We start from the raw sequence: 239,354 nt of genomic DNA, 5'->3' as shown, positions 1-239,354 counted from the left end.
CTAGAAAAGCCATTATAGGCCCAGCTGGCTCTTTGGATCCTGCCCACTCTTTGGAGGTCTTGCCCAAGCTGGACAGAGATTACACGCTGCCATTTTGTTCTGTTTCATTTTTGTACAACTTTCAAAAATAAAGGTTGGATATGTTTAGTTTCCTCACTTAGACACTGTTTGAATATTGTTAACAGTATACAATATATTACAGATGAAATATAATATTGCCAGTGAAATATTTGATTTGTAACGTTGGTAAGTTATCAGTCTGATTTCCATATTATCTCTGAAACTAGTGATGAGTTGTGATTTAAATTACAGGAATGTGTATATTTTAGGGAAATGTTTAGTTACAGATAACACACATAGTGTTTGCTAATCTATGCTGTAGTTCTTTTTCTTTTTTTTCTTTTTAATGTTTTGGAACAGCTTTAGCCTTTTCTTAATGTTCTAACCATTGATATATGTGCAAATCCTAATGCTGTGGTCCGAAGTGTGTGTACTTTGAGGTAATCAATGAAGCTTAATTCAAGTAGAAATATTTAGAAATTGGGGCACATGTCTCATTGAAACAAATGAAACTGCTCTGCATCTATACATTAAAAATCAGACAGGAGCCATAATTCTAAAAACAGCCCATTTGATGGCTGCAAAGATGCCCTTCTGCTCATAGAGGAGCTACCTTACACCACACACTAGAGCAGCCTTCCCCAACCTGGTGCTTTGCAGATGTGCTGGACTACAACCCCCATCATCCCTAGCCACATGACCAGATTAGCAAAGGCTGCACTTTTTTCTTTGAGAAAAGACTTGAATTGTAATATGTTCCTCATCTTATACAGCCTTTTTTGTAAGCATGCAATCTACTATAGAAGCCACCTGTTCTATTGCATAACCTGTTGTACAAACATTTGAGGAATAGTGCTAATAGCTGTTTTTCTTTTGTTCCAGCTCAGACTATAAACAATTGCTGGGATATGTTGAGCAGATACTAATCTTCTTAAGTAAAATCAGTTGTATTCTGTTTGGAAAGACTTCGTAATATTTCTTGATTGCTGTTTGGCTTTGTTGGTGATTAAGTTGTTATATGACGGAGTTTCAGAAAGTAACCATCATTTGCATGCTGTCGAGATTGTGGGCCAGATCTAGTCCCAGGAACAAAGGCCAAATCTTTGTTGTACATATACCAGAGCGCTCAGGCACATATGACAAAATGATCCTTGTAGAATAATCTTCTGGGAGCTCTCTAAGCAAGCTAAGACCAAATTCCAGGCAATCTGTGAGACATTGTACTATTCTCCAGGGCAGGCAGGAAGAGTTCCAGGAGGCAGGCAATGATGGAGACTTGCCAAACAGACCAGTCTAAAAATCTTAACGTTTTGAAAAGCTGAGATTTCTGATTTAAACCTACTTGGATTTCTCAGGAGACTTGTTAAATAAGTCCCAGCAGTCACCTAGGTTGTAACTGGCCAGAAAGCAACAGGTGTGCTAAAATGTTTAAACAAACAGGCTTGAAAAGTCAGGCCAGGAAAAACCCAATCCTAATCGTAACAGCCAAATGCTTGCTTGTATTGATGTCAAAATTTGCCAATACTTCTTGAAACGCCTTCTCATGAAGAAGTGTGACAGAAATATTACAAAAGCACAGTTGTACAGTTGCCACACATTTTAATAAAGCACAATATGATAACATTTGTCAGGGTGTGCCATACAGATGAAAGACTCACTTGAGAAAGAAATCAGTCAGCCCAGTCTGTTCTGCCACCACTGCAGTTTGTAGAATTAGGAATTAATTGTGGGGTTTGGGGGGAGGGGTTTCTCAACTATAGCTAATTTGTAACTGAGTTATCTTCAGAACCATTTCTGAGTGATGCCATGGAATAGGAGAGCTGTTCTTATTTACAAATTCAGCCCAGCACATTTTGGAAAGAATATATTGAGGTGTAAAAAATCCTGGGCAGACCACTATTTCATAAATTGTCCTTTGTCCTTCAGATTGAAAACAAATTTTAAAACCATGCCAATATTTAAACAAGTTCCATATGGTGGAAATTACCAACACCAGGGATACATTTCATATTACAAGTATGTGTGCATATTTCTTAAACTTAAGTTTAAAAGTAGAAAAGCTCTTGGCCTTTGCAATTTTAGTATATAGTACATATACTATTTCTTAGTATTTTCTTTCTGTTTTTATAATTTTGAAAGCAGTTGCAGGCAACAAGGAATTGTGGTTCAAATGTTCAAAACCTGCACAGAAAGGGTGTTGAAAAGTAATGTTTACTTTTTGAGCTTGAAATCGTACTTGAAGCATTAAATTGGGTTATTTGCATTCATACTGTGAAAGTTGATTAGAACATGTAGTTTGGCATCACAGTTGGGAGTAAATAGCTGTGTGATTAGGAGGGTCAGATAAGGGTGTCCCTATACAGAGAAATGTAAAAGGACCAAGGTTGTAATTCTAAACACACTGGCTAGGGAGTAAGCTCTGTTAGATACCATGGAACTTACTTCTGAGTAAACTTTTAGCATGGGTTTGCTCTATAAAGAAAGTGATCACTGGAGGCAATAGCTGGAACAAACAGGTAGATCTGAAACGCTTTATGTAGGATCAGTTAGGAAGGTTAGGAGTCTTTTAAAACTTCGTGCTTAGCAATTTCTTTCAGATCATGCGTGCCAATTACATCCGGTACATTAACATACCCGCCACTTCAATTAAACAATCCAAGTATGGGAATTCATGAGGCCTGATCATGTTGCATGTATGAAATCCTACGATTCCTAATAGAATATTTCAAAGTGGAATCAGAATTTGGATACTTTCCTCATATCCAGTGGAATGAAGTGCTTTGAGTGTGTAAAGTCATGCTCATTACTTTCACCATAGCTCTTTCGTTTTTATATTGTACATAATATGAAAGGAAGACACCTTTTAACATAAGTCTCTGTGAATGGTAAGAATGATAATATTGCTTTAAAAATCAGCTTGCTGTATATTCAAGCATGCAGTGTAAATTGAGAGTAAGAATGTTAGCATTTGTTAATGGAAGACTGGATAGTGGGTAACAAATGAGATATTGTGTTTTTTAAAAACAATATTGGGTATTCGTTGCAACTTAAACGTAAATAAAATTTTAATTACAGTAGTGTATGTATGTCTTTAACTCAGTTTAAATAATTTACAATGTTTGTGCAGATTCATACCATAGAGAAATGTAAATAAATGTCATGACTGTCAGGGGCATGAACACACAATTTTTTTTCCAGAAAAGAAGCCATGTTGTCTCTTTGTCTTGGTGCTGCTGTAATATAGAGGCTTGGATCTAAAGAGTCTTTCACTAGTTCTGCGTACCAAAAGGACATTTGTAATTTTTTAACAGCAGAAACTGCTGCCTGAATTTTTCAATTTATTATATAATATAAGATCTACTTCCTGAAACATAAGATTTGTTTCAGAGGCACGCCTCAGGTGCCTCCATCCTGAGAGATTAGAAGTGTGGTGACAGGTGAGTCTTCCCAGTGGTGGCATCTCATTTGTACAATATCCTTCCTTGATCAGTACAGAAAGACCATCTCATCATTTTGATAACAGGTTAAGACATACGATTGTTCTCAGGGGATTTTAGTGGTTATTTTTCTTTTCTTTTTAGTCTAAATTTCCTTTTTTAAAGTCCTAAATTTTATTCCTATCTCCCTAGTGCTCTTAATAAGTTGCTTTGGATGTATTTTAATGGGGGAAATGGTGTGAATTTTGCAACAACAACAACAAAATACTGTACAAATGCAGGGGAATTTTTATTTTATTTTTAAATCAAATTGGCAAGAATTCCAGACTTCAAGCACTTTTTAATGGCAGTATTAGCCATTCAAATAAACTTGTTAATTTACCCTCATGTGCCAAGGATCAAGCTGAGTTTATCCCCAACAGGCAACCTTTACTCTGCATGTTGAAAGTATTTCGTATAATTCATCATAGTGTGCTCTGTTTCAACTGACTGGCCAAGAGGAGAATCAGTTGCCTTACTGGTGCATATGGAAAGAAAACGGGCTGGTAGAAGCAGCAAAGCTCTGGTTTTCCACTGTTCAGATGACACTGAAAGCTCTATGATTAGTTTAACCATGCCTCTCTGGTTAGCACTAACCACAAGCTGTACACTTGCACATGACACTGTTAACCCTGTCTGACTCCACGCTAACCTCAAAGCAGTTAGATGAATGCTTGAGTCTGCAAATGCTCCACCCTGTATCCCATCAGCCCTTGCACTAAGAGCCAGCAGTTGTGCAATTTAGGCCACTCTATCCTGCAAGCTCTGATTTTGGCCCCTTAACTACAGGTGTGTGTTAGATGACATCTTAAGCTTAAGTTAGGGCCACTAACTGCTGCAGAACAGGGTTAGTGAAGCTCACAATGTGGTTAGTGGAGACGCCTTATTAAGGAAAACACATGTCAGATGACACCATTTACCCTACTGCTGAACCAAAACCCCTTAAACCAGCATAGTTGATGGTGTGTGAACAGGGCCTGTGTGTGTGTTGAGAGAGAAGCGAAAGCCCCCTCCCCCTTGGTGGGTGGCCTTAAAGCAGAGTATGGTGATGTCTAGATTCTGCTTGGGGTGGGGTGGGAATCTAACAGGGCCATTGGCAGCCTGGTTGGAACCATTCTCCTGGTCTGATGTTCTAACTATTCCACTGTTCATAGTTGTTCTGTTTCACTGTTTCTAACTTTCATTGGTTCCCCAAACCCTTAGGCACCCCTAAAAGTAGCTATTTGAATCCTGGTGCAGAATATTCAAATAGAACTTGAAAAGCCTTTGTAGTTGTCTTCCAGGGAGACAAAAACGTAGTAGGGGGATTTTGCCATCTGTTCTCATGGTGATTGTGAAAATCCTTTTTATGCTAAATGAGCACGCTCCTTGAAGGGATCAATTTAAAGAAAGTGACAACAGGAAATTTCACTTTAAATGCTTTAGTGAATGCTAACTAAAAGCATACTTACAGCATGATACAAATGAAAGCACTTAATAGCAATTATTCAAATGAAGTTATGCTTAGCAGACCAGAGTCTCTTCTTAAAATGGAAGCAATACTCCTTTGAAGTGAATGTAACCTCTATACTACTAAGAGGGGAGAGGTGGATGGGATCCAAAATGATTAGGGTCGATAAAAAGGTGAGCTGGTGAATTAGCAAGGTTTTGATCTGCAGTCACACATCTTCAGGCTGGCATAGGATGAAGTGACTTCCCCTGTTTTTGCCTGTGGACAAGCTATGTGCAATTTACTTCACCCATTGTGCTAGTCTGTTTAAAAGGTTGAACTGGAATGCTTTTGCGTGCTGTTTTGGAATTTGGGAAGTATTCTCATCATTCATGATAAAGGTCTTGTAAGCTAACCTGCATTTTCCACAATGAAAACCTCTGCGGAAGCAACATAGTTCAAAGGCTTACAGATATATCTGCAGGCTCATTCAGATGCAAATCCAAAGGCAGTGTAGGGGCAAATGGTGTGCTACATTAAGCCCGGGTTCTTACATACTGACCACCCATCCATTGAGGGTGTCTTGTCCAAAATTTGGAGCTGGCACTGAGTAGACCCATTGAATTGAATGGGACTTAAATTAGACTAACATTGGATATAATCTTCAAAGAGTCTTTAAAAAAATGGTGGGGGATGACCAGGTGCAACATATGGAATGCAATATATGTACCATGGTTCTAATGAAAATTAATTCCCTGGTGGTTGTTACTTGCTATGTGAAGAAAGCTATTTGGGTCAATAGTGGCTTTACTCTTTGGTGGGGGTGTGATTTTTTTTGGCCTAGAAAGGGTTACACCCTTTCCCCATATGCTACTGTCCCAATCCCCCTCAGCTTTTATTTTTTAAATTAAATCATGTATTACAGATTGTGTATTTTGGCCCTAAGTGTGCCACTTATTGCAAACTTTAAATCACAAAGTAGGAAACGGGAATGTGAGCAGGCAGGTGCTCTTGCATTCATGTTCTGGTTGTGGGCTTCCCACAGGCATCTGGTTTGCCACTGTGGAAACCAGATGGGGGACTAGCTAGACCTTTGGGCTGATCCAGCGTAGCTCTTCATGCATTCTTATGCTCTTAAATGCATATTTTAGTAAAAGCCAATGGTTTTGAGTTTCGCAAGGAATTAAAAAGTGAAAGCTAAGTCATCCAAACAGGTCGCTTCAAACATTACTAAACTCCTTCACAGAAAGAACTCCATGCAGGTATTGATCTACATGCAGGTTGCATGCTATTATGTGTGCCAATCCTATACATCCATATAATTTGTTGAGTGTGCATGTGCTGAGGAAACTATTGTGGCCAGACATTAAAAAGAACTAAGGTTGATTGGTGAAATGTAGGGAAGCGTATTAGCAACTCTATGATTTTCTGGTCAAAGAGGTTACTCAAGAGTAACATTTGCCCAAACTGATGTGCTTTGATGCTGCCAGACTTTCCCTGTCACTTCCTCGGCTGTAAAAATGCATTTTTGAGCCATTTTAATGCGTCTGACTAGCAGGCTCTTAGTGTGGTTTCATTCATAGGTTCTACATTCAAACTACTTTTATGTGGTCTTAAAGTATGGAACAGCATGTTTTTCTAATGTTCTTTTGCGGAGGGGGAAGAAAGACAGCTCTACAATGGTTTGCTGACAGAATGATAATTTATCTGTTTAATAAGGTACAGGCATTTGAAAACAAAGACTAGTCAGTGCAACGTTTTCTACTAAATGATTGGTAATAGTGAGATTTCCTCCGAAATACAGTTATTTCTATAATGAAGAGAATTTCTATTGCTAAAATACTTTTGCTAGTTATTATTATGCAACAAGAGTATGGCAAAATAGAGTCAATTCTCCAAGGGACTTTTTCTAATAACAGCATGAACTAATGACTAGACTTTGGCTTTAGAAAACCAAACTGCCTTTTGTCTCTAGACAGAACTAGATCCTGCCAAGCTTTTTGTATGAAGGTCACTCACCAGAGGCCTTACTGAGTCTCATGTGTGGAAGAACTACAGAGAGAAAACTTTCTATTGCTACAATCCCATACTCACTTACCTGGGTATAAATATCATTGAACTAAATGGGCTTAATCCTCAGTAGACATGTATAGGATCACATTATTACATACATTTCCCCCACCCCACTACTGCCTATTCTGACCCATTTCTTTATCAAATATGGAATTCTGCAGCATTTTTTGACAATATGTAAGTAACACGGCATTGTTACAAATTCCATCACTTCTGGGTGTGTAGATGCTTTTGAGATCTGCACATTTTTTTTTATTTTATTACATTTCTTAAAGAATGCTGACTCTTGGCTTTAACAACCATTAGGTCTATCGATCTAGGCACTAACAAAAGAGGAAAATTGAAATCTTAAAGCGTTATTAGAGCATCAACTAGACAGGCAAACAGGCATAATGTAAATGTTCTTTAAGATGGAACAGGAGGCATTTTTGCTATCGTTCCATCCACCCTGTCTGGCCTGGGATGGGTGGAGGGCACCATCACATAGGATTATGCTGCTATGGTGCTTCCACAAGCATTCATTGGGCAGTCTCTGTGCCTCGTTCAGGAATTTTATGAGGGGTCCCAGACATTGTCATCTTCCATTTGTAACTGTCCCGTGTTTTCCTACTGCCTCATCTGTCTTTTTCTTACCAGGAAAAAAAATCCTGTTGAGGGTATGATGGCATAGCTGCCCGTTACCATTTGACTGGTAACATAATGGATATGGAACAGTTCTAAACAGAGGAGTCAGCAATCTGAATAACCTGGGTCCCAGGATATCTATTAATTCTAGTCTGTGATTATTTGCTTCCTGTCAATATTTCTCTGAGCACCAGGAAACAGTGTTTGTGGGAAATGGCAGCCTTGCTAATACTTGTACAAATCTAAGCTTGGATGTGGATGCATTTGCATGTTTTTCCTCACATTTCAATTTTAAGAATAATATGTGTCGAGTGTCACAAAAACTAGGCATTTTCCAAAACAGTTTGCAAGTAGGCTTACAGCATTTATTTGTTGAACAAATATCTAATACCTTTGGATACTGCCCACTGAGGCTACAATATGATGGGAGCAGGCCCCATTGAACTCAGTGGGATTTACTTTTGAATAGACTTGCATCGGGTTGCATTGCAGGACTGCAATCCTCTGTATACTTACTGGGGAATAAGTCCCATTGAACTTATGTGTGACTTACTTCCAAGTAAACGTATACAAGACTGGGCTGCACGGCCATACTTCTTCCCAGCATATTCTGGCCCTCTGTTGGTAGCAAGCATTCTGTTTTTGTAAAACTCTTGTTCTGGTGGAAACTTTCTCCAAGCTCACTTTCTCCTCAGCTTACATTGAGGACTGGCTACAGCTTTCCCTAGACCACCCCCAATAAAGCCGAAGTGCAAGATGGTTCCATCTGCCTTCTACATAGTCTGGAGTCTCTCGTGGCTTATTTTGCATCTGGAATGAACTTTGCTTGACCAAAAGATTGTGCAAACCACGGCGCTCCTATGTTTTGGGCTTGTTAGCTATTCCCAGCACGGGGAAGGAAAAGTCTTGCTTGCCTTAACTCTGAGCACGTGAATGCTGTAGAGCAACTCTTAGTGGAAGCGATCTCTGTGTTTAGAGAGATGGATCGCACATGAAAGCAGCTGCACACCAAAGCTGCCATGGGATCTACTGCCACTTGAGTCTCTCTAACAATGGGAACGGCTGCGGTAAAAGCCACAAGCAAAGCCGAAACCACAAGATCTCTAGGAATCACGGGTCCTTCCCTTCCACCCCCCACCCCACTGCAGTCATTGATACCCTAATCAGCACAGAATATTAGTGCATTAAGTATAGCTATTAAGATGCTCCAGACGTTTTCCACAATAACTTTTCCATATGGGACTACAGTATAATTTCATATGCTTTTTAAGGAACAGAGCCTTTTTAATGCCTATTTGAGAGAGAGAGAGAGAGAGAGAGGTTGGAAAGCACTATTGTTTCCTTCTGTTAAAGGTCTATTAATTTAATCCACATCATGTAATTTAAAACCAAAGTAATGTTGCAATAGAGGCACTTCCATATCCATCTCACTGTCTGGATTGCTCGTAGCATCCTTTGGTCTTTCAGTGAATATGTTCTCCGCAAAGCCAAGAGCAACACACAAGCAGCTTACGAAGAAACATAGGAAGCTGCCTTATGCTGAGTTCGACCATTGGTCTTTCTAGCCCAGTATTGTTGACCCTGACTGGCAGCAGCTCTCCAAGGTTTCAGGTAGGATTCTTTCCTAGCCCTACCTGGAGATGCTGGAGATTGAACCAGGGACCTCCTGCATACAGAGTACATCCTCTACCACTCATCTACCACCGCTTCACTAACTTGCAGTCTAGTGAATGATTTTCTCATGTAAATAATAACTGATTTTTCCCTCTAGGTTGGTGTAGTTATGCTGGCTGTGAGGGAGAAAAGATTTGGCTTCAGTGGACCTACAAAGATGAATGAGCAATTGCTCCTCACCGTGCGAGCGGGGAATGAAGAATTTTCAAGGTCAGTTTCTCACCTTTCTGTGCATGCACAGTGTGGCTATGCATATTCACATGTATAATGTGCACATGTTATTAAGTGTCTTTGGTATGTTGTAATGGAACGGCCCTAATGTAAATGATCAATAGGTCCATCATCAATGGCAGCTGCCCAGGAATGTACTGGCTCTTCCTCAAAGTAATCTGGAGCTAAGAGCTCCTTATTGCCTTGGACCTCATGGCGGGATGAAAGGAGAGGGGGAGAAAACTGACTAATGCATATAGGGTCACTATTAGGCCGTGGCTGCATGGCTCAGAGTGGGTTGCATGGGCTCTAAAATATCCTTGTAAGGATGCTGCATAGGGAAGCCAATGCTAGTCCTACTGCATAGAGTCATCTATAGTGCTTTGTCCTGCTTTGGGCCTTGACAGTGTCGTTCTTGCACAGGGAATGTGCCGTTCTAATCCATTTGTTGGCGGAGCTATAGGTGACATTCTTCCAGCTGCTCCATCTATTCCCGGGAAATCACTTTCTCCGCATTCAAACTACCCTCTAGAGTGGGTAGGAAAATGGATGTTGACTCTTTCATTATCAATTCCTGTTCTCCTTCATGTCCTCAGTGCAGTGTGACACCACAACTGCATAGAAATTGAAATAGTCATCTATTTCCCCCCCCCAAAAAAGAAAAAGTGGTTCTGTACAATTCTGTTGTGTTTTCCATGTTAACCTGTTCACTAACCTACCTGCATTTTTCAGTGACCCACAAACAGAAGATAAAAGAGCACTTAGATGTAGGAAGAGCCTGAGGCTGCAATTGTACCTGGGAGTAGGTCTTATTGAACTCAGTGGCACTTGGTTCTGAGTAGAGCTGTATAGGATTGTTCTGCTAGCTTTCTGTAAGGAAAGAAGCTATTTCCATCAGACCTGCTTTTCATCAGACCAGTTATTTGTGGGAATTAAAGAGGGCAAAATGGGATAAAAAGCTGAATCAGTGTTACTGTTCACATCACAAGGGCAGGAGTAGCAAGCATCTGCTTCACGAAAGGAAGAGTTTGTGTTGCAGAAGGATGGACAAAGTTGCAACCTGGTCCTTGAAGCAAACATAGGTTCTTCAAGCTTTATACTATGTGAATCTGGATTAAAGGACGCAAAAGTGGAGCAGCCTGTCCTTAAAGATCTGATTAAGAAGTGCTGCCCACACCTTCCACCAAAAATAAAGCAAGGTAATCTCCCATGTATGGGGCTGAACTGAGGACATGATGGAAAAAATGGAACTTAATACGCAACTGCTGTTTTGCTGACATTTCAGAGTAGCCACACGATCCAAGTGCCTCCTAACTTCAGGAGTTCCTGTTTTGTTTGGAACATATACGAAACTGTTATTATTTTTACATTACACTTCCTATCTTGACTGTCTTGGTTTTGCCCTCCTTTTTTCAGTAACTGTGAGCCATCGGGCACAGTGCTGGGCAAAGATGGTTTGTTGCGTGAGGTGGAGCAGCAAATGCCCCCCTCCCAAACTCGTATAGTACCCAAGATTCATGCAGTCATTTTGATGCCAGAGGCAGAATATCCTTGTCACAAAGTGTGCCTCCTCTACCAAGGGGAACATGACCCCCAGTCCACTTTCCATTCCAATTGATTACTGGAATCATGTTGTAAATGGAGCAACTACGGCCTTTATTAATTCCTTTTACAGCACAGGATCAGTCAGATCAGTTGCTGCAGGATCAGGATCTCCTATCAGGAACTGTAGTTCAGCATCAGGCCCAGAGTCTCTTGAACAATAGCCCAAAGTGTCTGCAGGGTCCTGGAAACACAGTCACAGGTTGTGATCAGTTACTGCAGGACTGGGATGTAAAACAGAGCAATACTGATAATTATTATTATTATTATTATTAATTAATTTATTTATTTATTTATTTATTTATTTATTTATTTATTTATTTATATAGCACCATCAATGTACATGGTGCTGTACAGAGTAAAACAATAAAATAGCAAAACCCTGCCACATAGGCTTACATTCTAATAAAGTCATAGTAAAGCAATAAGGAGGGGGAGAGAATGCAAACAGGCACAGGGTAGGGAAAAACTAACAGTATAACTAACAGTCTAAAGTCCGAGTAACATCAAGTTTTAAAAGCTTTAGGGAAAAGAAAAGTTTTTAGCTGAGCTTTAAAAGCTGAGATTGAACTTGTAGATCTCAGATGTTCTGGGAGAGCATTCCAGGCGTAAGGGGCGGCAGAAGAGAAGGGACGAAGCCGAGCAAGGGAAGTAGAGACCCTTGGGCAGGCGAGAAACATGGCATCAGAGGAGCGAAAAGCACGAGTGGGGCAATAGTGTGAGATGAGAGAGGAGAGATAGGAAGGAGCTAGACCGTGAAAAGCTTTGAAGGTCAACAAGAGAAGTTTATATTGGATTCTGAAGTGAATTGGAAGCCAATGGAGAGATTTCAGAAGTGGAGTAACATGGTCAGAGCGGCGAGCCAAGAAGATGATTTTAGCGGCAGTGTGGTGGACAGAAACCAACGGACTGATGTGAGAAGAAGGAAGGCCAGAGAGAAGAAGGTTGCAGTAGTCCAACCGAGAAATAACCAGTGCATGAACAAGCGTCTTGGCAGAAGAGACAGACAGAAATGATCGAATCCTGGCAATATTATACAGGAAAAAGCGACAGGATTTAGCTACTGCCTCAACATGAGGACTAAAGGAGAGTGGGAATCAAATATAAAGCCAAGGCTACAAGCTTCATTGACCGGAGTAAGCATAACACCATTGACAGTAAGAGAGAATGAAAGGTGAGTAGTAGCTGTAGAATCCGAGGGAACGCTTATGTTGCAAAAATAGCTTGTTCTCTGGTGTACCAAGTCCAATACAGCACACAAGGAGGAGAGGAGATGAAGTATGGGTCATTGGGTCCAACAACGTTTATTCTCCAGAATAAAGAGACACAAGGAGCTAATTGCTCCAAAGCATGTGCCTACCTCACAAAGGAGGTAGCTAGGTTTTATACATTATCTTCTCTGGTGTCGGATATGTAGGCACCATCTAACAGGAAATTTCTAGCTGAAAAGAGAATACATGGCATATTCTTTTGGCAAGCATCAATACAAAGAGATAGGTACTGAATGTTCTTCAAGAAAACAAACCTGATTTTGCTTACCCATGGAATAGCTTCTCATAGACATTTTGCAACATTTCGTTAGCAACTACCATAGCAACTCTGCATCAGGGAGGGCACTTTTCCAACACTTACAGAATGATGCTTGAGGTTACATCCTGCAGACTCAGGGTGGTCTGTTCCTGAGCTTGCTGGGGAATTAAGCAAGTCCTTCCTTATCCACCTGTTCCTGTGGGCTTCTGACTGCAGCTGACTGTTCAGGTAGGTCTCTTCTGTGTTTGCTAGAAGCCCCACTTCTGCTGTAGGTCCCTGGCCTTCAAGGAAGCCCAGCTGTACTTCTCCCCTTCCTCCTGTTGTCCCTTAACCAGGGATTTAAAGGCCCACTTCCCGGGCGCGTTAATAGCCAATCAAACACACGCGGCTGGAGAATACACTTAATCCATTTACTTCTGATACTGCAGTATGGGGGTGCTCTCCGTTTCCACAAGATGGAGGCACCCAGAACAAAGGAATCTCACAGTATATATAGGCCCTGACTACAAGAGGGTATTAGTCTCTTTCTAACCCTTCTATTGGTCAGTTCTGGATTAGCAAGTTAAATTACATTCAATTTTCAAGTTAAGGTGCCCAATCTCAACGAGTCATAGGTTACATTGGATGCTCTATTGGTCGAAAGTTTTTCCCTTTGTCTGATGTCCACCATTAAGGAATGCAGATCTGGCATGTAGCCACCTGTAGCCAACCTTTGGCAGAGACGCCATCTTTAAACCTTGGCACATTACATTCATCAGAGAGATGAAACCTCTCCCTGGGGCCATCACTCCTATTCCCCAATTCACCTTCCAGTCTTTACTCCTTCCAGATGCTTTTCTAGCACTCTTCCTGAGCCTCATTCGTCTTCCTCCCCTGAGCATCTAGCCTTCAAGCTTTTATCCTGTGCTTCTGCCCCACCTTGTTCTCCTCTTCCCTCAGAGTCTGGGATCTGTCCTCATTCCCTTTTCTTCTGTTGAACCAGTCCTAACTGTGGCTGGCTACTGTTGCTAGGTAACCAGGAATACCTAGAAAATTGAATCCCTGATGCTTCCTCATGATCCTACAGACCCCTCTCCTTCTCCATGGCAGTAAAAATACAATAATAATAAATTAAATAACTAAATATTTGCTCCCTTTTCATTACAGCCAAAACCAGCTGCCTCTCTTTGCCTAATAACAGGGCCGGGCCGGGTAGTGTATGCTTCCAATTAGAATTACCCACCTCTTGCCCAGTGTACACACAGCAAAGTTATTTCTTCCTCCTCTTAGGTGAGGATGAGGATATAGCACCAGTGGCCCATGTTAGTTCTAACCCTAGGTCAGTCTTCCCTAACTGTTGCCCTTCAGGTAGCTATACTGGCTGGGAATGATGGGAGTTGCAGGCCAACACATCTGGAGGGCAATAGGTTGGGGAAGGTGGGCAGAGGGTAGATCTTCAGATGACTTCAACTTCCAGAAGCCCCTGCAGTCATGGCCAATGATCAGGAATGCTGGGAAATGAAGTCCAAAACAACTAGACTGCTACTTATCAATGGAAACCATTCACATATTTGGCTGAAAATCATCCAATTATTTTATTCATTTGTTTAAACAATTTCTATGTCACTTTACTGCATAGACTCAAGAAGCTCTATAAATGTTTTAAAGATTATCAAAGCAATTATTGAAACAGCAGTTCAGCTGTATCTTAACGAACCAACTACTGAATGTTCAGTGGCAAAGAAAAGTCTTCCTTTTCCTATAGTAAGAAAAATGGGAGGACACCCTATGACCCTCCTATTGGGAGATGTTCCCATGTTTGGAGGCTACAACAGAAAAGGCCCTGCTTCTTGTGGTGGTTCAGTCACATCCATGTAAGATGGTACATGAAACAGAGTCTCATGGGAATATACATGTGTATGTGAACCAGCCCAGCCTTCAGAAGGTGTCACGCATGGTTAATTAAAAGTCAGAAGAACTCAGCTGTTAGGAGGATACTTTTATTAAATACTAAGGTAAACAAAACAAAAAGTTGCTTCTGTGTACTTGCCTGTTGAAACACAAGGTGGCAGTGTTTCAGAACAGAATGTATAGCTGTTTACTATGCCAATACCAATACATTACATCCAAAATCAGCTGCCGATTCACCCAGAGACACAGTGGGCCCAAAAGGTGCTTACATTTGACTAGAATATGCTCAATATGAAGATGAAGGCTACTGAACTGATTGAACATTCTGATAGCTTCCATTTTTAGATGGCAAAATGTTTCACAAGGGGAAGATGCACTGATTAATTTGAGTGTAGAAACAATGAATTCCTCGTCTGAATGTGTAACTGTAACTGAATCCAAGTGTTCAGTCTGGTATTGAACCAACAGGGTTTTGTTTTTGTTTGTTTTTTAAAAACTGCATTTATAAATCTGAGAAACAACCCCTTCTTAAAAAAAACATGTACAACTGTGTTAACGTAAGTCATTATGCCTTTATCTCAACTGCATGTACTGCTGTGTCATTGTCCCAAAATAATAGTATTTGTACCTTTAAGAAGAAAAACAAAGGCTTTTCCTAAAACTTCCACAATAAATGTAATTATTGTATTTTATATTATGGTTTTATACTGTTGTTTTATACTTTGAATGTTTTTCATTTTTGTGAACCGCCCGGAGAGCTTCGGCTATTGGGCGGTATAGAAATGTAATAAATAAATAATTGTTTGCAAAAAATAAAAATAAAAAATTGTCCGGGGTGTGTGTGCAAAAATGTGGGGGGGGGGCTGCCCTCCCAAACCAAACCAAACCAAACCAAACCAAACCAAACCAAACCAATCCAATCCAATCCAACCTCCCAGCTATGGGCCCAACTCTGTTACTCCTGTTTCCCAGTCTGTTACCTCCTCTTTCCAAAGCCTGGAAACAAAGCCCAAACCAAGAGCATGAAGGACAACCACTCTTTGCCTGAAAGAATACAATGTGAGAGGCTAATCTGAGGTCTTTGCAACTAAGTAGGGTTTTATGGTTGCACAAACACTGCTCTTATGCTGCCTATGTGAGCTTCTCTAAATGAGTGATTTATAGCACACTCATGGTTGACCACTCATGGAAGTTTGCAGATCCATTATATTATGTCGTCAACAGCCAGGACATCTCCCATGCTATTTCCTGAAAATCGTGCAATTGAACAACACACAGATAATGTGGCAATGTTCGGATATCATGTGATCTCTCTGCCATTAGATGGCACAGGCTCATTAAAACACATAAGGGTCTTTCTGAGACGGGAACAAATCACGTAGTCTCATGTGAAGGGGAGCCTCATGATGTTGGAATTACTACGAGGATGAAAGACATGGTAAGGTGTGGGATTTTTCCTGTGTGTAAAGAAGTTCTGTGTGTATATAACACAGTCACACAATACAGAACACAGCAAATTCCACACAAGGGGGAAGGGGAATCACTTCTAAAATACCCCCAGCTGTAAAGGATTCCTTTGCGCTATATAGTGCACAAAAGCTCTGAAGTGTCCACTTTCATATATTTTCCTAATGAAGTGTCATCCACCACTCCATCAAGGATGAAGCATTTAACCTTTTTGTGACTTTCTTGCCATCAGTTGAGCAGAAAACAAAACAAGCAAAACCTTAACATTATTTTTCACTCATCAAAAAACCCTAACCCTAGTACGTGTCCTCCTGAATTCTGACAGATTATTTATTTAGGGGTGCATCTCTGAAGTATGCATAGAAATTCTAATTCAGATCTAATTATTTCTGGAGAGCCTCCAAAGCTGTCTGGGCCGAATTGGGTTTCCTTCTGAATTGGGTTGCCTTCTAAACTGCTAAAGCCACTCTCCTAACTGAATCTTGTGGTTGGTGCACTGTAGTGAGTGCAGGGGGTGTTGAGATAGCAAAACCAACCTGTAGTGCAGACGCCACATTTCGGTGGTGATGGCACAGGCTGATGTGTTGTAGTGTTTCAGTACTTGTTGGGATTGATTCTATTCAAGTGTAGCACCACAGCATACAGCATTAAGATGTTAAGATGAGCCCTGCTGGATCAGACCAAAACTCCATCTAGTCCAGCATTCTGCTCACAAAGTGGCCAAACAACTGTCAACTCGGAACCCATAAGCAGGCATGAGTGCAACAGCACCCTCCTGCCCATGTTCCCCAGCAATTGGTGCAGATAGGCAGACTGACTCTGATACTGGAGGGAGCACAGAGCCATCAGGACTTGTAGCCTTTGATTGCCTCCTTCTCCAGGAACTTATCCAACCCCCTTTTAAAGCCATCCAAATTGGTGGCTGTGACGAAATGGTATTTTGACTAGATATAATTTTGAATGTTTGGTTCAGGGCTTGATTTGCTTTGGCCAATTCTTTTAATTACAGGCAATGGTAAGTAAGAGGGAGGGGGAGGTAGAACATTGAGCTGTTTAAATTAGGGTGACCATATTTTGGAAACCAAAAAGAAGGACAACATGGTCGCCCCCAAGGGGGGGTGTCCAGCACCAAGGGGACGTGCCCACCCGAACATAGCCTTGGTCACATGTCTGATTTTACAGCACACATTTAAGACAAATCTGTTCTACATAATATCTTAATGTTAAAATCACTGAAATAAAGACCAAGTGAGAGATTCACTGTATCTGAAATTAACTTCACTCACTCCTACTTTTGTAGGTTTTGCTTTACTTTGAAGCTTTTGCTATACTCTCTGTGTAACATTCTCCCCTTCCCTCAAATATCTTTTCTGGCTGTATCTTCACTCATTGCAAGCTGCTGTTGTTGTTAACAGGGTTTGCTACTGGCCCCAGATCTGTTTCAAATTTGGTGTGGCTAAAGCTCTACCTAAAAGCTATCATGGGGCCAACTTTCAGCTCTTTATAATTTAAAAATGACGATTTAAAAAATAATAATTTTAAAACCTCAATTTGTAAAAAATTCCTAAAAAATCAATGGATTAACGGATCTATTTCAAATTTGGTGTGGCTAAAGCTTTACCTATGTCCTATCATGGTACAAAGTTTCATCTCTTTATCTGTAAAAATGACGATTTTAAAAATAATAATTTTGAAACCTTAATTTTTTAAAAAAATCCTGAAAAATCAATGGATGAACGGATCTGTTTCAAATTTGGTATGACTAAAGCCCTTCCTAAAAGCTACCATTTTATCAAGTTTCATGTCTTTATCTAAAAAAATGGCAGAGTTATAAGCATTTTTGTTAATTCCCATTAAAGCTGCTCTTTGAAAAAAAATCCGGATTCCCCCTTCCCTCCCAGATTTGCCATAAAAAACCTGGACAAATCCGGTCATATGGTCACCCTAGTTTAAATGTTGCCATCTGATTGGTTGTTTCATTTGGAGTGGAGAGTGAGAGAGAATAAAGGAGAATTGAGAGGGAGAAGAAAAGGAGAGAAAGACCGGCTTTCATCAGGGTAGAATTAGGAAATTGGGGCTATAGGGTTTTTTTGGGTGTGTGTGTGTTAGTTTTCCCTGGGAGGTGAAGGGAGGTATATTTATTTTAATACCATTAAACGTAAGTTGTAATTAATATATAAGTTTTCAATATTATTTTGTTATTTTAACCACAGTTTCTTGGTCTTAGTTGTTGCCATAGGTTGTTGATATACACTCAGACTCACACATAAAAATAAATAAAAAGGTATAAATTTCCCTCATTATTTTTTTTAAAAAGAAGAGGGTGGTGGAAGGGAAAGAAAAGTAGTGGATAGCATCACCGAGGGTAGTGCACCACAGTGGCCATCATTATGCCTTGTGGTAGAGAATTCAATAGTTTAACTATGTGCTGTGTGAAGAAGTCCTTCCTTTTAACTGTCCTGAATCTCCTACCAATATGCTTCATGGGATGAGCCTGGGTTCTAGTATTTTGAGAGAGGGAGAAAAATGACTCCCTGTCCACATTCTCCACACCATGTATAATTCCATGTATACCTAATCAGAAGTAAGTCCCATTGAGTTCATTGGGGCTTACTCCCCAGTAATTTAGCATAGGATGGCAGCCCAACTCTATTAAATCAGCTTTACTTTGTATTAAACATTTACCTTGGGTCTATTTTTAACAGTACTCGGCCATCACATCTGCGAGGGTTACATTTTGTAATTAGCCTATTCTAAATTGTATAGATGTTTTTCCCCTTAATAACCAGAAACACATTGAACTGGAAGGCATGGGAATGCCCTCAAGTCTAACCAGGGGCCAGATCTACACCTTGTATCAAATCATTACGAATGTGGAATAAAAAGCAGGAAATAGCACTATGAAAGTGTTAGATAGAATGTGGATTGTGCCCCAACAGTTATCAGTGCACTTCAATACCGCTATAAAGCAGTAGTGTAGATCTAAGGAAGCTACTGCCTTATAAACGGCATCCAAAGTCCTTTTTCAGAAGTCTCTGTCCCCTTTGATTCCAATGGGTGAGGGTAGCTGGGGAAATGGTTAAATGCAAGAAGTGGTTAATTTTATCTGGGACATTGTATGTAGGAGGATTATCTCCAAGGGCACAATTAACGCCATAAAAATGGCTAATTTAACTCATTAAAATGTAAATCTCCTTTAAGTCGCAATTATGCATAAAAGGCAACCCCAAGAGACTAATAGCAGTAAAGCCTCGAATATCAGGATTAAAAAAAAAATACAAGCCATATAAGGAATTAAATAATAAAATAGCTGTTTCTAACATGACAAATGACTGTTTATTTGTATACTAGCAAAATGTCTCATAACAGATGAAGGGCAGATGGATGGATTGTTTTAAAGGTATGTTTTTTATATTGTTATGCTATGTTGTTGTGCTTTAAGTTTTGTTTTGTCAACCATGCAGTGAGCCTTAGCTGGTGGCAGTATAGAAATATAATAAATAGATAGACAGGCAGGCAGATCGATTGCGTGTTGCAGGAATTGGGGAGACACTGGTTTAATTTCCAGTCTACCATGAAGCACAGGCTGGTTGCTTTCTTAGCACAATATATTCCACAGGGTTGTTGTTGGTGGAGTGTGTCTGTGTCTGTGTGGGTTGGGATATGGGTTGGGGGAAAGAAGAATGATGTATAGTATTATGAGCTCCTTGGAAAGAGGGATAAATATGGAAGCAATAATAATACTAATGAATGTGTTAGAGTCGCTTTATCTTCTCCTGTGGCAAATGAAATAGCTAATGGGTTGCATCATATAACCATCGGAATTTTGCTAAGCCTCTGACTTGCATCACAAATAGGACTCTATGGTCCAATTCGCTCACTTGTGCTTGTGACATAGTACCATATGAATAGGCGCTACTTTGTGACGTTTTGTTTTTAGGAGTTACATATGATTCTGCCTTGTCCACTGAGCACCTTTTCTGGTACACACCTCTATTTGCTAAGTGTAAGCCGCTCCGAGAGCCTTTTTTGGCTGAGGAGCGGGGTATAAGTATGATAAATAAATAAATAATAATATTAATTCCATGTGGTGTATAACATATAATGAAACAATTCAATCACAAGCATAAAAAAGGGAGGCTCACATAAATTTATTTGAGTGAGAAATATCAGAGGTGGTAGGAATGTTTTGGGATCATTGTATGATAGGTGTTTTTTTAAATAAATAAATAAATATACATGGACAATTTCCAAAAGTTTGCATTTTTAAAAAACTCCGACTGTTGGACTAGAAAACACAAGAACCAATACTCTGCCATGGGACAATCCCTAAGGCATCTTAAAAGAACATAGTTGTCGCTTAATAAAAATAAAAGCAGTCAGGAGGAACACAATGAAAGGAGTGATAGTGGGAGTATTAAATGATATATAGATCTCAAGAGTAAAGGAAATTGTTTTGTTTGAGAGCCTCAGCCTGGCTGGCTGAGATAACAGTAAATAGAAAAGGAGAAAATAAGACCGATCTCTTGAAAAGGAGATAATGTAATGTAGTATTCGCCCTGTTTATTCGTGTTTAGTCCTGCTTTACATCAGTAGCGTTACAAAGGAGCAAGGACTTCAGAATGTAGCAATGACTGGTCGTCATAGTCACAGTAATGTAAACAGAACCTCAATGTTCAGAGCAATTTTGTGCATTTCAAAGTACTGGAGAAAGCAGAATTACAGTTTTGTACAAGAATTGGAGAAAATGGAAGAATAAGCCCAGAGGAAATCTTTGACTCAAAAAGGCCCCATCTTTAATTTGGATGAGGTCTAGGACCATTCACACTGCACACTTAGATGGAAGTGTGAGTCATTTGTACAGCTGCTTTCATCCTTGCTTCTTTGAAATGCCTGACATCTCTCTCAGGGAGTTAAAATAGGGATGATCTTTGATTCCAAGGTCAATGTCAATTTCATTAACAATAACGATGAAATGCAAGTGTACTTGCATACAATTATATCTTCAAAAACCTATTTTGGCCCTCAGCCACCTGGCCCTCAAAGGATGTGAAATTCCCTTGTATCAGAAAAATAAATAAGCAGCCTGATCCTAAACACATTTGGTCACGTTCATTTCACCAGAACTGGCTTCCAAGTAAGTATGGTTTGGACTGCAGCCCAAATCAAAGGAACATCCATTAGCATCAGACACATACAGCACAATCCTATACAGGTCTACTCAAAATTAAGAGTTATCACATATGGAGCAGGCCTTGAGGGTTTGCACCTGGTGTTGGGCCAGAGAGACAAATTGGGGATGCTGCTGGTATACTGCCCACCCTACTGCCAGCATCCTCCCTAGCCGAGCTGGCAGAGGCAGTCTTGAGCGTGGTGTTGGAGGAACCCGGGACGGTGGTTCTGGGCGACTTCAACTTTCATGCTGAGGCTGTCTCTGGGGCTCTGGCTCGGGACTTTATGGCCTCCATGACAACCATGGGGCTGTCTCAGTTTGTCATTGGCCCAACACATGAAGCAGGGCATACCCTTGATTTGGTTTTTGCTCCAAGCTGTGAGATGGATAGTCTGAAGATTGGGGGGAGGGGTCCAAGTAACCCCATTGTCATGGTCGGACCATTTCCTAGTGAGATTTGAACTCATGGTGTTACTACCCTCCTGCAAGGGTGAGGGACCCATTCGGATGGTCTGCCCCAGGAGATTGATGGAACCCAATGGATTTCTGAATGCTCTTGGGGATTTTCCAGTGGAGAGAGCTGGTGATCCAGACGAGGCCCTAGCCTCACTGTGGAACGGTGAGATGTGGAGGGCCATCGACTTGATTGCACCTGAGTGCCCTCTCCAGTCCTGTAGAGCCCGCTCTGCTCCTTGGTATACTAAGGAGTTGCGGACAATGAAACAGGCTGGACGTCAGCTAGAGCACAAATGGCACAAGACTCAAAGCGAAGATGACCGAGCACGCTGTAGAGCGCATAATCGTGCCTATTGCATGGCAGTGCGGGAAGCAAAGGCGGCTTATTTTGCTTCCTCCATTGTGTCCTCGAGTAGCCATCTGGTGGAGCTTTTCCAGATGGTCCAAGGACTGCTAACATCCTCCCCAGCAAATGGGGCCGTGGCCCCGTCGAGGACCCGCTGTGACCTTTTTGCATCACACTTTGAGGACAAGATCGCTTCTCTCCGCAGCGAGCTTGACTTTGTTTTTAGTGCAGCTCCAGTTGAGGTGTTCTATGCCACCATCTGCCCGATTTTGTGGGATCAATTCCAGTTATTGCGGCCTGATGATGTGGACAAGGTGCTTGCAGCAATGCGACCAACCACTTGCCCTCTCGATCCCTGTCCCTCCTGGCTTATAAAAACAACCCGGGGGGGGGGTCTGACTGGGTGGGTCCAGGGGGTGATAAATGCTTACCTCCAGGAAGGGGTGGTCCCTGCTGTCCTTAAGGAGGGTTAGTAGTGCGACCACTCCTGAAGAAGCCCACCCTGGACCCGATGGTATTAGGCAACTACCGCCCAGTTGCTAACACTCCTTTTTTAGGGAAGGTACTTGAGAGGGTTGTGGCGGAGCAACTGCAGGCACTCTTGGAGGATACTGATTATCTAGATCCATTCCAGTCTGGGTTCCGATCTGGTTACGGGACTGAATCAGCCTTGCTCACCCTGATGGATGACCTTTATAGAGAGAGGGACAGGGGGAATGCAACCCTGTTAATCCTGCTCGATCTCTCATCAGCTTTTGATATCATCGACCATGGTATCCTCCTGGATCGACTCCGTGGGATGGGCATCGGAGGCACTGTTTTACAGTGGTTCCGGTCCTACCTATGGGGTCATTTTCAGAGAGTAGCATTGGGTGACCAGTCCTCGGCCCCTTGGCAATTGAGTTATGGAGTGCCGCAGGGCACCATCTTGTCCCCAATGTTCCCTTACTCGGCTTCGTCCTTTTTCTTCTGCTGCCCCTTACGCCTGGAACGCTCTTCCAGAACACTTGAGAACTACCAACTCAATCACAGCTTTTAAAACTCAGCTAAAAACTTTTCTTTTCTCTATAGCTTTTAAATATTGAGTTTGTTCTGACTCTATACTGTTAGCTTCACCCTACCCGGTGCCTGTTTACACTTCCCTGTGCCTGTTTGCATTCTCTTTCCCTCCTTATTGTTTACTGCAACTTTATTAGATTGTAAGCCTATGCGGCAGGATCTTGCTATTTACTGTGTATAATCTGTACAGCACCATGTACATTGATGGTGCTATATAAATAAATTAATAATAATAATAATAATAATAATAATAATGTTATTTAACATCCATATGAAGCCGTTGGGAGCAGTCATTAGGGGATTTGGAGCTAAATGTCATCAATACACTGATGACACACAGCTCTATCTCTCTGTGACAATTGAATCAGGTGAGGCCGTGCAGGTCCTGGACCAGTGACTAGACTCAGTAATGGGCTGGATGAGGGCCAATAAACTGAGACTGAATCCTGGCAAGACGGAAGCCCTGTGGGTGAGTGGTTCCTGAGTCTGGGGGACAGGCTCTTTGCCTGTTCTGGATGGGGTTGCACTGCTTCTGAAAGAACAGGTTCGTAGTTTGGGGGTACTCTTAGACCCATTTCTGTCGTTGGAGGCTTAAGTAGCCGCCATGGCTCGGAGTGCCTTTTACCATCTTCGGTTGGTTCGCCAACTATGGCCTCTCCTGGACAGGGATAGTTTGGCCACGGTGGTACAGGCATTGGTAACCTCAAGATTACATTACTACAATGCACTCTATGTGGGGCTGCCCTTGAAGCTGCTCCAGAAGCTGGAGCTAGTGCAGAATACTACAGCTCGGCTGTTGTCTGGAGCTGCCCCTTTCCAGCATGCAACTCCTCTGCTGAGGGAACTGCACTGGCTGCCTATTCGCTACCGGGCCAGGTTTAAGGTTCTTGTACTTGTGTACAAAGCCCTAAACAACTTGGGACCAGGATACCTGAGCGAGCGCCTTCTCCCTTACCAACCTGCCTGGTCACTGAGGTCATCTGAGGGCCTGCTCCTGGTGGTTCCACCTAGATCCATCCTCCGATTGGAATCCCCCAGGGGAAGAGCCTTCTGCGTGGTGGCTCCCCTCCTGTGGAATTCCCTGCCTCTGGAGGTCAGGCAGGCTCCAATCTTGTACTCCTTTTGGCGCCTCCTGAAAACATCTTTATTCCAAGAAGCCTTTCCTTAATATGCAGCCTTGAATCTCTGTTTTTGCTTCTTTTAAATTTTGTTTTAACTGTTTTATTCTGTTTTTATTTTCATTTTATCTTGTACACCACTCTGAAATTTTTCAATGGGGAGCGGTATATAAATATTCTAAATAATAAATAAATAAATAAATAAATAAATTTAATGGAACTTACTCCCAGATAGGGTGGATATAGGATTGGAGCCTTAAATATTTAATAAATCTCAGTCCTGCAGAACACACTTGCAATTAAAAAGGAATGGCTCTCAACCAAGTTCAGTCAACTTCAAACTTGTTTGCAGGTTTGTCTAAATTAGAGAGGAAATTAATTTTGTGCCCAGAATTTTCCACCACAATTATTAATGGTGAATATTCATTATTACATACTGAATATTTGAAAGATGTGTATTTGGTATCCATTCAGGTTTTTTTTTGGGGGGGGGCACATACGATAGTGATCTTGAGGGATTTTCTGTCTGCTCCTGTCAGATCCAGCATCTGGTTGTGATGGATTACCAACCAAATGTCAAAATGAGCAAAACTGAATTTATCTTCTAACCTTTTTGAACTTCAGTAGGACCACAGCCAGCATCCTATTTCAACTATGAAGGTAGTCCAACCTGGAATGTAACACATCTTGGTAATGTGTCCAGCACTATTTTAAGGCTTAGTGTGGTGAACCAAAACCCATTAAAATTTATATGAGCATGCAAGCTTTCAAAGAAAAAGAAAAATTCAAATTTTAATAAAGTACAAATTTATAGGCACTTATTTATATAAAAAGCTGAAAGGATTGCATATGCCACATTATCTCATTGTTTCTATGGCCTCTGCCAAAGGCAGTAGTCTTATTCAATTACCAGAATTCACTTGTTCAGATTTCCAGATTTTTAGGTCAAAAAGCTGCAGTTTTGAGAAGCCAAAAGTCAAAATTCCATATCAGGGGTGGGCAACTTTTTTGGCCTTCAGAGCTGCATGCTGTGCAACGTGATGCTTCAAGGGCCACATACATGCATGCGCACATACACACACCCATAGGGGTGGGTGGGATTGCCTCTTGGTGACCCCAATTCTATACCCTGAAGCAAAATGAAAGTCTCTGCTTCAGTAGTAGATGCAGCCCCAAAAGGTAGATTTAAGACCAAATGTCCATTCTCTCTTCCTCTTGGTTATTCCTCCTAGACCTTAAAAAAAAGAAAAAGAAAAAAGACAGCCCATCCTTGGATAACTGAGTAACCTAACAAACCATGTGGTTTCTTCAACCCATGCTATAGTTAAATGGGTAGCAGCTAAAACAAATATAATGTCAGGAAATGCCCCCCCCCCCCAATACAAATCTCATATACAAGTTTAAAATAACAGACAGGCTGGTTTTAACACTTTCAAGAAAGAGATGCACCAATAACACAACTCAGGGGTCACCATCCTGTGGCCCTCCAGATGTTTTGGCATACAACTTCCACCATCCCTCACCATTGGTTATGCTGGCTAGGCTGATGCGAAGTTGCTCACATCAGGAATAAGCGACAAAAGGAAGGTTCAAAATTAATCTGACTCCACTTTCTCCAAGATCTGTTCCTCAACACAGATCTATTTATTTGTTTTTAAAATGGCTGTTAATTTTTTCTCCAAAGTAGGTTAAACTTTATTTTCTACAATTATCATTAGGATGTCTTCATATATAAATTCGTCATCTTAATGCCATGATGTCACGATTGTATTTTACAGTGGACATATAGTGATATTTTATATTTGACAGTATTTTTCAGTTGGCATACAATAATGTTGAGTTCTTTGATTATTATTGATTACTGACATCTCCCTAGTTAAAGAATCTAGGGCAGGGATAGGCAACCTGATGCCCTCCAGATGTTTTGGACTATAAGTCCCATATGCCCCACCCAGTATTGCCAGTAGTCAGGGATTCTGGAAGTTGTCAAAAACATTTGTAGGACACCAAGTTGTCTACCCCTGATTTAGTATAAGAGGGCATGGCTGAAACTCTGGATAGCCATTGCCACAGTACCTGGCCAGATAGACAACTGGTCTGACTTACTACTAACCCTTTTTATATATATTTGCAGTGTTCACAAATACTTAGATTAATAAGTAAGAAAATTCTTAATTGTTAGAAGATGTTTTAACTTGATTCCAAGCAGATCCTGATACAATACAATGACTCTGAATGGATCTATTAGATCAAATGATTCCATGTGTTATGTATGAATCGATTGATGCAACGTTCCCACACAAGACCCCAGGAGATTAATTGTGTTGGAAAAATGGTGAATAACCCAAACTGATATAATTTCTCCACATCATGGAATCACTTCAAAAACTCATTGTCTGCTTCTAAAGAGCAAGTGGCTTTTCTGTAAAAGAAGACACTGAAGAACGCCCTCCCATGAATAACCCTAAATCAACTTTTTGAAGTGTTTTTCTGTTATTCGGGAAGCACTGTACTCCTAAACAAATTGCTACATGATTTGGAAGACACTCCAATATTTATTCCCAGTAAGCATGTAAGTCTGTTATCCCTGTAGGTGAATAACAGAGTGATTGCCAGATGTTGTCACTATGCTTCAGATCCTAAGATAAGTTCACTTAAGGATGTTCACACTAGGAAAGTTTCCTGCCCCACCTGCTGCCCACAAGAAGTCTCCCCAGAAGAACCATGGAGAGGGGGGCGCTCCTGAGCAAAGTGGAATAGGGCAGGGGGGATTTCTGGACAGAGACTAGATTGGGAAACTTTAAAGAGCATAATCCTATGCATGACTACTCAGAAGTAAGTCCCCTTGGCCATGCTGGCTGGGAATGATAGGCATTGCAGTCAACACATCTGGAGGGCACCAGGTTGGGGAAGGCCGGTCTATGCTAATTGACTTCATGTGTCACATTCACAAGAAATGTCAAACCACGAGGAGGCTCATCACTGTTTGGCGCTATGCAAACAAGCAGTGCCAATCCCCCTTTAGTTTCCTCCTCTGCTTGCACACAGCCATTTCTTAGCTCTCTTTGTTTCAACAAACCAGTGAACCATTATCTATGAAGCCATGATTTGCTCAACCTATAGTTTTCCCACAAGCAAGGGTCACAAGCCTGGGTTGAACTGTATTTGTACAAAGCTTGTCCGTTCACGAAGGCCTTTCTTTGTAATGCCTCCCTAGAATTCCTTTGCTCTCAAGCATCTTTGCAGTTTGGCTGAAATTTGAGTGGGATTAATAGCCATGCCGGATGGGAATGACATGCTGGATGATGGGAGTGGCAGTCCAACCCATCTGGAGGACTGCAGGTTAGGGAAGGCTGCACAGATAAATTCTGTGGCAATCTTCTGTAAGTGTGAGGCTTATTACTTGAAATCTACCAGACCGATTTTTGTTTTAAACTGAAGCTTGAGCGGGGCGGACGTGTGAAAAATTCTGAAAGCTCAAAACAGTTCAAGCTTTAATAGCAATTAATTCTCTCTGTGCCAAACAGGCAGGGCAGCAGCCCCTCCACCAGCTGGACAATGGACAGCCTTGCTCAGCCAATCAGTATGATGTGAAGGTGGCCTCGGCTGCAGCCGTGCAAAAGGTTCACATTCAAATTTCAGAGGGGGGTTCACTATGTTTGCATCATTCATAAGCCCCACTGTGGTTAGAGGACGAGGGGCAAAAAAGCTGGAAAGGAACAGGACTATTAGCGCCCATGGTGACATGGACTTTACACTTGTTAGGATAGAATTCTTGAGAGCGATTCAGCTTTTCCTTAATACAGCCTTCCTCAACCTGGGGCGCTCCAGATGTGTTGGACTACAACTCCCAGAATGCCCCAGCCGCTGGCTGGGGCATTCTGGGAGATGCAGTCCAACACATCTGGAGCGCCCCAGGTTGAGGAAGACTGCCTTAATACCTGCACATGTCAAATACAAATACAGCTCTGAGAAAACATCCAACTCCTACAGAAATTCTGTACACATAAACGTTTCCAGATACACGGACATGTGAGTAAAACCAAGGTGAGCCCTAATGGACCTAAGGATTATCCAACTAACCCAGCCATTTTGTAGTTTTCCTCAGCACTGACCTCTGCAGTTGTACAGATTAAATAAATAATAATAAAAAAGCAAACCATTATTATTGAGAGGCTTGGCGCACTGGCTTCCAGACGGTTTCGTTTAGTTCCGTAGTAATCTCATCTCGATTAAAAACAACCACGTTTCATTGACTTCCTCAATGATTATGGAATAAGCAGGATGTGGTGCTTTCCTCCAACGAGGTTATGATTCAATGTGATCCAAGCACTTTCCTGTCAAACATCTGTGACTTAGGGACAACCCACGAGTGTATTAGTAAAACTGGCAAGGGTTCTGGCTGTTTCCTGCTTCAGATTATCACATAGATTCTCTAAGTGCTTGCACAACAGACCAGAATAGAAAGAAAGGGCCCGCTTCTCTACAAAAAGAAACCTCAGACTCTCAGCACTGGGAGGCCAGGTATAAATTCTACAATAGAATTTTCCAGGTGCTGTTGCTATATTTCCCCCCCCCCCACCACCAAAACACGTTAGCATCTGTCATAATCAAATAGGTACAGATTGCTTTCTGATAAAATGACATAAAAAAACAACAACAGTAGGAGCGATACCCTAGTCCTATGACTCAGTTTTAAAGGCAAGAATTCTAACAAATTGCTTGTATTATTTTATTTATTTATTTATTTATTTATTTATTGCAGTTCTATACTGCCCAGTAGCACCACAGCTAAAGGAGCATCCTGTTCTTCTTAGCCAGCTCTCTGGCTTTGCCCAGGCAACAAAAAAATTGTGACATGATTTATTTGGAACATTTATATACTGCTGAATATAATAGAATATCTCAGGGGTTCACAACATTAAAATGCAACATTAAAACTACAATAAAGGAGCAGTAAAATGAAGCTGTAAAACAGAGTGGCATAATTAGTTTACTTATGACCCAGGGAAAGCCTGGGTGAACAAATGAGGCGTTTAAAAGATATCACCTTTTCTGCCTCCCAAACTTACATGAGTGAGGGTTTTCCAAAGACTAGATGACACTCCATGGTGACATTCCGATCTTTTCAGAATGACCAGCAAGACCTTCTCTGCTGATCTTAAATGTCTCCTGGGTGTGTTTAAGGGTAGATGACTGTATAATTTGTAGTAGTTGGCAGAGGTTTACATTAGAGTTTGATGCACCAAAAAGGCAGTGAGGATAGTGGACAAGATAGCTAGAGAAATCCATCCAACCCCATTAGTGTTGGAAACTAACAGCACAACCCTATACATGTTTACTCAGACATAAGTCTCATTGAATTCAACAGGGCTTCCTCCCAGGTAAGTGGGTACAAGATTGCAACCTTAAACGAATCTTCCATATTCAGAGGCAGTATACCTTTCATTATCAAGTACTGGGAGAACAGCAAACAAATAACGTCTCTTTCCATCTTGCCCTGGTGTAAGCGCTCCCCCCACCCTTGCCCCATACATCTGACTGATCACTGTTGGATTAAGTAGACCTTGGCCTGAGATGGGTGTTGGGGTGTCATTTTGTGGTATGTATTATCTAAAAGGTGCTTCAGAAAACTTCTGCACTTCACCTGCTCAGATTATCAAAAGTCATGTCCTGGAAGTCAGATCCACATTAGGTAGATTATGGTCTGGCTTGAGGCTACCTTCACTCCCTGTTGAAGGTTTCTTACACAACTTGTAGCACCAGTCATGAGGTTTGATTGCTGCAACATCTGCAGCCAATCTTGGAAAACAGGACCTGACCACACATGTGTGACATGATAATATCAAAATTTGTTGTTTATTCATTCAGTCGCTTCCGACTCTTCGTGACTTCATGGACCAGCCCACGCCAGAGCTTTCTGTCAGCTGTCGCCACCCCCAGCTTCCCCAAGGTCAAGTCTGTCACCTCCAGAATATCATCCATCCCTCTTGCCCTTGGTCGGCCCCTCTTCCTTTTGCCTTCCACTCTCCCTAGCATCAGCCTCTTCTCCAGGGTATCCTGTCTTCTCATTATGTGGCCAAAGTACTTCAGTTTTGCCTTTAATACCATTCCCTCAAGTGAGCAGTCTGGCTTTATTTCCTGGAGTATGGACTGGTTTGATCTTCTTGCAGTCCAAGGCACTCTCAGGATTTTCCTCCAACATCACAGTTCAAAAGCATCTATCTTCCTTCTCTCAGCTTTCCTTATGGTCCAGCTCTCGCAGCCATAGGTTACTACGGGGAATACCATTGCTTTAACTATGCGGACCTTTGTTGTCAGTGTGGTGTCTCTGCTCTTAACTATTTTATCGAGATTTGTCATTGCTCTCCTCCCAAGGAGTAAACGTCTTCTGATTTCCTGGCTGCAGTCAGCGTCTGCAGTAATCTTTGCACCCAGAAATACAAAGTCTGTCACTGCCTCCACCTTTTCTCCCTCTATTTGCCAGTTATCAATCAAGCTGGTTGCCATAATCTTGGTTTTTTTGAGGTTTAAGTGCAACCCGGCTTTTGCACTTTCTTCTTTCACCTTCATCATAAGGCTCCTCAGCTCCTCCTCGCTTTCAGCCATCGAAGTGGTGTCATCTTCATATCTGAGGTTGTTAATGTTTCTTCCTGCGATTTTAACTCCAGCCTTGGATTCGTCAAGCCCAGCACGTCGCATGATGTGTTCTGCATACAAGTTGAATAGGTAAGGTGAGAGTATACAACCCTGCCGTACTCCTTTCCCAATCTTAAACCAGTCCGTTGTTCCGTGGTCTGCTCTTACCGTTGCTACTTGTTCTTTATACAGATTCCTCAGGAGGCAGACAAGATGACTTGGTATCCCCATACCACCAAGAACTTGCCACAGTTTGTTATGATCCACACAGTCAAAGGCTTTAGAATAGTCAATAAAACAGAAATAGATGTTTATGGTCTATTTGAGGCTTTCTTTGTCTAAAAACTGCAATTGATTTAGAGTACAGTAGTGAGTTTCCAAGTTGGAAGTGGGGAAAATCTTGTCAAGTGCTTAAACCGCCCAGAGAGCTTCGGCTATGGGGCATTATATAAATTTAATAAATAAACAAAGAACTGCTCTCGTTACCAATTTCCTTCTGGGCACAATTCAAAGGGCTGGCATTGATTTACAAAACCTGAAAAGGCCTGGACTACTGCCCCACATGCCCATGCGACTATTACCTTCCTCAAAGTATCTCCACCTTCTGCAGCAGAGGGTGGTGGCAACAAAGAGCAGAGCCTTTCAGTTGTGGCACCTAATCTCTGAAGCTCCTCTCCTTCATTCACCAAGCAACCTTGCTAGCGTTTTTTTTAGGTAACAGGTAAAGACTTTTTTCTCCAAAGAATTCTTGCAGGCTTTTACTGGCCTTTAATTTTAATGCTGTTGCTGATGCTTCTGTTTCATTTGAAGTGTGTTGTGAAATTTGCTAGTTTTTACCTATGTTGTTAACTGTCTTGGGTATCTGACTGAAAGGCAGGTATATCCGCGCATGCACACACAACCAAAATTTGGTTTCTTTAAAAAATGGGAAGTGGTGCGTGTGTATGTTTAGTAAATGTATACATTCTTGTTGACAGCCCTTCTGGCTCGCACATGAAAGGAACTGCCAAAAAAGCCAAAGGAGTAGAAAAGAAGGTTGTTTAATATGACTTCAATGTGTTTCGGACCCCAGGTCCTTTTTCAGGACGCAATAGGCATCACTTATTCCACATGCTAGGAAACACGTTAGGAGTCCTATTATACATCCTTCTTTTCTACCCCTTTGCCTTTTCTGGCAGTTCTGTGTATTTTCTCCGCCCCCCCCTTTTTTGGGTTTTTTTTTTTTTTTGGCTTTTGCACATGAAAGGAACATTATCTGGACATGCACGGTAGTTAAATTTTGCATGGTAGCAGGAACAGCACCAGTGGATTGCTGGGTTTGAGTGGGGGCTGTATTTAGGAAAAAGTTTCCTTATGCTGGGGTGTGTGTGTCTTGACAATGGTGCATTGGCACTGAGAGGCCCCCAAGCCCTGCAGTTTCACTCCTGCAGGATTGCGCCATGTTATCCCCATGCCAAGGAGTGAGCGTGGAGTTGATATGGATCCGGGGGGTGGGTGGGAGATGTCACCTCCACTGCCCATTCCTCCCTGGATTTTTCACCCTTATGTCATGGAGATTGAAGCCAAAGGAAGGGAGAACTTTCCCCCCAACCAAAGGGAGGCTTTTCTCCCCACACCGGAGGTAGCACAGGGGTGTTCCAGCTGCCATTTGGCTTGGTGGCTGGCCCCCTCCCTCCTGCCTGGGCAGATGGTGACCAATCAGGGGTCGCCAGCTGCCCAGCCACACCTCTGCCATGACAGCGCTGCGCTCTGGACAAAAGAGTTGCCTTAAATCCCTGACTTTTTTTTTTTGCTTTGGGGGATGGGGGAGCCCTGGAATGCCTGTCCAGTGGCTTCTGCATCGTATAACTGACACTGCACCACTGCGCACCCCCACCCCGGGGCTTTTGTTGTGTATAGATAGCCCCTGCATGAATGCAGGAAGGGTCTCACTTCAGTGCTACTTAGCACACACGTTCAGTCCCTGGCTTTGCTAGTCAGAGCAGGGCAAGGCTCCTGCCTGAGACCCTGGAGAGCTACTGTCAGACAGACTGCAGACAAGACCAAGTTCGATAGACCAATGGTCTGACTCAGTTTAAAGCAGCTTCCTATGTTCCTAATGTAAGTTCTTGGGCTGTACTAAAGTATCTCTTTGGATCCTGGCCACTATCATTATAGGTGAAATTGATCATGTTGCATTTGCAAGATGGATCTTCACTCTAAAACAATGGGTGCAAGCCCATGAAAGCAAACATACTCGAGTCCCAACACTTATGCGAGTGCCTGGTGTGTCTGGAACAGGTGAAAAAGTATCCGGAGTGAATGTGTTTATATCTGAAGATGCTTGATATGCAGCATTTTCAAGGTAAAGGCAAAATAATTTTCAGATCACTAATCAGGAAATTATATTTTGACTTAAACAGCTACAGCAGGTTTTTTTAAAGCAGGTTTTTAAAGCAAGTTTTTTTAAAAAACAAACAAACAAAAAACCTAAATTTATCCAGGATTTAAAAATCGCACTGAGAGACACTATGGTAAAAAAAAAAAAAAGGAATGTGTTAGTTATTGGATTTCACTTAACATGGCTATTACTGCTAGTAAATGCTTCCCTTGATGCTTTACAATGTCTACTGACCTTGGGAAAATTTAGCTTTCGGAGGAAACTCAGGAGAACTTGAGGAAGATAATCTACCAACTAATAATGAGATTTCATCTATAGTGGAAAACTTGTTCAACCACTAGTTGCCACATAAGGACCACATTTAACCCCTCCCCCATTCTTTGCCTTAGAAGGGACCTGTTTGTTTTCATTAGTGTGAGACATGTTCTAATAATTGCTGACTTTGACATTTTCAAAGAGAAAGCAGTCACCACACCCCAACATCCTTCACCCCAGCATGCATTGCTACAGGAGCAGCCGCTAGAACAGGAGTCCCCAACGTGGTGCCTTGCAGGCAACTCCAAAGATGCCCACAGAGCTCTTCACTCCTTGCCCCCTTCAAAAATAAAATACAATCCTTTTTAATATATTTTCAAAAAATGTTCAGGTGCCACATTCTCGTTCCTGTTCCTGAGCCTGCTGCTGATCGGCTCTTCAGTGGACAGGAAGAGAAAGCAAGGCAAAGAGTGGAGAGAAAGAGTGAGGCTAAGAACATAACATGGACCTGCTGGATCAGACCAGGTCCATCTAGACCAGCATTCTGTTCACAGTGGCCAACCACCTGTCAACAGGATTCCCACAAGAAGGTATAAGTACAACAGCACCCTTTCGCCCATGTTCCCCAGCAACTGGTGTACATAGGCTTATTGTCCCTGATAGTGGAGGTAGCATAGAGGCATCAGGACTAGTAGCCATTGATAGCCTTCTCCTAGGCTAGAGGTTAGGCAAGGGGAGAAGCGGTGAGGTAAAGAGATGGAGGGAGAGAAATAGCAAGGCTAGAGGCTGGAAGTGGGGGCGGGGGGGGAACAGCAAGATAAAAGGGTGAACGGGAGAGAACGAGCAAGGCTAGGGGCATGGAATAGAGAGAGAGAGAGCAAAAGGGAAAGGTCTGTGTGGATGTAAGAAGACTGGGTAGACCAGGAACCAACTCTTTGCATCCCACCCCACTAGCCATACTATTTCTCTCCACTCCCATCTCTTGACTAGCAAGCCCCCCACATCAGCTGTAATGTGAGTAGCCACACCCTCCATGTGAACCATTTTGGGGGGATGCCCAAAGCAGTTTCCCAAATGCGGCCACGGGCCCAAAAAGGTTGGGGAACCCCTGTCCTAGATATCTTCTGCACCTTTGCCAGCTCAAAATGTGCACTGGGCAGTGGCTTTAAACTCAGTTTCTCATCTCTAAAATGGGACTGAAACTAACAAGTTTCTTGAAAAGTTGAGCAAGAGAATGACTGTAAAGCGTTATACATCCACGAGTAGTATAGGGCTTTTAAAGCCAAGTAAATGATGCTTAACAGTATCACAGAATTCATAATTTTGTCCAAGAGGAAAAATGAAGCAAATCCTCCCTTTAAAGACCCTCTCTCTCTTTCTCTTTTTAAAGTACTGGAATTTCCCGGCTGGGGAACGTATATCCTCTTTATGTGATTTGGACTATTATTTGGTTAACTATACTGTTACATCACACTTACCTCAGTGTGCAGTTTCCGATGCTTAGCATGGGGTTTCTCTTTCTAGGATTTTCATAAATAAACCATAGCAATATGGGCCACATTAATCACTTAAAAGGAAGGGAGAGATCTTAACTAGAGGAACAAGCTGCAACTTTAGTTCACTAATGGCTTTGTACAATGATTTAATAAAATTTGTAAAGTGCTTTGGCTTCTATGTGGCTGAGAGGTTCTATTAAAAATGCAAGGTTTTTATTGATATGTATATGCGTAGTCGGGAAGATTAGAAGACCCAGAACAACTATATTGCAATGAAACTGAGGTACAGGGAAAATCCCCATAGCTAGTTAAGCACCTCAAGGACAGTTTTCTCCAGTGGCCGTTTTTAAAATGCAAGTTGAGCCTAAATCACATATCGCTGGTTACAGGTTAAACATGTAACCTCCACCTTGGTGGATTCCTTATGAAAACAGGTGTAGTCTAGTGGCAGGGAGAGCAATCCTATGGCCCCAAGGCAGCATCTAGTGGGCAACAGGGCAGTTTGGACTCCTGCAACTGAGGTTGGAAGCACTGCTCTGACCTCAGAGCCAGGAATCCGAGCTCCCCTCACGGCTGGCACAGAGAGAACTGCACTGGTTGCCTCTCTGAGCACGCTAAAGTGACGTTGGAGAAGAAGGAAAGGGGTGGTTCTGTGGTTGGGGATGCAGATATATCCCCGGCCCTCCACTTCAGCAGACTCCAAGCTAGAGAGGTAAAAAAATCCCATCTAGCAAAAAATACAGAGCTGGAGTCAAAATTCACCTGTGCTTCTCCTGCTCTGCATAGGATGCCCACCAGCCTCTGAGTTTGGAGACTGAAGGGCATCTGGATGGGAATCCGCCCTATGAGACTCAATTGTGAATCAGGAAGCCCCCCAACTGAATCTTCCCTCTGCCATGAATTCACTACGTGAGCCCAATCTGGTACCCGCCAAATATTTATCAGCCCCAGCCAGCACTGCCAATCATCAGGAATTCTGGGAGTTGTAGTCCAAAACATCTGGAGGGCTGGCTACTGGTAGGGGAAGGCTGACCTAGTAAATGCATGCCTGAGGGATGATTCAACTGGGGGCGGGTTTCTGGTTCACAGCAGGCTGCACTAGCTGGTCTTAGATAACCCACTCTCAGCCTCAGTCTCCCCATCTGCAATATGGGGGATAATAATACTGACTTACTTTCAGGGTTGTTGTAAAGATTAAAACTATCCCCCTCCCACAAAAAACAAACAAACAAACAAACAAACAACCTAAGGAGAAGGGCCTGCAAAGCAGCTCAATAAGGACTGAGTGTGTTCAATGACTATGAAATACAAAGGGACTATTGAGGGAAAATAGTAAATATTGGGGGAAAGGGAATGGAATGGAACACATTTGGCGCTACAACATTTTATTGTAGGTTCCACGGGTTAATTCTAAAGAGAGTTTACTTAACTGGCCGGTATTTTGTAGCTCCCGATTTTCTAAATACCCGATCTAATCCGTAAGTTCATAATAGGCTCAGGAATGACTACAGACCTAGGGCTGCTTTGTGACTATTCCACACCCTTGCTTTGCAGGGATCATTTCATGGCCCTTTCAGTGTGCGTAACTTAGGACTGCTGGCTAACCTGCGGATGCTTGGCAGCGCACCCAGCGATGCTTCTCCCGCTGGGTAATTAGGGACAGCCCCCTGCTGCGCTGCCGCCGTTTCTCCCAGGAACGGGAGATTGTTCTTGCCTGCTTCTGTTGTCACATGGGGCGGGGGTGTGTTAGCAGCTCAGAGACGCGGAGGGGAGCAGCCAGAGTAGGGCTGCAGCAGCTAGCAGCAGCACGAGCGAAAGGCAGGGAGCAGTCTGTCCTCTCCTGGCTGTCTCCGGCACTTGTTCTCCGCTACAACTTTTATGGGGCGTGGGGGTCGAGGCTTTCCTTCTTGTCTGAGATAGGGACGACAATGCACCTGATCGCAAACGCCGGGGTGGCGGGGACAACTGGGAAAGGGGGATAAAGGAGGCGAGGGAGCAAAAGGACGCGAAGGGGGAGGCGGCGGCGGTCCTTGTGACTGAGCTGAGCCACAGGCGCGCCTGCTGGGCAGGGACCTCTCTGCACCCAGGAAAGCCATCATCAGTGACACTGGCTTAGCTTGCAGATGAGGCAAAGGGCCTGAAAGAAAGGAGCATGGAACTCCGGCCATTTGCCACAGGGGTGACGAGGAGATGCCCGAGGCGACGAGAAGGGCTGATCCTTGAGCCCGGCGCCGCCGCTGGAAGGTGGCTGATCCCGCTCTGGCTCTGCCTGTGCGCCACGGAGAAGTGCTCGGGACAGGTTTATAACCTCAGCCTCGCTGTGGACGAAGGGCTGCCGGCCGACACGCTGGTGGGAGACGTCAGCGCCGGGCTGCCCCCTGGCGAAGCGCACCCGGGCGGCTTCTTCCTCTCGGAAGGCAGCGGCGAGTCGGCCGTGTTAGCGGATTTCCACGTGCACACGGACACCGGCATCATCCGCACGGCGCGGCCGCTGGACCGCGAGCGCCGGGCGCGCTACAGCTTCGTGGCGGCCACGCTGCGCGGGGAGATGGTGCAGGTGGAGATCACCGTCGCCGACGTGAACGACCACGCGCCGCGCTTCCCGCGGGACGCGGTGCGCCTCAACATCTCCGAGCTGAGCCCGCCCGGGAGTGCCTTCCGCTTGCCGGCCGCCCGGGATCCGGATGCGGGGAGCTTCGGCACTCAGGGCTACTCGCTGTTGCCGCGGGATCAGGACGACGCTGCGCGCGGGGATTGGCAGGAGGAAGGGCCGTTTTTCCAACTGCGCTACGGGAACCCCCCGGACACCCTGGATCTGATGTTGCTGCGACGGCTGGACCGCGAACGGGCGGACACCCACCGCTTGCTGGTGGAGGCCTGGGACGGCGGCAGCCCTCGGCGGAGCGGCCGCCTCCGCGTGGACATCCAGGTGCTGGACGAGAACGACAACGCGCCCGCCTTCGGGCAGAGCGAGTACCGCGCCCGCGTGCGGGAGGACGCGCCCGCGGGCAGCTCGGTGTGCCGCGTCTTGGCTACCGACCCGGACTTGGGGGCCAACGGGGAGGTGCGCTACAGCCTCAGCCGCCGCCAGGGCGACCCTTCGGCCTCCGCCTCCTTCGAGGTGGACGAGCGCACCGGGCTGCTGCGTCTCCTCCGGCCGCTGGACCGAGAGGCGCGCGCGCTCCACCGCGTGGCCGTAGAAGCCCGCGACGGCGGCGCCCAGCCCGAAGTGGCCACCGCTCTGGTCGCCGTGGAGGTGCTCGACGTGAACGACAACGCGCCCGCCATCCACCTGCTCTACCTCACCGAGGCCGGCGCCAGCGTCTCCGAGGGGGCGCGGCTGGGGGACTACGTGGCCCGAGTGTCAGTCTCGGATCCGGACGAGCAGGAGGCGCCGGAGGCGCGGGGCGAGGGCGCACCCGGGCGCGCCGTGGAGCTGAGCCTGCAGGGCGGCGAGGGCGCCTTCTCGCTGCGGCCCTCCGGCGGCGACGGCGGCGTCTACTTCCTGTGCGTGGAAGGGCCCCTGGATCGGGAGAGCCGCGAGGCCTACGAGCTCCGCCTGGTGGCCGTCGACTCGGGCGCGCCGCCTCTCTCCTCGCAGCGAGCGCTCGTCCTCCGCGTGGCCGACCTCAACGACCAGGCGCCCGCCTTCGCGCAGCCTCGCTACCGCGCCGCCGTCTCCGAGGCGGCCTCGCCGGGCACCGTCGTGCTCCGCCTCAGCGCCTCGGACGCCGACGAGCCCGGCTCCCCCAACGCCCAGGTGCGCTACGCCCTGGCCCCCTCCCAGCCGCACGGCGCCCTTTTCCACCTCGACCCGCTCGGCGGCGTGCTCAGCACCCGGGCGGGGCTCGACCACGAGCGGGAAGCGGTGCTGGAGCTGCTGGTGCTCGCCCGGGACTTGGGCGAGCCGCCCCTTTCCGCCTCGTGCCTGGTGAGCGTCGGCGTGGAGGATGCCAACGACAACGAGCCTGTCTTCGAGCACCAGGTCTACAACGCCAGCCTGGCTGAGCACTCCGAGGCCGGCCACTGTCTACTCCAGGTAACTGGCGCCGCCGGGGAAGGAGCAGGCGCGCCCACGAGGAGAAGAAAGCAAAGGCCTGCTTGGGGTGACGGCCGCATGACACATTTTGTCTATTTGTTTCATGCAGCCTCCCCCAACCCGCTGCCCTCCCGATGTGTTGGGCTACAGCTCCCAGCATCCTAGTGCCCAACTCATACGGAGGGCACCACGTTGGGGAAGGCTGGTTTAATGGTTGGGGAGAATTTTGCAAAGTGCAGCTTTTCAAGTCCGGGCAGCACTGTGCCATGACAAGCTGTTGAAATTCCTTCTTCTCCATGGCCATCCAAGGGGTAGAAGAAGACTAGTTGTCTGTTGGACGTGATCATCTTCTGCGAGGCTGAACCAGACACAGGATATGTAGGGTGTCCTGTGCGTGGCAACCAATCATGCATATCCATCACAGCATAGGAGAAAGAGAAGCTTTTTGCCTGCGCCATGGTGTGTGCAAAATGTAATTATAGGGGCTGCTCACATGTAATGATGGCAAATCGTGGGCTAAATGACCCCCAGTTGTCTAACTACTAATTGTAGTGGGTTGTTTAACCAATGATTAACCTATAGGCTGAGTTTGGATGACACGCTAATCGTCAGTGGTTTCCCGTTCTGTTCCTATTCCCCCCCCCCCTTGATTAGCATGTCATCTGAACTCAGCCATAGTGTCTATGGACATATAGCAATTCCTGAGTGACTTGATCAGTGGTTGAATATTTAAAATTGCTGTGGAATATGCCCAGCATGCACTGCAGCAAATCATGAGTAAATTAACCCACGATTTGCTGCTGCTGTGTGCAAACTGTAAATATTTAAATAACAACAACAACAACTGTGTGGCAGCAGATAAGTATACATGACTGGCTGGTGGTAGAAACGGTGAAGCCACTAAGGGCTGATCTGCTTTGGCATGATGACTTATCGGTTGACGCTTCATGGATGAGGGGTGAGTTAGGAATGGAACTGCCTGGAAACTTACTCTTTTTCTCCAGGAAGTAGTGAACTGTGACTTCATTGCTCAGCTGTGGCACATTCAAGTCCCCTGCCCCCAGAGTCATCCTGCAGTTCTTTCATTATGCCCATCCTTTGCCTTAACCCAGGTTCCCAAAAGTGGGAGCTGTTCTTGTGTTGCCTTTGTGATACCTGAATGCCCTTGTCTCTTGACAAATAGGTTGGCTAAGGTGGCTCTGGAGATAGAATTCGCTGCCTTATGTTTTGTAGGGAGCAGGTACTTTCACATTAAGTGGTTCACCATTTTGGGAGGGAGGGAAGTGGCCTTCCGTAGATGATTTATTAGTATCAAAGTATTGTGACTTTTTTGATCTTCAGTCTTTTAACTATTCCCCCAAACTTTGTCTTTGTCTCGACTTGGTATCTACAAAATGCTGAAAGTGATTTACTTGCACATAAATAGCTTGGTCCTAGGGACAATACTGGGGTTTACATTTCACTGCATAAGTCCAATTTGCAAGTGTCAATGGTCCGCTTATCTCAGATGGTTCTCCTTGTCCTTTACCCATGAATCCTCAAGAGCCCTCTGGCTGCCAGCCACTGCAGGGCCTATCTATTTTGGTGAATGTAACCCATGTGATGATGATCATCTATGGTTGCCATTGTCACTCCTACTCTGATTAGCCATAGCATAAATTGGGAGCAGATAGCTAGACATTTAAAAGTAAGGCAGACTTGTGAAGGAACCCAGCTCTATGAAAACGAAGGGAAGCCCCAGCTGGCAAAGGGTCAAGGTAAACATTTAAAGCCCTAAACGGCTTGGGGCCAGGCTATCTGAAGGAAAGCCTCTTCCCATATGTACCTGCCGAGTCCCTAAGGTTATCCTCAGGGGCCCTTCTCCGCAAGCCCCTGCCAAAGGAAGTGAGGCGGGTGGCTACCAGGAGGAGGGCCTTCTCTGCTGTGGCACCCCGGCTGTGGAATGAGCTCCCTAAGGAGGTTCGCTTGGCACCTACATTATATGCTTTCAGATGCCAGATGAAGACCTTTTTATTCTCCCAGCATTTTAACAGTCTATAAATAATTTTTAACTTGGTGTTTTAAATTTGTAATTTTGCATTGTTGCTGTTTTTATCTGGTTGAGCTTTTATATTGTATTTTATATTATGGCTTTGTACTGTTGTTTTATACTTTGAATGTTTTTAATTTTTGTGAACCGCCCAGAGAGCTCCGGCTATTGGGCAGTATAGAAATGTAATAAATAAATAATAAATAAATAAATAAACAAACAAACAATTAAGCAGACAGGCAAGTCTGTCTGCTTAATGATGATGAGAACAGGACAGTCAAGCCTATTTTTTTTTAATGATACGTATGAATTCCCACAAGTGAAGCCCAGATAACAGTAGAAAAGGGCTATGTTCTCATGTCCTGCCTGTGAACATCCCATAGGCATCTGAATAGCCTCAGAATCCGATATCCTGGGAAACAGATTGGGCCTGTTCAGACAACACACTAAGCCATAGTTAGACCACTAACCCTTTTGCAGCAAGTGGTTAGTGAGTGTGTTTAAACTGTGGTTATGTTGCCAGCATGGTAAGGAATGGTGCATAACACACTAAAAGCATGATTCACACAACATGCTAAGCCTTAATGTATAGCTCAAAATGCTTAACCATCATGGTTTAGTGTGTTGTCTGAACAGGGTCGATATTGGACTAGTTAGGTTTTTAGTCTGATTCAGCAGGGCTGTTAATGACGGAGAATCAGCAACATGGACGGGCATATAGGTAAGGAAGTTGCTGGACAAGACCTATATGTCAAGGGTCTATCTTGCACAGTCCAAGCAAATGCCTTATAAACTTTATTGCCATTGAACAAAGGTGAGCACTTATACAGATGGTGTTACTGAATTTGTTGTCACAGCTGTTAGCTGCTTTGATGATAATGCTGTTTGTTTGTGTAAGTCTTCCTCAACCATTCCTAATCTTGATCATTCTAGCACACATTTAATAAATAACTTTAATAAATAAATATAAATCATAGAATCATAGAATAGTAGAGTTGGAAGGGGCGTATAAGGCCATCGAGTCCAACCCCCTGCTTAATGCAGGAATCCACCCTACAGCATGCTTGACAGATGGTTGTCCAGCTGCCTTTTGAATGCCTCTAGTGTGGGAGAGCCCACAACCTCCCTAGGTAACTGGTTCCATTGTCGTACTGCTCTAACAGTCATTTTTCCTAATGTTCAGCCGGAATCTGGCTTCCTGTAACTTGAGCCCGTTATTCCATGTCCTGCACTCTGGGATGATTGAGAAGAGATCCTGGCCCTCCTCTGTGTGACAACCTTTTAAGTATTTGACGAGTGCTGTCATGTCTCCCCACAGGCTAAACATGCCCAGTTGTTTCAGTCTCTCTTCATAGGGCTTTGTTTCCAGACAAATAACGCATCCTTTGCAGCACAATCCTTAGCATTTTGTCTACTAAGATGTAAGTCCCATTGACTTACTCTCAGATAAGTGTGTATAGGTTTGCTGCCTTAGGTTGGATCCAGTTGTGTCATTTTTCTGAGAGAAGCAGTTCCATTAGTGGAACTGGGAAAAGCGGGGGCATTCTTCTCTCCCCTGCAGCTTCCCAGCCCTGCACACCCTCAAAATCTGTCCAGGGGGCTGGGAAATCCTCCACGTCAGATGATTGGATGGTATTGAAGGCTGCAAGAGCAGGAGAGATGGAGAAAGTCTTGTGGCACTAGTGGATGGTCGCTAGCGTGATGCTAGATTTAACCCTTGATAGCCTTTAAATTCTGGCTTGCAGATCCTGCTCGTCAAAGGGGCTGAAGCTTCAGAATGGCAAGAACTGCAATGGGCACCCGATCAATGCCTGGAGTAGAAACTACATCAGCAACAGTATGAATGGAGCAGAAATGTGACTGGATAGGCTCCAGACGGAATGGAGTTATTACCACAGCAGAAAGTCAGGCCAGCAATGCACTCTAAAAGAAATATTTCATCTGTAGAAGAGCACATTAGTATGAGGAAAGTTTTGAGTAGTTTATATAAGCACAGCCACATGCTAGCTGCCGTTATGCATTTGAGAAATCCTGATATTTACCTGGTATGTACTAATGAGCGCCATGTGATGGAAAGGTGGGATGCAAACCTTACCCAAAACAAACAACAAACAAAAGAATGCCAATAACTATAATTTTTTTTAAAAAAATTACCAAAAAAAATTACCCAAGAGCTCTAGTGTGCTGCCAATTGTGAAGCTAGATTTATCTTTGGACGCATCCGATGTATGTTTAGATAGAAAAAAGCTGGCTCTGGAATGCTGGGAGTTGTAGGACTAAACATGCATAGGATTGCGCCCTTAAAATGTTAATTTTGAGCACTCTTGATAAGGTGTGGTCGAGATGAAAGATCAGGACCTTTTTCTGATTTTGAGAAGACTCAGGCTTGCATGTTAATTTGAGCCCTCTCTTCTCTTCTTCTCAGATTGTATTAGTCATGAGTGCAGATGTGGCTCCTTCCATGTGCAAGACTTGTGAGAAATGCCCACATCCCTTCACCCCAAGAAACAGTGTGCTTAATTTAGGTCTTGGAACTCTCTGTTTACCCTTTCCATAAAATTGATAAAAGGGGAGGGGTCACCTTATGCAATTCGTTGCATGGCTCTGTTACTCTTATTGAGCTTCTCTACACAGAACAAAAATCCCATACCTTACCGTGGCTTTCGTTCTCACAGTAATCCCACCATCATGATGCACCCCTTCATACATGACCTCTTGATTTGTTCCCTTTTTGGAAAGGTCCCATTGTGTTTTAATGAGTACTGGATATTGCAGTAGTGCCATACTGCAATATCCAGATAATACCACTTTATCTGGGTTTTTTTTTTGGGGGGGGGGAAATGTGCGATTTCCAGGGGATGGTATGGGAGACATCCTGGCTGTTGACAAAGTCGTGTAATAGATCTGTAAACTTCTGTGAGTGGCCAATCCCGAGTGTGCTATAAATCGCTCGTCTAGGGAAGCTCATTGTCAGGATGTTTTTCTTAATGTTCAACCCAATTCTACCTTGTTTTAACTTAAATCTTGTTCCTTGTTCTACCCACAGTGGATCCAATGAGCAACTGGTCTATCTTCTTTTTAGCCCTCTTTTTTGTTATCTGTAAGCTGTTGGTGGGTTCAAACTTCGGGGTGTTCGTCACATAAACAAGCCAGGGCTGAGGAATCCTTGGGTTGTTCATCAGCAGAAGCATGTGGCAACTATTGTGTACACTCCCTCCTGCTACACTCCCATGGGAATGGGCCGTGTGTACGGTTGTTGATGACATACAAACCGGTTCAGTGTATGTTTATGTCAGTTGTTACAGTCAGTGTATTCTTACGTCAATTAAATAAGAATACTCTTGTTTTAGGGTATTAAGGCTGGGATCCAATGAACTGCAATCAGAAGCTTATTCGTGTAATGGGGTTTCCCTCTTTCCCATGTTGTGCGGCCTCTTGCACTCCTGGGACATAGGAACATAGGAAGCTGCCTTATACCAAGTCAGAACATTGCTTCGTTTAGCCCGGTATTGTTGACACTGACTGGCAGCAGCTCCCCAGGGTTTCAGACAAGAGCTTTTCCAGCCCTACCTGGAGATGTTAGGGATTGAACCTGGGACCTTCTGGATACAAAGAAGGTGCTCTACCACTGAGCTACAGTCCTTCGCCTCTGGAACCAGGGCCTGCAGTTGTAAGGAGGAAAACTGGCAGAACTGGAGATACTTTGAACAAGCTGGGATGCCTTCTCCTCATGCAAAATGCTCTCTGGATCCCACCCTAAATTCTTTGGTACTTTCTGGATTTTGTTTCTTTGCCATTGGAAATGTAGTTTCTAAATATGTTGGTGATAGCTTAAAATTTTGGATTAATTGCCTTGTGTGTTTTCCTTTAGCAAAACGGCAATTTGTTTACCCAAATTGTACAGCTTTCATGGGCTTCCCTCATTTGTTATCTCTACAGTCATGCATTGGATTAGGCACATTCACAGCGTTCTGGAGCTACTTACAATTAATGTTTTATAGGAGAGCTTCAAAAAGCAACAAACTGGCAAACAGAAAATTGGTTTTCAGCAACACTTTCCCCCTGCACCTTCCATTCCGACATTCGCGACAATTTGTTCTAGTTTGGTGTTTCAGAATTCTATTTTATAATCTGCAGCCCCTACTTAATTGTTTTTGTAGTGCTTTCATCAGTATTTTTGTGGCAATCGTTTTTTTAAAAGTAGGGTTGGTAATAAAGCAGTTATGTTCCTCTGAACCTGCTGGAAATCAGTTATATATTTAGGGTATTAACAGAAAAAGGAGAGAGTCGCTCATGTACAATTGGCATAAAGTAGAAGATGTTCTCAGTGATGTTCTGTTACCAATTACATGGATCTTACCAGAGTTTCATAAGGAAAAAAGATGGATCCTTGACTGAAGGTGCCTAGAGCTGGACTCTTGTAGCTTGTAGTCTCAGGCAATTAGACTGCAACCAGTTGGAGGGCTCCCTGCATTACTAAACAAAAAGCACAGTGCAAGCATTCTACCTTTTCCTCAACAGTTTCCACCCCTGTTAAAATAAGAGATGGAAGAAGAGGCAGTGGAAAAACTTGGGAGAATTACAAATTGAATATGACATTGCCTAGACCCCCATAAAATTCCATGGCATCTCGACATTAAGGGGGGAAAGGTATTCTTACCAGGCTTTCTTTTTGTTGGGTCTTTCCACGTTCACTACTGGCTTCTTTAGACAGTGACCATGTGATTTTGAATTGAAAACTTCCCCTCTGAGCAGTGTTATTCCGTTAAATGAAACAGTGCCATCTAGTTGGTGGAATTACAGCACTAAAGCAATTTTACATGCTGGGGAAATCCCACTATAATTAAATACTTCATTCATTCATTAAATACTGTATTATGTCCATTTTTTTAAAAAAACGAGGTTACTGGGGAAGAGTGTGGGAGATGTCCTGGAAGTTGATGGCATCATGTAAACGACCCTTAAAACTCCATGACTGGCCAATCATGAGTGTGCAATAAATCACTCATGTAGAGAAGCTCTATGAATGAGGCAGGGTGATTGGACAATAAAAGGCTCATCTGGAATGGCCCTCAGTTACACATAACAGCTGGTGTCTCAGGCTGGCAACACACATTTATTTATTGTATTTTAACCCCACTCTTCAGCAAAAAAGGCTCCCGGAGCAGCTTACAATCAATCAGCAAAAAAAGACAGTCCCTATCCTTAGGACTTACAATCTATAAAAGACATGATGGCTTGGAACCTGCTCCTTCAGGGGGAGGGCAACCCCATCCAGAACAGGTTGAACACCCTCTATCTGGTCAGATGAACCACCCACTAACAGCATCTCAGTCTTGTCTGGATTGAATTTCAGTTTATTAACCCTCATCCAGTCCATTGTCGCAGCCAGGCACCAGTTCAGCACATCCACAGCCTCACCTGAAGAAGATGAGAAGGAGAGATAGAGCTGCGTGTCATCAGTGTACTAATGATAATACACTCCAAAATTCCGGATGACCACACCCAATGGTTTCATGTAGATGTTGAACAATAGCCAAGTAGGAATGGAACCACTGCAATGCAGTACCTCCCACTCCCAACTCAGACAGTCGTCCCAGAAGGATACCATGGTTGATGGTATCGAAATCCGCTGAGAGATCAAGGAGAATCAACAGAGTCACACTCCCCCTGTCTTTCTCCTGATTTAGGTCATCATACAGGGCAACCAAGGCTGTTTTCGTACCAAAACCAGGCCTGAAACCCGACTGAATAATCAGATAATCAGTCTCATCCAAGAGTGTCTGGAGCTGGCCCGCAACCACTCGCTCAAGATTTTCTGGGTCCAGGGAAGATTTCTTCAGGAGTGGTCTTACTACTGCCTCTTTCAGATGGCCTGGGATCACTCCCTCTCGCAGAGAGGCATTAATCCATCCCTGCTAGCTTAAGAATGTAAGAAGTGCGATGCTGGATCAGACCAAGGGTCCATCTAGTCCAGCACTCTGTTCACACAGTGGCCAAGCAGCTGTCGACCAGGGACCAATGAAACGACATGGTGCAACAGCACCTTTCCAACCCTGTTCCCCAGCAAACTGGTGCATACAATCTTACTGCCTTGAATATTGGAGATAGCTTTTATTAGCCAAGGGGGGCAAGGATCTAATACAGAGGTGGTTGCACAAACCTATCCAAGCACCTTGTCAACGTCTTCGAGCTGTACCAACTGAATGACAGAAAAGTGAAATAATGTTTTTATTGTACCTCTTGAGGCATTCCTTTTGGTTTGTTTCCCCTTTGTTTGTTTGTTTTTGTTTGTTTTTAAATGGAGCCTTTTGGACTAATTGGAAATTCTGTCATCCCCCCCCCCCCCCAATAGGCATCACAGTATTCCATTGAACCAGCCTGATGCCATTTCTCTTACATAGTGTTAGTCTGATTCATCCTGATTCTTGCCAACGTATTGTAACTGGAAGAAACCATTGATTCCAGTGGGGGAGGGGAGTGTGCGCTGCTGATTGCTCATGCCATGCTGTGTCACTTGATGCCCTAATTTACATTTTACTGAATTCCCTGGTCCATGACTTGAATTAAGGTTCAATCAATTGGCTGTGGTAATATGACCTTCAGAAGGTCATTCTGTTTTCTACTTACCAAGCTAGTATTTTCTTGCCACCACACTCCTGATAAACACACATTTTGAAGTGGAATTAAAAGCAGCCAAATGTGTCTTATTAGCATTTTTTCCCCTGAGGTTAAACTGCCTTCCAGATTTAAATAAATCTTCCTCATCTACATTGATTCGTTCTTGTGGAGCTTCGATATGTTTTTCAACGACTTTCGGCCTGGTGCTTTTGCTCAGTGATGCTTCCCTTGCATTAGCAGCCATGTATAGAAGGGGGGAAATGGTTTAAGATGACTCTTTTTCACACACATTTTAATGAAGAAATAGTGGATTTAGTGGCAGTAGTTCTACAACTTCCAGAGGACTAGCCATGTTAGTCTGTGGTAACAAAAACAACAGAGAGTCTTGTAGCACCCTAAAGATTAGCTAGGCTAAGATTAACTACATGGTGCTACAAGAGAGTCTTGTAGCACCCAAATACTTGTTCTTCTCTTGCATCAATCCACCCATTCACTGAGATTATTGAGGTCTTTCTCTGGGGGTCCCCACTGTCTGAAGTGCAACGGGTACTGATGGGGTGGAGGTGCGGAAGACCTTTTTCAGTAGAACGTCTTCTGCATTCCGTTTTCCCAAGCCCTTGAGTACCTCTAAGTTTAGCATTTTTAACGTAGAGCAGTTTTAGCTTTTGTTTTTTTTACTATCTACTTGAATGGAAAGTTGCTGTTTTAGTTTGCTGTGCTAGTTTGTATGCCTTGCAGGGCCTGCCCTCCAATGAGGCAGGTTTATTTATTTATTTAATATATATATATATATCTGCTCCCCATTCAGCATTTCAGAGCGCTGAGCAAAATAAAATAGAGTAAAAACAGAATAAAAATACATTAAAAGTACATTTTAAAAGAAACAAAGTGCAATATAAACCGTGGCTGATCATTAAGGGAAGGCTTCCTGGAACAACGACATTTTCAGGAGGCGCCCGAAGGAATACAGAGGCAGGGCATTCCATGGGGGGTGGGGCACACCACATTGAAGGCTCTTTCCCTGGTGGACTCCAATCGGACGATAGGTCTATGTGGAACCACGAGGAGCATGCCTTCGGATGACCCCAGTGAACAGGCAGGTTGATAGGGCAGAAGGTGCTCTGCTCTCTCAGGTATCCTGGTCCCAAGTTGTTTAGGGCTATGCACACTAGTACAAGAAACTTAAAACTGGCCTAGTAGTGAATAGGCAGCCAGTGCAGTTCTCTCAGCAAGGGACATGCTGGAAAGGGGCAGCTCTGGACAACAGCTGAGCACTAGCTCCAGCTTCTGGAGAGGTTGAATCTAAGTGAGGCATTGTGGGTGAGGTGGCCCTAGAAACTGCCTACTTGATGTCTTACAAGAATCCCAAGGGCCACTTATGTGAGCCAGGTACAAATTGTGGCTTGTGGAGGGAGCCAGATGCAAAATCTGTGGTTGTTCCTCCTTCATTTTTCTATTCTGTGTACTAAAGTAAGCTGTGATAACAATATAGTGGCTGAGTCCCTTGGGAAAGAAACTAGGAAGAAATTAAACCCAGCACTTTAGAAGGTAAACAAATTGAAATAAAAAAGAGGAGCTGAAAACCGCAGTGGCACCAAATAATAAACAGAAATTGATGGCCTCCATGGTATGTGTAGAAAAAACAACTATGACTTTATTAACATTTCTAATAAAAGCCCCTGAGTTTCAAAATATTAAAGTCAGCTAGGTCAATAGGGCTAATAAGTTGCCTTTTATCTTAGAAAGTCATTGTAGATTGATAAGCCTAAGTAGAAAACCCAAGAAATTATTTAAACACATACAGAATAAATGAAGGCCTTTGCTGTAGCCATGGGACAGTAGCCAGCTGCAGGCAGAGAGAGGATGATAATTAGAAAAATAAGGATGGTAATAAGGAAAAGCTATGTTCTGCTAGTGGCTTTTTTGATAAGCCCATGAACTCTTGTTTGGATAAATGAAGATTAGCATTGATTGGCTCCTTAAAGCAAGTTTTTTTTTTTGCCTCTCTGTCCTCCTTCCCAGTCCTGTGGCATTCATAGGAATTTGTTGCACAGCCTGGGTACAAATTTCAGTATAACATTGTCCACATTCTAAAATCAACTTCAAAATCCATCTTAATGCGATGTCTTTAGATTGCCATCCTCTGCACACTTATCTGGGGGCAAGCCAGAGAGCTTCGGCTATGGGGCGGCATATAAATGTAATAAATAAATAAAATAAATAAATACAGTGGCTCTTACTTCTGAGTAAGTGTGCTCAGGATTTTACTCTTATTAGGCCAGCACAAAGGTTGCTCAACATGAGCATGCTTTTGCAAACGGCAGATCACTTAATCAGACTGAACGTTACAAAAGAGGGAGGAAGCAGCAGCCAGGCACCTCTCCATCTTGCCTGGGTCAAGCTCCAGCTGAGAGCCTCCTCCCTCCTCCTCCCAACTGTCTGCAGAGGCCACCAGTGAGGGAGGAAGCAGCAGCAGGCACCTCTCCATCGTGCCTGGGTCCAGCTCCAGCTGAGAGCCCCCTCCTTCCTACTACCAACCGTCTCTGCAGAGGCCACCAGTGAGGGAGGAAGCAGCAGCCAGACACCTCTCCATCGTGCCTGGGTCCAGCTCCAGCTGAGAGCCCCCTCTCTCCTCCTACCAACCGTCTGTGCCGAGGCCACCAGTGAGGGAGGAAGCAGCAGCCAGGCACCTCTCCATCGTGCCTGGGTCCAGCTCCAGCTGAGAGCCTCCTCCCTCCTGCTGCCAACTGTCAACTGTCACTGCTGAACTTTGCAACTAAGATTGTAGTGCCTGAATTTGCTTTCCTTTCCCCCTCCTCTTCCCTCCCAATTCCCTTTCCTTTTGTGTCATGTCTTTTAGATTGTAAGCCTGTGGGCAGAGACTGTCAAAAAATACTTTTGTAAGCCGCCGTGAGAGCCTTTTTTGGCTGAATGGCGGAATAAAAAATGCTTAAATAAATAAATAAATAAAAGAGGATGGGTTGATTTTGAAGTCATGGCGTCTACATGATCAGAGTCTTAAGATGAAATGGGAGGGGAAGGGTTTGCAGATGTACAATTCGGTTCTACCAAGTGATGTGATAGTTTCAGATTGCATGTATGTCTGGGGATGTTAGAGACACCCATAACTGCATTTATATTATCTACCTGCGCTCACCCCTCTTAACTGCAGGCTTCACTGCATTTTTCTATTGTAAGTCACATCATGAGCCCTTGCAGTGGCAGCGTGCAAAATATGAGTTTTTAAAGAAAAGAACAAACATTTATTTAACATTTTTATTTTGCTTTTCAACAAAGAGGATTCCCATATGGGTCACAAATCAAAGTACTCAAAACAACAGTAAAAACACAAAATAATTTTGCTTTGTTTCTAAGATGGATTCCTTGAAATAGTGATAAAAGTGGGGAGTTGTTTTAGAATTTATTAAATAGCACCATGCTGGTAGGTGATGTTTTGCAAATCAGCTTCTGGGAGTGTTTGTTTTTTCCATTCCCAGTCCTCCATGAAACAGTCTGATAATGTGACCTTGATATTTATCATACATTTGTATAGTGCTTTACATATAGGATTTGGCATGCCTTTACTACTTAATAGCCTTTGAAACACTGTGGGATAGAGAAAAGTAATGTGTTTCTCTTGTGCCCTGTACCACCCATTCTGATGAAGTATGTAGTGATATGGCTGCTTTTGGATGAAGGCAACTATAAAGCATGTTGTATGGTGTATGAATTTCAATATTGGTTTAGTTCATTTTAAGAACCATAAACTCTGTGATAGACTAGACACATTATAGAGGCTCCAGTCCACAAACTACTGAAGCTAACTTTTACATTCAGGACTGGGAAAAATATGACAAATTCCTAGGAGCTGGCATCAAAGTTTGATGGGTTCAGCTCTGCACTAACATCATTTTTTAAAAAAAAAATCTGTAGGCGCCAGCATATATAGCAGCCTGAGCAATAAAGCATCTAGAACCTAAAACCAGGGTGGTGTGAAGATGCTAGAGCAGACTTCCCCAACCTGGTGCCCTCCAGATGTGTGGGACTTCAAATCTCAGCATATCCCAGGCAGTATGACTGGCCGGGGGATGCTGGGAGTTGTAGTCTAACACACCTGGAGGGCACCAGGTTGCAAAAGGCTGGGCTAGAATGCTAAATGAGGCAGTCCCTGGTTGTAATCCTAACAGTTTGTAGGACTGCCACCCATACTTGTCACAATTTTAGTTTCTGGAAGTCTCTATTATTAGTATTAGTATCATTATTAGTATTATTTACATTTGTATACTGCCCCATAGCCGAGGCTCTCTGGGCGGTTTACACAGGATAAAAACACTTAAAAACAATATACAAAAATTTTAAATTACAGAAACATACAATTTAAAACCACAAAAACATACAAAAACAAACCCAGGTTAATTACATATTGCTAAATGCCTGCTAATATTGCACATTATGTATTACAAACTGTATTCAATACCAGCTGCTGGGGATGTAAGATTATTTCTTCATTTGAAATTTTACTAATTAAGTGTAAGATTGGGGTTATAAAAGTTTGTTGACGTAGCATAGAGAAAGAAGCTTTTGGGGGCATAGAATGGGTTTGAATGGGTGTACAAGTGATAGGGTAGTGCTTTAATATTAAATGGGCAAGTAGGCATACACATATAGAACACTGTATCAGGTTTTGGATGCTTTAGTTTGGGTAAGGCCTGATAGAAAATGATTGGGAAATATGATTTGAGGTTGCTGAATGACGTAACTCATGAGGGCTTGCAACTTGGTATTGTTCAAAAGACATTAGCCATAAGAGCTTGTGACATGTACTAACTGTAACTAGGTGAAGGGTCCAGGATGAAGGACAGGTGAGGTTGTACATAAGACAGGTTAACCACAAGAACAGGGAACAGGGAACTTGACCTTTCGTTGTCATAAACAACTGAGAAAGGGGAGGAGGTTTTCAGGAGAGGACAGTCTAAATTATGAGGCGGTCCAATGGGTTTAGGAGTTTAGAAGATGTCAATAGGAGGAATTGATGATGTCAAATTGGGCATTTAAGGTTGGGCACCGAGGGAAAAAAATAGTCTTCCCTTTCCCTCAGGCATGACTTGGTCTTGCCTGGGAGAAATGGGAGTCCCTCTGTGAAGAAGAGCTCCTTCACAGAGTCTGTGCGTATCTGTGTTTGTCTGTGTTTGACCTGCTCTCCAGAAATCTGCTAGACTTGTGAATATGTTCTTTTAATTTGCTTTGCTGAATGGAGGTCCATGTGCCTGTTTGAATTTAACTTTCTTAAATTGTTTTAATGTTTTAAAGTTGTAACAGTTTCCTTGTGTTTGTGAGTCTGAGCGAAGTCAATCTTTCTGAATGTCTAACTCTGGATCTTCCTTACACCTACTGTAGTGGGGAATTTAAGGAGTGCTGTTGCAAGGTATTGCAGGAAAATTCCACCAGAAAATTCCTCCTATAGGGAATATGAGTGGGAGGGTGCTTTTCCACTCATGTCCTCCTTGTGAGCTTCCCATAGGCATCTGGTTGGCCACTGTGGGAATGGAACACTGAACTATTTATTTATTTATTACATTTTTATACTGCCCAATAGCCGAAGCTCTCTGGGCGTTTCACAAAAATTAAAACCATGAAAAGCATAAAAACAACCAACAATTTAAAAACATGAATACAAAATACCATATAGAAAGAACAACCAGGATTAAAACCACACAGCAAAATATGGAATTAAAACAGCAAAGTTTAAATTTAAGTTAAATTAAGTGTTAAAATGCTGAGAAAATAAAAAGGTCTTCAGCTGGTGACGAAAGGAGTACACTGTAGGCGCCAAGCGAACCTCTCTGGGGAGCTCATTCCACAGCCGGGATGCCACAGCAGAGAAAGCGCTCCGCCTAGTAGCCATCTGCCTCACTTCCTTTGGCAGGGGCTCATGGAGAAGGACCCCTGTGGATGATCTTAAGGTCCAGGCAGGCACATGTGGGAGGAGGCATTCCTTCAGATAACCTGGTCCCAAGCCGTTCAGGGCTTTGAATGTTAGTACCAGCACTTTGAATCGGGCCCGGACCTGGACTGGCAGTCAATGAAGTTGTTGAAGGACTGGCGTGATATGGTCTTGCCGGCCAGTCCCTGTTAATAGGCGGGCTGCTCTGTTTTGTACCAGCTGAAGTTTTCAGACCGTTTTCAAAGGCAGCCCCACGTATAACGCATTGCAGTAATCCAAACGAGAGGTTATCAGAACATGGATAACTGTAGCTTGGCTATCTCTGTCCAGATAAGGGCGTAGTTGGTATATCAGCCTAAGCTGATAAAAGGTGCTAGATAGGCCTTTGGTTTGAACCAGCACAGCTTTTCTTATTAGGGCTGTGTACAGGTCCCCTGATTTGACTCGGGCTGACTCACTTCAGATTTGGTTCCGAATCTGAAGCATGTGAAGGTCAAGTTGGTCCTGAACCAGATTCGGGGCGAGGCGAAGCACAGCCCTACTTGTTCTGTTCTTACTAAGAAAATCTGACTACCTCTGAAGCTGTTACGCGATGGATCCAGAGGTGTCCTTCTGCATGCAGAAGGTCCCATAAATCAGCCAAGTCCTTCAGAAAGATACGATAGTTAGGAAGGCAAGTTAGAAGATGCATGGAGCTAGGAAACGAAGGAGCCAGAGGCTGGAGAAGGCAGCAGTACAAGGAATGTGTTCTTTTTTAAAAAATTCATGGCACAGTAACTGTGTGGACATTACCTATTGTTGCTGAAGGTCTAGACATTGAAAAAGTCCAAAATGGCCAGGACACAAAAATGTGTTTTTTATTCAGTGCTTTATTCATGTAGCTTTGTTAGTCCTGTTTCCCCATCTTTCTTGTTTTATGTTACATGATTTGTGACTTGCATTATTATGCCTTTTCATGTCATAAATGCAAGGTCATTGTGCAGCCAGTGTGACAATGTGCAAGCATTATTGGTGGCATGCTAAAATAACATTGTCTATATAGTGTTTAATGTGCTATATATTTAAATCTGTATAATAATAGAATAGATTCTGTAGTGTATAACGTAGTGTTGCACATTAGTGTGTGATTGGACATACACCTCCCACCAAAAGCTCCACATAGGTTCAAATCTCATATTTTTCTTGTTCCTTATCACTTCAGTTGTGCTTCCCAGAGTAGAAAGTGCTTTACATTTTTTTTTAGTTAGACTCTTCAATCTTTTTGAAGATAAGCTGTACTGTAAAGGAATTCCTGAGCCAATGGGTTTTTTTCGGTGCACAGAAACAAAGAGCTGATAAAGTGTGTATTTACAAAGCTTGTTCATTCATATTCCAAGACAAACTTTTTCAATGTCAATTAAACATTTTGCTGACTTTGTGAATCTTGATTTATGGCTAGAAATAGAATTTTGAGAGAAGCGGGAACAAAAGATGTTCATTAGGTGAAGAGGAAGAAACATGATAGGTGACGACTCTTCCGTAGTTAATATTTGAAAAAGTAAAATATCCCTGGAACACTTCACATTGTTTTAGAGTGCCATATACATCAGTAGAATCCTTGGACAATGGGTAATATGCAAAGCTGCTAGATTTGCCTAATAGAATACTGAATACTAGTATTAATCAATTGTATTATAGTCTTGTTTTCCTAAATAATATTTTCCCCATGAGATATAGGAGGCCATTAAAGGCAATTGATTTTTCACACATATGTAATATGAGCTCACTGCAATTTGCATTGGTGATTTCAGAAGTTATAGCAAGTTCTGAAAGAAAGTTATGGGAGTGGTTTAAGCCTCTCTTGAACTGCTAGTTGACTTTATTATTTATTTACAACATTTATATACTGTTCCACATCTAGACAGATTCTGGAGCGGTGAACAATAAAAGATAAAAATAAAACAGTATATATATGTATATATATATTTTAAAAAGTGGAGTACCAGTTAAAAACTTGGCTCATCAAGCAAGCAAGTCTTCTGTGAAAGTGGTACGAAAGCGGTATATAAAATGCAGGAGCCACACTGCTGCTTTATAGCGGTATTGAAGTGCATTGACAACTGTTGTGGCCTATGGCACATACTATATACTGCTTTCATACCGCTTTCATAGTGCTATATCCTGCTTGGTGTAGATGTGTCAATGGGCCCCTGCAGTGCACTTCAATATCACTACAAAACAGTAGTGTGGCTCCTGCCTTTTGTATACCGCTTTCATAGTGGAATATCCTGCTTGGTGTAAATGAGCCCCTAGTCTGTTAAGAATCTCGCCAGCCAATCACTGTGGATGGTAGAAGTGTTGAAGCCCTTATTTTTTTCATAACTGTGGCAGGCATTAGCGCAACTAGATTCAGACCATGAGTTTGGAAAACAACTTCCTCTTAAGAAATAAGTTGTTTGAACATTGGTTTCCTATCAGATATTCCTATTTTAAACATGGCTGTGGCCACTCAGCTCTGGTTTTCTTGTGTCTTCTATTTCCTCTGTTTGGGCCAAACAAAACATCGATTTAAAAAATGTAAACCAGACTTTGTTAATTCTTAAGATTTCTGTTGCCTACAATCCAAACTTTTTCCATAAAGGTCAGAATATTTTTAGACCTGTATGCTTGGAGTTGTCTCTTCATTTTGAAATCTGGCTTATTTTAAGCATGAAGCTGTTAATAGTATTGCAACTACTTTTTATATACAGACCAAGCAAATGTATGAATTTTCAGCCCTGACAGATGCCTCGGTCTCCTGCATTGACCTTGGGAGGCTCTTAGATCGTGATTTTCTTCCCCTTTATGCAGAGAATTGGATTGTCATGCTTGTGTCTGCTCCACTTCCACTGACGGTACTTACATCTGGTGCTTGGAAAAGGGTGATGGGAAGGGCAGTTATTTAAACCTCCTAGACATGCTTGAGACAAACAACTTTTGTGTATGCTTTATTGTTCTTACCAATAAAAACAAATGCATATGGTCCAATGTAATTTCCAAAGTACTGGATGTACATTTCCACGCACAAAAACTATTTAAAGCTGTTATACATTGAGTTGTTTTTACTCGACATTCCATGCGGCTCTTGCTTTGAAGGTGCCGGTAAACCTGAAAATAGCCTCCCAGATCATGTGGGAAATGGCTCTAAATAGAATTGTTCAAAGCATTCACTGTCATCATATTGAATTCTGAGTATTTTGGGTGTCATGGTGCAGAGACATGGGCTGATGCAGACAAGCCCTAAGTGTGTGTTGGTGCGCATTTTAAATCCAATGGCATGATTGCTCCCATTTCAGGTTAGGGAGAAGTATAAGCACCTGGGACTGTTGCCTAGCAACAGTCTCTTTTGCTCATTTCTGCTTGCAAAATATCTGTATGCAGCAAGAGGATGTGCAGGGCCCTTTGTGAGTGCATGATAGAAGTGAAAAGGGGAAGAATTTGTCCACAATTTTCCTTTTCGAAGTCTCAGATAGCTTTCTTTCATACCATGTGGGGAAGGAATGAAAGAGGTGGTTGGGTGGCAGGCCATGGTGAGGAGGAAGATTTGTGACAACAGTAGTGAGTGGGAAGTTTCACAGATTATTTAGCCTTCCAAGCTCTATGCTCTTGCTTCTTCAAAATAGGCTGTTGGCAAAACTGGTTGCCAACTATAAGCATAGGTCAAAGCTGGTTGCCAACTGTAAGCATAGGCGCATTGCAAAGTAGGGTCTGCTTTATGATAGGCACTGCTATTTTACAAGTAGTCTCAAAGAAGAGTACAAGGTTGCGAAAGGAAAGTAGAAATGGCTTAAATTTTCATGGCCCATAGAAAGGGCCCCTGATTCCTTATAAGAGGGGTACAAAAGGTGGGGCCATCTACGCCCTGTGCTGCAGCCCCACAAAGCCCTTTGCCATTGCTGAAAAATGCTGCTACCACTGATCACCTCCCCAATTTTTCTCTCTTCTGCTATTGCTGCCAATTCCCATGCTTAGCCCTAGGTGTGCCCAACCTAGTTGTCTTGGGACAGTCTCTCTCTGGGCTGTCTTTGGAAAGAACACTCATATAGGAGGAAGAACCACAAGGGACCGTGTTCCAGTTCGGTTCGGAAGACTCTGAGAGCTGAAATATTCTAACTGTTGAGAATTTTCCTTGATAACATCAAGGGTACTGATCAGTCCTCCCCAGTAACCTTGGTAGCTCTGCAGATCCCAACAGGAAACATCAACTTTACTGGAATGAATGCCTCAAAGGGACAGCACAAATATTTCTAACTGATGGCTGCTTTCTTCCATGGAGGGGCCTAGAGCAGACACATCTGTGTAGTAGCATTTCAGCCTTTAATAAGCTTCACACCAAAGCTGCTGCAACATTCTTCATTCACCTAATCACTGTCCCAGTCCTTGCTGGTTACCTTTGGACTTGCCTCTAGCTCCCCCACATTGTTGTCTCAGGTCTTGATGTGGGAGGGGTAACCCATTTCTAGCAAAGAACTGTGTCCCACTAGCTTTGCCCCTTCTCCACCGAGCAGTGGCTCTTGCACAAGCTTCAGGTACAAGCAGAAGAACAGTAATACTAACTGCAATAATTCTCATTAGTATAAAACTAGTAGTTGTACAGGTTACAACTACTAGTTACAAGCTGGAATAGCATTGGACATGTGCCTTTGTGCTTTGTTGGCACTGAGCATGTTAGTGAGGACTAATTTTGTGCAGGATAAGCATTATCCCAAGTCACTGCCATCTAGTGAATGGCAAGCTCCCCTTTTAACCTTCCGCTCTAAAGGCGGCCACCATTAGAGTAGAAGGGGAAAACCCTTCTCCTCCTCCTCAGTGTGTCCATCAAGGCCTGAAAGGGCCTCTTAATGCAAGCATTCAGAGGCCTTTTCAGGAACTGATGGTCGTGCGTGGGGGAAGGCTTAGGGCCTTTAAGACCCCCATCGGCAGGGCAGGGAGGGCTAACGCTATTTCCCCAATTATGGAGAATTTGCACATCTTTCCTACACCTGACTGGACCTGCTCCCCCATTGTCAACAAAGGAACCATGGGGTGAAAATCCGCTGGGCGCATTCGCCGGGGCCCGAGAGGGCCAATTGCGGGGCGTCTGGTGCGCTTGCAGGCTCCAGTGGATTTCCGACCCATCCCTACTGCCATCTTGAGGAAACATCTACCAGTTTGTCCTAGGTGTAAGCCATAGTCAGAAGGAAGTACGTGTAGTAGAAATCTATAAGTAGAATAAATGGTCAATTCTCCCGATGGAGGGAAGTAAATAGTGGGGTCCCACAGGGATTGGTATTGGGACCAATTCTTTTCAACTTATTCATAAATGATCTGGAATTAGGAGTGAGCAGTGAAGTGGCCAAATTTGCTGATGACACCAAATTATTTAAAGTTGTTAAAACACAAAGGGATTGTGAAGAGCTCCAAAGGGATCTTTCCAGGCTGGGAGAGTGGGTATCCAAATGGCAGCTGTGGTTCAATGTAAGCAAGTGTAAGGTTTTTTTGCACTTTGGGGGCAAAAAACCCCAACTTCAAGTATAATCTAATGGGATCTGAGCTGGTGGTGACCAAACAAGAAAGAGATCTTGGGATTGTGGTGGACAGATCAATGAAAATGTCCACCCAGTGTGCGGCAGCAGTAAAGAAGGCAAACTCCATGTTAGGCATTATAAGAAAAGGAATTGAGAATAAAACGGCCAGTATCATACTGCCTTTATACAAAACTATGGTGCGACCACACTTGGAATACTGTGTACAGTTCTGGTCACCACACCTAAAAAAGGATATTATGGAGCTGGAAAAAGTGCAGAAAAGGGCAACTAAAATGATTAAGGGGCTGGAGCATCTCCCCTATGAGGGAGGTTACATCATCTGGGATTCTTTAGCTTGGAAAAAAGGAGGCTAAGGGGAGACATGATAGAGGTGTACAAAATTATGCATGGTATGAAGAATGTGGATAGGGAGACATTTTTCTCCCTCTCTCAAAATACTAGAACCAGGGGACATCCCACGAAGTAAATTGGTTGGAGATCCAGGACAAATAAAAGGAAGTACTTCTTCACACAGCACGTAGTTAAATTATGGAACTCACTACCACAGGTGTGAGTGATGGCCACCAATTGGGATGGCTTTAAAAGGGGGTTGAATAAATTCCTGGAAGCGAAAGCTATCAGTGGCTATTAGCCCTGATAGTTGTGTGCTATTTCCAGTATCCGAGGCAGTAAGCCTGTGTGCACCAGTTGCTGGGGAACATGGGTGGGAAGGTGCTGTTGCACCATGTCCTGCTTGTTCATCCCTGGCCAGTGGCTGGTTGTCCACTGTGTGAACAGAGTGCTGGACTAGATGGACCCTTGGTCTGATCCAGCATAGCACTTCTTATGTTCTTAATGCACTTGTTTTGTAATAGTATAGAAAGCAAGTAACATGGAGAAATGAAAGGAGATCTGGTCAATTTTTTCCAACATGTAGAAATATGATGTACGCGTGGAAAAAGGGAATGAGAACGGAAAGAAATTATATTACTAAAAACTGCACTAATTCAAGCTGTGGTAACTTTGGTCTTTTGGTTTGATTTTACACAGATAATTTCCTTCGAAGCTGTGCTTGAGCTTTTTTCGGAATGGCTCAAAACCAAAACATTTATGCAAAACAAAATGTATTTGGTCAGTATTTTTGTTTGTTCCCTTTGATGACTCTTGAGGCTAGGCTCCGTGTTCTGGGATAACGTTTTTGTTTATTCATTTTCTTTTTAAAGATGCCTTTGAAGTTCCAGTCTTTAGTATGGTTTTTGCGTCACTACAATTCCATAATGGTTTTATGCTGCTACTAGACTGCTGAAGCATTATGTTTTCATTTAGAAAGTCAAAAACAAGGCAGCACTATGGATTTTCTAAATTAAAAGCTGTAGCTTAAATCTGGATGTCATTAATTTGGCGTTGCCAACAATCTCCATTTTACATTGGCAGTGGAAAAAATAAAGGGGTGTTTTCACACTAAACGTTTGCAGCATGGGACTGACCTACGTGTGTTTCAATCTGGATAAGTGAAACACTGCATCGCTGTTTCCAGTACCTTCGTGCGCTGTTTTCAGCAGGAACTCATTTTGTAGGTGTGTTGCTTGATGATTGAAATTACAAGATCTGAGCTGCCTGAGATGCTACTGACTTTGACTATACTGTGGAGAATGTATGGTTCCCAGAAACACTCTAGAACAGACCTGGGAACTTATCAGAATCTGGCAGTCTCTGTGATAGATCTTGTTGTGGTAGGTCTTGCCGTGTACATACAGATGACAGAACCTCCAGAACTGCTGAGATCAGCACATTTCTCATACATCTGTCACCAGAACCTTTGACATTCCAAAATGGATTCTGTTGTGCATTTCCTGGCATTCAACAGGCCTGCAAAATCATTCAAGAGTAGTACTTCAAGGAACCTGAACTGCTCATGCAGCCATGATTGCAAAATAATAGTGGGCCAGTTTGCACAATCAAACAAATCACCACTTGCTTAATTGGTGGCAAGGGCCTATTGTTGGGTTATTTGGATGAAACGATAAGCCACGCCTGGGCAGGTAATTAGGCTAATGGCGACTGGTCCATTCCACCGATTTAAACAAGCCACCATGGCTTAATGTCGTGTTTCTCAAAACCTCCCGCCTTCTTAGAAGACAATAATGAGGCTTGCTAAGTAATCTACAAAGCTTTATTCAAGCAATAAACATCTCTTCCCACCTGAAGAGAGTCTAATCTCTAGGAACTTTCCCCTAGGCAAAACTATGCAAACTAAGTGAGACAATTGTCCTTTCAAGGAGAATGGAAAGTCCTTTCCCAAAATGCGTTAACTTCAGAGAGTCTAGTTGTGATGCAGCTTCTGACCGGACACCAGCCGGCCCGACTTTCTCTCACCTTCTTTTAGCCCTGACCGTTTTTAGTCTGCGGCGTACTCTAGGATCGGCTAACCTCTCCATGCTCTCCCCCTCAGAAGATTATTGGCTTCCCACTGAATGTGTGCTTTTGAGGAGATAAGCTCTGGAGAGAGTTCAGAGTCTGATTCTGATTGATCACCTGAAACACCTTCTTCTAACCCAGGGGGAACAAGGCTAGACATGACACTTATTTAAGCCGTGGTGCCTTGTTTAACTGTGCAAACTGGGCCATTATTTTGCATCGTTGCTCAAGAACATTACTATAAGCACAATGAAGAGTGAAGGCCTATGTTAAAACTATATTGATCCTACTTTCGTGTTGCTGATCATACAGTAGTAAGAGCTACTGACTGGAATTTTGGAAACAGATAATGCTTTCTCAGCAGTAAGAAAATCTGGACTTACACCTGGATATAGGCATTAGTAAGTTGCCTCTAGAAATTAGCAGTGTAACTTGGGAAGAACAGCCCTTCTTGTACAATTGGGAAAATCTGTATTATTTTGGATTCTGAGGGCTCATCTACACCAAGCAGGATATTTCATTAAGAAAGCGGTATATAAAAGGCAAGAGCTACACCAAGCAGGATATAGCGGTACGAAAGCAGTTTATGGTATGTGTCAATGGGCCCCAACAGTTGTCAGTGCACTTCAATACCACTATAAAGTAGTAGTGTGGCTCCTGCCTTTTATATACCGCTTTCATAGTGGAATATCTTGCTTGGTGTAGATGTGCCCTGAGAAATCCAGAGGGCCATATAGGGGGCTTCTTTCTGCCGACAAGAGTCCTGCGTTCCACTTGTAGGAGTTTCATAACAGGTTTCTGATACAATATGAGTGGGTTGAGGTGTCCGGGGAACTATAGGGGACTGAGGATTGTTGCTCCTAAATGGGGGGGGGGGAATTAATTGGACGTATTGGGCCTAATCGCTAACGTTTTCACCGTCAGTCATCTGCGGTCAGATGCAGCTGAATTAAGGGGAATCATGATGCCAGAAACATGAAATTGGCGATGCATATTTCCCCTTGGCTGAATCTTGTTTCTTCCTAATTTGTTTTTTGTATGTTGTTGTTGCAAAGTTGTGTCACAGTTATCAGGTGTCATTTAAATCTGTGGGTATGAAAACTGGTATTTCCCTAACAAATAAAGGAACAAGAGCACTGGACAAGCCTGCAGTTATAATAATAGAGAAATGGATGTGGTTGGATATATTAGATTCAAATGAACCCATTTCTAAACCCACTCTTTAGAATAAATATTTAGAACTGAAATTAATACATCAGTTTACAATAGGAGATAAGAATACTCTGGAGAAAGATCTAGATTATGAATGTGTACTACTCCAATCAGCTGATTCTTTGCTTCAGTGGATATATAATTAAAGACACACCATTAGTATTTAACATTCATGGCTGTAAACATTTTAAACTAGTGGGATTAAAATGGAACTTTTGTAGCTGCCAAAAAAGTATGGCAATTTTCTAGAACAAAACGATCTTGTTTTCCTTTCCTTATGCAAATAATTTAGCATAAGCAAAAGAGAGAACAATTATCTGGGAAGCATATGTTACAATGTGAAGCTTTATTTTGTTTAAACCATAGTTCATAACAAAATTACTGATTTCAAAGAAGCGATCTTAAATAAAAACAATCGCCATAAAAACAATCCACCCCTGTGTGTTGATATAAAATCTTGACGTATACGTGCTACTACAATAGAAAGCACTGTTGGTAGTGCAACCACCTAAATGTTGCTTCTAAGACCTGTATGAGAGATATTGGTAAGCTAGACAAAATTTTGAACTGAATTCATATTTCCCATGAATTCCTATCTTAATAAAGGGGAATGCCTGACAGCATACTAGACATGATGAGGCAGCCATGTGTCCACCAACATATAAAGTGGTGGATGGGAGTCCATTTTTTAATGTGGAAGTTAAGGGAATGTGGAATTTAATGTGGAAGTTAAGGGAAGTTAGAGCCTTCACCTTCCCATATAGTTGTTGCTGCTCTTTGTTGTTTCAAGCAAATGTTATGTATTTAAAACTATTCCCCCCCCCCCAAGGCAGCTTACAAATGCAGCTAAAAACAATGGCACAAATCCAATGAACATTAATACCACTGAAATTAATGGGACATAATTAGTCGTAACTAACACATTGATTTCAAGGGGACTTAAGCCTGAAGAGCTTTCTCTGGATTTGGGCAAGTCTTCTAAATAACCTCTAAATAACAATAGTCTAAATATAGCCAAAGTACACATATACAACTGTAAAGATGACAATGAAAAAGCAGTTCAAACTAGTATGGTCTAATCATTATTAAAAATGTGGGTGAACAGGACAGATTTCGCCTAGCATCTAAGGGACAGTAATGAAGAAGCCTGGTAAGTATATATGGGGGAGGGATATTGATAGTTGCATCTATGCCCTGTTTGTGGGTTTCTGATCAACAGCTGGTCGGCCACTGTGTGAACAGAGTGCTGGACTAGTTGGACCCTTGGTCTGATCCAGCAGGGCTCTTCTTATGTTCTTATGATATCAGAGCTAGGCTAGAATTAGGTCAGAAATTTGTTTTATTCATATTGCAGTACAAACTAATCTAATTTACATTTCCAAACTAGTACATGGACCAGAATGCAACTGTCCTTCAGTTTTCACCCTTTGCTGAGTTTTGCAATGCAGTTGTCCACTTAAAGATAAAAGTGTGCAAAAATGTATACGTTAGGGAAAATGGTGTACAGAAAGGCATTAGGGAAAATATTTATGGAGCCGGGACTCACAGTGCCAAAGCACTGGGACTTTTTTGGTGAGCAAGAACAATTATGTCATCTGCCACCCGCTTCAGAGTTTCATGTTCCCTCTAAGCTTAGTTGCAGTCCTCAAAGTAGGTGGGAGGGAAATGGATTTTACCTGTAGGGATGTATTCAAATATTTTGGGGTGGCTTGGTTTTGAATGGGCAGTTATGTCCCATTCGCTTTACAAAAGACCTGCTGCTCGTGAGGATGAAAATTGCTAGAACTGGTTTGTTGATATGGAGCAACACAGCGGCCTGAATGTTTGGACTCCCCTTGGTGGCCCGGCTATGAAGACTGCCATGATGAGTGTCTGCACATCAAAATTTACCACTATACCGCTGATGGTAGTATATGGTGTGTGTGTGTGTGTGTGTGTGTGTGAGAGAGAGAGAGAGAGAGAGAGAGAGAAATATGGGAGAAGGCACTCCTGAAGGTAATCAGGTCGTAAATCATTTAGGGCTTTGAAAAGTAAGAACCAGCATATTACTCCAGAACTTTCCATCTGGCCAGCCGCAGTCAATAGTCTGATAGCAGGGGTTGGACCAACTGAAGTTTCTGAATGTTTTTTTTATCATCAGCTCCATGCAGAGTGGGTCACATCTCAGTAATCCAGTCTGGACATAATCGCTGAGGCCGCAACAGTCTTTTCCAGATGGAAGTGGCAAAAGAGCAGAAGCTGGTAAAAAGTACCCCAGATGCCATTTCTGCCCAGTAACAGCTCTGGGTTCAGGAGTACCATTGTGGATTCCTAGAATTTTAGAATAATTCCTAGCATTTTACCATCAAAATGAAACAAAACCTTTGTATTCCCAAATCTTCAGATTCACATTTAGCAGCGCTATAATCTTTGGGGCAAAACGCTCCTTTTATTGCCCGGTCTGCTGGTTAGAAAACTTGATTGGAGAAGGATGAAATAGCTATCGTGGGGAGAGGTATTGTGATACTGTAAACAGCAAAACTCAGGCTAGTGAATTATTCTGTGTTTACTTCTGAGGAATATGCTTTTAATAATGCAGATGGCTGCATCACACTCCTGAAATAAATACTATGGATCCATATGCAGAGGAAGAAATAGAGGGTTCATGCTGGGTATAATAAATGCAGAAACGTATCTTGGAAACAATATGTACAAAATAATGCCTACAAAATAATTAAACCAGAAGATGTTACCACATCAGGGAGATAATTTTTAGTGAAACTGTCTAATGATTTATCTACGGAAGAATTTCATCCTGCACCCATGTATGTTGCCGAAAGCTTCATGAAATGTGCACCATGTTCCAATTATATAAGTTGTGCAATAATACATGTTAAATTAAAACGACTTTTACTTCTCAGTGACAGATTGAAGCACCATCCGAAGCATAAATATTGAGCTTCAGTTTCAGTTCTAATCGTGTTGATATACGTTGAGGGTCTAGAGAACCTTTCTTTTGATGACAGCCCAACTGTCAACAGCTGTGCTTTAATGACGGTTTTCCTTCCCTGAAATTCCTGTGCGTGCGTGCATGCAGCAGCTTGATTGAAAATGTTACATCAGCCTTCCGTAACCTGGTGCCATCCAGATGTGTTGGAGTACTCCTATCATCCCCAGCCAGCATGACCATGGGCATGCTGGCTGGAGCTGATGGGAGTAGTAGTCTAAGATAAAATTTAATGAAATAACTAATCCATGCTGCTGAGAATAAAAAATGATAGTAAAAATTTAATAATAATTTAAATACTTAATGATTTAACACATAACATAAAATTATAGCAAAATAGAAGCTAAACAGTCCATAAGCACTAAATGGAAACTACACATGTCACAGCAGGTTTTTTGCATGCAGAGCTTTACTGAAAGCCTGTTTTAAGTGAAGACTTGGTTTATGGATGCTTCAGCTATATACTAACAACTTTGAGATAGGAGGGAACGCTAAGTCCCCCTTCCTCTCCTGATGCATCCATAAACTGACCAACACAGATAAGCTATACAAGAATTAATGTTGGTCTGAATGGAACAATTACGCTAACAAAAAATTTCAGTGTTTTGGGCTCTAATTTTGATCAATTTCTTATCCCACTGATGAAGACCCTTGTGGTCAAAACACGTATGGGATAGGTGGATGTGTATTGCCTTCCTTATGACCAGTAGAAACAAGTGCCATGTAGTTTCCATTTAGTACATATGGACTGTTTAACTTCTTTCTTGGTATGATTATATGTTATGTGTTAAATCATTAAATTTTTAAATTAATATTAAAATTTTATTATCACTTTTTATGCTTAGCAGTATGGATTAGTTATTTCATTAAATTTTCTCTTAGTTTGTATAGTGGTAGCTTCATTTGAACTTTGTATTGTACTAGTTCTCTTAAACCCATTTTGTTCTGTGCATTGACTTCAGTTTAAGACACAACCTTTATTGCTAACGAGGAGGAGTCTAACACACCCGGAGGGCAAGAGGTTAGGGAAGGCTGGTCTACTGGATGCCATGCAAATGGGCCAGTTCTTTCCTCAGCCCCTCTAGAGCGTCACAGTGCAAGTGCCCTTAAGTTGCTAAGCTGAACCACATTGAGCGCATAGTACAACCACCAGCAGATGGTATTGGTACAAGACCAATAGCCTGATTCAGGCTGCAATCCTATGAGCACTTACTTGAGAATGCGTTCCATTGAAATCAGTGGGACTTACCTCTGAGTAGACACGCATGTTCAGTCAGTCCTATTTGTGCGAATGCAGCAGCCCATAGGATCAGGGCCATTGGAACATGGTATGCTATTAAACTTAGTGGATGGTTTGAAAATTAAAATCCTATCTAGGATTGTTTAAAGCAAGTCGTAAATCTTCTAATAAAGGTGTGGGCAAAAGGTAATTCTGGATCTACTGGAAGAACTCTGGATGAATTGGAATCGACCAGCAACGGCTGCCAATTGATTAAAATAGCAGCAGCAACACGACACCCCCCACTTAAATTGTACTGCTGAAATTAAGAGAGCCTGGGCTAACCTGGAATGCATTTATCTGTGGATGGGTTGTAAGCTCCATTCAGTTCTGGTATTCAAAACAAATTCCTGGTTGCAGAATTCTTTAAGGTGCAATCTTATATGCATGTTTAGGTAGGAAAAAAGTCCTACCATTCCCAGTATGAATGCTGGGAGTTGGACTTTTTTTTCTGTCTAAGCATGCTTAGGAATGTGCCCTGCATGTCTTTTCTACCAGGCTACAGTTGGCGAATCTGAAGATACTAGTTAAAAAATCCCAAAGTACTGTATTTTCTTGCGTATAAGACTACTTTTTAACCCAGGAAAATCTTCTCAAAAGTTGGGGGTCGTCTTATACGCCCAGTATAAGATGACTTTTTAACCCAGGAAGATCTTCTCAAAAGTTGGGGGTCGTCTTATACGCCCAGTCGTCTTATACGCCGGAAAATACGGTAGATCCCACAAGCCTGAAGTCTGCCCACCCCTATTATAATACTAGACTTGATATCTACATTTTTAACTGTGAAAATGAATTTCATATGGCAACTTGCTACTTAAAAATAAATATTTGTTTATTTGTTAGAATATATTTTTAAATTGCGTTGTCTTTGTTTTGGTTTTTTTATTTACAGCTATGCTTTTTAAGATAAAACTCTCCATTTGGCTATTATTTTTTTTACCATAGTGGGCCGGCTCACGTGCCACCATGATCAGCCACCCTGAAAATAAGCTGTGATGATTTGATTGTTTGCTTGCTAACCCATGTTACACCTGCCAGACAATTAGGCACTCTGCAGCTTACCATGGCTTGTTTCCCCCTTAGTCCTCCTGTCTGCTCCTGGCCTGTATCCCATGGGCCTTTGCAGCATAATCTCAGCAGTCTTTTCTACTAATGAGCACAGTTGCACTCATTAGCCAAATAGAGGGTTTTTTTTGTTTTGTTTTTTTGCAGGATTTCTTTTGACTTTCGGGGAGATTTGTGCAAATTTATTGCCGTCGTCCCCCATGTAGAATTTGCACATTTTCAATGTTGTTGTTTTTAACCTTTGGTGAGATTTGTGCAAATTTAACATTTTAAAACGCGTTTGAAAACTCATTTGTTTTCAATAGCTTTTGGTATTTTAGCTGGATTTACTGTTCTTATTATTATGGTTATTCTCTTATTTGTGTTTTGTGAGCCCCTTTCCCCCTTCATATGTTTTAATGTGATTTTAGGTTGTAAGCCTCTAGGCAGGGTATCGCTGTTTTATTTGTATATTTTGTACAGCACCAAGTACATTGTTGGTGCTATATTAATAATAATAATAATAATAATAATAATAATATTTTTTAAAAAATATTGGGGAGATTTATGTAAATCCATTAAAGCAGAGTAGCTACTCTGCTAAACGCAATAACTGCCCTGCTTTAGTGTAGTAACTAGGAGAAAATTGACTGGGGTCATTTCAAGATGTCCTAGAGAGGGAATATTGTTAGTGAGATCACGAGGAGTAGCTGACAGGGTTTTTCATTGCTCTTGCCAGGCTGCTCCCTCATCGTTTTAAATAACCCATGCTCTGCAAGATTTGGTTGTCACAACAAACCACACTGAGAACCACCCACCCTAAACAAGCCTACTCTAAGCCACGGGTTCTCAGGCTGGCTTGTTTGTAGAAAACAACCCACAACGGAAAAGCTGTGTCAGGTTCCGATGTCACATTCAGCCACTCTGCAACCACGCATGGTGACAACCTACTGAGTCATAGCATTACATGCGGACCAAGTAAGTATATTGTTTACTATGTGTGTGTATATCCTAAACCTTCAAATCTTAAAAATGGAAGAGCAAAGTTTAGGATGTAGCAGCTATGTGGTGCTGTTTCCCTTTTAGGGCTTGAGACGTTGTGAAGATTCATTTTTGGTCCACAGAAGCGGTCATTCTTTTCCACCCTGGTTTTCCACCAAGTTGCTCCACTGTCGATATGGCCAAACGCCAACTGTGCATTGGGTAACACAAAGAAGTAATTACTGTGCAATCCCCCAAATATAAAGTTCCAGTTCAGACACTTTATGCCACTGAAACAACCGGCGGCAGCATTTTGTTATGGAATTCCATCCACCGTCTTCCGGAGCTCTGCCGCTGTAGCACGTCCAACTGCTTTCATCTGGGAAGCTCCAAAACAAACGGCTCAGGTCCTCCAGTGAAAGAGGAAACCACACACCCACTTTCATTGTAAAACAGGACACCTCACTGTGAAATTAGGGCTTGGGAAAGCCTGAGAAATTTAACAGCTGCTTTTCTAAACCTAAGGAATTTCCCATGCCACCGGAGGACTTCGTTGGGTTCGGATGCTGAGTGACTTGATCATAATTTAAAATTGTCATACTCTCCATGTCACAATCAGTTTCACCACATCGTATAAAATTGAGAATATTAAGCATTGTTTTCTTAAGCAATATGCCAAATGACAAGAGCGAACGGGTTTCTTTACTTCATGGACAAAAGAACATTAAAGAGTTCACTGTGAATGTGAGTTTTTGTTCATTGTTGCCATTAGGAGCATGACAGATACAATTACTGTAATGACAGAATTCTGTATACATTCCTTTTTATTTTCTTTTTCTTGTTTTGGACAAAAGCAGTCAGTGTTGGCAAGTTCTTGAGACAGTGTGTTTCTGACCTGCATATCTTGTGAAGTAGCAAGTGTTTTAGTAACGTGATAGAAGACTGGTGCCAGTTTTTGGTTCAGACCATTATATTGCGTGCCTGGTACTACCACTTGATCCACACAAAGAACTTTTTCAGTGGTAAATGAAGGAAGAACGACCCATTAAGTTAATTATGTGGTGTGCAACTCCCTCTCTACTTTTTATTTACTTCAAAGTAAGTGGGTGGATACTAAACTGGATCATGTCCACTGTGTGCACAGGGAGGGGAGGCTTTGTCAGCTGCTTCCCTCCCGAAATTTGCCTTCCAATGTGGCAGTTTTTAAAAAGGGGGGGGGGAAAGCTGTGTGTGTGTAAGTGGATAATTAATGTAGTTTGACACTGACCCACAAAGACTGAGATGTACATGTGAAGGGAGATCCAATACTTAAGGTTTTGTTGGTTTTGCCCCATCAGTTTCCATTGCCAAAGAGAAAAGGTGCATTTAAAACAGAACAGCCAGTTGACTATTTTGCAGTAGGGTTTGCTGTATCAGAAGCTATTCTGTATGTTCATGCAGCTTCTTCTGGCTTGCTCTACTGGACATCCAAATGGGTTCTTTGGATTTCAACTGCTATGTATGATTGTAGTTCTGGGATTAGTTTTGAAGACTACTTTTTTATTATTATGGAAAGCAGTTTGTTATCCTTCTTGACTCTAAGCCTGGATAGGTTGAGAGAGATCACATCGTTGTATTTATTCAGTATATTGATATCCTTCTTATAAGGTGACATATAAGGTTATCCTCAAAACAACCCTGATGAGGTAGGCTAGGCCTCATATTTCCCCCAAACAATGCCCACATGAGTGACATTATGGCTGGGGTCACACAACACAACAACTCATCATATGGGTTGAGAATGGGTTGTTGAACTGTGGGTTGTTGAATCATGGTTTCTTGTGTTGTGTGAGCCCATCCAGACTAACAAAACATGGTTTGTTAACCACGAATAACCCAAGAAGAATGGGTTTGTTTTTGGGTTGTGAACTGTAGGTTGTCGATTAAGATGTTGCTGTTTTCCTTGCTGCAATTATTTCCTAACTTCACATGGACTGGATTGTTATGACAAATCACTTAAGGAGCAATCCTGTGCATGTTTAGACAGAAAAAAGCCCTGTAACTCCCAGTGTGCTGGCATGCTGGGAGTTCTAGGACTTTTTTCTGTCTAAGCATTTATAGGATTGCATCCTTAACTATCCTTTGCATCACTTACACTTTTTGTTAAGTATAGTTAATGTATCCTGGATATTCACAAACTAAGCCCTCTGTTTTTCTCTGATTAGAATCACATGTTTTTCTCATCACAATTGTATTTGACTCAACTAATAAAGAAATGATGACTCAATTTGTCATAGCATATTTAAGATGTCAAGTGATTAGGAGTAATTAAGAAAACAGATCAAAATCTTACTGAGGCTCTTAATAAGTGTAAATTTTGTGGTCAACTGAAGAAAATGCAGTTCCTAAGAACAAAGGCTCAGACATAATAATTGCATTGTCATTTTCAATTAATGGAAGAATCCCCAATTTGTTAGTAATGTATATATTACAGCATACAAAAACAACTACATGAAGCAAGACATTTTGGAGGAAGTATGTTAAAATTTGGAATTGGGTTATCTTTTGATTTTAGAACTTTAATAAGTTATGTATCATTTATTTGTGGATATTGCCCCACATAAATGGTGTACTGGGTATATGTTTGGGTTTAGAGAATGAAATCCTATTATTTTTAACATAAGGTCATTTCTGATGTTACAATAAAAGAGAGACTGGCTAATAGTAAAGTGATTCCTACTTCTGATTCCCCAATATCTGATGAAACTTCTGAAATGGGATTCATGGATCTCACCCCAAATAAGATCATGTCTCTCTCCTCAGAGTACACAAGTATAATATGCAACTGTTTGTGCAATGGGTTTCACAATCGGTTGGGCCCTGGGTTGCACAGCAGGTTGTACAAGCGTAATGCACAACTGGATCCACAATGGTGGGCTCAACGGCTTGCACAAGCATAATGCGCAAGTGGTTGCACAACAGGTTAAAGAATGGATTATGCAACAGGTTGTGCAATGGGTTAGACACAATGTTGTGAAATGAGTTGCACAAGCTTGCACAAACATAATTTTAGTTGGATTCTCCCCTTGAACATCTTTTGGAACCTAGTTTCCTCTAGGGCAACATTGTTTGCACTAGCAGAATGACCATGGTTTTACTCTCACATGAGAATTTTAGACGCCGTTGACATAATTCTGCAGCTTCAACCAGAATGACAGAGAGAAGCCCTTGAGAAGGATTTTTTTTTTTTTTAAAAAAAGAGCTCTTTTGTTCATGCTGGTGCCAGTAAATGTTTTCCTATTCTTTTGTTTGGAACCCTTCTGGGCTTGAAGCAGGTGGTCATGGGGTTAGATTGAAATTGAGTTCGGAGGTCAGGCTCAGCTGCAATCAGTTACTGAAACGAGCGCTTTGCAATTTGTTAACAGAATGTACCTTAGAGAATTGACTGTGATACAGATTTTGTAAATGCATGTGCTTAAAATAGCGATTAGGTTATTAAAGGGATGAAACTCACACCATTGCAGGAAAACGAAAATGCATACCAATGATGTGAAGCCTTCTGTGAGCTAAATGACAGGCCTCTTGGTTTTAGCTTTCTTTTTCTTTTCTTTTCTTTTTTGTAGTGTCACATACATTTTTGTTGTTACTGAGATTTTATTTATTAATGTTGTCTTATGCAAACATTCCTGATAATGTTATTATTCTATTCTGTCTCCAAAATATTAGGTTGCAGTTACAGAAATGTAATGTCTTACTGTTTCAAAGCGCTTTCATTAAATTCTAGGAAATTCCTTACCAGGCAGTGAAGAAGCGTTGCAGCCCCCTGCTTAACACACCAGTAACAAACTCTCTTTTACTTTGCTGATAAAGCTTTTTGAGTCAGGCAGCTTGGGCTATTGCATAATTACTGTAATCTACCTTTTGGCAACGGTCCTTCGATACATAGCAATCCTATTTATCTGAGCAGCTGCCAAGACGCAGTGGTCAATAAGCTGCTTTCATGTATGCCCTGTTTGAGCTAGCGCATGTGTTCTACTATTAGTGAATGAAGCATCTTGTTCTGTGCATGCTTTGCATGTTGACTTTCATGTATACAGTATTTTAAAGACAGCCAGACTTCATTATCTTGTCTTAGAAGATAGGGCCAGAGCTCAAATAATGTAATGTTGCATCTGAAGCCAAATGGAAGAACGCTCATGCTCAGGGCTAGCAGCCACCTCCAAACCTGAGCCCTTCTAATGCTAGAGGAAGGCCTTTGCTGGGTTGGGGTGAGAAAAGAAGTATTTTCTCTTCCCTCTTCCCTCCTCCTGCACTCCTGCTCCCAGAGGCCTGAATACTGCAAGAAGGCCACTGCTGTAGACTGGCTGGAGCCCTGAACAGGAGGACTCGGAGGCGGGATACGCTGCAACATCTCAGTGCAGGTTCCACTTTAATTTATCATAACCCTAATTCTAATCCCGCTTTCCACAATGGGAAAGGCAATAGAGGAGTTTTGAGTGAAGAAGTCAAATCCGTGCTTTCCAAAGGGACAGGAGGTGCTTCTGGATGGAGGGCTCCTAGAGCTACTGGTCAAAAGGCACTGTGCATCTGTTCTGCCATTTCCTCCTTAAGAGGTTTTTCTGATAAGAAAGAAGATGGAAGAAGCGGCGGGTGGACGCGGGTGGATTACAAATGGAAGACGACATCATCTGCCCCCTGTGAAATTCTGTATTTGAGGCACAGGGATTCTGCAATAAGCGCTTAGTCCGGAAGCACCTTAAGGCCTCTGTGATATCATATTATTAGAGCTTGACAGACAAGAAAATGGCTTAAAGAGGGTTTGCTCCCTTGAATACTGATGTCAACTAAGACTTCTGTCTTGTGGCTACAGTGGTAAGGTAATTTACAACAAATGTCTAATTCTGCAGGTTGTCAGTGAAGGAGGTGCATACAAAGGAACTTATAAGAAGCTTTTCTCACAGCAAAAGTCTTGTAAAGTTTTGCTTTTGTGTAGTTTTCTCTACTCCGTTTTTTTTCTTTTTAAACAAATGTATTCTGACAGCTTGAATCAGTAAGTCACATTCAACTCCTGTTAATCTGAATTGCCTTGAATAAACAATTTTTCAATTCTGCTAAAGAAGTGTCACACTCATTAGTTTTATTGGAAGCATGCTCCACCGAAGGCGAGCGTGAGAATCTCAGTTCTGCTGCCTGCGTGTTACAGGAAGCTTCAAGGAGATAAATTCGGTTTACAAACAGAAGTGAAGGATGGCCTGGTGACACGTTCAGTGCTTTCTTCCTTCCGCCTTTGATGATGAAGAACAGCCCTCTCCTGAAAATGAGGTTGACAACTCTCGCGTTCTTTGACAGAATGTGTGTGATGCTTGGCCAGGGCAAACATAGGTAAGGTTTGTCATGGGGGAAAGAGGCAAGGAACATGAATCTATATGATTGCAAGATGTCTTGGAAGAAATATCATCCTTTGCCAACTACGTTATTTATGTTGAGAAAATGGGAGAGCTTTAAAAAAGCAGTTTGCATAAATGAGACAAGCTGAGAGGTTGGCTGTGTTTTGAATTTTCCATACACCCCGGCAAAGAAGATTAACCAAAACAGCCTGTGCTTTATGACACTCTTGATTTCTTAGGGTAATTATGGTTTGATTTACAGACTCTGAATTTTACAACTCATCTGCTTTTATTGGAGATTACAGACTTTGTTCACTTCTTCACTTTCAAATAGTAATCTTTTTACGAAGAGTGACTGTTGCTTGCAATTTTTAGAAATTATTGTTATTTGCCCTGTGGAGGTATCAATAAGCATCTTAATTTTCATAAATGCAGAATCTAACTTCTCTTAAGCCTTCAAAACAGCTATCCATTGCTTGAGATACAGGCTTGTTTTTTTATAACTGCTAAATAATTTACATGTTTGTAATAATTTACAGTTGCAAGAGCAACTTTTGATCAACTGCTAATAAACGTATATGGATATTTCAAAAGATGGCTGTCAGGTTGCATTTGAGTAGCCATTAAATATCTGAATGATTTAGACAGAATGAATAAATTCTATCAAATCTCGGTTAAGTTTTATACTTTAATGAAATTCTTACTACGTAAAACAAACAGAATCATGGACAGCCCACCCCTAAATACCATCTAGATCAGGGGGCCCTAACCCTTTTAGGCCTGTGGGCACATTTGGAATTTTGAGAGAATGCTACAGGTGCTCTCACAAAATGGTTGCCGTGATGGGTATGGTCAGTAATAAAACACCTATCTTCCAGAAGGCTAAAAGAAAAGTGACTTGTCAGGAACCTAAGTATGAGACAGAGAGGGAATCTGAAGTTCAAAACACAAAACTACTCTTTTGAACCCACAGTTTTCTCATCTCATCCAACACTAATTTCACAGAGTGGATGAGGCTCAGCGACAAGGTGAAGAAACTCAGTACAATATGATGGGGCCTGAGCCCCAAATGGCAAATCACATATTTGCTTCCCCCACAAAATACAACAAAATATCCATTACACAGAAGGCAAATGGGCAATGCTCAGAAAAACGCACAGGCAAAACTCAGACAGACACACATGTATGCATACAGCACAGACAAAATATCATCCCCAGTTCCTGCTAGCCTGCACTCCTAGCATACTTTTTTCAGCGTGGAAGGGCATACTTCAAAAGAAAGGGCTGGGCTGCAGCCAGCTACTATTGTTACTTTCAGAGAAGGCCTCTACTGCTCAGAGCTGTGGTGCACAGAGCCATTCTTGGAAATAGATGGTGCTGGGGAACAGTGCTTTGCTTTGCAGCATGCCAGCCTCCCAATTTTATTTTTATTTATTTATTAAAACAACTGGAGGGTTGGGAAGCGTGGCGGATGCCAAGGGAAATATCCCATGTTGGGGACCCCAGAATTAGATTCTGCTTCTTTAATCCTTTTACCTTGTAAACACGCTGCCTGAAAAAGGCTGGTCTTGATTTGGTAACATCATTGCATCAATATTTTGTTAGATTGTAGTGACATTTGATCTTTAGGTTGTGCCCCAGCTTTAAATTGAGATAATTGTTCACTAGCCCAACTAATCCAACATATGGAACATATGAAGTGGCTTTACCTGGTTTGCATGACATGCTGGGCTCACTGTGGGTTGTTTATCCCATGGTGAGTTGCAGTGTGTGCCACCATTATGAATATGCAGTCCTGATGGAGTTGCAGCATGTTGTCTGAACCCACATACCATGGGTTATGCGAGGGTTAGACAACCCTCGCATAACCCATGCTTTGTAGTTTTGTTCTGCACAAGCAGAAACACATATGCACAAACTTTTCCATATATTTTTACAGCTAGAAAGGTATGAAAAATGTACTTTGTAGGCATACTCGATTCAATCTGGCATTCAAGACCTTGTTATTATTGGAAGAATAGATAAAGAGTGGGAATGATGGGGTTGTTCATGGGTGATCATGTGGTTGTCCAGTTTTTTCACTGAAAGTATGAGATTGTCATAGATTGAGAATAAACCTAGATTCTCCACATTTGCTTAAAATTAACCTTGCTGGTGTTTGCAGGATTTACACTGAACAAAATAAACGGATAACACGTTCCAACAGCTTTTGTCAGTGTAGCAGAAATCACAGCCTACTTGGTATTCAGTAGTAAATGGCCACATTTCAGAATGAACTGCTTATAATTTACACATGCTTCGGTACAGTGTATTATATATCACTCTGTAACTGTAATAATGGCTTCAGTTCCTTTAAGCAAAACATTCTAATTGTCCTAATTAACTTCAGCAGCCACACTGGAGTTTGTATGGTTTAATGTCTGCTAAAAAAAATAGTTCTGACACAATTATATATTAAAAAAGAGAATATAAAGGAGAAAAACAAGAATAATAGGAATCATATGTTGCTTAATGTTTTTGCTCGACAGTGCTTTGTACACGAGTAGCATTTCTAAGGAAGGTATTCTTCCAAGCTGGAGGCCTGGTTCAGACATCATGATCTCAGTCTTATTAGCCATGATTAATTGTGCCAGGGTCAAGACATGTGCCTGTACTTCTCTGCTTTGCCCCTTCCCATCTCACCTTGTGCGCCTATAACCTGACATTAAGCCAGTTTTCCATGATGTCTGGGAAACTGTTGTTTGGAAGCTCCCTCCAAAGCAGGATCTGATCCTGCCTTAAAGGAACAGTTTAAATTACATATTTTCTTTGTTCAACTGCCAAGGGCAATTGGTCTTCAAGAAAGCACATAGCTTTCTTATAGCAGTTTTGCAAGAGCAGGAGGGAAAGGAACGGGCAAAAATGAAATGTGAGGGCACATGGTGTTTTCCTGGCCCTGTAAACTGTGGTTTATCATATCAGGATCATTATGTCTGAACTGGACCATACTGATAGTATAAAAGTAGGGTGACCATATGAAAAGGAGGACAAGGCTCCTGTATCTTTAATAGTTGTATTGAAAAGGAAATTTCAGCAGGAAATTTCTTTCTTTTCTTGGCTCGTCGTTTTGATCATGTCACCCTGCTTTTAAAATCCCTCCACTGGCTTCCTATCTCTTATAGAATCCAATACAAGCTTCTTCTTCTTACTTTTAAAGCCTGTCATAATCTGGCTCCTCCCTACCTTTCGTCCCTTATTTCACTTCATCGCCCTGCTCGTGCCCTCCGCTCCAATAACACCATGTCTCTTACCTGCCCAAGAGTTTCCACATCTCTCACTCGTCTTTGACCATTCTCGCTCGCTGTCCCCTATGCCTGGAATTCTCTTCCAGTGCATTTGGGGACCACAACGTCAATTTCTGTTTTTAAATCTCACTTGAAAACATTTCTTTTCTCGAAAGCTTTTTAACTGTAGCATGGTCATACTAGTCTATATTTAGTTTTAATGTCCCCTACCCCTATTGGTTTCCCCCCTCTCTCCCCTGTCTGTTATGGTGATTTTAGATTGAAAGCCATATGGCAGATTGTCTTGTTTTGTTTTATTCTGTACAGTGCCATGAAAATTGATGGCGCTTTATAAATAAATATTATTATTATTATTATTAATAATAATAATAATAATAATAATAAGTGTCATTTGTATATATGGGGAACCTGGTGAAATTTCCTCTTCATTACAACAGTTAAAGCTGCAGGTGTCCTGCCCACTTTTAAATCTGGTCACTGTAGTATAGCTCCTGCAACTGTTGTGATGAAGAGGGAATTTCACCAGGTTCTCCATATATACAAATGACATCTGCAGAAATTTCCTTTTCTGTGCAACTGTTAAAGATACAGGAGCCCTGTCCTCTTTTTCATATGGTCACCCTAATAAAACCACACCTATAGTTGTTTTCTGACAACTCAGGCTTCATCTTGATCTGATGGCTGCAAGTTGCAAAACCTTTTGTAGCATCATTTAAGATACACTTATAGTATAGCACTATTTTACACCCTGTTCAATTTAAAAACTTTATATTGCTCTCAACAATACTAACTCTCACAGACAGTATTATTAAATCTAGTTTTGTTTTAAAATACACACACTGATTTTTTTTAGCTCTTTGTGTTTCCTAGTTCTCTTATTCTATCAGAGAGAGAGAGCGCCAGCGAGCATTTAAGTATAGCAAACCCTGGGTTAGAATTACAAGCAAATACCACATGCATGCACTTCCCTGCTCTTCTGCATGTGAGAGGAGGAAATGTAAAGCTTTCTAGTCATGATTTTGTCCAAATATGGGGAAACTGTGGTTTGTACAAACCATAATTTTGTTAACAAACCAGGAAATTAAACCACAACCTGATCCTGTTTTGATTTTGTACAAACCATAGTTTCCCCGATTCAGATGTAGTGGAAAATCTTTACATTTCCTCCATTGGTACACAAAAGAGGAAGAGATGAGGATAGTGCATGAGCTCAAGGCTGGCCAGGGGACATTGTTGTGATGCTAAGCCATTGTTTGAATGTGCCAAAGAGAACACAAAACAGTCAGTCCAGCCACACAGATGGATGTAGCCCATTTACAGCCCATATAAAGCTGGTGATCCCATCACCTGCATCCAATCTCTTAAGAATGGTTAAGAGGATTATGTCTGCACTGACCCTTTTGCATAGGCAATAGAGTTGTGCCTTTTGAGTCATTAGTGTAAATTATAGTTCAAAAGCTTCATACACAATAGATAACAGTCAAGATTATAATATACTCATGTAGAGGTTTGCATTCAAGAGGCAGCTGGACAACCATCTGTCAGGTATGCTTTAAGGTAGATTCCTGCATTGAGCAGGGGGTTGGACTCGATGGCCTTATAGGGCCCTTCCAACTGTACTATTATATGATTCTATGATTATTGACATCTTGGTATTTATATGCACATGTGGTATAAACCAACAGAAGAGAATTTTATCTCTCCCTCCAGGAGTTGTCTGTATGTTTAGACAGATAGATAGATTTCAAGATCAAGTGCTGTGACAATTTTTCAGAATTTCTCCAGCAGGTACCTTCTTGTTTCCATTATTATAAGGACTGTGCTTGGGGAAAACACTATTATGGCAAACTTACGTTATCAATGTAACATTAGTATTTCTCTGTATTTTAGTAACATTCTTTCCTCTCTCCTCCAGTTAAACCCATTATCCATTTGAAAGAGAAACCTTTAGCTTGACCCCACAAGTTTCATAAAATCTAATACTCCCATCTGCACCTAATCAATTGAGATGAAAGATGTGTAACAAGAGTTCTTCTGCCTCCCACATCTCAAAGAGCTGTTAACCTTTCTGCTCTGTCAACCATACACCTGTAGGCCTGTTCTTATTCTGACATCTTCATTTCCTCTGGTTTTGATCACAACAATAGTTCATTATCAGGGCACTACTCCGTATCACTTAACGTGGATTATTTATTACTTAACAAGTTTTGTACTCAACAAAAGTCATGCCATCTTTAAGCTACGTGTTCTCCTGGTCCAGGCTGAAGCCCGCAATGGTGGAATGGCAAAGCTTGGCAAAAGCTCAAAGTAATCAGCAGCTGGTGAGGATCATTGACAGGTCACCATGTGGCTGGATATAAGATAGTTGGGTTCAAGACCAAGTGTCTAACAGGGAGCTTGGAATCAAATGAGAGCATAAGTAGTCCTGCACTGAGAGAGCTGTGTATGTGTGCGTGCATGTGTAAGATGCTCCACCTTTTTGGAATAAAATTGATCAGAATTGAAGGTGCCACATCAAAGGTGTGCTCCAGCAGGGCATGAAAGCCTCCTGCAGCCCCGGGATGTGTGGAAAGGTGCCGTCCCAAACTGCAGATGATTCTGGGGGAAAGTCATTTGAAATGGAGGATGAACAACCTCTTCAGGTGTGGGGCGAGGAAGCATTGCTATCTCTTGAAGTTCCTTTACCTCCTCCATGGAAGTCCCTAGCAGGGTGTTTACTTCAAATTATGCTTCCTGTGGGGGTTCCTCCATGTTGTCAGGTCTGACCTCTAATAGACGGGGGTCTGGAACTGGGGTCATGACATATGGGTGAAGTGACGGTTTCTCATCTGCTTCAGCTATTATGAGCAAGGAACCAATGGGTTGGTAATTCTGGTTTATCCCTGAATACAAAGGTAATTGTCAGCATTTCCTTCAGTACAAACACTGTTACATATTTCATGTCCTGCCACAGTTCCATAGATAATGGATGGTTTGAAATTATTGTCATTGTATTTTCTAGTGCCTTCCATATTCCTTATAGTATGGGCCTCTTTTATTTCCTCCTGCCATTTTAGACAGAAGTAGGATACTTGATTCTGTTCTTTGAGAATCATGTTGTACTTCTGCAATCATAAGTGAGAAGATGACATAAATAGAAAAATAATAGGAGACTTACGAACCTTGAAAAGAGTGAAAGTTGGGTAATCTAATATCATAACATAATTCTCAGATTAGTGATAATTGCATCACAAACAGGATTAGACTATGCACATCTCATTGTATAATAGACCAAATCAGTTCTTTCAATGCAGCTGCACTGACAGTCTGATTTCTTTGAGCCATTAGTAAGAATGTTTGTGCATCCTGTGACATCACAAGCACTTTTGCCCATGGCTAGATGGACTCACAGGGTTGCAGAGAAAAAGGCAGCCAGTTTTTAATTCATGATATGTATATACAATTTTATTTTTAAAAGGTTGTTGGCTTGTTTATCAGTTTTGAGGAAAGCCTTTATATGCACATGGAGCTGCTGGTTCCTTAAAAGAATAACTGAACACTGTCTAATTTGTAGGTGCAGAATGTTGCTATCCATATCACAGTTCCTCATCCACAGTCAATTTTAGGTGCAAGTTTTCAAATGTAGTTACTTGGAAAGTACACGGATAGTCATATAGTGCTAAACTGCAGCAGGGCAGGAAGCATTACAATAGCATTATTATAATGTAGTGGCTTATTTCGTTTATCCTTGCAACTGTTCTGTGAGGTAGGTGTTTGTTTCAGAACATGGAGATTTCAGACCTAAGAGTAGCAAGCTTCTTAATGGCCATTTGGAAAGTTGTATTGAGTTAAGTGCTAAACACCGGTTTTCTAGGCCTTCAATGGCTCTCTGGGGGTATTAGACAGAGTTAATGGTTTATCTCTTGTGATTTGAAAAGCCAAGAAAAATAGCCTTATTTATTATTATTTAGACCTAAATGCTGCAAATACTTTCTAGGGAGTATGTTACTGAGCATTGTTATTTGTAATTTCCATTCGAAACCCTGACATTTCTTTGGGACGGCTCACAGTGTTGACTGCAGCATCTGTGCATTCACTTCAGGGTCATGAACATATTGGTTTGAATCCAAAGGATATATGTATGTTGGGTCATGCAATTGCTGCAGTCAGGCTGTGTCACAAATGTATGCTCTTGATTTTGGCAACTGTATGTACCTGTATATCCCCTTTGGCCTATACCACTTCTGAGTTAAGGGCCATAGGTAGGAACGTCTAATATGTCAAAAGTCCACCCACGTGGATTACCAGGAAGCATACCAGTAAGAAGTGTCCTAGCAAAACTTTCTCCATAATATGCTTTCTTCCATCAAATGTGCATTCTGAAGCAGTGTAAAGCCAAATCTGAGGGATTTTACCACGTGCTTTTCCAAACCGTTAAATCGACTATCAGCCCTTCTAATGGAGATGGATGTGGTAGAGGATTTGTTAATCACATTTCAAAACACTGTCATAAGGAAATGAGTGAAATCAGTCTATACACAGACATCTATTTTTCTGCCTTGGGTTTTGATTAACATGCAAGATGACAGTGGTAAAACACTTTGCCAAAACATGTGATAGAAATTCCCATTTATTATCTTATTACTGAATGACTTACTATTAATGTGTCCTAGTGTTATAACTACTTCTTTGTGCTTTTAACTGCAGCTGCTGAAGTTTATTTTAGGTATTAATGATTTTAAGGAATGAAGATTACAGCATACAAGAATGGGGAGAGATAATGGAAGAGTAACACATCTGATGGTTGTCTGAGAGGATAGCTGAGCATTGTGTTGTTGTGATTATAAAACTAATCCTACAATTTTGTGCCAACAACTGCCAGATCAAAATATCAAAATTAAGAGAGCGATGGTGTAGTTCCTGGGAGAACATCCCAGGGACCATAGGATATTGTGGAGCTTACATTTTGAGGATGTAGACTCTGCTTTGACCTAGGAAGGGGAAATCCAAATGACGAATTCCTCTTCCATTCCTTGCAGCTGCCAGGGAAAGCACCATGGCAGTTTCCTCAGCTGAGGTCAGAGCTCCAACCTTGGGTGAGGATGCAAATGATGAAGAGGGCGTGGAGGGGAGGCTCTGAGGATCCACAGGATCCTAAAGCCTCCCAGCTTCCCTCCCCACGACTCTGCTAGATGCACTCAAAAGCATGTCTACTGGAATATCAGCAGGAACGAGAATGGAGAGACAAAGGTTGCCTCCGTTATTCTTCTGTTGGGCCTCTGCCAGCAGAACACAGGATTTTTGGAGCGCTGTGATGTCGGAGTGCTCCCTGGATGCCCATAGGATTGCTCTGTAAGCGTATTTTGGTATTGGGAATCAGTAACATCCAATGCACTTTATGGAGCTGGAAGCCCCCTCTCTGTAAGGTATAATTTGGGGGTGCTTCAAAGAAATTACCTCCTCCATGCAACAGTTGCACCACCTGAGATGAAGTAGATCAGAATTTCAAGAATGACTTCATAAGCAGGTTTAAAACCTGTTCTCAAACCTGAAGTAAACTATTTGCACCTTGCCTCAAGCAACAAGGACTACTGACTATAGCTACAGTGTTATGTGTCATCTACCTTCTGTCTGTCATTATTTCTAGGCCTTCTTTAAGGATGGAACCCTCTAGTTTTCGAAAGACTGTCATCCAGCCTGCCCAGTCCTATAAATTGTAGTCTTTACGATTGCAGTACTGAACATTGTTTCCAAAAATTCATCATGACATTTTTGAAAATTAACAGTACAATTCTATATATATGTCTACTCAGAAGGAAGTTCTGTTGTGTTCAATGAAATGTACTCCTGGATTAGGGCATATAGGATTGCAGCTGAAGTCATGATAAAAAGTACATTTTATTTGAGCAATAATGTGTTTGTGATGCATCAACAATAATGGAAGAATTAACTCCCCCCACCTTCATTGTGTTGTCACAGGTCAAGGCAACTGACCGAGATTCTGGCCGCTTTGGCCGCATTGAATATTTTCTTTATGATGGATTCCATAACTATGAAAAATCGAAAGCGTTTCAGATTGATCTAAGCAACGGCCGCATATGTGTGTTGCAGGACATTGATAGGGAAGAGGATCCGTCCACATACGATCTCTTAGTGAAAGCTACAGATGGGGTAAGTTTCACTCTTGGGTAATGTCACTCTTGCAAACTTTTGTTGTTTTATTTTTCAGGTGTGAAGGCTAATTTTCACTGCCTGTCACTACATCTGGCACGGAATGGGTTCCCCAGACGTGTGGTGTTCTGTAAGGCACCCCTGTCCATTTAACCTGCCATATTTATTTATTTATTTATTTATTTATTACACTTATATACCGCCCCCATAGCCAGGGCTCTCTGGGCGGTTTACAGAAATTCTAAAATTAAGATAAAAACGAGTATACAAAATTTAAAATTCTAAAAAACAGAACATAGACACATAAAGCATTAAAAACCGTTGAAAAACTAAACATGTGGGTGATTAAGATGTGCTGCCATATGCCTGGGCAAAGAGGAAAGTCTTAACCTGGCGCCGGAAAGATAGCAGCGTTGGTGCCAGGCGAGCCTCGTCAGGGAGATTGTTCCATTTGTTGTGTTTGCTCTAGTCCAAGGCTGTGACTTAAAGTAGGCCATGTGCAAGGGTGGCATACATGCAGACGCTGAGGTTTCCTCCTGCTACACCCACCTGCATCGCCATCTCTTTGCACCAAATTAGAAGCCGTCGTTGCAGCTCCCTACAGTTATCAGGAGTGGCTTCCCTGCACATGTTGGGGTTACTCCAAGAACAAGTGGAGCTTATCATGCAAACAGTTGCTTGCATCCAATGTTAGTCTTAGGTCCCATTAATTTCATTGGATCTACTTTAAGCAGGACCGGTGTTGGATACAACCCTGTTAACATAGTTCTTTTTCCCCCTTAAAAAGAAAAAAGCAATTGTTCTCCTTTCACTTTTATCATAACGGTGATGGCTGTGATTTACTCCTACAAGAAAAAGAAGAGCCAGGGATGCTATTATTGGAATAGAAAAATCTTCCCTCTGCCCCTGATAACAGGCAGGCTGGTTTGCTGACAGGGCCATCCTGTTGGGAAGAAAGCAATATGTGTGTCTGGCTGCTCAGGACACATCAAAACTCATTTCCGTGCAATATAGATAACTTTCCCCTCCCTGCTGCCTAGTAGAAGGCCAAATTCGATATGCAGGGCAGTCTTGTGTATCTTTTAAAGTGTATTAATTTTCAGTTGTTTGCCCTGTTCCCATATCAAGTGCGGGGAGTGGTGTTTACTTCTACTCAAAGAGAATGAAACCAGACCCTTCTCCCCCACCTTTCCTTCCTGGACTCCTCTGCTTTTAAGCTGTCCCCCCCTGCCCCCCCCCCCAAAAAAACCCTGCTTCACGCAGTCAGGCACAACAAGGTACATTGTAGGAAAGGAATCAGATTTCACTCCTCCATGTGCACCTTTTTATGTAGAGGTAGACCCCTCTCCCCTTTACGTCTGCGTAGGGTAAAAGCATTTTTAAGACATTCACAACTGCTGCACGGGTTGAGTTTTTAGCCCAGAATTGCAGGCATTTCACATATTTTTCTGTGAGTTCCTACTTGTGTGTAGTAGTCTGTCTGTTTTCCTCTTGTGCTTGTAAATAGCGTTCGTGATTTCATTTCTTTTTCATGTTGAATGAATGATGTAAGTGTTCTTAGGCAGCAGCAATTTGAAAATAAAAATGTAAGTAAAAAAAAAAGATGAAATTTACTCAGTTTTAAGAATCTGATTGAATGAAGGCAGTGCTGTAGTTCATTGTGAACTTGATCTGGTATTTAGGATCAAGTTGCAGGGATGGGGAACCTTTCTGTTTTCTAGAAAGTCCTGTTGGCCCACAGATGGGCAGAGCCAGAGCCAAAAGTAGACGGAGCCAGAGCCTTCAGTGATGCAAGATGTGCTTCCTTGTAGTCGTGATGAACTTCACAAGATTGTTGTGAGGGTAGTAAGACTGGCAGTATATGGTGCAAATTTACAGCCTGATCCAGTTCATACTTGTTGTGCGCGCGCTCTCTGTCTCTGTGCTACATCTCTCTGCTATTGCTTTTTCCTCCTCTCCACCCACCCCCCTTGCAGAGCTGCTGCCTTCACAGTGCAAGCAGTACAGCCATAGTGCTGGTGTCATGGCTGCCCTCTGAATGCAGCTGCCACCACACTTGTCCTTGCGTCCTGTAACTTGGCCACTGGAGGCGGGGCCTGCCCCAGCCAGGCACCCCCGCTCCTGAACCGCTCTCTCTTTCTGGCCTCCATTTGGACTCCTTGCTCAGGAAGCATCAGCACAGTATATTAGCATGTCACAGAGCATGCCACAGGCTGGATATTCCCCATCCCTCTTACATTGCTATTAAAATAAAATAATTGGATATTAATTCCAGAGTACCTGAATTTCCAGGTGTTTCGGCTAAAAGAAAATCCAGAAATCTTAAAGAGAGCACTTGTCAGTTTTGAACAGAATATAATTGGGCAGTGGAATGCGATCACCTCTGATGTTATGGAATATAACTATCTTTATGGAAGGAAATACCAGTGTTTTAGAAAAAAAATACTGCACATGTATTTGCCACGCTTGCATATCTGTTCTGTCAGATAGGTATAACTGGTTTTTTTCTCTGTTTAAGAGGCACTGTGTTGCTTTCACATTTGTTATACAAATTGGTTGCTGGTAAAGAACCAGGAACTATAATGTAAGCTGAATACAATTTATCACAGTCACAGATGCATAACATTACAAGAATGAAAGATCTTTCCACTGGAATTCAAACAGGAAGGTTTTGTTATCATTCTGCCTTACACTCAGTTAATAGCTCTATCAATCAGTAAAATGATAGAGTAAATGTTATTTGGGCTTTAGATACAAATGATAGAAGTAATATTTCTAGAGTAGAAAGGCAAAATGTGCAGTTAAAGTTTAGAATGTGTTGTAACAACTGCTGTTTTCCCTCAAAGTAAAAGCATACGTAACAGCACAATCCTGTACATACTGTATCTGTCCATTCCATTCAATGGAACCTTAATATTCTGAAAAATCTATTATTGACCTTATCATGCTTTTTAGTGTTGCAGTTACTATTCTAGAACTATTTCTATTCTAGCAGTAGTTTTTAGAAATAGAAACTATTGCTTTCTGTAATTTGAAATCTTTAAAGTTACCCTTGCCAGGTTAACTTTGTAGGTTGCAATATAAAAATTAGAGGTTTCATATTAGCTATTATATTGACTTCTGTTTTCAGTTTTGTTTATATTAGATGGATGATGATGATGATGATGATTCTATTATTATTATTAGTCACATTTTGCTTTAGAGTGATAAAATGCATTACAGAGATTATTTTAGTAATCCTTCCAACAAGCTGTTAAGGAAATCAGGGTTCCATGAATCCATTCAGCTGGGATGACAGACTTCAAAAGGGGGCCTCTGCTCAAACCCCTCCCCCCTGGCTCTGGACAAGGGGAAGATCTTTGATATTGGGCTGATCATTTTGGGTTGACCTCTGTAACTTAGTAGAACAAGAACTCCCAGCTTCTTCCTTAGAAAAATTGCCGAAATTCATAATTACTTGGTTCAGAACTTAAATTCATTCAGTTTGCTGCTATTTACTAATTGTACATCATTTCCCCTGGAATAGACATTGGGAACTCCCCACCCCCACCCCGTGAAGGGACATTGATCCATGGGAAAAGTCAGTTGGTGGCTGCTCCTGATGATGGGCAAGCCCATAATTAAATTAGGGAGACATTTAAAGTAGATCAAAGGCTGCATGAAATCAGCAGGCCTTGGTTTCTCACCCCAGCCTTAGATGTTGTTCTCCAGGCCTGGGAAGGAGAGGAAGGCCCTCTTACTGTGATGAGATTTGAAGGACTAGTTGATATTAGACTCTAGCCTGGAGTTATTTTATACCTCTTACATGCCAAAAATGCATTGTTAAATACGGTGGTCTGCCTCAGTAAAGGGATCAGATCCCTATACACAAATTCAGGGGCCGTGTAGATAGATATGAATTTCATCAGATGCATTCCCTGTGCCAGAAATCCTCCTTGACTTTTATAGGACCAGTTGCCTCTTGCAAAATACTATTTTCTTAGGGGGAAAGGTGAAATTCAGTAACTTTGGAGGGAGGAGAGGGTTTCCAAATGTATTTCCTTAATAAATAAGCTTTGCTGCTGCTCCCAAGTGTCGGCGGAGCTGCAATCAGCAACCCCAAAGAATTTCCCATGGAATGGCCCAATGGAACCAATTGGTCTTATTGGGTCATTCTGTGGCAAATGACTGCTATGTTGCTGCGCTACTGTTTGGAGCTCTGCGGCTCTTGAAGCAGCAGAAATCTTTAAAGGAAAGACATTGAAAACCCTCTGCCACCTCCTTTAACCCTTAAATTAACTGGCTTTAATTCCCTGAAGGCCTTTCCTATCTTTAGCAACCCTTTTCACCTCCCACATTGTTGGACAAACACAGGCCAGATACTTCAGCCACCAGCATGCAATGGTCTATCTGGTTCGTGTGTTTGGGAAAGAGAATTCCTTTGGGGAGGTTTACAAGGGAACAGGAAATGGTCTGACGCAGCACCTGTGCAACCTCTAGCATTAGCCTTCCTTTTTACCATTAGTTCTCACTTTGTTTCAGGGAAAGGAAATTCTTCTCCCTTCACGCACGAAACAAGCTTTGCTCCAAAGCCTCTCACTGAATTTATTCATAAGCTGCACGCACTTGAGTTGTCTTCATTGTACATTAATTCTCTTTATTTTCTCCAGGCATTTAATGAGGCTTCCTTGTAACTACAGCATGGCAATCTCGGTGCCAGGCTAAATAGACAATGCAGCCGTATGAGCAAATGTAGGAAAAGTCAAAAGCTCATTGAGAGATAACGTTGATGGATGATTCAACTCCATCACAATCCCGACTCAGGATGCGGAAACAATAAACAAATGATCCAGTATGATTTTTCTGGGTGACGTTACTTTATAGAGCAGGTTTTGCATGAAGCCCCTGTGTCAGAATGGGGTGGTGCTTCGTAGTCCTTGAAACAACCAAGTGTAGAAAGCTTCTTAATTACAGCAGTGTAAACCCGTTTCTGCTTTGGTTAGAGATGCTTCATATCTGGTTGTAGGAGAACTGTACACCTGAGGATGGTAGCTCTTTAGAGTACTGACAATTTAACAAGTTGGTTGAGTGGCCTTTCTGGATGAAGTTAAAAGTATTATTATTATTATTATTATTATTATTATTATTATTATTATTATTATTATTATTTATTGATTTATATAGCACCATCAATGTACATGGTGCTGTACAGATTACACAGTAAATACAGATTACACAGTAAATAGCAAGACCCTGCCGCATAGGCTTACAATCTAATAAAGTTGTAGTAAACAATAAGGAGGGAAAGAGAATGCAAACAGGCACAGGGAAGTGTAAACAGGCACCGGGTAGGGTGAGGCTAACAGTATAGAGTCAGAACAAACTCAACATTTAAAAGCTATAGGGAAAAGAAAAGTTTTTAGCTGAGTTTTAAAAGCTGTGATTGAGTTGGTAGTTCTCAAGTGTTCTGGAAGAGCGTTCCAGGCGTAAGGGGCAGCAGAAGAAAAAGGACGAAGCCGAGTAAGGGAAGTGGAGGTCCTTGGGCAGGCGAGAAGCATGGCATCAGAGGAGCGGAGAGCACGAGCGGGGCAATAGTGTGAGATGAGAGAGGAGAGATAGACAGGAGCTAGACCGTGAAAAGCTTTGAAGGTCAGCAGGAGAAGTTTATATTGGATTCTGGAGTGAATTGGAAGCCAATGAAGAGATTTCAGAAGTGGAGTGACATGGTCAGAGCGGCGGGCCAAGAAGATGATCTTAGCGGCAGAGTGGTGGACAGAGACCAGCGGACTGATGTGAGACGAGGGAAGGCCAGAGAGAAGAAGGTTGCAGTAGTCCAACCGAGAGATAACCAGTGCGTGAGCAGGCAGTTGGCTGTTTTGTTTTTTGCTGGAGAACTCTGCATAGTTAAAATACTTTGTACACTCTTCACTAACTAAAGTTCATTTGTCAACAATAGGAATATGCATTGCACTACCTTCTGGAGAGCCAGGTATTCCAAAATTTCTCCAAAGCAGGAATACCCTTCTTCTGTAAACTGGACAGAGACTTTTATTATTTATTTATTTCATTTCTAATGTGCTCAGTGGTAGCTTGACTCGCATTTGTGGATTGTTAGCATGGATACTGACTATGACGGTTTCTTTATTTACAAATATGTGAAAGTATATATGTTTTTAATTTGTCAACTGTTCAGTTATATTGCTACCCAGAGATCCTTTAAATTGGCACACCTCTTCTTTGGATAACTCAAATTAATTGAGATCAAGCAAGGTGAAACGATAATGTACTTAATGCTTCGTTATAGTTGACATTTGGCTTAGAATTTGTTTTGATTTATTTAACAGGGTGGGTTAAGTGCCCAAGCTTTTGTCCGCATCGAAATAGAAGATATTAATGACAATCACCCTGTCTTCGACCCAGTGACTTATATGACGAGCATCAGCAGTCATACACAGCCAGGAACAGAAATAATCAACGTTATTGCCACTGACAAGGATTCTGGGATATATGGAGTTGTGACTTATGAACTGATACCAGGGCACCTCTCTTCCCTGTTCACAGTGGATACATCTACAGGTATGATACAGGCTCCATGCGACACAATTTAAAGTCACACACTGTTCTTGAAATTGTGTGGGGGTGGGTGGGGGGTGGAATGAAGTTATCATGCCTTTGAAATATCATTTTTAATGCAAGGTCCTTTATTATTGGTATGACACCTGTGATCCTAAGGCACATCATGTAGCAATTTACTAAAGCTAAGCAGGTTGGTCACTGCCTGGATGAGAGACCACCTAAGTTCTATCCCGTAAGTTCTATCATGGAAGAAATGCAGGACGTAAATAGAATAAATAAATACTGTTAAATGACCTTTCCATCTCACACCCAAACTCTGGCTCACCAAGGCCTCTTTAAAATTAGCATGTCAGGACAGAGAAGTGTTGTCTTAGACTTCTCCCTTGCATAGTAATTTTGAAGGAGTCTGGAATTTCACATATTTGATACAGTATCAGTGTTCCTCAACCTGGTGCCCTCCAGATATGTTGGACTACAACATCCATCATTCCCAGTCAGCATGGCCAGTGAACATACTGGCTGGGAATAATGGAAGCTTGGGCACCAAGGGCAGCAAGTTGGAGAAGACTGGTCAGAGTGGGACAATCCAGCGATAGATTCATTAGGCCACTGCTGATCCTAGGTTTACAGCAGTGGAGGCTGGTGGCATCGATGTCCGTGGGCTGTGAATCTGCCCCGGGTTTCAGTCAGAGCCTGTAAGAACTCTAAAGGAGCTATCCAAGCTGCTAAACCGTATCTGCAAAATGAATTCAGTTCCATTGGAGTTCTGACTGGTTCTGAATGAAACCCAGAATGGATTCACTGCCTCACTCACATGGGAGACACAAGTCTCCATTGGTTTGTGGGCTACTGAGAGAGGTTTAAAATTGATAGGCTCTGTCTTCAGCGAGATTACTGACATTTTAGCAGGCTAGACTTTGCACCCTATTTAACCAGTCTTTGCATTATATTTATTGGAGTAAATATTGTTTTCTCCTCTGGTCAATTTCAGTACATTTTGTTTCTCATTGATGAAATATCATATGAAGTGGGTAGTTCAGGACAGCAAGAGTAAATTTGTCGAAACTCAAAGTTTTAGTTAGGGTGACCATGTGAAAGGAAGGACAAGGCTCCTGTATCTTTAACAGTTGTATTGAAAAGGGAATTTCAGCAGGTGTCATTTGTATGCATGCAGCACCTGGTAAAATGCCCTCTTCATCACAACAGTTAAAGCTGCAGGAGCCCTGCCTAGTGTGACCAGATACAAAAGTGGGCAGGGCTCCTGCAGCTTTAACTGTTGTGATGAAGAGGGCATTTCACCAGGTGCTGTATGCTTATAAATGACACCTGCTGAAATTCCCTTTTCTATATGGTCCTTTCTATATGGTCACCCTATTTTAGTTTTATCTCCTATTCATATGAAATCACCACCTTCTCCATTACAATGTTTGAAAAGTTAGTGTAGAAGCTTTTGAACAGTCATTGCTTTATCTTGGTTTGTTTTGCTTATTAGTAGATTGGAATCCATTGTACACAATTGGCAACAGTCTTGAGGAGAATGTATAATCCAGTTAGCGATGATAGTTCTACATTATAGTAGGAGTGCCCTTTTATAGCATTTCAATCTTTAAAGGGAGTCTCATTTCAAAGGGATGCATTAATCATAAAAATATTTATTAAATTGTAGCAAACTATTAAATTGGATCAAGCTATGAATTTTCATTGGCAAACATATTCCTTGCAGATGTGCACAATAAACAACTTGATGTTTTTATCCAATAACATATTTGGAATATAAACCTTTTTGAGTAGTATGCACTCCACACTGTCCTCCCACAGAAGACAATGGATCCAGGCTTAACTTAGAGTAGACCCATTGAAATTGATGGAACTTAAGTAAGTCATAACTAACTTATGTCCCATTGATTTCAGAGGGTCTACTCTAAGCATGATTAAGTCTAGATCCAAACCAGTGGTTGTGGACTGCTTTCTATTGATGGAGTCTTTTATTTTGAACGAAATAGCTTTCCAGTAGCATGCAACTGATGAAAGCATCTAAGCTTGTTTACTCAGAAGTATTCAGTGAGGATAAGTCCCAGGTAAGTGTGCATAGAATTGTAGCTGGAAGTTGGATCCAGCAATCATGGGAGCAGAAGTCCGTTTGCGCAATGGAACTTCTGCTCATGCAACGGGACCTCCTTTCTCATCTCCACCCCCACTCCCACCCCCATGACCTCCTAGATCTGCTCCAGAAGACCCTCTGACACTGTGGAGCAGATTTGGGAGGCATACAAATTGCTACAGGGAGAAGGGGAACTCTCTTCTGCCACTGGAAGATTGACACCTTTGGCTACAACGTGTAGTATTCAGTATTCAAGGTACCACAAGTCTGTCTTTGCTGCAATAGACTAACGTGGCTATCCTTCCAGAAATTGTTGTTGGAAAGCTTGAATATAATTCTCCTTCTTCTATATCCTATTGAGCAGCGTTCCTTCCTTAAGTGGGGAGAACAATTTTCTCCATCTGCTCTATCTCTCTGTGTATTTTGCAACATATAAATGGATTCTGCCTGGCTGCTGGGTTTTGGGAGGAGACTCTTTGTCTACTGAAATTAAACATATGCTAAAAATGATCTTATGAAAGTACACACAGAATATGAAAAGTGTGGCCATTAATATGGCAAAGATATTTTGAATGGTTGCTGTGTTTAGCTTTGAAGCTAGAACTCTCTAGTAAAGCAGTTAATTTACTTGGAAATGCCTAAATGTGGGTCATGACTGCCTACATGTAACTGGAAATTTGTCTCTTGTCATCTGAGGACACAATTCATCTTGGACTTCTTCAGTCATTTCAGTAAGGCTTGCTTGAGAACAGACTTTAGTGATTTGAGCTATAAAACATTCTGGATATAAGATAGTATTTTTTATCCATCATAGTTTACCTCAATGTTTTAGCCACAGTGACATGTATACTTGACAAAGGCAGAGATTAAATGCTACCTCCAGCATCCGAGGCAGTAAGATTGTGTGCACCAGTTGCTGGGGAACATGGGTGGGAGGGTGCTGTTGCACCATGTCCTGCTTTGTTGATCCCTGGTCGACAGCTGCTAGGCCACTGTGTGAACAGAGTGCTGAACTGGATGGACTTGATCTGATCCAGCATGGAACTTCTTATGTTCTTAAGATCTGTAATGGCAGAGTTTGTGACAAATGTCAGCAGTCAAATAGCGTAACATCAATAGTGCACTCCTGAGTATACACATCTACTCAAGTCCCGTTGAGTTTGATAGAGCTTACTCTATCAATTAGGTACAAGATTACAGTCTAAATTGGGTATTTTCTTTAACATTAAAAAAACACAACCTAGATGTAATTGTGAATGTTCTTTCATTTGATATTTTATTACAGGAAAAATTAATCCTCTTTAATTTAGAAAGTACACGTGGCGTTTTTATATACTATGTTATAAAACATAATCGATGCACACATGGAAGAGTCGACATGAGTAAAGACAGATTGTAAGATTGGAGTCGTTTATTTTGGAACATTCTGAAACCACATCCTTTTGAAGAAAACCCTTTCGTTACTGTTCTGTCCAATCTGCATAAGTAATTGATAGCACATTGAGCCCATTGAAAACAAATGGGACTAGGTTAATGCGTTTGGCTTCGACCTTTTGAGAACTAGTTATGCATTCAGTAACGGAAATCCTATTGGTGGTTTGAGCCTAGCCACTAATGGATGCATGCCCCTGCTAAAAAGCACCACAGAATTTAACGTAAATAAGATTGAGTGGAACTTCCAGGTATGAAGAAAGCTGGGAACGATTAGGGTTTAAAATGGCTCAATTGGGAATTTGCAGTAGAAGTCTCTGGACCAAATCCAAAGCACTTGGTCTGTGATAATGATTCATTGATTGCTATGATCTTGCCAGAACCTGACCTAGCAGCTGAGTCCCTCATTCTGATAAGCCAAAAGCTCACATCCCTGACAGTGGGAATCACAACTGAAAACCCTGCATAAACATGTACTGCGGCCCCTCTTTCTCATTTTCTGGTAGCTTAGGGTTCCCTCCGAAGTGATACTTCCAGTATCAGAGGCAGTAAGCCTATATACACATGTTCCTGGGGAACATGGATGGGAGGGTGCTGTTGCACCGTGTCCTGCTTTGTTGGTCCCTGGGCAACAGCTGGTTGGCTACTGTGTGAACATAGTGCTGGACTAGATGGACCCTTGGTCTGATTCAGCATGGCTCTTCTTAAGCTTTTATACTAGAGATGGGTTTGGCACCCAGACATCCTTTATCTAGAGATGGAGCAAATTATGGGAAACTACATTTATAGCCAAGGACATCTGCAACAAGGCTTGCATTCTTGTTGTGGCTTTGGTTTCTCCAATGCTGAAACAGTAGCTCCGCATTGTCTGCAATTTGCTTAGACTCTTTAGAGACACTTTTCCTCTGCATGCTGTGAAGAGTAATTATGCACAATAATATAATGTGCTAGTATTAAATGCCAAAGGGTAATTGCAGCCTCCAGAGTGTTATCTGTTTTCTAAAGTAGTTTTAAAACTAGAATTCTTGTATACATTCATGCCTTTGACTCCAGTTGCTTCAAAACGCTTGACTACTGAATGAGACTGGGCATTGGGAACGCATCTCACCTGTACCCAAAAGACTTCACTGGCTTGTGATCCATTTCCAAACACAATTCAAAGTGCTGATGTTTACCTTTAAAGCCCAATGTGAGTTAGGACCCAGGTACTTGAAGGAAGGACCAGCTGCTTCTACATCAACGTGCCTGTCAGTTAAGATTGCTGAGGTAATTTTTGGAAGCTCTGTTCTGAATACACCTTCCATCTCAAGTGTGCTGGGTGATGACTGGAGAGAGAGTCTTCTTGGTGGTAGCAACCCGTCTGTTGAATTCTGTCCCTTAGTCTGCTCTCTGTTTCTTTTGGTGCCGGGCAAAAACCTTTTTTTTAAAAAAATTGTCTCAGACTTTAAAAAACGGATTGTTTTAAGTACTGTTGTTCTGGCTTTTTAATTATGGCTTCAATATTTTGTATTTTATCACTTATTGTTATGTAAACCATCCTGGAAACTTGGCTGAATGGCAATACATGACATTTTAAATAAAAATGCAGTGAACTTCCTCCATAAAAGATCAAGGAAGGGGGAAGAATTGGTGGGAGGAGAAGTATTAATCTTTTTGCATAGAATTTACTGTGACATTAGTTTATCCATTAGCACAAATATGTGAGATCTTTTAATAGTTTGATGGATAATCATTTCCATTTTTTTTGCATCTTAAGCATGCAAGTAAATAGTGCCAGGTTTTGTCCATACTCCATACTTACTATGGTAAGACATACCAAACTATTGTTTGTGTTTTCAGCTATGGAGAGGTAAATCATGTTTAGTGCTGCTTGTCAGCATTCATCTTCTCAGCACTCCATCCTACTGGCACGGTGGCCTTTGAAGAGGTGGAACAACGGCTGTAACTATGAACAATGAAACCGATGATGCTGAGTCAGCCCACTGGTCCATCTTTTTAGCCTAGTATTGTCTACTGTGGCATCAGTGCTCTAGAGTCTGGCAGAGGTTTTTCTCATCACCTCATTCTGTTTTAACGGAAAATGCCAGGGATTGAACCTGGGACCTTCTTTATCTAAAACTTGTACTCTAACACTAAGATACGGTTCCGCCCTGTTTTGTCAATGTAGACATCAACCGAACCATAATAGCACAAACCATGGTTTGAAAACACACCTCAACCCATGGTTTCTGATTCTATTTTATGTTAATCATAAACCATGGTTCATCGGTTCACTCATGACACTAATCTGTATTAAGCTTCCTTAACTATGGCTGGGCTTGTTGTCTGAACTGAGCTCTCTTATTGGGTTGGGTCTACAAAGAGAAGTAAAACAGAAATATAGTAACTGATATGAAGGGTTCCATTGTCTATTAAAACTTCATAAGCTGCGTGGTTCTGCATTTTATGTATTTAAATATAAGCCACTTTTCCAGACGAGGTCCAGCAAAGGCAGTGATATGTTGCTGTGGCTATCATCAGGGGGAAAAAAGCCTCAATTTGAACACAGCTTGGTAAAAAAACGAAAAAGGTGATATGCTGTTAGATCAGACACCATAGATTTTTAAAGTAGTAGGCAGCAACTATCCAATAAAATAAGATGTGCACATGCCTTTTTTAGGCTATTGCTCACTTGCTGCTTCCTCTTATTGGCAGGCCAAAGACTTCATGTCGTGCCCACTCACTTTTCTCAAGAGATTGTAGTCTTTGTACTTAATTCTCAGTTCATACGTCAGACAACTTAGGGAAGTTATAAAAAAGATACATTCTGAATAGGTCTCTCGAAATGAGCATTGATCTGCCTCAGTGTTAAGTTGGTTTAGCTGCCAGATTTGAAGGTGAGTTTGGGTGATGAACTGCATACCTTTTTAGCCATCTGTCTGCTGTCTGAGTTGAATGTCAAAACAAATTAGTTGGGAGCCATCTGGATGTAGTACTTGGAGATAGTTAATGTATATTTTTTGTTACAAATCTTTTGTAAACTGCCCAGAGAGCTTCGGCTATGGGGCGGTATAGAAATGTAATGTATAATAATAATAATAATAACAACAACAACAACAACAACAACACAACAGCAACAACGATGCTTGGTGTTTTTTTGCTGCAATTTCATTTTATTATTAGTGTTTACTCATTAGCCCAGAAATCTGGAGAAATCATGCCTTTTAATGAAGTTGGTGAAAAGTAGGATATCCTTATTGGTCCTCTCTCCCCCACCACCTTACTGTTGACCACCAACAATGCATACTTAGCACTTGTTTTAGCTATATGTAGTTAAGAACTGAATATTATAAATGTTAATTTATCAGGACAACCAACTAGGAGCTGTAGAAAAATGGCCAAATATTTGGACTGTACAGTTGGTTGGAAAAGCAGAGAAAATCTGGTATGTCCAGAATATAATGCTAGGTGGTATGGGATTGTGGGGAGAGCAGGCATAATTGAATTTGATGTTTTCAAGAAGTTAGCAGAGGATGGCTTCAGGCCACAGCTCTCCTGACTGGAACGTGCTGCGGAGTAGTTCCTCCAGGAGCAGGAAGAATGGTTGAGATGAATGGAAGTTCTCCAGTGGTGGGGAATCTGAGCCCCTCCAGACTTTGTTGGACAACAATTTCCATAATCCCTGACTCTTGGGCATGGTGACTGGGGCTAATGGGAGTTAAGAGTCCATCAGCATCTGAAGGGCCATGGGTTCCCACTCCTGTTCCACACCTTTATGGCTTGGGCACACATTGCAATTTATTAAAGCTAATGAGCTGCTTATTCAGAAATAGGGAAATAGTGATCCATGAGCTGCGTTATGCCGATTGCTGGTGGCAATATAGATGTTGTCTATTTATCTTTGGCTGTTAGGTGGAATAGAAATGTAATAAATAAATAAAATGTTGACTTGCCTCCTGTTGAGAAGTGTGGGCTGTGGTTTCTGCATTTGCTCAGAGGTCAAATTACCAGTAGTTAACTTAGCACAGCTTTCAGCATGTTATTTACCTGGAGATAAGCTGATTTGTATCTAGGTAAATGTAAGCCTATCTATACCAAAAGCTAGAAGTAATTCACTGGGAGAATTTTCCATTGTTTCACTATAATCCAGCATAAAAAGGAAGGAAGTTGCAACTACCATACCATAACGTACAATTTCCTGTGCAGCAAATTCTGCAAAAAAGCAACATGTTTATTGAGAGTAATTCTAATAATTAAATGTCTTAGAATTAGGTTTTAGCTGACTACTTGAAGTGAAATATGAAAAATAAAGATAAATTTCCAGTTTAAAGTAGATGTTTGTAGATAAATATTCCTTTAACAGTTCTGTTCAAGAGAGCCCCTCCCCTTTGAAGATCTTCATGAATAATATGTTCATGAATATAAGGTACACATTGGTTAAAAACTAAAGACAAATATGCACATTTTTTAAAAGAAGAATTTCAACATTTGATGAAGTTTATTCCTTTTGGAAGCTGAGTGAATGGTATGCTACTGACATTGGTCTGAAGTGCAGTTATTAATCCTGTTAATGAAAATGGATGCAACCTCTATTTTTAACCTCTTTTTGTAATTGAGTGTAATTAACGAAACCAAATAACACTTGTGTTCTCTAAAACTAAATTGTCTTTGAGCTAAATGCTCCAAATGAGGGAATGTATGGGGTGGGATCTATTCATGTGATCCCATGGATCAAATGAGTGTTGGGACTTTGTGGCACCCAACACACACACAAAAAATCCAACATACTGTAAAGCTCTTACTGCCACTAATGAAGCCTTTGGAGAGGCATAGAAACCTTTCAGAGTGGGTGGGGGGAATTGAACAAAAGCTGGGAGACCACCCAACAGTCAGTGGTTGTGAGAAAAGGAGTGGGGAAGAAAGCATGGCCTTCTGGGGAAGCCCAGAAGGTTTGCGTCCCAGTGGGGCTGGATTTGGCACCCCAATGTTATATTAGGTGGTTGGGAGGCTGGGAATAATCAGGACAATTCTTAAATTAAAGCCACAGACAAGTCGGCAAAGCCTGTTTTGTTCCTCTAGCCAATAGGCCCTGGCAGTTAAGATAGTATTCTGCAGCTAAACCTGTTCTCAGTGTACAAGGAATTCATTGTGGGTTGATTTCCTATCTGTGTCCTCATTTGGTTTTGATGATTCCGGAACACTGGTCCTAGAATCATAGAATAGTAGAGTTGGAAGGGGCCTATATTAGGGCCATTGAGGCCAAGCCCCTGCTCAATGCAGAAATGTAAACCGCCCAGAGAGCTTCGGCTGTGGGGCGGTATATAAATGTAATTAAATAATAAATAAAATAAATAAACTAAATCTATCTTAAAGCATCCCTGACAGATGGCTGTTTAGCTGCCTCCTGAATGTCTCTAGTGTGGGAGAGCCACCTCCCCAGGTAATTTGCTCCATTGTCGTACTGCTCTAACAGTCAGGAAGTTTTTCCTGAAGTCCAGATGGAATCTGACTTTCAGTAAGTTGAGACCATTATTCTGTGTCCTGCATTCTGGGATGATCGAGAATTGACCCTGGTCCTTCTCTATGTGACAACCTTACAAGTATTTGAAGAGTGCTATCATGTCTCCCCTCAGCCTTCTCTTCTCAAGGCTAAACATTTCAGTCTCTCCTCATAGAGAGACTGAAAGGTTTCCAGACCCCTGATCATCCTCGTTGTCCTCCTCTGAACCCCCTCCAGCTTGTCTGTATCCTTCCTAAGAGCCCTTCCTTGCAGATACCTCAGTTGCCCTTCTCTGTGTGGATTCTGGTTTTGTTAACCATTCCTCCTATTTCTAATTCTGGCAGGTTCAATGCAGATCATTGCCAGCATGGGCCTGCGCAAATCCCTGTGCCTGTTTGCATTCTCCTTCCCTCTTTATTGTTAACTACAACTTATTAGATTGTAAGCCTATGCGGCAGGGTCTTGCTATGTACTGTGTTATCTGTACAGCACCATGTACATTGATGGTGCTATATAAATAAATAATAATAATAATAATAATAATAACATAACCAAGATATTAAAGATTTTGAAGTTCACAGTCAAATAGTCACTTATTTGGGACTAAGTCCAAATTAAGGCTTATTTCTAAGACATGCATGGGTTTGCATTGTGACATATAATTAAAAATAATAAATGACATTGGCCTATGGATGCATTTTTCAATAACTTACACATTCATAAATAATATAAAAGTTCTCTCTAAAACGTTTATCTTTTCTAGCAAGAAAGGGCACTTGCGGCGGTTCACAACACATTAAAATATATAACACACACAGTTGAGACAAACATGAAAATACTTTAGGCTTGTACTTTTAAAAAATGTTTTGTTATCGTGTCTATTCATCTTTTTTCTTATCCTGTACAGGAATTATTTATCTGATATCAACTCTCAGCAATGTGGAAGTTTCCAGTGTGCTGTTGACTGTTTCTGCCCGGGATGGAGGTGGTCTTTGGTCTGTTGTGAATGCCGTTGTGACTGTAAGGATCCTCCAGAGTGCTGTGGTTCCTGCCATCTTTGAGAGATCACGTTACACCTTTTCCATCCCTGAAGACGCCCCTGAAGGAAGCACAGTTGGCACAGTGAAAGCACGGGAGCCTTTGAGTACGTGGCCTTGGAACACATTCAGACAGACTCCAGCGCTCTCTGATTTGTTGCAGGCTGCAGCCCATATTTTGTTAAGTGTTGTTTTATTGCCTCAGTACACCAGACGTGCAGGAAGTACAAGAAGTAGTGCTAACTAAGCTTTGAACTACTGTTACAGGGTTGGATCCAAGGTCTGTCTCCTGCAATCAGAAAGGTGCGCTCATAGAAAGCCCCGTCATCCAATTTTTTGGGATTCCCCCCCCCCTTGCACCTCAGCTCACCCCCATTCAGCAGGGTCTCCTGACTCTGCATAGTATTTTCAGGGGGCTAGAGAGACTTCCGTGAGTAGGAGAGGGTAGAGAAGTCCACTTCCGTCAGTGCAGTTGTTCCAGGGTAAATCTGGATCTAACCACTTGTTAGTAGAATGCAATTAGTGCATTTTTTGCAAAGTATGTTTTGATGTAGTGTTTCCTTGGGATTTCTTGGGTGATAACATATAAGTCTACGAACACATTCTTTTTAAAAAAAGGATACTTCTCTTGAGGTTTATAAAGCTTGCAAGATATCTCAGACACAACTCATGTGCATCACAGGTGCGGAGGCTGTGCATGGAAGATCCCATCTGCCCCCCATGACTGCCCAGAGAGCTCCAGCTATTGGGCAGTACAGAAATGTAATAAAATGAATGTCTGCACAGTCATGATTGCAGGCAATGCAGGTAGACATTAAGGGGAATGGGAGGTCTGTGCACCCATATCCCCATTCAGCTGTATCGAGGGGAGAGGCTGTAGTTCAGTGGTAGAAGGGCCCCGGTTCAGTTCCTGGTATCTTTAAGTAGGGCTGGAAAAAACTCCTGCCTGAAACCCTGGATTGCCGCTGCCAGTCAGTGTTGAAAATTTGGGGTTAAGAGGGACCAGTGATCTGACTCAATATAAGGCTGCTTCCTATGCACCTATGATGGGTGCACAGACCTCTCATTTTTCCTAATGCTTGTCACCCTGTTTGTGTGCATGCCTGCGCATGTGTGTGGCAGGGAAGGAGAAGTAATACAGGGGCTCCGTGACAGAGTAACCGAGTCCTGTTGGAATCCTCAGTGCCCAGACTCTTTGACTGGAGGGCAAGCGGATCATGTCCCACGTGTGTGCTCATAGATTTGCAGGAATTGATATTGGTGGTGGTGGTGGTGGTGGTGGTAGTGAAGGGGATAAGTGTTTATATATTGCCTAAAGCACTTTAGTTTTCAAACGGGGCACCTATGAAATATTTGGGGAAAGAAATTTGAACGTTTTCAACAATTCCTGCATCAAATTATCAGTGGAGAAATAGCAGGCTGTGTAGGCAGATCATACTACAATAAATGTGTGGGGCATTGAATACATTGAGCAACATGGTAAGACAGTGGAGATGCATTTGTAAGTACATGTATTCTCTGCTACAGAACCAAATACATTAGCTACAGAAAGTAGTGGGACACTTACAGAATGTTGCCTGGCAGTGGTCCAGGATGCTCCATTGTTTTCTGGTAAAATATTAATTCCCTTCGGCTCTGCGAGTTTCTCCTTCCCCCATACTTCATGCATGCCGTATATAGGTTATAACCTCCTAGTTTGTATAGTGGATTTGGGTTTTGCCCTTAGTTCTTACAGTGGGTATACCGAAGCCTTAACATTAGAGTATATAGGAATGTTGATGAGTCCGCTTCGAGTGGAATTCCGCTGCTCAACCTGACCTAGTTGGCAAAGAGTTCCAGTATATTTTAAACGAGAGAAATGATATTGATTTCTTCATAAAGTTTAATCACACCTGCGGGGTGAAAATACAGATCTTGTAAATGGGCTAACAGCATGCTGTCTGGATAATTTCCATTTTTCTGCTACGCTCTGCAGACAACAGTAAAAAAAGAAAGAGAGGCAAAAACTTAGGAAACAAAACATTGAAAGAAAGTTTAAATAACTCAACGACACTGTCGCAGCACATATTTCTCACATGCTTTCTAGAGTGTGTTCTATTAAGTAAAACCTCTCTAAACGATTGGATGCTTTCTCTTTAACAATGGTTATGTTTGGTCCTTTTTACAGATGTCCTGGAAACGATTTCTTACAGGATTTCCTCTGGTGATCCCTATGGAAAATTCTCGATTGACCCTCAGTACGGAATCATCCGCACCAAAAAACAGCTTGACTATGAAGCCCATGATCATACAGTTCTTACGGTGCAGTCGCAGCTGAGCAGCTCCCCTGTCTACAGCAGCACACAGGTTAACATCACGGTGATCGATGTCAACGACAACCCTCCGGTGTTTGCGATGGACTCTGATCAGATAAATATATCATGGAGCACAGTACCCAGCACAGCAATTTACATTGCTCACGCAGAAGACAAAGACAGTGGGCTCAATGGGGCAATTCGATACATGGTTGTAGGCAACCAATCAAGCGTTTTTGCTATTGATCCAGTTCTTGGGGTGCTTTCCCTAGCCAGACCTCTGGCTGCTGATAAGCAGCATGCACACGCGATAGTACACGTCAAAGCAGAAGATCATGGAAGTCCTCCCTTGAGTTCTCACTTGATCCTGAGAGTCATAATTGATGAGCAGAAGGGACGCCCTACATTGACTTTTGAAAATTTGGTGTATCAGGTGGATGTCAGTGAGACGTCTTCCGTAGGTACCAAAATTCTGCAGATACAAGCCCGGAAGCTAGATCCCCAACATTGCCCTGGGGGTGCTGTGTATTCCCTGGAGCATAACACAGATGCTGCTTCATTTAGAATTAATCCAGAAACAGGCATGATTTACCTACGGAATCCTTTAGACTATGAACTTAGGCAAATTCATAGTTTTAGAGCCTTTGTTACAAGCCCAGAGGATAAGTCAGGGCAAAATACAAGTACATCGGTAATAGTTAATGTCATTGATGAAAATGATAATTCTCCTGTATTTGTGCGTGATGTTTATTTTTTGGAAATCGAGGAAAGCTCATTACCCCAAGGTGTGGTTGGCACAATCGCAGCAGTTGACAAGGACGCTGGAAGAAATGGGCAGCTCTCTTATTTCCTCTTATCAGATGGGAAATATTTTAAAATCAATTCCAATACAGGTAATTCATTTCACAATTTCTTCCATGTTCCTTGTGGAATGTTTAGCCTTCTGCTAACAGGAATGGTTGAAATGCATAGTGGCCATGGGGTATGTATGTGTGGGTATGAATTAACATATTGCATGTACAGATTCAGGGCTGAATGCAATGGTATGTTATGGACACCCACAAAATGGAACAACTGAATTAATTTTCTCTGTTAGTGGGTGTAACTAATTGTTTCAAAACTTGTGATTGCCCTTATACAGAGAATTATCAGCATGTATGGAAAAAGCAGATTGTTTACCCTTTAGCTATTATTCAGTAAAGATCAGATGTAGCACAAAGGATTTTTAATTTTTTTTGCAATTACTGGCATGATATAATTTGGTGGTAGGTAACGTGGCATCAAATGCACTCACTGCCACCTTTATTGGAACCTGCTAAGGTGCCCTATCCTTTATGCATAAAAAAATATATAGTAACACATTTTCTTACCAGCAGCTGGGATTGCTGTTAATAGTTGGTGCTGAAAACTGTGGGTTCAAAGGAGTTCTTCAGTGTGTCAGGGTTCAGACCCCACCTCGATCTTTTGGGCAGGTGACTTGTCTTTTGCCATGCCTCCCATGGCAGCCATTTTGTGATGATGACCAGGACAGTTACTCAAATTGCCAAATGTGCTAATAGCCTCCAAAAGATTGTCTACTCCTGATATAACTGCAAAAGCATTGTAGGACGCACAAGTTGAAAACGACCAGCAAAGATAGTTAGTCATCACTGTCAGTGGACACACTGAAATTCCTGCAAAAATATTGAGTTACTTGATGAGTAGGCCCACATTTCTGTACGTAAGTGACATGCATAATACTGGCTGAGCAACTGACTTTTCAGGACAGATGGTATTCAGAATCTCTCATTGACCCTGTTCAGACGACATGCTATGCCATAGTGGTTAAGCATTTTGAGATAAAGATTATGGCTGAGCATGTCATGTGAACCATTCCTAACCATGGTGGCTACATAACCATGATTTTAACATGCTGCAAATGGGTTAGCAGCCTAACTATGGTTTAGCATGTTGTCTGAACAGGTCTAGTGTGTATTACTAGATATCACCCTTTCCATGGTCATTCCATGGTCAACACTCACCTTTTGTTGAATTCTTTTCCATCTGCCCTAGTACCTATTTCTTTCTTTCTGATAGTTCTCCCTCTTTGCCCTATGTGAGATATTTCCTCTCCTTCTTTAACTGATCAAATCTACTGGCCTTCAGTTTTCGAGCTGGCAGTAGACTTCCTCTATCATTGGTTCCTGCTGGAGAACCTAGGCTGATTCATACTTAATAGTTTATATCCAAGATTAATCCTACTTAGAGAAGACTCATTGAAATAAATGGGACTTAAGTTAGATTAACATCAGATACAACCATAATACTTACTGATTGCTCCCTTCAAGTGTACCATAACTAGAACTCTTGTCTTTGTGGCTTTGGACACGATTCAAGAACATTCGTGTGAAAATATCTCATAATTTTATGTCACCACTATAAATAATATATATGGTTAGCATTTAAGGATGCGAAAGCTGCTGTAGAATAATAGAAAAACAAAATCAAAATCCAAGATAAACAAAGGCAGATATTTTAACAAGGCAGAACAAAACGTTGAAAATCAATCAGAAGGGAATGTAGAAGGAAAATCAGGCACCAGTGGTGACGCTAGCTGGCAAGAGAGCTCTTGCACTACACAGATGTGGAATCTGAAACGACTCTCCACAAAACCTGTACCGTTTGCCATCTGGAAAATGAGTAAAGCAAAATGGCTAATAGAGATGGGTCTAGAGAGATAGTGTGGAGATCAAAGAACTATACCACTGCTCCATTGCAAGGAATTTCTTTAGATGCATCCCAAATCCTGGAATAAAGAAGGCCAGATGCTCAGAGCAAAAGGATGCAAGGCTGTGCAATATCCTCAGCCCAACAGCAAAGTGAAGAATATGCTAGCTAGTCTCCCAAAAGGATCTGTGCTGAGAGGTCCCCAGTATGTAATGTCCCAGCCAGCTGGCCAACAAGTACAATAATGTTCACGCTTTTATTCTGCTGGCAGGAAATAGAAAATATTATTTGACTTCTTTCAAGTTGCCATCTGTCTTTAAAGTTAGCGTTCTGCATGAAATCAAGTCACTTGGAGTACAGTGTGGTTACAGTGGCCCCGCGGTACACAACGAAAGGCTGAGTGACAGGCTCTTGCTTGGCTCTGTGGAATGTAAAGTACGCCTATCAAGGGACAGAAGCAGCTAAAGGAGTGTGTTATAAATCTCATGCAGCTTATGAAGGTCCATCACATACAATCCGTAGTGCGCTTCCCTTAAATTGTTCTTGTCCTCCAGGTGAAATTATAAACTGGGTTGCATTAGACCACGAGCAACAGGCCCACCACCATCTGATCGCTCTGGTGACTGACCATGGGAACCCTCGCCTTAATGCCACCATAGATGCCTATATCTCCGTTACTGACCTCAATGATAACCATCCATGCTTTGCCCAGCTTCCGCTGCAGGTCAAGGTTCGTACTACCTGTTTTTGATCTTGTTTTCATGTATTAGTTCAAAAAACCACTTTTTGTATGGATTTTTATTAATGTGGGATAGAATGTGGAGGATCATTTTTTTTCAAAAATAATAATAATTGACTCATACATTCCATCCAGTGTTGGTATTAACTCCGCACTACAGACCAATCAAAGCAAAAACCTGTTAGGACTTACATCTGAAAACACCCTTTTGTGTCCTGCTGCAGCAGCTGCAGCACAGAATAATTTTAAAAATATGTTTTGAGCACCATCTTGTGGCAAAATGCAGGTACTGGAATTTAAAAGCTCAGTTGACACATAATTAAGACGTGTGGGATCACTTAGCCAGTGAGATTAAACCTGTTTAAGAAATGCAGTTTACTTAATCTGTGTCTGGAAACTGTAGACGTGTTACCAAACAGTGCTATCCGTTGCACATGCTGCCAGCCCACAACATGACTTCATTTAGAGCTTTACAGAAGGGGTGAGGAATGTGTTGTTGGACTGCAACTCCCATCGTCCCAAAACAGCATAACCATTCCTGGGGGATTGTGAGAATTGCAATCTGGAAGGCCACATGTTCCTCACCCCCCCCCCTCTTTACAGCTGTATTTGCTGTCCTGATGACATGTCATTATGCAAATGACACGTCTAAGGAGTTTCTCCTCGAAGCAGAAATTCTTTGAGAAGATCGCCAATTAAGCAGTAAAGGAAATTCGCTCTTATTCATTTTATATCAAACTAAAATCCCATGTTTTTTTAAAAAGAAAATAAATGCCTTCCATTCTTGCTTGAATTAAATCACATATATTGGGTTTGGCTTCACTGGGAATCTAAATTCTCTAAATATACATAATAGTAAGCTCTCAAGAAAATTAAGAGTGGCAGTTTTTGTAAAGCTAACTGTAGGAGCTCATGTAATTCTCTCTGTCACAAGCCTTTAAAGAAAGTATTTCTCTGTAATAGAGAGCTTTGGCTCTTGGGCGGCTTAGAAATGCAATAAATAAGTAAAATAAAATCATATTCCTAAGTGACTATTGTAGAATTTGTACTAGTAACAGGCATGGCAATCCTGGTTTTGGGGGTCTGGAGCCAGTGGAGCTATGTGTTTAGTTTGCCTGGATGATTTGCAATTTGGAAAGTTCAGTTTTAATCAGACTGCTGTTGTTGTTGTTAGGTTTTGGAAGGGCAACCAGCAGGAACACTGGTTGCCACCATAATTGCGAAGGACCTTGATTCTGGAAACAATGGGATGGTGCTATATTCATTGTCCTCAGGTAAGAACGTCTTACTTGCCGAGTACAAATTAGAAAGTGCATGATATCAAAATACGTGGGATGAATGAGCCAGTAACCACACAGCATAAACATATAGCATGGATTATGTTCCGGGCTTTTATCGCAAACCCCTCCTTTACCAGTCAAACACTGATTCGGGTGGGTTAATAGAGATCCCCCACTCTTCTTTATCACAGGTGACATCCTGGCCACATATTATGACATATAGTGACCTGAGTACCAATTGAGAATTGTAAAAAGGTCTAGTTTTCAAACTTTTCTAGTGATCAGCACATCTTCAGCTACATATATAGCAAGATCAGCCTGAATCGTAATATTGGAAAGATGATGAGTAGCCAGCTTTACGTTGCTATACTTGAAACACTATTTCTGTTCCTTTTTTCATCATTCATAGGATTCTCATCTGAAAAACACCAACTCAACCAGCATTAAGTTGATGGTAGTTCTAAAACACATTCAATGTAACTTCGTATTTCATTCATTATAGGCAAATGTTTTTAACACCCCAATGGAAAGATGACCTTTTGTTTCCCCTGACTAACTGGAAATCTACCTCCCGTAGGAATTGGTCATGACAGTCTGAGACAGGGATCAACAGATAATGCTTGTATATATCTTGTTTCATCCTTCGATGGGTGGAATGTTTGCCTGATAGACTTCTGTAGCAAAATTGTGTTTATTATCTTTATCTTTAGGAACACTTTAGGGGCCTGGTTCTGGTTTAATTGAAATCTATTTTTTTTAAACGTTGTAAGACTAAATAGATGTAATCATATGCTTCACATTTTATTCAAAGAAGGTCTGAAAGAAAACCATGGCAGTGCCCCCAACTTTACAGTACTTGCTCAATATTTTTTTTAAAAAATGATTTTTTAAAATGACAGAGCCTCATGGCAGACTAACACATTTATTGCCATTTGATGAGTTAGGCGACAGCCTATTAAAATCCATGCCTCAATAAATTTGTTAGCATTTGAAACACAAGGCCTACATCAAGCACACACAGCTGCTCTTCTGGGACACATTTTTGGAGCATATTTTTTCTAGAGGACTTTCATTTAAAACCATAATATTATTTTTATTCATTACATGGGAACTTTGCATCAAAGTTGTAACTATTAACTTAGTAAATTGCTAATAATTGTCATCTGTTAATTGAAAACTGAGTAGGCAACAAGTGAGCCTTGATACAGATGAATTTTACATTTCTTATATGCATAGTAAGAGCTCAGATTCACGGCCCAGAGTCAGTTTATACTTGTCATAATTATTTGTTAGTGAAAGAACTGAAACAAAGGCACCATAAAACTAAAATACCCATTTCCCTTAACGAGGAGAGAGAAAGAAAAGGGGAAAGAGAGAGCAGCAATGATTTCTTAAAGTCTTCCCAAGGAGAATTGCAGTGTTCCATACTTTTTACACATGGCATGTGATGACTTGGAGAAAGCAAGAACTCCAGACTCCATGAACTCCACAAGGACTAGCGTATTCATTACCAACTGTGAGAAACTGGATATGTGAAACCTGTTTCTGGACCTCCCTCTCCAGTAGTAAACTATGGAAGTCGGAGACTGCCTTCCAACAGTGCTAGGCTTAGGATATGTCATAAAATAACACAACTGTTCAGAAACCACAGCTGGTGTGGAACATAATGATTTGTCTTCTGAGGAGAACAGCTGTCAGAGCATTGGTGGTTCTTGTTCGCCCTAGGCCTTCTGAGGTGCAATTATAAAGAAATTCCAATCTTCTAGTCTTCAGTTAGAAAGGGGAAACTTTACTGATATGTAGCCATTGTCATTTAAGGTGATTTCTCCCCCTCAGTGACAATTTTCTTGCATTTGCCTTTCTGACATGGACTTGGAGTTGGGAGTGTAAACTGATTCAGGCTTAGTGAGGTAGAGTTCTCCGATTAGATCTGACTTCCACATAGAGATGCATTCCAGTTATCCACTTCGGTGTGCTTTCAAAATGGCCTATGATATAAACTAGGGTACACACAAGGTGATTTTAGAGAGTTCAGCTCACTGCCTTTCAGATTCAACGTTCAGAGAATGCTAAACTTGGTTTTCTGTCTCCCATTGCTTGTTGTTAATGTGGATTTTCTGTCAAGAATTGCTCCTGGGTTTATATAATTTATTTGTGTGCATGTGTGCATGCTTTTATGAATACTCATGTTTACTTGATGAATTATTATGACAATGATGGGGAGCTGGAATTGTTCCTTGGCATAATGGAGGAGAAATGTAGGAGTTGGATGACATCAGTATCCTATTCATGAAACCCATTAACAGAGCAGCATTCATATTTGGGAATTGTTGTAAAATAATTCATAACACAGAATAGTTGTATTAAAATATGTATTTTTTCAGGTTTTTTTTGGTTTTTGTTTTGCTCTGATTGACAGTTTCCCACTTGAAATCATTTCAAAGACAATGTCAAGAACAGCCATTTTTAAATAGGCTGCATGCCAAGTTTCCACTCAACATTTTATCATCTTGTTTCACAGTACATAAGTACACAAATGTGCATTTATATTGTAGTTTAAAAATGACGAACAGGGAAATGTCGCTTTTCTAGTATTCTCTGTATTCTATCTTTTTGGTTGATAGTTATGCAGCATAACCAATTTGTTCTATCTTCAGAATGCAACCATTGCTTATTGAAATCGCATGTTGCACAATGTTATCTACTTAAATGAGAAACATTAAAATAAAGTATTAGAAAACAGAAGAAACTTTGGTGGGGAATCACTGGATGCTACAGTGGGAAATAGAGGGCCAGAAAGCCCCATTGTATAAGTGGACTTTACCTCACACAAGTTTTGATCCTACTCACTCTCTCATTCTACTCTCATTTTGATCCTACTCTCTCATTTAACAGTTAAGCATAAAGGGTTAAAACAAAGCAAACTGAGAACCTCCTTGCACAAGTAGAACATGAGAATGGGGCCGTCCACAGGAGGCAGACTGTCAGCCCCCATGCAGCACTTAGATTTGTTCTTCAGAATGTTGTTTACACAGCACTTTCCTCACATGCTGGTGTATTAATGGTGATGTATCCCTTCTAGGGGAAAGTTTAGGTCACTTTCAGATTGACAGCAATACGGGTGAATTAAGAACCACTGAAGCTCTTTTATATAGTTGGCGTTCAAAGTACCGGATGGTAGTCACTGCAGCTGATCAGGGAGTCCCTCCTCTTCAAGGACAAACAGTCATCGACATTGAGGTATTGGCCTAATTGTTCATTGCTTTCTTGAGGTCAGGTATCTTGAGCAAGAGACACCACCACAAACATGCCTGGAGCGCCCTGCTTCCACTTAAATATTTTTTCTGCTGCGCCAGTAGATTGTAAACAAAGAAAATGTTTTATCTGAATTGAAATATAGGAGCTGCAAATTTTGGCTTGAACATTTGTTATTTCTGCTTCCTGAAAAGGAAGCTATGAGCAAGAGAGAAAAAGGCAATATACTTAAAGAGAAATGAAACGAAGGAGAAATTAACATTTCTGGTATTAACATTTAAAGCCCTAAACGGTTTGGGGCCAGGTTATCTGAAGGAACGCCTCCTCCCATATGTACCTACCCGGACCTTAAGATCATCTACAGGGGGCCTTCTCCATGAGCCCCTGCCAAAGGAAGTGAGGCAGGTGGCTACTAGGAGGAGGGCTTTCTCCGCTGTGGCACCCCGGTTGTAGAACGAGCTCCCCAGAGAGGTCCGCCTGGCGCCTACACTGTACTGCTTTCGTCGCCAGCTGAATACCTTTTTATTCACTCAGTATTTTAACACTTAATTTTAACTTAAATTTAAATTTTACTGTTTTAACTCTGTATTTTAATCCTATATCAACTTTGCTGTGTGGTTTTATCCTGGTTGCGCTTTTTATACTGTATTTCGTAATTGTGTTTTAAACTGTTGGGTGTTTTACTGTGGTTTTAATTTTTGTGAACCGCCCAGAGAGCTTCGGCTATTGGGCGGTATAAAAATGTAATAAATCAATCAATCAATAAATAAATGAGCAGGCAACCTGAAAACATAACTGAGAGACTAGGAAAGATTGCTATATTGATTGTATATGGGTTGGATTCAAACTAAGCAGGTTGCCCTTAGATCCAATTAAAACCAATATGAAAAGGTATCAATGACATAATCCTATTGATTTCAATGGGCCCTATGTGCGCTAGGTTAGAATGGATTGAATTCTGGATACTTATGTATCTTTATCAGAGTGTTCATGTGTCTGACCCGGCTGGCCTGATCAGAGAGGCTAACTGCCCTCTTAATTTTGGGATTAACTTTGGGATTCTCCTATGTCCTATGATTGTTTTTCTGAATGCGCCAACTTAGCATCATAGTTGTTGGCGTGCTCCATTATAAACAGACAAACCAAAGAAAAGTGGCAAACTGCAAAGGCATAACATTCTTTAATGCAGGTCTTGTTGAAGATGATTTAACCTGGTTTGTTTCAAACCACAAATACTGCTTTATCAGGGGATATAATTTAGCACTACCAATTTAGCTTCATTTAAAGAAACTTTCTCACACCCATGTTAGAGGGGCCATACCTTTGAAGTGTGAGCAAGTCTCCTTAATTGCAGCTTAATAGCAAGAGGACTATATTATATTATATCCCTTAATGAGATAGCATTTGTGTAACATTGCATTGTATTAAGAAAATTTGCACCTTTTTCGTTTTGCCACTTTCCTTTTTTTCATGCCCTCCTTTCTAGAATATTACTTCCTCTATTATGGGCCACCTTCAAGACTTTTATTTACCAGCTAAATATTTCTGAGAAGGCTCCTGACACTAACATTGCCAATAAAAAGGCACTTTTACTTAGCTTTAACAAATCTTCTAGTTTCCCCCTGATTAGTAGCTTGTGAATCATGATTCTTGGAAGCACTTCCAGACTATTATAAAGATTTGTACCAGAGCAATTTCTGCTGTTATTTAAAGACTGTTCTGCAAAATCAATTGACAGATTAAACGATTTGTCAAATGTTGTGGGCTCTTTAGGCTACTGGGAATGAAACTGCTGAGACTGAGGAATGTGGATAGACACTTGCTCTTTCTGTTGAATCTGAGGCATATTAGCATGAACTGAAGTGCATGTGCTCAAACTGTGAATAATTAATATCCTCACCTAGAAAACATAGAATATAGTAAAGAAATGCCAACAGTAATAGAGTAAAACATTTTTAAGCCTTTTTGTTTTTGTTTTAGGTAATCCCACTTCCCAAAGGGAGATCCTTTTCTTCCCAGAACATCAGACATTTTGTCATACCAGAAAATTTGAGGCCTGCTCAAATCCTGGGCACTCTAAAACGGCCTGGCCAGCCCCCGTATTCCAACGGAAATCAGCATTTTAGCATCTCTGAAGAAGATTCTGATGTTCCGTTTGAAATTGACGGTGCTACTGGTGACCTCTTTCTTTCCAAGGAACTCGATTATGAAACAACAGCTCACTATTTCTTCAGAGTTCTGGTGAATGATGACCTGAATAGCTCTCCACAGAACCATACTGTTTTCCTCAGTATTGATATCGAAGATCAAAATGAGCACTCGCCTTCTTTCCGGAACAACTTTGTTGTGATTGGGATAGAGGAAAACGTTCCCATTGGCACTTTGGTGTATACGTTTAATGCCAGAGATGGAGATGGCAGTTTCTTAAACAGCAATCTTCAGTATTCTATAAGCAGGAACAACTTCACTGAAAATCCATTTCTCATCCACCCTTCTTATGGTAGCTTAATTACAGCAATTCCCGTCGACCGAGAGATGACTCAGTCTGTTATCCTGACAGTGTTGGTGGCAGATCAGGCTGTAAATTTGACTGATCGCAGGCAGAGTTCACTGACAGCAAAAATTGTCATCTTGGACGTCAATGATAACTACCCTAGCTTTGTTTCATCTCCTCTTTCCTACGTTAGAGAGGATGCAGAGATAGGCTCTCTAGTGCATCACATTGTTGCACAGGATCCAGACCAAGGGAGAAATGGACAAGTTACATACCATCTTCTTTCGAGCAATGAAGACCATTCATTTGTAATAGACAAAACTACAGGTAAGATAAAAAGGACTAAGATGACTCCATTGAAGTTACACCGGTGATTACAGTAATTTCATCTTTTGTTTGAGCTATCCGACACAGACATTTTTAATTTTATTTATTTATTTATTAAATTTATATACCGCCCCATAGCCGAAGCTCTCTGAGTGGTTTACAAAAGTTAAAAACAGTGAACATTAAAAAATATACAAAATTTAAAACCATCAAAAATATAAAAGCGACAGTATAAAACAACAGTATTCGCCCAGAAAGCTTCGGCTGTGGGGCGGTATATAAAATGAAATAAATAAATAAATAAATAAAACAGTTCTGGGGTCCATTAAAAAACAAACGTAGCATATGTTGTTAAATGCCTGGGAGAAGAGAAAAGTCTTGACCTGGTACCGAAAAGATAACAATGTTGGCCCCAGGTGAGTCTCATCAGGGAGATCATTCCATAATTGGGGGCCGCCACTGAAAAGACCCTCTCCCTTGTTGCATCCTCCGAGCTTCCCTTGGAGTAGGCACTCGGAGGAGAACCTTAGATGTTGAGCGCAGTGTACGGGTAGGTTCATGTTGGGAGAGGCGTTCCATCGGGTATTGTGGTCCAAAGCTGTGGGCTTGGAAACATATAGGCAGCCAGTGCAAGTGGGCCAAAATTGGTGTTATATGTTCGAACCTTCTGGTTCCAGTTATCAATCTGGCCGCTGCATTTTGCACAAGCTGCAGCTTCCGAACCATCTTCAAAGGCTGCCCCACGTAGAGTCCATTGCAGCAATCTAATCTGGAGGTTACCAGAACGTGGACGACTGAAGCTAGGTTATCCCTGTCCAGATAGGGGCATAGCTGGGCCACCAAACGGAGTTGGTAGAAGGCACTCCATGCCAACGAAGCCACAAGGAGAACCATCACATAGAGCAAAGGTGCTTTAGGGAAATACTGTAAGCATGCTGCATCTCCAGCATGAAATATTAAAAGACAGTCTAAATGAATGTTCTAATTGAGCATCTCGCAGGTGCAACTATCTGTCTGCTCAGCGCGCACACGCTTGTTCCCATGAGGCCAAGGTAGCTGCCCTGGGGAAGTTGAGGGAGGCAGACAGGTATGTGGTTGAAGGCCTTCAGGGATGTGACAGAGGTATCTTCTCCCAAGGTGACATATTCCCTGCTGTCATGGAGAATTTTTAAAAAGTATTATTTAAGAAGCTTATATTCCATTCCCCCCTCCCGAATGGATGCAAAGCAACTCATGAAATAATACTTTAAAAATAAGAGCAACCTTGTACATAAAAAGTTTTTTTTTAAAAAAAGATATAAAAACATAGCAACCATTATAAGGGAATAGCATTAAACACTAGACTTGAAACGTTCAGCTGAATGCTTTTGCTAACAGCCATGTTTTAACCAGGTGCCTAAAAGACTGCAATGTCAGGGTGTGATGGATCTCACTTGGTGCCACGACCGTAAGGGCCCTGCTAGTTGCCATGTGCATTGCAACGGATGGCCAAGGAATAATGAAGCAGTGCCTGAGATGTTGACAAAGCATGAGGGGAGGAACATACCGTCCGGTATCCAGGTCTCAAATTGTTAAGGCTTTATAGGTTAAAACTAGCGCCTTGAATCGAGCCTGGAAACATACTGCCAACTCAGACAAAATAATTGTCATATTTAGAGTGCCTCCCACCAGTCAACAGCCTAGCAGCAGCTTTTTGTATCAGTTGAAATTTCCAGATATTTTTCAAGTGCAGCCCCATGTAAAGCATGTTACAGTAATCCAATCTGGAGGTCACTAGGGCATATATTACTGTGGTGGGGTTTGCCTTCATCAGGAAGGATTGTAGTTAATGTACCAACAGAAATTGGGGTGGGGTGGGGGAGGACCCTCACCAGTGATGCCACCTGAGGATCTATTAACATAATTTGCTAGGAAGAGTATAAATCCTATCCAAGACAGGCTAAATACCCAACCGTGAGTGTACAAACTGTACCTATCTTGTCAGGATTAAGTTTTAGCCTGTTTTGTCTCATCCACTCTGTCACATTCAAACTACCTCCCTAGGACCAAATGTAAATGAGAGAGAGACAGAGAGAGAGAGATGAGTATCATCTGCAGCCCCAACCCTCTGGATGATTTACCAAGAGTTTCATGTAGTTGTTGAACAGCACAGCGAACAAGATAGAACCCTATGTAACCCAATAGACCTCAGACTAAAGGGGAGAGTAATGCCCCCCCCCAGCACCACCATGAGCAGAACCAGTCACATAGCGCCCCCTGTGCCCATTCCTATGAGGCATTACAGAAAGATCCTATGGTTGGTGGTACTGAGCTCCTCTGAGATGTCCAGGATCACACTCTTCCTGTCCATTTCCTAACACAAGTCATAGACTGTGCTGATCAAGTCAGTTTCCAGTCTGACTGGAAAGGATCTAGATAATCAGTTTCATCAAAAAATTCCTCCAGTTGCATTGCCATCACATGCTTAAACGTCTCCCCCGACCCAAGGAATATTTGACACTGAGGAATAATTGTTAAATATGAGGCGTTCAAAGATGATTTTTTCAATGGGGACAGCACCACAACCTCCTTTATTGTCATGGGTACATAATCCTCACAAGTGAAGTGTTCATTGCTTCGTTAACCCAGGGATAACAAGCCCTGACAGAACTGTGATTTAATTAGCCAGAATGAGCGTGGGTGCAAAATGAAGGTGACTGTCTTGTAGAAGGAAGATTTCATTCTGAAGAAAAGGCAAACAAACCCTTCGAAGGGTTCTTTTCTTTGAGTCTGTAGAATGATCTTTGCATGATACATTACACAATCATGTGTTGTCAGTGCTTTGGGCTCTTAAACCATGGTTTGGCTTCTGAGCTGTGGTTAGAACAAACCATGGATTTGGCATGGGATCTGAACCGAGCAGTAGTAACACATTATCAGAACAGCAACTGCATCAAGAGCAAATAATATCCATGTGACCGTTTCTTCTCTTACAACAGGGCTGCTAACCACGACCTTTGCCTTAGACCGTGAATGTCAAGAATATTACAACTTGACTGTTGTGGCCCTTGATGACGGCACTCCAGCCTTGTCTGCAACTCAGAGTCTGACAATAATTGTCCTTGATGTCAATGATGAGCCACCCATGTTTACAAAAGCCTTATACGAAGCTTCCATCTGTGAAAATAAAGATCCAGGAAGGGTTGTTCTTAAAGTTGAAGCCACAGATAAAGATTCAGGTAACTTGCTTTCTACCCTCCCCCCCGCCAAGAAGTCAGGAGATCCAAGTTCTAGTCCTCACTCCACCATAGAAACCCTCTGGGTGACTTTGGGCCAGTCACAGACTCTCAGCCCAACCTACCTCTCAGGGTTGTTGTGACGATAAAATGGACAGGTGGATTATGTACGCTGCCTTGGGTTCCTTGGAGGAAAAAAGGTGGGATATAAATGTAATAAATAAATAAATAATCAGTAAGATTTGGGTAGATTGAATGCCCACAGCAATGGACTCTCATTGAACTACGTTGGATTTGTGATAACTGTGCCCTTTACTGTTAGAAGAGCACAGTACTAATCTAATGGCTAAGCATCTTTTTAAAAAGTGATTCAACAGAAAGGACAGGTTAATAATAATTGCAAACTTGCATTAGTCTCAGCTGGCCAGAGTGGGGCACTGTAATTCCAGCATTGTTGTTTTTCACTAGAGCTGAAAAGAGATTGTAAACTACAGGCAACATGAATATTTTTAACACAAAATGCAACCACAAGAAGGCTTCCTTTGTATTTTAAGTTCTCTAAAAATGCTAAAGTTAAAAACAAAAGGAAAAGGGTGTCAACTCATGTGGAACTTCTCCGAAACAGAACGATAATTTTACAAACATTTCTAGGCTGTGACATAGCTTGCGTTTGCTAATGTCCCACCATTTTGATGAGATTTAAGTTTACGTAACTGGGAGCAAAATCACAGTGGTGGCAGAATAACTGCTGGTCTGTTAAAGCTTGGGAGCAGAGGTTTCAATACATCATAATTCTGGGCCAACCTATCCAAGAAGGTAGATATTTTCTGGGTCTTTACTACTCCACTCTTTTTTAGTAATCTTCATGTAATAACATTATTATTATTTCTCTGGAGGAATACTTTGGAGATAATTCCCATAGAGGCATGCACATGCAAACATTACGTTGGAATTAGTTGTCTACCTGGATTTATCTGGAGTGAAACCATTAGCAGAACCCAACAAAGACCTAGGAACTTGCTCATAGGATTCCCCAAAATTGCCATGTCAGAAAAAAAATCCAATTTTTTTCGTGTGTATGCTTGCAGAGACATCAGACTAAAAAAACTCTTGTGGAGGTGAATCCAGCAGACATTGCTGGTCCATAAATTTGGGGGCCAAATTTATGTATAGACCTGGATAGGTAAGTTATATGCAAGTATGGAATCTAAATGGGGGCAGCTACTTGGCGATCCTTCAAGGTCCAATCCAACATGCTGCATTGCTTTATGTTTCTGCTAACCATCAGCAGTCTGAGGAACACTACTGAAAAGATAAAAGGCCTGAATACAACAGAGTACAGTGTGTAAGAAGTGGGATTTGATAGTCTTCATAAGCCATTCTGCACCTCCCTACGCCATTCAACAAGCTGTTCCCAAAACTGAAAAGAACCTATAGAGTCCTTGAAGAATGGCTTCTATGCGCAGCACAAAAAACTGCAGGCTTAGTCTGAAACTACGCATCAGGCCTCTCCAACATATTTGAGCCCATGGGCCTGAGTGCCACCACAGATTGACTGCTGAAGTGAAGAAGGGGTGGGTGGGGGCAATCACAAAAAATTTAGTGCCCTTTTATCTGTGGTGTGTGTGTGTGTGTGTGTGGAAGGAAGAATGTGCATCCTGTGTGTATTTTATACACTCTGGCTTTTCTCTCTATCCTTTTGTCTGTCTGTCTGTCTGTCTCTCTCGTTCTCTGGCTCTGTGGAGTACCTCTCCTTAGGGTGGGGGCCACTACTCTAGGGGAATTCCTCCCCTATTACCAAATGTGGAGAATCACCACTCACCATTAGGCGATCCCTCCTTTCCCTTCTTCTGCTACCATTAAACTACACGCCTTTATTTAAAACATATCTTTTCTTCTAAGGTAGCTGATCATTAGGCACGAGACAAAACAGATCAGAGGAAGCAGGAAAGTAAACAAAGATATATAGTATTTTTTTAAAAATAAATAAAACAAGAAAGCTTATTTACAAATGTTGTTACTATTTTAAAACAGGGTTTTTGTAGTTATTTCTACCATCCGTTAGGAGCCCCAGTTCTTACCCCTAATCAGCTTAAGCTTGTATAGGGAGTGCCCCCACAGCTGAAAATTGCCTTGGGGAAACTCACCTTCCACTAAGCACCCAGTTGCCCCATGGGTCCTGCGGGAGAGTGCACTTTACCCCAACCCCGCTAAACCCATCCTGTTGTGAGTGATAGGGCTCATCTACACCAGCAGGATATTCCAGTATGAAAGCAGTATGAAAGTGGTATATAAAAGGCAGGAGCCACACTACCGCTTTATAGTGGTATTGAAGTGCACTGACAACTGTTGGGGCCCATGACACATCTACACCAAGCAGGATATAACACCCTGAAAGTGGCATGAAAGCGGTATATGGTATGTGTCAATGGGCCCCAACAGTTGTTAGTGCACTTAGGCAGTAGTGTGGCTCCTTCCTTCTATATACTGCTTTCATCCCACTTTCATAGTGGAATATCCTGCTTGGTGTAGATGAGCCCATAGACATCTTGAGCAGAGACCTAGTGTTATTTATTATTATTATTATTATTATTATTATTATTATTATTATTATTATTTATATAGCACCATCAATGTACATGGTGCTGTACAGCGTAAAACAGTAAATAGCAAGACTCTGCCGCATAGGCTTACAATCTAATGAAATCATAGTAAAACAATAAGGAGGGGAAGAGAATGCAAACAGGCACAGGGTAGGGTAAGCAGGCACAGGGTAGGTTAAAACTAACAGTATAAAGTCTGCACAACATCAAGTTTTAAAAGCTTTAGGAAAAAGAAAAGGTTTTAGTTGAGCTTTAAAAGCTGCAATTGAAGTTGTAGTTCTCAAATGTTCTGGAAGAGCGTTCCAGGCGTAAGGGGCAGCAGAAGAAAATGGACGGAGCCGAGCAAGGGAAGTAGAGGCCCTTGGGCAGGCGAGAAACATGGCATCAGAGTGCTAGGAAGGCACTGCTTAACTCCGTCTCCTGGCTGTGTTTCTGCTCAGTGCTCCTGCGTTACAGCTGATAATTCTCCAGAGGGGAGAAAACACAAGTGGAGGCGGGGGGCAGGGAACCAGAGAAGGGCAACAAAGATGATCAAAGGACTAGAAACTAAGGCCTAATCTACACCAAGCAGGACATTGTGGTATGAAAGTGGTATATAAAATGCAGGAGCCACACCAAGCAGGAGATAGTACTATAAACGCAGTATATGGTATGTGTCAATGGGCCCCAGCAGTTGTCTATGCACTTCAATACCGCCATAAACCAGCCTGCCTTTTATATACCACTTTCATACTGCTTTCATAGTGCAATATCCTGCTTGGTGTAGATTAGGCCTAAGTCTTACAAGGAAAGATTGAAGGAACTGGGTATGTTTAGCCTTGAGAAGACTGAGGAGGATAAGTTGGCTCTTTTCAAGGGCTGCAACCTGTTCTCTATCATCTAAGACTGTAGGACAAGAAATACAGTTGAGCTTCAGGAAAAATATTCTAATGGTCAGACGAGTCGGACGATGGAACCAACTACCTAGGGAGGTGGTGGGCTCTCTGTCGCTGGAGATATTCAAGCAGAGACTACCCAGCTGTCTGTCAGGCATGCTTTAAACTGGATTCCTGCACTGAACTCAATGGCCTAAATGGCCCCTTCCAAATGTGTGATTCTATGAAACCCCAGTTCAGAGGGAAACTCCAGTTCAGGCCTCAGTGGCTCTTTGGTTCCCAGTTATAGTGTGATGTATTTATGATTTATTGAATGCATTTCTATACTGCCTTTTTGCCAAGGCATCCAAGGCAGCATACAATTTTGAAATACTGGAGCAAACAAAAGTTACCAAAAAACGAAAAGACACACGTCAGAATATAGTTCTCTCAGGCCGATTGGAACTCCCTGGCCTCTGGCCTGGGCTTCTCTTCCGTGTTGCCAGGACATACAGGTCCTGAGGGAAGTAGCCCCAGGGAAGGTAGGGTAGGGGCTGCCCCCAACAGTCATCTCTGACTGACACTGTACGCAGGGAAAGCCCCACGATGGCTGTGGATCTGCACCACGTCGGTTAGATGATGCAAGCGCAGGTTCGTAGCCACTGTGGGGCTTCCCTGCGTTTTGAAAAAGTCGGGATTTACCCAGACTTTTTCAAAGGCAGTGACGTCAACATGGCACTGTAACGTTGCTCCGGGGTCAACCTGGTGGTGGAGCCTGGTGGAAGGTGACCAGTGATTGGTCACCTTCCCCAGGACACAGATGGCCTCCCAGAAACCCCATGCTCCCTCGGCGTCGGGATTACCTGACGCTGCCCCAGGAGAGGGAAACCGTGGGGTTGAAGAGGGACGTGGCGCCAACCTGGTGCTGTGAAGTCAACCCCGTGGATACAGTACACTGTCTGTTCTTAGCTTTTTTTTTTTTTTAAAGGCAGGAGACTGACTAAATTAAACTTCTGAGTAACTGCAAATAATATAATGTACAACAATTCAGGACACATACTTGCTGTCCTTTGTCCATAATATAGGATTAATTCCATTATAGCTAATAGCACAAATTATTTTGCTATATAGCACATTATGAAAATGATGCCATGCTTTCCTCAGGAGAGCACTGAGAGCACAAGAAATATGGGAACAATTTATTCTGAAGCAAAAGGACGGGTTTCCCACTATGTACAGACAGCCTATGGCTGTAGAAAGGAAGAAACAGCTGCTAAACCTCATAAGCCACATTTTGTCCTGAAACACTCAGGTGTAGTATTGATCTTGCACAATAACAAAGTAGTGTGGAATGTCGTCGAAAGTATATTGTTGCAGCTCCTTCAGCCCTAAGTAAGGAGCACGAATAACGATCAAGAATATGGCATACTCAAATAGTGAACCACATCTCCCTCAGGTGGCCAGGCAGATGGATAATGCATCAACTCATTCTTGATTGGAGATACTACTTTATGGTGTAACTGGGTATTTAGAACATTATTGTTTCATGCATTTGGAACAATGCAAAAATTCACAATGTGAGGTGTCCAAAATTACTTAGGAAGCTATTTCATACTGCATCAGACCATTGTGGGGGGCTGCAACTCCCAGCATTCCTGACCATTTGCCATGCTGGCTGGAGATGATGGGAGTTGAAGTTCAAAACATCTGGACGGCATTAGATCGGAGAAGGTTGATCTAGCCCAATATTGTCTATTCTAAGACCCTGGGCAGCTTTACAGGGCTTTAGACATAAGTCATTCACATCATCCCCTACCTCTCCTTTTTAACTGGAGATGTTGGGAATTGAGTCAAGGACCTTCTATATATAAAGCTTGTGCTTTTCTAAAGAGCTACAGTCCCTCTACAATTAAGAGATGAATTAGAGCTGTATGGATTCCTTTTAATTCTCTTAAATTTGTCAGGGGACGAATAGGAAAGTGTTCTCCTCATTGGGTACTTTTACCAAGTTTCTGACTACTGAGAAGTGCTGGTTACTGAGGCTTGTTGATCTTGTAATGACACCACAACCTCTCGCTGCCTTGTTCACTGTGTAATTTTGGTTGCGTTCCTGAGAACTATGACGTTAGCTCTAGTTCCCAGGGCTCTCCCACCCCCACCCCTTATCAGTAGATCAGTACATGGAGAATCAAGAGTGGTTTCTAATGCAGCATAATGTTCCAAGAAAAAAGTCACACTAGATTCACATAAGCCTTTGGCAGGTCTGAAGAATCTCTCTAGACTTTCACATTTGAGATTATGCTTATCTTTAAGTTCTTCTCTAAAGCCACAATGTGTTTTTAAAAAATTAAATAATGTCCTAGGAATTCTGTACAAGTGATAATTAATTCCGTCTCAGTCAACATCATACCAAAACTTTCCCCAGGAAACAGCTAGTAATGCAGTGCCAGGCTGATTAAAATCGGAGTTGAAACATGTAGAATTTATTGAATTCCCTTCTGTATTTTAAGGAATCAATTCCCTACTTCAGTATGAAATTTTGCCAGGACCTGGATATGAGACGTTTCAAATAAATTCAGATACTGGAGAGATTACAACAGCCATCTCATTTGACAGAGAGACTCAAGAGATCTTCACTATTAAAGGTAAAACAGTTGAAATGTTATATAGAGATTTTGGTGTTACATCATTCTACTTCAGTTTAATGAGTGTTGCACAGCTTTGGCAAGTGAATAAATAATTGTTTTAAAAATTAAATTTCAATGAAGTTTGCATGGAGTTACCTGCTATCTGTGTCCTATGTCAACAAATTTAATGTATGGATGGGGGAGAAATTAATTCCTTTTCCGTTTTAATACGAGCTTACCTAATTTTGCATTTTTGAACCAATTTGCATACTGAATAAGTTGTCCTTCAAAATGAGCAATTTTTAAAATTTTGCAATTGAGTTCTTCTGTTAAAAAAAAAGGTGTAGAAAAATGTGAATAGTAGGAGGAATTTCACACAAAAAATGTATATATTAATGAGAATATTTATTTATTTATTTATTAAATTTATATACCGCCCCATAGCCGAAGCTCTCTGGGCGGTTTACAAAAGTTAAAACAATGAACATTAAAAAGTATACAAATTTAAAACCATCAAAAATATAAAAACAACAGTGTAAAACAGTATCCATCCAAAGATGAATTATATTAGGAAAAGTGCATGCAAAAATGGCAGAACTGCACACCAAATCTATGAAATTTCATGCAATTTTTTAAAAAATAAATAAATCACAAAATCCAGGATGAGCCAAATTTAAGATTGGAAAAAATGAGAACTGGAAAGAAATTGAAATTAACAGATTCGTTCATCCCTAATTCAATGAAAGAAAAGCAGCATATTATGCTCAGGGACATAAATTTGCATTGAGTCTTAGGAGGAATGTTCTGTACAGCTTCCTATTCTGATACGGTTTGGTAGGCAATTTAAGTAATCTTGCTATTGTAAATTAGTTCTCAAATGTGCTTCCTTATTCAGTACTGGTCCGAGACAGTGGAACTCCCATTTTATCCAATACTGCAACAGTTGTCTTCAGAGTACTGGATGAAAATGACCATGCTCCCAAGTTCCTCCTTCCAGTTTCTGAGATTCAAATCTTGGAGAACCAAGAGCCTTCAACAGTGTTCACTGTGATGGCTCTAGACCAGGATGCTGCCGACAATGGAACTGTGCAATATCGAATCATTGGTAAGGTGAATACCCAAGATTGCAAGACTAACATTTTCGGATTTTGTTTAACCTACTCTTTAAAGTTTTTCATTTATTTTATTACTTGTATTCTTTTGCACATTGAGCTTATCTGACTGTGGCTTTATATAGCTAGATTATTATATCCTACAATGCAGAAAACAGGCCTGCCTTGTAAGTATTGTGCTAACTCAAAGTGAAACTCTGTTTCTCCCCTTCTAGAAAATAGAAACCCATGACATACTTCTAAGGGCCTATCCGTGAAAATGTAATTAAATATCTAATTCCTAGGACTAGTGGTCTGCTTCATACTTTAGGATATTCTGCATTAGATAATTTCTTACACATTTTGTCCAGGATGTTGGTTCATATACATTCATATCTCAGGTGAAACGTTTCTACAGTGGAGGCAGGTGGCCCTGATGTCAGTGGGGCTGTGAATCTGCTCTGGGTTTCAGTCAGAACTCTAAAGAACTTATCCAAGGCACTGAACCCTATCCCCCAATAGATTCAACACCTTGGATAGTTCCTTTAGAGTTCTGGCTGAAGCCAAGAGCAGATTCACAGCCCCACTGACATCAGATCCACCAGCCTCCACTGCATTTCTCTTAACTACCATTGATAAGCACTGCAACCAAATGTGTGGCTCTATTAACTCATGGTCCTTTGTCTGCCAAGAGAACCTATTTGGGATTTGGGATCTCTGTTGTGGTTTTTCTGTTACAAATTAAGAGCTCAATGATGGGTCGCATGCTTTGCATACATCAGGTTCGGTCCTGTGCATTTCCTGTTAAAAGGACTAAGCAGGTGACATGGAAGACCTTTGCCTGAGACTCTAAAGAGCCAGGGCCAGTCAGAGCAGACTGTCCTCGGCCGCTTCTCTCTGTTCATCGACAACATTCTTATTTCATATTTCTCCAGAATTCCTTGCTCTACAATTCATTTTCATTTTTATGGGCAGTGCTAGAGATACTCAATTCTTCTTATTAATAATTATTAATATTTATTTATAGAGTGCCATCCATGTTCATGGCGCTGTACAGAATAAAACAAAACAAGACAATCTGCCTTATGGCTTACAATCTAAAATCACAGTAACAGACAGTTTTTCTCATAGAAAACTTTGTAGAGAGGAGCAAGGCAAAGTATCTCTATTTATTGTTAGACACCTTTGTGTGTTATTAAAATTGGCCCCCCAAAAAGGAGAAAAAACGAAAAAGAACCTTGCTTAGAAGTAATACATTTTACAAGGCTGATTTGGAGAGGGCCATGAGAGAGCATCCGGGAGAATAGTTGCTCTATAAATTGATATGATGCTGATCCGCTGACTGAATGAATCCGTTGGCTCCCACTGATCTAAATGAAGTGCAGATTTTAATTCTCTTAAAATTTGGGGAAACGTATAAAAACGTTTGCTGTGCAGTGGATTGAGTTGTTGCAGTTAGCAGAGTGGACCGATAAAGCAAGGGTGGGAAGCCTGCTGCCTTGGGGCGTTTCGTGCATCCCCCAGCCTAGTTTCAAAAGCCCTCTGCAAGCACTTCAGATCTCTGGAAAGAGGGATCTCCTGCAGCAGCCCAGTGGGAAGGGAAGAAAGCATGGGCGCGAGAGAGAAAACAGAACGGCAGAAAAAGAGGGAAAGGGGCCCCCTGCCCACTTCTGTATGGACCCATGCGCCGCTGGCATGCAGCCCCTAACAGATTGCAGCTCTTGACAGAGAGATGGTGTTGTCGTCCCCCCATCCCATGTCCCCACTATAAAGAGAGCGTTGAGCGTTGGAGCTGGCATGCTGATTTTTTGTTTGCTTGTTTGCTCCATTTGAAAGGTGGAGATGTTAGAGGATGCTTTGCATTGCACAAAACGTCAGGAGACCTCTTCACCACTTGCAGCTTAGACAGAGAGAGGGTCAGCAACATTACCCTGGTGGTTGAGTGCTTCGACCTGGGCTATCCACCGAGAAGCTCTGTGGCCAGACTGCAGATCACAGTCCTGGATGAAAATGACAACAGTCCCTTGTTTGCAAGGAACCCCTATCAAACAACTGTAAGAGAAGACGTGGCAGAAGGATCAACAGTTCTTGAACTGTTTGCCATGGATGCAGACGAGGGTCCGAATGGGGAGGTCACGTATTCTCTCACTGATGGCACCCTTGGAGCATTTGCCATTGACAGGATTACTGGTGCTATCATTACTACTAAACCACTGGACCGGGAGAAAAAATCTCAATATGTATTTAAGGCTGTGGCAACAGACTCTGGCATCCTGGGACCAAGAAGCGCTAGCGTTACCGTAGTCTTGCATATTGAGGATGTCAATGACAACAGTCCTTTTTTCCTACAGAATCCTGTCAAAGCTTATGTATCCTCTCAAGCAGCTATAAATCAGACTATAGCTACTGTGAGAGCCAGTGACATAGACCTAGGACCAAACGGAGCTGTGAGTTTTAGGTTTGTGACGCCAGAAACCATGTTCAAGATGGACCCAAACACAGGAGAAATCTTCCTCCAGGAACCTGTGCCTAATGAGGGCTTCTCTACACAGCTACTGATAGCGGCTTCTGACCGAGGGGTCCCAGGTAGAACAGCCACTGCTCTTTTGACCATCAGCTCTGAAACACAAGCAGAGATGATTTCGTTCAGCCACATTCAGTATGAAGCAGCTGTTCCTGAAAATAGTGAAATAGGTGAGTAAGACCTAGTCATAACTTGGGTTTCTGTCCTTCAGCCAAAGCAGTGTCCTCCGGACTATCACAAGGCACCAAGAGCTTCTTGCAGAAAATGCAACATTAAGTTACAGTTTGGGGCTTTGAACCTGTTTTACTTTTCCAAACAACTATTTCCCCCTACATCATCATCATTATTAATAATAACAATAATAATAATAATAATAATTAACATTTATATATTATCTTATTTGCTAAAATAAACCCATCAGGGTTGTATATAACAATTTAAAACTGTGATCTTGAATGCCGTATTTCTGCATTCTCAGTGATATATTCTACCATTAACTCCTCCTAGATGGCTTTGATTATCTGTGTAATATCTGAAGTCAGGAAGATGGTGGAAATGTTTATGCTTTGCATTGTCCTGGATTCCTCAGAACAAAATCCCAATTGAATCATGTTTGTGTAGCTGCATCTCTCAGCGTATATCCCAAATCAGTTGCTTTTACGTTACGGATAGTTTCTGGTGTGAGTCCTGTGTATGTGTGTTCTGTTATCTATCATTTCCAACTCTGGAAAGCCCTAGGTCTGAAAAAACTCCATAGATAATAGATATTTCAAAGCTTCCTGCTCAGTATACATAAAACAAGGTGTCAAAGTAGAAGGGCGCAGCAATTCTAACCGCTCTGCCAGACGGGGTTGATGTCTGCCCCAGAAGTCCCAGTTAACCTGTGGAGAACTCCGGGGCTGCAAATTTACTGGCAGCTATGTTTCTGCAGGGTGTAGGTCAGTGGTTCTCAACCTTCCTAATGCCGCGACCCTTTAATACAGTTCCTCATGTTGTGGTGACCCCCCAACCATAAAATTATTTTCGTTCTTCTCTACACGATCCATTGTCATGGGATGGTTTGCTAATGAAAATAATACATAACAATAGCTTTAATAATACAAAAGATGATACATGATATAGTTCAGTCAATACAGTTTCCTAAGACCATCGGAAATATGTGTTTTCCGATGGTCTTAGGCGACCCCTGTGAAAGGGTCGTTCGACCCCCGAAGGGGTCCCGACCCACAGGTTGAGAACCGCTGGTGTAGGTGGATTTGGATTTGCTGGACCCCCTCAGCTACATCACTCTGGTTTCAATGGTGGGGGTGGGGGAGTTAAAAAAACCAAGATCCATCAGGCTGAATAGCCTGGTAAAGCTGCCCCTCCACACCTCCCACTCAAAGAACATAAGAAGAGACATGCTGGATCAGACCGAGGGGCCATCTAGTCCAGCACTCTGATCACACAGCGGCCAACCACCTGTCGACCAGAGACCAACAAAGTAGGACTCGATGCAACAGCACCCTTCCACCCATGTTCCCCAGCAACTGGTGCAAACAGGCTTACTGCCTCGGATACTGGAGGTTGCACTTAGCCATCAGGACTAGTAGCCATTGATAGTCTTGTCCTCCAGGAATTTATCCAACCTCCTTTTAAAGCCATCCAAATTGGTGGCCATCACTACATCCTGTGGTAGTGAATTCCATCGTTTAAGCTAGCAGGGCTTTTGAAGAGGTGGCCAACCCACCACTTTATTCCTTATCCCCACCTCACTTAGGATTGCTCTCAAAGGCTGCAGTCCTAAACATCCTTACTTGGAAATAAGTCCCATTGAAATTAGTGGGCCTTGCCTGCGTTCAAGTAAACAAGGGTAAAAATTATTTGGGCTGTACAACTCACAAATAACCTGCAATGAGTTTTTGTGAAATCAGTAGATCTACATAGGAACAAGAACTGAAGTGTTGGTGGTGGGGATGTATTATTTAAATACCCCTGGTTGATAGAAGGTTCAATCCCTATGGTGCCTTGAGCAGTGTAATTTATTGCACTTTGAAAGTTCTTTGCCTTTTCCTACTGTGACAGCACCTCTATGCAACTTTAATTAGAGCTAGTACTATTGTTCATCTAGATAATGAGTTGCAATCAGCGAAGTCCTTTTTATAATCTCTAGAGTGTGCAAATATAATTTTCACCCTCTATTAAAGGCAATCAGTTTGAGATGTGCATGTGCGTTTAAATCAGTTGAGCACGATTTGTGCTTCATGCCTTACTCTTGCTTGCTTGAACCAGCAGGTTTTCATTTGGAGACAAGGTGCTATTAACCACGGTTTCTTCATTTCTTATTTTTTGCTCCATCACAGGACTTTATGGCTCTTTAACCTGTGTGTGTGTGTGTGTGTGTGTGTGTGTGTGTGTGTGTGTGTGTATGTGTATGGTGAAACTATATGGTGATTTCCCAAGCTCAATACTACCAACGTTCTCACACAAACGTTAGATTCTTTTAGTAGATATGCATGCAATTATTAGAATCCAATGAGTTAATCTGATATTGAAATGGTCTGTTACAAATAAGACCTTGTAAGGGGTGTAGTTTGACATTATGGAAATACCCCAAGGGGTTGTGGTAAGAGAATAGAAACAGCCTGCTGCTAAATAGTAATAAACATAAATAGGAGTAAATTCAGATAGTTTTGATTAAAGCAAGCTAAGGAAATTTTCAGGGTAAACCACAATGGAAATGTGGGGACCTGTCGGTTTTATCATGAGAAGAGGCCCTTGGAGAGTAGCTGTTCGCAGGATAAGCTCTCTCGCAGCGTTACCCAACCTGTGGCGTCCAGATGTGTTGAATGGCCATTTTATTTTAATTGTTGTTTTAATGGATTTTTGCACACCACCCTGTGATTTAGTATTGAAGGGTGGTCTAAACATTTTAAACAAACAAACAAACTATAAGTCCCAACATCCTCAATCAGCATGCTGGCTGGGGGACTCTTATTTGGGAAAGGCTGCTTTATAGGTTCCTCTGAATAGCATTCTGGTCCTTTCTTTTGCTCTGTTTAACCAGGTGCCACTATTAATATAGGCACCCAAGTGGAGAAACCCAACGTTTTAATGTAGCCGTGTTTGAGTTGGGAAAAGGGGACAGGGTGGGTCAAAGCTCAAGAGGGAAAAGGGGAAGAACAAAGTTACAATTGGAAGGAAGGGAGGAGGAAGTAGGAAACACATGCAGAGGCGGAGGGGAGGAAAAAGGCTGGAGGAGGAGCAGAGGATGTGGAGGGAGACCTGGGGAAGGAGACAGCAAGGTGGCCTGCAGTTCTTTTGAGGAAAGCAAAACCTTACCCTGAAAAATAATAATACACACTTCCCCCCTTCCTGAAGCGGACCTCAGTTGCCCCCCCTCTGCAGCAGGAAAACTACTTTGATCATGAACCAACAGCCTCCTCAGGTAACATGCAGATCAGGGATACGCTGCAACATTTAATTGCCAGGGGGAGGGAGCTACACTTATAACATCTTAATGGAATGTAACCCCCCCACCCCCCAAATGCACACAATTATGTGCAGCCCTTACTATTCTGAATCTTGGGGAGGTCAATGGTGCCTATTATTCCTGTGCACGTTGTAATATATGCAGCATCTAACAATTATGGCAAACGCATGGCGGCAAGGAAGTGAATTGCTATTCTGCTGTTTCAACATGTTCAGTGTACATCATTTATACATGAGAATAGATCTTTTTGTCTGAAAGCTTTTAGAGTGTGTTTGTGGGACAGGTTTTCTAGGAAGTAGTGGCAGTGACTCTGGCGAGTAGTCAGAACGTGAGCACCCATGTTTAATTTCTGGTTTTGCACACCGATCAGTTCCCCCTTTTTTCACTACTGTGTTCATTCAAATCATTCATATTTTCTGTTTGCAGTTTTCCATAAACATCAGAACCCTTGCAATAGCATCATGTGTAGTTACTATATTGATTTCTATATTGATGCTATTACTTACGTTGCTCGCTTAGAAGCAAATAGCAAGGCAGCTAACATTAGCTGCAAACCAAGCTACAAAGTTGGTATATTCCTGCCCCAAATGTAAGTCTGTTTGTATTTACAGAATGTTTCCTGTAATATAATAAAATCTCTTTTGCAAAAGGTCAATGTACAGTAACCTGAATCCATCACAACTGATTAAAATCATTTGCCATGTTACCGAATGAGTTTCACAACTGGCTAAAGTTCTCAGTGCTTTAATCTTGATAAATCTTGATGAAATCTTAACAAAAACGTATCTTGGTAAATGTTTTTTAAACTTAGTCACAGTTAAACGTGATGTGTTTGGTTAGGATAATGTCTCATGCTTTGTTTATTCTTCCCGCTTAGACTGCAAACAGAACGGTTGTTTACTTCATGCTTTTTCTATGATAGATCACTTTTCTTCTGGATTTAGCGATCTCTGTGAATGGTATACTTCTTTTGATGTTAATAAAAAACTGTGCATATCTGTGTGAAACATCTCAAGGCTAATTCTCACCACACTGGAAAAGTGTAACCCAGTGGAATTTAAAAATTTTCTCTTTGAACTGTTTGAACACCCCATTTCGACCTGCATGTCCTATCACAAACGCCCTTAGAAATACCTCATTTTAAAAGAACAGTTTGCCATGTGATATGATTGCCATGCAGTGTAACTGCAATATAGGTGGGGGTCTGTTTGAGAAAAAGTAGTTTTGCAGTTCTTGGAAACTAGACTACCTTTGTTTATTTTTCTTCTCACAGTAGCACCGTCAGAAAAGATTTTTTCCCCTGTTCTAACGGCAACATTTTTAGTCGGGCTGCTTAAATTCTGCTCATCAAATTTCTCTCCGGATTTGGGGGTTTCAATGAATGAAATGAAAGTGGTGGCAAATTGTAGAGTCCAAAAATCAAAATGGAAGAACAGAAGATTTCATTAGCTAATGAAATCTTCTGTTCTTCCATTTTGATTTTTAGATTCCACAATTTGCCACCACTTTCATTTCATTCTGTTAAGCTTTTGCCATCTGTCTTACTGTGCTTGCACACATTGATAAAACACAATGTAGAATGGAAATCTTTATCTTGTGTGATCATGTACTCCTCTGCCCCTGTGATCATGTGCTCCTAAATGTTGTGTTTTACTGTCTTTCACCAATAATTGCTTGTTTACATTGGTAAAATAGAGGGGCCATTCAGACAGCACTCTAAAGCTCGCTCAGTGGTTGGGCATAGGTTGCTGTTGAACCATGGCTTGTTTGCTGAACTGTGGTTACTTGTTGTCTGAATGTTCACAGGGTGGTTTGTGAACCACCTTGAACAACTCAACAACAAACCATGAGTTCTCAAGGTGGCTTGCTCAAGAAACTAAGCTACACTGTGGATGTTCAGATAACACACTAACCCATGGTTCAACAACAACTCACACTGAACCACTGAGGGTGGGTTAGTGTGTTATCTAAATAGCCCCAGAGTGAGAAACGGCAAGAAAAAAATGAAAGGAAATCAAAGCTGTGGCAATTTATGCTTGTGCCAGTTTCAGAATTAATTTGAGAACTTCTTCATGTTAAATCAGAAGGACGGAAAGTGGTGCAGAATGCTGGTCCAGGTGAACCCACAGAAGAGCAGATCCAGAGAAAGCCACCCGTCTCTACTTCTTATGTACTTGAAAATTTCTATAATGTTCCTGTCTAAATTTTAAGGTGCCCAGTTCTTGGAATTAACAAATTCCAACAGCATTTGTAATCTTTCTTGCTCTCCTCTTTCTTCTCCTGTTTTTAGACCTGCTTCTTATTTGGCCAAAATATGAAATGCTAATGTTCAAGAATTAGTCTGAGGAATATGTGTGGTAGATTAGCCTGACAAGCACCATTATAAAGGACACAATAATACCAGTTCTCATTATATCACTATATAAACAATGTGAAATGTTTTTTGAGATAGGAGATGGATGGCTAAGTTCAACCTCTTGTGGAATAAATTAATAACTGGTTAAGATAACATATTTCCAAGTTTTAGTCACTGCAAAACATTCTTGTTTTTGTAGGTACCTCTGTTTTAACTGTAGTTGCTAATGACCATAGTTTGATGGGAAAGAATTTGAAGCACAGAATCATCAGTGAACATGAAGATATTTTCTACATCCATCCCATCATGGGTAAACAAGCCTATTTATCTGCATCTGTTCTAAAACCATTTGAGGCTTTAGTAAAATATTTTCCACATTGGAATTGTGATTACTTTTGTATAAACATTATCTCAGTGGTTAGTGTTAGTTTATTTAAGTGCCAGTAGAAGCTGGCTTTTGGCCTTTAAACTTAACAAAGATGTGTTGGTGAAATCAAATGTTCTTACGATTGCTTTTCTACAAAAGCAGTCCGTCGATTCAGTGCTTGATTCATCCTTCTGTGATGATATTAGTGATGGAGTGAGATCAGTAACATTGTTTTCTCACCCCTAGGTGAGAAAAAGGATCCCAATTGATTCTGAATAGGTTTTTATAAGAAGGTTTTCAAAATCGTTCTTTGAAACTGTATTCAAAATGGCCAGTCCCAGTAAGCAGCCTGTGCTACTTTTCTGATGCAAAGAAGTTTTAGTAAAAATTTTTTTTAAAAAAAATGTGATGTGCCACCTTCCCAAAATCACTATACCACTTCATACAGCACAACTTACAGAATGGCTCTAAAGCGTCTTCTTAATCCTTCTGAGGTTACAGAGAGGTAGCTCAAACTCCTTCCTACGCCAGCATTGGCCCTGTTTCAAGAATGACTATGCACAGAAGTAGAGGAGACTCCTGCAATGTGGCCCGAGGCTTCGCATAGTATTTTGGTGGTGCAAAAAGGATCTGTAGTATAGTGGCGTTCACATCGCCAGCATAATGTAGCAAGGGGCCTTAGCACTGAGTTTTCTTGAAACTCAGAAGAGAATTCTGAATTAGGGACTGGGCTTTTAAGAATGGCTTTCTGTATGCTCCCCAATATTTCACAAGTGGCCACTTTTTGGCTGACATTGTGATGGAAAGGAAGTTATCTCCAAGGTATTCCAAGGGTGGGGATGTGGGTGGACAAGCCTGTGTGGTGTAGTAGTGTCTGGGAGTTGGGAGATCCAGGTTTTAGTCCCCACTCAGCCATGGAAATCCACTGGGTGACTTGGGCCAGCCACAGACTCTCAGCCCAGCCTACCTCACAGGGTTGTTGTTGCGAGGATAAAATGGAGAGGAGGAGGATTAAGTATACCACCTTGGTTTCTTGGAGGACAAAAGGTGAGATATAAATGCAATAAATAAATAAATATTTATACATTGTATGTAGAAGTCTATTTGTATAAGAATGTCACAAAGGCATTTCCCCCTCCAAATTCCTGTTAGATTTTTTAAAATCCTAAATCTTCAATAAATCAATTGACACTTGTTGATTAACTTGACTGTGCTATTCAGTAAAATATTCCAAAAGAAAATCTGTCAGACATCAGTTGTGTTCAATCAGGGGGAGCAGTTGTGAACTTCACATCAATTTTTAATTATCGAACTCCATAGAGAGCTTAATGTGGAGGTTTTCATATTCAGTATTTAACATCAACAGTGTTACAAATATTGATGTGAGAAGGGTTGTAAACATTCTCTGTATTTGTGGAAAATGCATTGAAACATAAAAGTATGTCTTTTTAAAAGATTTTCACGTAAACCATCCACAGGCTAGATTTTTTGAGTAAAGTTGCTGTGTGCTAAATTAATACCAGCTGATTGCTGAAAACATAACTTCCTTCTGACTGTGGAAAGCGAGATCTACTGCTTAGTTAAACCTCAAGTATGTTTTTAATAATCAATTATTTTATTAACATGACTGTCTTATTTAATCTAAATCAAGTACACATTTGGGAACATTTACATAAGAGGTTTTCAACAACTGTGTTCCTGATACAGCAGAGTCATGATGTTTGTGTGTGTGTGTGTTGTTTTTTTGTGCTGTCACAATAATCAGGGCATCTTTCATAGCCCCACAGAAATATAGTTCTATTGCGAAGGTTCACTTAAATTATTCTGAGGCATGACTGGAAAGATGGAAGCTTCTGGGTGCTCTACATGCATTCAGCCTCATCTTGAGCTTTATTTATTTATTTATTTATTTATTTATTGCATTTATATACCACCCCATAGCCAAAGCTCTCTGGGCGGTTTACAAATCTCTGGGCGGCAATGAAGCTTTGCAAATGATGTGACACCAGAGTACCAGTATGTGCACAATAGAATTGTAACTGGGTAATTACTGAGTAGGATGGCCCAAGCAGCAACTGCATGCCTCTTAGCCCATAATATGACACTGGGGCCACAGTTCCAGACACTCAAAGGTGGGATAGCTGATTAAACAATCCGTTATTGTGTGGTGAGGCTAAGCTGCCCTGCCCTTGGCCAAAATCCATACACTCTGCTCCTTCCTGGTCCATCTTATATGCGCCTACGCAAGGGATGCAGAACTTCTTTCAGACTGAGAGCCACATTCCATTTCAGAGTTGTTCTCGGAGGGTGTTTCCCAGTAGTGGGTGGGGCCAAAGACAAAAAGGGGCAGGGCCAAAATATAAAAAATAGCAACATGTTTTAGCTTAAAGCTCTTAATGGGCCTGTTCAGACAACACACTAAACCATGGATAAACCCTTGCTACTAAACTTTTGCAGCAAACAGTGAGCGTGTTTAAACTGGTTATGTAGCTACCATGGTTAGGAATGGTTCACATGACACGTCAAGCCATAATGTTTAGCTCAAAGTGCTTAATCATAGTGGATTAGTGTGTCATCTGAACAGGGTCATTGACAGTAACTAAACCTTTGAGAAAGGGTGGTGGATCATGGAAAAGCTGGGGAAACATCTGAAGATAGTGGTTGAGGGAAAGGGGGTGAGACCAAGTGAAGGAGGTATGTCCTTCTGAACAATGTTGGGACCTCTAAGGGGCCGGAATCATGGAGTCATAGAATAGTAGAGTTGGAAGGGTCTTATAAGGCCATTAAGTCCAACCCCCTGGACTCAAAGTTGCACACCTGTACCCTACATAAAACCGGTAATTTAATTGGAGTTGGTGCTTGTGGCGCCTGCCAAAGCCCTCTTTCTAACTTGTCAGGGGAGGTGCCACTTTCCCCCTGCCGCCCAGAAAATGTGACATGGGGGTATATTCCTGAGCAATCTTTGCTGAGACTGACAGACCTTTCTCTTGCAATGCCCAGAGGCATTGTACTGTCAGCTCACCTGGCTGCTGGCATCTTTGCCCAGAGCAGGCTCTGCATAAGCCTGTCTGGGAGAGCTCACATAGAGGACTTCGCCCCCCTCCGCTCCTTATAGAGGGGAGGACAGTGGCTGTGTCAGCCAGGGGGCCAGGAACCCCTATTTCTGCCTGACCCACTTCCTGCAGGTACGACAGCTCGATCAGGCTGGGGGGTTTCTGCTTTGTGACATAAACATAACCAGCCAGTATGAACTAAATGTGCTGCAAGTGACTCTGCTTATAATGTGGCATAATTTTGAATATTTTTCTGAAAGAATAAAGAGTAATGGTGCACAAATGCAGTGAGGAGTCTCCTGTGCGCATTGAAGAACAGATTTATGGTTAATAAATAACAATAACTTTGTTACTTGCATTGCGTTTCCCGCGAGAGACTTAACACGGCCACCTCTTTGGAAAGTGTCAAACAGACCTTTGAGGGTGCCATTACCCACAGAGGCCCATTTCTGTATAGCTTCCAAACTATAGACTGTGCTCCCTCAAGAACTATGATTGGCTGCAACCTTCTGGGTGAAAAGGATTAGGGGTTGTTTAGCCTTTTAAAATGTGTAGTTTAATGTTTTAATTTTTTTTTACCATTTTTAATGTTCTTGCTTTTATTGCTTCACGGTTTTATTACTTTAAATAATTGTCCATTGCCTTGATGGCATTTTAAAGCAGTATAGAAATGCTAATAATACATACTGAATAAATAATAGACTGGTCCCAGAGCATTGTCAAAAGGCTCATGATACATTTGCCTTTCTGAAGCGAAGTGAAGCAGGACAGGCTCTGGTCAGTGCGTGGATAGGAGACTGCCTGGTAATCCTATATAGGCCACCTTGAGTTCCATGATGCAAGAAAGGCACAACAACCCTGTTCAGACGACACGCTAAGCCACAGTTGTTAAGCATTTTGAGCAAAACATGTGAAGCATTCCTAACCATGGTTTAAACACGTTCACTGACCGTTTGCTGCAAAAGGGTTAGCGGCCTAACCATGGGTTAGCGTGTTGTCTGAACAGGCCCGATATAAATGTAATTTGGACTTGATGGCCTTTTAGGCCTCTTCCAACTCTACTATTCTATGATTACATGAAATAAATAAGACCCTTCTTCAAGTGCTGCTCATGTCACCTTGATGGAAGGGTAATCTAGGCAAGTAGAGTACGTTATGTACTAAAACGGGTGGGGAATCTCAGGCCTGGTGTCATGACTAGGCCTTGTAAATCTAGCCCTCCTGGTGTCATGACTAGGCCTGTTCCCCTTAGGCTGCGGGAAGGAGTTTCAGGCAATCAATCAGAATCAGATTCTGAAGCAGAAGAGATGGCACCAGAAACATACCAGCCTATAAAGGGATTGAAGGAGGTGACTCTCATGGGCTCTTCACCAGCTGGGAATGAACTTTCACCAGACCTTATCTCTGAAAGTGTAAACAACACACAGTCTATGGGAAATCAGTATTCTTCCGAGGGGGAGGGCACTTCAAGGCTAGCTGATCCTAGAGTATGGTGCAGACTCAAATGGGCAGAGCTAAAGAAAGGTGAGAGAAGGTCAACCCAGCTAGCTTCTCGCCAACGGCTTCTTCAGAACCAGCCTCCCTGAAGTTAAAGCGTTCTGGAAAAAGACTTCCCGTTTTTCTTGAAAGGACAATTGTCTTGCTTAGCATGCATAGTTTTGCCTAGAGGAAAGTTCCTAGAGGTTCGACTCCCTTCAGGTAGGAAGAAATGTTTATTGCCTGAATAAAGCTTTGCAGATTACATGGCAGACCTCTTTATTGTCTCCCAATAAGGCAATAAGGTATTGGGAAACATGACACCTGGGGTCACAGTCTGCCCCTCTGGGGTTCACTAGATCAACATGCCTCCGTTTCCCCAACCAGCAATAGTTTGGTGAATTCCTGGGTTTTGGGGGTGGGGTGGGGTGTTGCAGTCCTTCCCATTTAAATACCAATTCTGAGGTTTAGTTACTGGCAGTAAGAACTTTAAGCTAAAATATGCTGGCATTTTTGGCCTTACCTCATTTTTCCTTTGGCCCAGACCACCACTGGAATTTAATCCCTGAGAACTTCATCGTAATTGAATTTGACCTTTGGTCTGAAAGAGGTTCCCCACCGTTGTACTAAAATGTCAGAAAAACTGCCAGTGAATAATGAATTGGTTCACTGAAATGCACCATCGCAAAGTGTTCTAGAGTCGACCCATTGGGGAGAGACACATATTTGTGGATTGTCTGCCTTGTAAATGTTGGCTTCTAGGTTAGCAATGTTTCACCAAGATAAAGAGTATGCGATCAGCTCTCCCCTGGACCTTCTTGATCAGCCTTTCTTTGGCTGCTGAGCATCTTGAGTGGGACTAATAAAGAGCAGATGTTGTCCCACTTTCATGTCATTGCTTGGTAAGATTGCTTTTATTAAGATTTTTTAAGATTGCTTTTTTTCTTTCGGCAAATTGACATTAAGGTTTTCATTTCTGAAGAGTGATTTAGAAAATGATTGAGGTGAGGAAACAAACCCTGTAGATCTCCAATTTAAAATGGTTAAAAAGAGAATATCCCGCTACAGTTGTCTTTTATTTTCTCTTTCATTTGCACACGTATTTACCATTTACGTTCTCAGAGTCTACTATGCAAAATGCACACACACACACACACACACACACACTGTGTGTGTCTGTCTGTCTGTCTTCCTATCTATATCTATCTCTGTATAAGTTCATGAATATATAAGGTTTTTTTCTCTTTGTTTTCATTAAACAAAACAGGTGAAATCACGGTAAAACAAGCTGAATTTCTTGACTATGAAGTCAGGAAAAAAGTGCATTTTGCAGTCTTAGCTGAAAATGGTTTGACTTCAGCAGTGTGTGGCGTGACAGTATTGATACAAGATGTGAATGATAATGCACCTCAATTTGAGAAAAGCTATTTTAAGACATCAGTTTGGGAAGGCCAGGTCTACAACATGTACATCATGCAGGTAACCTCAATCTTATGTTTAAAATATTTTCCTTCAATATGATGACAGGGTCAGAGCTAAGACACTCATGCTCACTCCCCCTCATCGCTTGTAGAGACAACACTCTTTGGAACACCTCCATAGGGCTTCTGTCACGTCTCAAACAGGTTAATGCATTTAAGTGAATTTTCTGTGGTAGGATCGTTTTGAAATACCTGTTGTTAGTCGCACCTCCTGGCCTGGTTCGCACAATTGCAGGGTGGTTAATAAGCTACAGTGACTTCCTAAGCGCTCTGCATGGTTGAGTGGTTGGTTAACAAACCAGCAACCCTAAAATCGGCTATACGTTCTGGATGGTTCATTAATCTCCCCAACCAACCAACCACCCTTGGTGGGTTCGGTTGTCACAACAGGGTAAATCTAACTGGCACACACAAGGTGCTTAGGAAGCCCCTGTAGTTTATTAACGCCCTTACGCTCATGTGAACTGGCCCAATTCACCCCTTCTCCCAAGGCTCCCCAATGGCTGAATATCTTGTCTCTTTAAGGGCAGATGGAAGGATAAAGGATAAATGTAAACCTTGAAATGAAAATTGCTGTTAACTCTGGCAAGTACTGAGCTTCAGCACGGCAGTAGAAAGAACAGTGACCTCCACAAAATTAAGAAAGAAACCTGCTGAATATCTGTGAAAAATACGGCCATAGGTTAAATGTCAGACTAGAACCGAAGTATAGGGAGCAGGCTGTCGGATTGCACACACCCTCCCATCATGCCTTCCTCCTTGCATGCCAATCCCCTTCCTGTTGCCCACCTGAATCTTGGGATTAAGAGTGCTCCACATGGGCCAGGTAGGCTACTACATGTGCCATTGCGGCAGCATCAAGTCTGAGCTACAGTAGTACAGTAGGTATGGATGATCCCTTGCTGGAAGGAGTTTCATAGGCTGTGATCCAGCACTTCTGAACTATACCTGCACTTACTGTCTCACGTATGTGATGAAAATAAGTCCAATATTCTGTGACAAAGACAAACGGAGCAGCAGCATAGACAAAGCACACCCAACTGGCAAGATGGCATTTATGCATGTACATGCTAGACCCATTTCTGTTCCAGAATGTGTAGTTTGCTAACTCAGAATAAGCATTGGTTTTGTTCCCATACAGATCTATGCAACAGACTCTGACAGTGGGCTTAATGGAGAAATTGAATATTCAGTTTTATCTGGCAACACTAATGATGTATTTGTCATTGATTCAGCACAAGGAATTATATCAACAAATACAATCCTTGACCATGAAGACGTTTCATCATATAGGTTTGTGGATAATGTATAGAAGGTCTATAGCATATCTTGTTTGGCATGGCTCTTGATGACATCCTGTTGACACCCTAAACGTATGCAAACCACAGTATAATACAACAATACTTCTATTAGTTCTAAAGGTCACAAAATACATAACCCTAATGAATTGGCTATTGATACATGGAAGTATGCTCACTGTGTAAGCTTCCAAGGTGTTAATGAGTCTGTTGAGACAACACACTAAGGCCGTTTCTACACCTACTTTTTTTCCAGGGATTGTCCCAGAATCATCCCTGTGCATGCAAAGACACACAGGGGGTCCCAGGAGCAGGCAGGGACAATCCCTCCATTTTTCTGGGATAATCCTTAGGTGTAGAAAGGGCCTTAGCCACGGGTAGGTCACTAACCCTTTTGCAGCAAATCGTTAGTGAATATGTTTCAACCGTGGCTATGTAGCCACCATGGTTAAGAATGGTTCACACAACGCGCTAAGTCATGGTTCACATGACACAGTAAGCCATAATGTTTAGCTCAAAATGTTTAATCACCGTGGCTTATCATATAATCTGAACAGGGTCTTTGTGACATAAATTTAGCCTTTTAATCAGTTTAAGAACTGGAACAGTTGAGACGGTTCATTTTTGTTGTTCAGGGAAGAAATCCTGGTTATCACTGTAGTCTTCCAGACATTATGTATAATAACAGTGATCTCAGTTCTCTTGAGTGCTGATACTTCTGTATAAAAGTCGTGCTGCTCTGCCCCCACTGGTACCATTGTGCTTACAGGGGCTTTTGCAGTTCTAAAAATACCTCCAGAAATAAGTGCTGGGACCTTCTGTGAGCTCCACTGACCTGCCCCGTTACCAGAGTGAGCATTTCCCCACATTTCTGGTTATTTTTAGAAGTGAGAAAACTCCATTGCACAAGCGGTCACTCCCATGAGCACATTGGCACAATAGGATATCAGCCATTGGGCTTAGATGGCTGCCATGCCGTCAGTTGTGTCGAAAACATCTCCTCTCCATCATAATTACTCTAACTAGAAAATTATTATATTTCACTGCATCCCAGGAAGGTTATAATATTTTAATGTTTTGCACCTGTCTCCTTTGCATTGAAAAAAACCCACACCCATGCCCAATTTTCTAGTGTTCTCAGTCCCGTTTACATGTTAAATCAAGATACAGTGGCACTGGCAATGTCTATTCAAGGCACAAGATATGTGTATGTTTTTCCCCACAGGGAAATGGAAAGCATGAGGAACCAGACCCCAAACCATTTGTGTTGTCCTTACTGTAATTGTCTGCAGGGTGAGCTTCTTCTAATAGAATGAAGCCCCACCATAGCCTCATGTCTTCCATATAATTTGCACTCAGGAATTGGCATGGAGCAGTGTACATCCTTCCAGCCCCCTGGAGAGGGGCAGGAGGGTGTCAGTGGAATGACATGGAGGGAGACGCAAGACTACCCACGGCCGTAGAAGGTTGACGAGGAACTTTTCTGGTCATTTTTTTTTTAAAAAAAATAATGATTTCAAAACATTTCTCAAAACATGTAACTATCCTTGTTGTTGTTGATGATGATGATGAATAATAATAATAATAATAATAATAATAATAATAATAATTTATTTCTTACCCACCTCTCTGATTGGATCTGCAGGAAGGGGGAGCAATCACACAGGGTCGAAGATGGGTTAAAAATAGCCACAGTTTATTAGTTACAACTTACAAAACTTGGCATGGCATAGGGCAGGATCCTGGTTGATCTTTCCCAGTCCATGAGCTGAGTAACACCAGGGGAGCCAGAAACTTGGGGTCATGGTATAGTGTGGACTGTTTGCATGTTTCCCCTTTCTGCCCCCGGGTATGTAGCTGGCAATCAAGTGGCAGCTCCCTTTATGTGCCTTAGGACCAGACCAAAGGGAAAACCTCCCCTCCCAGGTCTGCTTCCCCAGACTCCAGCCACTAGGAAGGACTGAGTGATGCTGCTAATTGTCTTGCTAAGAGCTCCCCATTGTGCTGTCTGTCCCTGGTTCTCCTGAATTGCTTGGAGGCTGTGCAATGTGGGCGTAATGCCTGGCCTGCTCCGTTCCTCCCCCTTGTTCTTGGCACCCGCGCAACAGCGGAAACGGGTCCCAGGTAAGCAGCACCCAAACTTGTTGCAAAATCCCCAACTACAAATATACTCAGTCACAAATGCATTCATATGTAACTGAATTTTTAAAATACCTTCCCTCAATTTTAATCTGGAGACTTTAACCACCGCACAGCAAATTGTAGTGTGTTCAGGTTTTTAAAATAGAAATCATGGGCCTTGTTTTTTCAAAATTCAAATGATCTGTTTGACCTAAAAAATAATAAACTTGGGCGGAAATGTTAAGGCCCTTCAAATAGGGGCTTCAGAGGGAAATGCTGACAGATGTTTAATTTGAAAGTTTTGTTTAAGGTGCTTTTATGAAGGCTCTCCTTTTTTTACACTGAAACACAAGAAGCCTTTTTTTTATTAAATATTTCCATATATATGTTATTTATATACATTCTAGACCAGCCTGCTCCAACATGATGCCCTCTATATACATTGAACTACAGCTCCCATCATCCCCAAGCTGTCTGGCATGATGAGGGTTGTAGCCTAACACACAGAGGGCACCAGGTTGGGGGAGGCTGTTCTAGACAAGCTATGAAATTATGCGTGTTTACAAACTTGAATGTAAGCCTGTAATTCAAGTAATGTGTTCTGACAATTTTTAAGCCACAAAAACTCACAGAGCAGAACCAGTGTGGGAGATGAATGGCAGTAGACTCTACAGATTAAATTGCAGCTTTTTTGTGTGTTCAGCGCTGTCATGTGCGTAACGGGAAACAATGCTGTTTGTCACTTTTGAAAGGAAGTGATTGTGTTAAAGATGAAAGGGAAGACAAATTCTGCATATTTATTTAACAAATGTATATTCTTGCAGTATCCCAGGCTTTGAAGCGGATTGTAATGACATTCACAATAAAATACATACTTCTAAAGGGAGAAAGAGAAAGTACTGCTTACCCATTTAAACCAATTTACAATATGTAAAACACACGACATCCGTGAAGCCTTAATGTCATCCGTTAGTCCTGCTCCTCTTGTTCTAGCTTCTATTGAACTCTGTGGTTCTTGAATTAAATCCCTTCCTTGCAGGCTACAAAATCCAAAAATGATAACAACAACACAAGCCTATCTTATTTTGAAGAGTATCTTTTTTTTCTTTTTCTTTTTACATTTTAGTTATTTAATAATTCGTTAGTTTTGTAACTTTTTATTATCTGTAAAGTAAATGGGGTTGGATCCAGATTACTTTAGGTGAATTTAGGCCCCATTGAAATCAATTCAACAAGTTTGTCATGGCTTCACATGTCCATTGATTTTAATGGGAACTAAGATCAACTAACTTGGTCTGCATCCAATCTAGTGTTTGCAGTTCCAGAGCATTTCTACTTAAAAGGAGGTTTATGTTGCATGTCTTCTGAGATGCCATTGGGTTTAATGGGACTTACTCCCAGGTATGCTCATATAGGATTGTAGCCTAAGCCTGCAATTCTATATACAACAGAGAACCATAAGATTGCACTTTTAGAAGCAGATATTTGACCTGTTCGACCACTGCAATCCAGTGATCCTTCCACACTCGCTATCCACATCTTAGTGCAGGGCTGAATGTATGTCCACGCCAGGATACCACGCGAGGTACTAGTTGTGTGTGGATGTCTCTAGATTGACTGCCTGGTTGGCTCAATCAAACCAAATGTCATTTCTTTTGCGTAGCTGAAGCCATTACAAAAGAGAACAAACACCTCAAAGAACAAAGCAAAATACATTAGTCAGTTAAAATAATTAATTAAACTTACCATACTAAGAAATGGAGGATTGCTCATCCAGAAGTTCAACTGTCTAGATGCCTATATTCAATGCAGGCAGTAAGCCTATATATACCAGTTGCTGGGGAGCATGGGCGGAAGAGTGCTATTTCACTCATGTCCTGCTTGTGGGTTTCTGGTTGACAGCTGGTTGGCCACTGTGCGAACAGAGTGCTGGACTAGATGGAGCCTTGGTCTGATCCAGCAGGGCTCTTCTTACGTTTTTAGTTGATCGTCACAAACTTTTCTCCTTAAAATTGCTGCTCTAAAAGCAACACAGGCCAACTTTTCAGAAACATAAAGGGACTTGTTCACCAATGATGATGATGATGTTGATGATGTTCAAATACCCAACAGATCTGCCAAATGGCAGATCTAGATCTCTAAACAAAGTTATTCTTAAGTTCTCATAAATTGGGAAAACAGGTAGTGAGGTAGTCGGCATTGCTATTCTTATGTGTCTGTTAAACAGTTCTTAGCGTTGTTGGATGAAGTGACACGGCGGTCTATAAATTAAAAAATCTATACAGGTGTCAGTGCTTTTTCTTCATCCTATATGTTTGCCTTTTGAACATGTTTGTCTTCCCCCGCCCATTTTGTTGTCTTATAAGTTCCATTGGAAAACACAGATCCCATTTTGACTATTTTTTTTAAACAGGTTAGTTGTGCAAGCTGCTGACAGAGGAACTCCCAGGCTATTTGCAACAAGCACAGTAGAAATACAAGTCTTAGATGTCAATGACAATGCTCCAACTCTCCAGCCCTTAGGCATTGTGGAGGTCCCTGAAAGTAAGTGTGGCAACTGCCAAGCTAAAATATTGTCTTTTAATAATTTATGCTGGGAAAGCAAACTTCTTTTTTATGAGTAACAAATATTCTATGGCAAATATTCTATTCTATTTCTGCTGACTACTGAGCTTTTATTTGTGAGCAACTTAAAACCAGCACATAATATAATGTGCAGTCTACCCATCTTTAAATACCTAAACATTGGTTAAAAGACACTGCTCTGAGGCTCAGATGTCAAATTCCTGAGATTTAGTTTCAATTTCTATTTCCTTTTTGGAGAAAGAAATGTAATTCTTATGCCAGCACTCCCAGTTTATAACTTTACAATACTATTCTTGACAAAAGTAGCACACTGATGTTATGAAACTTAAAGTAACTTCACAATCGATCAGCTAAAGACTTTGGAATGGGGTTTGTGTTTGAATATTAGGCAATTTTCACCCAGCACTTAGAATCTCTTCCAGTGTTCCCTTTTGCTGCATGATTGCTGTTGCATGATTTGCCCGTTTTCTGCCACTGAGCAGTGCTTAAAGTCTGAGGTCACATAGAATGAGCCCACATCATGGGGTTGTATCCTACACCGCCCTCGTGCTAGCAGGACCTACCACTAGCACAGCGGGAAGCTAGCGGTCCCTGAAACAACTGGAAATAAGTGGAAATGCTCATTTCTGGAATGGGGCATGTCAGCGGCGCTCTCAGAAGGGAGCTCTACTCACTTGTGCCGTTCCGGGAACGAGCATTTCTGATCATTTCCAGGGTTGCTCTAGGAAGTGCTAGTTCCTGTTATGCTAACGGTGAATCCTGCTGGTACAACAGAACTAGCAGAGTCACAGTGAATATTGGATAATGCCTATAGTTCTTTCCCATACCAGCATCTCAGAAGGGAGCTTTGCTCACCCGTGCCATTCTGAGAACGAGCATTCCTGATCATTTCCAGGGTTGCTCTGGGAAGTGCTAGTTCCTGTTGTGCTAGCGGTGCATCCTGCTGGTACAACAGAACTAGCAGAGTCACAGTGAATAGTGGATAATGCCTATAGTTCTTTCCCATACCAGCATCTCAGAAGGGAGCTTTGCTCACCCGTGCCATTCTGAGAACGAGCATTTCTGATCATTTCCAGGGTTGCTCTAGGAAGTGCTAGTTCCTGTTAGGCTAGCAGTGCAACCCGCTGGCACAACACAACTAGCAGAGTCACCATGAGTATTGGATACTGCCTATAGTTCCTTCCCATACCAGTATCTCCACTCTTGGGTACTGAAGCAATGCTGACATGTGAAGGAGCTCAGACCTGACTCATTCTATGCAACTTCAACTGCTGGCATTAAGGAGTACCACAGGAAAGAGAGTTATTGCGTCAGGTATCATAGAACTAAAGGTAATGCTGGAAAGTGGGTTTCTTTCTGTGTTTGGTTTTTCAGTCATAGAAATGATGCAAGTAATTCCCCAAAGTGTATGTATTGGCTACCCACAAGTCAGCATGGGTGCATCAAGACTCCAAAAGAAGCTTTGGCGTATCTGCATTTCGTTTGTGTGTAAATCCCTTCGTTACTATAGGTCACTCAGACAAACTGAACTTCAAGACCACAGCTGTGAATGAAAATCATAAAAAGTCTGGGAAATTAACTTTGGAACCGATTGCCTAGGGAGGTTGTGGGCTCGCTCACACTAAAGGCATTCAAGACGCAGCTGGACAGCCATCTGTCAGGGATGCTTTAAGGTGGATTCCTGCATTGAGCAGGGGCCGGGGACTCAATGGCCTTATAGGCCCTTTCCAACTCTACTGTTCTGTGATTCTATGAATGTGCAACTTGCATGCCAGATAATCAATAATGTACTTAGGACACAATCCTATGCATATTTAGACAGGAAAAAGTCCTACAGCTCCCAGCATTCCCCAGCCCTAGGTGTCAAATAAGGACTTATTTATTTATTTATTTATTTATTACATTTTTATACCGCCCAATAGCCGAAGCTCTCTGGGCGGTTAACAAAAATTAAAACCATAGTAAGACAACCAACAGGTTAAAAGCACAAATACAAAATATAATATAAAAAGCACAACCAGAATAAAAACCATGCAGCAAAATTGATATAAAATTAAAATACAGAGTTAAAACAGTAAAATTTAAATTTAAGTTAAAATTAAGTGTTAAAATACTGAGAAAATAAAAAGGTCTTCAACTGGCGACGAAAGGAGTACAGTGTAGGCGCCAGGCGGACCTCTCTGGGGAGCTCATTCCACAACCGGGGTGCCACAGTGGAGAAAGCCCTCCTCCTAGTAGCCACATGCCTCACTTCCTTTGGCAGGGGCTCACGGAGAAGGGCCCCTGTAGATAATCTTAAGGTCCAGGTAGGTACATATGGGAGGGAGGCGTTCCTTCAAGTAACCTGGCCCCAAACCATTTAGGGCTTTAAATGTCAATACCAGCACTTTGAATCGGGCCTGGACCTGGACTGACAGCCAATGAAGTTGTAAAAGGACAGGTGTAATATGATCTCGCCGGCCAGTCCCTGTTAGTAAACAGGCTGCTCTGTTTTGTACCAGCTGAAGCTTCCGGACCGTTTTCAAAGGCAGCCCCACGTATAACGCATTGCAGTAATCCAAACGAGAGGTTATCAGAGCATGGATAACTGTAGCTAGGCTATCTCTGTCCAGTAAGGGCGTAGTTGGTATATCAACCTAAGCTGATAAAAGGTGCTCTTTGCCACTGAGTTCACCTGTGCCTCAAGTGACAGTTCTGGATCGAAGAGCACCCCCAAAGTACGGACCCGATCCTTTAGGGAGAGTGCAACCCCATCCAGGACAGGGCAAACATCACCTCGCTGGACAGATGACCCACCTGCTAACAGTACCTCCGTCTTGTCTGGATTGAGTCTCAGTTTGTTAGCCCTCATCCAGTCCATTACTGTGCCCAGGCACTGGTTCAGAACAGTCACTGCCTCACCTGGATTTGATGAAAAGGAAAGGTAGAGCTGGGTATCATCCGCATATTGATGACACCTTAGTCCACATCTCCGGATAACCTCCCCCAGCGGCTTCATGTATATGTTAAACAGCATAGGGCATAAGATAGAGCCCTGCGGAACCCCATGGCTTAGGAGCCATGGCACAGAGCAATAATCCCCCAGCACCACCTTCTGGAATCGGCCATCCAAGTAGGAGCGGAACCACTGCAACGCAGTGCCTCCAACTCCCAGCTCAGACAACCTATCCAGAAGGATACCATGGTCGATGGTATCGAAGGCCGCTGAGAGGTCCAGGAGAATCAACAGGGTCGCACTCCCCCTGTCTCTCTCCCGACAGGTCATCCCACAGGGCGACCAAGGCAGTTTCCGTTCCAAAACCAGGCCTGAAACCTGATTGAAATGGATCTAGGACTGGTCAGGAAACGTCTGGACAGAATTATCGTCCTCTAAAATATCTTCTGATATCAGAGGAGAATAATTCCATCCACTAAACTGCTAACTTCCATTTTTTCTTTTCATTCCTAGCAATTCCCATCCCCACCAACCAATCAACCCCCCCCCCCCCCCGCACACGCAATGATGGACTCATATGAGCACCCAAAGTGTACGGAGTTCTCGCTCAACTCTTACATTATAGATCTAGTTAGTCATTTGCTGTGGCAAGGACTTCAAAGGTTAAATAGGCTTGTCCTATCCTGGAATTACTTTACACAATGTAAATGCAAAGCAGGGCTGGCATATAGGTGTCAGATTACTTATTTATTATTTATTTATTTATTTAAAACATTTATATCCCGCCCTATATCATTAAGATCTCAGAGCGGCGTACAGATAAAAACATACAGTATAAAACAATAAATATACACAGTTAAAAACAAATTAAACCATGATCCAAGTTAAAACAATATATAATTTAAAAGCAATAAAACCAGTTAAAACAGTTAAAACAAAGTGCCATTGAGTTTAACCATCAAAGGCTTTGTTAAAAAGCCATGCTATCTTCTTCTCTCTCCAGGAAGTCAGGGAAGGCCATGCCTTCCACTTACTGAGCCAATCAGTTTTACGATTTGTAATGTGGGAAATGAATTTTTTTGCAACAACAACAACTCTAAAAAATTTGACAGCATATCACTGTTATCCAGATAATGTTAATACTATGCTTAAACTATTCATAACATGTTTGCCAACTATGTTCCCCCTTTTTTCTTTGGACTCATAGAGTTTGTTAACAAAAACATCACATTTACAAAGGGGGCTACACTATATAAAACATGCAAAGAACAGTTATGATACATTTAAGTCTCACTTTTAAGCATGATCCTTGTAGATGCTCCACCTGGCTTCCTTGTGATGCAAGTTTTGGCCTATGATGTGGACCTGGGCCCACCTCTTCGCTACAGTTTCGCTGAGGATGGCAATCCTGGGATGACATTTGCCATAGATCAGCACAAGGGAATAATCTCAGTGGTGAAGGCATTAGATTTTGAAGAAATCGCTCAGATTGAACTGTTGATCAGTGTTTCGGATTCTGTGCATCAAACGACAGGACAACTCCTAATCCTTCTATTAGATGTCAATGATAATCCACCACTGTTTACTAAGGATGTGTACCAGGTAAGAAAACAAACATTACAATAGGCAATTTGAAGCTTTTGTTATGGAAACCTCTGTTCATGTGTCCTTGAGGCGCTGTGGTCTTTCCCCCACCCTTTTTAGGTGATGATACCAGAACTTACATCTATCAATACCTCTATCTTGACTGTGTATGCCACAGACAGAGAATCGGAATACAATGGAAAAATAACCTATAGAATTCCTTCCCCCTCTGACACATTTTCTATTGATCCTCAAAATGGTGAGTCAAACATATATGTAATAATTTTCAATGTAAGACCTACTTTGTGGTCTCAAGATGTATATTTGTTGGGGATGCCTATTGAAGGGTTCTTCTTGTTCATATGTCAAGTGCAGCTAAAATTATTCACCCTTGTAAAACCACAAGTACATTACTAGGTGTGCAGGGAGAGAATTCAGGTGACTGACTGAAGTGATTTAACTGGGGATTTAGCACTCTGTTTATTCTCCTGTAGGTTTAGAATAAAGAAAAATGACAAAAGCTTTATATTTAGACTTACTTTTAAGAATAGCACAAGACTTTTCAGAAATATAAAGAATAATAATTGTCACATTTTAATTATTATTTTTCACAAGGATTGCACATAATTTTTCATTCTGTTAATTGCTTATATATCATATATCACTAAAGCCTTGGTGTTGTCGAACTGGAAAATAATGTTTTCAGTTCCCTGGAATTAGCTTTTCATAGGATAAATGGCAATCTCTCGTTTTAGCGCTTAGTTCAATCCTATGCATGTCTACTCAGAAGTAAGTCCCATTGAGTTCAGTAAATGGGTAAAGGATAACTGATTCTTCCTCTTTAAGCGATGCAGGAAAAAAATAAATAGAGTTATGGATATTGTTTTAGTACTGAATGTTTGGTACAAAATAATGTGTTTTTACTTTGTTTTAGGCTCACTATTTCTTGTTACGCCATTGACATACGAGGACAAGAACCCAGTTATTCATCTCATCATAGAAGCCAGTGACAATGGGAATCCTCCTTTGACTGCTGTTACGTCAGTGCTTGTACAGATACAGGATGTGAATAACTATACCCCTCAGTTTATAATGCCAGCATATAATCTCAGTGTAAGTGAAAATGCTTCCATTGGAGAAAGGCTGTTCACATTCTCAGCCATCGACCGTGACAGGGCACATCGAAACACCTACGTTGAATATTCTGTCATTGGTGGTAATGGTAGTCATGAATTCCATGTGGACAATTGCATTGTTGGGCCAGAATCTCCAGGTAAACTGATTGGAAATCTTGTGCTGAGAAACGTGCTGGACCGAGAAAGAAGTTCATCTTACCAGTTGTTAATTCTTGCATCTGACCACGGAACACCGCCTTTAAACTCCACTGCCACGGTGTCAATCACCATTTTGGATATGAATGACAACCCACCTGTATTTACCAATTTGGAATATCATGTTCATGTGAGAGAGAATTTCCCAGTAGGTAGTCATATTACTGCAGTCTCAGCAAGGGATAATGATGCTGGATCTAATGCAGACATCACTTACAGTATCATCTCTGGAAATGATAAGGGACACTTCCGGTTGGATGGGAAAACCGGCTCCCTTGACCTTGTCAGAGCTCTGGATTATGAGGAAACTATGAAATTCAGTTTGAATATTCAAGCCTCTGATGGAGGAGTTGACGTAAAAAATGTGGGTTTTGCTGTTATATTTATCAGCGTCCTCGATGCTAATGATTATGCCCCAATATTTGTTTTCCCCAGCCTGGACTGTGGAATACTTGAAGATCTGCCCGCCTTTTCTTCTGTGTGCACAATTTCTGCATTCGATTTCGATACTGGTCCTTGTGGTCATCTTTCTTACTCCATCCAGTCATCATGTTTGTCTGGTCATGGAACTCCTGGAGATCATGACACATTTTTCATAGATCCTCTGACGGGAGAGATCCGCACCAAACAGGCGCTGGACTTTGAACACCAGAACCAGTATTGTTTCATAGCTCAGGCAAAAGACAAGAGCGATTCAAAAGCCACGGTTACTGTTCGAGTGAACGTTGAGGGGGCAGATGAATTTGCCCCTGTTTTTAACCAAGATCAATATTTTTTTGATTTCCCTGAGAAGAATGAAGCAGGGCAGTTGGTTGGGAAGGTGACCGCATCAGACTATGATGGAGGATTGGATGGTGTCATTCACTACACTTTGTTAAAACAGTCTCCTTTCTTTTCCGTGAACCAGAGCAGTGGGGCTGTCTACTTGACTAGAATTTTTCACAGGAAACGAAGCAGTAGGAAGCGGACAGATGACACTCTTGAACTGCTCATAAAAGCTCATAGCCCAAAGCTGGACTCAAAGTCCAGTACATGTACAGTTCTGGTAAACATTTCTAATACTCCTGAGAGCTATTCCATACTGCCGGCGCACACCGTGTCTGTTAGCATCGCTGCCTCTACTGTAGCTTTCCTGTTTCTTGCCATCAGCCTGGCTGTGCTTGTTGTTCGATACAGACAAAAAGATAGCGCAAACGGCAGCGTGAAGAAAGAGATGCCACATCCCTCTGCTACTGATTTGAACTTGGACAATGGAAATAGCAGCCCTAAAGAGGACCAGAAGTCCCAGATCCATGGAACTGGTACCCTTCCTGTGGGCAGCATAGCTGAGTGGCTAAGTTTGGTTGGTATCAGAGAGAGAAGGGACATTGGTCAGCCTTGCAGGCATTCAGGCTCTAGTGGCCATGGCTCCGCAGAAGGAGAAACCGCGGAAGATGAGGAAATAAAGAGGATCAATGAGCATCCCTGCAGGAAGGATTCTGGCTCAGCCTTAAGTGACCGAGGTTCACGTATACCAGACTCAGGAATTCCCAGAGACTCTGACCAACTTTCATGTCAGTCTGGAGAGACAGATGGGGTGGCTGTGGCTCAAAGGATAGAGATTGCCCACTCTTTTAAAGAAGGAAATGGGGCAGAGGGAAGAGAGTGTGACAAAAAGCTCTGCAATAAGTTGCTGTCCCAGACACTTGAAGAAATGGGAATAAAGGAAAAAGACATCATGGCAGATATCACAACAGAATATGTCTTCATACCTGATGGCCAGAACTCCCATTATGGATCTCTTGCCACCCTAGTAGACTCTGATGAGGATCTCAGAGGTAGCTATAACTGGGATTACATGCTAAATTGGGAACCCAGATTTAAGCCTCTCGCTTCTGTGTTCAGTGATATTGCAGAACTAGAGGACGAAAGCATAAAAATACATAGCTTTCCTAAGGAGAAGAAATCTTTCATTTTCCCTCCTCCTTTGATTACTTCTGTAGCTCAACCAGGTTTAAAGACAGTTCCCCCACGAATGCCAAGTCTGTTGCCCAGTCAGGCATTTAAAAAATACCCCCGCTCACCCCTCACCCATCACCTGAGATTTCCTCCATCAGCGATGACACCCAATTTTTCTCCTTCTCTGTCTCTGCTTACTATGCAGACGCCTATGGCATCTCCAGTTGCCTCACATCCAAGCCTGAAGGGGATGTGCCCTGGTCAGCCAGCATGTGAACTTTCAACAGAGGAAGAAGTTCAAGTATAGATTATTTATCATTGATTTTAAATGTAAAATGAACATTTGGCTAAAGGTATTTGCCATACTCCTTAATGAGCATAGCATGTTGTGTCTATATCTGTAAATATTTTATTTTTTATGTGCTAAAAATTACTTAGCCAAACATTTTTACCTCCCTAAGTATGTACAGCAAAATGCAACCTAGACTTGTCAGGTATCCCATTGATCATTCTTCACAAAATGTTATACAACTCAGAATTCTACTGCAAATGTTAGATGTTTGGGTTCTGCATGTTATAGATTTCTAGAGGAATACCAGGTGGGATAGGCCTTTGACATAATACACACTGACCCTGTTCAGACGACATGCTAAGCCACGGTGGTTAAGCATTTTGAGGTAAACATTATGGCTTAGCATGTTGTGTGAACCATGACTTAGCGTGTTGTGTGAGCCATTCCTAACCATGATGGCTACATAACTACAGTTTAAACATGCTCACTAACCATTTGTTGCAAAAGGGTTAGCAGCCTAATCACGGCTTAATTAGTGTGTCGTCTGAAGAGGGTCACTGTTAAACTCAGGTGAATTGTTCAGGATGTATAGAATTTGATGGATGTTCATGGGGTACTTGGAGTCAATATTTTAGCTGGTCTAACATACTCTGGTGCTGACAATTGGTGCTGACAATGCCATTTTTGTCTCCTGTCCCAAACTATTCTGATACCTGAGCCAAGCACACTTCAGCTGGAGCAAAATAAAAAAGTTGGTGCTACATAATATTCCATGCATGTAGAAGTATACATATAGACACACACACACATTTTGGTGTGTGCATATTTGTTATATCAAATCAGCTTATATTTGCCAATATTTTAACATGTTTTTTTCCCTTTTGTTTCAATATATAGGTAAATGTCTTTGCACCTTCATTAATAAGCTTGAATAAAATTAGGATAAATTAGACTTGGGATTTGATTAACAGAAAAAAGCCCTATGAACGTTTGACTTTACCTGAACAAATAAAGATGCTATCAGGGGCATAAATGTTGGGCAATATCCAACGGAGCTGCTCTGCCTCTGCTGATTCTGTTGTGTTTGTAGGACCCATCACGTCTGTAAGAGGCCTTCCGCACTTCTAAAAATAACCTCAGAAATGAGCGGAAACGCTTGTTCCTCAATCAGAGCAGGTCAGCGGAGCTGTCTTCAGCGAACTTTGCAGACCTGCTCCATTCCAGAAATGGGCATTTCTGCTTTTTTTCAGGTTATTTGTGGAAGCACCAAAGCCCTGTTGCCCAAGCAGTGGGTTCTCCGATCACATGGGCACAATAGGCGACTACCCACAGAAAGTACGAATGGAACCCCAAAGGCAAAACAAAGTAAAGAAAGATGTGTTCTTAGTTAATGTAGAATGCTGGGATGCCAATGCGAATTACAGCATCTGGCAGTTTTGTCTGATTTCAGTGATTTCTCCCGTGCAGTTTACACAGAGATAGTTTAAGAAGTATTTTGGGTCCCTGGATTTCCTCCTTCAGTTGCCCTTTGCAATTGTCACTTTTCAAAGAGGACCATGGAAATCTGTAGAGTGGCAGTTATGTGCAGAGCGGTGACTATGAGTGCAGCCGGGAATTTCCGACGGTTGGGTATAGAATGACTTGTGCTTATGGTTCTTTGGTTTCCGTAGCCACAATGGGATCCAGCTGCATGTGTGATTTTCTGGACTACAGCCAGGATATTTTGCTCTACTTCTGGCTTGTTACAGGAAGCGTGAAAGATTATCAAAGCTTATAAAGATCTGCTACACTACTTCTCTCACATAGCATTATTTTTTCATGATATGAAAAAATACCAAACCAAACAAACCAAAAGGGCACCTTTAATTTATGAATTTTGTATTTGCAAAACATGTATATAACAAAGTATAACCAAAAATGTAAGGTCATGATAATGACTTGTATAATTGCATAACTAAATAATGTAACAGTATTTTAAATATAATTTTTATATTTTTTCTACTGTGAAATCTTAGTTTTTATTTTTCTTGTTTTCACTCTGTTAAGTTGAGTTTCACAGTGGTAAAGAGGCCCAGGGCTTTGATTTTCTGAATTTTTCCTGACCCAGATTTACCAAAGAAAGCAGTCCAGAAGGGAGATTATAACAGAGGAAGATGGTACTTAGTTCTGCTGAGTAACAGAGACTTGGGTTTGGAGAACAGGCGTGGATTACATGCCATAAGCAGATCCTCATTCTTGCCATGGCTTATACTCCGATCAGACTTTTTAAATATATGGTTATTTAGAACAATCATATATGAGTCATCTAGTTCACCCAGGGGTGATCAAGAATGTGTTTGTATATCCAACTGAAGTAATCATCCCTGAAGAGATCAGTTGTGGACTTCATTTTCTTTCCTGACTAAGGGCATTTCCAGGCTTGAGATGGACACATTTAATCACTGATATGTAGAGAAGTGGTCTGAATACCCCCCCACACGCTCAGAGATACCCCCACAAAGGTGTTAGGATAGGATTTATTTATTTAAAAACACTGACAATTATATAGATATCTGATGCATTTTTATCACTTGCTCTTGTTCAGATGCAGTAGTATCTTCTAGTCTTCCATATAAGAATATTTAACATCTTCAAATAGCCATTGCTGCTTTGTCTCAGCCATTGCTGACAAGTGTTAGAAAGCATCAGGCATCTACACAAATATTAGAATCTTCTGTAATAATAAAAGAGGACATGTCTATGTCTGTCAGTGCCATAGCACCAAGCACATAAAACCTAGACACCAAAAACTTGGCATGCATACGAAGGGGAACCTTATGGCAGTGCACCTGAGGGATATTTGGTTTTGAAAATCTATTAATATTAATTAATGCATTTGAAGCACAGAGCTTTGCAGGAAATACAGTTTGAAGCCAGCGGGGGAGGAGTCAGAGGAACAGAATTATATGGCTGCCTTCCCCCCACCCCCCGCTGTGGGGCAGCCCCTTTCCTGGGAAATAGAATGAGCAGCCCCTTCCCTCAGGGGGTTTAGGGGTACACCATGGCAGGGCCCGTGCCTGGGGGTGGGGCAGCAGGAGTGGCTTCATTCAGATAGGGCAGGCACAATGTGTCCAACTCTGAAAGCTGCATAACATTGTTTGAAGTCTTCGCTGTATCAATCTGTGGGCAATTCGAACCTGCATGCAGCTATGTCCACTGGCGAATTTGATGATAAATAAAGCCTACTCCAGCACCTTGCTTTTTGCCATTCTCTATCTTTGGCTTCATTGGTCCTTTCTCTGTCCCTAACCCCTCCCCCTCCAACACACAAACCTTTTTCTCTTCTTCTCTGTTTTGAACATCACCATTTGCTTTGTGTCCAAAGTAGAATCAACCTTATTCCAGAAAGGTCTCTGACATACATAGGTAATTGAAGAAATCATTTGAAACTGACTAGCTTACGTGTCAGATGTTGAATTGCCCCTATACACATAGCTGAAAATTCTATCACAGTCAGTCCGAGGTCCTATAATGACTCTCATGTATACCTACATATATGGTTTAGAATCTGTCATTGAGACCTTCTCTGTCACATTGAACTCATAAGGCTGAAACCAAAATGATTAATATGCAGAAGATGTGTCATGTTAAGGCACATTTGCCATGAATTAGCAAGTGATTCATCCCATGTTCTTTTTGTTTCCCAGGATTACCATATTGTCATCAAAATGTACTACTGTATGCCATTATTCCCAATTCTAAGCAGCAGTGGTATTAATTACTACTCACACAGGGAGTAGGCGTATGCAGCTCCTTGTCTCTACAGAATCTTTTCACTGGTGCTGCAAGATGCCACAGGAGAAGTTGTATAGTTCTGAGTTGTAGTTACAACCATCTCTCCCTCTGCAGTGCATTGCTCTAATGGAAAAATGCATACTGCCCCCGCTCCATAGCTGCTGTGCGTCAGTGTTGAGAGAATGCTGCTACCAAAAGTAGGGCATGATTTCAGTACATGTGCTCCTCCAAACCCCGCAATGATTTAGGGTGCTTCCAGCCGATGTTTTTAGCACATTATTAAGAAATGCGTATGCAGACCAATAATTCATGTATGTACAAATAACCACAATTATACTAAAATTAAACTGCATTACATCAAATACATATAATGAGAGACATGATATGCAGTTATGAATGAATGAAATAACAATACAAAGGCTTTCACCAGCAGCAAGTATGCATATAACCACTTCTATCAGTCTAGTTTGAAAAACATGGATAGAACCATCTGCAAGACGAATACTGTCTATCTAACAAACCTAACTATCTGTCAAAGCATTTCTATCAATCTACTAAACGGTAACCCCGGAATGTAAACACCGTTTCCATCTTCATCAGTAATGAAATACTGTGACTCTCTTTAATAGATACATGTATGTGCAGATATGTTTTAGGCTCTGACTCCCGTGGTTGAAAGACCACTTTCTAAATAGAATTTGAAAGACTGTGTACCCAGGAATGTGGCAAGAGAAAAATCTAACTTTGCCTATAGGACCTCCTGCAAGTGGTGAGTATCTTAACCACTAAGGAAGAAAAGAAAATAATTGCACAATGCCTTCTGATTGTTCCTGCTAGAGCCCTGTGTCTGGAATCACCCTTACAGAATTGTATGGTGGAAAACTGACACAACCAATTAAAGATTCAAGGCTGACTTTGCTCTCCCCTTCAAGCGTATATGATGCAGACCAGATTTGGATTGGTACTGGCAGGTGATCATACATTAAAATGAGCATTTATTTGTATCCAAAATGCCCCCTGTTCTGTAGCAACAACCAAGTCATTTGCTGTCCCCGGTAGACCTTCTGGCTTTGGCTCTAGTTGTTATTATTATATGCCTTTTTGAAAGCATTAGCTGTAAGCTGATTCCCTTTTTGCCAAATATATGCCACACTCCGCCTGGGATAATCAGGCTTAAGAAATGTTCCGTTAAAGTTTTTTGTTGTTACATTTTTCTTTTTAATATATATATTTACTAATTCTGTGTCCAAAACTGTGAACTACATTAAGCAGATGTATTTCTGTCTCATGTGTGGCTGAACTGGAAAAAAAATGTGAATATACGAGGAAAGAGTCTGCTGTAAATCATATGTCAGCTCTTTTCACCTCATTTTTTTATTCTCTGTGTAAACAATGTAATTTGTTTAAGTTATTGTGAGTTTAGTTTTCACTTGCCTCAAAAAGTCTATTGTCTGATCAGTTGGGGGGTGGGGGTAGGAGATATGTGTATGCTAGTGATGGAGGAACAGAACTTGTTAGTGGAAAAATATCTTAAGCCCAAAGTGCAAAAGCTATAAAATAAGTCCGCTTTTCTTTTCTGGATTTTTGCTCAGTCTTGCTTACAGCTAATGCATGAATTAATAAAAGAAAATGTTATACATCACTCATAATATTTCTTGCACAAAGAAAACCTCATCAGGCTTATCTAGAGAAAGTTGATTATGTCTAAGGGCTTTTCTACATTAAGCAAAAATCCCACAACCTTACCAGGGCTTTATGTTCCAGAGTCTTTGAAGGTTTACAATCAGTACAATACACGCACTTCCTCTCCCCACGCCATATTTTTGCAGCTTCCTTCACAGGTGTTTGATTTATACTGCCAGCTGATGGCAGTATAAATTTATGGCAGTATTTATACTGCTACATTGCGTAACTTAGATTTATTACTGCATTTTTGGTGACTTATAAAATGGCGGATTCCTGCTTGAAAATGACAGGAGAGGCATCGGTGGTTGACGTCGTCATGAAATGGACCCGTGAACAATCATGAGCGCACAATAAAGGCCTAATGTAGAGACAGCCATAGGCTGCCACATTTATCTGGCAGCAAGCTATATTGAACACATAGTAGGCCTTACTTCCAAAGGAATTCTTTTTTAAAAAAAAGTAAAGTAAAAACCACCTTTAAGTTCTGTTTGTCCACATAAGTTGCGATCAAAGAAAGGATTTTATTGTGCTCGAATTGATTGCATTTTAGATTTAAATGTATAGTCTTTCCCAAAGGAGTTGTATGCAGAATAATATGCACATGGTATATTAAAGAGTAACTAATTTATTGTGGCATATGCTTGTGACCACAACCGACTTCATCAAATGCATTAAGTGGTCACTGAAGTGGGTTGATAAATGTGCTCTGCTTAGTACTGCTGCCCAGATATAAATGTCTTGAGGATTGTTTGACCTTGCAATAACAAAAAAATACACGTTTATTTTCTTTCTGTACTAAGGGAATATATACCTACTCATTTTAGGTGACATTTTATGCATCAACACCTGGGCTCTGGCCCACAAAAGCTTAATAAATCCCATTAGTCTAAGAAGACAAGGAAATGTGGAATTAGCAACCAAGTATCATGTGTACTTCAAACTTCCTTTTTATCAAAGCTATTGATAATAGACTTCCTTACATCTTCATGTGAGTCTGCACCTACCTGTAATCTTAATGATGTAATTATTGCCCATGCAGAATGTTAATTAAAGCTTGGCCTATAATTAGATTGCTGGCCACTCTGTTAATAAGGACTTTTATAATAAGTTTCATGAGATAAAACAAAGTTCAGGATGCCTTAGGGTGCAATCCCCAGGATATTGAGAAAGAAAAGAGTCCTGCAATTCCTAGCAATCCCCAGCCAGCTGGGGAATGCTGGGAATTGTAGGACTTTTTTCTGTTTGAACATGCATAGGTTTGTGCCTTTAGTGTAACAGAAAACCTCCCAAGTATACATTAGACCAGCCTTCCCTAAGCTGGTACTCTCAAAATGTGTTGGACTACAATTTCCACCATCTTCATCCAGTACGGCCATTGTAGTTCAACACATCTGGAGTCTACCAGCATAGCAACAGCTGCGTTAGGCCTTCAATAACTTGAACCACAGATAGCCATTTATGTGTTCATTTTATTTGGGGCAGCAACTTTTAGTAGTATTGAATGATGCCTGCTGAATAACCCACAATGAATCTTAGTAATATCATTGAAGACACTTTTCAGAGCAGATGATGATGATGATGATGATGATTTATTATTATTTATTTATATAGCACCATCAATGTACATGGTGCTGTACAGATTATACACAGTAAATAGCAAGACCCTGCCGCATAGGCTTACAATCTAATAAAGTTGCAGTAAACAATAAGGAAGGAAAGAGAATGCAAACAGGCACAGGGAAGTGTAAACAGGCACCAGGTAGGGTGAAGCTAACAGTATAGAGTCAGAACAAACTCAATATTTAAAAGCTATAGGGAAAAGAAAAGTTTTTAGCTGAGTTTTAAAAGCTGTGATTGAGTTGGTAGTTCTCAAGTGTTCTGGAAGAGCGTTCCAGACGTAAGGGGCAGCAGAAGAAAAAGGATGAAGCCGAGTAAGGGAAGTGGAGGTCCTTGGGCAGGCGAGAAGCATGGCATCAGAGGAGCGGAGAGCACGAGCGGGGGAATAGTGTGAGATGAGAGAGGAGAGATAGGCAGGAGCTAGACCGTGAAAAGCTTTGAAGGTCAACAGGAGAAGTTTATAGTGGATTCTGGAGTGAATTGGGAGCCAATGAAGAGATTTCAGAAGTGGAGTGACATGGTCAGAGCGGCAGGCCAAGAAGATGATCTTAGCGGCAGAGTGGTGGACAGAGACCAGCGGATTGATGTGAGATGAAGGAAGGCCAGAGAGAAGAAGGTTGCAGTAGTCCAACCGAGAGATAACCAGTGCGTGAACGAGAGTCTTGGCAGAAGAGACAGACAAAAATGGTCAAATCCTGGCAATATTATACAGGAAGAAACGACAGGATTTAGCTACTGCCTCGATATGAGGAATAAGGGAGAGCGAGGAATCAAATATAAAGCCAAGACTACGAGCTTCCTTGACCGGAGAGAGTGTGACATCGTTGACAGTAAGAGAGAATGAGAGGTGAGGAGAAGGTTTAGGAGGAAAAACAAGCATTTCAGTTTTTGCCATATTAAGTTTCAGACGACGATGAAGCAGCCAGGCTGAGATATCTGAAAGACATGCCGAGATACGATCGTGAACATCAGGAGAGAGTTCCGGAGATGAGATGATAGAGCACCCTAAACTTGAAATCAGTGGGTCAAACTGCTTGTAACATTAGCTGATGCTGATTGTTTTATTTACATGAGTGTAACTGTGCATACTTCATATTTGGATCAAGACCAATGTGCAACCATATTTCTCCATAATCGTTTCCCAAAGACACTCAAGGAGTGATTTAAAATAGAAAACAGAATAGTCTTGTACCTTGAACCAACCATTACCAGGGCAAACACAGATTATAGCAGGAATTGGATTCAGCACATACCCTGTACTTGGGAAAAAAATGGAGTACAAAGTGATGCAATTGGCAACAGTGAGTTGATACCCTGTAATAACTTGGAAAGAAAATAGCAGGACCTATGCTGCAGAAAGAAATCTCAAGAACCTGGATTCTAGTATGGTGCATTTCTTACATTTTATTGGATGTTGTCATATGTTGAAGAATGTCTTGATTAGTCTTATTTTTAAAACGAGATGAGGGAAAGAGTGTCAGTTTCACCCTAATTATAAATATAATCTCTAATTTTTATTCAATTCCACTATTTTATATCTGTTTGTCATGTGCTGAACCCAACTGAAGATACAGAAACTTGCACACTGTGAGGGGGAGGCAGGCTAGAATTGGGTTATAATATGCATAACCAGCTATGGTGGGTATGTGCAGTTTCCTTGTGCCACCTGACCACAAAATATAAGGATATCAACTGAGTATCTTTTAAAATAAAAACTGACTTTTTGCAATGAGTTGAGAACAATAATACAGTTGGGGAAGGATCTCCAATGATTTCTTGGGCCTTGGATGCAGCTCTAATGATGATGCACAAAACTGCCACAGAGGCAACTTTATTGTAAGTCAACTTCAAGTGGGCCTTTAGCTTGCTAGATCTGTTCTCCCATATGACTATGCAGAAAAGTCTTTCTTCATATGTAATTGGAAAATTGCTTTCTTAATTCCAGTAACTTGATCCTCCTCTTTTTAGTCTTCAGACCTTGCTTATTTTGCTTCCAACTCCTTCATTTCCTTTTCTGCCTCTTCTAATCCGTCATTCAACTGTCCATTTTAGCTGATGCCACAGAGGTAATTTTCCTCTTATTATAGTCTTTAAATGAGTCCCATATACTCAAAGCAGAGAACTATGATTGCCTTACTTTTCTGAAAAGCTCATCAGTCCTGAATCAGGTATATATTTCTTGCCTGAATTCCAGTATTCAGCATCCTCTTGGCTGAGTAATAACTAATTACTAAAGTGTGGGCATGTAAGGAAATATAAACTTTGAGTACATAACATAAATCATCTACTTCGCTACTAAAATTTATATTGCTTGCTTTGAAAAATCTACAAGAACTTTATGGTTGCAAATATAAGACTTTGAAAGTTAAGTATTAGTGTTTAAGGCTGCACCATTGCACACAGTGGGACTCACTTCTGAGGGGAAAAAAATCATTTTATTTTATTTTAAAGATTTCTATGCTGCATTTCAGAACCAAAATGTTCTCTCAAAACAGTTTTCAAACCACCAAAGAGAACTAATAAAACACCATAAAACACCGTATTGAAATCCCTTAAAAGCGAATAAGTAGAATATATTAAAATAGAACCAACAGCAATAAGTAAACCAAAGACTGAAACAAAAATATATTCAGGGCCCATATAAAAGAAAAGGGATTTTTTTTATTTATTTAAAACATTTGTATCCCGCCCTATATCATTAAGATCTCAGAGCGGCATACAGATAAAAGCATAAATATGCACAGTTAAAAACAATACAGTATAAAAATATATATGCACAGTTAAAAACAAATTAAACCATGAACCAAGTTAAAACTATAAAAGCAGTTAAAACAACGTGCCATCTTAGTGAATTTAACCACCATCAAAGGCTTTGTTTAAAAGCCATGTTTTTACTTGATGTCAAAATGAAATCAGTGTTGGCGCTAGTCAGGCCTCCAAGGGGAGGGCATTCCACAGTCGGGGTCACAACAGAGAGAGCCCTCTCCCTTGTCCCATCATAGCATATATGTTGCAGTGGTGGGATGCGGAGAAGGGCTCTAACATCTGTCTAGGAAGGGATCTCTGCAGGTGGGGAGCTACCACTGAGAAGGTGCTTTCATGAATTCTCAGCAACCTACTGGCAGGTCTACATTAGGGCTTCTGAAGCCAATCATAAGCTACGAGCAGACTCATGTGGGTGCAAACCATAGAGCATTTAAAGGTTTTAAGCAGCACTTCGCTTTGGGCTTGGAAATGAATGCAGCTAGTGAAATTGATACAGCATGGACTATCTAGACAGCTAAATTTTGCATTAGCTGAACCATCTGAGCAGTCTTCATAGGCAGCCTCATGTAGAGTGCATTGCAGTAGTCTAGCTGGGATGTGACCATGGCATGGGTAACGGAGGGAAGGTCTGCCAACTCAAGATCAGGTCTCAGTTGGCATATCAGCCAGTGCTTCAACAGCAACAATTCCAGGAACATCCTTAACTAAATATGCACAGGTTGGTGCTACAGAATTCCTTGATTGCAAACCACCTCCCACAGGACTCGGTAGGTGGATAGTGTTTAGAAAATGTGATTTAATCCATCTATATTTCGTTCTGATTAGGCCAAGAGCTGTGCAGAGCACCCACACCCCTGCCACTATCTTCCAAGACCCTGACCTCCCTGTGTTGAGCAAAAGTAGAATATAGCCATTTTAGTGTTCATCTGAGTGGTTCACAAAAGCCCAAGTTACTGGAAAGCATTTGAATTGAATGGAAAATACCATCTGCAAATTTAACTTGAAAATATGTTTGGGGATTAGTCCACTCCCCATTGGCAGGCAGGGGTGGTCTGATGCGTGTGGAAGATAGAAGTGGTGGACCAGACTTCAGAGTGTGGCACTTTGGGGTGTCCAGGGGTCATTTCCACACACTCCAGACCTCCTTTTCCAATGGGTTGCACACTGTAGAGTGTACAGGAAAACACGAGTTTTCTGGCAAGCTCTTGGCAGCAAATTACAAACGAAGCCTGAAACGTCCAAATTTCACTTATTTTCAACTGAGATTTTGATGTTTTAGGCTTCCATAGCTGTAGAGAAAATCTGAGGCAGACTGGCATTTTTTTGCCACTGCAAACTTTAGTGGCGGTGGGGGCTACACTGGGTACGGCATGGGTCATGTGTTACCCACACCTGCTTCAGAGACATACATTTTGTGACAATGTGTTGCAAGCCCCTTTTCTGAGCATCAGAGGTTCAGAAAGACTTCATTAATATCACTCTGCCTAAAAATGACAACACTCTTTTATGAAGATGTAACAGGAAATGTTTTCCTGCAGGACGAGAAGTTTATAAAAATGTTTGAGAAAATAAGATTTTTTATTATTATTGGGAAAGTAATTCAAACTGACTTAGATAGGGAATGATGGCTTAAATAGATTAAAACCAGCAGAGAATACTCCGTGTGCTGGCTTGGAGGTATCTAGTAAGGAAAATCAGTGATAGACATGAAAGCAATACTCCTGGGCTCCCTGGCCTGACAGTTCTGTGTTCAGTCCACAAAACTGTCTAGGCCCATCAGCACTGCTTTGGGACATGAAAGGTTTGAAATAAAAATGCATCATACTTACATTTTGAAAAATATACTCTTGGGGATCATTCATTTTACAAAAACAGACTTCCATATGTGCCCACGCTCTAGCAACCCACCCCTGGGACATGACTTTGGAATATTTTGGAATGGTGAAAATGGTATGGGTGTCTACGTCCAAATAATTCAGAAAGAATATTCAGTGAATTAAAGATAGCTGGAAGTAAGTATCATGCTCAAAGTAGACTTGAATGGGTTTATGAAGAGCATTGTCTCTTTGTGGAGGGCTGCGTAACTGACAACTAGCAAAGCCAGGAGTTCAGTTATCTAGGTCATGGTAATGGAATTGTAGCGAATCCCCTGTGCTATTTTGCAGAAGGCTTGCCTTCCACAGGAACAACACTTTGAATATGTTTTAGCAAGTTTTAAAATCATATTGGTTATATTCTCTGTATTTGTTTATTCATAAAGCAGGCTGCCAGTGCTATGCACTTAACTCTTCAGAACTCCAACAAAAGAAACTATAAATGGTAGACTTTGTTTAAAAACAACAACAATTCTAAAGTTTCCTATGCGACTTAATATCTGCACTTCTAAGGGCCTTTGCTTCTTATGGCCAACCACAGTAAGAAAATAAAAATGCCATTCTGTTTTTACCTTTTACTGGGCTTCCTAATCACTGATGTACCTTTTGCAGCCTTGAAATATCATGAAACCTGGAAAAGCATTCAGGGCTGAATTCTTTCTACACGGAAGACCCCTGAAGGAAATGTGCATGTTGCAGGGTGAAGGGACCAAGCCTTGCCAGTTTGTTTCTCTACTTGAAACCATAACTGTTCTCAGATGTCAGGCTTATGGAAATCCATGTCTTTCAGCACAGGATGAATGAGGAATAGAATTGATCTGGTGGGTCTATGGTTTATCCTGTTAAAAGCTATCGTCAACCAAAATAATTCAGCTCTCACATCTTGCCAAGGGTGCCGGGTCTTGCACAGCAGGGATACTTAGGCAAAAGGCAGAGGTTCTCACTGTGGTGAGATCACTATTCTCTTGACCATCCTTGGAAAATGTTTCATCTACTCAACTACTTGCCACAGAGTTGCAAAAGGTTCATTTAGGACAGTGTCTGGAAACTAACCCAGAGAAATGGAGCCTCTGTTTCTCCAAAGGCAACCTATACATTTCTGTCCAAGCTCCTCCCTTCCCGTAATGACCCCTATTCAGATTCCTATGTGCACTTTGATAAGCACACAGAGCTTTTGCATACGTGGGCTGTTGGCCTGTCGATGGAGTGACCATTGCTGTTTATTTTCAGAGGAGATATGTGAGACAGTCCTTGTTATGGGAAGCTCTGCTTTCTCAAAAAAGATCTGTGGGCATGTCTACACCAGCCCTATATTCTGGGGTCATCCCTGGATCGACCCTGTGCATCCAAATGATGCACAGGGGATCCTGGGGGCAATCTGGGATGACAAGGACTTCCCCTGGGATATCTGGGACCATGGAAAACCCAGTTTTTCCACAGTTCCGGGACCATGCCGAGGAGCGCAGGCCATGTGACCGCTGCTCCTGGGTTGTCCCTCCCTGCGAGTAGGAGGACTCTTAAAATGGGCACAGCTGTACAAGAGCAGTCCGTGCCCATCGGGTGAGGAGTGAGTTTGGGTTTTTTTGGGGGGTTAACTTTCTTTTTCAGAGAAGCACAATTGTGCTCCTCTTGTTGCAGAAAAAAAATGGCGGCCGCAATGTCCTCTATTCTTCCGGGACCTCACGTGGCCATCAAGATGCTGGGGGAAGATGTGGAAGCAGGTAAGTCTGTGATCTTCCCCCCTCCCTCCTCCTACACCCTATGGTGTAGACATGCCCTGCATCCCCCCTAAGAAATGATAAGATTAGGGCATGCAGAATGATCCTTACATAGCCTGGAACTCGGTCTGGATGTGAGAGGCATTTAAAACTGTTGTATTGCTCTAAATATTGAACTAAAATACGTTTCTATTTTCAATTTTAACTCCATTGTGGGGTGTTTTTTTTTTTTTAAAAAAAAAGAATACTTTTAACAATACTGTAAGTCCATTCAGTTAGGTGGTTGTTTGTTTGTACAGATGGTTACAACATTCCAAAGAAGAAAATCTGCCAAAAATCTGTAACTATTTGATGTTTGATGGCAGGTTTCAGTTTAATTCGAACCTTGCAGAGATCGTCAAATCTGGGGCTTATTGTGCAGAAAGTAGGGTATCCTACTCTCTAAATAAGAGGTGGTTTCTTGTTCAAGCTATAACAATAGGCTGTTTTGTGTAATTATTTACTAATAGAACTGAGAGGCAAGGATGATAAAAGAAGATTGTGTATCCTATTTTTCTTTCATCAGCGGCTTCTCAAAACCACTTGCCAAAGGCAAGCAACTGATACGAAAACATGAATTTGATCTTGGTGCAGAAAAGCTTTTGCATACCTTCTGTAACCATCCCCAATATTAAAAATAATACTTCTTTTGCCATAGGAAGCCCATTTAGTGGCAAGATTGTATGCTACTCTTTCTTGGGAATGCATCTCAGAAGAGGAACAAAAATGGGTTCTGAATGTTATTGAAAATAAACGGAGTTTCTTTGAGGCAAGCAAAACATTTTATCCACCAAATTAAAACACCATGTCAGTTGTCTGTTTCTAATCTATGTTGTCTGTGAAACTGATGCATTGTATTATCTTGATTTTCATGCTCATTGTCCCCATTACAAAATAGTCAGCATCAATAGTACCTTATTTGCTCGCATTGTTTATATGACTTCACATTTAGCAGGCTTATTGAATCTCCATCAAGAAACACATAGTCAAGTATTCATTTTTGGCAAAGTCTTCTTGTATGCAGCAAATACTGACACAGAGACTCCAGCATTCCTCCTGTTGTTGCATCAACATTTTGTATGCTTCAGCCTTTGATAAAAAAAAAAATGGCCCAAATGTTATAGTCAGATAAAATATTTAAACATTTTTTTCTGTCTTGCCTTCCTTCTGTTAGTAGTTTGTTCTTTTAAAAGAAACTTAACCACCTTCATAGATGATGTCCATCTGCTAATCAGAAAGCATTCTGTTCCATAGGCCTAATTCTAACAACCATCATCAATGTAGGTCATAGTGGCTCAGACAGCCAATCAAATTTGCTGGGGTAATTAATTAGCATGGAACAAGCAGCTATCTCCCTCTTGTGGCTTTGAGCTGAAATCATTCCTGTTCCCATTCCACTTCCCTCAGGGGTTGACCACAGACAGTAGAAACCTTTCCACATACATCTAAATATATGAAATGCAGATACAAAATATATCCATTGCCAGTAAAGTAATGACAATTACAAACTATTGCGAAAAGACAATCTCAGTGTTCAATCTCAAAAGCAAACATGCAGCCCTAAGGTTTTGAGGAAGAGAGCTTGTATGTAACTAGATTGAAATCATAGTACAGATACAGGGATCTTCACTAACATCACAAGTCATTGTGACAGTGGCCCTTTGCAGTTATTCCCCAGTACACAATTTTAATTGCATTGAGTGGGAGAATGGGGCTGTTCCCCTGCCCATGCACACTCACTCATTAGAGAAAACATCTGTAAAGAGCATGTGTGTCAGCCATCCTTCCCCCACCTGGTGCCTTCCAGATGTGTTGGAAAGCAACTCCAATAATGCCAGAGTCAGGCAGCATGACCAATGGTGTCGGCTCTCGGCGTGATTTGGAACCCTGCACTATCAGCAATACCAGTCATGGGAAGAGCCTCTGTACACACAAAAGAGTTCCCTTTACAGGTGTTCACCCAAAATGCGTGAAAGGGAAGGGCGCACGGTCAGTTCCATTCTCTCCCTCCACATGATTATGAGGGCATATGGGGTAGGGAGTGGTGCTTGCAAATGGCTTGTGTTTTGACTGTACAGAATGCAGACAACATGGTTTGTCAAATGAATATTTAGGTAAAAGATCTAACCACAAGTAAGTATTTATTCTTGCCATCCAAAGTAACAATAGTAAAAATGAGTAATTGAATCTGACCAGCTGCTGACCGTGCCAGAAATGGGAGCATAAGACAGCATGCAAAAAGGGAATGACAATTCTGTGCTGCATATTTTAAGTATGTGGCAGAAATCCAGAGGTGGATATATTCAAATCATATATCATGTGGCTGAAAAATACTGCCGGGCCTGTTTTCAAAGGTCATCAAATGGTTTGGGATGAAGAATGACCACACCAACTAGAGAGGTCAGGAGCCATTGAAAATGTGGATGCAATTCAGCATTGTTCAAAAGCGATCATTTGTTTTTACATTTTTTAAAAATATTCATAATAAACATGTCTTCACTGTTCATAAAAATTGCAAATTGAACTCAGAAATTGGGAAAAGCTTCCAGCCTGGCACTACTAGAATTTGCTTTAGTTGATGCAGTGACTTGGCTAGAGCCACAAAAACCAGTGTCCTATGATATGTCAGTGGAGGACAGCCTTCTCTACTAACTTGAGAGAACTCCTTTGTACAGAATAAAAAGTTTGCTGGGAGGATGGAACATGGGGTTGAGTTAATGTTGGGTGTTTATTTGAGCCACTTGTAGCTTTTGGTTTTTTCTCTCTCTCCTTAACTACCCTTTTAATAAGAAATATAATTACCAAATAATTGCCATCATGGGTACAGGTAAAATGCAATCATTCAGAAGTAAAGATGAACGATTGAATCAATGGTGGCCAAGACAATTCCTCAGAAGGTCTGTAAAGAACAGAAGCACTTAAGAGAGTGAGAGATGGATCCAATACCTCCATCACAAGCATGGGAGGATTGGCTGAAACACTAAATGGTACTGCTGATGAGGGGCGGGGGAACCGCTTCAACACTGTGGCATCTGGAGTTTCTGGCTGCCAACCCCCCAAAAAACAAGAGCCCGGTGCAATGGATTTGGTTAATCAGACTTTGGAAGCTTATCACATAACAGGCTTGCTGTGGCTTTCTTGCTTTAAAAAAGACATTGAATAAACTTTCTATACAGTAGAGGAAGCGTGTGCATAGGGAAATAATTGATTTATTGCTGAAAATCTAAAATGGTTTGTTTCAAAGTCTTGTGCAATTGGATCAACATTACTTCAAAGGGGTGGGGTGGGGGTTGAAGCCTGAGGTCATGTTTTTGCAATTAAATCCCTGGTAAGTTGAGTGGGTGGGAATCAGAAAAATAGTTTACTTAGTCCTAGCTGCCCCCATTGTATTCTCCCAAGATCAGAGAAATAGCTCAAACACTGGGAACCTAGTAGCCATTCAAGATTAACCACCAATTCTAATTTGGTTATTCATGCAAGAAACGTACGTCACAAGAGGATGTAGAAAAAGACATTGACAGTGTAACCCTATACAAGTCTGCTCAGAAATAAGCCCCATTGAGTTCAGTGAGACTCCCAGGTAAGACTGTTCTCCATTTGAAGGTGTCCTCTGTTTGTAGGGCTGTCCAGTCCAAGGCTGGTTTAAAAATAGAGCTGTAAGGAAGGAGAGCAGGAGCCTTGACATTGGCCATTAATAGGGCAACCTGGACAGCAGCAGACTGGGAAGGTCACCTGGTGAGAGACTTCCATACCATAGTGAATACAGAAAATGGCAGCTAATATGATCATGGGGTTGGAGCAACTCCCCTATGAAGGAACGGTACAGCAGCTGGGACTGTTTAGCTTGGAAAAATAGAGGATAAGGGGAGACATGATAGAGGTGTACAAAATTATGCACAGTGTGGAGGATGTGGATAGGGAGACATTTTTCTCCCTCATAATCCTAAAGCCTGAGGGCATCACCTGAAGCTTATTGGTTGGAGATTCAGGACAGATAAGAGAAAGTACTTCTTCACACAATGCATAGTTAAACTATGGAACTCACTAGCACAAGATGTAGTGATGGCCACCCTAGCTTTACTGAAACAGACAACCCATGGCAGTTTTACTCTTGCATGGGCTATCTGTGGCATAAAGCCATTGCATAGAACACAGAGAAAAAGTAAAGAGATAAGGTCGGAGGTGGCTTTTGTACGTGTTATCCTTACTTAGCTGTTTGGCCAAGAATCTGATCTATAAGAATTGTCTTGATAAATCATGGCCCAGCATGTTCTCTCGCAATGAGCTGTGTGATGAGCCTAGGAAAAGCAGAAGCGTGAGATGAGGGTGATAACCTACTTTTTGTCTCCAGCATGTGGCATTGAAAGGTGTGCTGTTCCCCAACAGAAAGGTCCCATTCTTAGCTACTATGGTTAATAAAAGCCACATCAATGGGACTCTCTTACTTTTAAGTGCTCTGGGCTTTGCCTGGAAAGTGGGAGAAGCAATAGGCTATACCTTAATCACAGCTGCTTAATTATTGTATTAATAAGGAGTTTATTTAACAATGTTCAATTTTACATGGTGACTGGAGTAGACGGACAACCAAACTTTAAAACAACAGGTATGTTGATCTAGAGCGTCATCAGATGAGTATTTTATTGCACACTTGTTATTGGCCACTCATGTTTTTTCATGGGTCCTTTTGATGCTGCCAGCTGCCTCCTGTGCGTCTCCCATTCGTTTTGGTCTTCTTTCCACAACAAAATAAGACCCCGGTAAAACTGATTCTTGAGGGGAAAGTGAAATGTGCATTTTCATTTCAACTTTTAAGAGGGGTGAAATGCTTTGGACATTGGTTGTTTTGTTTGTTTTTTAATGGTCATTTACTATATTGTGTATCCTGATAGTTTCTGTTCAACAACAGAATGGGAAGCTCTGAGTGGAATATTTCTACAAAAGCGACTACTCCTTTTAAAAGACATTTTAGAAATTCTTTTTAGAAGGAATTTTAGAAAATTTAGAAATCCCATGCACCTTGGATAGCTCCTTTAGAGTTCAAACTGAAATACGGACTGTATTCACTGCCCCACTGACATCACAGCCACCAGCCTCGACTGCCTTTAGGTATAGCAACCCAGAGGTAAAATATCATGGATGGAAATCCTGCAGGCACAAGGAACAATTTATTAGCTGTGGAAAAAGTAAAATACTTTTGTACTCATGCTGTTTTATCTACCATGAATACCAGTAGAGACCCTGTGCATTTACAGATGGCTGGGTCACGGTCAGTGTGCGCAAAAGCCTATTAATCTATAGAATCCCTCAATCAGAAGAGAAATCTGATGATGTCAATGGAGAGATGTGTCAATATTCTAAAAATAATTTCAAGGATGTATAGTTCTCCTTTTCAGCTTCTAATCCTTTCTCTTGGCAGCCAGTTCTAAGTTTGCTTCTCTGTGGACTTCCCCCATCTCCTGTCCAACATCTGCTGTAGACCCTGGTTTCTTACCATGGGCCCAATAAACCCTTCATCCTTGAGAACCAAGGTCAGCACCAGGCAACAGCTTTAGAAAGGCCTACAGAGATTCAGTTGAAAGATGTGTACATGAACATCATATTTTCCACTTGGAAGAAGGGGGAGATGATATAATGCTGTCGGCTATTTTCCCTGCTAGAATAAACTGGCCAGATGTAACAAAAATGAGAATTAAGCAACAAGAGCAAAGGTGTTACCACTAATTTCCTGTTAGAAGAGGGGGTGTTTATGGGCATCTGCCTCCCTTCCTCAGGCTTCTTTCGACTTGTTATGTTTTGTCTGGATCAGCTGATATGTAGCAAAAAAGCAAAGCATGAGGAAGTACACATTTTTCTGTTTGGGTGTGGGTTTGTGTTAGTGTGAGGTGAACAGACAAGCAGTCTCCTTTCCTTGCTCCCTCCTTGTGCCAGCTCTCAGTGTGGGGTAGAAACTGCAGTCCTATGCACTTTTTGCTAGCCCTTGGATAAATTTTGGAGTCATCTCGAACTCTAGGCACTCAACACACCGTGCACATTTTCCTTTTGGCTTTTGATCTCTGCATGAGTGCACAGCAAATTTAGAACACGTTCATATATGCCACTAAAGGCACAATCCTATGCATGTTTAGGCAAAAGTCCTACAACTCCCAGCATTCCCCAGCCAGCAGGTTTTTAAATACAATTTTAATGCAATGGATTCAGCTGCATAACATTGGATTCACAATCAGTTTTCAACCTATATGGTGAAATCAAATTTCTCTTTCAATGCTACAATTCTAGGCTTCTTATTACAGTATTATTCTCCCTTGTTTTTCTTTCCTTATATCTAGGCCAAATCAGATGTGACATTAAAACACACCATTCTCTCTCTCTCTCTCTCTCTCTCTCTCTGGCTCTCTGGCTCTCTCTTTCTCTAGCTCTCTCTCTTTCTCTCTCTCTCTTTCTTCCATGTATGTGTATGTTAATTTCTTTTAAAATAGCAGCTGCAAGGGGAGGGACAGTCAATCTAGATCTGGAAGGGTGTTTTTGTCTCTCGTTTTTTGCTTTTGCTTTTTTAAGTTTTCCCACCTGTGCCATTTCCCTGTCTACAGCCAACGCGCCATCCAGCCCGCAAGGTACCATTTCCCCTCAAAGTTGTCATTTGAGGCTTGGTGTGTGTGTGTGTGGGGGGGGGGTTCAGTGGGAAACCAGTGTGAGGGAAAAGTTAACCTCCTCCATCTGTGTTATGGTGCCATTCCTGATCAGGGTCACACACCCCGGCTGCTACTATAAAGAAGACAAAATCCACAAGAGAGACAATGATGGTTTTAACTTCACAGCTAAATTAAACTTAATGTAATGGCCATAATCACATCTTGTGGCAGCGAATTCCGTAAACAGCTGATGCATTGTTGGAAGAAGTACTTTCTTTTGACCTGGAGCCGGTCTCCATGTATGATTTACTGCGGAGGGAAAGCACTCCAGACACATGAGGGCGTGATCATCCTGCAGCCAGCTGTCCGCTTCCCCCTCCAAAATGTGCATTTTCTGAAAGTTGTTTTTGTGTGTATTTTATCTTGAATGCGGCTCCCGCACGCTTCAGATGACGTGTGCCCCTTTCACCAGAATTAAATCCTGCATGCTGGGCATGCCTAGAGCTGTGTCTGTGCCTAGCTGTGGCTGGTCAGGAGGGAGGGGTTGGAGAATAGCCCGCTAGGTCTACTCAGATGCAAGGAGCAGAGGAAAGAGAGCAAGCCAAAGGGGTGGCAAAGGAACACCCGTAAGGAGATGACATTCTGCCACCTGCCCTCCCTCTGTGGTGTCTTTTTCCCACTGAGAAAATTAGAGCCCCTTCCCCTCTCACCCATGGTAGGGCTGCTTTCCTGTTTTCTCCCTTCTTAAAAATGCAGTCTTGCAATTCCAATGTGTCACAATAGCAGCTTGATTCATTCATAGAATGCAGCCTATGTTCTCCATTCATAAAAGCATGGTTTTAATCTTTAATCTTTCACAATGTCCAAACAGTGGATGAGAGGGGGGAAGTGTAGGTTTAAACTACGGGGGCTTAATTCAGTGCTTCCAAACTTCCTTGAGCAGGAGCAGGGAACTCAGCAGCATCTATGTGTTAGATGATGTTCAGTGCAGGTAGTGAGACTCCACCCACAAGATCCCAAAGTAGGGTTTGGAAAGGTCTTCCAAGGCTTGGCCTGCGAGGTCACCGAGTCCTGCTCATGCAGCCCAGCTTCAAGGAGCCGGGCCATGTGAGTCTTTGACGGGGGAATTAGCATGGCAAGGGGAAATGCAAACTTTCTGGAGGCTCTGGGAAGTGCATTTTGCCATCCCTACCCCCACCCCCGTGAAGGGAGAAAATACACAACTTCCCCAGTGTCCACCATTAATGCAGTGGGGGAAAGGGACAAATGGTGTGTTGCGACCTGTAAGTCAGGGTGGACCCATGCCCGAGCACTCTCAAAGGCTCAAGAGCACTCAGCCATGGGTCTCTCCTAGCACTGAATAGGTCTGACTGGGCCCATGATCAAATGCATCAAATGTCTGCTGCCCTCCCTGACCCAAGCAGACATTTGATGCAATACTACCCCAAAGTAAGGAGGCTTGACATACAGAGTGACTCATGAAAGCACATTTTAAATTTCTGCTCCTCTTTTCTGGCATCATGTGTCCCTGACGGACCAAAGCCGATTTCATGAAAATCTGCATTAAACATGAAAGCGCTTGTCATTCCATTGCCATGTAGGTTAGAGGCTGGAGGGAGAGGGTGCAGGGAATGGGTACCCTTCCATCTAGTGGCTTGTGTGGGCTGACCTGTATTCAGATTTATGTTCCTGGCTGTGGTAATAAATCCCTCCTTTTCCCACTTCAAGGATGATTGGAATATGTGAAAGGGGAAATTAGTCATGCATCCACATTTCATCTTATTGAGGACAACCCCAGACTTTATTCTCAATGCATCCCCAGGATGGGGAATGGGTTTACTTGAACCAACTTGTGGAATAATTTGCTGGTAACAAAACAATGATCTCAAGTCCAAACATTCTTCCGTTCTCTTCCCTCTGGGTTGTGGCAAACGTTGACTACCCAAGAACTGCCTTTTTATTTGTTCAAGATGACATAATTATAACTCAGCTGGAACTGCTGTAAACTGTAAACCAGCCTTCCTGTCCCCAACCTGGTGTTCTCCAGATGTTTTGGACCACAACTCCCAGTATTCCTGACCATTGGCTTTACTGGCTGGGGCTGATGGGAGTTGAAGTTCAAAACATCTGGCAGACACCAGGTTGGGGAAAACTGACTGTTGAAGAATGTATCTCTGTGCCACTGGTGATGGAACATGGGCTAAAATTTTGGCAGCATGACTTTAGCAAAGTGATATTGCTGTGCATTTAACCCTCTAGAAGACTTTCCAGGAGGATCTTCTCAGATCTACAATCCTAACACAAGAACACCATTAATGAATTGGCTTCAGTCTTTTTTTTTTAATTAAATGTTCCTATTGCTGCCCCATAACTTTGTGGACATAGGGAGTGGGGGCCTCAGAGCAGGACAAGATACCTTTCTGCTACCTTTGTTTTTTTCACACCTTACCCTTTCCAACAACCTCCTTGCCATACTTGACTATGAACCAGTTTCTTTAATGATACCAGTTCCTGCATGTCTGACTGCAGTGGGAAGCAGCACTGTAAATGCTTATATTATCCTTTCAAGGATCATTAGCATGTACTTCTCCACCCTCGTATGAGGATTAGGAAGAGAGTACAAGTTCTGAAAAATCCTACGGTGAAAAATGTCTTGTCCCAATGACACCACACAAACATTAAGACAGGCTTTCTGCATGAATTCTTTGACATGATTCTTCTGGGAACCTCAGGATCTGAAGCTGAGACAAGCCTGGTGAGCTACTGTCACATTTAAAGGGCTGTGTCCTTCCACATGATTCCAACTGTCCTACTATACAGAGGGCAATTTCTGTTCAAAGGGCTGTCAGAGGACATTCCACCATTTGAAGGTACCCTCTATTCGAAAGGCTGTGCAGTCCAAGTCCAGTTTATAGATGAAGAACCATAAGAAATGACTTGAAGTTGCCCATCAACAGTTATCATGTGGACAGTAGATGAGGTGGCATGCCACACAGGGCAGCTGGTCACAGTCTTCCCCACTGTAGAGATATGTATTTCTATTTAAATTATAGTCATTATTTCTAAATTTCCACCTATACAAAGAAAATAGTATATGCAAATTGTATGCATCTTCTTTTGCCCTTTTTTGGGGGGAGGGGGGAAAGAGCCAGCAGATATAGTCAAAGTGTGATATGCTCCCTGGGAGGAACCAGGAAATAGTTAAGAGCAACACCCTCTTCCTATGGCCTGAGGAGAGAGAGGCCACAGACTGAGAGACCCTTTGTTTAAACACAGCTGAAAGTTCGTTTAGAAAGCAAAGTTTGATACTGTAAGGCACAATCGTGAAACAAATACTAGGATTCCAAGCTTCTTATTTGTGGTCTCTGTGCATCATACATATCTTTTATAGATGAGCAATTTTGGCGGGAATGTGCCCCATTTATCTCAGTGTGCATGTCCAGAGGGTGTGGACTTCCTACTTTCCCTCAGTTCCCTTTTGACTACTACATTAGAAGCCTCATGAGGAACTTTCTCATCTCTTCAGAGATTGCGCTGAGCCTCTCTCTCTCTCTCTCTCTCTCTCTCTCTCTCTCTCTCATAGTATTCTTTCTTTTCTTTCTTCTTAGTACTCTCTACTTTTGGTTTTCCCTGTTGTTGTTGTTGTTGTTCAGCATCCCTCAGTGGCCTGTGGTCTTGTGGCCCTGGGCTTCAAATAGCTGTTTCCTTTACATTGCAGAATTCTCCCCAGAAGTCCTCACATGTTTCTTCAGGTGCAGAATATGGGTGTGTCATATCAGCTGCCATGATTGGCATGGAAGATGAAGCCTCTGGATTTGAAAGGCCCTGGTAATGGTATCAACTCTAGGAACCCATGCGTCTGCCTTTGCCTCTTTAATCATACAGGGCACTCTGCTTGTTAGGCTTCAGTTTCCAGATAGTAACAGCTGGAATTTAATTCAGTTTGCATTTCGATAGGAACTTACCAAATTTGCCATTTCTGAATCAATATTTATTTATTTATTTATTACATTTTTATACCGCCCAATAGCCAAAGCTCTCTGTCAACTGGAAGGCAGTTATCCTTCAGCATTTGCACTTTTCAGAAATTTGCAGTGCAGTTGTCCGCATATAAATGCATGCAGAAATGCATATATTAGGAGAAACTTCGCACAGAAATACTTGTGTGTGTGTGTGTGTGTGTGTGTGTGTGTGAATATTAGAGAGCATTATATTGTGGGAAATTGCTTACAAAAATGCATACAAAAATATGTATATTGGGAGAAGACCGTTCAAAAAATGTGTACAAAATGTGTACAAAAATATGTATATTGGGAGAAGACCGTTTGAAAATTCATGTACATTTTTCTATGGACTTTCTCAAACTGATGCACAAATGGGACAGAATAAATTGAGGATTGGAAAAATGAGCAACAGAGAGAAAGCGAAATGGATAGATCTGTTTATTCCAGATTCTCCAGCTCACTCTTGAAGTCTAGATTTGGGTGCAGCTGCAATGACCTCTGCCTGACCCTGACCCTTGTGGAGGTGTTTATGAAGATGGTTTTAGAAGAGAATTTTGAAAATATGTAGAGGAGGTCCTGGGTGAAAAGGAGATAGCACTTAGGTCAGGAAGTCAGATAATACAGCAGCTGTTTACAGGAGGGAAAAACAACAAAGATAAAAGCAATGTACAGGGAGCAATTGAAGCCACAACCTGGAATTAAATTCTTTCTAGACAAGCCTTAGATAGTATTTGACAAAGGGGCTTACAGAAGTCAAAAAAGACTGTCCTGCGTTCCAGGAACATGGTTTGGAAACGTTTATGAAAAGTCTGTGATTGCAGTAAGGACAGATTACGTGCAGAAAAAAATGACTTAAGATCAAGGTTGGATTAAGAGAGGGTTGCACTCTGTCTCTGTTTCTATTTAATTTGATTGTGGTAGCAGCCACGATTCTGGCCCTAAATGAAGAAGAAAGGGAAACAGGATTGTGATTTAAATTGGTTAACAATCTCTGCTTTGCAGCTAGTATGTGCTTGGGCACTGAGGATAAAGAGGATCACAATCAAGGGGGTTGCCAGAGAATGAGGAAGACTTCTTTCCAATTAAGCAGTTCAAAGGGAAAAAAGCACGGAAGACAGAACTTATGGTCAGTGGAAAGAATTTGGAACAGGTGGAGGGATTTGGATCTATGGGTGGCCTTAAATCATGGAAGATACCGGGAGGAGTTTTGGACTAGTGTCTGATGTGTTTGGAAAGCAATTGTGGGAAATGAGAGTGTATCAATTTGGGTGGATTGAGGTGCACCACCAGAAGAACATTCATTGATTTTAGTGGGTGAATTGGGGATGGGAATCAGTGCCAGTATCAATGGTCGGCCACCTACTGAGGACCCATATCCCAGCAGGGGCCCACTGACAAGAGCCCCCTGGAGTTACTTCTCCTCATCACCATTGCATCCTGCTTGTTCACCTGCTTCTTACTCTGGCCCAGACAACAACTGAGCTAGTGGCGACTGACCAGGAAAGAAATCTTGGGGTTGTGGTGATGAAAATGTCAAGGGCTGGAGAATGCGGTTGGACTCATATCCTGCTTTTTGGTTTCCCACGGGCAGCTAGTTGGCCACTGGACTAGATGGACCCTTGGTCTGGTCCAGCATGGCTCTTCTTATGTTCTCATGGTCCTATCATTATTTTTCCTTCTATTGCAGCATGCAAAACCTTTTTGGGATGGGGATCAACCAGAAAGTGAGCCTATTTTAGTTAAGTTTCTCTACCTTTGCCTCAGTATAAGCTTGAGGAGGAGCACAAATCACCTTTATTACCTATAATATTACATTTGTTCAGCAAGGCTGTAGTAACCTGAAGGGGATCATAGTTTACAGATTTATAGGACTTATCCAAGATGTCGGCCAAGTTATTTTGGCACACGAGGCAGAAAATTCCACAAGGAACTGCCTTCATGGTGCTGTGTTGCTGCCACTTTGCTGCTAAACTGCTAAATCGCAGGAGGCAGCACAGCCTTTCCAGCAGCCATATGGCTCACTGGGCCCACCTTCTGCCTGGCTTCCAGTGACCAATCAGCAGTCGCCATCTGCCCTGGAATGACCCTGGCTCGATGCCGGAGTGAGGTCACATGGCAGAAGGGCTGTGCTGACCTTGCTCGGAAGGGAAAAGTCTCGCTAAGTCCCTGACTTTTCTAATGCGCATCTGCCAACCTCTATTTCCGTACGCTGGTTTAATCCCTTCTCAGAATTTGGATGCATAAGATTGCCTTTGAAGAAAGAGCCCACTGTTCTTAACTGTGTTGGGCTGCAATGTATTTTTATTGTTGGCATTTTTGAGAAATAGTTTCTCATTTTGCATTCTCTCTCTCTCTCTCTCTCTCTCTCTCTCTAAGTTTAGGCAAGTTCAGACAGATGGTTCCAGAATTAATCGGAGTAGACCCATTGAAATCATTGGCTAATGTATCCCATTTTTCTGAATGCATCACCTCAAAGTATGAATGGGTTTGGATCCAAACCATAGAACAGGGGGTAGGCAACTTATGGTCCTCCAGATGTTTCCCCATACAACTCTCATCATCCCTCACCATTGGCTATGCTGGCTAGAGCCAGCATGTAGGCCAAAAGCATCTGGAGGGCAACGTGTTGCCCACCCCTGCCCTATGGGATAGCTCTTTCAATGGTTATTAATTCCCATTTGGCATAACTGTGGAAGGGTTGAGTATGCCAGCCATGTGTTTATTTAGCTCACTGTTTTTCTTTGTCTCCAAATAAAGTTGTATGTATCCTTAAATATTATGAAGCAATACATGCATTGTCTCTGGCAAAGGTTCTTCTTTTTACTCAGGTAGAAGAGAACAAAATAGCAAAGCCCAAAGCCAACAGGGTCTCATTCTTTAGCACCATCTTAACAATGAAGAATCGGCATCGGTTTGGGGTTTTTACTGGACTTATAACTACTGAGCAGGACTGGTTGGGTCTAGCAGGGACCTATTGACAAGAGCTCCCTGGACTTGCTCCTCCTGTTCACTGTTGTGACCTGCTTGTTCACCCACTTCTAACTGTGGTCCAGACAACGGTGGTGGTGAGGTGAGAAGGAGGAGCAGTGGACATCCCTGGCCTACTTGCTCACTGTCTCTCTGTCAAGCAAGCAAGTGGGAGCAGTGATGAGGAAGGAGATGAGGAGCAATAGCAGCTGGGGATGATGGCAAGGAGAAGGCCAGACTCACTGAGGGAGGGGGCCCATTGAGGGTGCCTTGCCCAAGGGTCCCCAAAAAACTGGGCCTACACTACTACTAAGCCCTGCCCCCTCCCAGACAAGTAGTGGAAAGGTAAGCTAGCTCCATCTTTGTCTGAGGACAGCACACCAAAATGTGTATAACATTCCAGAATAATTTTGTAGCATTTAATTGTGGATAAAGGCAAACGATAGTCACTGCAATAGTTGAGTGATAGATTCCAAAACCTCCTGTTCAAACATGCTGCTACAATTTCCCACTATATTACTGAACATCCCGGCATACCAAGTCCTAAATCCATAAAAAGCAGCAAATTAAATATGGCTCCAGTGGTTTTGGAGCTTGACCAACAAGTTTATCTTATTAATGGATTCAGAGAAAAGGTACCATTTTTATTGCAATATTTTCTTATTGATAAAGGCTGTAATGGAATCTCAGCAGAGTACACCAAAGGAATCTGGGTCTGGTCTGCTGGCAGTCAAGTCAAATTTGTGTGTGTTTGGTGCTGGGTTAAGGAGACTTGGCACTGACCAGTTTTCTGACTTCTGTCTTTTTTCCCCCTTTCAAAAAACAACACACACAGCCTTTTTGCTGTTTCACTGTACTTACTAGTTGACATTTTCTTGGCTTTAAGTGAATTTTTGACACATAAATCCCACATGTCAAACGATATTGTAAAACAAGCATCCAAGTGTCAGCACATAGTCTAATAGTCTGGGGACCAAAGAATAGAATAAGGAACACCTTTATGCAGTCTTTCATCTACCTCCAACCATCTGCAAGTAATCTGATACCAGTTTCAAAGGGAGCAGAGTCGTTCAGCCTGTTTATGCAGATGAAGCTAAGGCATGAGTTGGTTTCATCTTAGCTTTATTGACTTACTGAGGAGTAGATGGGGTTGTATTATAGTCCAATTATTTATTTTCCGATGCAAAACTTATCTTGATATCCCAAACATTTTGACAGGGCATTGGTGGCAAATGCAATTTCAAAATTTGCTTATTCTTGTGAGATTTTATGATAATCTCTCAATTTGTCAGACAGATCTTCATGATGCTCAGTGTTGCTTATCCCTTCTCATTGTTCTCATGCACAAAGAAATGTGAAACACAGTCTTGATGTACCCGAGTATTAGAATGACAGTTAAATACCAAACTTTGCTTTTAATCCCTTGTAACAACTGTACAAAGCCTGGGAGATGTAACTGATCATACTTTTGGGAACATCTGTATTACAAGCTGAGTTCCCCTCTAACTTTTGCAAACATCCATATTACAAGCCGAGTAGTAACTTGTGGAAGCGCGCTGGTTAGCAGCAAAAGAGAAAGGCTGGTGAAGAGCAGTTGCATCATCATCATCATCATCATCTCCTTCCCAGGAAGGGACTGCCAAGTCAATCAGTGCTTGGTTGGTGTGAGGCCAAAGAGGTGGACCAGAAGAGTGAGATCTCTCCTTTATTCTGCCTCCAGTTCAGCCTGATGCTCCCAAAGGCAGACCTCCCATGCAGCTTCAGGATTGCAGTTGCTGGCTTCCCACCCACCCACTCCCGATAGTAAGATGTCTTGCATTGGCTGAAGTAGTCACCAGTTAATGGGACTGGGGCAGAATTTTACCTGCATACTAATTGGCAAAGACTGTGCACGGTTTTTGCCTTCCCCATTGGAAGATTACTTCCATTGTAAATAAATTGATCTGGACTATTAGCAATTGTTTTGTGGACGCTTCATTTTATAACATTTGTCACAACTTACACAGGCTTGATTGGCATTGGGCTGGATCCAGTGAGTTATCTGTTTCCTAATAGTGAGGATCCCCATAACGGATGTTTGGGGACATGGCACCAAGAACAGACCAGCATGGGTGCTGCAAACTGGCCACATCCAGCATGGTGGAAAGGGGTTCACATTAGCTGTCCACATCATGGTGTGACCCTGGCCTGGTCATCCACCACCACATCATGGTGTGGGCAAGGAAAGGGAATTGGTCAGCAGGCAGGCTGGACGATTACAGGATCCACACCCTATGCCACCACCAAGCCTATCCAAGTGAGTCAATAAAGTTGTGGCCAATTTATTATCAAGCTATGCCTGTGTGTCTAATTTGTTTTTGTCCCTTCGCCAACTGAACCCACCTAAGTGCTGCCCACACAAACAGACACCACTTTCAAACTCATGTTTCCTTATTACAGAACCCAGAGGACAGTTGTTTTGGACAAGAGTTAAGATTTCTCTAACAGCATCTAACAGCAGCTTCAGTCATGCAGGGTGAATAGAAAGTATGAGTCATTCATTCTGTTTCATTCTGTTCTTCACACTTCTTTGGGATGTTAACCTTGGTGAGATGTATGAACTTCAAGTGTGAAGGCAGTTTGAGGAGCGCATTGCTTGATGTGCAAAATATGGGCAGAGACGGGAAATCTCCACTTCAGACATTCATCAGAATTGTGAAGAACATCACTTATGATATCTGTTGTATTTGCATTACAAAATATAAAAATCTACTCCTGGTCCCATCACAGAGCCACACCATGGTAGTTTATAGAGGTGTTCTATGACTTGGAAAACTGGAAACATTGTAAAAGAGCATATGTATCCTGATCCCAGCTAGATCAACACTAGTGCTAATAATAATAATAATAATAATAATAATAATAATAATAATAATAATAATAATAATTCTAACCCGCCTCTCCATCCTGATCGAGGCGGGGAACAACAAGTATAAATACATAAAATATTAATCAAAACACAATATTTAAAATTTCCTAAAAACATACTAAAAGCATCCTAAAATTCCACTGGATAGGCCTGCCAGAAGAGATCAGTCTTTATAACTTTCTTAAATGCTAAAAGACTGTTAAGTTGACAAATCTCCTCCAGCAGGCCATTCCACAGTCTGGGAGCAGCAGAGGAAAAGGTCCTCTGGGTAATACCTGGTATTATTGGTATTGACGTGAACTGATAACTGTTGGTACTCATTACACATTCCGTACACTGCTTTCCTAGGGTTATTTCCTATATTTTATTCTCTATTATCCAAAATACCATGGCAGATGTCATTGTGGGCACTTTGAGGTATAAATGCAAAGAGGGATATAACGTCAGCATGATGTGATCACATTGATGTGACACAAAATGTAGTTCTCGCCCTCTTATTACTATTATATTTCACACAGTTTCCACTTATAGTGTGCTCAGATAACAAATCTGATCATGAAGTCTAATTTATTTCTTCATGGTTTGGGAGTTTTCTAACCTCAGTCTAATCTTATAAGTGGATAGCAACATCCCCGAATAAACGTTTTGAAAGCAAACACTGAAAAATAAACTCTTTGTAAAGACATTTTATTAAAGATGGACCAAGGATTTGTGTGTTTGTGTGTTTTCCAAGTCAATACTGTACATAACATATTGGTGGGTTGTTTTTATTCTTTAATTGTGTAATTTAATAAATATAGTAAAATAAGCATTCAAGTAAAAGGTCATGTGAATACTTAGCTATGCAATCTGCTTTTATTGAGTTAGTTTATTTAGCACCTAGTGCCTATTAATACCAAATGCAGGTATAATTGGGCATATTCATAGTATAACTCCTCTGATTTAAATGCTCTTACATTATAAGTTTCCTTGCTTATTTCATGGACACCCCTTTTTTCCTAAGTTATGGAACTACGATGGATATTTATTGCATATCTTATGCCATAAATAGCAGTGCAATTATCCAATGTAACAGAGATTACATGACATGGTAGTAGAAACAACATCCTGGGTCAATCCATTACTAATACAAGTTGCTACAATAAAATGGCATTTTTAGCAGCATTACGCAAGTAACAATTTAGCTCTTGAGTATATGGAACACTTGTAGAACAACAGGGAAGTTGAAAATTGTGTTTGGCACCATAAAATCCTTTTTGATCCTTCTAAAAAGAATAATATATGTAGTACTTGCACTGCATGGAGATCTTGCTGTCTATAAAAAAATAAGATAAAAACCAGGCACTTCGCTTCTTTTGAACATAAAGAAGAACTCAAACAACAACCACAACACAACATCAATTAATGTGGCACATTATTGCCATCTGAATCTTTCATGTGTATGAGGTATGAAGTTCAATTGGCTTCTTTTGAGGTAGGATTTTATTTATTTTTTTAAGTGGCTAATTTTGGCATGATACACAACAATCTTTGAAATGGAAAAAGTTAGGACCATGTCTGGGCATGAGTGTCCATAGCACATACTTAAAAACTGTGTGCTCTCCAGTCTAAGGTCTAGCAAGTCAACTGCTGAGCTGGTGTCAGTGTGGGAGGCTGTGCTGCAGCTTAAGAATTGAATCATGCACTATCCAAGTTAGCGGCCACCACTACACCTTGTGGTAGCAGATCCCACACTTTTACAGTGAGTTGTGTGACGAAGTACTTTCTTTTATCTGTCCTGAATCTCCCACAATTCAACTTCAGGGGGTTACCTCCTGGTTCTATTATGAGAGATGGTGAAGAATGTTGGGCGGATCCGCACGTCGGCCCCAGAGCGCATTTATGCGACTCTAGGGCACCCCAGAAACGATAGTCTGTACTTGCCTGTAAAAAGAAACTAGGAAGAGACGGAGACGCCGACGACGCCACCACCCAGCTCTTCCTGGCCGGCTCGGAGAGCTCTTTTTGAAGAAGGCGGGAGTAGAGAGCTTCTTCCGCTGTCCACCCAACCTTCTTCCGCCGAGCTCTCCGTCCCGGTCGAGGAGCCGGCTGGGGAGAGCTGGGCGTCATCGTCGTCTCCGTCTCTTCCTAGTTTCTTTTTACAGGCAAGTACAGACTATCGTTTCTGGGCTGCCCTAGAGTCGCATAAATGCGCTCTGGGGCCGACGTGCGGATCCGCCCTAATTACTATCCACTTTTTCCACATGAGGCATAATTTTATCAACCTCTTTTCTTTGCTTTTTTCCTAAACTAAAAAGCTCCTGGTGTTGCAACCGTTCCTTGTAGGGGAGTTGCTCCAGATCCTTAGTCATTTGGGTTGCTCTGTGCTGCACCTTTTTCAACTCTGCAATTTCCAAAAGTGGCTCTGGGGTTGGTTGGTTCAGCACCGAATTACCAATGCCAATACTACATCTGGGATTGTGGCAAGGCTTCTTGGCCAAAGGATAGTTTTCCTATAAATCTTTCTTTTCTCTTTAGAAATTAATAATTGAAATCATGCATATGTTCTCTGGCCTCCTCCATGAACTGTTGTAACTGTCCTGCTAAATAGCATGAAACAATTTACAATTACCATAGCCACACTTGTTCCATTGCTTTGTGTCCAAATAATTTCACGCTATCCTTGTAGCAAACTGCAAGCTTCTGTTTGTTATATATATTTTTAGCCGGATCCATCTGCAGTCCAGTCCTCTCCCCATCCTACCCAAGTGGTGGCTGAATGGAAGGTCAAGGAACTCAAATGTGAAGTTGCTTAGTCCAGGAAATTGCATACTTAACCCCACTCATTGCTGAAAACTGGATCAGCCAAGATTGTCAGCAGGATAAAGAGGTGATTTTGTTCTTATTTTCACATATGACAGCAAAAAATGGAAGGAACATCCTCATTGCTATACACATAAGCTGTAAATCAAGCTAGTCCACAAAGGTCTGCTACAGACGTATTTGAGACATTAGCCAGATTGTCTTCATGTCTATTGTTTCTCCCTGTCATCAAATGTATACTGTTATATAGTGTAGCTTTTATTGTGTCTAGACAGGGGTTAACATTATTCCATCAGTTCTAATATCTTTTGCCTGATTCAGTTTCACATAAAAATTTACAATGAAATATGATGTGAATTCTGCTTTCTATATCTGAGGTTTCTGCATAGTGGCACCAGCACATCATGTGCTCTGTCCATATGATACACGCTAGGGAAGAACAGACAAATGAAGATAACAATCTGGGCCCAAGTTAAAGTTTCACCCAGAATTTGAATTGAACTGAAACTCTAGAGGCCTAACAGAGGTCAGTAATCATGGTTCTCACAATCATTTTAATTTCATCTTCAACTCCAATCACATTTTTTGGGAGAGAAGTAGGGATAAGAAATATTGAATTACAAACAACTTTTCTATGGTCCAAAATGGGATCCAACATGATGGCAAATAATAATAATAATAATAATAATAATAATAATAATAATAATAATAATAATAATAATAATTTGTTGAAAGGAAGTCTGAGGATTCTTAGTGGAATCTCTAAGGAACAGGATTCAGATCAGAGTGTGACTATAATATTGAGGCTGTGCCATCCTGAGCTTGCTATTTCTATTTCATTTTGAGGGGTGATTCAAATACCCAGAAAGACATGCAGAGACAATATTGCAAGTTCCATCACTGAGACCTAACATGATGACACATGATGACATGTCCTGTTACAAAACCTCAGTAACACAGTCCTAACATGAGGACAAATTCAACATTGTAAAGGTGCTCCCATGACAACCGTCTACCATATCAGAGAGAGAGGTTGCTTCCAGACAAACTTCTAGTGCGTAATCTCGGGCCCTCATTCATGGAATTTTACTGAGAGAGGTGATGGTGGTGGGTCAGGCTATGTCATCTTCCATTTGTAACCCTCCAATGTTTTCCTACTATTTTTACTATCTTTGTTCTTACCCCAGAAAATCCATTAAACAAGGAAAGGTGGAAGTAGCGAATAATATCTTTGGATTGGTAGTGCTAGCAGCTGTCTGTCTGAAAACACTAGGGCTGTGCACCAGCCCCCCGAACCGCTTGTGGCCTGATCTGTAATTTTGGGATTGGGCCCAAACTGGTTCGGGCTGATCCGACCCTCCCCTAACCCGCTCCGGATCAGATCCCACAGCGAGATCCAAAGGGTTGGATCGAGATTCACCCACCATTTTGCCCCCCCTTCCCTACTTACTTGCCTCCATGGTGGAGGCAGGTAAGTGGGGAAGGGGGGACAAAATGGAGGTGAATAAGTCCCCCTCCCCATTATCTGCCTCCACCATCCACCACCGCACAGAACACGGTGGCGGGCGGTGGAGCCAGGTAAGCCCCCCCTCCCCACCACCACTTACCTGCGTCCGGTGCAGTCTGGCACCAGCTTCAACTGAGGGCCAGGCTTCAAACCGGAAGAGCAGGCCACAGCCTGCTTTTCCGGCTTGAGGCCTGGCCCTCAGTTGAAGCCGCTGCCGGACCGCGACGGAGGCAGGTAAGCCCCTCTCCCCCCTGCCCCTTACTTGGCTCTGTTGCTGCATGGACTGCGCCGGTGCCAGCGCCAAGTAAGCCCCCTCCCCCCCACACTTACCTGTGTTCGGAGCTCTGGATCGAGGTCTCAATCTGTAGCTCCCCTGACCCGATTCGGCTTCGCCTTTGGCGGAGGTGAATTGGGCTGCTTCGCTCCAGCTTCTATGACCTGAAACGGAGCAGAGCACAGCCCTAGAAAACACACACACACACACACACAGAGAGAGAGAGAGAGAGAGAGAGAGAGAGAGAGAGAGAGAGAGAGAGATGAACTGTGGCAGCAAACTGTTAATGAGGAGTGGTTTGACTTTACACATAGGGGCATTTTCAAATAAACCCTTGTCCACATGTATCTAGAGTTGGTACATCACTCTGCATGAAAAGCAGCATCAACATATTCTGAATGTTTGTTTGGCCTTGGCTCACACAGGTCCCTCACCCACATTCCTCAGAAGTAGGTGGGACTCTTACATCTTTGGAGACATGAATGGGGAGAGTGATTATGATTCCCAACAGAAATATCTATCACCCTGTTGCCAAGCCCAAAGGTCTACACATATTTTAGTGTCTGGACATTGTTAGCATCAGAAACATTCACGATAAAAAAACACATTTGTTTTAAAATTTGGAAGCATTTACTTACTTATTATTTATTTAAGGAAGATGTTCATTACAACCTTTACTCCCTTAGCCCAGCCTTCCTCAACCTTGTAACCTTCAAATGTGTTGGACTGCAACTCCCATAATTCTCACCCAGCACAGCCAATGGACAGGTTCCTCAACTTGGAGGGTACCAGGTTAAGGAAGGTTGGCCTTATCCTGTTTACTGCTCACAATCACATGCATTTTTTTCCTTCAGGAAGATAGCAGTGACAGTGAAATTGAAAAATCTACCCTGTGTTTCAAGTGTTGATTGCAAACGCTTCAGAATGAGGCAGGAGTTATATAAAATAAATGTCTTTATTTAACAAGCATGCTTCTAACTCCTCACACTCTGTCTCCCTCTTGCTCTGCTTCTGTACAGGTAATAATGAGTCATGTCCTGGTAGCTGTTCTCACTATCTGTCACTGATATGAGTTATTCTTCCTGTCTGCTATCCTAATTTTCTTAACTAGTTCCAACTTTATTGATCCACCCTTAGCCAAAGAGAATCCTGGGCTGGGTGGGCAAACCTGGCAAGATTGGCTTGAAGCCCTACCACTCTTGTATGCCTATTTGGTGAGGGGCACCACTGATTAATGTATTTATTTTACCATGCATTGTCCCATTCTTGAAACAGGTACTATCCAGTGTGGTGGTGGTGCCATGGCTCACACGCTCAAAACACAGGAACATTTTGATGTCATCTGCCATCCCCCTCAGACTACCCCTTTCCCTCTGAGCTTAGCTGCAATCCTCATAGTAGCCTGGAAGAATGGATTTTCATATATTTGTGATGATGTAGCATGTTTGTACATGCACACAAACACATGGCTAGATATGGATCAACAAAACTACCTGCAATTTTGGAGTATCCTTGGGGGTGTGGCTAGGGGGACTGTCATGGTGAGTGTAGGGAGGTCAGAGAAAACTGCAATGTATTCAGTTGAGTTCCGATTTCTATGAATCTGACCTGTGGATACTGCAGTGGACCGGCTTTTCCTGAATCACGTGGATTCTGTGGACTTGTGGACCATTTTTTTTTAAAACAAAACTTTCTGGAATTTTGCACAGATTTAATGATAGAAAAAAAACCAATTTTTTTTAAAAAAAAAACTGGCCAAAAATGTGCATTTCCCCAATAGTGTGAAAATGCACATTTTGGGAGATTTGTACATGCAAGGGGGATTTCTGCATTTTTGCAAGTGCAAATTTGCGCAAATGCGAATTTGCGCAAATTTGAGAAATTGAATAAAACCCCTGATTCTGTCACTGAGTAGATGATGGAACAAAAGGCACCTGATAAATATATATCAAACACTGACAGAATGTATTTTACAAAATGCATACATCCCTAGTGAGTGCCTGCAATTCAAAACTTATCAGTGCACTATTTATTCACTATATAGCCTATATTTCAAAGTATTCTTAACTGAGTGCTTCAAGTGAAACAGTACACCCACTGGTCCCACCCTTGCTATGGCTCTGGTCTTGAATGGTACATCTCTGGCACATGCTCCTTCTTTTACCACAACTTTCCCCTACTTGGTGCCCTCCACATGTTTTATTCTACAAATCACAGCACTCCTGACCATTGGCCATGCTGTCTGAGGCCGATGGGAATTGGAAGTCCAAATCACCATGTGCTTTACAGTTTCCTACACCTCAGAACCAATCCTTTGCAGCAGAGTGAGATGATAGATTAAATTCAGATGGCAGAGTGGGTGGTAACATTTCACACTGCAAGGTCAATATACGATTTTTGAATACCATTTTACTTGAAAACTCCCTGAAAGTAAGACAGCTAACATATCAGGGAGAAAGAATGCAATCCAGCAGTCTCTGTGTGCTGCTAGCCTTTTATTTTCATTAGGTTTGATTTCACCCAGGGTAGTGTGCAGAAATGTAGTTCCCCCTCCCATTTGCAATCTAAGGAGGTGCAATCCAGTGGAGGCTGGTGACTCTGATTTTGGTGGGGTTTTAAATCTAATCTGTCATTCAGTCAGGACCAGACAGTACCCTAAAGGGGTTATCTAATAGGGGTGTGCACAGACCCCCCGCTCCGCCCCGCGGGCCGATCCGAAAATTTCGGATCAGCCCGCTCTGCCCCGCGCCGCTCCGCCCATACTCCACTCCTCTTTGCCGTGGAGCTCCGGCTCCGAATTGGAGCTCCGCAGTGGAGGGGAGTGGCGCCAGGGGCCCTTACCTGCCTCCATCCACAGTCGCTCGACTTCTTCAATTGAGCCCGCGGTTCAACCAGGAAGTCTGGGCTGCAAATGCGGCCCAGACTTCCTGGTTGAACCACGGGCTCAATTGAAGAAGTCAAGCGACCGCGGACGGAGGCAGGTAAGGGAGAGGAGGGCGCGGGGGTTTACCGGGCCCTGCCGCTGTTGCCGCATAGGCAACAGAGACAGCAGCAGGGCCCGGAAAACCCCACTTACCTTTCCGGCAGAGCTCCGGATCGAGGCGAAGGATCCGCCTTCACCTCGATCCTCTTCGCCACGCTCTGCCGGCCCACCAATCCTCTTCGCCTCCGCCTTAAGGGCAGGCGAAGCCCCCCGCTCCGCTCCTGCTTCTCCGGTTCGAGGAGAAGCGAAGCACATCCCTATTATCTAAGGTGCTGAACCCTATCTCCCTAGATTCAGAATAAAAGTGGAGCCACCAGCCTCCACTGGTACAACCCATTCTACCAGAACAGAACTCTTCCAACTCATTCTGCTACACTGCGGTACATCTGTAAGTGGATAAAACATGAAAATCACACTTCCCACCTAGAAGAAATCACCGTAACCTCAGATAGACACTGTTTATAGCTACTCAGTGGTGAAGGAAGAGCGATTTCTTCCTCACATAACCCATGAGTAAGACTTCGCATTGAAAGGAGACTCTGAGGTTTAACCCTGTTGAAACCTGCCCCCTAAAAATATCTTGCTATAAACATGGTGTCTGTTTTCATGTTCTTTGAACAGTAACATTGTTACAAGTTCTAGGAAAGAATTAAATAATGGAGCAGAATGACCAACCCCTGATTATATCATTGGGAGTAAACTTACAGAATTAAGTTTCTTGAAGTCATGCTTTAAAATATGTCTGTCTAGTAAAAGTGAGGGGAGTAAACTGGGGAAAATTGGACCAGCTAAGCATAAACATACTCCAAAGTTGTTCCTTTACTTTTACACATGAAAAAGGTCGCTACAGAAGAATTGTTTAAAAGCAATGAATGACCAAAAATGGTTGTTACCAAGAGTCCATTCGGAAACTCTAAAGTAAATAGATTGTGGTTTGTTGGCAGGGGACCCACAATTTATCTAAAAAGCACAAAACATTTGGGTGCCCGGTATCTCCTGGTCCCTTTTTTTATATAGTTTGGACTTTGAACTTTCTTTGCAATTTCTCCATGGAAACCAGACCGTTTCCTTCCCACAGAAGGCTGTAGAAAGACAGGCAGTAAGTAAAGCTACATACATGTCAGCTATTATGTATTTTGCTTAAAGAAGACATGGATGCTCAGAGTGGCTGCAACAAAATGGCAAAACTGCAATGCACCTGGATGATGTTGTAGGTAGAAGTCAGGCCAGTGCCATTTTTTGGGAACCCTTGTGCAAAACACCCTTAATACAGTCTGTGTTTTTGTTTCTGATACACATCTCATCATTGCTCTACAGTCACTCAGGCTGCCTGCACTTCCTGATCTGAAAAGGCCCTATGGAAGGAAGGAATTCATGATGCCCTGCCTTGGGTGGAAAGTGCAGGAAGCCAAGGAGGCTACAGGCTGTCTTTGAGCCCAAAGATGAAGCAAGTGGAGAGGGAGGGACAGGGCAGAGAAGAAGCTGGTGGCATAGTTGAGGAGGAAACAAGAGGAAGACAGACACCATGAGCATAGTTGTCTACCAACAATTGGAGGTAGGGTTCTTGTAGGTAGTGGGCTTCCGGCTGGCTTTCATAGATGCCCAAGGATATTGATCCCATCACCAGGCCTGAGATCATAAACTCTCCTTCCAAACCTTTACCACCAGTAACATCTGTTCAGCATCCTGCTGAAATGAATTTTCTCTATCCAGCCTAGCCTCTAATGGATACTAGAGCAGCAGACTTGGAATGATGTCCATCTGCCAGTGAGTTCTCTGTATTTTCTCTACTCAACAGTATTAACCTCATGGAAGGTAGCACCCACCTTTGCATAAGCTCAGTAGTAGAAAACCTGTTCTGCTTGCAGAGGGTCCCAGGTTCCACCCCTGGCCTTTCCGTTAAAAAAGAAAGCAAGGATCATGTGGGACAGGGATGGGGAATGGATTGCCGTCCAGATGTTGTTGACCTGCAGCTCACATCGCCCCTCCCCATTATCTATGCTGGTGGCTAGGGCTGATGTAGTCCAATAACATTGTAGTTATTGTAGTCCAATAACATCCGTAATCCAATAACTTGTGGTTACAACTTGGAGTTGTAACTACAAGTTTACTTGGAGTTACAACCCAGTACCATCTGGAGGACCACATATTTCCATATGTGGAAGTCTTTTGCTTGAGAATCTGGAGCTGCTGCCAATCAGGTTAGGCAATACTAGGTTAGATGGACAAACAGTATGACAAAGCAGCTTCCTATGTTATTTACCCTTCTCCAGTTGTCACTAAACAAGGCTAGAAACTACACTGGAACCCCCTTTCATTTGTGAACTTGTGCTGATATTCTTTTCAAAGCAATTGCTGTTTGTTGGGCACACATTAACGAATAGTGTGCAGTATCTGCTGCATTTAATGTGATCAACTAATGCATTGTGTTGTATTTGTGGAAGAAGTAGGAGGGCTTGAAAAGGCACGTGTCTTTTGTCTTTATAATGCAAGCATCTGATGCATTATACATCAGTGTAATACTGATGTATAACAGTCTAATACTGTGTCTATGGGAGAAGTGGGAGATTTTGCCATTCAGTAAATGGATGCACTCCTGCATGATTGTGCAGGAATACAGAAATACAGGTTTTATTTTATATTTGTGTGTGTGTGTGTGTGTGTGTGTGTATTCACAGCTGCAGTTGTGTAGGTGTGCTTTGAAAAATAAGTGCCCAATATATAATGGCTACCTAACCACCCCAATCACAGAAGGAGAGGAAACGGAGGACAACCCATGGATTTCCTTTCTGCATATCCTTTTTCCTGTTTTAAGTCAAAGGAGAAGGTGTGGAGAAATGTTGCAAAATGGGTTTTACATGGCATATTGCAACATTCCTCCCAGTAAAAATCATTACACCACTAGATCCTGGCCCTCCTCTGTCACACAGAGGAGGGCCAGGATCTCTTCTCAATCCTCCCAGAGTGCAGGACATGGAATAACGGGCTCAAGTTAAAGGAAGCCAGATTCCGGCTGGACATCAGGAAAAACTTCCTGACTGTTAGAGCAGTGCGATGGTGGAATCAGTTACCTAGGGAGGTTGTGGGCTCTCCCACACTGGAGGCATTCAAGAGGCAGCTGGACAACCATCTGTCAGGGATGCTTTAGAGTGGATTCCTGCATTGAGCAGGGGGTTGGACTCGATGGCCTTGTAGGCCCCTTCCAACTCTGCTATTCTATGATTCTATGATTCTAGATTGGAACATGCAGAACTCCGTAATGCACAACATTTGCAATCACTGGGGGGAAAAACTATCATAAAGGTGGTCTGGAAAAAACCAGAAAATTGAAGGAGAACTATGATCAGTATACCATGTTGAGGAGAGCCTCATGTGTTGAGCCAGGTGTTAGAGTACCAAGATAGCCCCAGGAGTCCTGTGTTATGGGGAAATGGATGCAGCTTAAAATAGCAAACTATGTTGTTTCCTTCATTTGTGCTTGCAAAATGACTTCTCTCAATTCATTCTTTGACTGATTTTTATAAAGCAGATGGAAAAGGGTGAACTTGGGTTCATAAGACTTCTCAGCATATTATAGAGGTGTAAGACTATAATTAGGAAGACCTGTGGCATGAATCGGCAATAGCTTCTCATGACATGTTTCAACCCACACATCCAATTTTTCATCATCAACCAGTTTTGGAAATTGGACTGAACTTTGGGGACCACCATGCCAATGATCAACGATCCGTTTTGCTAGGCTTTGCACTAATTAGCATGAAAAAGGCAGTTGTTGCCCAGAACTCATGATTTTTACATTTTCAAGTACTTATTTGGAAGGTTTACATGGAAAATTATGTCTATTTTCATTTGCAACAAAATTAGATTGTTGTTTGCATATTACATAGCTAGACATTTAGATAAGGATTGGTATGCATAAAAATACTGACAGAGAGGAAAAACACCACAAGCAAAAAATTAGGGGGCATTTTTTTCACTGAATCATCAAGATTAAAAGATACACAAAGTTCTCATGCTGCTGAAAGTCTATGATTACAGGGACTTACTCCTTGGTGTTGCATCTCCTAAAGAGAAGCACGTCCAGGAAACCTTTAGTGAAGGCTCTGTCCTGCTCACATTGGACCTTTCAGTGTGTGCACACCCAGATGCACAAACACACCCTGAGACACAGACCACCCCCCTCAAAAAAAATTATAGGACTGCATACATGCAAACTTACTTATTAAGTACATTTATATCACATTTTCTTTTCAGCATGGAACTCTAAGTAACATGAATGGGGATGCCAAGCAGTCTCCAATCTAGGTACTTACCAGACCAAGACCTGCTTAGCTTCCACAATATGATTATGTCATGCATTCTCAGACCATGTCCTGCCCCTATTTCTGTATATTAGTTTTTAGACTTCACTATTTTAGTGTATTACTATTTAACTCAGCTTGTGTGCAGTGATGACTGCATCAGCATAACAGCTGTCATTGCCCTAAAAGTTTAGTGATACATTAATGGAGTGGTGAGCCATGATGAAAGATGTGAGCCATGAGGGAAGGCATTAAAAGTTGGCATGGAGCTATTTCAGTGTTACCTTGTGGGCCTGATATTAGTTGTGACCTTGAAGATTAGGATTGTTAGAGACAGCATCATAGTTTATCCACAACTCAGGATTGTGGCGTTGTCACACGTAAGCATATCTATAGCATCAGGGTTGGGTACCAGTGTGCCGACAATTGTAAAGGGTTTGTATAATTCATCCTCACATCAGCCTAGTGATACAATGTGAAGTATTATTATTTACCTTTTACAAATGAGCAAACTGCATTGTATAAATAGAATTTCATTCATTGAGTTCAGGTTTAAGTCAGACCCAAACTGAGATATAGAAGACAGAGCTGGACCATCTTATGAGCCAAGATGGTCCAGCTCCCCTAGTCTTTAAGGCATCACAGGACTCTGCTATTTTACTGAAAAAGACTATTTATTTATTTACTACATTTCTATACTGCCCAGTGGGCAGTTCACAACAACTACAATCACAAAATGCATCAGAAAATGCAATATAAAATTCAAAAGTTTCAAACTACAGAATAAAACTAAAATCAGAATAAGTATAGCTACCTTTTTGCAGGGCCAGCTCAAGACATTTTGCTGCCTAAGGCAAAGGACAAGATGGTGCCCTCTCCTCAGTCTACATGTGGAAGGAAGCTGACTGGACTGGCAGTTGAACCTTGCTTTAACACTGGTGATTGGATAGCACCTTTCACCACACCTGAGGCAGCAGGTAACTTTAGGGGAGGCAGGGCGAGCTGTGTGGCATCCAGAGCTCCTTCCTTCATCAGAGGCGAAAAGCTGGAGAGTTCATGAGGAACAGCTGGGAGGCTGCTACCACTGCCTCCCCCAGCACCTAGCGCCTGAGGTGGTTGCTTCACTCTGCCTAATGATAGGCCCTGCCTTGCTCTTTTGGAGTTTTAATGGTAGGAGTTTTAATGGTAGGAGGATTCTTGTGATATGGTGCCTAAAAGTGATATTTTGTAACTTCATCTGTTTGCTTCTTGATTGCCTCTGGGGTGGTCTTCCTGGCGAAATGGCTATTATCCATCTTCTTTATTGAAGCCAATCTTTGTGCAGTTCACCTTCTCATTTTTCTCTCCCTTCTCCCCCCGACTGCATTCCTCTTCCCAGTTGAGGCCAGTGGACTTTCTTGGACGTAACTATGTTCACGATTGCAGCACAAATGTCTTGTTACTTCTGGTTAGAGGTTTGTATCAAAAATGTTAATCGTTTGAAATGCTGGCACCCAATAAGTAGCAGAACGAGTTGAAAGCTGACAACATGAATAAGTGAGGGAAAGAGTCACACCATGTAACACTGCTGTAGGTAATAAATCTATTGTACCCTAGGAATTTGTGTATTTTTAAAAAAGTATCAAGTGATAAGAAGAAGTAAAACCAGCTGTGCTATCTTTAAAAGAAATCCTTATTGTCTGGGTAAAGATTAATTCCAGCAAAATCCATTACATAAATCATGTATTTTAATTATTTACATAAAAGCAGATGCGTCGACTCCCTACCAGAACCACCAATCTGACAATGATGGAATAGGTTTCTTCTCCTTCAGAGAGAACGTTTTGTCATATCAGACTGCTCCGATTAAGTAATACAGATACCAAATTGCTTCTGCTGCCTCAGCACAGTCTGCATCCGGGTGTATGTTGTGGAGCCAGCCTCCCACAGAAATAGTGCTACATCACGTATGTATGTACCTGCCCTCAATAACATCGTTCTGCATTTTCTTCTACTGCAAAATGCAGATTTGTTTGGGGTTTCTTTATAGTAACAAATGATAACCGGATGAAAATATTCGTTGTTGTTCTTGTTCTAGGTGTTTTCCAAGTTAGATGCGACTGTTAGGTTTTTTACTTTGTTTTCAAGATATAGGTACCAAAGTTTCCAGAGGAGTTTACTAAAACCAGGTAAAATACCCAAACCAAAATCAAATACAATAAATTACATCATGTTAAAATAATATATTGGAATGTTTTATTTTAATAGGCGAATAGAAACGCCTTAGTCTGGGACTGAAACAATGTTGATCCCAAGGGGCTCTGCACGGAGAGGGAATTCCATAGATGGCACACCATCACTAAGAAGTCTGGCCACAGGCACTTAGGGGAGAGATTGCAAACATTTATTTATTTATTACATTTTTATACCGCCCAATAGCCGAAACTCTCTGGGCGGTTCACAAAAATTAAAACCATAATAAAACAACCAACAGGTTAAAAGTAGGGGTGTGCATGGACCCCCCACTCTGCTTCACTTTCAGATCCGCCATTTTCGGATCGGGCCGCTCCGCCCCGCCCCCACTCGCCTGTGCCCACTCCGCTCCGCTCGGAGCTCCGGATCCGGATCGGAGCTCCGTTCCCCCCATAGGGGGGTTACCGGGCCCTGCCGCTATCGCCGCCCATGCGGCGACGTCGGCAGAGCCCGGTAAGGGACCAAGGGAGAGGGGGACCTTACCTGCCTCCGTCCGCGGTCCGTCGCCGTCTTCAATTGAGCCCGCGGTTCCACCAGGAAGTCAGGGCTGCAAGCGGCCCAGACTTCCTGCTGGAACCACGGGCTCAATTGAAGACGCTGACGGACCGCGGACGGAGGCAGGTAAGGGAGAGGAGGGCGGGGTACAGCGGCAGGGCCGGGTAAACCCCACTTACCTTTCCGGCAGAGCTCCGGATTGAGGCGAAGGATCCGCCTTCACCTCGATCCTCTTCGCCACGCTCCGCCGGCCCCCCAATCCTCTTCGCCTCCGCCTTAAGGGCAGGCGAAGCCCCCCGCTCCACTCCTGCTTCTACGGTCCAATTAGAAGCGGAGCACATCCCTAGTTAAAAGCACAAATACAAAATACAGTATAAAAAGCACAACCAGGATAAAACCACGCAGCAAAATTGATATAAGATTAAAATACAGAGTTAGAACAGTAAAATTTAAATTTAAGTTAAATTTAAGTGTTAAAATACTGAGGGAATAAAAAGGTCTTCAGTTGGCGACAAAAAGAATACAGTGTAGGCGCCAGGCGGACCTCTCTGACCTCAATAGATAGGCAGGTTGGTATGGGAGCAGCTATCTTCAGGTACCTGTGTCTGAAGCCAAATAGGTTTTTAAAGGCAGGGCATCAGCACTTTGAATTGTGCTTAGAAACAGACTGAAAGGTAGTGAAATTCTTTCAATACCACTACGCTATGCTTGCACTGATTTGGTGGCCTGATTTTGAACTAAGTTCCATTTCCAGATAGCATTCAAAGGCAGCCCCATGTAAAATGCATTACAGTTGTCAATCCTATATGTAACCAAAGCATGGGTAACAGTGCCCAGGCTATCTCTGTCTAGGTGAGGCCACAGCTGGGGCACAGCCTATGCGGATTAAAGGCACTTCTTGTCACAGAAGCTATGTGGGCCACCTGGGACAAACCTGGATGTAGGAGTACTACCAGACTTCAAATGTTCTGCTTTAGGGCAAGGTTGTAGCCCTCCAGATGTTGTTGGTCTATGAGTCCCATCATTTCTGACCACCCAGTAGGCCGGCTGAGGCTGATGGTGGAGTCCAACAACATCTGGAGGGCTTCAGGTTCCCCAGCCTTGCTATAGAGTGAGGGCATCCCCATCCACAGCAAGTTGAACACTATCTCTCTGAACAGATGAATACACAGGGTATAATAGCTATTCAAAAGAAATATCAATGCCTCTATGAGAATTTGCTAAATCCTTTGGGAAGGAGGGATAGACTCACCTTTTATGATCCAGAGATCCCTCTAAAATTGGTCCAAATCAGCCTGATTCAAGTAAGATGGTCTACTTGAGTTTAAGTTATATCTCTGTTCACGTAAATGTCTCTTTCTTTATTCAGGGAACCAGGAATTACTATACTTGCAAACAGCCAGTTCATAGATGGCCAGTCAATGTAGCAAGCAAGCTGCTAGATTATAGAAATCCTTGCTGTGATCCAGAAAGGCTCTTCTTCACTATTCTATCCGATTGTGTTCATGGGTATGTGATCCAGGGAGGAAGGTTACTGTGAATCAGATGCTCACACATGTGGCAAGCTAGCATCTATGTTAGTGGAAATATAATTAAATAAATAAGAATAAAAATATTTAAAATCAAGTTAAACCAATAAAACTTGGCCTGGTCATTCAGGAAAAGCTGATTTAAATTAAAATGTCTTGAACAGTTGCTAAAAACAAAGCAATGTCAGTGTCGCCCTGACATGCACTGGCAGGAAATTCCACAGAGAGGGAGCAAGTAACCCAAGTGGACTTTAAATGAACCTCAGGTCTGTGTGGTCTCAGTCAATCTAATAGGTTTATGGCAGGGATGGGATTCAAAGTGGTGACTTCCTCACTAATAGCTGAAAGCTCCATCACACCGGAGGTTAACATGCTCCCTGCCTTCGCTTCCTCTTTTCAAAAGAGGAAGTACACAACGAGCAGGAGGCCCATTGAGTCTGCTGTTCTAATGGCGCTCCTTCTCCTGCACACAGCAGGAGAGAGCAGCAATTCCAAGTTTAAAAAAACATCGGACTTAATTGCGGGGAGAGTTGTCGTGCAAGGAAGGCTAGAAGGGGCGGAAGGCGCACAGGAGGCAGACAACATCATGTGAGGGACCTGAGCAAACTCCGTGAGTGCCCAGTAATGAGTGTGCAATAAAATGCTTGTCAGATGGAGCGTTTCGTCTCTTGGGACCAAACTAGGCATGTCATTAATGGTGTGAGTGCAATTTAAATGCACATTTTGGGGAATGTAAATGGCATTTCCAGAGGAGACTGAGCAGCATTGGGACTGCAGTGGCTGTGGAGTGAGAGTTTAACTCTTTCTCCAATTTTTGCTGTGTGGTTTTATCCTGGTTGTGCTTTTTATATTGTATTTTGTATTTGTGTTTTTAGATTGTTGGTTGTTTTTATGCTCTTTATGATTTTTATTTTTGTGAACCGCCCAGGGAGCTTTGGCTATTGGGCGGTAGAAATCTATATAAATAAAAATGTAAATGTTCGTTCGAAACAGACGTTATATCTCCGAAAGTTCTTCACCGATTGCTTTGAAATTTTGACACAACGTTGCATTTGAATACGCGAGCGTTGTTATGTAACTATGTTCTATATGGGGTCAAAGGTTTGTCTTAAAATCAAAGAAATAGGCCTCCTCAAAACCAGTCCTGCTGATCATTGTGACATCGCCAACCAGTAGGCCAATCCACTGCCTCTGCCTCCTCTCTTATTTGCATGTACTCTCCTATTTGCTCTTATACGTCATTGTGACATCGCCAACCAGTAGGCCAATCCACTGCCTCTGCCTTCTCTCCTATTTGCTCTTATAGGTCATTGTGACATCGCCAACCATTAGGCCAATCCACTGCCTCTGCCTCCTCTCCTATTTGCATGTTCTCTCACAATTGGCTGAGTGAATATAGATGTCACACCTGTGACAGTTACACGTTCTGAAGAAAGGTAACTGCCAGGAGTTTCCACTAACCTCCTCACCGTAAAAACATTGTTTTTTAAAAAACAAACAATCTGCTTTACTTCATCCAAATAATGCCTCGCAGAAGATCACACTTAGGTCGTCGTACTCGCAGAGCGGAAGCACTGCGACGAGAAATTGCAAATCAGACTGAGGAAGAACGGGCATCAGCAAACGAGAAAAAAAGAAAAAGAATGCCTCAAATACGTGCCAAGGAACCAGCCAAGCAACGTTCAGCGAGACTTGAGGATGCACGGTTGCGAGCATGGCAATCGCGTTCTACAGCTTCAGATCTGCTTTGTTCTCAATAGAATGAACGCGACAGGCTGAGAGTGGCTGAAAGACGTCAACGAGAAACAGCACATCAGCGTCAAACACGACTCCGTGGTAAACAATCACACGATTACAATCGCCTTGCATTCCAGTACAACCCAGCTGATGATTATAGTTTGAGGCGGCATGTTCTCATCGGCACTATGACTGAAGTGTGTCCTTATTGCAAGGCTCTTAAATTTAATGGAGAAACAAAAGGAATGTGTTGCGCTGCTGGAAAAATTAAACTGCCTCAACTTGAAGAACCACCAGAGCCATTACAAACTTTGCTTGCCGGATATACCGCAGAATCAAAGCATTTCCTATCTAACATCAGGAAATACAACTCATGCTTCCAAATGACGTCGTTCGGCGCAGAAATCATCACAGTTCCATTTATGCCAACTTTCAAAGTCAAAGGACAAATTTATCATAAAGCCAGCTCCTTCCTTCCGTTTCAAGATAGTCAACATAAATTCCTACAAATGTATTTCATTGGTGATGGCAATGATGAATTGAATGCACGCTGCGGAATTTATACCGGAATAAAAAGGTCCATTGTTTCAAAATTGCAACAGCTACTTCACGAAAAAAAAAAACAATTTAGTACATTTGTTCAAAACAGCAATTGACATGATGCCATCTGATACACACAAGATTGTTATTCATGCTGACAAAACGCCTGCTGGAGAACATGTGTGAAGATTCAATGCTCCAACTATAGATGAAGTGGCAATTGTTATAGTTGAAGATCAATCTTGACAGGACCTTTCAAAGGTGAAGATGTCCTCATTCCTCGCATTCCTATGATTCCAACAGATATGCCATTTCAATTTAAGAGATTGCAATTCCCAATTTGATTGGCGTTTGCAATCACCATCAACAAAGCTCAGGGCCAATCTTTAGAATTGTGCGGTTTAGATCTAGACACAGATTGCTTCTCACATGGACAATTATATGTTGCATGTTCTAGAGTCGGCAAACCAGACAATCTCTATATCTACACAGACAATGGAACAACTAAAAATATTGTATATCCACAAGCATTGTGAAATTAAACATATTAGAAACATCCGCTTTGTCTTTTCTTTCTTTTCAGTTTAACCAGACTGAGCCACAGCAATGCGTGGCAGGGTACAGCTAGTAAATAAATAAATAAATAAAAATAAGCTGCTATTTGTGCTGACCTTGACGCCAATGGAAGTTTCCTTCCTAATCCAAACTTCAGGCGGGGCTTGATGGTGATTTTTGTTTGGAAGGAATAAACTCTCTCCCCCCTCCACTCCCCAGGGACTCCCAAAGCCAGGGACTCTTCACACCCTATACATTTAAAGGAACATGCCCACTAACTGCATCCACACAATTCAATGACACACATTGGCCATTACCACCTCAGTACTAATTAGCTACACCAGCTATCAAAACTAACAAGAAGCACATCAGAACCTAGATACTAAATTGTGGGCTGGGGGGGCGCTCTCTGCAGCCCCCTTTTGCACTGTCAGAAGAACAGATCCACATAGAGATGAAGGCAAATCCACAAATAGTCTCAAACCAAGCACTCATCTTAAGTGTGGCATGTATTCTGTCATATTGAGAGGGGGGGGTATAAGGACAATGATACCCTTCATGCTCTTCAAACGAAATGAATGTATAGTTTTGTCTCCAGCTTCCAGAAACTTAGATCCCAAATCTGTTTGCAAAACAACATCCTCTAGGTGGCAAAATCACTTTAGTTTTTCTTCTAATAGCCATAACTCTTCCTTCAAAAAAAGTTATGCAATGCTCAGCAGCACCTGGCTTTAGATATAGATAGCTATAGATATAGATGTGTACATATGGTGTGAACTGCATCTTGCCAATATAGAAAAAGACATCTAAAGTTTTTGCAGACATCTATAGTTTTATTTGCCTGCTAAAATTCCATTATCCACTCTTAATGCTAACTTACCCCATAGCACTTTTGAATGTATAGAACACTACACTTCTTATCTCATATACTCTTACAAACCACCTTGTGAATTAATTAGGCAGGGAAGTCAGTTGACTTGAATCCACTAAGTAGAGATTTAAATCTTGATGTCTTCCAACAAACCGTTTGGTTGAAACTAGGCAAGCGATAGCTCATCTGGATGGAGATTTTCAAATGGCTTGGGACTAGATTGTACCTGGCTAGACATTTTGGGGATTAACCTGGACTCAGTGCTTTCTGCTGAGGCACAATTAGCCTTGGGGGGAATCTGCACGTTGTACCAAGATCACTTCTAAGCGACCCCAGTGCGGCGTGAAAGCGATCGTGTAACTTGCCTTTGGAAGAGCCAACAAAGAGACGTCTTTGCTGCCGCCGCCGCCGCCGCCCACAGACCTCCTCGCCAACCGGCGAGGAGAGCTCAGCTGAAGAAGGCGGGATTGAGAGCGGAAGAAGCTCTCCACCCCGCCTTCTTCCCCCGAGCTCTCCGTCCCAGCCGGCGAGGAGGTCTGTGGGTGGTGGCAGCGGCGGCGGCGGCGGCAGGAAGGACGTCTCTTTGTCGGCTCTTCCAAAGGCAAGTTACAAGATCGCTTTCATGTTATTAGATTATGTAGTCATCCTCACACTTTCTATGGGATTGAGAAGGGAAATCACTAGATCATAATGGAAAATTTAACAAATTTCTCCAGTGTAGAATCCAATGAAACACTTTCCTGTGGAAACACCTGTTGAATGCATGGAGATTGGGGGGATGGAGCCAATGAGTGCAGTTATAGAATCATAGAATAGTAGAGTTGGAATGGGCCTATAAGGCCATCGAGTCCAGTTGCAAGGGATGGGGGAGAATTGGGTAAGTTGCATTTTAATGTGAACTTACCCAGTTCCACACTTTAGTACCACTATGTGAATGAAAACTCAAAAATCATTGTCTCGGGAACAAATCAGATAAGATACAAGGAATCTCTAATTGCATCTCAATATCATCAAAAATCATTGCTGGAGACAGGGGATTAAACATACCCTTCCCCAGTACCACTTGTCCCAAAAACAAATCAGCTCTCCCTCACAGCTGGTATTTGCTATAAAAAAAAGATTTTAGATCTCTGTCAACTAGTTTAGTTAAACAATCCATATCTTGTGCTTGGGATGATGCCATTTAATTGGCAAACAAATGTCCTGTATAGATGACTTTCATTGGAAGAACAATATAAAATAGATTTATGATCTTAGACTCAGAGCAGTGACAATATTCATCATCTTCTTTCCATTTTAGTCTCTTTTATATTGCCTGAACAATCTTACCACTTCAAAGTAGTTGTTTTTTTCAATTATGTTGAGTATAACCTTTATAACTGTTCAAGTTTGCACAAATCCACTTGATAATCCTCAGTGTATACATTAGTAAGCATTTATCTTGGACTGGTTTTAGTGAATGTAATAGTTTGAGTTTATGATTTATGAAGTTGTGCATATATTACAACCTTGATTCATACCAAACGTGAAGTCATGATTCAATTTCAACATCTGGAAGTGAGTGCTAGCTGCTACTACTATTGCCAAGTAAACAAATCTAATAACCAAGAATGCAAGAGAGAGAGAGAGAGATTTGGGGGTGATCATGCCCAGTGTCAGGCACATGTAACTTAGCATTCAAAGAAAATGAGGTAAATTTATACTGATCAATGATTTAAAATGTTTGCTCACTTTGCTAAAATATAGTTTAACTTAGATTTAAAATAGAGCACACTTATTCTAACCATGGTGTCACTGACACTGTTCAGATGACGGTGGTTAAGCATTTTAAGATAAACATGGCTTAGCATGTCGTATGAACCATGACTTAGCATGTCATGTGAATCATTCCTAACCATGGTGACTACATAACTATGGTTTAAAAACACTCACGAACTATTTGCTGCAGAAGGGTTAGCGGCCTAACTATGGCTTATCATGTTGTCTGAACAGGCCTTTTATGATGTTTACCTGGTGCTTAAGACAGCAGAAAAATTGTATCCATTCTTCCTGAAAAGATAACTATCTTTTTTCTCCCTAGAATCGGTACCTCTTGCCTGCGAACTTCTACAGTCAGTCTATGTGCTTAATGATACGTGTTGAACATCTTTGACCTTCGAGGCATCCTCAGTACAACCATTTTAAAAAATAATAATAATCAAAGATGGTAGAACGTTTGATAGCTATTGATACTTTCATTCCTTTCCCATTTCCATTTCTTTAATGAAAATAGATGCTTCCCTTTTAAAATGGACTCTAAACACAAGAACATTTCGTAAAAGAGGAGGCAAATGCCTTTATGTCTCAACCGCATTCTAGAAGGTCTCAGCGGGAAGGCACTTTCACCACAGCTGTGCATTGCAGAATTTGTTCCAGTGCTGACTGAAAATATTTGTGTGCTTCCTTCATTTTAGCCAATCAAAACCCTAACGTATTCTTCACTGGCTGAACATTTCCATTTTGCAGGGTGACAGTTATAGGTCACAGAATGGTTGCCAAGACCTTGTTAGTAAGCGGCTCTGAACCAAAGATTGCTTTCCCATAGGCTCAAGCTGTATCAGTTTCGTTGAGAGAGTTTGGTCCTCTTAGGATTCAATGCATTGAAAATTCACGACCTGCAGGCACTTCCAGATTGGCTCAACATGTCATGGAGTCTGAGGCCAATTTTATATCCACGCATGTGTTTGCAAAATAAGAGCAAGCAAGGAAGCTGATGCATGGATGGCAGTTGCACAGATGTGGGACATTGCTAAACCCTGCTTCAAGTTTTATTTTGCTGAGGCAAGCAAAATTTAAAGATAACACTTTAGTGCTTTATAGCGCAATGTATACTCAGGAGTAAATCCCACTGAATTCAATTGCATTTACTCCCAGGTAAATCTGTACAGGATGCCTTGGGTACTAAATGTGAACTATCTAAAGATCCTTATCAGAGACTCTTGTTCAGGGCGCCCTGCCTTCAGAGGTTAGATGGGTGGTGAGCAGAGACAGGACCTTCTTGGTGGTGTCCTGACTGTAGAATGTTCACCCCAGATGTACTTTCCTGGTGTCTGCTTTACTACATTTTAGACACCAGATGAAGTGGTATGTTTTATTTCAGGGTTTGCTGCTGATTTATTTGTTTATTTATTCTTGATACTCTTTTACTGCAATTGTAATTGGATTTTATGGCTGTACAGGTTTCTTTCTTTTTTTGGTTTCAACAATTTCATTGTTTTCTACACTAAAAGATAAAACTTAACAAACAAGACAATACTACTTATAAAAACACTACTAAGTCCCCCGACATTATATATTTAATCCACAGACATATAAATCATTTTTCCAACTCTTGCAAATATTCTATCAGAGGTTTCCAGTCCAATACAAACGAAGCTGTCAATTTTTCTCTTACTATTACCGTAAGTTTTGCCATCTCCACCAACTCCAAAACCTTCAACAGCCATTCCTCTGTTGATGGTACTTGTGTGTTTTTCCAGTTTTGCGCACAGGGGAGTCTAGCAGCTGCTGTTGTCATATACAAGAATAGCGTTCCTCCTTTTTCTTTAAGTTGATCATCCGTAAGTCCCGACAGGAATAATTCTGGTTTCATTTGTAGATTGGTCCTTAACATTTTTTGCATTAACAAATGAATCTGGGTCCAAAAGGATTTTGCTTTTTTACAGGACCACCACATATGGTAGAAGGTTCCCTCTTGATTTATTTGTTTATTTATTCTTGATACTCTTTTACTGCAATTGTAATTGGATTTTATGGCCGTATAGGTTTCTAATTGACTGTTTCACCCTGGTTGTAAGCCAGTTTGGAAGTCGTTTTACTGAAAGGTGGCAATAAAGCTATTTCATTTGCTCCTTGAAATGAATGGGGATCTCCATGCATGAAGGAATTACACAGAATTTTGAATCAGGCCAAGGACATGAGTGACAGCTGCAATTGGGGCAAGAAAGAAATGTCCCTTCCCTGACATTGGCTAGGATCTGATTCAGTTGCTGGAATCTTCTAGAGCTACTTGCTCTGCAGGTATCATTACCTGATGTACCTGCTTCCTACTTCCGGCCCACTATAGTCTGGAATGTATGAGTCAAACTGTGCTGGGTTAGAGAATAGATACTTATGTGTTGAAACAGAACAATGTTTCCTTTGAACCAGGCATGGGGAACCCCCAGCACATGTAGTTTCCCCATCCATCCCAAAGAGGTTTGGATTCCCTTCCCCCCCCCACTCCTCCCCAAGTCACACTTCTTGACCTGGAGCTGCTGGGGGAAGAGAGAGGAATCTCCTTGTTATAACTGATCTGTCATTACAGATAACAAGGGAATTCCCCTTCATGCCATTCTGCCTACCACTGGTAGGGGGAGCTACGCACAAGGGAATCCCCTTGTTATTTCCAAACACACATCAGAGATAACAAAGGGATTCCCAATACTTAGTGTGCCACTCTCCCTCCCAATTGGCTGAGTGTGCTTGACTCCTGCATCTCATGCCTTGCTTGAAGTGCAAGAAGCCAAGGTATGCACTGGTGATGGATGCACAAAGCTGGGGTTTGCAAGAGGTCCAAGTGCACTTTGCTTACACATGGAAGCTGAAGGATGAACAGGATGGCTCCCCACCCAAGGCGCCAACTGGAAAAGCCCAACCAGCACTTTGGACAGGGATCCAACAGTATGAGAGGCCATGAGACCAACTGGTCTGGGGGGTAATCCAGGCCCCAGAGCTGATATGGTTCCCCACCTCTGCTTGAAATTTTCAAACTATAATTCTATGCAATCACCCCATGAAATAGTGAGTATATTAACAAGCTCAAAATAAAAGAAACAATAAAAGATAAACAAGAAATGTAATAATGATCTAAACCAGAAATGAAGCACGCATACAGTATGTGCAAAATACAATGGTCTGAAAAGAGATTAATCATACAGTAAGACTGAGCTCAACTGCCTAATGGAATACAGAAAGGAAAGATTCAAAGTTCAGTCACTGGCTTTCTAGGATATCGCAACACATGCTTAGTAGATGATGGATGAAAGTTCTCTCCCCTGACACACAGGTTAAGCCAGTGAAAAAGAGAAACCAGATGAAAGATTTCTTTTTAAGCAGCTGCTATAGTAACCCCTCCACGGCTATGACTAATTGAATCCCCCAAATACTCCATATATATGTAAATAATCATAAAAATGCTGACATTTTAGGACATGCTGAAGAGCAGAATTGCAGCTAAATATAAAAGGTTGGATCCCGTAGGTCATTATAATACATAGAGTAGACCTTTCTAGTCATCCTTAATGAAATCAATGGGACTTATAAGAAGCCTTAAAGAAATAGCTCTAGATGCCTATACAATCTCTGACTAAAGTTTCTAGTGTATATTTTACAACCTATCACTTTCAAAATGGCGATTTGGTGGCTTTCCATAGAATCATAGATGTTAGTATTAAAAACAACTGATTAAATCATTCCGAGGTTACCCTTGCCAATGGAAGATAGTCCATCATTCTATTTTCCAGTACTTTTGCCCAGTTTGGACTAATTTTAAATGGATTAAGTGATTAAATGTCCCTCTACCTCTTCTCTTGAGAGAATGTTTCACAGACTAGGACAGGCTGTTTTCCCCTAAACGGTTTCTTTATTGTTTGGGGAGAGGGAGGACTAAGTTGCATGTCTTGTCCAGATGAAATGAAGAGCATTCTGAATGTCTAAAACTTAAATCCTCTACTTTCTTCTTTTTCTTTTTTCTTTTGGGAAGATGTCATGTTGCTTTGCCATTCCTGGGAAAACCAGACTGCGAGGGGAGAAGGAAGTACGGAATAAAAACACAGACACCAGAGCTTGGGAAAAGACAGAGAGGCCGAGAAAGGGGCGGGACCAGCTTTTATAGGCTTGGCCCCGCCCCTGCCCCATGTGGCCCATGTGTGCAACTCGTGAGGCCTTTATTCCCCTCCTCCCCACTGCAACTACTGTTTCTCCCCCTCACGCTGTGCCAGCCAAGGGGGATAAAAGACTTCTGTTCGTAATATGAACAATAGAAAACCCCTGCTTCCGCTTTGAGGCCTGGCCCTCAGTTGAAGCCTGCGACGGAGGCAGGTAAAGGGGTGGGGGGAGTTTCGCTTACCTGGCTCCACCACTACCACCGCTGCAATCTGTGCAGAGCTGGTGGCGGAGGCAGGTAACGGGGAGGGGGGCTCACCTGTCTCCATCGCGGTTCATCGCGGGCTTCAACTGAGGCCCCGGCTTGAAGCCAGAAGAGCCTGCGGCCTTCTCTTCTGGCTTCAATTGGGACCTCAACTGAAGCCCGCAACGGACCGCGATGGAGGCTGGTAAGGTGGCGGGGGGGTTGGCTTACTTGGCACCACCATCGCCATCCATGCAGCCGGATCTCGCTCTGCGGAGCGGAGCGGGGAACGGGCAGATCAGCCTAAACCAGTTCGGGCCCAATCTGGAAGTTCCAGATCGGGCAACGAAGTGGTTCAGGGGGTCCATGCTCAGTCCTACTAAATATTTGCAAAACCAGCTAGTACAGCCATATAAATATATTAAACTGGAATGTACATGAATGATAATCTTGTTTTTCTTTCTCCAACTTGATGTATTTTGTGGAAGCTTACAACCAAATATTTGGCAGATGACTTCAAATCGTCATGTGAACCTCAACCTTCTCACCCGCAACACCTGATTGTATGGAACATATGAAGCTTCTTTGTACCAAATCAGAATTTTAGTCCATCTAACTCAGCATTGTCTACACAGAGTAGTAGTAGCACATGCTCTACTACTGCATTATGATACATTGCCAGCTTTCCTGCCTCACCATTCTGTCTTTCACTATCACATCTGTCCCCTTTAGCCTTCCATGCCACTCCTTTTCTGAGCTCCCCTGGCTTCCTTTTCTAAGCCAACCACCAACTATTTATTCTTCCTTACACCTTTTTGCCTGCCCTCTCCCTTCCTAGGTTCGAAGCAGCTGCACCAATAGCAGCTAGAGGCTCCTGAGCCTGCCACACCCTTTTGTGACATGAATCAGCTCAGCTTATTACTGCCTGAAACTCCACATCTACAGCAAAATCTCTTATTACATTATAATTTAAGCCAAGGAGGCCATATGAAAAGGAGGGCAGGGCTCCTGTATCTATAACAGTTGTATAGAAAAAGAAATTTCAGTAGGTGTGATGAAGAGGGAATTTCACCAGGTGCTGCATGCATACAAATGACACCTGCTGAATCCCCTTTTCTAAGCAACTGTTAAATATATAGGAGCCTTGTCCTCCTTTTCATACGGTATCCCTATCTTTCTTATATGCGCTCAAAATTCCATGTAACTGGACAATCTTCACATCTGGTGTCTAGCAGAGAAAGCAGAAACCTGGGGAACAAACTCCAGAGCATTTGTGAAACAAAAGCCTTTCTACACAAGGTTTTTATTATGTGCGCATGATTTCTCACTCATGGTAGTTTGTAGGTCCTTCACATGACATCATCATCTTCCAGGGCCTCTCCCACTCTTTGCAACCATTATTGTTTTTGTTTGTTTCCCAATGAGGAACACCTGGTATTATTTAGAAAGGGTGGAATAAAAATCTCCTGTAATTGTGCAATTCTTTTATAACACAACGCCATCTAGTGCTTATATAATGAAATAGAAAGAGTAGAGTATAAAGAGTAGGAGTTGAGCACATGCTTATATAATAGAAATATAGAAAAAGAACCCCCCCCCCAGGGGAAAAAAAGCATGTGTAGGGGAGCCGTTCTTAATCCTGTGAAGAATCTGGAAGCAGAAGCCTCAGTAAAGGCACAGGATAAAAGCTTCATGTAGAAATGCCTTAAGTATTCCTTGTGCTAGTGATCAGACTATAACCAAGCTTAAATGGAAATGAAATGACCACACTACAGAATGTACACAATCAAATGTTACTTGCTTAATTTCTGTCTAAATACCATCTGGGCCTAAACGTTTGGGTCTTTATGTTTGCTGTGGCTTATGGCACATGCAGTATTTTTCTTTCTCCAGCGCTTTATAAAGGGATGACCTGCTTCCCTGCCTTACTGCTCCAGTCCCTAGAGAGTTCACCATCGAGGTGGTTTAATGGAACCTTTTACTCCTAACCTCCAAGATCTTTTTTCTTTGCACAGTTGTTAGCCTAAAAAATAGAAGTCAGATGTTTCCATTTATAAATCTTTTATTGAAAATGCATTATGAGAACCTTTTTAAGTGACTCGCTCATACAGCAGAGTGGAACCTTCTCTGATTCCTGGTTTTTGTAGAACCTCAGATGTTTATCGTTTTCATTTTTTTAAAAAAGTAACCAATATAAATATAGCTGCGGTTGATGATATATAAACTTGGGGGCATCACTGAACTCCAGCTTATGGATTAAAATATTTCTCATGAATGTGGCAATTATAAGTGGAAACGGGACTCCAGTCATAAAAGAGCTAAAAAGTTTTCGACAACTATGTTTGGCCAATTCATGGGACTCTTGGGAGAAGTGGTACCCAGCAGGTAATATGCATAGCAGTCGAGACCATGCTTCATACTCTACGTAATTGGAAAAATAAGCTTTGGTGAGCATGTAAATGCCTCCTTCAGCTGCCAATAGCTTGTTCCTCTAATGGTATTCAAGGCAGAAATGCTTCACATCAATCTACATTCTTCTGGATAGGAAATCCTTCATTGTCTCAGACACTTTGCCTTCACTCCTGTTTCAGAAGGGTCAATTCTAAAGAATTCAGATGCTTTTTGTACATTAGCTACTGTTTCTGTATGGCTCTTTGAGGGGCCGTAACCTTTCCTAATATGTATCCTTCAATGGCTGCACATATTTATGGACACTGACATAGTGCCTGAACAGCTCTATAATATTCTAATAGAATTTCTCACTGTGGTACTCAGCTCCGTATGTAATCAATGCATGACATCTGGATGTGGGGGGGGGGAGAAAGAAAGAGGAGCCATCCCTCTGTGCTTCTCCCTTTGGAATATACCTTTCCTCTTTTTCATTTATATCACAGCCATGACAATGAGTGTCATCACACAGGGGGAAATCGCTTCTCTGCCCCTCATTACTTCCTCTATTGAAAGGGGAAGTAAACAACGTGCATGTGGCTCATTCAGTGGGCCCTTGTGATCCCACTGCTTCTCCTGCACACAGCAGGAGATAGTGGCAATTTCCTATACATATAAATTAGCCAGTGGAGGCTGGTGGCTGTGATGTCAATGGGGTGGTGAATTTCAGTCAGAACCAGTCAGACCTCTAAAGAAGTTATCCAAGGTCACCTTGGATAGTTCCTTTAGAGGTCTGACTGGTTCAGACCAAAACCTGGAGTGGACTCCCTGCCCCACTGACATCGGAGCCACCACCCTCTACTAAAATGAGCATATGCAAATGATATGCAAATATGTGTCCTCTTTAGCTTTCTTCTTTCTTGATGTATTTTCTCTTTATTGGTGATGTGTAAATGGCCATGCTATCCAGCAGTCCCCTGGCAACACACCCAAAACTGTTCAGGGGTCCATCCCTCAACCCTCCAGAGAGAAGGACACTCCAGAGAAGAGCACGGGGAGGAAAGGAAGAGAAAGATCTGCTTGCCAACTTTCCTTCCCCTCACACAACCACTGGATTCAACCCATTAGTGTGATTTGCTACATGAAACAAAAGTGACCATCCTTCAAAGTTGCTGCTTCCCTGAGGTTTGTAATGGGGCAAGTTGTTAGTTTTTAAATCTTTCCAAAGATTTGTTCATGGGCCCAGAAAAGGTCATGTTGAAAGGTTGAATGGGGGGGATCATGATTTCATACTGCTCATCACTTCCCTAGCAACGGCCAGCAAATTTTGAGGACTAAGATGGTCATCACAGTTCTTGGTGACTTGTTTATATTAACAACAAACTTGACACATAAGGAAGAGATACAATGGAAATTATTAACATCCCCATGGTTCATCAGCCAACTTAAGGATACACTATCAAGACACAGAAAAATAAAGCTGGTTTCCTCTCTTCCTGAATGGATGTCAGAGGTTATCTCTTAAAAGGGAACATTATCTCTGATAGTCCATCCTCCATGAAGAATTCGTAACCCAGTCAGCATCAGTAACTTTGAATAAAAAGCCTCTGCTTACAATAGGCTGATCTAATGTAAGCTTTGCAGTAGATCTCCACAGCTTTCCCTTTTTAAACGAGAACTTTCATGGTAAGAAAAGTGAAGAGCAAGTCATTATACAAGTGCCTTTTAAATGCAGACTTTAAGACAGCTCGCTAGAGTCAGCAAATAAGGCAAAGATTGTGGAAGCGTGAATCATTGTGACAAGGCCAACATCTGGAAAAACAGTCACAACATTCAAAGAGGAATTGCTAGCCCAAGTGGCAAATGAAGCATGTGTGTTCTGGATCTACACTCTTGCAATTCAATTGATGTGGGGGGTGGGGTGGAGGGGGGATGTCAGAGATAGAAAGAGCTTCAAATGACAGATTCAAAACAATCATGACGACGGACCAGGCGAGTATCATGATATTTGATCTATTCACTGTTCTAAAGTACCAAGATATTTCATGGTCTGATGGCACAAGGATGCACAGCCTTCATTCCCAAGGCTTTAACTGCGGTCCTCAGTTAAAATTAAATTGCCCCAGCAATCCTCATACAGATTGTTAGCAGTGAAGAAAGAGCTATCTGTATCAGGATCTCTGGGATGTGTGTGTGTGCGCGCACGTCCATGCACAAATATGGCCCCCAAACCAGAGCCGCCAGCACATGTGGTCCCTGGAACCGAAGAGGTAGAACCTCTCAGTGGATTACATTGGATTTTATTCCAGTATCTCCACTTGCAGAAATTATAACAGCAAAAGAAATGTCCTTATTGTCAGGGCCTGTGCCAGACTATTTTGTGCCCTAGGCAGGTGAGCTGCTTTCACCCACCCACCCACCCCCAGTGTCCCCACACTACCCCACCCCACCATCCCCCACCCCCACTTACCTGGGCAGGGCCCCCATCTCGCCAGCCCAGCTGAAGCGAAGCCAGGACACTGGCATGGGGGGGGCAGCCAGCTGGCCGGCTTCAGAAAGGCACACCTGGAAGCTGCTCTCCCAGAGCGGCTTCCAACCGGGCCTGCTATTCCGAAGCTGCCCGCCCACTCTCCCACCCCAGCATCCTGGCTTCGAAGCCAGCGCTTGGCCGGAAGCCACTCCTGGCTTCGAAGCCAGGACACTGGAGTAGTGGGGCAGGCGGGTGGCTTCGGAACGGCGCACCCAGAACCCGCCCTCTCAGAGCCGCTGTGGGAGAGTGGCTTCCAGGCACGCCATTTGGCGCCCCCCCTTACCTTGGTGCTCTAGTAGAGTCATGGGGAGCTAGAGTACAGTCCACCACCTCATCAATTCATAGGTCACCAAATCGGGAACTGATGAAATTGCTCAATCAGTGTTTGTGCAGATGGTTTCCAGGAATAGCCGTTTTGTCTGTTAACTGCCCTTGCAGATGGTTGGATCCAGTCATTTCATTTAAACCAATTTATGTAAATGCAATTTTGTATTTTTATATTCTTATATTTTTATTTACCTTTTTTATTTTATTTTAAATTATCTATTTTTATTCCACTTACGTACAGCTCATCTTTTTACTTGTATTTTATTTTTCTAACTATGTTAAATTGTGATGGCTTATCACTTTTAGCAATAAAGATTTCATCATCAACCATCCACAACATTTATGTTTTAACATGAACACTTGTTTTGGCATTGTAATCGGCACAATAATATTTTCTTATGTGTTTTTCTCCTTTTAAATATGAATATATTTAAATGTAAATATTTAAAAAGGATATAATCTCTGTAAACCTCCCAGAGAGCTTCAGCTATGGGGCGGTATATAAATGTAATAAATAAATATAGAATAGATTTAAATAAAAAATACTTGAAAGGATCTTTATAACTAAAGGATATGTGCATATAACTACAGAAAAGTCAGTGAGAGATTGCATTTCAATTGCTAAAATGTTTCATCTTGGTGAATTAATAAATTCCCGAGATTTGAGTGGGGCATGCGAAAGAGTGGTCTTAACATCTTTGTCACAGGAATGAGTATGGTGTTTTTTCTGTTTTGGTTTAAAAAACAAAAATAAATTAAAGCTAGAATTTTCACTAAAAAGTCTGCAAGATTAAAACCAATAAAAATAATAGCAAGCACCATGCTGCCATTATTAAGTCAAGCCATTTTAAATGTTAACAACACTCCCATTTAGAAAAAAGATGATATATGATAAAAGTTCCATCTAACCTATTGAGCAAAAGGAACTCAAAGAAACCAATGCTCTGTCACATTCTTCTCCATACAGTACTGTACATGCCAATTATTTTCAATTTGTTTCATTGGGATCAGGACTAAATTCCTTTCTCCGTGGTCATGAAGTAAGGTTTGCACTTTTATGCTATGTTGTTCTGCTATTTAAAACAAAACGAGCAGATCGTTGGATTTCTGGCTTCCTTGCAAGTGTGCAAGGGAATGCAACTACAAACGTGCCTCCCTCTTCATTATGTCTTGCATCACTGCACTACCTACTTTCCCCCAATTAGAAATATAATAGATTCATCAATGCCATAGTTCTTTATCACAGAAAATGTATTCTTTGAATTTGATCCTATGAGCTGCTGGGGCTGAGGTGGCAATTTATGAGAGCAAATAGACTGCCCAAAATTGCAATTGCACCTGGCTCCTGGCCAAAGATAGACTTTCTCAAAGCTAGATGTGGAATGTATAGTCTCCAGCTCAGGGTCCCTGACACCACTGAGTTGAGCAGAAGCCCACAAATGCAGGAAGGTACTGAATCTGTTGACCTGAGAAGGGAAAAGCCCAGTGTCCTAGTATTTCTACCAGCCAATCCCTGGCCAATCCAGAAGCTTCATACAGCCTGCCAATTGTGAGGAGTGACGTTCTGCACCCATATTCTCTTCTGTCAGAAGAGGGCCTTGAGTACTCATAGTCCACAGTAGTTTGCTTAACTAGGTCCTGGTCTCAGGCCTGGAGGTTCCCAGAGTCCCAGCCTTAGAAGCCCTGAGAACTAGGCATGTGCTCCGCTCCTATTAGAAGCGCAGAAGCAGGAACAAATTGGCCTGCTCCGCCTTGCCCAGAGGCGGAGTAGAAGTGGACCGCGGACCCCTAGAAGCAAGGCGAAGAGAAGCGACCATTTTAGGAGCGCTTCTCTTTCCGCGGAGCGCTCCGATCGCCATCTTGAAACATTTCGCCCATAGATAACTGGGTTGTTTTTGAAGCTATCGTTCTGAAAATTCTTGTGCTTAGACAGTCGTGGATGGGGGTCATTTTGAGACTACTCTCACCTCTCTGCGTCGTGCGGGTCGCGTGCTATATATTTTTAAAAATCGGGTAAACGAACATTACAAACAGGGACAGCGCGGGTCAAACGGCGGTTTTCGCCCATAGGATTGCATTGCGGAAAAGAATCAGGGATAACTGGGTTGTTTTTTAAGCTATCATTCTGAAAATTCTTGTGCTTAGACAGTCGTGGATGGGGGTCATTTTGAGACTACTCTCACCTCTCTGCGTCCTGCGGGTCGTGCGCTAGAATTTTTTAAAAAGTAGGGTAAAGGCGGGGAAAAGATTACCTTTTCGATTGCTGAGGGGCAGAGTCAACTCCCGGTCATGATCACATGATCCCAAAGTTGGAGGAGGGGATAGGCAAAACAGGTAACTTGGGATTCTGGGAACTTCTCTTTCTTAGTCTGAACGGACTTTTCCCAGTGTTTTTTAAAACAGTAGCCCCACCAAATGCACAAACACCACCTGTGAAATCATATACTAAGCCAATAATAAGAGATAGAAACACAGCACTGCTACCCACCCTAACTTTGGGGAACAACTGAAAAGATGTGGTGCAAGGGGATGAGCTCCCCTAGGACATCTCATTGTGGACGTGCCCCCACTCTCTCCTGTACTTGGAAGGCCATCAGAGCCTTCCAAAGAGAGTAACCCGGTGGAGCAATGCCTATCATGAGTTGAAGTGAGCGGTCTACTTCTCTTAGTGGTGGAGCGATGCCTATCATGAGTTGAAGTGACAGTTCCACTTTTCAGAGCTCTCGTGGTGAAGCAATGGCTTTCATGAGTTGAACTGACAGCCTTGCTTCTTAAAAGACTGGTTGACCACCAGTCAAATTGGCAGCTGCTGCTTCCCCCTCCCCTGGGCACGTCCCCCTATTGCTGGTAAAAGACAGATATAGCCTTTTTAAAAAAGTTCTTCTTGTTGTTTATTCAGCAACACTGCTGAATTTAATTCCACCCCTCCTTCGTTTATTTATTTATTTATTTATTCCATTTTATATGCATTACTGGCTTATCCTTGGCTCACTTCCTTATGCCCCCAGAAATGTCTGCTGCCTACCTGCCTGCCTTCCCTCTCTCCTCCCCTGCCCGCCTTGCAGGGATGTTGTGTGTGTCTGGCTTTGACTCAGGGGAGAAGTCCTTCCTGCGCTCACTTGGAGTTTTGGAAGTTCCAAATCCATTTTTCAAGTGTGGAAAAAGATTCATATAGGTTTATCTCTACTCCCCAATTCATGGCATGTTGGGATTTCCTTTGAAATGGCCCCATTGAGAGGTCTGCAGGTTTAAGCCCCGCCAAAAAACAGGGGATGATGGGACTGCCTTGAGTCTCGGCGTGCGGCGTATGTATCCCTGGATAAGCTGTCATGGTGGTGAGTTTGAGGTTTTTTTTTAACGTGCAAATTGACGGAGCTATTGGAAAGGGGTGTGAATGGGTGTTGGATTTTCATAAATTCCCCAAAAATCAAGGGATGATGGGACTGCCTTGAGTCTCGGCGTGCGTATGTATCCCTGGATAAGCTTTCATGGTGGCGAGTTTGAGGTTTCTAACATACAAATTGACGGAGCTATCGAAAGGGGTGTGAATGGGATGCCCGATTTTCAAAAATTCCCCAAAAATCAGGGGATGATGGGATTGCCTTGAAACTTGGTGTCCATGTGGACACGTGGATAAGCTATCATGGTGCTGAGTTTGAGGTTTCTAACATGCAAATTGACGGAGCTATCGAAAGGGGTGTGACTTAGGGTTATGGGTGGTGCGTTAGAGGTTAGAGCCCCGCCAAAAATCAGGGGATGATGGGACTGCCTTGAGTCTGGGCGTCCATGTGGACACATGGATAAGCTGTCATGGTGGCGAGTTTGAGGTTTCTAACGTGCAAATTGACGGAGCTATCCCAAGGGGTCTGAATGGGGTGCCCGATTTTCATAAATTCCCCAAAAATCAGGGGATGATGGGATTGCCTTGAAACTTGGCATGCATGTGTATACGTCCATGAGGTGTCATGGTGCCAAACGTGAGGTTTCTAACTTGAACAGAAAAAAAGTTGTTTACTTTTTTAGCTTTCAATGCAACCCTGTGGGGGGAAAAAACGGAGCTCCGATCCGGATCCGGAGCTCCAAGCGGAGCGGAAATGGGCGGAGCGGGGGCGGGGCGAAGCGGCCCGATCCAAAAATCACGGATCTGGAAGTGAAGCGGAGCGGGGGGTCCATGCACACCCCTACTGAGAACTCCAACTCTAGCAAGCACTTGGGGTGGGGGTGGGGGACAATATTTGCATAGTGCCAAAGTGGAGGCAGTACATCACCAAACAGGACACACATATGCATATAATCTGCATATATTAATTTTATGTACGGATGCTACTTTAGAAATAATGACTATAATTTAAATAGAAATACATCTCATAGTGGTGAAGACTGTGACCAGGTGTCCTCTGTGGTGTGAGGCCTCCTCAGTCTGCTGTCCGGATGCTAACTGCAGATGAGCAACTACAAAGCCCCTTCTCTCCTTTCTCCTGGTTCTTTATTCTTAAACAATGCTTAGAGTGGACAAGCCTTCAAACAGAGGGTTCCTTCAAACAGACAACTGCCCTCTGACAGCCCTTTAAATAGAGGACTGCCCTCAGTAGGGAGGGACCCTGGCCACCCTTGCAAGCACTACTTGCTCTCATCAGAGTGGAGCAGGAACCTGTGACAGTTCCTTGCACAGCATCCAAAGGGCTATTCAAGTAGCCCAGCATGCATTGAGTCAGAGCAGCTGTGTGTACCTCAACAGTAAATAATCATTGCAAGTGGCTTTTAAAAGATATATAGGCCAAAGCTGTATGACTCTGTTTCTCTTGGCATGTCTCTGGTACTGTTAAAGCCAATCCATAGAGTCAAAGCTGCCTTGGACCCAATATATATTTACTGACTTCAAAATGGATGTTCACCATTACAGCATTGTTTCCTTCTTTTAAGATACTTGAGCTTCATTTTCTATCAAACATTCTTATCAACTTCCCAGGCTCTATCTCTTGTTACAGTCATCATTTCTAAAATGTGTTTTCTTTGTTGAACATTGAGAGGACATTGGTTATTAGATGTACTAAAATGAATGAACATATGAATGAACAAATAAATAAATAAATAGTTCCTATGTTGTATGATTTGAACATGTTACCCCTCTCAGCCATTTTTCAATGTTTTGTCTTATTTTCTTTCTTTGAAGACTTAAAAATACCCACATTTAGATTGCTAAGCAGGAGACAGAATAAAGCAGACAACATGTTTCAGAAATGAATTACCATGTTCACTCTTGCAACATACACTTTGCGGTGAATATTTTTGTAGAATATTGCCTTCCCTTTAAAGTCCCTCCCCACCTGAAAAAAAGAAGATGACTATTTTCCTTTTACAGGTGATTTCAATGCAATCAACTTCATTTTCACTGGTTGGCCATAGTTATATTTAGTTTATTCATTACTGTGTTGACTGGCTCTGTACTACATTTGAGACGTGTTATGAAAAACATAAACATGGAAGACAGACAGAGAGAGAGAGAGATTGAGATTTAAATCCAAGTACCCAAGCTTAATTGGATTGTAGGTTGGATTGCATGTAAGTTTTGAGATAACTGGAAACAATTCCTTAAGTGCTCCTTTTCTAAGCCTAGTCTTGCAGAGAGGTGTGTGTCTCATTTTGGCTGCCTTTCCAAAGATGCCTTTAACATTTACTGTATAAAATAATTCAGTAAAGTTTCTGGAGGATGTTCCTATTGGACATTCTGAGAAGTATGGTGTGACATCAAAGTAATTATCTACTATTTTCATGATAGGTGGAGTGGGAGAATTTTGCTTTCCTCTGTTTTCGGGGATACCATTTAAATGGAATACAAACTTTTCTTCCAAACCCGTACACTGGTGGTGACCCCAGTGACAGTGCAGAAAGTCTGTTTTGTCCCAATCCCAAAGGTGCCCACAGATGCCTCAACAATCCCTTCTGATAACTGCAAAGGGGAAGGGGCCCTTGCTCCATCCTAGTGATCACAGCTCTTTCAGCCATTCTACACCTGTCTCAGCAATCAGTCCACTTTTGAAGGGAGGGAAACAGATGGGCAGATACCTGGGATAAAAGCTTACGTGGCGACTTCCCTGAGCCTTCCCTCTGCTGTGGCAAGAGCCTTCAGATAAAATTGCCCCCACTACTAAGAGAGAAAGCTGGCGGTCCGTCAGGCTCTCCAGCTAGCCAGGGCCAGGGGAGACTTCTTCGAAGGAGAACGAGTGGGATTCCTCAGCAAACTCTACTCCCACAGAAGGCAGGGGGCAACCTCAGCACCCCTTCTTTTCATAGCTCCACCAGGCTCTTGGTTACACTGAAGTGTGACTGAGATACATTGGGCATTATATACAGTACATGTTTGTGTACATAATATTTTCTATTATTAGTGCCATAAAATAAGGAATTATCCAAAGAAACTATGTGTAACTTCAAAAATATATTCTGTAGGGTATTTGGCTCCATGTCTTCCATGGTATTCTTTTACAGAATGATAAGATAGAGATCAAAATATTTAAGGCTTGGCTTCATAATAGTTTATATTACTTATGAACCAAAAATGGAACCTGAAGCCATTCCAGCATTTCTTGGCCTACAGAGATCTGGGATCAGAGTCTCGCCTTTAATTTATTTTCTTTAGAAATAACATTTTCTTCCAAAAAGGCTGTTTGTATCAATAATAGGCTTTCAGTTTTGTGCATTTTTAAACTGACCTAAAGGATGTCAAGAAACACATTCAGATTCAACCATGTTTGAACACGGACACTTACCACCACCACCCCTATATATATGACCTCATTCCTCATATTTTTATTGTAAAAGAAAAAGAATGTCAAAATGATAGCAATGTCTTTGTGAATGGCCCATTACAAACAATAGCTTTCCTTGGGTTACTATATTGATTTCAAAATGTATTTATTCAATTCACCATCCTGTGGTGACTTTCAAATCCTTCTCCCATGATGAAGCTGTATGTTTCCTTAAGCAATGCCAGCTTTATTTAACTGACACAGTGCCATCTCCAGGGTTTGAGAGCCCTTGGCCAAGAAAACTCAATGGACCTCTTCTACCTTATTGTCTGCACTGTCAACAGCTCTTATTGCTTCTCTCATCCTTACAACCATGTGTTTGCTTGACAGGCACAGAGCCAGTGAGTAGGTAGGCAAGGGCATCTACTGCTCTACTACCATCACTGTCTGGGCTAGAGTGAGAGGCAGGTAAACAAGCAGATTGCAGTGATGAAAAGGTGCAACCACAGGAGGCTTTCTTCAGTGGGCCCCTGCTGGGGTGTGGGCCCTTGGCAATGCCTGACCATGCCTACCCTTGATGCTGGCCTTGACCTAAGGAGTTACCAAACAACTGATGGACAACCCTTTTGTCTCCCATGGATTAAGAAGAGCCCTGCTGGATTAGACCATCTTGTCCAGCATTCTGTTCAAACAGTGGCCAACCAGCTGCCCATGGGAGACCTATAAGCAGGACATGAGTGCAACATCACCCTCCCACCCTTGTTCCCAGTGACTGGTGTGCATAGGCATACTGACACTGGAGATAGCACAGAGCCATCAGGACTAGTAGCCATGGATAGCCTTCTCCTCCATTACATTCAGGGTGTTAAGTTGCTTGGAAGCTTTGTATTTTGAGGATGGAGTGCCTCCATGTAGGATAAGTCTAGTGGAAGCTGTTTACTATGGCAAATAGCAAGTTTCATTCATTGTTTTTTGGGACTGGACTAAAGCAAAGGCTTTTAGTAAGCCTATATGCAAATAAATATTATGTGTTCTGAATTGCTTACAAGCTGTGCTATAATTCATTCAAGTTCAATTTATGAATCTTTTACATGAGATAAATAAGAACAATGTGTTTCCTCTCATTAATGTAGCATGGTGTAGAAAGCTTATTACGCCAAAAAAGGATCCCACATCTCAAAGGCCTGCTGGCGGGGGTTGGGGGGTGGGGAAAGACCACAGCATTCTTCATGACAGTCAAACCTTCTAGTTCTCACACTTGGGTTCTGTTTCTAGACCAACAGCATCTTGTTTAATCAGACTCTCTGGTATCTACTTCTGCATACATGGTAGGCTGCGCTGCATTTTTCTTGAAAGGTTGTTGTGCAGTCATCCGAAGGGAAGTTACTGCATCTTCAGTGATCTTTGGAGCTTGTTAAAACTCAAAACGAAATGCAACCTCCAATAAAATTTTGTAGGTTCTTCGTCCCACCCCCTCACCCACCCCAGTTCAGGAATTCTGCACATCTGTTTCCGATGACTGTGAGAGAAGCTGTCAGAGTTTCAGTTACTGAAAAGGGCCCATAAAACACAATGCAGTAGTTTTCAGTTTAAGTAAATATTTCTGTATTTAAAAATTCTAGAAATGGGTCTTTAGTTTTAATCACTCCATTCTATCTTCTTCCAGCTCTGAAGCCCTGGCCCAGAACCTAGAGCAAACAGCATTAGTCTAAACAAAGTATGAAAAATACCTCTTCTATTGTGGGGTTTTCAATGACAACTATGTTGCATAATATTTATAGGTCATTGCATCCTATCAAGCCTGCATGATGTGTGATCTGCCCAACTAAATGCAGCCCACTGAGGGCTTGATGAACCCAAGTTTCCTTCCTGCCTGAGACTGGAAAAATGGGGGTGAACAGCAGGATAACTGATCCAAGCACATGGCAAGCCAAAATGTGTGTCTGAACTGTATTCTGCTTGGTGGGTCACCTTGTGCATGCCTATACTAGTCACTCTGGATGCAGGCTCGTGGAAAGCTAGTGTCATTCTCCTAATGGGAAATTATGATTTAGCATTAAGTCTGAATGCAGCCAATATTAGTAGTAGCTCTTTACCCAGCAGCGATTTAAATTTTCTTAGGGGATCATTGCATTCTTAATTCTGCAAAACTGAAATGTACACTTAACAATCAATTGTAAAGAATCCAAGGAGTTTGACCATATCCCAGCCATTCCATCACATATTCCAGCATGGGAATACGTAAACTAGCTGCTACACTGGCTAACTGCTACGTCATTCCATCAGCAACTTTGCCAAGATTTAGGATAAAGTAACTGATAAATATTTGTAGTCACGCTATATTTTAATAGAAGCTTACAAATGCTTTTTCCGAGATGTGATTTTATGGCTCATGAATTTTGTTAAATTTGGCATTGAATTGCTTTTCTCTTGTTTATATATAATGCATGTGTTTATGTGTGTAATTTTTGGCTTTAATGCTTTTCCTAACATTGTTAGTTGACTAGATATTAGATTGCTGTTGCTCTAACCTGGAAGTCCTAAAACAATATTTTTAGGGAATGAAATTCTCTTATTGTTCAGTCACACACCAGTGCATGAAATGAGAAATCAGTAACAGCGACCAAAGGAAATGTTGGCAATGAATACACTCCTTGGACTATTTTTGAATAATCAAACTACTACAAATTCATTCCTAAAAGTGATAGTGAATAAATATTTGAAATTATATGCAATACATTAAACTTAAACAGTGTCCTATTGAGGAACAAGAAGAAAATATAAAGTTCCAGCAATGGAGTTAAATAGTTTGTTGCAAAAATCAACAGTAAGCAGTAAAACAGTAAAAATAATCAGCATTGTCTCTGCATCTGCAAAAGGAAGGACAGAATAATGAAGCATTCATCTTGGTGGGTGAGTTGAACTTCTCTTGCATGGATCGTCAGGCCTTTTGGTGAACTGTACTGTAAGAGAAGCCTTGTCATCTCTAGAAGTGTTGGTATAGGAGGGTTGCTCCTCAGTCAGCAATTAAGTGAGATTGGACTAAAACCATTGTACAAGACATCAGCCTTAGAGAACTGGGGCCCCTCCAGATGTTTTTGGACTGCAACTCCCAACATTCCTGACCGTTTGGCATGCTGACTAGGTGTTATGGAAATTGAAGTCCAAAACATCTGGAGGGCACCATATTGGGGAGGACTGCATTATATATTGAATGTCCAGAAAAAGGTATCTTTATTTGGATTAATGGAAAATATAAACATATCAACCAATATGTTCTATATCAACAAATCAAAGTCCCAGTGGGATGAATGGGACTTGCACAGGAGCATATATTTGTTGGATTGTGTCAATTATAATCCATGAAGTAGTGGTAAATTTTGAGATGCAGGCAATCATCCTAACAGTCCTCATAGCCATGCCCCCAAGGAGGGTTCAGAATGCAAGCAGTTTTATTGATCCATATCTATCCGTGTGTGTGTGTAAGCATCATCCGATGAGCATTTTATTGCACACTCATTACTGGGCACACATGGAATTTGCTCAGGTCCCTCACATGACGTTGTCTGCCTCCAATGCGCCTTCTGCCCCTTCTGCCCTTCCTTACACGACAAAAAAAAAACCTGGTTAAGTCCGATGTATTTTTAAACTCGGAATTGCTGCTCTCCTGCTGTGTGCAGGAGAAGCAGCACCATTAGATGGGCCTCGTGCTCATTCTGTACTTCCTCTTTTGAAAAGAGGAAGTAACCGAGGAACTAAAACACGGGTGGAGAAGTGAAGGTAGGGAGTGTGTTAACCCCTGGTGTGATGAAGCTGTGTGTGTGTGTGTGTGTGTGTGTGTGTATGTGTGTGTATTTGACATCTATGTGTGTGCATGTATTTCTGGGACAAAGCATTTTCCTCCAGCTACTGTGAGGAAAACACCTAAGCTCAGAGGAAACAGGGAAGGGATGTTTGAGGGAAGGGAATTTCAGCAGGTGTTATTTGTATATATGGGGAACCTGGTGAAATTTCCTCTTCATCACAACAGTTAAAGTTGCAGGTGCCCTGCCCTCTTTTATATCTGGTCACAGTCTAGCTGCAGTATAGCTCCTGCAGCTTTAACTGTTGTGATGAAGAGGAAATTTCACCAGGTGTGACATGCATACAAATGACACCTGCTGAAATTCCCTTTTCTATGCAACTGTTAAAGATACAGGAGCTCTGTCCTCCTTTTCATATGGTCACCAAAACTATTTGTGATGTTTTGCAGATATGAGTTCATTTCAACACTCAAATTACAGGGACCCTCACCCCAAAATTTCATCTGGCCATAACTTTCTTTTTAAACTCTGGTTTTGGAAGAAGTGCATTAGATGAGTAACTCTTACTTAGTAATTACTGCTAGTAATATTTTTTATCCATAGTACGAATAAGACTACTTTGTGTGGATACAGCCAAGAATTACTATGTTGACTTCATATTGAAAACTGTACTATTCTAGGCTTTCCACCCAGGGCAGGGGTGGGCTATGAGTGGTGTTCCAGATGTTGTTGAAACCCCATGATCCTTTACCATTGGCTATGCTGGCTAGGGCTGATGGGAGTTGTAGCCCAAAACATCTGAAGGGCTACAAGTTGCCCACTCTTGGTCTAGGGACATGGCTTCTACCATACTACGAAATAGTGGATACAGTAAGGCAACAACAACAAATCAATACTTGAAAAAGCAAACTATGGATCAGCATGGCTTTGCCATAAAGAACAATGAAACTGAACAAACATAATAGTTACTTTGTTAGATCATACCAAGATTGATCTAGTTGCTGGGGGACATGAGCGGCTTGGTGTTATTGCACTTAGGTTCTTCATATGGGGTTCCCACAGGCAGCTGGCTGGCCGCTGTGTGAAGGGAATGTTGGACTAGATAGGCCTTTGGTCTGATTCCACATGGCTCTTCTTACATTCTCCCTAGTCCAGTGTCCTGTATCCTGTAGTGGCCAGCCGGATGAGGGCGATCATAAATGGAGCCCAGAACTACTGGATTTCCACTGTTGTTTGCACTTTGCACCTGCTATTCTGAGCTACAATGCTTCTGGACATAAAGGTTCTATTTAGCCAACCCAAGTAAAAAATAAATTTAAAAAAAATCAGTGTTGAGCACTCCTGTTTGTGCATCTAGCCAGCCATGTCTTCTTCCAAGATACTCCATTACATCCCCACCCTGGTTTTCTACACATCCCCCCACAACAGTCAGTCAGCATACCATGCCCGCTGAGCATGCTGAGTCCTCATTGGGCTCTTTGGGTTCCCCCACTTAGGATTCCCCCCCCCAAAAAGGAATTTTTGCACATCTGCAAGCCTTGGAATTGTCCTGATCCTGCTGATAACACCTCCTTATGGCTATGGATGGTACCCTTTTGGTTCACTGTTAGTATATAGGATACCTAATACCTGTTGATTTGTGTGCCTCTTACAAAAATGGCCCTAATGTGCTGATCTATCTGTAAATCAGTGAGGGCCCTACGGAATTTATGTAAGACAAATGGCTCTAAATTAGCAGTACAATTATCAGAGTTTGTGGTATAGCCCACTTAATGAGATGTACTTATCGAAAGGTATGCACCACTGAACAAAGCAAAGAGCCAAACTGGATTTACACATTAAACTGAAAAAGCATAGAACAATGGTCTCATAAGTAATCTTGACCACATGAAATGTACTTTTGAGTTCTGAATTATTTGCAAGTAGCAGCTGTGAGTGGAATTGCTGTGAGGAATGGCCTTCAGCAGCCCACCTGACCACATTAGTAAATTCTGAAATGAGCCATCACCTCAGGGATCCATCACTCGCCCAAGCCTTCATCCGTGTACTGACAAGCTGCGGCTAATTTTCATGAAGCAGCTCTTCTAATCGAAACCATCTGACGGGAATAACAGTTAAAGGCAGAGGATTTATGGTCCATGTTCTTCTTGCCTGACACTAGGACTCCTCTGTGCATGTGTATGTGTATGTTTGAAATAGCTTAGCTGTACATAACTTGTGGTGCAGACAGCCATGCCAGTTTCCTTTCAAAGGCACATTCCAGCCCCCAACCAGTGAATGATGATTGTCACTATGAAGTTCAGGAAGATGTAAATAACAGCAGGCTAAGCCTTGACACCGATACAGGCTACTGAGCACAATTAGCTATAGGGTGATAAAGAATGCTTGTCGGGGCTATTTTAATCAGGCAGGGAAAGGGATTCTTTACAAGCTCCTAAGATGGTGGGTTTTCTCATTTCCCTCACGAGATCAATTAAGAAACAAACAAAAGAAATGAAGGCACCCCTTAGCTGGTAAAAGAGGGAGGTAATCAAAGTAAAGCATCTAAGGCCCACTTGTGTCAGCAAAGAAATAGTGCAAGGGGTGACCTGTGATATTATGCTGCTCCCTCTTATCGCCAAAACAATAAAACACAGACCCTACACTGATCTATCCTCTACAGCAGACTAAGCCCGACTCTCTCCTCAACTACTAACTACCAACTGACTTCAACTGTTCATTGTTTTTAACTTTTGTAAACCGCCCAGAAAGCTTGGGCTAGGGGCGGTATATAAATGTAATAAAATAAACAAATAAAATAATCTGTCATTCCCCCTCACACACTCCAATCCAACAGCCAATCAGCATTCACTCCAACATTCCGTCCACTCACTCCCCGTTCCAACAGAATTAACCACTTACCAGCCATATCGTACAAAGTCTAACAGCATTTACATAACAGATAAATGGCATAAAACAGTGAAACATCACAAGGCCAATCTGCATTGTAGAACCTGTGTGAGGGAAAAGACTGAAATCCCCTCGAGTGCACCGTTGCCTCAACCTAAATCTCTACACGCCCCCACACCCATCAGAAAGTGGCTGCTTTTACAAGAAGATAAATATGATAGGAGATCTAATCACAAATGCTCCATGTAATGTTATGTCTAATATTTGGAAGGGAACATTTTATTATAAAATATTGCATTATATTATTTAAAATATTTATAAACCATCCTTCAGCTTATGGTACCATGGCAGTTAATTGTGCACATACAGCTGAAAATGAAAGCCAGGTGTGTGTGTGTACTCTTTCCTCTGTCAGTTCTAGTATTACTTACGTACGTCATGACATCACAGCGCTCCATGTTCCCCCATTATCTGCCAGCAACTAGCAATGATAGTAGGCTGGGAAATGCAGATGCTATGATGTCATGACATCGACAAGTACTACAAGAAATTACAGAGGGGACAAAAGGAGTTATATGTGTGACTGCATCAGGTCGGCTTAGGGTCTCAGCTGCTCACATCAAAACAAAAAACAAAAAACTTTGCTGACCCCAAATCTCTCATTCTGTGCTGCAAATGACTAAAAGTAACGCAAAACAACTAGCTCAACACTCTACAAATCTGTTATTGTGAGCTCTTTTGGTGCTGTATTTTGTTACTTATGCAAGGGATTTTATTGAACAAATTAGAATACGTTCACATGTGTCCACTTGGCAGGGTAACAGTTATTCCGCATCATGGTTTGGCATAACATATAGCAACATGTAGTACACAGTCTGTTTGTCAAGTAGGCTGCAATGTTGCACAAGAGCCATAACTGCAGAAGGAGATCCCACAGCAGTTCCCAAATGACCATTCAGATATCTCGATTCTAGGTATTAGCTGGACATAAAACAGAGCAACGGACTTAAGCAAATGTGATAGCACAAGGAAGATGGATGTTCTAAATTTTAAATACAACTCTTCAAGAGGTTTCCAGAGTCTCTTGCCATTGCTCAGTGTACATATTATGGCACAATACTGAAACTCAAATGCATTGAGATAGACCCAAGCAAAAGACATGAATATGCATTTCTTCTGGCATGGATTGATCTAGGCTGCAATTTTGTCATGCCTTGGACGCAGTGCTGCAGCTAAGGCTGGATCTTGGGGCCCTGGCCCAAAGTCCAGGATCTTGTAGCCTGGCCTGGGGGGCAATTGAGAACAGCAGTAGGGCAGCAGAAGCATTCCTGTTGTCATGATGATGATATGATTTAAAATGTAAAACCTCACATGCTCAGAGTATTCTTTTTATTGAGGCTGGCAGACATTCTAACGTATTAAGAATGTAGAAGCAGTTGCTGGTGGTGGGAGGGAGAAATATTAGGGGTGTGCTTCTCAACTGAAGTAATACACAAGACCTTCTAACAGGGAGGCCCATAAGAGCATTAAGTCCAAGGCCGATGATTACCTAGTTGCGCTGTTGCTCAGAGGCCATCCAGGGGCCTATAGAATAGAATGGTTTTCCCCATCCGAAGTCAAAAGCGGAGATCCTCCCTTGGAGGTCTCTCAGTTACAGGTGCATAAACTTCTCTGACCTCAGAAAGGGGGGGGATTATCCTGGGGATGTGCTGGGGCAAATTAGGGAAGGCTTGGATCCCTTAATCAGGGAAGGCAACCTGATACTTAACAGATGTTTTGGATTACAACTCCTATCAGCCCCAGCTAGCATGGCCAATGATAAGGGGTTATGGGACTTCTAGTCCAAAAGGCACCAGATTGCCTTTACATCTGGATGGCATCATGTTGCCCATAAGTGAAGAAGGAAACAGGTTCAATTAACATCTCAATCTAACAAGGCTGAGAAATATCTCCACCTGAGGACTTGGAGAGTTGCTGTCAGTCAGAATAGGCAATACACTGGATCAGATGGACCAATGGTCTAAGGCAACGTCCTGTGTTCCCATGCAAGAATGTAGAGCATTTCTTCGTGTGGCATTTGTTGTGTGCTTATCTTTCTCTAGTCCTCTTTCTCATCATTGCTACCAATTAGTTGCTTGACAGGCAGAGAGCCAAGGCTTTTCGACACAAGGCATGCCTTGTGTGCTTGTTATTCCCTACTCACAGTTGTTTACTTCAGATGATATCATGGCCCTCCAGTTTCATTTCTGTTTGTAAACAGCACTTTCAGCAAGTTTTTTTAGAGCAGCGGAAATGAGGTATTATTTCTGAAAATGAAAGAAAACACTGTTTCCATGTGTGTATTTACACTACTACACCATATCACTATGCCACCTAGAGTTATGTAGCAGGAAGGCAGGAAAGGAAACCCTCATTGTGTAGTGGTTGGATTTCAATTCTGTGACAAAACCGAAAGTAGATGCAATGGATTTACACCTCACATAAAAACGGCCATAGCGTCAGGTAGGATCCAAATAACTTCTTTTCTAGTAATATACTGCAGATAGATGTTGTATGCAAACAGTCTGCAAAACACTGGATGGAGCTGGCAAGTTCTAGTGAAGTCAAATAGAATGACTTACAAATAAATGAATGTGAGCCATATCAAACTTTGGATATTGATCAAACATGTCTTACTAAAGTATCTTTGCTGCACATGCTATCCCATCACTGATATCAATTAGTTGATTTTAAATCAAATATTTGCTTACTGCCCTTTATCCAATAGATTCCAGGGCAGTGAACAAAAATAATAATATAAGGAGTAAATTATGCTTTATATATAAGACTAAAGTATACTATAAAATACTAAAGTATGCAATACAATAAAACCATAACATCAGTAATAAGATTTGGTAGTAATGTGTTCTGTCACTGAACCTGCACTCGTCAGCTGTTTGGTGGGCAGAAAAAGAAAGAGTTGTTTCTTGTTCTGGGAATTACTTCTGAGTTGACCTTCATAGGATTGTTCTGCTCATCCTACACACACACACACACACACACACACACGTTTACCCAGTCCCGAAGAAAAAGAAAATGCCCCCCCTCCTACTTTAACTCTAGTCTCCACTATTACATTCCCCACCTGCTGCTCCTCCCTCCTCTCCTGCCATCAGGTCCCCACACAAGGAAGGTGTGGCATGAGCATGTAGAATGGCTGGGAAGGGAGAGGAAAAGAGCAAGGCTGGGGGCTGGGAGGGGGAAGAAGGAGACAGAAAAGGGGGCGAGAGGGAGAGAAAGAGCAAGGCTGGAGGTTAGGAGGGGGGTGCAGGAAGGTAAAGAGGTGTGCAGGGAGGAAGTAAGGATTTTCAGTCAGGGGAAATCGCTTTTCTTTACCTTAGCTCTGCTTCCTGCTTCTCTTCTGCAATGTGGAAAAGGAGGACAGGGCCCCTGTATCTTTTAACACTTGCATAGAAAAGGGAATTTCAGCAGGTGTCATTTGTAAGCATGCAGCACCTGGTGAAATTCCCTCTTTATCGCAACAGTTAAAACTACAGGAACAGTACGACAATGGAACCAATTATCTCGGGAAGTCGTGGGCTCTCACACCTTAGAGGCCTTCGAGATGCAGCTGGACAGCCATCTGTCAGGGATGATTTAAGGTGGATTCCTGCATTGAGCAGGGGGTTGGACTCAATGGCCTTATACGCCCCTTCCAACTCTGCTGTTCTATGATTTTAGAGTGACCAGATACAAAAGAGAGCAGGGCTCCTGCAGCTTTAACTGTTGTAAAGAAGAGGGAAGTCCACCAGGTGCTGCATGCATAGAAATGACACCTGCTCAAATTCTCTTTTCTATGCAACTGTTAAAGCTACAGGAGTCCTGTCCCCATTTCCATATGGTTGACCTATAGGAAGGAGCAGAATCACAAGGAGAAAAAAGCAGCAACCACATGGCCCATTCAATTTAGTGGGACAGCGCCCTCTAGTTGGTGTTTTATAGCACAACTTCTGCACGAAAAACAGCAGAAGGAAAAGGAGATGACCCACAAACATCTGTGAGTGGCCAGACGCGAGCGTGCTATAAAATGCTCATCTAAAAATGCTCATCGAGAAAGCAGAGACTGGGAGAGAGTTGGGAATAGCAAAGGGGCAGAAAGGATAGAAAGAGCAAGGAAAGGGGGGGGGGGAAGGTGAAGCTAGAAGCTGGGAGTGGAGAGAGAGCAAAGGGGGAAGGTCGGTGTGGGCAGAAGAACATTGAGCAGGTCTCAAATACCTGGACGTTTTTGGGGCAACCACCTCCTTTGTTTCCTTTAACTCCCTCCTCACAACTAACCATCTCTGGAAAGCTTTTGGATCATCCTTTTGACCTACAACTTCCATCAGCCTTAGCCAGCCTAGCCACTCGTAAGGGATGATAGAACTTGCAGTGTGGTGTGGTGCAGTGGCTAAGGTGTTGGACTGGGAGTCAGGAGATCCGGGTTCTAGTCCCCACTCGGCCATGGAAACCCACTGGATGACTTTGGGCCGGTCACAGACTCTCAGCCCAACCTACCTCACAGGGTTGTTGTTGTGAGGATAAAATGGAGAGGAGGAGGATTATGTACGCTGCCTTGGGTTCCTTGAAGGAAAAAAGGTGGGATATAAATGCAATAATAAATAAGAATAAGAATAAAATTCTGATAACAACTAACCTACCCATGCTCTAGAAATAGGCCTGAAAGCTAGCAAACCCCATACAAATAAAACCACTTGTTCATTCATGGTAACTTCATTCACGTTTTTGAAAACCTACCCAGAACAACGGAATCAGAATACCACATGGGCAAATCCACAAATTTCTTCTTTAAAATGTTTTTCCTCCTTGCAAAACATCTGTACGCTGGAAGCTTTGCCAGTGTTTCTAATTGATGCTTGACATTGCAAGCTAATGGTGTGGATTCCAGTCAGACATTATACATCAACGTCTACTGAAACATGTGTTCCTGTAGACACGGTGCACACTGTCATTTGACAGCTCTGTATACAAAGCATGATGCAAACTGAGAACTGACGGTGCCATATTTAAACAAAGAACACATTCAAAATCATTCCTTGAGCCTCGGGGGGGGGGGGGAGAATGATATATTTCTTAAAGTCATTGCCAGTGAAAGTGGATACATTGTTGGTGTCTTTAGAATGCTTTCAGAGACAGCAGAAAGCTTACTTTTTTCTTTCAGATACAGTACACTTGGGCACTTACCATTAATGCACCATTATACTCAGAGCCTGCACTGGCACAGGTAGTTTGTGGGGTGGATACTATTTTCAGCACGGTTTTAACAGGTGAAAAAGAGAGTCACTTGTAATACCATTATTCTCACACCAGGGGTCGCTGCTTTGGTGCACATGCATAAATGCCTGAGCGGGAACGCTAGAGTTCACGCTGTCCATCAGCTATTCCAGCTTTCCCTCCTTAATGGATTGTTGGTAGTAAGAAAAAAGATGGAAGAAACACAGGAGGTTTGCAAATGGATGATGTCTGGACCCTTCCCAGTAAAATTGTGTGAATGCATAATAAAGGCATCACCTGGAAACACCCCTGCTTGAAGAAGATGAAACCTACTAGTTATTTTAAGACATCTCAAAAAGAGACATGATTTACCAGGGACAAGTAATAGAAAACAGGGACTGGGTTAGATCCATTAGGTGTGTGCATCTGGGCAAGTGGAAATAGATTCTCTTGCCCCCTCCTCCTCATTACAGCCCCCTCAGCCCCCTGAAAATGCTACCCACAGGGTCAGGGTGCCAAGCTAGGGTGACCATATTTTGGAAACCAAAAGGGAGGACAACATGGTCGGCCCCCAAGGGGGCGTGTCCAGCACCAAGGGGGCGTGCCCACCCGAACATAGCCTTGGTCACATGTCTGATTTTACAGCACACATTTAAGACAAATCTGTTCTACATAGCATCTATGTAGAGATTCAGTGTGAGAGATTCAATGTATCTGAAATTAACTTCACTCACTCCTACTTTTGTAGGTTTTGCTGTACTTTGAAGCTTTTGCTATGCTTTGTGTGATACACTCTCCCCTTCCCTCACATATCTTTCCTGACTGTATCTTCACTCATTGCAAGCTGCTGTTGTTGTTAACAGGGTTTGCTACTGGCCGGCTGGATGGCTGGGTTTTTTTAATTTCAATTGTTTAAAAAAGCTTGTGTATAATTGACAAAAGTTTCTCTACTCTAACATTAGGGTGGGTGTTGTGGCAGTTTATCTAAAGACTGGAGATCCCCTTAATGCCAAGGGCTGAAACTGTTCAATATGCAAAACCCCAAAGAGGAGGTTTGACAACCTGAGTTTGAAGGATATGGCTCCAGCAGTTTTAAAACACAATAATTTTAAAACTTTGAACTTTTTTTTAAAAAACCTAAAAAAAAATGGATGAACAGATCTGAATCAAACCTGGCATAGCTAAGGCCACAGCTAAACCTAAGGTTTATCCTGGGTTCATCCAGGGTTCGCCCCTGCCTGAGCACTGCATCCCCTGTGTGTCACCTAGATGAACAGGTTTGACACCTGGATGATCCAGGGATAAACCTTAGGTCTAGCTATGGCCTAAATCTCTCCTTAAGAGCTATCATGGTGCCAACTTTCAGCCCTTTATCTTTGAAAAATGTCATTTTTAAAAAATAATTTTTAAACCTCAAACTTTAAAAAAACCCACTAAAACTCAATGGATGGACAGATCTGTTTCAAACTTAGCATAGCTAAAGTCCTTGTTAAGAGCAATCATGGTGCCAAGTTTCATATCTTTATCTTTAAAAATAATATTTATTTTTTTTAAAAAATTAAACCCTCAAATTTTAAAAAATTCCTAAAAATCAATGGATGAACAGATCTGTTTCAAATTTGCTATGGCTAAAGCTCTACCTAAAAGCTATCATGGTGCCAACTTTCAGCTCTTTATCTTTAAAAATGATGGTTTAAAAAATAATTTTAAAACCTCAATTTTAAAAAAATCCTTAAAAATCAATGGATGAACAGATCTGTTTCAAATTTGGTGTGGTTAAAGCTCTACCTAAATCCTATCATGATGCAAAGTTTCATCTCTTTATCTTTAAAAATGATGATTTTAAAAATAATAATTTTAAAACCTGAATTTTAAAAAAAATTCTAAAAAATCAATGGATGAACAGATCTGTTTCAAATTTGGTATGACTAAAGCCCTTCCTAAGAGCTACCATCGTGCCACGTTTCATGTCTTTATCTTAAAAAATGACGGAGTTATAAGCATTTTTGTTAATTCCCATTAGAGCTGCCCTTTGGAAAAAATCTGGATTTCCCCTCCACCTCCTGGATTTGTCATCAAAAACCCAGGCAAATCCGGGCAAATCTTGTCATATGGTCACCCTATGCCAAGCTGAGTGGGATGAGCCGTGGTACAGAGGAGGAGGGGAAATCTCTGGAAATCAGGTGGAGGCACCACCATCCATGAAAGGAGCCTTTCCAGCTGTGGAAGGCAGATCCTGGATCCAATGTCAGGTCCAGGTTTTTGAGGGACCTTGGGCAAGTCACCCTCAATGACCCCTTCTCTCAATGAGTCTACCTTCTTACCACCATTGTCACCAGCTACTATAACTCCTCCTCCTCTTTTTCATCATTGCTACTAGTTTGATGGCTTGACAGGCAGAGAGCCAGGACTGCTGTACCTGAGGCCTGCATTGTCTGCTTGTTATTCTCTACTCGTGCTGGTTCATGAGTTCTTTAGATGATGTTGTGAGCCTCCAGTTTCACTTCTGTGTCTTACCAGCCTTGAGTTTTTTAGAGCAGGAAAATGCAGCATTTAATTTTGGAAGTGAAAGAAAACTTGATTTCCTCTTATAAATTTGTGCTGTTCCACTATACCACAGTGCCACCTAGAGGTTATGTAGCAGAAAAACAGGAAAAGAAATGCTCCTTGTTTTGTACTCAGCCCTCAGATCTATGATGAAACCAAAAGTAGATGCAATGGATTAACAGCCTCATGTTGAAAAACTCCCAGTGAGCAAACAGGCAATGCCATCCACTCCTTCTCCTCCCCAGCACCACTATTGTCTGGGCAGAGTGAGAGGCAGGTAAACAAGCAGGTTGCAATGGTGAAGATGTCAACCCTGCCTGGATCCAAGTTGCAGTCTTTAAATAGAGACAATTGGAACCTATGGAAGATATTCTCTAATAGAAGAGGCTAGGACAGTCAGGTTGGATCATGAATAGAAGGGTTGTTTCCCAGCTCATGAATAGAAGGGTTGCTTCCATTCATAGAAGGGACTGAGGTCCTGCTGCAGGAAAGAGGGGGAGAGTATTTTGGCCAATTCCTCCATCCCCCGCAATCCTTCCTGTACAACCTTCTATGATATAACAGAAGCCCCCCCCCCCCAAACTCTCAGAGCAGATTTTGGAGGATACAGAGAAGCTGCAGCATGAAGGAGGAATAAATGAAAATGTGTTCCCTCCCTTCCTGCACATAGAGTTCTGCTCGCAGGAACTCTGGAAGCATCCCAACATACAAAGGTGAACCTAACCTACAGGAGATGTTCTGAATAATGTGATTTTCCCCTCCCCCTTCTCTCTCTCTCAGTGGGGAAAAGACAGACCAGTAAGAACAAAGTCCTGAAATCATATACAGCTCCAGTCCTGCACATACCAAAGAATACATACATAATCAAATCAAGATTGTTTGTTTTTTTATCAGTACAATTTACAGCAATCTAACTATGACAGTTTCTAGGCACAGGTTTTTCAGGCATATTTTTTTCCTCCTGGATGTAACACATTGTTTTCTCAGCCAGAAAGAGGGAGAATACACTAGGGAGATACTAGAGTACCAAGAAATGCTGCAGGCCATCTTCCTTGGTAATAAATAGTGGTAGTATCTGGTCTTAAATTGTGTGCCTATCTAATTAAAACCAGCAAAGGTGCCTCCTTGACTAAAGCTATTCAGATGAAAGTATTTGGACGGGAGAGCTGGAATGTGAGACATTAAAGTAGCCCTCCCCAGCCTGGGGCCTTCCAGATGTGCTTTACTACAACCTCCATCATCCACTTCCAGCATGCCCAATGGTCAGGGGTGATAGGAGTTGCAGTACAAAACATCTAGAGAGCATCAGGTTGAGGATGGAAGCCTTAAAGTCTGTGCTACTTGTGATAAAATTCAAACACACTGCTAGTCTCAGACTGAAAGCTGACCTAGGAAGCTTCATTATACTTTCCAGAGCGTTGTTGCCTGCCTTTTTTTGCTCTTAAACGCTATGGAGTAAGCATCCATTTATCTATGAATCTGCAATTGTGAGCAATTGCAGTTTTAGTCACTTGCAAACAGCAGTTCTGATTAGAGCAGCAACTGAATTCCAAGGAGAGAAATTGGGGGAAGTGAAGAGGGTTTCCACAGAATTCAAAGCAACTCCCTCATCATAATGGGAAATCATATTAAAGCTGAGTAATTTGACAGCTTATTCACATGGCAAAATTTATGGTTCTGGTCAGTGGATTCTTTACAAGTGTGTGTCTTTTTCTTCATAGTAGAGACTACAAGATAATTCATATCAGTAGTTTATGAATACTGTTCATTATCTGTAACAATAAATAAAAATATAATTTCATTTGTTTATTTATTTATTACATTTCTATACTGACCAATAACCAAAACTCTATGTGCAGTTCACAAAACAACACTTAAATTCATAAATTCAACACTATAAAACAAAACCAATGGAAAAGCCAGCAGCAGTACAAAGATTAAAACACACAAACATAATTTTTAAAATAAAAATAAAAATGGAGGACTAAAAAGCCTGGGAGAATAAAAAGGTCTTCAACAGGCTCCAAAAAGACCCTCAGGGATGGGCATTCCACAACCAGAGTGCCACCACTGAAAAGGCCCTCTCTAGCGATGGGGTGGGGAGCATAATAGAAATGAAAGATGGAAATGATAATTAAAATTCAAACTAAAAATGATGTGTTTAAAAACTGATGCATCATCCCTTGGAGTGGTACAAAACATTTAGGAAGAAAAAAGGCTTCTAATAATGATTGAATTTAAAAAAACGTCCCTATTACTACAGTCTTGGACCTCTGCAAAATTACTGAAAATTCAATGTTCTGTTTTCATTCACTTAAGGAGCAATCCGATTTTCAGTCATTTAGTGACTGCCGGCTGGCCTCCAAGTTTGGGAAATCAACCTTGGAGAGGGGAGAACGGGAGAATTCTAGTGGGTGGGGAAGGGAAGAGAAACAAGAGGCCAGCATAAAAGCTATCCTGAGCTTCTTCCAGCCTTCTTCCCTCCCCTTTTGAAGCGCTGTCACTAGACAGGCAAAAAAGCCTGTCTAGCAGAAAACACAATGATTGTTGGACAGGAGGTGAAGATCCCCTCCGCCATTTCTTCCACCCTGCTGGCTTTAGCATGGCAGGGCACTGGACATAGGAAGCCTCCAAGTTTGGAGGTTTCCATCTAGTGAGGGTGCAACCCAAAGGAGTGCACACTTAAGTAGAAAGATAAGTTCAAATACTGTGGACAAGTGTGATGAGAAGCTACGATTAGATACACAGTTTTCGCATATATATTTTTACATGTATTTTTTATTTCGGAAACTGATAATATTTACCCTCAATTTTATTAACCTACTTTCTCTGCAATCAGAAAGCAAAATGCATGTAGCTAGCTGCTTAAATCAATTTATTTATTTATTACATTTTTATACCACCCCATAGCCGAAGCTCTCTGGGCGGTTCACATTGACATGATCTACTTTTCCCACCAAACAGACCTTGCTCCTTACTTCATATACCCCAGCAGATGCTAGCTGTTTTAAGCCAGGCAGGGAAGATTAGAGAATAGAAATAAAAAGTTTGTTTACTAGGCGCTTGATGAAACAACCAGTATCCAACTCCCACATGTATTACAAAAGGAAGCAAAGATTTGTTTGGTTTCATTCTAAACAGAATCAACTCCTTTAATAAAGATGCATGTATTTGTTTTGCATAAACCGTCTAGATCTGCGTTGCATTAGAATCTAAGACAGTTCAACCTTTTGGGACAACTGATAATGAAGTTCGATCTTTCTGGTATCTCTGCAGATAATTTGATGCATGTTCTTTTTGGACTATTTCTTCTGCGTTTACGTTTTGGCACGAATACGTTAGATTGCTACACAGTTTGTAGTTCTGTTCTCTTTGCCAGCTGCTCTTGGGGAAATCAGAGAAAATCTGAGGCAGGATATATCAAGCCACGCTTGTTGACTAATGTTTTATAGTTCTCTCCTTCTTTATGGGTTTATAGGTCGAACATCTCATTCAATATTGCTAAATAGATCGTTCCTCTCCAGCCTTATAGGGGTTTCAGTTTCACTGTTACTAGACTATGTAGCAATCATGAAACAGAAGTCAGCATGCCGCATATCTCCTCCTCTATTGTTATTTAAATATGACATTGATAATACATATTCAATAAAATAGAGTGCATAATATTAAGTTTATTATTAATAAACATATACTACCAAATTATGAACTGTAATATATTCATAAAGAAAGAAAGAACAGCTGTAGAGAGCTTGCTTTGCTCTTCCCTGCCAGAAAGAACATCTGTAACAATTTTGAAACTAAGAACTGGTGCCTGAGTTTTGCTAATTTCCTCCTCCTTCCCAATTACTTTTCCTTTTGTGTCATGTCTTTTAGATTGTAAGCTTGAAGGTAGGGACTGTCCTATTATTAATCTATTTAAACTGCTTTGGGACCCTTTTTTCCGCTGAAGAGCAGGGTAAAATTGCTTTAAATAAGTACTCTGCCAAATTTCAAAATTTTATCATACAACTCCAAGTGTATGTGAACCGCCTAGAGAGTTCCGGCTATTGGGCAGTATAGAAATGTAATAAATAAATAAATAAATAAATAAGTAAAACACATGGCTGACCAGTATTTTTAACTCTGGAAGCTATTATAGCTTTACATTCTGGTAGTTTTACTGTTAATTGTTCTAAAAT

General features: G+C 41.9%; 1 protein-coding gene across 1 annotated transcript; it reads left to right on the top strand.

The window, feature by feature from the left end:
• Positions 1-37,109: 37,109 nt before the first annotated feature.
• DCHS2 (dachsous cadherin-related 2) lies at positions 37,110-152,752 on the top strand. Its single transcript, XM_063135089.1, has 20 exons — positions 37,110-38,996; positions 83,644-83,835; positions 90,159-90,390; positions 100,309-100,545; positions 102,606-103,625; positions 105,993-106,168; positions 107,352-107,451; positions 110,540-110,697; positions 112,693-113,533; positions 116,512-116,751; positions 122,716-122,850; positions 123,728-123,937; positions 125,760-126,617; positions 132,475-132,585; positions 138,439-138,650; positions 139,794-139,945; positions 144,485-144,615; positions 148,908-149,194; positions 149,297-149,435; positions 150,111-152,752. The coding sequence occupies exons 1-20, from the start codon at positions 37,110-37,112 to the stop codon at positions 152,750-152,752; spliced, it is 9,960 nt and encodes a 3,319-aa protein (XP_062991159.1).
• The last annotated feature ends 86,602 nt before the right edge of the window (positions 152,753-239,354 follow it).

This window comes from Elgaria multicarinata, chromosome 10, assembly GCF_023053635.1.
Source record: "Elgaria multicarinata webbii isolate HBS135686 ecotype San Diego chromosome 10, rElgMul1.1.pri, whole genome shotgun sequence".
NCBI classification, from domain to species: Eukaryota; Metazoa; Chordata; class Lepidosauria; order Squamata; family Anguidae; genus Elgaria; species Elgaria multicarinata.
The sequence above is the reverse complement of the archived record's forward strand: the minus strand, read 5'-3'. Positions and strand labels throughout refer to the sequence as shown.

Excerpts from the sequence above, each read along its gene's own strand:
- DCHS2 (XM_063135089.1), top strand. The coding sequence starts at position 37,110 with ATGGAACTCCGGCCATTTGCCACAGGGGTGACGAGGAGATGCCCGAGG. Across the intron at positions 38,997-83,643 it reads CCGGCCACTGTCTACTCCAG|GTCAAGGCAACTGACCGAGA; the intron begins GTAACTGGCGCC and ends GTGTTGTCACAG. Across the intron at positions 144,616-148,907 it reads CATTGTGGAGGTCCCTGAAA|ATGCTCCACCTGGCTTCCTT; the intron begins GTAAGTGTGGCA and ends TGATCCTTGTAG.